The sequence below is a fragment of the Numenius arquata genome, chromosome 15, assembly GCF_964106895.1.
Source record: "Numenius arquata chromosome 15, bNumArq3.hap1.1, whole genome shotgun sequence".
Classification (NCBI taxonomy): Eukaryota; Metazoa; Chordata; class Aves; order Charadriiformes; family Scolopacidae; genus Numenius; species Numenius arquata.
In genome coordinates this window covers 3,029,842-3,268,623 of record NC_133590.1, presented here as the reverse complement: position 1 = coordinate 3,268,623, position 238,782 = coordinate 3,029,842, and the positions used below count along the sequence as shown (strand labels likewise).

At 50.6% G+C, this 238,782-nt stretch overlaps 3 protein-coding genes across 5 annotated transcripts; 1 reads left to right on the top strand and 2 right to left on the bottom strand.

Annotated features, from left to right (window-relative positions):
- Positions 1-19,669: 19,669 nt before the first annotated feature.
- Positions 19,670-125,803, bottom strand: SUFU (SUFU negative regulator of hedgehog signaling). Of its 2 annotated transcripts, none has more exons than XM_074159050.1 (12): positions 125,622-125,803; positions 116,109-116,243; positions 92,280-92,416; positions 64,121-64,263; positions 60,236-60,321; positions 57,413-57,485; positions 51,795-51,951; positions 50,160-50,271; positions 38,882-39,016; positions 37,257-37,395; positions 23,043-23,111; positions 19,670-19,759 (listed from the first exon to the last, which is right to left on the bottom strand). In XM_074159050.1, exons 1-12 carry the CDS (start codon positions 125,801-125,803, stop codon positions 19,670-19,672), a joined length of 1,458 nt encoding a protein of 485 aa, XP_074015151.1. The 2 variants fall into 2 exon arrangements, with proteins under 2 accessions (XP_074015151.1, XP_074015152.1); XM_074159051.1 differs by having other exon boundaries at positions 51,795-51,948.
- A 3,100-nt stretch (positions 125,804-128,903) lies between these two features.
- On the top strand, positions 128,904-146,779 carry ACTR1A (actin related protein 1A). Its single transcript, XM_074159103.1, has 11 exons — positions 128,904-129,008; positions 135,062-135,126; positions 135,991-136,066; positions 136,979-137,104; positions 137,914-138,038; positions 139,006-139,222; positions 142,661-142,753; positions 143,470-143,644; positions 144,517-144,578; positions 144,961-145,001; positions 145,437-146,779. Exons 1-11 carry the CDS (start codon positions 128,961-128,963, stop codon positions 145,537-145,539), a joined length of 1,131 nt encoding a protein of 376 aa, XP_074015204.1. The 5' UTR covers positions 128,904-128,960; the 3' UTR covers positions 145,540-146,779.
- Positions 146,780-148,573: 1,794 nt separating this feature from the next.
- MFSD13A (major facilitator superfamily domain containing 13A) lies at positions 148,574-157,728 on the bottom strand. Of its 2 annotated transcripts, none has more exons than XM_074159023.1 (8): positions 157,462-157,728; positions 156,969-157,048; positions 155,728-156,177; positions 154,707-154,824; positions 153,652-153,748; positions 152,795-152,966; positions 151,503-151,696; positions 148,574-150,369 (listed from the first exon to the last, which is right to left on the bottom strand). In XM_074159023.1, the coding sequence occupies exons 1-8, from the start codon at positions 157,624-157,626 to the stop codon at positions 150,116-150,118; spliced, it is 1,530 nt and encodes a 509-aa protein (XP_074015124.1). In that variant the 5' UTR covers positions 157,627-157,728; the 3' UTR covers positions 148,574-150,115. The 2 variants fall into 2 exon arrangements, with proteins under 2 accessions (XP_074015124.1, XP_074015125.1); XM_074159024.1 differs by having other exon boundaries at positions 150,116-150,369; positions 154,776-154,824; positions 157,462-157,644.
- Between the last annotated feature and the right edge of the window lie 81,054 nt (positions 157,729-238,782).

The following is a 238,782-nucleotide window of genomic DNA, read 5'->3' as shown; positions in this document are numbered from 1 at the left end:
GATCCCAGCCCAGCCGTCCCGTCCCGGCGGGGCCCGCTCAGCAGAGCCCCCCGCGCCTGCCCCCGCCGCCGCCGCCTCCAGCCATCTTGGGCTCGCCCTGGGCGCCGCCCGCCCGCCGGAGCCCCACGCCCCGGCCTTCCTCCCGCCGCCCCCGGGGAGGCGGCCGCGACCCGGGCTGGGGGGGGGGGGGGGTGGAGGGGGGGGGAAGGACGAAAAGCTGAGGGGAAGGGGGGGGGGCGGGCGCGGATCCCCGCAGCGGAGGGGGGGGGGGAAGGGGAGGGCGGCGCCTGGGAGGCGGCCGGCCTCAGCCCCGGCGCGGGGGGCCGGGGCGGCGGCGGGGGGCGGGCGGGGCGGCCATGGGGGCGGCGGCGGCGGCGGGGGAGAGATGGACCGGGGCGGGCGTGGCGCGCCGAGGGGCCGCCCCGCTCGGGAGCCGGCCGAGGTGGGTGGGTGGGTGGGTGGGTGGCGGGGGGGGGGGGTGGGTGGGGAGGAAGGGAGGGGGAGCGGAGCAGAACGAAGGCGCCGGAGCCGGTGGGTCCCGCCGGGCGCTGCCGCCGCCGCTGCCGCCTCGGAGCTCCGCTGCGGCGGGACCGGCTCCGCCCCGCCCTCGGCCCCGCCCACCGCGCGTCACCGGGTACCGCCCCCACCCCCGCCCCGCCTCCAGGCGGTGCCGCCTTAAAGCGGGCACGGCCGGCGGTGGGGCCCACCGCTGGTGCTCGGCGCTGCGCAAGTCCTGTGCTCGGCGCGATGGTTGTCCCCGGCGGCTGGAAGGCCAGCCCCTGAGGAGCTAGGGCTTGTCCCCAGCAGCGGTAGGGCCACCCTGCCTGGCCACCAGCACCCCTACATGACCGGGAACAGGGGTTGCTCAGGGTGCTGGTCCATAAAAAGGGGCTAATCGTCATGGAACCAGCTCACATCTGGGCCACAGCTGACCCCGGGTACCAGAAGAGCCCTCTGGGGCCTTCTGCACCCTCTCGGCTCCCCCCTGGATGGTCCATTACTTTGCACGGGGCCATTTCAGGTGTGTTTCCTGACAGCCGTTTGTCCCGCGGGGTCTTTCCAAAACCGGCAGCCCCGGCACCTCCCGCCGGAGCCCGGGGCACAGAGGTGTCTCTGTTAGCAGCTCTCCCACCAAATGTTTCCGCAGCTGTTTCACAGGACGCTGTATATCCAACCCCTGCCAAATGGGCTGGGCTGCTGGGAATAAAGCACGTTGATGGTGTAAATCCGTTTCCCACTGGTGAGGGGGGTCACAAATGGCTTTAAAACAGGGTGTTTAGACCGAAAAATGCTCAGGGTGGACAGCCAGGTTTATGGTGGAGTGACAAGGAGGCAAAGGCTCAGATGGTGGCTTCAGGATCTGTCCCCAGCCTTGCCCCTGGGTGACGATCGCCGATGGCAATTTGCCTCAGGGAAGGATTTAGCAGGAATTTCCCAGCCGCAGCCTCAAATCCATGGACCAAACCATCCAGACGCACCACCCAGCAGCGTCTACTGTACCACCCGATAGCCCCAGCGCCATGGGCCACCCGGGGCAGCCAGCTGCCTGCTAGAGGGTTGAGCATCCTACAGCACACCCGAGGTAGGGCTGATCCATGATTTTCCACACTTTCCTTTACAGGAAACCCTCCGTGCACAGGCTGGTCCTGCCAAGAGACACCCTGGTAAGAAGACAGAGTGATGGGTACCAGCCTCTGCCTTTCCCCTCTCACTTCACGCTTTGATGGGACATCGGGGAACACCTCTACCTGCTGTCTGCGTTCTGCCCAGCACATCCCAGCCCTAAAATGCTGCCCCAGGGCAAATAATAACAAATACTAACAGCATCGTACCCCAGTACACCCCACAACGCTGATGGGGCAGCAGCCAGTTTGCAGCACCTGGGCTGGTTTGGGATGTCTCATTCGCCCCTCATTTCTGGGTGAGGCTCCCACAGCCTCTTTCCCACAATAAAACCTATTTTTGGGTTCGGCCAGCCGGGAAAGCCCACAGCTGGGCCACCCCAGGATGGGGTCTCACCCCATGTGTCACCCCTCGGCCGCCCGCCCTCATCCCTGCACACCCAACCCGAGGCTGATTCCTGCAAAGGGAGCGGTTTGGTGTGTGTAATTCCTCTGCCAGGCCTCGAAGCCTGCGGGCTGTACATCTCCTCCGGGGTTTTACAAGCCGTCCGGCAGCCGGGACCGGTGGGAGCTGGGCAGGGTGGTGCGGGATGCGTCAGAGCCGCTGTTGGCTGGCCGAGCCGGCACGGAAGCAAACCTCTCCTCAAAAAGTCAGCACAAAACTATTCGTGACTCTCACTTCTTTGCAAACGCAGGCAGTACTGGGCAGCCCCCGGTGACAGCCGCCGTCCCCACCCCATGCAGGGCACGGCTGTCCCGCAGGGGCTGCTCGGAGTCCCCCCTGCTCCCCTGCTGGGGAAGCCGGCTGGTATTTAGCAGGATTTAAAAGTGGAAGGTGGATGGGATGGGGCTGAGCCAAGCTGAAAGCTGCATCCTGCTCCGGACTGGGAATCCTGCTGCCCCGGGTACTAGCACTGGCCCTGCTGTTGTCACACCCATGCCTGGATGATACCATCTCCCTGCCCAGCCCGGAGAAACCCCCTCGGCAAGGGGAGACTCCAAAGCCAGGCTGGGCATCACAACCCTCCCACAGCCAGCAGGAGCTGCCTGGGCAGCGGGGGGCAGGGACCCCCCTGCCCACGCAGCTCCCAAACACCCTCCTGCCAGCACTGGGTGGCTGATGGACAGAAAGCTGCAGAAAGCCTGCCCGCGCTTTGGGCTCCTCTCCACCAGGGTCTGGCCCTGTGTGGGTCCCCCAGCCTGTGCCGAGGGGCCACAGAGGTGATTTTTCACTGAGTCCTGGTGCCCATCCCTCACCCCCCACGCCCCCCAGCCACCACCTGGCCATTGTTCCCCTTTGCCATCAGTCTCACTTCAGCAGCCTTTAGTGCTGCCCTGGAGAGCCCACCGCCCCCACCAGCCTTCCTGGTGAAGTGTCAGCATCTCTGCGGAAGCCCCAATTAGCACTAATGGCTTTGGGCTGCGGGTACCCACCCACAAAGGGCCAACGGAGCATCACCCCACGTCCTGCAGAGCCCAGATGCTCTGCCACTGGTCACCGGGGGTCTGCCGTCGAAGTGGCATTGCCTGGTACAGAGGGATCTCGCCCCTGGGACGCAGGGATGTGCTGGCTGGGCCACAGAGCCCCGGTGCCTTTGTCACGGTGGGCAGGGGACAAGCGGGGCCGCGCTTGGCAGCTGGTGTCGAGGACCTGCCTCTGCTTCCCCAGGCAGACCCAAGCCATGTTTAGGCAGCCCGCAGAGATACAAAAGCTCTGTTTGCCGTGTGGGGCTGCAGACCCTACTGAGCTGATGGGAGAGGGAGGGTGTTTGCACAGATTTACAGAGCGACCGGCTGCTAAAGTGACAGCTTCCCTGCCTGCCACCACCCCGTCTCTAGAACGTTCCTGGGGGCTCCGGCACCTTCCCCAGAAGCCTTGAGCCTTCAGCAAGTAACAGAAACTGGTGTGTGCTTCTTGGGTCGTTTCTGACTCAATTGACTACCCAGAGAGAAGCCATCATCGCCCTTCTGCCACCCTTCTGTGTAAGCTGGGTGAGGTGGCTTAGTGCAATGGAGAAAGCTCCCCCCGCCCTGCTCCCTGTGATTAACATGTTGAAGGCTTTCGCTGAAGTTTTAAGACCGGATTTAAGGAACTCGCAGGGTGGCAATACCCTGGTTTGCAGTGTTCAATCCATCTGCTTGTTCCCAGCTCAGCTGGAGGAGGAGGGAAACAACCCCATGGAGGAGGCACGACACAGAGGTCCCCATGGCCGGTCACCCCCTGCCCCAGCCCAGGGAGCACCACCAACAGGCGCCACTTGTGCTTGGCCATCCCACGCACGTCCCCACTGCAGTGTCACACTTAGAATGATAGAACTGTCTGGGTTGGAAGGGACCTTCAAGATCATCGAGTCCAACCATCAACCTAACTCTGATAAAAACCATCACTAAACCATGTCTCTAAGCACTATGGCAACCCGTCTCTTAAACACCTCCAGGGATGGTGCCTCAACCCCTTCCCTGGGCAGCCCATTCCAAGGCTTAAGAACCCTTTCCGTGGAAAAATTGTTCCTAATCTCCAATCTGAACCTCCCCTGGGGCAACTGGAGGTCATTTCCTCTTGTCCCATCGCCTGTGACTTGGGAGCAGAGACCGACCCCCCCTGGCTACAGCCTCCTTTCAGGGAGTTGTAGAGAGCGAGAAGGTCTCCCCTCAGCCTCCTTTTCTCCAGGCTGAACCCCCCCAGCTCCCTCAGCCTCTCCTCATCAGACTTATTCTCCAGAGCCCTCACCAGCTCCGTTGCCCTTCTCTGGACCCGCTCCAGCCCCTCAATGTCTTTTTTGTGGTACATCCCACACTTGTCCATCCCACACTTTTCCATCCCACACTGTCACCTGTCTGCTCTGGCATCCTCGCAGCCCAGTACCTGCTGGGGGAAGATACACACATGCGTGAGTGGTGCTTCTGCAGGGGAAACCTCCTGTCCCCTGCAATTACTAAAAAGGGACGAGGAGCTGGGTGTGCAGCCTGGTCCCCGCAGCACACAAAGACACAAAGCAGGTTCGCTGCCCCCAGGCACCCAAGCGTTGGGATCCAGCGACACCCACATCCAACGCCGGCAGCTGGGAACGGGTCTGGGATGGGGTGCAGGGATGGTGATGCCCTTGTTGGCCCCTCGGGAGAGCTTTGCCCTTGAGCAATGGATGTGCAGCTGGGACTCCTCTTGGGGCAAAACCGCTGGGCTTTCTCCTTTCCTCCCCTAGCCTAAAGCACGGAGCAAAGCAGATACTGAGGGCTGGAACTGCATAGGGGGTTGATGGAGGGGAGCTCCACTTTGGCCCAGGGCAAATCCAGGGTGGAACGACCCAATCTGAGGTCGAATGGCCAAATCCAGGGTCACACAGCCAGCCATGGAGCGGGGGTGATGCTCCGGGGCTCGCTGCCCCGGCCGGCCTCGGGGTGCCGATGGATGCTGGTGAGCGCAGCAGTGGGTCCGGAGACCACGGGGCTGGAGCATGGGGAAGCAGGATGAGGGCCGTGCGGTTCCCTGCCTGGTGGGGTTTCTTTCTATGCAAATGCCTGGGAGCAGCTGCCCTGCCGGCGTGACTCATTTCCTGCTCTTGTGTCACATTCTGGTCAGGCCAGTTTGGCAAAGGCTTTCTTCTCTCCCTCCCTGGCTTCTCCTCCTTCTCTCCCCCACCGCCGAGGGCTGGGATGTGCATTCACTCAGCCCCTGGCAGGATGAGGCAGGATTTTCAGGAAACTGCGTCAAAGCCACAAAACCTCCATATATATATATATATAAAAAAAAAAAAAAAACCAAAACCCAACAACCAAACAAAAACCCCAGCACAATTTTCTTTTCTTCTTTTTTTTTTTTTGAGCACGAGGGAGACTGGTGGCCAGACGGGCTCCTCCGCTCTTCCCCCCGCTGGGGCGGCTGCTTCCCCTGAGACGGGATGGGAACCGGCAGAAGAGCTGTAAAAGTTTGCTGGGCGGCTGAAAGGAGGAAAAAAAAATGCAGTTCAGTCTAATTTTACCCTCTTCTGTCAGTCAGAGAGGTGCTGCTGGAGCCGGGCTGCCAGCGGGCAGCCTTTAACAGGGGATGGATGGTGTGAGCATCCGAGGGAGCCACCACCCCTGGGGTTTGCCCATCGTTTCTTGTTCCTCGGCAGCGCTCCAGGGGCAGCCTCACCACTGCACCCTGAAAAATAGGCTGGCTGGGGCTAAAAAGTAACTTGTTCCTCTTACCGGGGTTGGGAAGGGGTGCTAGCAAATGCTGGCAGACCCCAGCGTGGTGGGTCTCCCACCGCGGGTCGGGGCAGGAGAAGGTGATGCCCCCTGGATGCTCCCATGGCCCCAGTGCTGCCGGGAGCCCCGGCTCTGCCACAGGTAGAAAACTCACTTTTTGAGGGATTTCCTGCATGGCCTGCGTCGGAGCTGCGAGGCTGGGATTTACAGGCTCTTGCTTTGCTGTCCCTCTGCCCCCCCCCCCGGGGTGCAGGGTCCCACACATGCCCCTTCGCTGCTCATGAGACTGGGGCAGAAAGCACCTTCCCTTTGCCCCGAGCCTGTGGCTACCAGTAGCCCCATTTCTCCTTCTGCACCAGCCCTTTCCCTGGCGCATCAAGCTCTGTCACAGCCTCCCACACCGTAGCTGGGCATCTCCCAGGGGAAAAGGAGCTCCTCAGCGCTGCCAGCCCAGTGATGAGCTTGGGGACACGAAGCCGCTGGCCCCAGATCTGACCGTGGGAGGCTGAGGGAGGGGGCAGGATACAATCCCCCCTCCCGCTCCCTTCCCATCTGTGGTTGGGTTCAGCTGCCCTCCCACCAGAAGGCCCCTGCGGTCCCTGCCCAGAGCGAGGTGTAACCTTCGCAATCTTCACTCCGCAGCAGTTTCTCAGCCTTCCTCTTCCTTTCCTGCACGCTCCCCGCAATTAAAGCCGCCTGCAGCCAAATGACCCAGCGCCACACACATGCTAAAAAGCCCCCCTCCGCCAGGCAGCTACTGAGCTTTCCTTTGAAGGGCAGAGCATCATCTGCTGCTGCTGCGCCCCACATGACCCCCAAAACCCCCAGCCCCCCGAGCCCAGCGGCACCACTGAGCCCCAGCTTGGTGCAGCCAGGGGAAACTGAGGCAGGGTGAGGGCAGGGGCTGCAACCCCCCCACACTGCCGGTGCTTTCCTTCCTCTCCAAAAGCCAAGAGGTCTGTTTGCCCACAGCCAAAGGAAGAGCAGGAGGGTATCGGTGTAAATTAGGTCAGGAAGCGTTGCTAATAAACTGTCACTCCTGGTTGTGTAATGGGAGCAATTATGGGTTTAGGTCTCGTTAAGACATCAGGAAGGAAAACATGGTCTGTCTGGGGGTAGGAGGAGTGTGATGGCAAACAAAAAAGGAGGGTCCTGTTGACAGAAGGATGAAGCTGCCTTTGCGTTGGAGGCGTTCCCATCCTGTCCCGGTGCGTTGGCAGCCTGGGGCTTGGATTGACTCCCGTGCCGGGAGACACAGGGGGATGCAGGGAGCGGGTTCCCAGCTCTCCCTGTGCTCTGCTCCTTCCCCCAGGCACCCCAGGGACTCGGGGTAGGCGGTTTTAACTCCTCTGAATCCCTGAATCCACCCCCCCCTCAGCTCAGCACTTTGTGCCTGCTCTCCCCGCACAGCCCTTCCTTGGGGTCCGATGGGGACCCACGAGCAGCGGGGCCAGTGCTGGGCTGTGCCAGGAAAGCCTGGGAGAAGTGTCCTCTCCCTGGGGAGCTGCCAGGCTTTCCCTGCTGCCCACCACGCCGTGCTCCCCACCACCCCGTGCTCCCCACCGCCCCACCGGGCAGCAAGCCCCTCTCTGCCTGTCCCTCCCTGCCACCAGGGTGGCCCCAAGCCCACCGGGCAGGTCCCTCCCGGGGTCTCCAGAGGGATGCTTGAGCGCTGGTGGAGGTCACCCAGAGCCTGGCCAAAATAAACCTAGGGTCCCCATGAGCAAAACCCAGGGGCACTGCCAAACTGGGGGTGGGGGCATCCGTGCCCTCTCCACGGAGGCTCCCGGCGTGAATCCAGCCCCTGCACGCCGCAAAGGAGGGGCCGGGGCGCCCGGCGGCCAGGGTTAGCCTTTAACCACCCAAAACACAGCACGGAGGGAGAGGAAATTCTTGAGGCACCTCTTAACACAAAAGGAGTCGTGCTTTACATTCGGTCCCACTTATGGCTTATAAATGATTACTGCGCCTTTTAATAAATGGTTAATCAAGTGTTAGAGTCCAAACAAGTTGATGGGTTGCTTATTACCGTGGTTTATAACCTTTTATGAATGCCTTCTGTCGACGTACTTATAAACATCCATACCACGTACTTCTCGTGTCTTGACATGTTGGTCACATCTGTTGGAAGTTTATTAACTCTTGAGCATCTCGCTAATGGCAGAGCGGGAGGGATCCCGCTATTTATCTGTATTAATCCCCGGGGCTCGGCAAGCACACCCGCACGGCGGGAGCCGGCCGAGGGGCGACGGACGGGGGGCATCCTCCTTCGTCCGAAAAAGGTTCAAAGCAAACGGGATGCATCCTCATCAGAGATCATTCGGCAGCGGGGTGTTGCTCTCGTGGGTGCAGGGTTGGTGTTTTTTTGTTTGTTTGTTTTTTTGTTTTTTTTTTTTGTGCCACCAGGACAAAGAAGTGAAGGAAGTTGGTGGCAGATTCTTCGTCTCTTGAAGCCATCGAGCCGAGACAGAACGTCGTCCTGGACCGCCCGCTTGAATCAAAAACACAAGTTGTTGGGCTTCGATGTGAGAGGAATCGGTTGAAATTCTCTGGCCTGTGAACACGGGAGGTCAAACGGGATGATTTAATGGGCTCTTCTGGCCTGGAAATCCACGGAAACATCCTTGTCTGCTGCTGTTCATGCGCAGCTGAAGCCCCCCCCTCGCGTCATGTTGCAAATAATGAAATAAAACTCTCAATAAGCTGAATAATCAGAAAACAATTTTTCCAATAAAAGCGTCCCCCGAAATCTCCTTTTAAGGCAAGAACTGGGATTCCCACTGCCGAGCGTGTTCCTGACGCCTTGCGTTATTGTTGGGCTGCCTGTACCGGGGCTGGGCAGGCTGCCACGCCGCCCCGCGCCCCCGGGGACGCCCCCCATCACGGTCCAGCCAGCCCCCCCTGCTTCTCAGCCCTTTTTTGCCTTTATTCTTCCCCTTTTGCCGGATGCTTCGGATAACGTTCCTGTTCCAAAAGCAAGAGGGGAATACGAGGTGCCACAGCCCTGCATCCGCTCCAGCGTTTTTAACAGCCGGAGAAGGGATTTATGGATTTAGGGATTTCTTAGGGAGAAATTCTTTACTGTGAGGGTGGTGAAGCACTGGAACAGGTTGCCCAGGGAAACTGTGGATGCCCCATCCCTGGAAGTGTTCAAGACCAGGCTGGATGGGGCTTTGAGCAACCTGGTCTGGTGGGAGGTGTCCCTGCCCAGGGCAGGGGGGTTGGAACTGGATGATCTCTAAGGTCCCTTCCAACTCTGACCATTCTGTGATTCTGTGATTATGCATTAAGCAGACAGGGTTGGTCCCAGCCCCGGTGGGAAGCTGGGTCTCCCTGCTCGCCTTCGCCTCAGACACTCCTGGAGGGTTTTTAGCATCTAACTGTGCTTTTCCCTTTGCTCCCTGCTCGGTGGTCCCTCCGGAGCGGGTACCCCACCTCCTGCCGCTGGAGCATCTCCTGCACGGGGCAGCCCCGCTCGCTGCCCTCCAGCGGGTGACTTGTGGCCGGAGGGTGGAAAGTCGGAGGAAATGTGAAGGATGGGGAAGAGCACTAAAAATACTTTTCCCCTTGGAAAAACAAAGCCGAACCTGAAGTACGCTTTTGTGGAAAGCCGCTGCGGCAATGGCTGCTGCCCAAAGCACCCCTGCAGCCAGCGCGTCCCGGTGAGCGGTGGGGACCTTGGGGACAGAGCCCCCACCGAGGCCATGCTGGCCGTGCTGCCACGCTCGCTCTGGTGCGCTGCTTCAATTAGTGAGTGATGAGGTATCAGGGCAAGACAGGGCCATTTTATTCCTCTGCATAACAGCAGGACCGGTTGCTCTGGGAGCTATTGGGAGAAGCCAGAGCCTTTGGGCAGGCTGAGGGCTCCTAGAAAGGGATCTGGGGCAGGCGTGGGGGTCCCTATGGTGCCTCTCCCGCCCCTGCCAGGTCCCGGGGTCCCCCACCGGGCGGTGAGGCTGTGGTTTGCAGGGGGATGAGGATGCTCACAGGCTCCCCGCCATCCCCGAGGCTGGGCTGTGGGGCAGGGGGTGTTTGTCCTGTGCGGGGGGAGGCAGCGGGAGCCAGCCTGGCTGCTGCGGACCCCTCTCCGGTTACGGCTTGGCCACGGGGCCCCCAGGAGCGCAGGGTGTTAATGTGTCAGGTCCTGCACGCCGGGGAGGGTTTCCTCCTCACCGAGGGGCTGCCACGAACACCAGCCGGGAGAAACAGCAAGCAGGAGAGAAACGAGGCAAAAAGAGGGGGGAAAGAAAAATCCAACGGGATCTGGAGCACCGATCCCCCGAGAGCCCACGTTTCTGGGTGCTGTGTGACACATCCTTGTGGGCTAAAGCATGGAGAACCCCTCCCTCCCATGTCTGCGCCGTCCTGCCGGACGTGCCACGGGAAGGGACATGCTGCGGGGGTGATCCTATGGGAGGGGGCTCAGGGGTCAGGGCTGTCCCCGGGTGCCCAAATCCAGCACAACCAGCAGCGGTGTTGGCTCTGCCCTGGATGGGCAGGGAGCACGGCAGGACCGGGAGCCCCTTGCCGTGGGGGCTGCCGCCTTGTCCTGCCCCGTGAGGACCCCCTATCTCCCATCCCACCCCACCTCCCCCTCCTGCCCCACAAGCGCACCCTCTTCCCCATTGAGGTTCCCAGGGGCTGCCATTCACTTTTCAGATGGGAAACGAGCCCCAGCCTTCCCTCCGCACTCCGAAAAAAAACCAAAACCAAACCCAGGGAGGAGAGAAATAAACAAACAAATCCCTTCCCTCTCCTGGCTTGGCATCTGCTCGCAGCCCTTCCATTATTAATTAGAGAAGCTGCCGGCGTTATTAGCAACAAACCGCTCCTAATGAAGTTCAGAGCCGCAGATCCAGGAGGGGCTCCCAGACACCGCTTTTCAGAAACCTTAATTAAATTCGCTGCCTGAAGGTGCTTTCGGCTGGGGCGGAGGCAGAGCGGTGAGGCTCCCCAGGGCCGGGTACGGCCGTGCTGGTGGTGGGGCTCGGAGTGAAGGGTGACGGTGGGAGAGGGTCACCCCGCTGTGCCACAGCCCCCCCCCCCCCCCCCTCAGGGACACCCGGTCCCCTCTGGAATTTGGGGGTGAACCGAGGGATCAGCTGGGATGAAAGTGGGGACTGCCCCGGCCACTGCAGGGATGGTGAAGGCAGACCAGTTAATTCATTAATTAAATGAGGGATGGGGCTTTGAGCAACCTGGTCTGGTGGGAGGTGTCCCCGCCCAGGGCTGGGGGGTTGGAACTGGATGATCTTTAAGGTCCCTTCCAACCCAAAACCATTCTATGATTCTATAACTGAGTGCCTGGGGTGGCCAGGGGCCGGTGGGGAGGGCTCCCAGCACCGCCCAAACAGCAGGGTCCTCGGCCGGTCCCAGCTCTACCATCCTTGCTGGGATGTCCTACTGGGGCGGCCCTTCCCTTGCAAATGTTTGGAGGCCTGGGAAGGCGAGGGGCATGTGGGGGGGGGGGGGGTGTCTTAGGCCAGGGGACCAGCTGCAGGTAGCGACTAGTCCCCTCTGTCCCCACCCTGGCAAATAACCTCGCTGGGGATCCCAGTTGACCGGCAAGGTTTCCTCAAGTGACACGATGAACCAAGCCATGGCCGTGTTCCTTTTGGCGTGTCCGGCACGGGCTGCTCTGCTCTGGTGGCACTTGGGAGATCCCGCTGCTTTGCCTTGGGGCTGGAATGGTTTGTGTCCGGATCTGGCTGCAGGAGAGGTTCTTTGAAAAAGGGTGGTTTTCACCCCAAAACTTCAAAAGAAGACAAATCCTCGCAGGAACCTTTCCGTGTTTGCTCCCCTTTCGCTGCAGGGAGGGCTGAGATAAAACCCCTGAAGAGCAAAACCTGGATTTCAGCTCCCGCACATCTTTTCCTTTCCCTCTCACCCTTCCTCCACGCACAGCGATCTTCCCTTCCCTCCCCACCCCCCCCCCCAGTATTCCACCCTTCCTCTCTCTGACCTTAAAGGAATTTATTACCGAGGAGTGTAAAAAGATTACTGCAAAATCGTTCTGCGTTACTGGGAAATCATTGCAACATTAGCTCGGTCATATTTTTTCCTAAGTGTTTGCCGTGTCTCTTCGCCGACATGCTCGGTCTCCGGGCGCACATCCACACCCCCACAGGTCCCTCCGCAGCCAAGAGGCGCTTGGCAGAGGACGGGGGAGCCTGGACATGACCCGGACCTCACCCGGCTCCCTCCTTCCCCAGGCGGTTGCCATCCCTCAGCAAGCGCTCCCCATCCCACCTCCTCCGAAGGGGATGGAAAACCCCCTGGCTGTCGGGGCGCTCGGGCTCCCCCCCCGGCTGAAGGGGTTTTGCCAGAGGATGCTCGTGGAGGAGCCTGCACCCCTTCTCTCCCACGCCTGCCCTCGGGAGGTCTGTGTGAGAGACCCCGCTCCCCCCGGGGTTCGGGGGGGGAGAAGATGCCGAGGAGGAACGGCGGAGGGGAAGGGGGCTGTGGGGCCGAATGGGAGGCAGGGGGGGTCCCCCCCAAGTTGCCCACAGAGAAGGACACCGACAATTCTGCAAATACGTTTAATGCACTTAGAATACACGGGAGGAAAAAAAAAAAACCAAAAACCAACAAAAAAAACCGTTTAGTGATTCACAAAAATATTACAAAAAGTCACGTGCAGGCGAAACACACCCAGCACTGCAGTAACAATGTAAGAATTTACATTAGAAACTAATATAAAATATTTAAAAACCTCTGCTAGTTTAGCTTTCCATTTGTTTTTTTTTTTTGTCTTTTATTAAAAAAAAAAAAAAAAAAGAGGAGGAGGGGAGGGGGAAGAAAGGCCATCTACAAGGTACTGAGACACCGGCTGCAGAAAGGGGGGGGGGGGGGGTGTTCCTTCCAGCCCGGTGGGCAGCGTCCTCGGGCTCCTCGCTCGACACGGCCCCACGCACGCAGACCGCACACGCTCGCACACGCACACGCACGCACACGGGGGTGAACTACAGAAAGGTTTCACCTCCAGGGCAGCCCCAACGCTCAGGGTTCCCTGTGGTCCCACTCCCCCCAAGCGGTCCCCCCCCTTTGCCCCCCAGCCCCGGGAAGCTTGCCTTCGCTCGGGGTTTTGCAGAAACACGATACAAGTAGTGTGTGTGTCCCCCCCCCCCCCCCAACAGCGAGCGGCCAAACCTCCATCCCTTTAAAAAAAAAAACCAGGGAAAAGCCGGCGTTGTCCAACCTGGGCTGGATGAGAGAAGGGTTTTGAATGACTTAAGCTTGGGTTTGGAGGGCGACCGTGGCCAAACACGGAGCACCGGGACTCCAGGGCTGGATGGATGCAAGGAGCATCCCAGCGTGGGGGCCGGGGGTGTCGGTACAAACCCCCCCCCCCCCCGTGGGATGCTGTCTGCTCCCAGGGGGCTGCAAATCGCCACTTCGGGGAAAAGCCAAAAGCCGAGAACAAAAGGTCCCGGAGCCCCCCCAGCCCAAGATCAGTCACTGCCGGGGTGGACACGGCCACTCGCCCCCACCTCCCCTTCCTCTGCACCCCCCCCCCCCCCCCCAGGGGGTCTGGCAGCCCACTCGCTGCCGCAGGAACGGCACGGGAGCTTCGTCCCCGGCACCGCAAAGTCCTTCTGTGCCTCTGCGCCCATCCTGCCCGCGGCATTGTCGACGCAGGCCGTGTTTTTGTAGGACCTACCGCACACGGCGACAGCTCGGTCCCTCCCACCCTCGCTGGTGCAGCGGAGGGTTTCCGGAGCCGCACTTTCGCTGCAGTTGGGCCCCAGGGAAAGGAACAAAGGAGCCATTTTCATCTCCAGCCTCGCCGGGAGCGGAGGGAGAGGGCGAGAGAAAAGAGCAGTGTTTGCAAAACACAACAATCTGCAGGAAATTTTCCTCCGGCTTTTTGAGGTTGGGGTTTTTTTTATTTTTTTTTATTTTATTTTTTTTTAATTTTCTTTCTTTCGCTCTCTTCCTCTTTTAAAAGAGGGGAGACACAGCATCAGGACAGTTTAAAGACACCGGCCATCCACACCTGCCACGTGCGGCCCTTCCTGGGCTGATCTCCCTCTACCCGCTATCACCGCCCTCCCAGTCAAAGAGGGAAGGATGCCGTGGCCTTTCCGCCAGGGAAAGGGAAGGGGCTGCCTCCACGGCAGGCTAGAAACGATGGTTTCTGAACTGATGTGCCCCCTACGATGATTTTAAGGTCCGTCAGCGATTTTTCAGGGGAAACACAATCACGGCAGAAATGAAGAGGCGGTGAGGCACGATACCCGACAGGTTCACTGCCCCGGGAGAGACGGGTCCACGCGGGGCCGGGTTTAAAACACATTCGCAACCTCAGGATTATTCTCCATTTGAAATTTTGGACTCATGTCGAACGCGAGGTTTTGTTTGTTGTTGTTGTTTTTTTGGGGTTTTTTTGTGTTTTTTTTTTAAATAAAAGAGAACAAGCAGACGCTGCACTACAGAAAAAAATGTTACAAAAATAGTAGGTTGCTACCACGCTCGTTAAAAACTGCCGTGGTCCCAGAGAGCTAAACCCAGCTTCGAAATCTTGGGAGATGAACCCCACCGTCACACGTGCGTTTCGGGATTGTTTTGGATCCAGCTCAGCGGCGGCGCAGGCCGGCGTTCATGGATAGGGACAAATGCACAGAAAGGGATTCCTGGTCGCTCGACAGCTCATCTGCCCTCGCGGCTTCACTCCCAGGGAGAATTAAGGCACAATATATACTCTGAACAGAGGGCAGTTAACGCAGAGGGGCAAGTCCCCGGGAGGTGGACGGGCTCCGGTGGTGCTGGGCTCCCTCCTCCCCCGGCAGCGACGGCGCAGGGGCCCAAGCCCAGGACATCATACAGCGGAGCCATAGGGTGGGCGGCCGAGCCCTGGGCTAGGGGAAAATCGGACACGAGGGTCTAAGGGTTTCCTCCAGCCTGAAGATCTGCAGATCTCATCTCCCCACCCGGCAGGAGGCTGCCCTGCCCCGGCCGGATACAAGCCGGCAAAGCGGGCGATGGACTCTGGATGGCTACCCAGGAGGAGGGAGCAGTCACCAGGACAGATGAGCCACCGAGCAGCCGCCATCCCGCGCCGACCTGTCGTCTAACCCAGCGCCCTGCGAAGCACACGGTCAGCCAAACACTTCCCAGGGAAGCGTCTTGAGAAAAGTTTTTGTGAGGAGCTGGAGGGACATTTCATGAAGGGAACGGGTGGTGGGTGAGCAATAAAGCTCGCTCGGTGAGCAGCCTGGGGGTTCTCACGAGGGGCAGCGGAGCACGAGCTCCACTCCCCACTAATTAAAATAACAAATGAGACTGAAACAGCCACGTTGCCACTCCCCATCTTTGACTCAACCTCAGATGCAGCCATTTGCAGCCTCCACCATCAGTCCAGAGTGTGAGCATGTTGTGGGATGTGTGTGGCCAGCTGCTCACACCCATGTAGGACCTCAGTGGGTCCTACCATGAACGAGGACTTGCCTGCAGGGACCTCAGTGGGTCCTACCATGAACGAGGACTTGCCTGCAGGGACCTCAGTGGGTCCTACCATGAACGAGGACTTGCCTGCAGGGACCCCGAGCTGTGCTGAGGCCCTGATGATTCTCACTTTGGTTTTTACCTGCCCTTCACCCACGTCAGCTCCCCTTGCAGCGCCCGAGATGCATAAGGACCAGCCCGAGGGGTGGGTTCGCAGCGGAGGGAGGCTGCTGACCTGCTCCCCCACCACGCAACCTCTCCCCAGTAACCTGCCCCCTCCAAGCCAAGCCTCCCTTTCAACTGTTTATTTTTGAAAAGCTACGTCCCCTAAATATTTCTACGGGTCGCAGATGAAAAACAACACAACCCCCACTCCTTCAAAGACCATTTGATGACCCGATGGTGTCATTTCAAACGCCATCCAAGAGCAACTGAATATTTGAAGTGAAGAGCTTAAGAATATCTTTTCAAATCACTGTTGGCAAACCTATGTACAGTGAAACCAATATATCACCATCCTCAAAGACATTATACACAGCAGGCACCACCGATCTAAGCCACTGAAAATATCACTGTAGGTCACACCAGTTACAAGACTGACTGCTCTGCTCAGATCGTACCCCACATATTTTGATACTGAAACTATACATTCCTTTTCTCCCATTTTTAATCACAAGTCGAGAGGGAGAGTAATCCCGGGTTTGGGACTACTCTTGTTTCAGAACTGCTGTCACGTGTTGGATTTTCATGGCATTGCGGGTCTGCCATAAGGCTCTTCACCTTTGGAAATACCCCTATTGACCTGCATCGCAAGATTTCTCCAGCAGGGAGAAAACCCATACTTGCTGCTTCTAAACGGCGTTCATTTCCACCCAGATCACTCTCTTTAGCCAACACAAGCCTCACGGGTTTTGGTTCCATACAATCCTGCTTCGGACCTTCTACACAATCTAGAAAAAACCCAGCACCACCATTTAGGAACCCCTCCCAGACCAACAATGGGACCGGGACCTAACATCCCACCATCTCAGCAGGTTTGGGCTAGAAAAACACCACGGCGCTTATTAAGACCGATGCATTTCCCCTTCCCAAACTACTCGCTCACTAAAATACAAAGCTTTCTTTTCCATTTCCTACACACGCAGGCATGTCCTCTTTCCCCACGACGAAAACATCCAAACTCGGGATCTCGTTTACTTGCCAATGAATAAGCCTTTGGCGCGGCCGCAAACTCGATGTGAATCAGGGGAGGGGAGGTCCTGAGGGTGCGCAGCTCCTCTCGGTACCGAGTGACACGCGACTCTCTCACTCCCAGATAACTCTCGAGAGGCAGCGACACGACCTTGGAGCTTAAGGGCCGACTTTCACCCGTTTCTCTCTGTTGGTCTAACAATAAGACAGAGATTTCTATTTTAGCAGTTATTTGCCTAGTATTTTTCCCCTTAACTAAATAGGAAGATTTCATTTCCTTCCCTTCAAACCTTCCCCTCAATTGTTATCTGGCTACCAGCAAAGAGCTGTGAGAAAGTCTCTCAGAAAGAGAGATTTCTGGCATGCCACCTGTTCATAACTCAAATACACACAACTATATATAAATACATGACACGGAACAAAAATACACACACACACACACACACACACACACACACAAGGATACTGGGTGGATTTTCAAATGCATTCAGCTTGCTCCCTCTGAAGTCAATGAAAACCCAACGCAGAGCGTCTGATGAGAGTAAATATGGTGAGGAAAACATACACATAAGAAAGGCAGAACTGGAGCACGAGCCAGTTCGGAGGAGGCGCTTTCCCTGCGTTCGGCACCGCATCCCCGCTGCGAAGGCCCAAAGAGTTCATAGGGCAGGAGGTCCTAAGCTTTCCAGATGTGTGTCAGAGCCCAGAGAGGGTCTGATGGACTTCTCTCTGCCCCGTGCTGATCTCTGCAGGAACAGCAACAATTGACCTTCCAAATGTCCCTTTCTCCACTAAGATGTGGATTTTAAGCTCCTTTTAATGAGAGCTAGCATCTGGAAACAAGGCAGAGCAGCCAGCATCGTGGCAAGGGGCCAGCTCTGCCGCAGGCACCCCCAGCAAGCTCGTACAAGAGCAGTCCGTGGGCTACTGTTGGCGGACGGCTTTGGGACAAAACTGTAGTCGCTGCCCCTTGCCTTTCTCCCGACTGCCACAATCGCCTTGTTTGTTCATTATCTTGCGGTGGGACACTCGGGGCACGTCATTTTTGAAGCTGGACTGGTACGTTTTCCTGCCGTTTTCTCGCCCACGCTGTCCCCTGCACATACATCTACTGTGCAGAAAGGGATGCTTAGTGCTAAGCAGGACAATGAAAACTGGCCAAGGGATCCCACGGCTGACTGCAGCCTGCCACAGCACAGCACTCGCTCTGGCTGGCACATGCAGATATCTGAAAGTTTGTTCTTTCACAGCAGGATTTTAAGATGATCCTCTGAGTTCAGACAAAAATGACAAACTCATTTACATGTAAATTGCTTTCGTAGCTTTGCAGAAAAGAAGGTTCTGCCGAGCAGTGTTGGACCCTGCATTTGGCCTGCCTTAAATTATAATATAACAACAATTATAATAATACAAATACTACTTTGTACACAAAGCACGCCCTCCCCTGCAAACCCTGGCATGCTTCGGTAGGTCCTACAGCCCTCTAGTCAATAATCACCCTCTCTGCACAGAGAGACATTGAGTGACTTGCCTGAGGCCACAGAGGAATTCTGCAGCAAGTCCAAGGAAAGCTTTGTGGCTCCTAGCTCTGCTTCTTGACCAACATTAACCAGCCCCAAATATATGCAAAAAACATCAAAGCTGACTGTGCCAGGAAGAAATTAAATCAGAAAACAAACAGAAAAGCAACCCTGGGGTACTGCGAGGCCTCCTGGACTTTGCTGTTTGATCAGGGGACTTAAGTGTTAAAAGCTTTTGTTATACTTGTATTAGGATCACACAGCACTTGCGCATACATCACCAAGTTAGCTTGTAGGCAGAAAGGGGTGGAAGGGAAGCTGCACCTCCCCTGCCAAGGAGTGAAGAGTTGTCACCAAAAGACAATGGGCAGAGGGAGGCTGGGGAACAGGCATCGGGAACAACCTGCAGCAGCAGCAGGGGGTACAGCCTGCGGTGGTTTGCGGCAGCACAGCTCACAGGGGCCAGCATCTCCGTGCAGAGACACAACCTGACCCCGCAGAGCCCATCTCCTCTGCACACCCTCCTCCGCTCCAAGGAGGAAGCCACAGGGATTTAGACAGAGGGTCTTTTCAAACCGATTCTGATGCTTTAACGGTTCAAAGCTATCTGAAAGGAGGGACGTCAGCACCAACAAGAGCCACCGCAGCCAGGCTAGAGGGGAAAATGGAGCTGCACTAGGGCACAACCCCGCTGGACCAGGGAGAACAGTTCGCTTTATTGAGGCTGAGTCTCCTCTCTGCTACGCCAGGGCAGTGGAGATCTCCATTTCGTATGCTTTCAAGCAGCCCTCTGGATCCCGCAGAGCTGCTGAAGTTGTCCCAGGGAACAAATGGTCCTTTCTAGCTTCTCAAATTCTGTACAATAGCAAGGAAAAAATACTTGACAGTATCTCTTTAAAGATAAACACACTGTAAACAGGAGATCTCCCCCGCCCCGGTAGCTTTCTTCCTCCTGCTTGTGCAAAACCAGAGGTTGTGACCTTCCCTGGGGTTCAGGCACAAGGACAGGATGCGTGAGAATAAAGTTGCCTCTGTTTGCAGCGATACCATAGCTAATAGCACCAAGACCAACACTTAAAACATGCCTAATTTGAGGGCAGGGAGGATCTGGGTTTGTTTTTCTTGACTGAACTAGAAAGTTCATCTTTAAATCTGTTCAGCTTCAAGCATGTGAGCTTTTGGCCTCCTTTAAACAGGGGAAATACCATTCCGTTTCTGAAAAGAAAAAAAAAAAATAGCACATGGAAGAACAGTTCTGCAGTCAGTAAAAGTTTGGCTAACAAAAGGACTCCAGAGTCACGTAAAGAACATTTAATCCATGGATTATAGGCTCGCACCTGGCAGAAACGCATGTGTAAATACAGGCGTGCAGAGCGTCTACACCCTGGGCTAAGGCAGAGGGGAGTTCTGTAGCTAGGAGAGAGAAAGGATTCTTACTACTAATTTTCATAGTTAAATATTTCTCACTCACACTCACACATACGCAGGCTGTTCCCAGAGAGCTCAGCCTTGGGAAGAATAAAGGAAAGGGCTCAGTTCGGTCTGGGCTGGTGCTGAGTAGCTCCTCTTCTGTTTGCAGTGGTTGTGCAGCAAACTCTTTTCTTTGCAGGCAGAGTTTTTACTGCATTAATTATCCTGTGAGTCACTGGGTAATGGACAGTAACTTGGCTCTCCCAGTTGTTAGGAGGGTGTAATTCAGCTCTAATGCAGCGGGTTGTCGAACACAGCATCTGGCAAGATGGAAACTTTCAGTTTCTTTTCAGGCCAGCTGTACTCTTTTGGAAGTTTAAACTGTAAGACAGTAAAGAGAACCAGTTAATGTATATCGCTGCAACCTGCACAGAAAAAAAAAAAACCAAACCAAAATCATTGCAAAGGCACGCAGTTCCATGTTATTATTATTTTTTAAAACAAGAGGCCACTAAGAAAACATTTCCCCATCAGTATGTTTTGGACAGCAGTGGACATTAGATAATGTGGCCTGTGCCTCAGCTGCCAAAGTAAAGTTCTGAGATTTCAGCCCAAGCACTGTTTATTTCATCAGATGGATTCTGGAGGGTTTCTGTCCCCAACACCATTTCCCCTCCCCGATCTCTCTGAAAATTCACAGCACAAGTATCTCCCCTCCTACCCGATCACGTCCCTTTCCTTTCATCTACCCGAGCCCCCCCAAGCCCCCTGTTTGCTTTAAAGGGAGACTTATGGCAGCTTTCTGACTCTCGCTTGTACAGGGTGGGACGTAAGCGAGTTAGCAAGGCTCCGCCGGGTGACAGGCTTGAAAATGGCCATCACCTCTGGGAAGGCAAACTGTGCCACCCTGGCTGGGGGCAGCCAGCGTGCCCGAACAGCATTTCTGCTCCAGCCCTGCCCACCTCCGCTACGAAGGCTCCGGGGAGCGCCTCTACAATGCCCCGTATTCACACAGGCTGCTCAGGCTGTTTTGCAAACATGGATCGAAGCAGAGGGAACAGAGATTTTTTGCCCCAGTCTGGTTTACACTGGGGCACTGTCTCTGGCCAATGTTTCCCAAACAAGGCAAGTGCACCGGTCCCGTCCTGATGTTGCTCCAGGGCACCCCACCTTAGGCTGGGAAGTCACCCCAACATCTCCGACCCCAACCGTGACTGTGTGGGGACAGAGGACCACGGAGCCTTACCACCAACCCTTCTCACAGCCACCTTTGACCGGGGCCCGTGAATTCATACAGATGTATGAATTTTGAATACATAATACATTTTGAATGTATACAAAAACAGCTCTGAGGGGGTGTGTGTGTGTGTGGAAGGTGGGGGTGGAATCTCTTAGGCTACAGATCTGCCCCAGAGCTGGATGGCAACCGGCTCTGGACAAGCATTTCACGCAATCCCAGCGCCCAGACTGAGGGTCCAAAACCCATGGCGGGGACAGCTCTGGAAGCCAGTTTGCAGGATAATTTTGTTTTTAAAACTCCCCTGCACCCACAGTTGTAGCACTGCCTGACACCCCGAGGGGACTCCCAGGGAGAAATCTCACCGGGATCCCACACCACCAGTGACAATTCAGAATGGTTACAGATACAGTGGTCCTCTCCTAGGAGAGTCCTCAAACCAAGGGCAGCAGTGCTGTAAGCTCCTCAGGGGCTTCGTGAAATTAGAGTTGGTGCAAGGGGACAGTGACCTGCAAACCATCCATCTTCCCATCCATCCATCCATCCATCCATCCATCCATCCATCCATCCAATTACTTGCATTTTTTCCTGTAAGCTCCCTGTTTCTGAAGGACATTCACACACGCCCAGTGGCAGGTTCCTGCTAAAGGAGATCCTTTCAGCTCCCTGCTCTACAGGAAGGGCGGCTCTATCATGAATTTGCTCCCAACCTTACTCCATCTGCAGCTGTGTACAGGGGTAACCTGCAGTTGGCAACCATTGACCTTGGTATGCCAAGCTGGCACTTCAGGGTCTGACCCACGATCTGGGGGTATGGCAGGAGGATCCTTCAGGATAGTGGCTACCATACACTCCCACTCTTTCTCCTCTAGGAAACACAAACAGCCCAAGTCCCACTTATGGTTGTTGTTTTTTTTAAACTCAAGCCCTGAGTTGAGCTTGTACCGTATAATCTAGTGATCCTACACTGGCCCAGGGGATTCTTCTGAGTTCAATGTCTAGGGTATGTGAAAAACATGCTAAAGATACTCAGGCAGATAATTTCACTTAACACAGGTGGCTCTTTATGTAGCAAAGGAAAGAGTTTCCTTGCAGAGCTTCGTTCTACCATGTGAATATCATCAGCAACAGCCCGTGCTGCTGAGGAACGCCTTCAGTTGGCCCAAACTGGGATCCTGCAAGTTACAAATCCTTGGAGGAATCTGGATGCTGAAAGATCACATTTCATCTCAAGTATTTTCCTTTTTATAAGCAGGAGTGGTTCCAAAGCAATCCTCTCGGAGAAGTCATCCTTTGCATTTGTTTGTTTTTCAACTTTTTAATTTAGCAAAGTCAGAGTAACTCGGGACCGAGTGCCTGGTCGCTGTGCCAGGAGCTGCCATGCCCATTGCCTCTGCCTCTCTGCGCAGAGTGAAGGAACATGAGCCGTCCAAAGCCTTAACTAAAGGGCCTTCAAACCAAAGTGCTCCTGGGCTTCCATGTCACTAGCAAAAATGAGCTTTGGATTAGATTTAACTGGCTAAACGCTGGCCCGAAAGCCACTGCACAGCCAGCAGCGTGCTCCCCTCGCTCACACAGTGAAGAACACCCTGGCATTAAATCAACTCTGGATTAAACAATTAGAGCCCTGAGATTTTTCCTGGGGGGAGGGGAGCAGGGCGAGGGATGGGAGGGCTGCTCTACCAGCCAACGAAAGTTTCTTTAGAGTCTGCAGGGAGCTGTAAAAAATGGGATTAAAAATATTACATGTCATTTCTACCACTGCTCTTTGAAGTCAAGCAGAATATTTATATGGCATGCATGGGAGACAGGGTGTTAAATGTTCCCCAGGAAGAGATCACATGGCAAGGGGAAGTTTAGCACCGCGCAGCAAAGCTTTATAAAGCTCCCTTGGCTGCTGCTACAACGCTTCCAGGCTGGTGATGGTGCTCTGCACGCTGTGCAGGGGCAGCAGGTGAAGGCCAAGTAGCAGATGTGAAAAAGCCCCTGTCTGCTCCCCAAACCCAAAAAAGGAGGCACCTACAACAGGTTGTTCAGCACTAAACGTGCTGCCACCGCTACCAGCCCTTCTGAAAGTGAGGAAGGTGACGTGCTTGGAGCTGCTGCCCAGGACACTACGTGTGGCATGGAGGAGACCCCATCACCTGGCCCAGGGGCTGCAGTGCTTGGATTCGGGGCGCTCAGATACCACATGGGGAAAGATGCTGGTGGAAAGGAAATGCTAAGCCTCCCTTAATACCCATCCCTTTCCTGCAATCCCTTCTCCCAGTGCCTTAGTTCACAGCAGATGGGAAGGCTGAGCAAAGCCTCAAGTCTACGGGGCAGGGCTGCAGCCTGGGAGCCGAGGGGAGGATCAAAGGCAAGCTGCTGGATGGGCTGAGCTCTCTGGGACAGTACATGGGAGATACGGGAATGACGCAGCCTTACTTCCTCTGGAGAATTCAGATCTTCCAGATCTTCCAGCATTCTCTCTACGAACTCTTCAGTCAATAGGATCTGCAAAGGAAATACAGTTAGTTTATGCTTTTGGGCTCCTAGTTTTAGCTAACTGCCAAGAAACAGAACAACTTCTGCAGAGAGCAGAGTGTACCAGCTCACTCCTTCCCCCGTGTCCTCCTTTCCCATAATACAAAGGTTTGAGGGCAAGGAGCTCCTAACTTTGCTTCCCACCCCAACCACTGCAAAAAAAAAAAATGTTAAAATTATACAGCAATCTTTTTTGACCCTCAATTATCTTCCTCAGTCTAAAATTAGAGGCTTGGCTTTAGACAGACAGAGTGGGGAAGGAGGAAAAGGGGTCAAGATAACAACTGTTGGAGAGACAGTGGGAGACAGAGCCGCTTTCATCTGATCCATTGAAGTTGAGCTCGCAGTTTCATCAGGAAACAGCAACGCGAGGAGAGCCTGAGCGCCGGCACAAAGCGGGTGCTCTGGGGACGGGGAGGGCTCTGACCCGAGTGCAGAACCAGAACCACGAACCCGATGCTGGCTACGGGAGGTTGCTCCCAGAGGTGCCCGTGGTAGGCACCTCCACCTCGTATCGCACGTGCCCATCCCTCCTGCCTGAGCTGGGAAAGCTTTTGGCTCATCTCAAGGCCAGGCTGGCAAGCGCGAAGCGGCCCAGGAAAGCGGCTGCCGACGGGTCAAAATTCCCAGCTGAGGGCCACGACCTCGGCTCCACGGAGCCCCCCAAGTCACACAAATCAGAGACACCGGGGGGAAAGCAGCCCTGGGAATTCAAGGGGAGGAACTGCCACCCTTTTTAAAAAAGCATGTGATAGCCAAAAGCAAACACGTCCTGCCTCTCCTCACAGCAGCCGTAAAGGCCAGAGCTCCAGGCAGGCCAGCTGGCTTGGCAGAGGAGCAGAGACGGCAGCGCGGGACCAGGCAAACATCCCCACGCGGTGAGGGGGCGTTGGAGCGGCATTCCTGGGAGTTGGGTTGCAGCAGTATCCAGCGGATTATCCCCATTTCAGCCTACAGGTTTGTTTCTCCCCCCTGCTCCTCCTTTCCTTCCTTCCCTCCACCCTTTCCTCTGTCTCTGGCATTGCTTTCCACCCTCAAGCAACCACCATCCCCACGGCCCCTTTCTCACCCTTCTCTTTCCCTGTTCTCCCCAGCCACGAGCTCCGTGCTCACTCCCAGAGAAGGGGCTACTCCAGCACCAGACACTGATGGAGCAAAGTGCCCAGCCCCACTGCTTCCCGCCATCCTCTCCAGCTCCTGCCTGGAAGAGGGGCAGCCAGGCTGTCCCATCTCCGTGCTGGAAGCCACCTCCCATGCCCGCCAGCTCCTTGGTGCCAGTAACATCAGCGGGGACCGAGTGATGGCCAGGAGGCCATGGGCTATTCCGGCAAGTGGAAGCTGCTGGGCTCTATTTTGGTAACACACAAGCAGGGCTGCAGCACAGAAAGAGAAAGGGAAGACTCTGGTCTCCCTTTCTTCCTTTGGTTGGCAAGAGAATCACAGAATCACAGAATGATATGGGGTTGGATGGGACCTCTGGAGATCATCTAGTCCAACCCCCTGCCAAAGCAGGTCCCAAAGCTGCAACCCAAAGCAGGTTGCACAGGAACGTGTCCAGCTGGGGTTTGAATGGAGACGGAGACTCCACCACCTCTCTGGGCAGCCTCTTCCAGGGCTCTGCCACCCTCACAGGAAAGAAGTTCCTCCTCATGTTTAGATGGAACTTCTTATGTTCAAGTTTGTGCCCGTCCCCTCTTGTCCTGTCCCTGGGCACCACTGAAAAAAGACTGGCCCCATCCTCCTGACACCCACCCTTTAAGTATTTATGGGCGTTGATCAGATCCCCCCTCAGTCTGCTCTTCTCCAGACTAAAAAGACCCAAGGCCCTCAGTCTTTCCTCATAAGAGAGATGCTCCAGGCCCTATGAAGAAGATATCTGAAAATACCAAATCCAGATCTGAGAGCCATCAGGTGTCTGCAGTTCTCTCCCCTTCATCATTGGCACCCTGCTGCCATGGCACACAGATTTCCCAGGGGATGAGGGAACTGCAACCTCTCCTTTCTCCACCACGTTCCCCCCTTTGCTTAACTTCAACCTGCAGCAGGCTCCAGGCCCGGGTTTATGATCGAGCTGCTCAGCATGGATGCAGGCACCTCCATCAGGCCTCTCTGATCATACCTTGAGCCTGAAAAAGCCCTGCTTCAGCTAGGAGCCAGGAGCTTGCTGCTTTGGACAGGACTCTGCAACCTGGCACCGATCCGCAGACTGGCAAGCTGAGAAACGTTGCACTGAGACGCGCAGTACCACCGCAAACTACCGCAGTCTCCTTGCAGGAGCCGGTGACTATTCTGCCTGTTGAACTGGAGACATTCGTTTGTTGGCTGTTTGCGGGGAGGAGGAAGCCGCCTGTTCCCTGTCGGAGGCAGGAGGGCAACCCGATCGCACAGCTCGGGAGGAAGAGCCGGGTCTCCGCACGGAGCGGATCGGTTTCTGCGGAGGTGCAGCCTGCGATGGGGCGAGGGAATGAAAACAATTTGGCAGACATCAAAATCTACAGAGCAGCCGGAAAAAAGGAGGAGGAATTGGTATTCACAGCGATCAGGCAAGGAGGAAATGAATATTCAGCCATCCACGGATGAGCAAAAATGCCAGAGGTTGGGATGGGTGAGAGAGCAGGAATGAGGAGCCGCAGCTTTGGCAGGGGGACGGGAAGACAAGCCCAGCAGGAAGACCCCTGGGCGCTCCCAAGGTGCCAGAGGCAGGACAGAAATGGGAACCACGTGTGCGAGGCAGGCAGCTGCTCTGAGGCTGGAGGAAAACAAGACAGAGTATGCAGGGATAAAAAACCAAAGGGTGGAGAGAGCGATGCGGAGGGGACAGGTCAGGTCCCAGCTGAACCAGACTCCCAGAGGAGGGACAAACCTGTGCGGAGCACTGTGGCTAGCACCGACCTGGGGTGCAACCCCCTGAGATGGTTGAGCCCCCCCTGCAGCTCACTGCCCCCTCTCAGTGAGTTTTGGTAATCCAGCTGAAAAAAAACCAAACCCAAATTCCACCGATCCAGTGAGCTGAACTGGCTCCCTAAAGGGTCTGAGAAGCGGAGTGGGATAGGAATCCACAGCTCAGCTGCCTTGTGGACCGCGTTCGTGGGATGAAAGCAACGGCAGCCTGCTCGATGCAGCGCGCTGAGAAAAGATCGCAGTGCCATTCTGCAAGCCCCGCACAGACAGTTAACTTTGGTGGAGGGCAGGCGTCGCAGGCTGCAATGACAAACTGCTGCAGTGACATTCGCACAGTTGTGTCACTCAGAGCCCGTTCTTAACAGCCTGAGTCAGAAAAAAACCCATCCCAAACCCTACTGCCCCATGCTGCTGTGGGACCCGCTCTCCTTCCTGGAGAAGAAGGGAGTCTCCGAAGGGCAGGTGTAAGCAAATGTACACGCAGCCGTGTCCCTCGGCACAGGAACCCGGCACTCGAGCCCTCCCGAGGATGCAGGGGGAAGGCATGTGTCCGCAGCACACCGACTGCCGAAGAGGGGTTTGAAGCGAGAAGCGTTGTCACCCTGGACTCGCGTCCGGACAAGATTTCTCCTCGTAGAAGTAGCCCAGTCAGGCTGCCATCCCCACCTGCCATCAGCAAAACCACCTTCATGCTGGGGAGCGAGCCTCTGCTCCTACGGGAAAGGATGAGAATAAATCCAATCCCATCTCAGCTTCCCTCACTCACAGTATTTCAGGTTTCCAGTTCTTGTAGCACGCCTGCTCCTGCACAGTATGATACCCCATTACATTAACACACACACGTTACATGTGCATGATATTAAAGGTGACATTCCCAGCAAATAAACATGACAGACTGCCATTGCTCTAGGCACCTAATTTAATTTCCTCTGGGATTTAAACCTTAGAAGCTCAAATTAAACAAATAGGCCCCCTTCACTTGATATTTCAGACCTGAATCTAGAGTTTTCCTCCGATGCTGTTAACTGATCTTATCAACAGGACACTGCACAGAGATCACAATGATGAAGCAGCTTATTCCCTTCCCAAAGGAAAACAGAGCCCCGCTGCTGTGGTGCAGCCATGGGAAAAGCTGACGCGAGCCGGAGGGCAAAGGAAGCCGTCCCATGTGCGCTGAACCGGCCTTTTCTCCCATGAAATCTCTCGGCTGGTGTTGAGGGAGCAAAGGAGGTCTCCCGAGCGGTGGTGGGTGTCCCGGGTGCCGCAGCGGCTGGGCGCTCGCAGGGCCGTGTTTTCCCAGCTCTGTGCAAACACCGCGGCCGGCCCAGCCTGCCGAGGCTGGTTACGGGGTGTAGCTCAGCCTTTGCGATGGCTGTTTGCAGTATGAACAGGGACGGGCCTCGCCAGCCAGCTGTGGGTATCTGAAACATCTCCTTCGGTGCTGCACGGTCCTGCTCGCACCAGGATCTCCCTGACCTGACCCAGATACGGGCTACCCCATCGCCAGCAGATCTAGATTCCATTTGCTGTGTTCTTTGCAGCTGTTAAGTCATGCTGCAGATGCTTGGAAGACGACGACTAGCCAAACGGCAAGTCCCTGTTTTCCATCACACGTTCCTACCGCGCAACCGAGGTCCAAAGTCTGGGTTCTCACTACGTTACTAACAGCCGCATGCGTCCAGACACGCTACAGAACACCAGGCTGGGCTGTCTCCTTCAGGTGGATGTGTTCAGGGATCACACAGGGCTCCGTGCATGATGTCTCCCTCTCGTGGCAAGCCTCACCTGAGCTTGCTGGAACCTACTTCTTACCTACAGGGCTTACCCACGGGTCAACCGAAGGAGCGTGCGTTGAAGCTTTCAGTGTTGAAGCTTTCATACCCGCAGATAGTTGAGAAACCTGTATCGTGACTCGTTACAGGTACGCAGCTGCAAGTTGTATGAAAACAGGCAAGATCTACAACATACACAAGGTCACGGGGCTCCAGATGAAGTTTGGCTGACTTTGAAAGCAACCGGTGCTTAGTAAAACATTAAAGACTTTATAGTCAGCTTATAGGTACCACCCCAGGGTTAACACCCCATCTCTCACTGTAGGGTACAACCCTACCGTGAGGGCTTGAAGGTCTCAGCTCACGATAGGCTGGTTGGGGCCGGAGGTCACACCAATGTCACAAGCCTGGCACCGGTGGCAAGTCTTTGATCAAGGAGGACCCTCAGAAGCTGAGCTAGGAATCGAGCTGCAGCTCTGTCCTGCTTCGGAAAACAAATATGCTTTGTCCAGGGCAAGACACAAGCAATTGGCCCAGGGACAACTAAGCAGAGGTGCTTTTACTGATAATATCCAATTTTCTTGCCTACCTAGAAACAAACCAAACAATCCCACACTTTGCCCTTGTGCTTTGTTTGCATTAAACACTGCCACTTGCCTTTCTAGCAGGTTTGTCAAAGAAAGGGAACCAGGTTTTATTAGTTCTGGACTTAGTACAGAGCTGGCTTGTACGGCTCAGGCAGAGAAGGTGGGGACCCATTGCAATAAACCCCTGTGAAACCATCCCAACCCTTCTAAGAAACTGCTCATCCATCCAGGTGCTATGCCCGGAATGGGTGGAGCAGTTGCGCCCTAAGCCACGTGTCATCTGTTACATCCGACAATATCCAGCAACTTTTAGGAGCCCTTTGCCCTGAAAAATGTTTCAGCTTAATTCCTGTGGACAGCACAGCAAAAAGTGAAGTGCATCAGCATTTCCCACTGAAACTAAACATCGATGAACCATGCTTTGTGCCACAAGCATCCCTCAGCCCATCTCTCTGCTCTCCCCTTGGCTTGGCCTTCTTTGTGCCGCTTTGCTTGGACTCTAAGAGTCTTTTGACTCTTTTTCAGTGCTGCCCGGAGACAGGACAAGAGGGAACGGGCACAAACTTGAACATGAGAAGTTCCATCTAAACATGAGGAGGAACTTCTTCACTTTGAGGGTGGCAGAGCCCTGGAAGAGGCTGCCCAGAGAGGTGGTGGAGTCTCCATCTCTGGAGACACTCCAAACCCCACCTGGACACTTTTCCTGTTTTTTTCTGGGTGGACCTGCTTTGGCAGGGGGGTTGGACTAGATGATCTCCAGAGGTCCCTCCCAATCCCATATCATTCCGTGATTCTGTAAGAGGTTCAGGGCAGAGGCCTGGTCACTGCATCTTTCTATGTCACTCCCAGCCCTGACACTGTCTGAAGAGGCCACCTTTCTGCCTGACTCCACCACAGCTCTCCTTATGGCCTCAAAGGTACCAGTATTACAACAAACACCTTTGATGGGAAATTCCATTGTTGCTCTTCCAGGAGATTCACAACCCTCTTTGTAAAGGAAAACATCCACTCACAGATGCCTCGGGGACCCTATTGCTTCACACCCCGATGTTACAATCCCAGAAGAGGAAGCACACGATGACGCTGAAAGATTTTGACCTTGTGGGATCTCTCCATGACATTCCCAACTACAAGGCTAATCCTGGGGACCTGGGCTCCTCAGAGCCCAGCCCGACGAGATCTGTCTTGCAGACAAGGTTGCTTTGAGCAAACAAAAAGTTTGGCTCAGTTGGGGAGAGGGTTGACAAGGGAGCCGAGACAACAGGCAAGACCAATTCTATCAGAGTGAAAAAGCAAAGGAATCATGCAATCATGGAATTGTCAGAGTTGGAAGGGACCTCTAGAGATCCTCTAGTCCAACTCCCCTGCTGAAGCAGGGTTGCCCAGAGCACATCACTCAGGGCTGCATCCAGGCGGGTCTTGAAAATCCCCAGAGAAGGGGACTCCACACCCTCCCTGGGCAGCCTGTTCCAGGGCTCTGGCACCCTCACCAGAAAGAAGTTCTTCCTCATATTTGAATGGAACTTCCTGTGTTCCAGCTTGTGCCCGTTGCCCCTTGTCAGGGAATGCTCCAAGTGGGTGGAAGAAAACCTACACAAAGTAGGCAAAATATAGTTTGAGGAGCAAGGGAGGGGCATTAGGTGGCAGGATAGTTAGTCGGCTTAAGAAGGATGAGATAACTTGACTCATCCAAAACTAGCCTGGACAAAGCCCTAGAGAACATGCTGCAGGAGAGTTGATACAGGGAGGATCGTGATGACCTAACGGGACACTTCCACCCTGGTCTAAGTTTCTTCCAGTGTCTCATTCAGCAGTGAGAAAGAAGAATACAAAGGGATAATGCAGTGAGGTTTTGGGGAGCGTTTGGAGAAGACGATAAACTTACTGGCAAAGCGTTAACTTAGATTTCCTAGACCTGCTCAAGAATTTGGGGGAAGTCACCCAAAAGACTCTGGAAAAAATTCTTCTTGGGGTAGATGCACAAAATTCCTTTGGAGAAGAGGAGGTTGTAGTTATACACAACTAAAACCAGTTTGTGGGCACTGTCCTTAACTCACCATGCTAGGCATAACACAGCTATTCAAGTCTGAGGAGACCAAAACCCAATCCCTATCTCTTCAAGAGAGGACTCAACCCATAGCTGTCACTTACAAGCCAACATCTCCAGCACCAGAGTAGTTCTTTCAAACGTTGCTTTGAACCTCTGCTGCTGCCATTATGCCAATGTGCATAAATGATTTAACATGTGGTAGAGCAGAGAGAAGAACCAGATGTGCTCATTTCCAGGGGAATGTCTTAACTCTACTGGAACAGAGTCATTCTCTTGTGCTCTCTGTCTCTGTGACTAATTCAGTATTTTATACGATGTGGAACAACTCCAATTGGATGAGCTGAGGAAGAACCAAAATACCCTATAGTTGGGGGTGCCCATAAAGCCAAGGAGTAGAAATAGGGGTTCAAATAAAAGGGAAGGAATAAAATAGGAGTTTCTCATATCCTACATGAGTGTTTTCTCTCTCAAATACTGATTAGAGAAGGCAAAGCTTCTAACAACTCCAGCTCCATTCTGCAAAACTAGATTTTTTTCCCTGTTTTTATTGAAGAAAACCTTCTATTTCTGGTTTCATTCAACACAAAAAGGATTTTATTTTTTTTTTTTTTAGCTTTTGGTCTCTTTAAGGCTTTTGTTTCAGCAAGAAAAACTTAAAATATTTAAAGACTGGGCTCAGCCTGATCTTCTTTCCCAGATTTTTCACTTAGGTTGCCAAACCAAAAAGAACGGATCATCCCCCGTGACCCTGCTCACAGTGATGCCCCCCGCCACGACTGCCAGCACAGATAGTGCACGTCGATAGCTCCCGAATGCTGGATGCTTCCCACAGCCTCCACGTACCGATCCTGCCTACAGGCGCATTTAACATTTTCTATGAGAAGTTTGACCTTGCTGTCCTAAGCCTCAACTTATTTTTCCATGCTGGATGCCTCGTTTTTGAGTTTGTTTTTTTTTTTTTTTAAAAAAAAAGGTTTTTAGGGGAAAAGGAATCAAGTTATCTCAGAGAGGTGTTTTGGAAAAAGTATTTTTTGACAGTACTAACACATGCGACTGATTGTTTTGTTGCGAAGCACCAGAACTACCCCTTATGAGGAGGGCGATGAAGATTAGCAAAAAAAGTGCTCTGAAGGTCAAGGGAAAGTCTTCCTCCCGATCGTGAAAACGCTTTGCCAGGTCAGAGGCCTCTGAAAGTCACTGTTTGTCCAAAGCTTTTCAGAGAAAGGCAGAAAAATGTACCGAAGAGCCCTTCTCCATTGAGCACGTCCCAGCCCAAGGCAGCTCTGCCCCAAACACAGGGCAGAGGTAGCAAAGGAGTAGTTTTCCTTCCGATCATTCCTCTGAGCGGCGAGGGATTGCTATGGCACCAGGCACATCAGGACTAAAGGCAGGGAAACTCTCCAGCCCTCTCAGCATTTCTGCTGGAAGTCAGGCCGTGTGGAGGAGGAGGAGAAGGAATTTGCCAACTTGAATGAAAAGGGAGGAGAGGAAAGCAGAGACGGGCCAGGATGAGGGGAAGACAGAGACAGAGAAAAACAGGACGGAGGGCAGATCAGAGGCCAAAGCCAGAGGCAACACAGAGGGCAGGGAGACTGGAGGAGAACCCCATTTCCACAGCCTCAGCGTCCACACGCTGCCTGCTGGACCTTGCGAAACGACTGGCGCGGGAGGTGAGCAAAGAGCATCCTACAGCAGCGGCTGGTGCCGGAGGATAATTCCCCACCGCTGCCATGAGCTCCTCGGCACACGCGGAGACACACACCTTGTGCTGAGAATCAGAGGGTGCCAAGGGCAAACGAACCATAGCCTCCATCTGCCTAACAGCACTCGTTCTGAAACCCAGTAAATCACCTGGAAAAAAAAAAAAACCAACCCCTCTCTAGGCTCAGAGACCAGCGAGGTTGGGCATACAAAGCTTTGGAAATGGCTGCGCAGGGCTCGCCTGCCCCACGCTAACTCGGCCCCAGCGTATGGCTGCCAAAACAAATCTGCAATCACCGCATCGCCTGCCGATTTTCTCCCACAAGACCTCTGTCCTGCTCAGTCCTCGGGATAGTTCTGCTCACCGAATGCAGCCTTAGTCATCATTTCTCTTCATTATCCTTCACGTTGTTTACCAGTTCCCTCCTACTCTCTTCCCCTTTATTTAGTCCGCTCCATCCGACGACTGCCAGCATGGATTACATTGGAAGAACCTCATCTCACTGTCCCTACCACTCTCACAGCCTCTGACGTGCTCAGCCTTCCTACAAGGCAGGGAAGCGCTCCTCTCCGTGCAGCAGAAGGGAGAGGGAGGCTAAAAGAAGCTGAGAGACCTAATGAAGTCGCAGAGCAAACCTGCAAGAGCAGGGAGCCTTCGACTCCCAGTCTGACCTCTTACCCCGGAGAGATCCCGTCTCCCCTGACCTGCAAGGATGAATTTTAATCTCTTCCTGAAATTGTTTCTGCTGTTCATCTGTAGAGCTGGAATGCTTGGCAAGCACTGAATTAATCTTCACAGAATGACTGGAAGAGGGCTTTACTGAACAGACGGAGGGAAATTAGTGAAGAGAAAACTGAGTCTGAAGGTCCACTTCTTGCAGGTGCCCATCTCAAGACTTGCAGGTCCCCATTTTCCAGCCCACTCAGTGGGTACAGGGGCACCCGCAGAGGAATTCCTCCCGGCCTCCTCCTGCCGCTGGGAACACAGACCAGACCTCGGGTCTCGAGCTGGCCATCCAGAAAACAAGGAACACAAACTCACTTGCCACCTGAGAACATTTCAGCTTAAGACTCTGGAGTAGCATTGGGGAAGAACAGAGTAGGAGAGGCAGGGACAGGATCCAGTTCTCTGGGGCAACATTTAACAGGCTTCGCCATGAGACTATTGTGGTCTTTCTGCAATTACCTGCCTCATTCACTACACAAACGAAGTGGAAGTCCTATAGGCAGGAGTCTATTTTACTCCACACTCCTGATTCATCCCCCAAACACGCTGCATCTCTGTACACCGCAAGAGGCGGGCATGCTTTGTAAAAAATACGTCTCGCCCTTCAATTAAATGTAGTATCAAAATACACACATGTAACAGGGACAAGGCTAAAGTGCAGAGGTATTTCTTAAATTGTGTGCTAGATTTTGCAGTTAACGAGGACTCTTTAACTATAGGTTTGTTTTTACTGCACTGCATTGGCTCGTATGTCAGAGTCTGCAGCAATATCTGATGCATAACATGTACGTTGCACATGATCAAAGACTTGAGTGTCATCTTCTCCCCTAGAACAATGACTGCCTAAAGCAGCAGGAGCAGAAATTATCTAAAGGTAGTGTTAAATAAACCTCCTTCTCCCCTCTGGGGAGAGTAAGCAGTCCAGGTGAGCAAGGTAGGAGGGGAGAAGAGTCTGCTTTGTGCTAGACGGGCAGAGAGCTCCACATAAAAGCAGAGGAGCTTTGCAGAAGCATGTCCTGACTCCCATCACTGGAGACTTAATGATGGTAATTCCCAAAGGATGATGCATGCTGACAGGCTTTGACACAAACTACCCCAGGATAATATTAATATGTATTAAAGGCTCAGGCAACTTTATTGGGACGGGCTTGATCAGTAACACATTTCAACAGTGTCTCTATCATCTGCAGGAACATAAAGGAGGGAGGGAGGGAGGGAGAACACACGCACAACCTCACCTTGCTTCGGGTAGGTTTCAGAGACAAACAAGGTCGATCTGTGATGAACTGCGCACTTGGCACAGCTCAGATGTTGGACCAAGAACCTTGGACACTCCACCACGAATACAAATGTGACTGTGGGGCAGTTAATGTCAGAGTCTGTCTGCACGACCAGCATCCTTAACCCTCCAACACGGGGCCAGACAACCTTCCTCTGTGCATCTGGAACATCTAGCCCTCGGAAAGGAGAGGAGAGTTGCTCAGGAGGCAGCGTGGGGGCTCTGCTGTCACAGCACTGGGGGAAGGGGGAGTGGAAGAAAGAGCCGTGGAAGTCTTTGATCATGTGTAATGTTAATGCAAGTGTTACACATCAGAGACTTTGCCAGGGTAACTAGCATATAAACAGGAGCCTAGTGTTAACAAGGAGGACTTCTTGAATATGTTTGTACATTTCTGAGTCAAAGCAATTTCCCTATTCAACAATACATGACACAGTGGAAGAAGTTCAGAAATAAACCAGCCTGACATGCTTAGACCTTTAATAGAATTTAGCTTCTTAGAACTAATTAAATGTTACTTAAATGAAAAAAAAAAAAAAAATTAAAAAAAAAATTCAAATACTTGGGAAAAGTGCCAATTTGACAGCTCTGGAGAATGAAATAATCTAATCATCCCCAGAGCATGGGCAGCAGCAGGACAGGCTTCCCCTACTAACATGCCTTGAATGTGACCTGGAAAGACTGTTGATAGAAATGGGGCGTACAATCTCCATGGTCTAATGACTCCTTGCCTTTTCTGCTGAGGCTGCTAAAACGGCTCCCGCCTAGTACCAGCTGCGGTGGTGATACGGACACCTGGCTGGTGGGAACGGCGCTGGGACCTGCCAAACTCCTGTCATCTGCTAACCCTCCGCTGGAGCCCAGCGACTCTCAGCTCATTGCTCAGCCCGGGCTGATAGACCATGCAGCAGCTCTCCGGCCTGTCCCACCTTGGACACGCTCCACTCCAGCCCACGAGATGTAAACAGGAGGTACTATGTTTAGTCTGCAGGTTTGGGCTTTCACTGTACCAAAGCTCAGGCTTAAGAGAAGCCACTCTCTGGCTGCTGCAGAGTTGAGGCCAGGATTTTTCAGCCTCTTATTCGTCCCCTAAGAGAGGGAAAAAGTCCACAGGAGGAGATGCCTGCCATCTCTCTTCTTCTCCACGGTCCCTCCATTTATACTTGTCCTTGCAACGAGCCCCTGCATTGCAGTGATCTGCTTTCAGCCGCCAACTCTCCTCGGAGCTCATCGCTGTGCCTGGGGTCCCAAGCGAGGGAGGAGGAAAATCCTCTCTGGGCCTTGCTGTGAAAGCTTTGCGGGGCTTGCCAACTCGGCCAGCCCAGGCTGCGAGGGACTAAACCAAACACAGCTCGCCTCCTTGGAAATTTTATGCACCACAACTTCTTTTACTCCTGAAGCAAAGCCACATGAACCTCCCTCCTCCGCTCCCAACACCACAAGGGACTGCTGAGCACGGATCAAGCCTCCCATTGCACATGAAGCCAAGAGCCTCAGGCACTCCCACGTGTATCTCACACAACCGGGTGCTCCTCCTCTTGTCCCAGGCTGCTTTTAGCCCCCCCTTCCTCCCCCATCCAGTCTGTCCTCCTTCATTCTCATCACAGGACAGGGCAGGAGCCAGCAGCAGAGTTGGTCACGTCAGATGAGAAGATCCAAGAAGTTGACCTTGTGTAGGAGACAAGCCAGGGAACTGGCTTCTCCCTACTGTTCAGAAACCAGCAATTCTCCACCTTTCCCTCCCACCTACTCCAAAAACCTTCCCTAATTTTCAGCACCGAACTAACAGGCATGGCAGCAACCAGGTTCATAAGGGTTAATATTAGTTACATGTCTGAATGGTGACCTAATTATTGCCATTCTTCACTGTTTAGAGGCTACCTGACTACTCTACATATCAATACATTTGGAGATGTGATGTAAATGCAAACAAACACTCTTATGTTTGGAGTTAACACAGTCACAAGGTCCTGTGTATGGTGTGTTGGCAAGCACAGGAATAACAGCAAACGACCCACCCTTAAACCTGACCCTTTGCTGTTAATCATTACAGGAGCCTTGCACTTTCCAGTCCCTACAATCACAGCACGCAAGCTCTTTGAAAATCCCTACACACAAGATGATTCTAGCCAAGATCAGCTCCTTTGCAAGTCGTACAGATTTCAAGGTATGATGTCCTCCAGACATATGAATAGGGGCAGTGGAATGCCTTGAAAACAAGTCACTGGAAGGTTAACTGCAGCACTGCAATGCTAAAAGAACCCTACGAAGGGGAGGGCAGGCAGGAAAGCCCCAGTAACAGTGAAGGCAGAGATGTACTGTATTCGTATAGCTCCTCAGAGACAGGCTTTTCCGTATAAACACATTCCCCAAAGCTTTTTTTTTTTTTCTTTTTTTCTTTTCGCAATATGTTTATAACCATGAAGAAATTCAAGGTTAGAATAGCGCTACGCCATCAACTCATTAGTGCATCACGGCTCTGTAGGGCTGACCCCGCAACACCAAGCAGATGGGGACTTTCCGAGGAAAATCTGTGATGCAGAAAAAAATCTGGGTGCAGAAAATGTGTGGGTGCTTCAAGCAATAATGAGCTTTTGTCAAAGAATCAATAAGAAAGAGCTCAAACTGAAAGAATCTGTGCTCTCTGTGCCGCTCTGCTGGTAGGGATGATGTAAAACTGAGAGCTTGGCTCTGTAGGATCGCAGTCCCACAGCTTTCTAGCTCTTCCGCCCTGGCTCCATTCTTGTTTAGGTCATTCCACTCTGCCTCCCCAAATTCCTTTCTGGAAGAAATCAAGAGTAAATACAGCCTGTAAAGTGTTCGCTGACTCCAGGAAACGGACACTACTGTATTCACAGATGATTTTTGAACTTTCCAGCCGCTGCTTATCAATTGGAGTTCCATTAATATAAATAGTAACAGTTCACCATTATTTTTTGAGCCCATACATACAGAAAATATTACGCAAGAGCGATGAGAGATGTTGCAGTAGAAAATACATGTTTGTTACACTTTTAAACCCCAGAAGCCCTTAGCAGGATAGTTTTTAGGACACAGTAAAGGAGGAAAGGGCAGAAAAAAGAAGGAGGCTCTCTCACTTGTAACCAAGGTCCGTGTGCTGCATAGGGGTGCTCTTCTGTAGCAAAGGCTCCTTCTACTCCCGTTGATACAAACGTGATTGCTGTGTCCCCTGTAATACTTTTATATGTAAAGTGCCGTCCGTGTAAGAGCCTTCCCCTGGGGAATAAAACACATGTTTGTGAACCGAGAGGGTGTGAGCAGCGTTCAACAGAATAATGAAGATATATCACTATAGCTTCTGCCATCAGCTTGGGAAACCATTTTGAAGGCAGCAACTATTAATTTTTCAGGAATATATGAGTGATTTGAGCCGCAAAGCAGGTCACAAGCCTCCTTCTGAGGCAGGAAGCCCCCCTTAATCTCAGGGCCTTGTTACAGAACTAGAATACATCTAAATCCCCACTGCATGCCTATCCCCACGACGAGGGGCTGATGTATGTAAGGGCAGGGGAGTGTCAGTCTTTCAGTGAGATGAAAACTGCAAAAGAGAATCCAGATTCCACATCATGTGGGAATATGAAGATGCATTTCTAAGCAGGCTCATCGGTGGGGCCAAACTTACCTACTGTGACAATACCAAGTCATCCATTGCCCTGGTGCTTGACAAATGTAACCTGTAGTACTTAAGCAAACGCCTAGAAAATATACATACATGACCATCTACAGTATCACTTCCCCTTTTTTCATTCAACGCTTTCCACAGGGAAAACCATGGCTCTGGTATTTAGGCTCAGAGAATACGTGACAGGCATGCGTGGCTTCCAACGTGCAAGGGGGAGAACTTCAGGTAAGACACATAGGGCCTAAAAGAGTCATAGGTGCTTGATGAGTTACTGCTGGTCAGGAGAGTAACTGATCTGGGCTGCGGTGACTGATCAGGACAGACTGTTCACGTATTTGTGATGTAAAATAAAACACATTTCTCAACAGGCACAGGCGAGCGTGCACCTGCTGATGCTGACTCTGATACCACAGACACGTAACTCATTAAGCTAAAGTAACTCAATCACCTGCAATCATTTGTCTCTACCGCACAGTTCATCGTTATGTGAAGGACTACATTGGCCAGAGGTTTATTTTTAAAAATAGCGCTGACTGAAATTGTGGAAACCTAGGAAAGTCACTTAGGGTGGTACGTACAGTCTGAACCTTCAGAAGACAATGTGTAGAGTACGCACATAATGTTATGTCCTTCGGTCATACAAGTGACATAATTTGTCAAAAAAACATGCTTGCATGCATAAACTGATTGCAAACAGGCTTTGCACAGCCACTTGTATCTGAGTCCATAAGCCAGAATTAACCACTTAAGGGATTTCTTTGGCAGAATATATTAAGGCATCCCTTCTTTATCACAGAGTTGCCAGCATCAGACTAATAAAAAAACCCCTCTACTAACCCTGTCCTGTTTCAGCACTCAAAATACACTGGAGGACATAAAAAGAACGAGAAACAATCTTACCATGATGAACACACATGCAAAGAATCATCTGTTTCTAATGTGTTTTGGCAAAATATCTCAGCTCTGGCCTTTAAAGACCCATTGCATGCATGTCTGTATGGTGAAACACTGCCACAAGGCAAAGGCAGCGTGTTAGCACAAGCTGAGGAGGAGGAGGAGGAGGAGGAGGGCTTCACTCACCTTAGACAGAGGGGAATGAGAGCTCCGGACTCCTGGTTGAATTTCAGGTGTACGCTCTCCAGCTGCCTGGTGCGGATTAGCTCATGAGGAATGATAGCTGCTGAGCTCTCGCTTTCTAAACTGTCCTTACGGCTTCTAAGAGAAGAGACAAAACGCACGCATATTTAGGATCCCAGGGCTGTGCGCTGTTTCTGCTGCGTTTCAGAGCGATCGTACGAATACTGAAGGACGCAGGAGCAAACTGCTACGACGACACACCTGAGTTTTCATCTCCCCTACAGAGATGCAGCCTCCCTCAGACTATCAGACCCAGCACGCAGCTCTCCACCTTGATTTGATGACCTGGGATCTGAATTGCTGCACACACACGGTGCATCCCTTCCCATCCCTTCCCTACACTCTCCAAAACCCCAAACCACTATAAAATGGCTTGGAAGAACTACCAGGTGTGCCCTCCCTCCTGCATCTGCTTTATCTTCAGGATTTTTTAGGCAGTGGCCTGCAGGGAAGCGTTGTCCAGTCTCTTGCGCCCTTTCTTGAATATCTTTTAGGTCTGAGGCATCCCTACAATTGCCTTCAAATCATTTCTTTGCACAGTTCAACCAAAAGGTTTTAAGAACCCTCTACTTCCACCAGTATCAAGTGCAAGAGCCAAAAGATAGACTCTACATGTGATGAGCAGGACATCCACAGACTGTTTTCCCTTGTAAGTCCGGCTGCTTTGAGACAGTGCAGCTTTGCTTTCTTGTTCATTCATTTTTGCAAGACCAGCACATTGTGAAGCTACGACTAAAGGTTATGTTGTTGTATGATTAGGAACTTTGCCAGGCAGAATCCTCTAGATAATCAAACCAGTATATCTCAAAATACTTGACCATAAACACTTTATATGTTCAAAGAGCATCAGCGTGATCCCTTACTTGATAGTCCAGCACAAAGGAGGAAGGACAAGGGGGTTATCATTTTTGTGGATGACATGGAACGATGGATGTATCTGATATGTGGTTTGTGTTTTTGTCACCTGGCATTCCACATGTACTTAACAGAAGCAAGACTTTGTTCGCATAGTTTTTATAGCACAGGATCACCAAAGATGCCACATGGCAATGTGGTTCCATCACACCAGACAGACCAAAAGCCAAACAAGGCTATTGGGCTGTAGCTCCATTTGGGAACACTGTTAAAACAAGCCTGGATCCTTCCTCCACCCAAGCGGAGCCACCTTTAATGTACATCTGGAAATGATTGTGAAGAAACAGCTTGACCCTCACGAGCTGACTTAGATCACACATCTACTTGATTTTACGTTTGGGTGCTGTCCCAAAATTACTCCCATCCACCACACACATAGTAATGCAGTTCAGCGTGGCTTCCAAAGCAGAGCAGCCTATTGCTTCTGCCAGGTTGCTCCCAGGTGAGCCTTTCACCCGGGCTGCTGGGCTGCCCGCTCTGAAATGAGGGTACAAGCTAAACTCTTGATATCTCACAGTGCCTTCCTGCAAACACTCCATATGGCCAGGTCAGAGCCACGCAGGAAAAAAATAAAAAATCAGAGCTGCTCAGCTCCCTGCAAGATAAAAACTGTAAAACGTGCCCGGTGTTGTGCCTTAGCAACACACAAAAGCAGTAATGGACCCAGCAAGGACACAGCAGGTCAGGATACAGCCTCTGCACCGGGTGGGCTGGTGGACTGACAGTCAGCAGAGTGTCAGTCTGGTGGGTTAGCCCTGGAGCAAAGACACAACATGCTTTGTAGTCTATAGGTGGCACTTAAAGCTGTGTTTAATCTACTTCAGCAAACATTTTACAGCTCTTTGTAGGTGGGGTCTTCAAAGAGCGGAGTGGGCCAGCATTTTGCAGGCTGATTACCTGAGAAGTGCAGTTACATTTGACTAATGATCAGTTGACCTTAAGCTAAGCTTCGCCTCAACTTCCTTATCAGATCTTATATACACAGTGAGCTGTGGGAAAGTCAGCCTGTGGTCTACCGCTTCCAATCATTCATTTATCAATCCCTACCCAAAGGGTCAGCCATTAGCAAGGCGTGCTTTTCAAGCAGCCCCATAAGCTTGCGCTCCTTGAATGCAGTTCCAGAGTTTAGGCACCATGGAGCGGATCCGTTATTGCCACCGACAAGAGACTGTGCCCTTCTCACCTGGATGTGGGCACGTCCCATAACGCAGGCAATCGCTGCTGTAGGTTAAATACATGGTTTAACTTTTAGATTGCCCTGTGCAGAGTCAGGAGTTGGACTTGATGATCCTCAGGGGTCTCTTCCAACTCAGGATATTCTATGGTTCTATGGTTCCTGCTTAGGAAGGACAGACAGACGTAGGACGGTTCCCTGTACCCCTGGGCTCCAAACCACCACCCCTCCCAAGCCGAAGGTGGGTTTTTGGGTTTCCACCACACCAGCCAGTACAGCTGCTAGCACAATGGGGTTGCCGTCCTGAGGGGAAAGAGCCTCCGGATGTTAATGCAATAATAGAAATGACGACAATATTTTGGAGGCAAGGGGCAAAGCTTTCTAAGTCTTATTAAAACCAGCAAACACTGTTTGTCATTACATGCTCAAGAGAAGATGTTGACTAATGTGTAACTATCAAACGGAACTGTCATGACTTTAAGGCTGTCAATAATTATGACTTCACATTAATAAGTAACCAGCCCTTCTGTCAAAAAGGTGAAGGAGTGAAGCAAAATGGTAGTTAATACTTTGAATGACATGAAATTATTAATCCTTTCCACAAAACTTTTCCAAAACAGTCACGGTCTCTGTGTTTCTTGTTTCCCTTTAGTGGAGCTCACACAATTTCAGCTATTTAAAGTTAAGGGCAAGCCTCCAACAGCAGAAACCAAACAACCTGCTCTCCAAGCTGTATCTTTCTAAACCAGAGCCTTGTGTGGTGGGCACTTCCGGACACGCTGTGGGCTGCGGATAACACAAGGCCACCGTGCCATCACTTTCAGACTCTCGGAACACGTCTCACGACACAGGGACTCGGCAAGACCCATTAAAATTCTTCCACTGGGAATGGAAATCCATGGGCTGACCCTTCCCAAGGGTGATGGCCCAGATGAAGAGTCAGCAGGACTTCTAGGTTGCTATTAATAAAAACTTCATGTTGTAACACAGGCTGCCATCCACAGCTTGTAGTTTTCAGCCTCAGAAGAAAATGTAGAAAAAGTTTGCTTTCTAACACTAACATCTCTGGTTTTATGACTGTCCGTTACTCCTAAGCCTTTGCTTCCTCCACCCCATCACCAAATAAATCAGCAGCAAAAGCCAGTGGAGTTTTATTTGTTATGACTAAGATCTAGCTGACTATCACGTAAAATGTTGCAAACTTTGTCTATTCCAGATTTAATACTTCATCCAACCCACACACACAAAAAAAAAAATAAAAATAATAATTCATGTTTCTCAGTGTCCAGAAAAAACAAGTCTGCAAAAGCCAGGGCTGCTGCACTGGGAAAGGCAGGAGATTTAAATGGAAGCAGCATGCCGGAAATGCCCCAGTTTAAGGACTGCACATCTCCTGTTTTGTGAAACTGGAGGGGAGTTGGAGGAGATTAAAGTGCATTTCCCTCTGATTGGGAGCTTGTGGGAGGTGTAAACGTGGGCAGTTGTCAGATTAATTCTTTAGATGATTACATTCTTTTTTGTTTCTTTAAAGCTGTTTGTAGTTGGGTTTGATGTCTCCTGTTCTGGGCAAGTGTATTGCTGCAGTTACCAAGGTGACTTTAGCTGACTTTCAACTATTTTTTCCAGCTTTGGTTTCTACCAGTAGTCTGCTGCTGGGCGGAGAAGAGACAGAGGAAATGATGTTTGTTGTTTTGGTTTTTTTTTTTTTATTTTTAAATCTCGTGAATGCTGATTAACAGTCCAGGAACTTAACCAAAGCCATATCTGGGTTTTGTTTTATGCCTTTTTTTTTTTTTTTTGAGAGTGGGTGGTCAAACCATCGCAAAAGGGTCCCATGTGGCCTGCAGCTTCCCCAGACTTCTGTCAGCAGGGAGAAAGGGCCCGAGGAGACTACAAGTCCCGGCGTGCTGTGCTCCTTCGTGATGTGAGCGGCCACACGCTGGAACCTGTAGCTTCCCGGGGGCCCTCTCTTTGTATTAAAGACGAGGGTGGCTGCAACCTGCTTAATTTTATGCCAATTAGCAGGAGCCTGTGGGGATCCTGGAAAATCGCCAACGCAATCACTGCGTTGCGCAAAGTTTGGATGTCCCCTCCTTATAAGTCATGTTTATGGCAATCTCGAGCAACCCCACTGGCAGTTATTTTATGGGATTCAAGAATAACCAGGTTGATCGGATTAAGAAAGGTTTATTTATTCTTGCATTTGCGTTTTGCTTTATGATCAGAGCGCTTGATCTCATGGATCTGTCACGGAAGGAGGTCTCGGTTCCCTTCCAAGCTCTGTCGCTGACATGGAACATAATTTCGCCGCATTTTCCCGTTACCCTCCCAGGTACCAGAAGTCAGTCACAAAGGACACGCTGTTGGAAGCTGGCCACGGCAGGGGCTCTTTGAAGGAGTGGGTGCCCACTGCATCGCTAACCTGAGTTACTGTCACTGCTCCTTGCTTTCTTGGTACAAACCCCAGCACCATGAGTTACCAAAAGCAAGCTTACACAGCTGGGAGAGAAAGGTTGGACCTCTTTTTTTTAATATATTTTTATTTCCTTTCTTCCCTTCCCAACTATTCTCTCGCTATTTCAAACCTCCTCACTCCCTAATGAAGATATGGTCAAAGATCACTTAAGTGCCAGCAATCTTCCAGTGTCTTTCCCACAGTTTTCCCTGAAGGGCAAACCAGCAGTTGTGGGAAAGAGCCCTGAGCATCTTGGCATGCAGAGCTACGGGACACGTCACAGACGTGCAGAAACGGGGAGGACACGGTCACGCAGCTCCTGCTGTGGTCACAGCGAGACAAGGCTGGCTCGAGTGCTCGAGACCTGGGTGCTCATCATCCTGGTTAAACCGGCCGGTAAAGATGTTTTATGTGCATTTCCTGGCACGGAAGGGCTCTAAGGACAACGCCAGTAGCAACAATCTTCTTGCCACTCACATATCCCTTTGGAAAGCTGCACAATGACTACTGTCAGTGCTTGCAAGGGCCAGACTGTTCCAGACCTGCAGCTGAACTGGGACCCAGAGATTTAGGCTGTGCCACTGGCACCCTGCAGACCCATGGGCAAAGTCAAACAACTCCTTTTATGCTTCAGGTTCCCCGTCTGTAAAACTGAGCCATTTTTCCACGTGGGGCTGTTGCAAAGATTAAGTCAATGTTTGCAAAGCACTTTTGGATTCTTAGATGGGGAAAGCTATGCAGAAGTGCAAATTATTAGCACGGTGACCGCTCTGCACTTCAACTGACACTGGTTTTCCAGACATTTGCTTTTCTAGTTCGCAGGCTTGTCACCCAGCACTCAGGCTCACGCTGAGAGACACTCCCTAAAGGATATTGCCTCCCCCCATTCAGCATTCCTTACTCAAGCAAGACACCACTGAATGGCGTCTGGATGAGAGAGAATGCCTAAATAAGCAGGACTGGATTGGAAACTTAGTGCTTAGCGGTTGCAGAATGAGAAAGTCTAGCCAGAACTAGACAGTTTCAGAGAACGCTGAAATGCTCCCCTTTATGTAAAAGTTTGCCTCCAAGAACTGAAGACAGGAAACCAGCTACGCAGACAACAGCTCCCCTCCGCCCAAGGAAAGCAGCAATCGAAACCCAGTGCAACTGGGAGAAGCAAAGTGCAGACTCGCCTTGAAGCGAATCCTACATCTTGGCATTACCCTCAGAAACGCTGCTCAGATGGAGCTCGTTACCGTGCATTAACCCAGCGCTACTCACTGAAAGGAGAAGTCGGCAAGCCCTGTTTACGGAGTCAGGGGAACTACATGGGCAGCGGCCCTCCAGTCCTGCAAGCTACTCACGTGCTCCAAACCTGTGACAGTCTGGGGTTCCGGAGCGTCACTTCTGGAGTGACACAACTCCTCCTTCTCCCCAACAAGGGAAGGGCAACGGCCTGAGATGCTCAGGGTGCAGAGCACCAGAAGGTCACAGCCAGGACAGTCCTGCCAGCCCCACCTGCCGGAGGGTTGTTCCCTCCTCAGTTTGCCAAGAACCTGCCTTCATTTCCCTGCATAGCTGGAAACTGTTCAGGGCTGGATGGAATTAGCACACAGGCACAGAGCTACCATATGTGCAGGTTTCCCAAGACTCAACCTGTGTCCTTCTGTCTGGAAACTGAATGCAGATGGGATGGGAGGTTTCTGGGGCATCCCTTGTGGGTCCCTGGACAAATGACCGCTGTGCGTGAGGGGACCAGAAACCCCAGACAGAAATATGGGAATCGGGCATGTTGAACCACAGCACCGTATCCTCCTTGAGAAGGGGGAGAGCGATAAACAGTAGAGAGATGCTGGAAAAGCCTTGTCAAAGTAACACAACCTTTAGAGACCTTTTTCCACCACTCAAGCCTCACCTTCAGACATTGGGGATGCACGTGGGCATTACTTGAATCCTGGCACAAGGAAGTGTAGCAATTACTGATCATTTTAGCCTCAACATGTGCAGTAACGCAGCGTGGTAGCTCTAGGTTCCTACCGCACGCCTCGGCTCTCAGGAGCAGTGGAACGGTCTGAGTCAGCCAAGGGGCAGAAAAACATCACTTTCGCCAATGATGCATGATCAAGGGGACCCTGGAGGGGTGAAAAAGGTCAAGAATTCCCCTATCCCAACTCTGGCTCTCACTGCAACCGTGGCAAATTAAGTCCTCTGTCCTCATCTGTAAAGTAGAGATACTACTTACCTACCTCACAGGAGAGCACAGACCTAATTGCCAGGGACAATTAAAGACTCGGCCCCAGGACTTATTACATCAAGAAATTAAATAGCGAGTGAAGGAAAGACTCCACAAGTGTCACTGATCTTTGACATCCGGAGCTTCCAGCCCACTGAGGTGTTAACAGCAGCAGTGTTTAGTCTGACATCTGAATGTTCCTCGTTGGTAAAGAGCTTGCCGTACCCAGCAAGAGCGCATCTGCGCAGTTTGTCGGAGCAGCACCTACCAAGCTGGTGGGTCCCAAGAAATAAATCACGCGCCACTGTAAAGTACATTTGTATTCACGCACGCCTCACTTTTCCAAGCAGTAATCAAGAGTATTATGTTACCTATGGTCGAAATGATTAGTCATGTTTCCAAAGATTAATTTACATGTTCTTTTGTTTAATGCGCACAAACTGATTTAATGGCTGCTTATAAACTGAGCTAACAGTCATTTTGAGAAACAGATGTCCGATGCAGTTTTAAGCATTAAGAGTGCTTTTATTCATATCCTTAGGAGAAAAAAGGGCTACACAGTCTACAGTAATAACGCTAATGAATCAAAGTACTACAGCTGCCCAACCGGGTTTTGACAGAAACCAGCTTTTTCTCAAAGGAACTTGGTTTTTTTTAGGATTCTGGGACAGTGAGCAACTGGTAATATGCATGCTTAACGTGTAAGTGTGTGCTTTGCTGGAGCCAGAACTCTGAATCAAGCCCTATCTGCAACCAAACAATGCGAGGCTTTTGCATAAGCGCTGAAAACTCTAACTACACAAAGAGAGGGAAATCTGTATGGAATCTGGATCCTCCACATTTTATACAAATAAATATTCGGAAGTTTGAGTGTTTCTGATACCGTTTTGTGATGCTGAATGCAGAACAGGTTGTCTGCTTTAAACCCTGATAGATTATTGTGTGTGGGTGGCAGGGTTAGGATAAAAGAAAGGGAAGAAAGCTACTAGGAAAGCAGTTGGTGGCTGCAAATCTATGATAAATAAACAGCCCATTCCTCTTCTACACGAAGCCATTAGAGTCTGTGTCAGACTTCAACATCCTAATGTCAGCTGGGTGCAAATTTGATGGCCTAGGGTTCTGCAGTGCTCCCTATGGAAAGTAGATTTGGAACAATTTGCCATGCCCCAACAAAGCGTTTCTGTCAAGTTCCTGAGGAGCTTCTAACACACCAGTGATTCACAGGACCCTTGCAACCAACCATGGGTTTGATATTTTATGATCTGGTGTGTACAGTGCAGGATATAATTACACACAAGCCTGCTTCCCATCAGCCAGCACCTCGTAATCGTTAACATATTTATCCTTGTGGTGCCTCAAGAAGATGACATTGTTATTAGTCCCATTTTATAGATTCAGAACTGAAGCTCCATCGCTAAACGACTTGCCTTTGATTACACAAGATTTACAGTGAAGGACAGAAGTGAGTCCCAGCCCCACCATGCCCAAGCAAGGATCACACCAGAAGGACTAGATCTGTGTACAGGGCTGCCCTTCATCTTGGATGCTTGTAAGTGTTATGAAATGACTGTATCTGCACCGGATTTTGTGCCTTTCCTGTCTCAGCCTTCGCCCCTGCAGGTACCTGTAGGGAACATGGATGTAGATCTATTGCCACATGCAAAAGCTGAACAGCTGAGTTACATTCCTCTGCAGCAGCTGGAGACAAGTCTCCGGATCCCGCTTGCGTACTTAATAGCACGTTGAGCAACTTTACTCAAACACGTAAGACGTGCTGAGACAGTGTATTAAGAAAGGCTGAGACCTAGTAAGATCTTCCTCTTCTGCTTCATCTGTACCACACCATGCTGGAAAATACGTTGACTGATAAGTTTTAGCCACAGTAAGGGTGATCATTTTCAGTGGGGCCAATGGGACCAGCCAACGGTCCAATGGGACCAACCTTCAGGCAGGGAAGTACTACTCAAAATCTGAGCCAGGTCAGAATATGGCTCCATATAATTACTACATAGCAAAAGTAAGATTATTCCTAAAGTCTGATTTAAGTACCAGTTAGTTAGAGGTTGTGAGTAAGCACTGCTTTCCAGCACAAACCACCCCCCTCAGTACGGTCAATGCATTGAACAAGTCCCATTGTATCTGCTACGTGAATTGGAGAAGAGGAAATGGACACAAACAAAGGAAGTTCCATCTAAACACGAGGAAGAACTTCTTTCCTGTGAGGGTGGCAGAGCCCTGGAAGAGGCTGACCAGAGAGGTGGTGGAGTCTCTGTCTCTGGAGGCATTCAAAACACGCCTGGATATGTTCCTGTGCAACCTGCTCTGGGTGGACCTGCTTTTGCAGGGGAGTTGGACTAGATGATCTCCAGAGGTCCCTTCCAAGCCCATATCATTCTGTGATTCTTTGAAGAGAAGCCACTGCACAAGTAGAAAAAGACCTTTTCCAAACTCCTCTCAAAGTAGTCAGTAAGATGGAGGAAGAAAGTATTAGGACACATTGCTGTTTTAACTTGAGATCTCCTCTATCCTTCCGATAAGAGCAACGGCCGGCACGACACACAGCTGATAGCTCTTGTTCCTTAGCTGAATTGCTGTTAAAGAGAAACAGCCTAGCTATCAGTTTCCACAGTGGTAACCGTAGACCTCAGAGAAATGTATTGATCTTCTAGGAGGCAAACACTGGGAACCAGCCATTCCTACTGCTCAGGCTTCAGGTGGGGTGGGTGCACAGCTGCTACAGGTAAGAGAGATCTGCAACAAAGAGCACTGTCACGGACATGAGGCTCCAAATTTGACCTGCCTTCCTCTCTGTCTCAGGTTAAAAACCCAGGTAAATATTTGTGTGCTCCATCTTAGACCTCTGCTAACCTTTCACCACTCTGTCTTGAGCCTATCTCTGTTTATCTTACCCTGAACAACACAAAGCTTTCTTATCTACGCAACAACTGCCTCCCAGCATTCACGTTTACCATCAGCTGCCTCCCTGACCCGATGTGCACCCCAAATGTTTCTGGTCGTCCCCAACCACTGCGAACTCCGAGCTTTCACTGGGCATGCAGATTCCTGCAGGACTCCAGTATCTGTGAGAAATCCTGCTCAATACTCCTGAGCCTTGCAAGGCTGGCTGTGATTTGTGCAAATCAGATGGTATCGCTTTATTTTTTTCAGCGGGGCCAATGGGACCAGCCAACGGTCCAATGGGACCAACCTTCAGGCAGGGAAGTACTACTCAAAACCTGAGTCAGGTCAGAACCTGGCTCTATATAATTACTATATAGCAAAAGTAAGATTATTCCTAAAGCAATTGAGAATTTTTTTTTCAATAAGCACCAATATCTCCTATTAGTTATTAGTACACAGCATCAGCAATTGACATAACACTTCCCCCAAAGGATTAGGCAACTCAGAAACATTCCTACATAAGGCAGATCAGAAGTCACCCACAGAACAGAACCAGAAAGAACATCAGGGTCCTAACCAAGTATGAGGAAAAATTTCATTTTTCTCATGAAATGCTTGAATCAAGAAAGAAATAGGAATTGAAACAGGGCAGGATGCTGTCCCTCCCTGGCACTACAGGAAAGAGCTGATTTCATGATGATCTTTACTCTTGGAAGAAGAAAGAACAAATGGTCATGGGAGACTCGGAAACCAAAGGAAATACCAAGATGAAAGACTGCAGCAAAGATGCATGCTTGTCTGTATCATTTAGATGAAAACATTAAAATCAATAGGAAGACATTTAACTAGCAACTGAAATAAGCCTAAGAGGGGAAGGGAAGAAACCCGAAAAGACAGAAGTGCAGATACTGCAGATGGCTTGAAACCACAGGTAACTTCCTGTAGATTCACTGAAGTCAAAAGTTACAGATGTGGAGGGATCTACAGGCCCACCTCGTCCCGCTTAAATCACCTGTTAGTCTAGAGACTATTAGAGACCAGGGTGGTATTGGCATGTAATTACTGCCTGTACCTGCCTGCTGAAGCAAGGCAAGATCAAAGTCACTTTAAAAAAAAATAGAAATCAACATTTTAACCAAAAGGTTTGTAATTATGAGCCTGAAAACAAAATGCTCAGGCAAAAATATCAGCAAACGCTCATCTGGGCCACCTAGCTCTTTGGATACCATAGCACTGTTTGCCACAGTATATTTTATAGGGCTCAGTCCACTCTGTTTTCAAACACTACACCCTGAGGAGCAGGTCCTACGTAACAGTCAGAGCCGCTCTGCGTTAGCAAGGTTTGTCTAAAATCCCTCTAAAAATCTGCCCTCCTGAGCACTAGCCCATTAACCCAACTCGAACAACTCTTCTCCCTCTATCCTCTTGCTTTGCAAGTATTTGCTGCTAGCTTTCCTCTCCCCTTGTGAAGTCTTTTCCCACCCAGCCTTCACTTTTTTTTCCACGCTGAGCTCTTTAGGCTCCCTCCTCCCACCACCGGAGTGTGCCCGGAGAAACTTACGGTGCCCGGTCGTGGTTCAACCCGTTCTGTCTTTGTGCATTTATTGGAGGTAGAACAGGTTTGCTGTTAATCTCAAGCCCTCTCCGCAAAGTCTCCCTGATTTGCTCCGTATCTGCAAAGAGAATTTTTTTTAAAACATGATTTAGAGTCCCCAGAAACATCACAGACACATGAAGACGATAGCTTTTTTTAACGGCCCTTTTCTAGGGTGTGTTTCATCTAAACTCTTCCCTTTCAGAAAGAAATGAAGAGATGCCGAGAGTGAATTCTTAATGGCTCTTCCCGCACCTGAGGAGTTATTTCACTTTATAAAGTCAGCCTGAATTCTCTTGGTTTGGGCTGTGATGTTATGTCAGGCAAGGAGGGCTAGAACCTTTGGGCCCGAGGCCTCCTGATGAGGAAATTCTGTGTAGTTTTGTATCCTTTCATAAATGAGGTGTTTCTGCAGCTCTCACAGCCACTTCCAGCCTTCGCACTCTAAGTCACTTTTCCCATTAGGCATAACAGGAATTTGTTCCTTTACCAAACGAGCACAAGGAGGTTGCTGAGTTTTTGCAATCGGCTTTGCAAATCTGTTGATTAATTAACAATAAGATTCATGAAAGAAAGGAATTTTATGCAGGGCAAACTTTATCCTCAAGCTCATATTTGAAAGTGAACTGCAAAATGATGCAGTTCAGATGCAGTCTTTTTACATTTTCATAAAAAGTGTCATTGTCTCATTGTCTAATGGCCAAATACTTTAATAGGATGCTTTCTACCTTTCTTAGAAGTTTCCTCATCTTTTTCTGAGAAATGTGGGAATCAGGTAGAGAAAAAAATACCCAAATGATTTCAAAATCACTTGAAAGATATACAAATATCAGCACGTATACCTGTCTTGGGCTTTTCATTTGGAGAGTTGAGGGAAAATAGCATTTTTTGATCCAATGTTCAAAATATTTGCCTAGAAGCCAGGAGCCCTATATGCATTTAAATATTGGGGTTTTTTTACCATAGAATTAAAAACAAGTAAGATACCATTCCTGTGGAAACCATAGTTAATTCCAGGAAGTCTCAAGACCTCAAGTTTCACGTTACTTCACTCATTTGAAAGAGAACACGCATCATTTCAAGCATGTGCAATAGCTATGACATCTGTGCCCTGAGATGGCATCTCACTGCAAAGGGGAATTCCACAAAGTTTTATTTCTTCTTTCCAGAGTTCCGTATTTGTAAGAATCACTTGAGTTCAGCTACAGCAACATGCAGGGTCAGTCCAACTTGCCACCCAAGAAGCGACAACGTTAAAAAGGAAGCACAGTCTGGGAAAATGCAGTTGCTTCACCTTGCAGGTGTTTGCAGTCCTGGTTTCACCCAGTGCCCAGTTTAACTTTGCAGACTTAGATTAGAAATAGCCTAAAAACTGAAAGAAACATTTAGACAAAACAATGCAAAGATCTCTTTTCTGCTCTCCTGCCTTCCTCAAAGAGGCCAAACCAAAATTCATTTTGCTCCCCGGAGAAATACTAAGTTTTCCAGTAAATGCGGTGCTTGTCATGAACCCCAACGTGCTGCTTGATTCATCCCACTGCCCAGACCCATCAGAAAGGAAGCCAAAAGGCCACGACACTGACTCAGCCCAGGACCTCTTACCTTTCCCGGAGAGCCGCCGTGGCTGGGTCCCAATGCAAATGCTCCTGCTGTCTTCATCATCCTCTGGGGGCCGGCTGAGATCATCCCAGGCACATTTGGCACTCACTCCGCTCAGGTTTGAGCCATCAGTCTCAATCCCTTTGTCGACTCTCTCCTGCTTGAAAAGATCCAAAACACCAAGACTTTTTTGGGTGTGGCTTGGACCTGAGCTGGAACCCACCCTGGCTCAACTCAACCTTCACCAGCTCCTGCATATCCCCCATTCATGGCCAGTTTCCACTCTCCATCCCCGTGCTTTGATGTATCAGCTAAGGGTGATTGCACGTTGAGCCAAAGGGGTGGGTGTCAGGAGGATGGGGCCAGTCTTTTTTCAGTGGTGCCCAGGGACAGCACAAGATGGAACGGGCACAAACTGGAACGTGAGAAGTTCCACCTAAACATGAGGAGGAACTTCTTTCCTGTGAGGGTGGCAGAGCCCTGGAAGAGGCTGCCCAGAGAGGTGGTGGAATCTCTGTGTGGAGACATTCAAACCCCGCCTGGGCACGTTCCTGTGGGACCTGCTCTGGGTGGCCCTGCTTTGGCAGGGGGTTTGGACTAGATGATCTCCAGAGATCCCTTCCAACCCCGTATCATTGTGTGATTCTCCATAGCAGGTTGGTCTGAACTCCCTTCCCCACTGCTTCACCATGTGGCCCCGGTGGGCACGAAGCAAGGAAAGACAGAGGTGGAAAACAACGGCCTGGGGTATGCAGGGTTGCTTCTTCCAGCGTTAGCTCCAGTTTATACCAACTCAGAGGATTTATGACATTACATTATACACTCCTGTACGAAGCACAGCTTGGCAGTCTACCTATTGTACATCAATGATAACAAATCCCTGAATAACTAAACTTAACTTCACTTTCCAATCTTACCAAGGAGTCCCACAATGAAAACAGCTCACAGAGACTCGTCATTAACAAGAGTTCATAATTTGCTAACTGCCCCGACAAGCACTGCTTTTCAGTGTGCTGGAATGCTCAGTAAAGAACAAACGTGCAGAGAGACATAGGTCTGTGCACAATGTCAAAGCTTTTGCATCACTTTATCGGCAAAATACACAAACTCCCTCCCCTGCAAGTTTACTGTGTTTACTGTGTCCAGCTCTGGAGTCCTCAACAAAAGAAGGACATGGACCTGTTGGAATGGGTCCAGCAGAGGGCCACAAAAATGATCCAAGGGCTGGAGCACCTCTGCTGTGAAGACAGGCTGAGAGAGCTGGGGGTGTTCAGCCTGGAGAAGAGAAGGCTCCGGGGAGACCTTATAACGGCCTTCCAGTACCTGAAGGGGCTACAGGAGAGATGGGGAGGGACTCTTTGGCAGGGAGTGGAGCCATAGGACAAGGGGTAATGGTTTTAAATTGAAAGAGGGGAGATTTAGATCAGATACTAGAAAGAAATTTTTTGCTGTGAGGGTGGTGAGAGCCTGGAACAGGTTGCCCAGAGAAGCTGTGGCTGCCCCATCCCTGGAGGGGTTCAAGGCCAGGCTGGATGGGGCTTTGAGCAACGTGGTCTGGTGGGAGGTGTCCCTGCCCAGGGCAGGGGGGTTGGCACTCAGTGATCTTTAAGGTCCCTTCCAACTCTGACCATTCTATGCTTCTATGATCCTAAGTTGGACTTTCCAAGCATGTAACCACTGTTTGGGCTTAGGAAGGTGTCTCACACGAGCCACAAGCAGCTGGATACTCTCAGACACCTTGCATCTTCTCAAGGACACGTGCATCTCTTGCCTGCAAGACTGCCCTACGCGACGGCCGAAACTTCCACAGGACACCTACCTGCTTGGGGAACCGGCATTACTCTGAATTTCCACCTACGTCCCACAAGGGGGTAATGTTGAGCTGAACAAACTCAGGGCAGAGCTACACTGGGAAAGGGCTGCTCTTACTGCTGCCACCGAATCAACCGGGTCCGTTTTCCCCTCTTCCCCAGGGGTGTCACTTCTGGTACCGCTCAGCGGCACTGCCAAGATCTCCATCTCTCTGCACACATCTGGGTCACCTCCAAACAGGCAGTACGTCCCACCGCTTGCGGGACAAGAAACTTTGAAAATTTGAGGAAGAAGCAGAGCTGTGTTACGCACAACGGGAGTGGATCTCTCTGCTCGTTGTTACTACCCTCCAGTCTGACCTTGCCACGGGAGTCAAGAGACCGTGGGAGCATCCAGCACTTTGCAAAATCTCTTTCCTAAGCAGCAGCTTCCAGCCTAAAACCCAGATAAATTCCCCCCCTTGCCCAGCTGTGCATGATGTGCCCTAGGAAGGGCATCCCCTGTTCTTGTGGCCGTTCAGGAGAGGATTTGAGCAGCTCACAGATAAGCACAAGCGCTCAGGGTGCGGTTCCACGGCAGTTGAAGCTGATGTAATCCGCAGTGGCTGCAGTCCCTCCCTCCTCCATGTGCTCCTACCCCTTCCCTTGAGCCAACTCCTTTTTTATTTTTCAGCTGGATCACCTCCCTGAACTGGCTCTTTGGCCCAAGAGCGGTGGCAGAAGCCTGTGGCTGGTGGCAGGACCAGAGCAGTCCTAACTTCAATCTAAGTATTCAAGAGACTGCTTTCCTTCTGCCCCTCTCCCTGAAAGACTACTCCTTGTTGGGATCTTCCTCTGGCGTGAAGGGAAACTGGCTTCTATGAAAACGTAATGGGAAAATCTGAGAAATAATAAATCTGCTGGGATTTTCTTTTGTTATATTCCTAAACATAAAATTAGTCGTTTCACCCAGAAATAGAAGCTGTGGAAAAAGAAATAAAAATACATCCGATCCTACATATGCAAACGATGCTCTAAGTGAGATTTAGCACGTGGCTCCTTCGGGAGCCCTCCGCGACGCTCCGCGAGGACCCGAATCAGCTGGCACAGGGAGGTTTAACTTGTCAGCACAGTCATTTTTCATTCCAGTGGTTGGGGAAGCATGGGAGAGCCATCAAGCTTGCCCTTAAGCAGGAAGCTGAAGAGCCCAGAGGGTCCCAAGGACTCCTTCAGGCAGAGGCTCTGGTGGGACGTGCCTCTCCATCCCTGCAGCCAGGGCCCCCCCACCTCACAGACACAGCTGGGGCCTCCGGACGCTGCACAGAGCCTTGGGGAGGGGGAAAGGGACTCGCCATCTGCATCTCAGCTGGTCTACAGATTGGGGGGAAGAAGTGCTGCTGCTCTGTTGGCATCCCTTGGAGATCAAGGGGGGCTGATGGAAACGAGCTGGCCTAAGGCAGCCTAATTTGCATGCTTGTTTTATAACGTTTGCAAGTATTGATGTTGAAGGGGAGGGAAAACAAAAAAAAAACCACCACCCTAATCAGTTCAGACTCTCAGCTGGGGCAATGCACAGCTTTACCCCATCTTTAGCCAGCAAAGATGTGCCTGGGCCGAGGGGCTGTTCTTCCTCCCTTGAAAGGGCAGCCTGAGCAGGAGGTTGGAGGAGCCCAGGGCAAAGGAGGTTCAGCTTTTTCCTTCCTCAAAGAAAGGATGTTTCTGTCCCATTTTCCTCTCAGCATGTGGGAGGGACGCTCTGAGGCTCTTCTAAGTCATTGATCCCTTTCTAAACGAGCCAGAGCACTGCAGCGTGACCCGCAGAGCGGCAACCGCAACTCAGGAAATTCGAATCAGCTTTATTCTCTTCGGAGATATCTGCTAAAACAGGAGCGAGGCACTGAGAGTCAGCGGCAGAGCTGGGGAGCGACAGGGATTGTTTGACAGCGCTGCCAGGGAAATCTGAATGGCCTACAGGGAAGCCTGGCTGCACAGAAAACAGCCAGCGTTGCCACAGCGTTAATTGCCGACATCCTGGGATGACATCTTAGTTGGGATCCATTCTCGGCAACTTCGAACAGAAAGTACAGCTGCTGCTGCCAGGGCTGGGTTTAGGCCTCAACCAATTCCCACAAGAGACAATGCAGCCTCCGAACAAGCTCTGCCCGCTTCCCAGGCAGGCAACGTGCTCCCCTGCTCCCCGGAAAGTTGTCCGTTTTTCTCTGCCTGCTCCCTTCCCTCTCTTGTCTTTCCGGTGCTGCCTTTCAGCTCTCACCGCCAGCGAGAAAACGCCAAGCGATTCAGGCTTTACCCTCTCCCCGCTAATTAGAGCGGGAGGCGCAGGACGTGGTTGAAGCCAGCCTTGCTTTCCACGCTCAGCAAAGGCTCTTCGCGGGAGGTTTTGCCCTGTGAATGCCCAGGGGCTGCGGCAGCAGAGCAGGAAGGAGGTACACACACACACACACACACACACACACTCCTGCAAGGGCAAGAGAGAACAGAAACAGGAATGTCTTCAACGCGAGGAAGTCCGGAAAGACCACAGACATAGCAGCTCTCGGTGGTAGGACACGCTGGTGAGGCAGAGGTACTCTTTCTTTGCCTTAACTTGCCTTGGCTGACTCAGATTCCAGTAAGCTGAGCTGCTTTTCATTTACAGTAAATTGAAGAAAACCCTGTTATCGTTAGGAATCACCAGTGTGCAGAGAACAGACAAACACCCTCCAGGAGGGGAGAGGGCAAAATTTTGAAGAGCCTCAAAACTTTATAGGTCTTGCAGTTGTATTAGCTCCCACACTGTGGGACGTTTGTGGAACAGGGTTTTTTTTTCATCTCTCTCAGACCGGGGTTATTTTAGATGAACAAATCCTTAAAAACAGTAAAAGTAGAATTTGGTTTTCTTCTTAAGCTTTCAAAATAAAAGATGCTGTGAGGCAACTGAGGGTAATCAGATGCAGACACGCAGACCATACGCAAATGCAATAGCTTGTACAAAACGTGCACATAAGCACGTGCCCGACCAGGCTGAGCCCTAAGTTCTCTGTTAAAGGCAAATACTCAGTGATTCACTGACACAAGGTCAACACCACACTGGATTTGCCTGGGACCCGTGTACTCCAGTACCATAACTCCGCTGAAGGGATGCAGAACTGTCTCCCCAAACACATGGGTCAGCAGTAGCCCGTGGGATGGTAATCCCTCCACAGAGGTCCTATTCTGCTCTTTAAACTTCAGAAATTAACTTTAACTCTGAAGAAGAAGGTTTAATGTATCTTCCTGCATGGATTATTAATAACTGCATGAGATACTTTTGGCTTCCCATTATTTCTCAGACCACACTGACTATTTGGCCTCAAGTGACATCCTACAGGAATGAGCTACACTGTCAAATGTGCTGTGAAAAAAATATTCCTTAGTTGGTTTTGAGTTTTCTGCATATCTCCTTATGCTTGCATATAAAATAAAGGAGGAATTTCCTGATCTATCGTCTCTAAATCTCATATTGTTCTATGTTTTTTATCTTCTTCGATTTTCCTCCTTTCTAAAACACGCAGTCCAAATTTTACCGATTTGTCTCATATATGAGATGCTGTTTTTCTTGTCTCCCTTCTCTAAATTTCTTCCCAGAGCTGCCATCCACCTGGGGCTGGACGTGTGCACTCTTGAACCACCTCTGAAAGGGCAAAGGGAGTCTCGAAGACTTTTCTGGCATTATTGCAAACATTGAGAAGATCCCAGCATCTTTACAGAAAATAATAGAACCCTTTTGTACCATTAAACCAATTCTCCCTGGCTACTACAAAAGACATGACATTTTATTAACTAAAGACATACTTGCAGATGTGGATCAATCTCAAATATTGTCTCTCCTCTTCGCATATCTGTGATCAACCAGGGGCCTCCAGCTCTACAAAGAAAGAAAGAAAGGTAATGAAACAAACAGGCTCTTTAGCTAGTACTCCCCAGGAGAGTCCTCAGAATCGACCTGTGCAGGAAGGAAGCACAAGACAGAGTTTAAAACAAGCCTAGAAGCCGCTTTATGTTTTGTATACATCCTGTAGCATGCATTTGTCCTTTACATTTCCCAAATACATAATGAAAGCCCTCCATGACCTAGCTGTTCATGGAATCATGGAACTGAGTTGGAAGGGACCTCTAGAGATCCTCTAGTCCAACTCCCCTGCTGAAGCAGGGTTGCCCAGAGCACATCACTCAGGGCTGCATCCAGGCGGGGCTTGAAGATCCCCAGAGAAGGGGACTCCACACCCTCCCTGGGCAGCCTGTTCCAGGGCTCTGGCACCCTCACCAGAAAGAAGTTTTTCCTCCTATTTGAATGGAACTTCCCATGTTCCAGCTTGTGCCTGTTGCCCCTCATCCTGTCACCGGGAACCACTGAAAAGAGTCTGGCTCCATCCTCCTTCAACCCACCCTTTAGAGACTTGGAAGCATTAATAAGGTCTCCCCTCAGCCTTCTCTTCTCCAGGCTAAAGAGTCCCAGCTCTCTCAGCCTTTCCTCATCAGGGAGATGCTCCAATCCCTCCATCATCTTTGTTGCCCTATGCTGGACTCTCTCCAGTAGTTCCCTGTCTCTCTTGAACTGGGGAGCCCAGAACTGGACGCAGTATTCCAGTTGTGGCCTCACCAGTGCAGAGTAGAGGAGGAGAATGACCTCCCTCGACTTACTGGCCACACTCTTCCCTACGCAGCCCAGGATTCCATTGGCCCTTTTGGTAACAAGGGCACGTTGCTGGCTCATGGATAGCTGACTATCTACTGTCTGTCTGTTATCTGCCTGGTGCCTGGCTCCATCCAGTCTTGCAGAGCAGTCAGGACTGACACAGTCTATCTATCCCTGCTGTGGACCCACTTACTCATACAGGACTGAATTGGGTTTTAACCTTAACAGGTTTGGGACTGGGAAGTCCAGTCCTAGGTCTAAGAAAGATGAGCAAGGCATGGGGTCACGATTTATACTTCTATTACATATCTAAAGATGCAGCAGGATCCCAATGAGACTGTACTTTTTGCTGAGATCGGCAGTCACGTTCAGTACCGTAAAAAGCTGCTGATAAATATCCTCACAGCAGCCGTTTTGCCCAGTTGGTACTTAATGGCCGAGGTGGTTCAGGGAAATCTTTGTTTTCATTAGCAATAAAAGTCGGAAGGGTCAAGATGTTTCCCCAGAAAGGTGACAGAAAACAGATTACTGGGAAGATGAACTACTCAGAGACTTTACTTCGGGTCACAGTGCAGGCAGACTGCAGCACTCAGAGTTAGATGGTGCTTTTCATTTGAAGTAAAAACTGAAGTATTTTGGAATTGCCATAAAAATTTTCATTTTTTTCATGAGATACTTTGTTACCGCAGTCAAAAGCCCCCTCCTCTGGCCTTGTCTGTGTTACAGTCTCCTAAAGCACTTGAAGTGGGAGCAATAAAAGTTAATATTTTATAGATTTTTTCAGATGCATCAATAGCCACTCTTTTTTTTCACATCACTTTGGAAGCTGTTAATTATTAACTGCAGAGGTGTGACCTGCTTCAGTTCCTCACTGGGATGCAAGAGACTTTTACCCTGGCTCCACATCAGCGGCTTAGTAGTTAGTTTGTGGCTTTGCCTTCGAATCGTGCACATTTGGGTTTCATTTTATCCTTGGAAAGGTGCTTGTACCACAGCACAAAGGCCAAAAACCAATATCAGAACACAGTGAGGAGAGGGGTGCTATATCTGTATTGACTTAGAGGAGCCAAGGGAGCTGCAGGCAGTGTTTATTGTCTTGGGGTCCCAGAAACAAAGCTTGCAGCTGGACAAATTCACTCTACTCTAGGGCACTCGCATGAATTGTCTGCACTCGTGCCTAAAAGGGAAAAGTTCAAGTTTAAGAAGTCCAGCAGCAAAGGCTTTTCCAAATAGTCAATCAATTAAAGGCCATTGTGACACTAGGCAGTGCACTACTGTGCCCAGGAACACATACTCAGAACCATTTTGTTTAAAAAATAATAATAATCTTTTGAGCTGCAATCACACAGCGATAACTTCCACTAAAAGAAAAATATTTAAACAAAACACCTGCAAGTCAAAAATGTTTAGCTGCATCCTGGCAGCAAATAAAGCATCAACATATCATTTAACATTTAAAACCCATCTCCTCCCTAACCCAATGACATCTTTGTTTTGCCACGGGAGAAATAACAACCAACTTCACTTGCATGAACACTCCTCCTCCTACTGCAAACTGGCCCAACAAAAGTGGGGCCAATTTGAGAGTGACTTTCTCACTTTCAGAGAGTACCCATGCTTTGCTTGGCACTGGAAGTCAGACCCTCTCCTTCCTTTCTTTCGAACTACAGAGGTCAGCAGTAACAGTTACCCCAGCTCTCTCAGGAAGAACCAAGGAGAAAACGCTGCAGGCATAAGAGGAAGGAAATTAAGCTTTCAAGACCTCATTCTGTTTCACCCTGAACATGTGGACTTCCACATGCATTAATTTGCCATCTAAGTGTCTGCGCGTGAGAACAGATTTGCAACGAATTCCCATCTCTCGCTACAGCACAGGATTAAATAAATTCCATCAACAAGTTAAAGACTGTTAATAAAAATAAACAGCTGAATTGTTCTCTGCGGGAATGCTCCCCTATATGGGCTATATGAGCACTTACACCGGGACAGTCCGAAGCAGTTCCAAGATCCCTTGCCCATTCCACTGCTGAGCCGCATGCAGTTCCTCAGTGCAAACCCCAACAATCTGGAATAAATGAAAACAGAGATACTGAACTGGATGGGAACCATGCAAGAACCGTAGAGAAAATGTACCACGTGGTGGTGGATCAAACAGCGCAGATACAGAGAAGCACCGTGTCTTTAAACTAATTAGATAAGTGAGGACAAATGGAGCCTGAGACAACAGAGGGATTCTGCGATTCCTGTTTGTCCTGGTTTGAAGTAAAACCGAACCAATTTTCTGTTCTGTAACTTTACATCCTGGCTAGGCCTCCTCTAACGCTCTGAAATTAACGGCATATTGTGGAGAAAACTGCTCGTTCTCAGAATGATCAGCCCAATGTTTGTGCTCCGTGCCAAGGGATGGTGTGCAGGGAGGCCCTTGCTTATACTTATTCCTATAACAACCAAGGGCAGCCCATTTCGTTATTTGCCCCCTTAGAGGGTCGGAAACAGAAAAAACGTAGAGGGGTCACATCGGTGGGGAGGAGTGGACAGGAGAGGTGACCCAAACCTGACCAACTGGGGTATTCCATCCCATCTGCCCCATGCTCAGTGTAAAAGCTGAGGGATCAAAGGGTCAGCCCCTTCCTGCGATGGCTGACGTCCGGAGAGGACTCTGTCTGTTCATCTGCCTTTGATCCCGATCCGTGTGTTCCTGACTCCAGAGCTGGAATCCAGTTCCCATCCGTTGCTGAGTCCAGTCTGGGACTTCCCCAGTGCCTGCCGGTGACGTGACTGTCATCCTGGGAGCTCGATACGGTTTTGTATATATTGTATCTATTTCATTATTTTCATCTTTATTTTTATTTTAATATTAATACTTCATTAAAGTAGTTTAGTTCATTCTAAACTTCTGAATCTCTTTACCTCTTTCTCCTCCTCTCTCCTCTTTTGGGGGGGGAAAAGGGGGGTGAAGGGCCATCTGTCGGTCTGGTTTTGGTAAATTCGGCCGAAACCACGACACTGGTGCCCTCTTCCTACGCTTACCACGTGAAGTACCCTGGTCACCTAACATTTAACCTAGCATGTTGTGTGTGAACTTAACTACAAGGAGGGCCTGGTGACAAATCAGGGTTTGCCAAAGATCCACTAGTCTGTTCTCACTTTTCAATCTAGTCCACACAAGACGGGACAGGTTAGGGTCTGAGCAAAACACTGCTCTGTCAGCCAATTGCTAGGGGCAAACGCAGTACCGCACCAGCATCTTAAACCAGGCACGGGACTTGCCTGCCACAAGGGAGTGCTTTGGAACTCATAAATCCTTGACCAACTCAGTTTGATGACTGGTTACATCTTACCCGGCACCATAAAGTGAAGCTGCTTACACATCGCAGAATCCGCTCGTCACAATCGCAGACTTGTGCCTTCCTCTATAAGGCAGGATGTGTTTGCTTTTCAGGATGGGAGCTGCCACGCTGAGCAATACCAGATGTCTCTCCCACAGCAGCTGAGATCAGCCGCTTCAAACGAAGGGGTGAAACACCCTTCAGCTGATAGAGGAGGGCGGTTTCTTCCTGATCCGTCAACCGCCGGCTTGCGCCTTTGAGCACAATGATTCACTCTTGGGGATGAAAGATTCTTTTAGCCACGGCCGCCTATTTTCTTCCTCAATACTCTAAAAGCCTTTTCCAACGACACTGAATTCTTGGTCAAAATCTACCCATCTGATGTTTTATCAGAAAAGAGGAAAACTGCAAACTGAGTTCTGAAGAGCAGCAAAGGCCTGATGTGCCTTTGCCGCAAGCGCGTATGGGCACCCATAGGGATCTGCGTGGAAAACCATCAACGTCAGCACATACCCAGCCCTGCAGACCCCACCTCCCCTGCCCCTCGCAGAGCTCACTTTCTCAGGACCCAGCCCTTGAAGATTCACTGCATTCCCAGGCTGAATCTCCCTCAACTCAGGACACCCCTCCCTGGGCCTTCACTCACTAATTACTTACAAACAGCAAGACTCTAAACAGGAAATTATTTTTGTCTTCATTCTTTTCATTTTGCAATCATTTATCCTCCATGGGTCAAAATAAATCTATGACAACAAGCATCAAAAAGGGGAAAAACAAGTCAGCCATGTGTGTTGTGGAAGATTAGAGGCCAAGAGCTTCAGGATGCAACAAGTTGACTGTCACAGAATCACGGAATGATATGGGGTTGGAAGGGACCTCTGAAGATCATCTAGTCCAACCCCCCTGCCAAAGCAGGGCCACCCACAGCAGGTCCCACAGGAACATGTCCAGGCGGGGTTTGAATGTCTCCAGACACAGAGACTCCACCACCTCTCTGGGCAGCCTCTTCCAGGGCTCTGCCACCCTCACAGGAAAGAAGTTCCTCCTCAGGTTTAGATGGAACTTCTCATGTTCAAGTTTGTTCCCGTTCCCTCTTGTCCTGTCCCTGGGCACCACTGAAAAAAGACTGGCCCCTTCCTCCTGACACCCACCCTTTAAGTATTTATAGGTGTTGATCAGATCCCCCCTCAGCCTTTTCTTCTCCAGACTAAACAGACCCAAGTCCCTCAGCCTTTCCTCATCAGAGAGATGCTCCAGGTCCCTCATCATCTTTGTAGCCCTCTGCTGTCCCCTCTCCAGCAGTTCCCTGTCCTTCTTGAACTGGGGAGCTCAGAATTGGACCCAGTGCTCCAGATGGGGCCTCACTAGCAGAGGGGGAGGATGACCTTTGATCCAGGCCAGCTGGACACTAAAGAAGAGATGCCGGCTAATGCAGCACTAGCTGGGGTGTCAGTCAGGAATCACCCTCCTTAGTTTGGCTCTCTGTCTCTCCTTCCAGGTCCCACAACTCACCTTTCACTGATTAATCCCACTCTGATCTCTTTCTTATTGGTAAAACACAGACTTTTGGGCACCTCAGAAGATTCAGGAAGGCCTTTGCCCTTGCACAGCAGGTGCCTTGTGCAGGTCCGTGGTAACGGAGCTCACCCCTACACGGTGCAACTACAGCCAAGGACAAAGGGGAGCAACTTCAAGCTTAAATTGTAAGATACAGACTCTTGCATTTTTCCACAGGACGGAAGCTTTTCCACCGAGTGGGGAGAAATCAGCAGTTGGCATAAACTACACCAGCTCATCCACTAAGATTAATAACTCCATACACAATTTAAAAATATCCAAAGCAGCTCATATCTAAGAGACATCACTGAAAAGGACTTTGGGAAAGCAAGCAAACCTGTTTGGCCAAGGTGAGCTCCCCTCACTGAACAGTAGGATTAAATCGCAAAGGAGTTTTCAAATGTTTCTTTTGCAAAGCAAACCTGATCCCTTCTTAAACAGTAGATCAACACAGGAAAACTCACTTAGCCTTCAAAGAATCTTTGTGTCGATGCTGCAAGCTACGTTTCTGCCCTTAAAGAATGCTAAAGCAACTCTGAGTCCTGCTCCAAACTCTTACTTTCCTGGAACTCAAACCAGTGGATCACTTAGCAATACTACCATAGAATTAACTTCAATTTAGCACTACATTACCTTGTGAAAGTGTTTCTCTCAGCTTTTTTCCCTATATTCATGTTTGAAATTTCAGAGCAGTAACATAATATTCAACTCCAGGTCTGTTTCGGGGTGGAAAGCGTCTCTCCATCAGATAGACCTCTATCTTGAGAGCCAAGTGTGCCATTGCTCAATCCTGGTAAAACGCTTAATGAATACCTCCAGAGTAACAACTCAAAGATGAGATCCACAGTAATCAAGTAAGGAAGAAAGGTGGAAGACAGGATAATAAGCATTTGACTTAGCAAAGCTAAATGAAAAGTAATATTAGCCACGTTCCATGCCCAGGAGGTGACAGTCAGAGCCACCATTGCTGGGTCATACCTGTAGGAAAGTAACGACCCCAAAAGGAGTCTGCACCGGCTGCATCTGAGGGTCTTCTGTCAGTAACATATGCTGGATTCTAGACTCACTGTTGTCCAAAGGGCTGTGCCACGATACATGGTCACCGCTGCAGAAGGTGTTTTCTGCAAGGAAGAGAAGAAAGAAATATTTAATCCGTAAAGTCTGCTAGTATATCCTTTCTGTTAGCATCTGCTCCTGACCGCTGTCAGACTGGGACCTCTGGTCTGGAGCAGGCCAGTCGCTGGTGGCTATTGACAGTGACTACCTCCAGCCAGCTCCACTGAGTCTCCCAGTCAGCTGAAGCACCTGAAGCAGGAAAGGAGTCTCATTGAGCCATCTGAATTCAGCCACTGACTTTAAAATCGCCCACTCTTGAGTCCTGGGCCAAAAAAAAATGGCGTCTTGCTTTTATATTAATCCCAACACAGGAATATCAACAAATAAAATTAGCTCATCTCTCATTAGTCTCATTTTGTGAGAGGGTGCAGAGTCAGCAGGCCATACTGGATGCCTATGGAACGGCGATTAATTCTTAATTTGCAGCTCTGATTGGCCACAGAGAAAAGATTCTGAAATGTGAATTAAACACAAATAATACTCCGCTATATCTAATAAAAATCCACAGTCTGCTGCCCCACTTGTGATGGTCTATGCCAAAGTCACTTTCTCTCTCAATTGTCTGGTGGCTCTGGTGCAGAATTATAATAAATATGTTCCTTCTTTCCCAAACAATGAAAAACCAGTAGGCTATAAATTTCTCTCTATGTCAGAATAGACTGCATCAAAACAAAGAGCCAGTAATTATCCTTCCTTCTTCAGGACTGTAAGCATTCCTTTCTTTTCCTCCTCTCCTACTTAGAAAGACAAAACCCCCAGATAATCCCGTGTTCCACAGCTGGTGCACGCCAGAAAGCAGATCAGAACCCATCCGTATGTTGCTGCCCCATCACAGGAAAGGCTAATGCTAGCTTTCTGAGCGAGCTAGGAGTAAAATAACCAACCACGACCATTTTCACACAAATTAAAGCATGCTCCATTTGCACACAGTTCCTACACCATGCGTGCAATAAAGTGCCTGGCCAACTGCCTTGTCTGCAGCTCCTGTGCTTGTCCCACTCCAGGTAGAGCTTTTATAGCACGTACAAATAAACGGCCTGGGAGCCACAGTGCGCCCTTTGAGATAGGTGCAGTGCCCCAGGGATGAAGCGAGTACCCTCTGCCTGATTCCAAAGTCAGAGGCAAGCACAGTGCCCCTCTCACTGGCCAAGCTCACTGATGAAGGCAGCCTGGGCTGCTGTCCTCCCCAGGGTCTCTCCCAAAGCCACGCTTACAGGAGAGAGGGAAGGGAGGCCTTGCCCACTGGAGGAGGACGAGGACTTCCACTGCAGACTGGAAAATGTTAGCGGTTGCTTGAGTTGCTGTCTGCGGAGACTGGAGCATCTCTTATGATACAGAGCAGGATCCAAGTCAGAGCAGTGTTCTCCTCTGCCCTGCAGCTACCAGCAGACGTGGTCCTGGATCTTCACCAAACCTTCCCACATCACCTTCCCAACACACGTCAGTAGGACACCTCTAAGATAACTATCTCCAGGGTTCATCTGAGAATCCTTGAACACAGCAGCTTCTGCAGCGGCAAGAGAGACAGACACAGCATTTTCCAGTACTTGCAGCTTTGTCCCCAGCCACGTTAAACAACGGACACCGAGGAACGGGGCGCTCGGACACCACTCGCCGTGCATCGGCAGCACCACGACCGCGTGCACGTTCCCTCGGGCAGCAGCAAGCGCAGGATGCTCAGGGGGGAGCCATCAGCAGCAGGCAGGTAAACTAAGGAGAGTTATCTCGCAGTTGCTGTGGTTAAAAATCTCCAGAGACATCCCACTGATGAGCTAGTAACTCCTGCTCACCCATTCCTGAGTCTAGTGCAGGGCGCCCTGGGCAACTCGCAGTTTCTCCACCAGGTGTCCCCATTGGTGTGTATTTGAACACATTATATATGGTTTTTTTTTTTCAGATGAAATTTCTTGGGACAGATCATTTGATTAAGAATTAAAATGAACTCCAAAGTCCATAGGAACTTGGCCCGAAAAACAAGGCGTGTAACAGAAGGGTTGTGATAAGTAAGGGAATATTTTTCTTAGTTAAAATTAGGAAAGAAAGAAAACATAGCAAATGGGAGCTGCTTGAAAGAAAGAGCTTATCGTTATGTACGCTAAATTACACGCTTTCAGCTCTGCGACTGAAAGGAGCGGTTCAGATATTACTTTACTTTTAGAGTTGGGGAAATATAAGCAGACAGAAATGAAAAGCACGATTTTTTCTATTTTTATTTTTCTTTTAGTATCAAAACCGGATTAAAGAAAAAGCACTTAGAATGTTGCAAAGGATCTTGTGATATTTTCCAGGTTAACCAAAATGTCGCTGATTAATTTTTTTTTTAAACGATAAAAGCCTCTCGGTCACAGTTTTCAGGAATGAAACAAAGCCACAAAGGGCTTATTCTTGGGCCCTGTCTTTATACCACAACATTTTGCCCATCAAATGCTCACACAATTCTATGCTGATCGATCGCTGGGTCTCGCTGCTGGTGTTGCTTCTCCTGGGAAAGCCCAGCCCGTTTAGAGCAGGTTTTCAAATGCAAATGTCTCTGCTGGAAACCCACCTGTTTATGTCCATGTGAACACTGAACACTTAGAAAGTCTCCCTCTCCCTTGCACGCACCCCAACACCACAAAATTCACACTTGACTACTCAATTAAATCACTAAAAAAATATTCTGCAAATCAAATGGAACCGAATTAAAACTTGTAAGAGTGCAAAAATTCAGAATTACAGCCTGAAAATCAGCTCTTTGCTGCACTTGTAACCCACATGGAAGGGAAGATCAGCTCTTGTGAATTGCGGGACCCATGGCCACAGAAACTAAGACATTTCAGAAACAAAAGACTAGATAACCAGTTTCTGTTGCCTCATGCTGGAAACAGGGACAAGCATCCTCCCTTCCCACCTTTCCCACTCGTGTCTTCAAAAAAACGACAATCAAAAATCTTTCTAAGCATTTCAGTTTTAAACAATGCTTTAGCCAGAAAATTCTAAAGTTTTTATAAATGCTTCTTCCAAAGTAAATTTATAACTAAAACCTGGGCATTCACACACATTAGCTCATAAAACATCCAGATAAATCCTCAAAGTCATCACAGCACAGATGGATGTAAAGAGTCTCCTGTGGTTTTTGCACCATTCTACCATTTGCAGTGCTGTCAATAACACACTTTGTAGAACCTGTCCTTCATCCATAAACATGTACAATGTGTTTCCCACAAGTACATTCCAATTTCCATAAAACCAGGACATGAGTAGGCACAGGATACGTGCTCACCTCAGGTACACAAGGAGCACAAACACCTTATAAAGAATCACAGAATGATACAGGGTTGGAAGGGACCTCTGGAGATCATCTAGTCCAACCCCCTGCCAAAGCAGGGCCACCCAGAGCAGGTCCCACAGGAACGTGTCCAGGTGGGGTTTGAATGTCTCCAGAGATGGAGACTCCACCACCTCTCTGGGCAGCCTCTTCCAGGGCTCTGCCACCCTCACAGGAAAGAAGTTCCTCCTCAGGTTTAGATGGAACTTCTCATGTTCAAGTTTGTGCCTGTTCCCTCTTGTCCTGTCCCTGGGCACCACTGAAAAAAGACTGGCCCCATCCTCCTGACACCCACCCTTGAAGTATTTATAGGTGTTGATCAGATCCCCCCTCAGCCTTTTCTTCTCCAGACTAAACAGACCCAAGTCCCTCAGCCTTTCCTCATCAGAGAGATGCTCCAGGCCCCTCATCATCTTTGTAGCCCTCTGCTGTCCCCTCTCCAGCAGTTCCCTGTCCTTCTTGAACTGGGGAGCCCAGAACTGGACACGGTGCTCCAGATGGGGCCTCCCCAGGGCAGAGCAGAGGGGGAGGATGACCTCCCTCAGAACAACACACTTCAGTCAGATGTGCCTAAAGACAGCTCCTTTTGTTCCCAAAAATGCATCCCCATATCTCCCACACCATGTGGACTAATCGGAGAAGCAGCCGTCTCCAAACTTGTTTCCGAGATCTCTGTTTCACACTGCTGCGAACCAAGGACGGGACTAGGACCTTCAGTGATAACGATGCCAACATTCCCGGTTTTATAGCCATACCTCCCAGTACACATTTTGATGCCTACTGCAGGTATCAAATGAGACACCTACTCTCAGAACTGGAACCTACTTGTTTCAGTAGGTTCCATACTAAATACTTGAGAATACAGACATGAAAATAGATATTAATATACATGTAAAAGGAACATTGTATGTAAAAATAAGAGATTACAGGAAGAAGTTTATGTCCATGGAGCACTGACCCAGTCTGACAGGACTCACTGCCACAAGTATCTAGTTTTAGGCCAAAACACGACTCCTCTTTCAGATAAGGACAGAACATTCCTTTGCAAATTATCTCAGTTTAGTAAACCTGAAAGTTTACAGCCTCAGCAGCAAAGCTGGTTCTACAAGGATCCCATCACGACACTGATGCTGTCCCGATCTCTTGTAGATTTGGGAACAGCCTCTGCTTTATCTATGTCCATTTAGAGCAACCATTGATCCAACACTTTTCACTCTTGACAAGCTCTGCTACAACAACACTTTTGACCAGCTGCAACGCCGTGCATATTAGCACACTGTGGACACGTTTCTTACTGGTTCTGAGGAGGGACTGAAGCACAATAGATGTTACAGAAGTCCTTTCACACTGTATGTCTTAATGAGACAAATAACATTTGCATCCGGAATCAAGGAAAAGGTGAGATTTTTCCGCGGTAGCTGTGAAAAATCACAGGCTGCTACTCAACACCCATTCACCTTCTCTACCATTTCCAGAGGGCAACGTGCAGTCTGCCAGGACTTGTTGCTGCTGCAAAGACTTCTGCCTTACAGAACTTCAGTGTGGCCTGACTCCACAGCAAAGCAACCAAGAGATGTGACACGTCCAGGGAAACCAGTTTACATAACGGGAGGATTCTGATGTGTTCTTCTAATAAATAGCAAGCCTCAAATGGGTGGCCAGTTGGTGTGTTCCCATGTTCAGGACTAAGCCTGGAGAAGAATTCTATGAACGTGGGAAACAAGGATGCTCTTTTCTCTGTGGGTCTGCATGTTGTGGATGGATTCATCATTGCCATGGAGGAAGAATCACTGAATCACAGAATGATATGGGGTTGGAAGGGACCTCTGGAGATCATCTAGCCCAACCCCCTGCCAAAGCAGGGCCACCCAGAGCAGGTTGCACAGGAACGTGTCCAGGCAGGTTTTGAATGTCTCCAGAGACGGAGACTCCACCACCTCTCTGGGCAGCCTCTTCCAGGGCTCTGCCACCCTCACAGGAAAGAAGTTCCTCCTCATGTTTAGGTGGAACTTCTTATGTTCAAAGAAGCTCTGCCTAAAGCTGTTACCACAGCTATGGCATGCACAGGAAGACCCCATCTACATTCACTTGTGTCTAAGATTGAGAGTAACACATCTCCACTCTTCACGCAGAGGGCACAGTTACCATTTTTACTCACCTGCTCATTTTTCCAATCTTTTAAGAACCAAGTCTCTCCAAGAGCGTTACCTCTGTTAAGTGTGCTTGACATTGGCCGACAGGTTCAAACACCATTAGGGTAGGACAGGCCTGTATCAGGAACAGCATGGTGAGTAGGACTTGGGAGGTGATGGTCCCCCTGGACTGGGCACTGGTGAGGCCCCACCTCAAGGGCTGGGTCCAGTTTTGGGCCCCTCACCACAAAAAAGACATTGAGGGGCTGGAGCGGGTCCAGAGAAGGGCAACGGAGCTGGTGAGGGCTCTGGAGAATAAGTCTGATGAGGAGAGGCTGAGGGAGCTGGGGGGGTTCAGCCTGGAGAAAAGGAGGCTGAGGGGAGACCTTCTCGCTCTCTACAACTCCCTGAAAGGAGGCTGTAGCCAGGGGGGGTCGGTCTCTGCTCCCAAGGAACAGGTGATAGGACAAGAGGAAATGGCCTCAAGTTGTACCAGGGGAGGTTCAGATTGGAGATTAGGAACAATTTTTCCATGGAAAGGGTTGTTAAGCCTTGGAATGGGCTGCCCAGGGAAAGGGTTGAGGCACCATCCCTGGAGGGATTGAAAAGCCGGGTTGCCATAGTGCTTAGAGACATGGGTTAGTGATGGTTTTTATCAGGGGTTAGGTTGATGGTTGGACTAGGTGATCTGAAAGGTCCCTTCCAACCCAGACAATGCTATGATTGTATGACAGTCAGTCTTCTAGGCAGAAGAACAGCGTGACTGCATAAGCCTCGTCTCCTTAGATGCATATGGAAAAAACAATAGTTACCAGAAAAAGTTACCAGGACCTCACCAGGGAATTGTCAATGCGTAGGAGAGATGGCAAAGTACAGCAATGGTCTAGGCATCAACAGGAGGAATTAAACAGCAAAGGAACTGAAAGAAGGTATGTTAAAAAATTAAATCCAAATGATTTTAGTGTATGGCTAAATCAGCAAATCCTCAGGAGCAAAGTAAGGCTCTGATTTACTGCGTATGAGCTGATTCGCGGGAACTGCTGTTGAATACTTCTGCCTCACAGTAACCCTGAGGTGGTTACACGTTCCCTCCACGGAATGAAGAGTGGAGCTACCTGACGTGCCTCGGGACGAACACATATCCTTCAGCAGTTACCACGGGAGCGCTGGAGGTGGTGTAAATACACAGGGCTGCTTACAGTAACCTCTCGGACCACCTTCCCTGCTTGGAAGGAGCACTTACAGGACTTAAACCTAACGCAGCAAGGTGATCCATCCTCACATGAAAGCTGTTCTTTTCCTGCAAGTTTCTGTTTTAACAAAAACGATTGGTTTTTTTTTATTTTATTTTTTTTTCTGGGAGGGAATGCTGATTCAATGCAATCAAAGTGCTTCATAGGGAGGTATTGATTTCATAAGCACTCAACAAGGAAATCATTAAAACATTTCATTTCAAACTTACTATTTCATGTCATAATTTATAATAGCAAACCTGAAGCCTCTCTCCAGCTCCAAAGAAATGCCAAGTCTCTAAATTTCCCATAGACCAGCTCTTGTACCATTCTAATATGCAAAAGCAGCATCTCTAAGACAGTTATACCAGATCACTCTGCTAAGCTTCCCATATTTTGAAGTCTTTAAAAATGTCATTATCCATTTTCTTTTACAGCCCACATAAAGCAGGTGAGGTTCCTCCGTGCAGCAACGGTCATAACTCAGCTGCTCCGTCTCTCCTAACTTTACTATCCAACTGCTCTATAATAAGAACTGGGGAAATAACTCAGAGGGAACCATTCCACCGTGGACTAGTAAATTTTCTTGGTGTAACACTGCTCACGTATTTTCTTGGAGTGAATTCCCCCCCCCCCCCCCCTTTAATTTGACTAAATATAGCTGACGCCTAAAGAAATAAAACCAAGTCATATTCTTGGCCTCAAGATGTTTTATAAACAGTGTGATGCATACAATCTACGCCCAAGAGGTGTTACCTACCTCCAGAGAGAAACAGATTACTTCCCCACTGTATTTTCAATTTCTTTTTCTTTTTTAAACCTGCCAGTTTCACACGTATGGGATCCTGCTTGCCCCTTGAATAGCCGCAGGGAGTAAGCTGAAAAGGATGGGAAACCAAGACAAGTACTAGGATCTAAGAGAGCTCCATCCAAAGGGTGGCTCCAGGCTGAATCTGGCTGAGGGAACATCTCCTGTGAGCTCGCTACCCTGCACCCAGAGCAGATGGGAAATAGCTGTTTGGGCATCTGGGAGTCAAGTATCTTCTCTGGCACGCACACAGGGGGCTGTATGCAGGAAAACAGGGAGTCGATGCTGTTCCATCAGCAAGGAGACAGTAAGGGAACTCAAAGCGTATCTCCTGTCCGTGCACAGCCTGGCACACAGTCCCCCCCATTGCAGTTCAGACTGCATCACCCTGGTTCATCCAAAGGCCAGAAACTTCCCCTTTCCGACATGGTCACACCTTGCAATTCTTCAGATAGATTTTTCAAATTAGGAGAACACATTTTGTAGCCTGACCGCTCCTCTGTATTTCTTCTAAGACACCGCCTCCCTCGAAATGCCAGATAAAATCTGCACCAGAGGGGCTAAACGGTTCAGACTAATCGGTCTGACAAGTCCATCTGGGCAGTGTGTTGCACGTTATGAGCTGGTGCTGCACAGAGAGGGAGAAGCCCCAAGTGCATTAACTACTAAGTGTGCTTGGCTTTTGGAAAAGCAGCCGCTCTGCTGCGTTCACATCCTTCAAAAGTAAGTTTCTGTGTTCCTCTCTTGTTCCTGTGGAAAGCCAGGCCATCGCTACATGGTCACTTTGTTCTGGGATACGTGCAAGATGATGCTGAAAGAAACAATCCTGCTTGTGCCCCAGAGAGAGCAGCCACTACGTGGATCACCCCCTCCAGCCAGGAACGTTGCCTGGCTGTGCTAGCGCTAGTGTGCTTGGCACTTCTCTTCCTGAGACCATGACCATGAGCCAGCAATGGGCACTCATGGCCAAGAAGGCCAATGGCATCCTGGGGGGCATCAGGAAGAGTGTGACCAGCAGGTCTAGGGAGGTCATCCTCTCCCTCTGCTCTGCCCTGGGGAGGCCCCATCTGGAGCACTGGGTCCAGTTCTGGGCTGCCCAGTTCAAGAAGGACAGGGGACTGCTGGAGAGGGTACAGCAGAGGACTACAAAGATGATGAGGGGCCTGGAGCATCTCTCTGATGAGCAAAGGCTGAGGGACTTGGGTCTTTTTAGTCTGGAGAAGAGAAGGCTGAGGGGGGATCTGATCAACGGCTATGAATACTTAAAGGGTGGGTGTCAGGAGGATGGGGCCAGTCTTTTTTCAGTGGTGCCCAGGGACAGGACAAGAGGGAACAGGCACAAACTTGAACATAAGAAGCTCCATCTAAACCTGAGAAGGAACTTCTTTCCTGTGAGGGTGGCAGAGCCCTGGAAGAGGCTGCCCAGAGAGGTGGTGGAGTCTCCGTCTCTGGAGACATTCCAAACCCTCCTGGACACGTTCCTGTGGGACCTGCTGTGGGTGGCCCTGCTTTGGCAGGGGGTTGGACTAGATGATCTCCAGAGGTCCCTTCCAACCCCATATCATTCTGTGATTCTCTGATTCTGTGATTCTCTGCTACCTTGGTCTAAAAAAACCAGATCACTGGGGATGCTGGCACACAAACAAGATGACCACATCCCTCACACGAGCCAGACCTATGCTATCCGCATCACTCAGCGGCTTGAAAACTGGCTGCTCTAAGGGGTACAAACCTGCATTTTGTATCCGGCTGCGAGATCTCGGCTAAACGGCAGGCAGCGAGTCGCAGACGTCAGAGAAATTCTGCATTTGAGGGCAAAGCAAAGAAGGATTTTGACTCCATGACTTACGGGTGCAGGAATGTTCAAAAGGCCCCCGGTGAGTTCCTGACCAGCACGACAGCGATGCAGCCAGACGTTTAAATTGAATGCAGCTTATCCCATACTTACAGGAACAATGTAATTTATTGCATTGCTATTACCCCATGCGTGGTCTCTCTATAATTTATTATATAAACGTATTTTCTCCCGCATATCCAGTATGGCTTTGTTAAAAAGAAAAAAAAAGGTAATCTGGCAATCTGTCACAAATAAGATTTGATGCTGCTTTTCAGTACCATTTTGCAGACTGAACAGCTAGAATTAATAGAGAGAAATTAAGGGCAGACGCAGAGTCCAACACTAAAATATATTAGCTATATTTTTCATCAGAGCTACTGAATATATTTCTAACTCGCTCAATAATGGATATAAGCACGCATGCAAAGATGTAACTATAACAAACCGATACAGAAGCTAAACATGAAAATTGTGTCTAAAAACCTCCAAGTAATACTGTTACTGCAACTCATTACACAGATGCAAATTAAAAAAAAACCCAACAGAGTATAAAGAAAAAGACTTCATTCAGACTCATTTGCCAGCCACATTAAATTAAGATAATCTAGGGATAATCAAATTAATGCTAAATTCAGTCTGTCTGCTTAGTTTCCTAACTTACAAAGGACATGGATTGGTAAAGGGGAAAAACAATTGTGGTATAATCTGTGGGGCCCGCTGGCAGTTAGTTTATAATTTAATTTTCAACTCAAGCTGAACGTCTTTTAAGAACATAACAAGTAGAATCTAAGCCATGATATATTTGCATTACATTAAGAAAAAGCTTTTCCTCCCTGTTTTTCTTTTTTTCAGTTCGGTTTTGCTGCCCTTTATCTCCTGTCTGGGAAACAGGAACTGCCCCAGCCCGGGCACTCCAAAGAGGCACAAATTCACACGGTGCTGCTGCCTGCTGCAGACACACAGCACAGACAAGATGCCTTAGCGAGAATTAAATCCCTGGAGTACAATTAAACAATAGCTCCACTGCGGGGATTCAAATTGGGCTTTTAGAAACAAGGGGCCTCGGCAAAAGGTTCTTTAAAAAAAAAAAAAAAAAAAAAAAAGTGGGGAAAAACCCCAGATTATCAATACTGTAAGGACTGCTTGACCTCTGAGGTTTGACAGCAGCTTCAGAAAACAGAAGTGTGCTGCAGAATTTTTTTAAAAAAATTGATCTGCAGGTTGAAAATAGAAAGTTGATTACTGCAAAGCTCCAGGTTGTTAAGTCTGGAAAATTAATGCACCTCTCCACAGAGCCCCATCAATTTATGCAAGCATGTATAAACTTATTTGAACATTTAGGTCTCCTGGACCAAAAGCACGATGAAGAGGCTCCGATGCCTCCCCAGGGTACACCACCAGCAGGAAAACGTGATTCCTCGCTCCTCTGTGCCCCACTTGGAGCCCTCACTCACCCCTGCTGGCAGTGGGATGGTGGGAAACATGTCTCGCTGCACTGCAGCTTCCACTGATAGAGCTGCAAATGCTGCTTTTCTTACCACGACGTAAATCCCAGGCACCTGGATGCCTTAGATAACAGGGGAGAGTGTAACATTTTCGCTGAAAAACAAATCCTAAAACACTACTGTGCAATAACCTATTTGGTTCTGAGCCTCCTCTGCCTCTTCTGTTTTCCAGGACATTTCTTTCCACCCCTTACACATCTGCGTGTCTGGCTCGCTCCTTCTCCCTGCCCATCTCTACGCGCGTATACAATTTCCATGACTGCAGCCTCCGAGAATTTCTCACGCAGGCTCCCAGCGAGTGACTCCCGTGCCCAGGGCACGCTCCCACCCTCCGTGAGCCGGGGGCCCCCTGTCCTCTCCCTGACTCCGCACAGCCTGCTCCGCCAGCCACCTCCTCCCACGCTTCCTCTCCTCCCCGCAGCTTCATTCAGCTCCTCCATCTCTGCTCCTTACAGCCTTCCCCAGCCCTCGCAGCCGGCTGAGGCAGGAGCCTGCACATCCATGGCGCTTGGCATCCCCTCGGCATAAGCGCTGCCCGGGGCAGGATGCATCTCCCGCCTTACTTTGCTTTTGCAACAACATATTTCCCACCTATCTAGAGATCTATCTGCATGGCTGCCTCCCACGGGGAGGGAAGGCTGGAGGAAGGCACAGCAGCTTGAAAGGACTTACCTGGCATCGCTGAGTACGCTGGAGAAGGAAAACAAACAGAGATGCGAGTCGCTCCTCTGCAGTCCCACAAAACTCTCCTGCTCCTCTACACCTCGTCACTCAGCCCCATCGCCCTGCGCTGCTTTCACCTTCGACGGGCAAGTGGGACAATCTTCTCCTTACCCTCTCCATCCCCCAGCCCAGCAACCCCAAGGGTGCAAGGGGGAAGCACTTGTCAAATCTCGAGGTCCAGACCAGGAAAAAGACCCTTCCAACCCTGTCCAGCCGCGCTGCCACCAGCTTTCTGCATCCTTCACCTGAACAAGACGTGCTTCACAGCTCTCTTTCAAAGGGTACCTATGTCTTCAATAGTTTCAGAAACTGAATAGCCTCAGGATAGGGTGGAGGCCCCGGAGCAAGAAAGGATGTAATACAGCAGGATCTCCTGTCAGATAAGGACTCAGTTCAAAATAGGTATTTAATGACAGTTTATTTATAGATTATGTGGTCTCATGTGGCCAAAGATACTTGCCTTTCATTAAAAAACCCTATCCCATGTTCTGGCACATGAAAGCCAGAATGTTTTACGGTTACCTGAAGGTTTCCCAGCCAGGTGCCACTAGAAGAAAGACTTGTTCCCACAGCATTTAGCAACCTTTGGGTGTCCTCAGCGAGGGAAGAGAACTGGAGCAGGAGAGAAAAACTTCTTCTTGTTGTTGGACATCCTACAAACTTGCACATGTGCAAGTCACCGAGAAGGATGGATGCTTAGAGGAGCACCATAAGTCTGTACAGTCACTTGTAATCTAGATATCTCTCTAAGAGACCTTTCTGTTGAAGAGCTTTCAAGGAGCTTGAAAGGGAAGCAAAGGCACTATCTTCCTCTGAAGTACCCAAAGAAGATGGAAGCAGCTTCTTTTTGTAGCCTTCACAGCCCAGGTGTCTGACAAGACTGTTAGACTGCTCTTGGGTATCCCTTTTAGCAAACATTACTCAAGAACAGGCAAGAAAGGGGAGAGTATGTGAGAAAACACCTACAGAACTATCAGAATCACAGACTTTTAGGGGTTGGAAGGGACCTTCAGAGATCATCTAGTCCAACCCCATGCCAGAGCAGGGTAACCTACAGCAGGCTGGAGAGGATCGCATCCAGGCAGGTTTTGAATGTCTCCAGAGAAGGAGACTCCACCACCTCCCTGGGCAGACTGTTCCAGGGCTCTGCCACCCTCACAGGAAAGAGGTTTTTCCAAATGTTCAAATGGAACTTCCTTCACATCATAATCTCTTCAAGAAAAGAGTTCTAGTTACCCGGAGGTAACAGACAGGAAGGGCAGGGGTCTTTGAGAGCGCACTGTAGCATTTTTCTCAGTGGTTGATTATTTTCTCTTAAATTTTCAGGAATTTAAAGCTTGCACAGGCCAAACTTTTGTTTTACTTTGGCAAAGCAGGAGGCCAAAGGGCAGGAAACAGAGGAACTCTGTATTCACACATATTTGTGTAAAATATTAGTTATGCATTGAGCTCTACCAGCCCACTAGAGTAGCGCAAGGGACTAAGTTTGCGTGTTTCTAAGAGCTGTATTTATGGTTCAAACGTAAAACGGCCAGCCCGTTCACGGAGTACCTTTTGAAGCACCATCCCAAGATGATTCCTTTAAGCTTCTGATTTAAAAAAAAAAAAACCAAACCAGTAGGAGAGTCCACTTTCCACAGGCTCTGGGCTGCCTACAGCCTCTGAATATACTCTCCCGGATTCTCTTCCCCACCAAGAACAAAACGCTCCCCCTGCTGTGCCCATTTGCTGCCTCCCGGCTGAGCAGGCTGCTGCGAAGGAGCTTTGCATCTGAGGCTGTCAGAAGCTGGTCCGTAACGAGCTCCGCGCGCTGCCGCTCTCGCAGGCAGAGCGGGTTAGTAAGAAAGCACAGTTTGAGCACCGCTGGCTGTACAGATCTTCAAGAGAAAGCGTTAAGGAGGCGGATACGGAAGAGCGAACCCAACTTCCAGCTCAGTCCACTCTCCTCTGCGGTTTCATCTAACGTGGGCTTGGTAGTTGTCAAGGGAAAAAAAAAAAACAGTCCTTTTCACAAGGCCACTCGGTACGTGTAACCTTCAAACTCTCCTCTGTGCATTCCAAACAATCGCACAGAGGCAGCGAGAGAGGATGCTCCTGCGACTGCCGAACAATCCCTCTGTGCTGTGCCTTTCAGCTCCTCCATAGGAGGAGGCAACACTATTCTGTGCAGAAGCCTTTAACTATTACAGCGGCTGCTTCCGTTTCCCAGAAAAGGTCGGGTGGGACAAAACCCTCATATATAAGATGCCAAAGGACCTCACATCAGCAGGAGGGGGGGAGTTTTCTGCCTTCCTTTGTCTTGCATTCCTCCTTCAGAAGAGGGGACAGAGCCTTTGTCCGAGGCTGGGCTGACCATGTGCAGCTTCTCCCCGGCTTCCTCACCCAGAAGCCAGAGATGCTCTTCTAAACAGGGACCACTGCTCCCCAGCACGTCAGCTCCTCCTCACCCTCCTGCAGCAGGGAGGATGGAGAAAAGGCTTCCTACAGAGAGCTCGGCTCCCCTCCACTTTGGGCAGAATACATTAGCAAGACCGATCTTGTTGATGTTCTGATCTTAAACTGCGGCCACTCAGGGTGAACACCTGCTAGAGGCCAGCATCCAAGTGTCCCAGGGCACGGGGCCCGCTGGCCCATCCTCCTACCGCTTTGGCCCTTGTGACAGCCTTGCACCGAGATCACAGAATCACAGAATCTTCTTGGTTGGAAGGAACCTTTGAGATTGAGTCCAACCACAAAAAAACCCAAAACAAACCCAAACCAAAAAACCCCCCAAAAAAACCACACAACCACCCACACCCACCCACAAACAGACACAAACCAACAATCTCAGGCACTACAGCATGCCCTCAAGTGCCATGTCTACATGCTTCTTACATACCTCCAGGGATGGGGACTCCACCACCTCCCTGGGCAGGCTGTTCCAGTGCCTGACCACCCTCTCAGTAAAGTCATTCTTCCTAATATCTAATCTAAACCTCCCCTGTCCCAACTTCAGACCATTTCCTCTGCTCCTGTCATTATTCCCTTAGGAGAAGAGGCCAACACCCACCTCTCTACAACCTCCTTTCAGGTAGTTGTAGGGGGCAATGATGTCCCCCCTCAGCCTCGCCTTCTCCAAACTAAACATGCCCAGTTCCCTCAGCCTCTCCTCGTATGACTTGTTCTTCAGACCCCTCACCAGCTTGGTGGCTCTCCTCTGGACACGCTGCAGCAGCTCAATGCCCTTCCTGTAGTGAGGGGTCCAGAACTGAACACAGTACCACACAGCTTCCTCTGGGTCTCCATGCCTGTTTCTTTCCTCCCTCTCCCCCATGCACTATGAAGGCTAAAACAACTTGTGCATTTATAAATGCAACCATATATCAGATTTACAAGCGTTGCTGCTTTGTCCATCCCTGACATTTGGGAGCAGCCTCAGGGCACATGGACTGATGCAAAGCACAGAGAGAAGACGGGTCTTTCTTGCTTTCTTTTTTTTTTTTCCTCTCCTTTTTTTTTTTTCTTTAAATAAACCAACTGAATGAACTGTATTGAACAGCTGAAAAGCAACGAGCCAAGTTCAGTTCCCAGGCAGGAACAGGACAGGAGTTGACAGAATTAAAAGGGACAGCATCAGATGAAATCCAGCCAACTCAAACTGGGCCTAACCCTACTTTATCTAAATTGCAGTAGCAGCTAAAAACAAGCCTCCTCTTTCAGACAGTGCTGAGATCCCTCACTTACTGCCTAGAAATACCACGCAATCAGTAAAGCAGTCCAGGGAAGACAGCTTTCCTTCTATTTTAACAAAGTCTTTTATAAGGAACAAAGACTTTCTGTGCCTCTGCTCCTGGCACAAAGTCTCTCCATGCTTTAGCGTCAACCTACCCTTTGAGGCTGGAGAAGGTCAAAGACCGGTTCTCAGCCGAGAGCTAGAAGCTGGAAGGACAATAGTGGCTTCCATGACAAGGCATAGGAACTACCCAGCCTGACCCAGAGTCCAGACAAACTGCAGGAGACAAAAAAGCCCAAACTCCATGAGGTTGGGGAGGTAGAGAAGAAAAAGCTTTAATTTGTATTACAGAGCTAGCTCACTGACAACATAAGCCATAGACTTTTCCTCTTCCAGTCGCATGAGCATACAGGTATCTTTGGAAACTCCTGGGCTCCCAGTCATGCTTCCTACCCCTGAACTGCAGACTGGGAGGAAGCCTGGAGGAGCCCAGTCCAGGTTCACAGCACCAGTGCTGATGAAGCAAAAGGCAGTATCACACAGCAGTGGTGTCAGTCCCCTCCTCTCAAGTCCTTAAGAAAGCCTCCAGCACTTTCAAACCTGGCCAGAGGGTTGCAGGGGCTTTTCTATCACTGTAGCAAAAGGAATTTTGTGGAGAAGAGATTCTCTAGCGTGGCACAATGTCCTAGGAAGTCCCAAACAAAAGCCAAGGAGATGTTACCCACCAAAACCAGCAAGACCTAAATTACTGCCAGCTTGTCCCATCGGTGGCTAAAAAAGTGACAGCGCTCCAAGGCCAAGGGCAGGACTGAGCCTGGCACTGGGGTGCTGCCAGTATTGCAAAGGGGCAGCACCCTCCCTATTCCGAACAGGAAGAGAAGTAAAGTTAATTTAATCAGCCAAAATCTAAGGTCATGCAACTCCCGTTTTATGCTGCCAGGAAAGAGAAGAGGGGCACACCACCCACGCGGTGGCGTAACAGCACTCATCAGCATTCCTATTCTCAGCTGTGTTTCTGCTCTATGCCCTCAGCTAGGTGACCACCCAGACCTGAAACCACTCTTGACAGACAGGACTCACACAGAGGAAGGACGGGCCACCAGGCGTGTGCTAGTTCACAGCCTGGGAAGCCTCAGCCGGGGCAACGCAAAGTTCCTCTCTAACTTCTTACCTCCCCCTGCGCCTCAGCACCCAGCACTCACCCTCACAAGTGAGGATAAGAGGATTGGACTCTGAAGGTCCCAAAAACTATGGTCATACAAACAGACAAATAATATTAAGCTTTGGAAGCGTGCAGAGAGGAACTGCATTCATTTCATCTAAGGAACCCAAAAGCAGCTCTGCACGCTGACCCACGCACTGGTCTCAGCGTCACCAGTGCCAAGACTTGCCTTCTCCCTCCTTTCCAAGCAGAAGTTTTCTTTCACGGAAGAGCCTGGATGTTGCAGACGGTCAATATTACTCTGCTTATTCCCTGCAGACTCCTGCAAGGGGTTGCCAAGACCATCGTGCCATTAAGAGCAGGTGGTGGAAGTTTACAGTTTTTTTGAGGGGGGGGGGGGGGGGGGGGGGGAAGAAGAGCTAGAATAATGAGCTCTGCTCAATGAGTTCTGCTGGACCAAACGCAGAGCAGTCGCAGAAAAGAAACCAAAACAGATTAGAGAAAAAAAGTTTGATGCCAAAGACTAAACAGTGAGGAGGCTTCTTGAGACTTGCCTGATAGTTGCTCTGTCAGGGAAGCAGATAGGTGTCTAGCTGCCCCCTCTGTCAAGCACACTTGAAGGAATAATATATAAAGCCACTCTGCAACGCTAACGTCTCTCCTCCGAGGGCTCAGATCCCGCAGGTTACAACCGCAGGGACAGGCTGGGGCTGGCATAAGGCAAGCTGCCATCTCCTGTGCTGCAAAAGGAAGGGTTTCCTGCAATGGCACTGCCTGGTGTGACACACACACACAGACAAGCAGAGCTGCTGTAGCAGGACCAGCCTTGTCTGGTGGGATGTTTGGGCAGGGCAGGGTGATCAGACAGTGCCAGGAGGCAAATTTCAAGCCTTGGGCATCCCGAGCAGTAACAGCAACAAGATGGTCTGAGTAAATCCAGTCCCAGCTTCAGCGTTTTCCCTGCACAACCCTGGGACAGTATTTCAAGAGAAGACGCATTTATGTGCCTACAAAATGTCTCCTCTTAGACTCATGCTTTCTGCAGACAGAAGCATTTTCCATGAGGTCTCTGCAGTGTTGTCTGTCTGATGGACAGCTTTGCAGACAGATGCTCCTCTCCGGATTACGAGCGGTGCTGCACAAGCTTTATTTGCGATCTACAGGGGCCGAGTAAAAATGTCTGTGTCCACCTGCAACCAGCACTGTTCTGTGATGCCTACCAGGACAATTCAGGGTGAGGGGAGACCTTCTCGCTCTCTACAACTCCCTGAAAGGAGGCTGTAGCCAGGGGGGGTCGGTCTCTGCTCCCAAGTCACAGGCGATGGGACAAGAGGAAATGGCCTCCAGTTGCGCCAGGGGAGGTTCAGATTGTAGATTAGGAAGAATTTTTCCACGGGGAGGGTTCTTAAGCCTTGGAATGGGCTGCCCAGGGAAGTGGTTGAGGCACCATCCCTGGAGGGATTGAAAAGCCGGGTTGCCATAGTGCTTAGAGACATGGTTTAGTGATGGTTTTTATCCGAGTTAGGTTGATGGTTGGACTAGATGATCTAAAAGGTCTCTTCCAACCCAGAGAATTCTATGATTCTGTGATAATTTACAAGAGCTGCATTTGCTAATTCCCTCCCTAACAACTTCAGAGCCTCCCACCAGCTCCGGAGGAAGCCAGCGACAGGTTGGAGACCGAAGCACGAGCTCGGTATCTGCCTGTCATGCCCGGCACATCAGCCAACCGCTCTGCGCACAAGCAACCCACTTGTTTTATCAGCCAGCACATCGTCTGGTACCAGCCACAGCACGTATATCCCAGCTGGAAGCTCGGGGATGTGACAAGGCTGGCTTTGGAGATGGGGCGGAGGGATGAGAAATATCGGGGAGGTGAGCTCATAGGCGGCGGAATGGGGAGAAGTGGATTTATTGCGGCGGAGCGGGACGTAGAGGGGCTCGTGCACAAAGACGTAAAGGACCAGGCTTGATCCGTGCTGCTGCTCACAGAACAGCTTGTTTTATGGGAAGCATCTAAGAGGAATTAGGCTAAAACCCAACCAATTTCTCATGGACCACTGAATAACTATCAGATGATGAGAGCTTTTGGCCATGACAAACTTGGGTTAAATTGGAACCAGTGACTTCATGTTTCCATACCCCTCTGCAGAATAAAGGCACGCAGCCCGCGCGCTCGGTTGAGTCCCGTTCACCTACGGCGATTTACTGTGCGATGGTTTCAGGGTTTGCGCAGCAGAGTTCACTACGTAACAGGTTCTGTTGAAATTAAATGTTGATTTATACTTCTTTGTGGAGCTAAAAAAACCCAGTTAATCCCCCCCATTTTTAATCTAAAATCCTGGAATACTACAGAGGAGCCAGGGCCAGCTCTACACTGGAAACTGGTCAATATTACAAACAGATGATAGAAAAATATATATATATATATTTTACAGAGCCATAGCAACCAGAAGAGAACAATAAATCAGCCTGGGGTAGAAAAAAAAAAAAAAAAAGGCACAGTCAGGGAAAAAAATATATATGAATTACTGGGAGATTTTATTTGGCTTTAGTCATCCTACTGGGAAGAAATAAACACTGTTTTACAAACAAGTTAGACAAGCCTCATTTGTATTCAAGCAAGCAAGGAGTTTGTTTTGGGTTTGGGTTTTGTTTTTTTTTTGTTCCTTTGTACACACAGAAATTAGCCTGTGTCAAGAATGTCTGAAAACATGTTGGCAAGGAAAGAGTCACTGAGGCTACCCCATGGAAGCTTTCTGGACGCCAGAACATCTGAAGATGGAGCCTAGCGGTTATGCCAGGGCAGCAGGTGACAAGGTATCAGCTGGCTTAATGGCTGCAGGTCCGTGACCCCAGTCAAATCACTTAATCCCACTGAGCCCCATTTTCAGTGTACAAGTTATACTGCCTGTCAAACGCAAAGTGTCGCCGTGGCTCAGACTAAACTAACTCGAATCAGATGAAAACTGCTTGAATAAGAAGAGTGCATCTATACCTGCAGTCCTTGCAACTCCTGTAATCGCCCTGGTTTAAAAAAAACAGGGGAACCTGCAGCACAGACTTGGCATAATGGCCCCAAGTTGGTGCATCGGGCCAAGGAGCAGTGTACGTGCCTCCCCAAAATACAGACAAGCCGCCAGACAATAATTTCCACCTGAATCATAGAATCAATTGTCTGGGTTGGAAAGGACCTTTCAGATCACCTAGTCCAACCATCAACCTAACTCGGATAGAAACCATCACTAAACCATGTCTCTAAGCACTATGGCAACCCGGCTTTTAAATCCCTCCAGGGATGGTGCCTCAACCCCTTCCCTGGGCAGCACATTCCAAGGCTTAAGAACCCTCCCCGTGGAAAAATTCTTCCTAATCTCCAATCTGAACCTCCCCTGGTGCAACTGGAGGCCGTTTCCTCTTGTCCCATCGCCTGTGACTTGGGAGCAGAGACCGACCCCCCCTGGCTACACCCTCCTTTCAGGGAGTTGTAGAGAGCGAGAAGGTCTCCCCTCAGCCTCCTTTTCTCCAGGCTGAACCCCCCCAGCTCCCTCAGCCTCTCCTCATCAGACTTATTCTCCAGAGCCCTCACCAGCTCCGTTGCCCTTCTCTGGACCCACTCCAGCCCCTCAATGTCTTTTTTGTGGTGAGGGGCCCAAAACTGGTCCCAGCCTTTGAGGTGGGTCCTCACCAGTGCCCAGTACAGGGGAACCATCACCTCCTGAGTCCTACTCACCATGCTGTTCCTGATACATACTTTTCTGAAGAAAGTATGACGTGAGAAATAACTAAGGAAGGCTAGACATACCTCATATTCTGGGCTTTTCAGCCTGGCTGCCAAAGGCTCCTGTGGCTGTGCTGCCTTGGGCACTTGCACGCATCCATCAGAACCGTCCTCCCTTCCAGTAACTTTGGGAAATTGGCCGGCGGACTTGAATCATGACAGAGGACAGAAGCTCATCGATACTAAGTTCCTGCAGGTTTCACAGAAATAACTAAAGGACAAGAGAAGATATTTCATATCTTATCTCCCAAAAAGGGAATCCCTCACCATGACAGCGCAGAGGGTGCAGACATGCCAAGAAAGGTGTTTGTGGGGAAAAAAATCCCCAGGGCAATAAATCAGCTGTAGCTAGTTTGGGCATTGTTTTGACACATTGCTATCAACACATATAACTCCTCGTGTACCTACTGGAATTAGTTCTGCCCAATACGCTTTTCAAAAATGTAATAAATTTTCTAAGGAATAATTCATCTAGGTAAGTTTCTCCTGAAGTAATCAACTGAAATCTACATTAAATCTCCACCCACAAATTGCATCTTGCCTGCTTACTTCCTTCGCTTGCAGATTTTCTTACGACTGCGTTGCAGTTCCCAAGACACAAACAGCTTCCTACTACTGACTAGTCAAAGGTTAAATATTAAAATTCACTTTTAAATTAACTGAGACTTCAAAACTCACATTTAAATATATTTTAGTGCACTACTAATCAAGAAACTATGAAAAATATACATTATGTATTAATGGAACCACAGAAAATTATGTTTAGAAGACCTGAAGAGGACACCTAGGCAGTCAAGACACATTTATAATATGAAGGAGACTGTGAAGAATCCTACTCTGCCCCCCCTCAAAGCAACGATCAACTCTTCCTAACAAACATCCATGAAGAATAGTTTGACTTATTCTCAAAGTTATGCGGCAATGCGGAATGTGCAACTATTCCAGTGCTTCACCACACTTATCATCTGAAAGTTTTTCCTAATGACAAACCCTAAGCCTACCTTACAGAAATTTTAGTAGTGATAGGCCTCTCGTATCCCCCGTAGGCACATGAAAAATTTATTACTTTATTCCCTACAGCAACCTTTTGCGTATTTGAAGACTGTTCTCACGTATTCCTTCCATCTTCTCTTCTCTAGACTAAACAAACGTGACTCTTTTGATCATTCCTCCACAGGTCATATTTTCTGGATCTCTGGGTCATTCTTACTGCTCTCCTCCAGGCTCTCTCCAACTGGGATGCATCTGACTAAGTCTTTTGCCCAAAATGAGATAGATACGATGCTCTCCCTTTCCCTTCAGGGTGTTCCCAGCAATGTAGGACACTATCATAGTATCATAGAATGGTCAGAGTTGGAAGGGACCTTAAAGATCATTGAGTTCCAACCCCCTGCCATGGGTAGGGACACCTCCCACCAGGCCAGGTTGCTCAAAGCCCCATCCAGCCTGGCCTTGAACACTTCTATCATATGCAATACACAATGTTTATGTACCAGAATAATTTCACTTCTATCTCTCAGCATGAAGAGCGTGTTGGTTTAGGTATAGCTCAGTGATGACAGTAACTCCCAACTGTTTCCTTCTCCTTTCAGAGCCGCTGTCTTTCCCCAACTGAAAATCATGCATTGGATTATTCCTGTGTAAGCACAGGACCTTGCACTTGTTGCGCTGCCCTGACCTTACTGCACATCGGTGCTTCAGATCGTTTCTGCTATTTTCAAAGGTTGTTTTGAATTCCAGCCCTCTATACCATAGTGCTTTGCTGTGTCTGCAGATTTCATCAGGATACTCTGCATTTCATCATCCTGGTCAACACCAAATTGCATGAGCTCTAGGACAGGTTTTAGAGGAATCCAAACTCTACACATCTTTTGTGGTTGATGACTACACATTGGCAATTACTCAGAGTCTAAATATCCAACCGATATTGCACCCCTCTTTGGTTTTCATCAAGATCGCATTTCCTCACCTCGCTCACGTACTTGTTGGCAGGGACAATGTCAAAAGTCTCACTAGAACCAAGGTAACCAACATTCACCGCTTCAAATCCATACTGGAACATCCATTATTCCCTGGATACCTTCTAGATATTTTATTTTTCCTAGCAGTTTCTTAAGACCTGAAGTCTGATTGACCAATTAGAAACCTCAGGATTTTTCATTTTTGGAGTTTTCTTTGTTGTTTGGTTGGGGTTTTTTTGGTTTTTTGTTTTTTTTTTTCGGGTGAGGGACTGAAGAACAACATTTGCCATTTTATAGCCTCCTGTAACGCTACCTGTCCCCCCACTGCAATGGCAGGGGCTCAGACTTCTCAAGCCGGTGTGTTCTGGGGTGAATGTTACTAATGTCAGTAAACTGAAAAACCTCTAACTAATTCATGGATGTCATCTTAATACTTCTGAAGCTAGTTTCACTAGCTGGTTCCCCACTACAATTTATGCATCGTGGAAAATACAACCATGACATATGCTATACCATTATCTTTAGGCTCTATGCATGACGAGTTTTCCCTGAATATTTCTCCAAACCTGTACCCTACAGCTCCAGCTGTTTTCTTTCAGGCCAAGAAACACTGAAGCAGCAAAACCTCATATACACGACACTTTGGTTTCCACGCTATTCCATCAGTATATTGCCCGTACGATGTATATCAGGTAGGCCCTTGAAAACAACCTAACTCTACCTTAGAGAGAAAAAAAATGCAGATTTTAATTTCAGGAAAACACAAACCATGGCCCCTCTATACTGATCAAACATCGTGATATTGCAGTACTTAAAGAGTTAACAATTGGAAAAAGCTCTGGATAAGCTTTCTCTAGGAAGAGTATTTCTTCCTATTCCTTTGAATTGAAGTATAAATTTGTTCTCCCATGAAATATTCCCAGTATACCCACAACCATGACAAGCTAAGGTCACTGAATTGTGCAAAGTTTCATTTTCAAGGTTTGCAGGTTTGGTGTTGGGTTGTTTTTTTTTAACTAAAAATAACAGAGTTGGAATTTGTGGTCATGGTCAAACAGTGACAAAATGAAGAACAGATAAAGCCACAAATAACATTTTTTGAGATTTGCAAGCTCGGTTTTGTTGAAGGAGGGGAAGTAGTGCCATTTAATCAAAAGCACAAAGCACCAAGTGTTTGTTACAGTGAACAGAGAAGCCAAGGCTCAAAGAGGTCTGAAATTCAATGCAGAAGAGAAGACTGCTTTTCTAAAGCACAGCCCCGGCGCAGGAGAAATGGGAACAAAGGAACGCAGCATTCATTTGCTTAGAAGTATTTGTTTCAAAAAAAATACATCACTTGCAATGAGACATCCTTTGCAACTGCAATAGTCAATAATAATATTTAGGGTAATATTTAGAATAATAATATTTAGCAGTAGCTTATAGATGAGCCTTCAACTTGGTCATCACCATCTGAAAACGCTCAGGCTCAGCAGGAGTATAACTCCACCTTAGTCTCCCCCAACTTCAACTGGACCCAGCACATCTGTGATAACCAAAAAGTCGGCTTGTTATTCAAGAGATAAGAATTTAGCTCTTAGCATAGCTTTCAAAGTAAACAGTCTTTTGACATGTGAAAGTGCTTGGAGCCTATCCAAAAAGTTCCTGCCAGCTTTATGGTTTTTTTTTCATGCTTGCTCAGAGTGGATTCATAAGCATTACTTAAGTTGTTTCAGTTCATCAAATGTTTTTAAGGCTATTTTGGAGTATTAAAGAGACTCCATAGATATTAATTTTTTTTAAACAACTGAAGAGGACAGCATTGACAGTACGTACACCACAGTCAAACAACACTTACCATTGTTGCATTTGACAAATCAACGCCTATAAATACTTCAAGGGTGGGTGTCAGGAGGATGGGGCCAGTCTTTTTTCAGTGGTGCTCAGGGACAGGACAAGAGGGAACAGGCACAAACTTGAACATAAGAAGTTCCATCTAAACATGAGGAGGAACTTCTTCACTTTGAGGGTGGCAGAGCCCTGGAAGAGGCTGCCCAGGGAGGTGGTGGAGTCTCCTTCTCTGGAGACATTCAAACCCCACCTGGACACGTTCCTGTGCAACCTGCTCTGGGTGGCCCTGCTTTGGCAGGGGGTTGGACTAGATGATCTCCAGAGGTCCCTTCCAACCCCATATCATTCTGTGATTCTGTGAAATGCTCCAAGTGGCAGAGTCAGAAAGAACTTGAGCAAAAAGAAACCCTTCATCATGTCAAAAACCATGCTGTCATGCCACAGCCTGCCTAATGCCCAACGTGATTCAGAAGAACCACCCCTTCCAATACTTCACAGTTTTAAAGTTTTAACATCTGACCAGAGAAGTCCTGGAAAAGACCAAGGAAGAAAAAACAATGGCAGAAGCTCACTTGGCTTTGCAGAGTGAGCACATCAGACTAGGGGAAATCCCGTTAGGCAGAAAAAGAACCCCAAAGCACTACTGAGCACTGGGTGCCTCATTACCCAGCGGTGATGAAAGGGTGGACATGGGAATTGCTCTCAAGACTGCCAGCCTGAGAGGGGGAAAAGCAAAACAGGACATGTCAGATGTAGCAGAAGGACTGGGGACTCTGCAGAGCAATGGAGTGAGCAAGCTCACACTAAAATAGAAAATGACTGCATCTAGCTATGGTCAACTGGTGTTACCCTGAGAGACCGCGATAGAGCGTGCCCGTGATAGAGTCTTGAATGCATCATCTTGTCAGGATTAACCAGATGTCTATGAATAGCCGTAAGATTTTAGCCTGAGAAAGTTCTTATTCAAAAGAGACAAGTGTCAAACAAATTTGTACTAAAATAAAACTAGAGTTGATCGCTTGCCGCAAGAGCAAACAGTTTCCTTTTGTACAGGGCAAGGAACGGTTGGTAATACCCGATGACAGCACAGCTGCTGAAGGGCATGAAGCTGGATGGAAAAAAACCAAAAATCCAACTCTTCTGTGATATTTTAAGGGGCCTCTGGAGGTCTCTTGTCCAGCCTCCTATTTGAAGTGGAGCCATCAACAATGCTAAATCAGGACCATCGTAGCTTTGTTGAGCTATGGTCCTGAACCTTTTCAGGAACTGCTCCCTGTCCTTTGCCACCCTCCTCGTGAGCAAGTTTTTCCTGAAGCCCTTCCAGAACCTCCCATCCTACAATTCAGAACTGTAGCCCTTTTTTGTATTATCTAGGGCTTGACACCACAGTCTTGTAACTACCCTTCCTACAGCTGTAGGCTCCTAGTAGATCACCATGCACCTTCTCTTCACCGGCTAAACCAGCCCTGCTCCCTCCAGCTCTCCTCAGAGTCCAAGTGCTCTAGGACCCTGACCACCCCAGACTCTCTCCAATTTTTCAGCACCTCTTAAACTGGAAGGCCCAAAACAGGACACATTTTAAGTGAGTGGCTCAGTGCCATGGCAAAGAGATAATTACTTCCCTCAATCTGCTGCTCGTGCTCTTCCCTGTACTCCTGTACTGGGCACTGGTGAGGCCCCACCTCGAGGGCTGGGTCCAGTTTTGGGCACCTCACCACAAAAAAGACATTGAGGGGCTGGAGCGGGTCCAGAGAAGGGCAACGGAGCTGGTGAGGGCTCTGGAGAATAAGTCTGATGAGGAGAGGCTGAGGGAGCTGGGGGGGTTCAGCCTGGAGAAAAGGAGGCTGAGGGGAGACCTTCTCGCTCTCTACAACTCCCTGAAAGGAGGCTGTAGCCAGGGGGGGTCGGTCTCTGCTCCCAAGTCACAGGCGATAGGACAAGAGGAAACGGCCTCCAGTTGCACCAGGGGAAGTTCAGATTGGAGATTAGGAACAATTTTTCCACTGAAAGGGTTCTTAAGCCTTGGAATGGGCTGCCCAGGGAAGTGGTTGAGGCACCATCCCTGAAGGGATTGAAAAGACGGGTTGCCATAGTGCTTAGAGACATGGGTTAGTGATGGTTTTTATCAGGGTTAGGTTGATGGTTGGACTAGATGATCTGAAAGGTCCCTTCCAACCCAGACAATTCTATGATTCTTTGATTCTGAAGGTAACCCAGCATGTGGTTTGCCTACTGCACGATGAGCGTAATGTTGGCTCATACTCAATTTCACATTCAAAGAAAGAAGTCAATTTATGATTCATACACTGGATTTTTTAATAACATGAATTGAGAGCTAAACACCCAAAGGCTAGAAGACATTAACAGATTCTTGAGCAGTGCCTTTAAAGAGTCACGCTGGGTGGAAAGTCGAAACCAGCATGGATAAACAGAAGATAATACTGTAGGGCCCTTAGAAGTTCAAGTCAGGCTGATATGCATGGGCACAACCACTCTTTCCAGTCTAAAAACACATCACTGGCTTTGAGGTCAGAACGATAAGACTGCATTAGTGCGGGAAACCAAACAAGGAAAGACTCTGCCTTGAGTGCCAGCTTAGCCACTGAAAAGTTTGTCTTAAAGTACCCGACCTAACCCTGTTTCACTGTGCAGACCTCCTCTCACCCATGACAAGGGTGAGACAAACAAGCAACTGCTATAGACAGCCAATACATAGGAAATGTGAGTAGGAATTCATCACTGCGTGGTCGGTACCAAAAAGCCGTACTGTACAATACAATTTAGGCAGAACAGGAACCTCAAACAATGGCAAAAGTGATGATAGTCATGTGGATTTAGACACTTAAGAGTAGGAAAAATCAAGACAGAAAGGTGAGCCCAAATTTGGATGGCAACTGGGGAAGATCGCTACACAGCAAAGGTTACCAAAAAAAATGCTCGTGTCATTTTAAACTGCAACAAGAGACACTCCCAATACGACGGCAAGCAATAATCTGTGCTGGCATTGGTCTCTTTCGGTCGATATTTAGACAAAATAAGAGCCATAACCCATAAGAGTTGCCACGGCCTCAGAGATTTGTCACAGGACTGCAGAGCAATCCTGTTTTCATCTAGACCTTTCCCCTTTGAGAGTCAGCCAGCTGACTGAAAACCAGCAATAGAATCACAAGTTACTGAGCAATTTATTAACTAGTAGAGCAAGTACCAAATGTTTCAAATTCAATAATCATTGATTTAGAAGGTACTTTACCTACAAAGGACCTCAAAGTAGCTTAAAAAATGTTCTTCAAATATTTTCATTCAGATCTTGTGATGCTGGGGAGTGCCTTTCAAAGCATGTTATGTATTCAACCATTCCACGGTTCTTCACGTGCTCACACTACAAACTAATCTTCAATCTACCGGTATAAATGAAATCCAGAAAGCGTAGGGCAAGAAGACATTTTGAAGGCACTCTGGTTCCCAGTTTTCTGGCAAGTCTCCATCTGAATTAATGATTCCCAATTGTTAATTCCTTAGCTCTCCCAGCCTTGGCATCCCTTATGACTTCTACAGTTTCCCATCTCAGCAACTCCTTGTTTACGTACGTCGCTGCTGCTCACCCCAGAGACGACAGGAAGAGATTTGCTTGTGAAGGAACTGCAACTTTTTTGTGAGTTATAGCCCTTCTGCTGAGAAGTGAGACCTTAACAGATGGCTGCTCCTCAGCCATTTCAGGATAAGAAAATGATGTTGTCTTACCACGAGCAGGCAAAACCAACAACAGAGGAAACCAAGAAAGAGCCACCGGGCAGAATTCCTATGGTTCCTAACTGTTCTGTATCTTCAGCTTTTCAATACTAAGGATTTGTAGTTACCTGAGCAGCAGTTGGGTTTTGTCCCCAGCAAGCTGGGGTGATGGAAGGAACGTGCTCTTTTGGGTTCCCACACAAAGATAACCCCCAAGATGTGACCGAGTGCTGACAAGACAAGTGTCACACTGTGTAACAGAGAGCAGGAAAAGTGAGACAGCGTATTTAACCCTGCAGTACCTGACTGGAAGACGTATCTGGCTAAGCCTTGCATTAACTCTGCTGGCCAGGTGGGTGGTGCCGACTCCCCCGTTTCTCTCTTGAGTCGAAACGTCAGCTCAAATCCAAAACCACTTGGTCCATCTGATCCCGTAAACCTGGAGGGAATGAAAAATAAGATGTCACGACAGAAGTCTCGTAACCAGAGCAAGCTTCAAGCTTAGGACCATGGAAAAGGATTAACGTTCTCCTCATAGAAAATATAAGTTTAGAAATTCTCTTATTTCAGTCTACTCTAGCTCAAATGACATAACATCTTTAGGTTAGCTGATGTAATACAATTTCAGCGATAACTATCCTAGTAGTGTTTTCAGTCAGAATAATGCAGGCTTGGAACCACAACTTCTTTTCTTGAACCGGTGGGATTTTCAGCAACCCGAATTTGTTTTTAAAACATCATTGTAAGTTTTGCACTGATGGCTAATTGGGGACACCACAGAGAGTGCATAACAGAAAACAATGTTATTCCACTCTTGTGAATTCAAATTTCCATACCTTGAGAAGTGGGATGGAACTAAAGTACTGGGTAGCAGGTTTCTGGGTTGAAACAGTTGAATATTTTGATGTACAGCACACAATTTCCGCATTGTGGACAGTCAGCAGGGGACAGGGAAACAAGGAGATGCAGACACAGAAAGTTAATAACCCCTCACACCATGCACTAATTCTTATTTTGCTCCAGTGCATCCCTGCACACGTTATCCTTGTATATCTAGGAGGATAACAGTGGAAAAGCATTGAATTACTGTTCAAGAAGCAGCAGTTTGGCCATTTCCCCATTTGACAGAGACGGGTGCCAATTTGTTTGGTTTGGTCAGACAGAGATACCCAGATACCCAGGAGAACAGTCCTAAACAATGCATCAAGGCTCGAACAAAAAGGAGTAAATAAAGGTTACCCCATACTACTCTTTGCTTCAACAAAACTGGTCCTCAAGAATCCTTTTTATTTACACATACCAAAAAGTTCCTGTTCCAAGTCCCCAACAGTTGAAAACACCACATTTGCCCGTGGAAAAAGAGAAACCCCATGGACAAATACACAAGCTCGCAAACTTGAAAGCAAGTTGGAGACATCCATGTCCTTTTTATCCCTCGCTCGTTTGCTGTGGCTGTTCCACGAAAGCAGAGGAAAGAAAGGGGGATTTACACTGAGCATAAAGACACGTCACCGAAGCTTTCATAAACCATTATCATTCTGCAAGGGCAAATCTCCAACACCTGCAGCCACTGGCAAATTCTCTGGAGAAACTTTGCAAACGTCTTGGATGCTGGTGCCTTCTGGCACATCTAAAAGGTTTGAAAAACACAGCTCACCAGCGGTTCCGTCACCAGCTCCAAGTGTTGGATGGATTGTTCCAATAGTAAGGACTCTGGTTTGAAGGAAAAATGCTTTAGAGTGACCCCGCCCAATGACATGTTAAAACTGATGAAATTTAAGCATCAATGCAACTCCTTCATCATGCACTGTAACTTTGAGGATTTTTCAAGGAAAGTTTGATTGTGGTAGACTTTCAAGTGTTCTAACAAAAGTAGTTAAGAAACATACCCAAAGATAGAACTAAACTATGGGACAGCCTGAAGAGATAACAACAGCTGTGACTGAAAACAAAGCGAGCAGGTATTGGAAGTCATTCAGACACCTACAATAAAGGGGAGTAAACACTATAAGAAATATTGGACCTGTTGGAGTGGGTCCAGCAGAGGGCCACAAAAATGATCAGAGGGCTGGAGCACCTCCCCTATGAAGACAGGCTGAGAGAGCTGGGGGTGTTCAGCCTGGAGAAGAGAAGGCTCCGGGGAGACCTTATAACGGCCTTCCAGTACCTGAAGGGGCTACAGGAGAGATGGGGAGGGACTCTTGATCAGGGAGTGGAGCCATAGGACGAGGGGTAATGGTTTTACATTGAAAGAGAGAAGATTTAGATTAGATACTAGAAAGAAATTCTTTGCTGTGAGGGTGGTGAGACCCTGGAACAGGTTGCCCAGAGAAGCTGTGGCTGCCCCATCCCTGGAGGGGTTCAAGGCCAGGCTGGATGGGGCTTTGAGCAACCTGGTCTGGTGGGAGGTGTCCCTGCCCAGGGCAGGGGGTTGGAACTCGATGATCTTTAAGGTCCCTTCCAACTCTGACCATTCTATGACTCTATAAATAAAGACTGGTTTTCGTTAGTATAAAAATATACAAGCACGTCTATTTCTGTTTCCTTCCATGTTAACCTCAACAAAGAATTTGAGAATCATATACCACCGAAGCAAATTCCTTACGAACAGAGCAGATAATGCGTTTCAGAATGGTCAACTGGTACATATAAAACTCTTTTAGGAAAGAAGCGTACCCTTAAGCAACAAGTCAAATAATTACATTTGGTTCTTAAACAAAGCAAGAGCTTACTGAGTAACCAGCCAGGCAGGGAGTGGAATCTGGATGTGAAGCAAAACCCGTGCTCCGCAATCATGCGTGCAGGTCCACCAAAAAGATGGGTACAGGATGGCGACAGCCTCACAAATGTAAAGTTGTACTTTGTACAGTCAGCAACCGTGCAGTGTTTTATTAGTTTCACGTATCAGTTAGCAAAGGGAAAAGAGAAATATTTCTTAAAGGGAGAAACAAAAACGCTTCAAAGTGGGTAGTTTTCAAGGACTGACTCCAGGAAAAAGCATATACCAGAAACCGAAACGCATTATGAATGAGTCAATTTTAAGAAGGATCAAAGTTAACAAAAAAAGCCTTCAAGCTGATCTTTCACAGTTAAAATTTTTGGAAAGTAAGATGGCTCCCTATTGAATTTCCTCCTTTCAAGGCACGTTCTGAAACAACACAGCTTTACTTCTAATATGCATCGAGCTGGAGTTTAGTGGGGTTTGGGTTTTTTTTGAACTCCATAGACCTCTCTGCTTCCCAGAAAGAACTGTTTAAAAGAAGACCACACGTGCTTCACATTGATCCATATGCGAGTTACTCAATAACAGAAGTGTTCAGGTGAGCATCCATCAAATTTAAAGCAAGATGAGCGTTGAGGAGAACATTGCTGGTCAGCAACATCACCAGCTGCAAAGCAGCAAAACCGAGAGGCAATGACACTTATATGATTTTTTTGTATGGTAATGAAAGAGACTCTACAACAGAGAACTACCAATAGAAAAGAAATAGAATAAAATACAAGGAAACGAGCAGTAAGTTACTTCCCTTCTAAGAGTAAAAAAAAAAATCCCTGAAGAATAAAAATACACTGTATGCAGCAGCATGCAATGCTTATAATTCTCAAGTGCTTAAATTAACAATTAAATCTCAGAAAAATTCCATTTACATGGAAGGTATTTATACTTAAAGATTAGACTTAAAATGTTTTTGAATAGCTAATGGCCACAGGTTGCTGAAAATACACTTGCTTTGCTCCAGTGAAATTTTAAATACATGCAACTCACCTGTTTTGTGCAGCTGTTCCGAGGTAACAGTCCATAAAGTAAAAGACTTTGATCTGTTTAATTTTAGGTTAGTAATTTGTTTTTGAGGAAATTGTGACACATGTGGCTTTAAAAGCTTGCAATTATTTTAGAAATCCTTTATGTTTAATTCAGGTAAGTCTTTCATAGGATGAAATATTAATGTTCAGAATGTAATTAGGACAGTCATTTTCAGTTAGCACTTTTGCCAAAGCTTTTGCTTTTATTCTTCAAAAAAAGTTTTGTATTTGAAAGTAAGTTGAATGTAGTTTCAAGAGCTGCCATAGAATTTCTCTCAATGAACAATGGACCATAACCCAGGACCAGAGCTCCTGGCCAAGGTTCGGAGGATGTACATGAGAACGGAGATGGACGTGACCTTCAGGAGCTAAATAAACCTCTAACCCTGCCACCCGCCTCTGACCCTCAATCTAAGGAAAATCACAGAGAAGAATCCAGCAGCCAAGTTACAGCAGTTTGGCTTCTCTTATAGAAGTCCTTTTCACCAGGGAGTGAGTGCTTACACCAGCCTTGACTCCAAAAATTGTGAGGATAAGGATGCATCAGGCCACTGGCAGAGAGGCAAGTAGCAGCGACAGCCAACAAATGCATGGGACATGAACTTGCCTGGTGAGAAGCCCAGGAGCTCCAGATACATGTGCCATATGAATCGAAGACCAAGCAAATGGCTTTTCATCCCCCACAAGGATAAGGAGACTCTTCCCTTATATCATGCTCATTCCCCCAAATAGCTCTTGTCCATTTTTGTTCAAGACCTTACCAAGACGACAAAAGATATTGTCACCAAGAAACCCATCCAGCATCGAGGAGTTAATGAAGTGAGATTCCCCATAAACAAGTTAATTTATACCAAGATGTTCCATGACTTCCATGTGGAAACAATGGATTCCTAGGGCAGCCTCCTCCTTCTAGGGTACGTCCCCACTGCTTGCAGGTTATCTAAGGAGGCTGCTGAGAAACTGGACAAAAAAGAATCATACCTTACAGGAGTGTAGATCTTCAAACTCACGCTCCTTCTCACAAGTTCACAATTTTCACCAAGCTCCAGAAAACTTCCAGAAAAGTCACAGAATCATAGAATGATATGGGGTTGGATGGGACCTCTGGAAATTATCTGGTCCAAACCCCCGGCCAAAGCAGGGCCACCCAGAGCAGGTTGCACAGGAACATGTCCAGGCGGGGTTTGAATGTCTCCAGAGAAGGAGACTCCACCACCTCTCTGGGCAGCCTCTTCCAGGGCTCTGCCACCCTCACATGAAAGAAGTTCCTCCTCATGTTTAGGTGGAACTTCTCATGTTCAAGTTTGTGCCCGTTCCCTCTTGTCCTGTCCCTGGGCACCACTGAAAAAAGACTGGCCCCATCCTCCTGACACCCACCCTTGAAGTATTTATAGGTGTTGATCAGATCCCCCCTCAGTCTGCTCTTCTCCAGACTAAAAAGACCCAAGTCCCTCAGCCTTTCCTCCAGGCCCCTCATCATCTTTGTGGTCCTCTGCTGTACCCTCTCCAGCAGTTCCCTGTCCTGCAACTGGGGAGCCCAGAACTGGACCCAGTGCTCCAGATGGGGCCTCCCCAGGGCAGAGCAGAGGGGGAGGATGACCTCCCTCAACCTGCTGGTCACACTCTTCTTGATGCATCCCAGGATGCCATTGGCCTTATTGGCCTCGAGGGCCCATTCCTGGCTCACGGTCATCCTGTTGCCCACCAGGACTCCCAGGTCTTTCAAAAGTCCCAGGACTTTTGAAGTCAACCACCTGCAGCCAGCCATTGCCAACCAACAAAATAAATAAATAAAAAAAAAAATAGTTGTAAAAGAGACAGACCGAACAAGCTGGGTGGAGGGGTGAGGATAACCCACAGATGGAAGAGGTCCTATTAAAGCACACGGAAGCCAGGTTTGCTCATAACCTGGCTTTTTTTGCTCATCAACCTCCCAAGTTCTCTGCTACCTGCACCTGTACTAACCTGCTCCCTCCCTTCCAAGCAGGCAGCAAAGCATCCGGAGCAGGTCAGCCCGACCCCGGCTCCTGTGTCAACCGTGGAGGTAACACATTTTTATTACACGCTTTTTGTTCTACAGAAGCAAGATTCTGGTACTATTTGGGGTTGGTTTCTCAGTGAATAAGGGAGGTGGGCACTGGGGCGATACTATTGTGGTAGTTTTTTTTAGTTGTGGTTTGGTTGTTTGTTTTGTTGTTTTTTTTTGTTTTGGTTTTGGTTTTTGTGTGTTTGCTTTTTGTTGTTTTTTTTGTTTGTTTGTTTGTTTTTTAAACCAGAAGGTGACCAATTTGGACTACAGCCAATTTAGAACAAAGGCCTTGGAGCTCTAAAGTGCTTTGCAGATCATTTCTCTGGCAAAACAACTACAATGCCACAGTCCAAAAGCGTCTCAGCTTTACAGTAAAATGACAACCTAAGGAGGAGTGTGTGCAGGAAGGAAACCTCAAAATTAGTATTTCGCATCTGTGCGTGGCCCCAGGTACATAAACTGAAAGCTGCAACACAGCACTAAGTTTCTGTACTAACAGATCTGAATACTTCACATAGCTTGGTTTATGCCTTGTTCTGCTGAACCCTGCACTTTCATGGAATCATAGAATTGTCTGGGTTGGAAGGGACCTTTCAGATCATCTAGTCCAACCATCAACCTAACGCTGATAAAAACCATCACTAAACCATGTCTCTAAGCACTATGGCAACCCGTCTTTTCAATCCCTCCAGGGATGGTGCCTCAACCACTTCCCTGGGCAGCACATTCCAAGGCTTAAGAACCCTCCCCGTGGAAAAATTCTTCCTAATATCCCATCTGAACCTCCCCTGGTGCAACTTGAGGCCATTTCCTCTTGTCCCATCGCCTGTGACTTGGGAGCAGAGACCGACCCCCCCTGGCTACAGCCTCCTTTCAGGGAGTTGTAGAGAGCGAGAAGGTCTCCCCTCAGCCTCCTTTTCTCCAGGCTGAACCCCCCCAGCTCCCTCAGCCTCTCCTCATCAGACTTATTCTCCAGACCCCTCACCAGCTCCGTTGCCCTTCTCTGGACCCGCTCCAGCCCCTCAATGTCTTTTTTGTGGTGAGGGGCCCAAAACTGGTCCCAGCCCTCGAGGTGGGGCCTCACCAGTGCCCAGTACAGGGGGACCATCACCTCCCGAGTCCTACTCTTAAATGCCCTTAAGAAGGCAGGACAAAGAAAAATTATTCCCTGTTTTGCCCAAACACTATAAAAGTTCCTAACTCTAAAGAGACAGTATGGATTGCATCGTGCCTGCCGCTGCTTTGCCCCCTCCAACACAAGGGCACATCGCTTTTATAGCCAACCCCACGGCCAAGCAGCCGGCTAAGTTTTCACAAAAAACAAACATCGATGGGGAAATTCTTGGCTCGGTGCATGCCCGCTGGCACACATCAGATAGCTCTATATTATGACTACAGCAGTAATGGAAGGCTCTGCTATCTGCCAAGGCAAATCCAACCCTACATTTAATATTAAAACCTTATTTTGTCACATGAACAAAAATAAACCTTTGGAAAGCCAAGGTCATATATTACATGCCATTCTTCGGGTTAAAACTCCCTTTATCTGTTCAGCAAATCGGCTCAGCGGCACAGAGCACATTGCAGCACCGCGCGTACGCTGAAGGAGCCTGGCTCGTTCCTTTAATGAGGTAAGAGTTTCACTGATCATGATATTTAGTTCCAGCAAAAGAATCCAAAGAAATAGAGGCCCCTTTATTTACAGAGCCGTGCGGCCGGGCCCCCCGAGCCCCCCGCCACCCCGGGCTCTGCCAGCCCTCTCCCGAAGCCACACACAGAGAACTGAAAAGCTGCTCCCCTCCGCAGCAGAGGACCCAGGGAGGTGGGTTTTTTGTGGGTTTTTTTTTGGTTTGTTTTTTTCACATCAAATAATAACCCAGCTTAAGAGGATCAAAAGCCAAAACTAGCCCTTTGCTTTAAAAGCAGCTCTGAAAACGGGAGGCTTTTCAGTTTAAATCAAAGCTATTTGCCAAACCATTTTCATTCTCGCTTTTGCAAGGAACAAGAGGAGGTTTACTTCACTGCAGTGCAAAATGGCTGTATTTCTGAAATTCTGCTTTGGAAAGCTCTGGACAAAGAGCAGAGTGTCCTAGGTGTTTATTTTTTGAGAGTTTAAGAGTACGTGTATATAAACATATTAGGTGAACCAATCCCTGAAAATGGGAGTTTGCGCAGAGAAACGCTGGCCCTTCACTAGGATTATTTCAGCCAGGGAACAACAAGAAAGCTCTTTCAGGGTGTTTGGGGATGGGTAGGGACTGCACTTCCAGAAGTCACTGCTCCGTTCCCAGTAGCTCCAGGGAGATAAACCAGGTCCCTTCTGGGAAGCCAGGGCAGGCTCATAGCACTCTGCACTGACTGCTCCCAGCTTCAGTTTCCAGTTCCACCACCACTACTTTTGGGAAGCCACTTCAGATGCCTTTTGCTTCAACTCTCTAATTGCATTTCCCCACGTTTTCTACAAAGACAATGGTTCCTGCTCTGCCACCGTTTTGAAGGCTGCAGAAATAGAGCATCACTTCATTTCTAAGCCTGGCATCAGGAGGAGCTGCTGTTATTTCCATCAGAAAGAAGTTTTAATTCTACAACCACCACCCCTCAAAAAAACAAATAAACAAACAAAACCAACCATAAACCCACCACAGCGATGGTCAAACCATCGCTTTCAGTGCTCCAGATCAGCCTATCGGGACATATTAGAAGTCTGAGAAGGTGGTGAAACCAAGCTGATGAGCAGTGCCCACCACCCTGCTTAACCAGACCAAAGTACTTCAAGGCCCAGCTCTCACTATTGTTTTATGACTGCACAGCCAGTAACCGTCCCAGAAGAGCTCTCTATTAACTACCAACGATACTACTGTTAGCAACACAGAGGACTGGGGTAACCAAAAGCATCAAGGTACTCAATGACTGACTTCGCAGGTCCTCCCTGAGCAAAATCAAGACATACACTATTTCCCTTTCACTGCTCACATCTGCTTACAAACAAGTAAAGTAACACAAAGGGTGATCTCCTGTCTAAAACCCAAGGAGAAGCCTTCAACTGGCTGTTACAGCCACTGAGTTGAACACCTTAGCGTCTCCACCTCCCAGGAAGGGCATCGGGCAAGAGCTGATGAGCCCCAAACAAGATTATGCAAAGAGTCGGTCTCCTGAATTCAAGCTCCAGGTGAATTACACAACAACAAAAATGATCCAAAGGATGGAGCACCTCCCCTATGAAGACAGGCTGAGAGAGCTGGGGTTGTTCAGCCTGGAGAAGAGAAGGCTCCGGGGAGACCTTATAACGGCCTTCCAGTACCTGAAGGGGCTACAGGAGAGATGGGGAGGGACTCTTTATCAGGTAGTGGAGCAATAGGACGAGGGGTAATGGTTTTACATTGAAAGAGGGGAGATTTAGGTTAGATACTGGAAAGAAATTCTTTCCTGTGAGGGTGGTGAGACCCTGGAACTGGTTGCCCAGAGAAGCTGTGGATGCCCCATCCCTGGAGGGGTTCAAGGCCAGGCTGGATGGGGCTTTGAGCAACCTGGTCTGGTGGGAGGTGTCCCTGCCCAGGGCAGGGGGGTTGGAACTGGATGACCTTTAAGGTCCCTTCCAACTCTAACCATTCTGTGATTCTATGACTCTCAGATTCCAGAGGAAGTAAAAAAACAAGAAAAAAACCCAAAAAAGAAGGTACCCTACCTAGTGCTTCCAGGATCTTGCCTAACAGGAAATGGTTGGTTTTAGTGCAGCTGTCAAACAATATAAAAGTCTCATCTGAGAGCCCTGACACCATGCTGGGATGCTCCTGCAAAGCAATTTCATAAGAAAATAGGCATATCACCCCCCATACATGAAAGGCTTAAAAAGTACCCCAAAAAGTTCTTTTGGTGAAGACCCACCTGCTTACTAAGATACTCTCCTGGATTGTCTCCTGGCATTGAAAAAACCACGAATTTTAAAAAAAAGAACCAACCACATAAACACATCTGAGAGAAGCAGGGGGTGGTTATCTGGACGTCAGATGGTTATCTCTTCAGAGAGCTTGACAGGAAATTCCACAAGCTCTCACAACTCCAACCTGTGAGCAGGGTCTTACTGGACTCCTTTCTAGCTTAATTTAAGAAAAAGCTTCCTGCATAAGCAGGGCAAATACAAATGCAAGAAGAACACATGCTCAAAGGTTTCTGTTCATGTAAAATCAAGGTGAGAAAGCAAGTGACACATGGTGCTGGAGACGTCAGTCTACGGCTACGCCAAAGCTGTTGCCTAGAGCTTGCATATCAAATGTGTAAGCCATCAACCAAATGGAAAACCTTTCTAGAAACAGCAACTGAAATTGTTTTTAGAGAATTATTCCAACATCTAAATCCAAACAGATGCAGAGGCACTCGCTCTGCAGTTATTTGGAGGCAGATTTCTCAGCTTTCCGAAATACTCATGTAGGATCAGCTTAGACAACTTACATTGAGATAAGTCTGAGTAAACTTTGTGAATTGATTTGTGCTGGCCAGTCTGAAAACAGAACCGTGCTTCACTGAGCTACCGTTCAGCGAGTGAAGGGCTGTTACGGGGCAGAGAGAGAAGAGAAGACTTCAGTTTAGGTTTCACTCACACATACACAACACTGATTTCATACGTTTTCATAGAATTGTCTGGGTTGGAAGGGACCTTTCAGATCATCTAGTCCAACCATCAACCTAACCCCTGATAAAAACCATCACTAAACCATGTCTCTAAGCACTATGGCAACCCGGCTTTTCAATCCCTCCAGGGATGGTGCCTCAACCACTTCCCTGCGCAGCCCATTCCAAGGCTTAAGAACCCCTTCCGTGGAAAAATTGTTCCTAATCTCCAATCTGAACCTCCCCTGGGGCAACTTGAGGCCATTTCCTCTTGTCCCATCGCCTGTGGCTTGGGAGAAGAGACCGACCCCCCCTGGCTACACCCTCCTTTCAGGGAGTTGTAGAGAGCGAGAAGGTCTCCCCTCAGCCTCCGTTTCTCCAGGCTGAACAGGCTATGAAGCACCACGGCCAAGAACACAGGTATGGACTTTTACTAATGGTATCCTGTGTCCAAAACAGCTGGCAGGACTCACAGCAGATAATTCACAAACACATGAGTTAAACTCATTTTGACAGAAACGGTTACTATACTCAGCTCCCACTCAGCCGCATGGGAAACAGCTCCTGAACTATATGCTCTCTCCAGCCTAGCGTGTTAAAGTAAACCACCATCAGTCTTCAGGTCACTATAATGTGCTGGGCTGCAAGTTAAGGCAATTTAGGGGTTGGTTCTTTGAGGTTCAGCTGTCCATGCCATGAAAGTAGTAGCATCTGGAAGGAGGACAGGATCCTGCTTAGCCGCAGGAGGTTAATCCCTTTAAGCTCTAGAGGTTTGGAAGCATTATTGTCTCATTCTTTCTGGAGACCGCAAACACATACACACATGTAAGGATAGTGCCTGTAGATTAAGGGCAAAAGGCTATGATGGCCCTGTTGGTGCCAAAGGGATCTATCTCCCTCACTATTAACACTAAGTCAAGAAACTTCAGAATACTCCTAAAGTCCTAAACCAGCATCCAGGCGACCTAAGTTTTAATCCCTTGTCTGCTACAAACTTCCCTTTCTCCTCAATGAGGTACTTCGGAATTGGGTTCTCAGATGTAAAATAATGGCATTTCCCCGCTTCAAAGACTAACGTGACACTCTCATCATATAGGAAATGTTTATATACTCCATCTACCAAGGTCACAAAAGCTGGGAAATTAACTCCACATTCTGCACAGAATGGACAAAAACTGAGCACGGGAAATGACTAAAACAACAAAATATGAAACAGGAGGTTGCAGGGATGTGTCACTCTCTACCCCAGCAAAAGATGTCTACATGAGGGCAGTTTACTTTTTATTTTCTCTGTTTTACGGTGCATGGATGTAGCTACACCAGTAGGTCAATCTCCTATACCATCGTTTGATCTTCTGCTACAGTCATAACTGAACTGACAAGACCAAACCATTTCATCTTCATGATTCCAAAAGACATATTAAAAAATAAATAAATAAAAAAAAAATCTATGTGAAATCAAGTGACTAGAGGACTGGATGTGCTTTTCATGAGGTTGAGGGCTCACACAATTCTCCAGGGAGCCATCGAGGCTTCCCACCTCACATCCAGCAGAACCCATCCCAACCCAGCTGAGGTGTCCCCAAGGGCAGGCTCTCAACGCTGCCAGCAGAGCCAGCGCCGCAAGCGATGCTGTGCTTCTTGGCACAGCTGGGAAAGCACAAACAGCCTGGCTGCGATGGCTTGGGGAAGTTGCCGCAGAATTGCATCATCTTATTGCCCACTGAAAGGATGTGGAAAGAATAGCGACAAGTACAATAAGGATTTACGGCTGCGCTCACAGAATAAAGGGCAGGGAACTAGCAAAGAAGAAAACAACTTATCAAGACCTGTACTTTAACATTTTACTTAAGCTGTCTATTTATGGCGCACTTCAGACCTAAGTATCCTTCACTTGTACAAGGTCCAGCAGAGCAGTGCTCTCACTTGGCCCGAGCTGGAGGCGATTCTGCAAGCCCAGCACGCAGCCACGGCGCTATAGGGCACGCTAGGGAAGACAACCTCTCATCTCCACACACATCCCATTTCATAGTGGGACTGAATCCTTAGCTCTGATGCACTGGTCTTCGCGCAGCCCGTAAGGAATGGTAATACATCTCCAAACCTTCACCTAAGGGCTCAGCTGCAACCTCGCCAGGCAAGAGAACACAAGCCATGGGCCAGTTGGAGCCAGCATGGCTGGGAAGGAAGGAGGGTGTCGCTGTGCCTGGTGAGCAGCTGGGAAAAGGGCACCGACTTTCCTTGCAGTGTCTGCTGGCTCCTTCCCTAGCTCCTACTGTGGAAAGTTCTGCAGCTGCTGGGAGGAACCCATTCGCATAACAAAAGCAGCTTTCAAAAGCAGTCCGGGAGGGTGGAAAGAATAAGAGAAAAACCCAAAGCCAGAAGCTACACTGACAGCTACAGTTAGGGGTTTTTTCAGCATTGCCTAGAAGTCTCAGGGCTCCAACATGTTACGTAGAATTTAAACACTGGTGTCTCCCATTACTTTCCTGCTGGCTAAAGAACATAGGTTAAAAAAAATCATGCAAGAAACAACTGTAGCACACCCTCAAGCACGTTTTTAGGGCTCTCATATAATTAAGTTCTCAGTCGTGCAATAAATGAGCTTGAGGCATGAAAAGTACTTAGGAGCTTTTAGGAGCCTGAGCTCCCACAGGTTTCAATTGGGGTTTAGGCACCCAAGTATCCTGCTGGATCTGGGATTCAATCCCCCATCTTTCGCTTCATTAGCTGTGGAAATCAAGATGATACTTCCCTACTTGCTGAGCTGTTAGATCAGCTCATTTCATTGTAGAGGGTGCACAGGAAATCACACTGATGAGCACCATAAGAGATCTTAACCAATTTAACAGGCAGGGAAAGGTCCTTGCAGTTAGAGATGCAATTCCAGGGAAAAGAAAGCACCAGACCGCTGGTGAAAGACTCCCCAAAGGGAAACATGAGACAGCTGCAATGAAAAGTCTACTCTCTCTCTCTCTCTATATATATATATATATTTATTTTTTCAAAAATCTGTCTTTAAGTGTTAAGCTTCTCCTGCAAGACTATCGTTCCTTTGAAGCGTTGGAAACTTTCAGAGGTAGGAGTCAGAGGCTGGTATTTTTGATCTACTGAAATAAACACCTGCCTTGTGAATGTTACGCAGCCTCCATCCGCTGTAAGACAAAATCCAAAAGGATAAAATAAATCTTGGCCTCTTTAAATCAAACAGAGGAGGAAAGAAAGCATCATTCCCCCCCCTTTCCTTTCAGTGGGACCAAGCGTACCCCTACAGATTTTAATAGTGGCAAAAGTTTTGCATCTCAGCCAAACCAATTACGGAAACTGCAAAATGGCCCAGCTTCTCTTACAAACAGGAGTAAAATTGGGAGAGAGACGCCAGCTCACAGTGTATTTCGGTACTGCTTATTTCTCAGGGCAGTAAGAACAAACACGCTCCTCACGTTCCCCATCGCTTTACAAGGAAAAACCTACCCGGTAGAAGAGTTCAGCGTACAGCTCATCGCAGCCGCTCTGTTGCAGAAAATCCCCCCAGCCATCTCTGAACACTAAATTCCTTGCTTTTCTGCTTAATGTTACTCTTCTGGGTAAAAAAGAATTCAAGGCCCAGAGACATATTATTTTTGCGTAATAAAGTTATACATATGGATTCAACTTAGCTAGGAAATGTCAACTTAAGGCTTGTCTTCATGAGGAAATTTACTGTAACTAGTCTACCAGTATAATTATATTGCTGTAGTTCTACTGGTAAAATTCCCCTGTTGAGCCTTATTCATAACAACAGCCGCCTTTATGGTTTATTTTTGTCGACTGTGCCAAAAAAGGCCCCTGCTCCAGAAAGGCCACAACAATTCACAGGGGAGGAAGGGAAGGAGCCATTGCCAGTGCAAGGAGAGCGGCAGAAAGAGTAACACTATAGAAATGGCATTATTTCTCTATACCAATTATTTGCTACAAAAAAAAAAAAAATTAAATGCTGTAAGGAAATGATACTGCACATCAGATATGGTTACAGGTAAGGTATGTGCCGGGTTTATGCCACATTTCATAGCTTTGGTAGAGTTCCCCAAGCCGGACACCACTCTGCATCGGACCTTCCATCTGCATCCTTTTGTTCTCGTCTTCTCCCCAGCCGCTGCAGCGCATTTCCCAGGCGCAGGCTCCTTCCTCCATCCCCTTCCAGGAGCGATGCCTCGCAGCCCAACTGCTGCCCCTGACCCCTGGACGGAGCACCCGACCCTCCAAAACTAATGGGTGGTAAAGACCGACCCCTCTGGTTTACAGTTTGCATCTTCAGGGAGGAGAGATAGCCGAAAAGCAAATAACTCTCTTTGCAAAAGGGATTTTAAGACAATTGCCCTTCACTTCGGCAGTGCAAGAATGCGGAGCTAGACAAAACAATGAGCCATCTGTGCACTCTTCCCTCCTTCCCTTGTCTCTAACCCTGTGGGCTTAAATCAGAGCTCCCCAAGAATGGCTGAGTCCCCCTTCACCTCCGCCCACCCCGCTTACATCCTGCAAAAAACAGTTTTCTGCGCCCCCCCCCTTTTTTTTTTTCTTTTTTTGTTCTTAAGAGCCCTTGCAAAATCTTCCTTTAAACCTCAGCCCTTTGTCAGGTGCTATCCCATCTACCCAGCTTTGTCAAGTGATCAAAAAATGCCTCCCACCAGACTATCCCTTCCTTGTTTACCATCCCTGGAGGCAGAGTGGCACTCGGGAGCCCTCGCCACTCCTTTGTCCAAGGAAGGGAATACCATCTGAATGGGAGACCACCAAAGATTTACAGCCCTCTTTTGTTAAGCCTGGTGTCACTGCCTATTGGGCCTCGATTCAAAATTGAGATGACAGTAGAGGGGCAGCCGAGTTCGGTAATTGCTACGGAGTTTCCAGCTTAGGAGAAATACCAATAGCTCAAATTTTCAAATAAAATCGGTCATTTTATTACCAGTGGCAGTTTGTGGTTACCGATTGTAACCACTGCCCCACCAAGGAACACGGACTATTCTAGTACTAGTCAGGAAGGCATGTTCCCAACGCTGAGGGAAAAAAAAAGGAGATTAGGTCTGAATAACAGCATTCAGATGCATCTCTGCAAACATTCATTTTGTTAGTATCATTATTCCAGCAAGCAAAAGGATAAAAAAAGTCAACCCTCCTTTGATCTCACCGCCGGAATGGCCACACAGCTCAAAAAAATGCTTTTACCTTCATGTTGTGCTGGAAAAAAAAGCCCACTATCTTTTATTTCTTGCTTTTTAGAACATCCTAAACAGATCTTTATCACGTAAAACAATCTTTCACTAGAAGACCCAACTTTGATCTCCAGTCGCTCCCCTTCCCGGCAGGCTGAGCTCGCTGGGAGAGCGGAGCCTGCAAGCTCTCCCACGTCATTCAGCACTAACCCAGCCGGGAGACCGGAGTAAGGAAGCCCTGTCTTGGGCCAACTCTCCTCCCCTACGCCAAAATCATAAATGTTCAAAGTTCTGCTGACAAAAAGAAATCATCCAGCTTGAATACCATGCCCCTTCCTCTGCATGGCAGCAAGAGGCTCATCTTACCGGGACGCACGTGCAGATGCGCTACTGAACAGGATGCGGGGCTTGCTGTCAGGAACGCTCAGCTATAAACCTACTTCCAATCTTTTTTTCCTTTTTTTTTTTTTTTTATTGAAAACAGTCCTTCTTGTAAATTGAACCACTGCACTGTAAACGTTAAACGAATTTCCTTCAACGCTTCAAAAAAAAAAAAAACCAAAAAAAGAAAATTCCAAGTCTAGTACAGTTCAAGCTTGCTCTCATCCCACCACCTCTGCACGCAAAGACGGATACACCGCAGAGGACTTCTCTCTGTAGGTGGCCTACATCTTTCACATTAACGGTGCTAACTACCTCCGACAAATGCCATTTTGGAAGCCAAGTGGACTCTGCCTGGGAGGAAGGGGGGGGGGGGGTGGGGAAAAAAGGTTTCCCCACGGTGACCACAGCTTCAAGGGAGGTCTGCCTCCAGCAGAGAAGCGCAAGTCCTAGTCCTGGTGCATTGCCTTAGTGGTCGGAGGGACACCGTCAATGGGGCGTGTAAATAGGCACGACACTTGGTTTAACTGTTTTTTTTTTTTTTTTTTTTTGCCTGGGAAATAGGGAATTGAACCCTACGTGATCACACCTGTGCATGTGCTTCTTTAAAATGTCCCCGCGATTTTGGAACTCATTAGTCAAATTCAATCAAGTCCTTCAAAGGAAGAGTTGTCCCCAAATAGCCCATTTCTACAAAGCAGGCAGAAACAGCCAGACAGAAGAGAAGGATCCACAGGCACTCCCAGTAAACAAGTTCCAGCAGAAGCATAACTGCATTTCTAGACACCAGAGAATCCATACAGGTGAGACTTGCTAAAAGTCTTTTAGGAAATTTTAGGAAAAGCTCAGTCTAACTCATATCTTTACAGACATGAAAAAAATCCAACCACAAGACAAATCCATTATAAAAACCCGGATCTTATTGGCCTCCTGCAACTAAACTGCTCTTTCCAACTCTGATGGATTCTCAAGTAAGTTATTGTTAAAAGGAAATATCTTTTGTCACAGAACTCTCTAGTTCTGTGGCCTCTCCCTTCCCACTCTGTCATGAACCTTCATCTGCCCTGTCTCAGAAAAAAAGACCAAACTGAAAAATAAGCATTACATTTGGGGTCAATCTGTGATAGACAAACAAGAGACCTAGGAAGAAAAACGAAGTTGAGACTTTGATGCACATCTTGGACTCTCCCTCCTCCAGTATGTGCTCTTGTACGTGCTTCCTAAACTGATCTTCTCAATGTCCTCTTCCACGTCATTCCTTTTAGCTGGGTCAGATGCTCCACCTCCAGCAACAGTACATAGAAGAAATATTTCTTCAGTGCACTGGCTAGAGCTCAATTCCCACATAAAAAGCTGTGGCAACATGAAGCAGGAAGACATGGAGACCTGGAAGAAGCTCCTCAGGGACTGTAGATCTCCAGAATTTCATTCCTGTGGTGGCTGTTTCCCACAACCAACCCATCACAGTCACACCTCACAAAAGTCTGACCCAGGAGCAGAATCACTATTTGCTGATCCTCAACTTCAGGATACATCCCCAAAACTATACGTCACTTCCCTATCCCATGTGCTGAAGTTGCTACTAAGCTGCCATCCCTGACACAGCGGGTGTCCTTTGACTTCAGGACTAATAGAATCATAGAATTGTCTGGGTTGGAAGGGACCTTTTAGATCATCTAGTCCAACCATCAACCTATCTCGGATAAAAACCATCACTAAACCATGTCTCTAAGCACTATGGCAACCCGTCTTTTCAATCCCTCCAGGGATGGTGCCTCAACCACTTCCCTGGGCAGCCCATTCCAAGGCTTAAGAACCCTTTCAGTGAAAAGGGTTCAGGCTAGTGAAAAAAAAATGAGGATGAGAGGAGCATATGCACACTCGAAAGAAACTGGACACCATGAAAGGTGGACGAAAACCTTAGGTTTTTAATAATTTTCCTTGAATTTCAGGCTCAATTCCCAAACTAAACCACTTTCATAAAAATCATAGAATGGTTTGGGTTGGAAGGGACCTTAAAGATCATTGACTTCCAACTCCCCTGTCACGGACCGTGATGCCTTCCGCTAGACCAAGTTGCTCAAAGCCCCATCCAATCTGGGCTTGATCTTTCATCTCTCCAAGATAGATATGCTGAACTCTACAGAAGTTGTTTCAAAATCTCATCTGAAATATGGATTCACAACTAACACCACCCCTCCCTAATTTACTGTCTTCCCAAAGGGCCTTTATTTTATTGCATTTTGATGAAAACAAAGAGGGGCAGAGCCAGTCTCCACCATTTTAAAAGCATTCACAGTCACCTTGCAGCTTGGTGTAGTATTTCAGCCGTGCTTTAGGCATGTGGCTTATAAAGCACTCAGGGACCCATTAAATACCAAAATTTAAGGCTAAAGGCTGGCAAGTTGAGGGCAGTGAGCTTTTAAATTTATGAAAGGCTACAGAACTAAGAGGCCACTAAAGTGACAGCTGTCAGCACTACTCCATCCTACATTCATGCAGGCTCAAAGGAGAAGCCAGCACGCACTCAAAAGAAAGAGAGTGCTCGTTCCAACTTTCAGGCTATTTTCTAAATACTCTTTTCAAAGTCCTTTCATACTCAGAAAAAGCCTTCCAGAAAACATCCACCCCTCTGCAAGCCTTGCATTTGTTACCTGATCCAGTTTTGCGCTCCTTTTTCTTCCTCCCAGCTCTAACAAGCATCCTTGCCCTTTGACAAGTTAAGGTCATTCAGAGGATCTATACAAGGCAAGCAGAACACAAGCTGGACGGGGAGACCTTGAAAGGCTCACGCTTACCCTCACCTTTAATAGGGAGGCACCACCCACAGAGACAACGCCATTATCCCGGCATGCACCGCTCCCTCCGGATCCAAACGGTTAAGTAGCTGCAAATCAAAAGGACCACAGCGAGTTGGAACCTGTTGTCTCGGCGGGTGGTACCCTGCATCTGTATTAGAGATGAAGGCAGCTGTAATCTCTTTGGTTTTATGCAAATGGGATGCTTTGGCTCCTGGATAGCTGCCAGGGGGGAAAAAAAAAAAAAATACAAAAAAACCCACCCCAAAAACCAACAAACCCAAAACAAAACAAAAGACACCACCCTTGTCAATATGAAGTTTGTGTAGATCAGGAAACCCCATTACTGGAATTTGCATAAAAAGCTAAACATCAAAACGGAGTTGGCATGACTCTTCTCAGGATGTGGGAAGGCCACAAATACTAATCTTATCTCTTAACCTAGCCATAATTTAAATTTTGCTTTCTATTGTGGCTCTGAATTACAACCTTCCAATCTTAATACAAATAAGACTATTCAAGGTTTTCAGGAACTCCAGGAACTCTATCGCATCATGGTTCTCATTTTCCATGCACTACTTAAACCGTGAACAAAAAGGGTGAGCACTCAAACTACAGGAAGAGTTAATTGGAGATTCAGCCTTGGCCTCACAACGAACTGGAGACAGAAGTCAGTCTGGTGAAACACACATCACTTCCCAGCTCTCCAGACAACCCTGCACACCCCTGTGCCAGCACAATCCAGGGCTGGAGCACCCCATGGCCACCACTGAAGCTGCCATTGACACTGAGGGAGCCTGAGTCCAGCGACACTCACTGATACTGCCTCCCTCGGGCACCCGTTCTCCACGTAGGCAGAAGTCACCATCGCACCTGGAAACCACAGGAAGGATCAGGTGCCTGTGCCCTGGCCACGCTGACGGCCTGGCATGGGAGCATGAACCTGCAATTGCCAGCTGAGGCACCGTGCTTTGCACAGATGTATGGGGATGTGTTCCCTGCTGCTGATTTGTGGCCAAGAAGGCCAATGGCACCCTGGGGGGCATCAGAAGTGTGACCAGCAGGTCGAGGGAGGTCATCCTCCCCCTCTGCTCTGCCCTGGGGAGGCCCCATCTGGAGCACTGGGTCCAGTTCTGGGCTCCCCAGTTGCAGGACAGGGAACTGCTGGAGAGGGTACAGCAGAGGACCACAAAGATGATGAGGGGCCTGGAGCATCTCTCTGATGAGCAAAGGCTGAGGGACTTGGGTCTTTTTAGTCTGGAGAAGAGAAGACTGAGGGGGGATCTGATCAACGCCTATAAATACTTCAAGGGTGGGTGTCAGGAGGATGGGGCCAGTCTTTTTTCAGTGGTGCCCAGGGACAGGACAAGAGGGAACGGGCACAAACCTGAACATGAGAAGTTCCACCTAAACATGAGGAGGAACTTCTTTCCTGTGAGGGTGGCAGAGCCCTGGACGAGGCTGCCCAGAGAGGTGGTGGAGTCTCCTTCTCTGGAGACATTCAAACCCCGCCTGGACACGTTCCTGTGCAACCTGCTCTGGGTGGACGTGCTTTGGCAGGGGGTTGGACTAGACGATCTCCAGAGGTCCCTTCCAACCTCATATCATTCTGTGATTTTGCTGTGGGGCAGTAGCTGCCAGCAAGGGGTGGAAAAGGGATTAGGACCTGTCTCCTCTCTCACAGCCACACCGGCCAGAAGCTCCCTGCAGTGTGCTCACAGGCTACATACGCACTCATCACTGCAGGACACAGTCTTTCCTTTCAGAAAGCAATAACAGTCAAAAAAACAGGCTCTGCTCTAACCCTGCTGAACAGACTCAAGAATTTACACATCGGTTTTGATTTTAAAGTAGACAGAAAAAGTTAAAAACGGAGAATAACTTGCAAAAATGTCCCGGAAGAATTTCGGCCGCCACTCAAGTTGTGCAACACGCTTGACTGGAGAGACTTATTTCCATGCAAGCAGTTTGGCATGAAATCCCACTGAAAGGCCTGCGGTTCCCTAACGCTGTCATGACGTCATGATTTAGGATTTTTAGAGCGATCAGCCCAGCACAGCTGGTGTCATGGTTGCCATTATACCATGAAACACTGAGTGGTTTTAAATGAAAAAGGTTTCCCTGTTTGAAACTCTTAGCTTTCTTCCATCTTATTCCGTGGACTCTTAAAACCAGACCAGTTCTGTAAGCAGAGAATAGCTGATATTTAAGCAGAGCAGGAAATAGTGCTGCTTTAACTGAAAATAAATCTGTCAACAAGGAGGCACAGACTCCACTTCAGACTTTTCAGGTTCTTATTAAAAAATATAAATTAAACTCAACATTTTCACGTTACTTGCTACATCTGTTTGCTATTCCATTATAAATAAAAATATAGGGGCCTCCAATTCAGTTTTGGTTCACTCAAATCAAAAAGTCCTTTTCATTTAATACTGCACTATAATTGGTCTAGATTGCACTGTATTACCAAAAGAGGTCCATGAGAAATAGGCTATGCATTACCCAAAGTCAAGCTGAGAGACTAAAAAGGCCTTTGGCTGTGTAGTATCCATCCCTTTCTAAAGGATGAAGGAGGCAAGGTCATGGAAGCACAACCCCAATACAGGAACCCCTCTGGCTGATGCAAGCAGGTCCATCTTTTCATCAAACCAACACCTATCTCCAGAGGCCAGGGCAGCTGAGCAGAGTTCAAAATTCCCGTCACCCCACACTCCCACCAACACACTTCACCTGGGACAGCAGAATCCCACAGTCCTTCAAGCAATAAAGACACTGATAGCCACTTTCTTAAACAAGGGCTTTATTAAATTCCCTGATGGAGAGCAAGAGCATATGGAAATCGCAGGAAAAGTCACTACACTCCTGCAAAGAGCACCCAGTGCTGGTTTGATGATGTGTAGTTCCCGTGGCAGTTGTGTTTCAAGAGTAGTTAGCAAACAGTGACTGCTGTTGGGAGCAAGAATCGACGGTGGGTGCTGAGCTCCTTTGAAAATCTCTCTGCCTGTCTGTGGTGCTCACCTACCAGGTGATAACTTCAGGTTCAGTGTTTAAGCCACGTGTAGGTTTTGACAGCTTTACCACACGCATATTTGTATGTTAAGAGTATTTGCCACAAAGGCAGAGCCAGCCTTCTCGACAGCACACGTAGTTTTAAGTTTTGTAGCTTCAAGAATGAGGCCGAAAATAAAGGTGACAGACTGCAGACAGCTCAACGTCTCAGAGTCAGTGACACAGGGACACCCTGCTCTAGAGCCAGGAACACTGATCCAGCCACACAGAGAGAAGGGAAACAGGCACATGTACCCAGTGCACAGAAATCACTTTGATGGATCTGTGCTCAAGAGGCTGCGGCCAACATCCCCAAAGCAGCGCCGCAGTGAGGGCTCGCTCTTTGCTCGTACTGCCCAGCTGCAGCAGCCTCCGGCACCGAGGCACACCAGCTCTCGGAGCCTCCTACCAGGCTCCCCGACACATGGGACACTCGGGGACTTTACTCCTGCTTCAATCAGCAGGCCTTGGAAATCACCTGCGGTCTATCTCTAGAGATGGGGGTTTAATTCCTGTGCCCTACAACCAGCAAAAGGCATATTCCACTATCTCAATCCAAATTTCCAGACCAAACCACATGACAGTATGAAAAGTTAGAATCTCGTGTCAGGAAGTTATTTAAAGTCGTGACACTCCACCTGTGTGATACTTTCACTCCTTCACCCCCAAGTTTTTCACTACAGAGGAACAACAGTAGTTTTCGGTCTGGCAGACAGGTTCTGGGAGTGAGAAGCCAGAGCACGTGTCAGGGAAGCTGTGTCCTTACATAATTTGCTGCTTCGTTCATAAAAACACATCACCCTTCATGTGTTCAGCTGAAACCCTCACGTCCACTGCCTGCTCTCAACTGAAACCATCAGGAAAAGAGTCTCACCAAGAGAACAGTATCACCAACCTCAGGCTGACAAGTCATCAAAGAGAAGAAGTCAGCACAGCATTTGCTCTGTCCAAAATGAGTCCCATCAAAACAAGGTGGGCAAACACAGGTCACCTAATCTCAGCAACCTCAGATTTTCAGTGGGAAAGATGAAATATCATGATCTGAGAACAAAGGCACAATGTGAAGGCCTTGCATGTCCATGGCATGGTTTCTTGCAGAACCAAGGGAAGGAAGCCTTTAACTTAATTTCTTTCACTTGCCCTACCTTTCCTCTGCCCCAGCGACTAACGACTGGGGTTTGCTGCTAGTAGATGTGTTGGGGTTAAACACCCCAGGCAGTTCCCTGTGACACTAGAGTCCTCTATAAACTCCAGTCTTAAAAGACTTGTCTTCTGAAAAACCATTCTGCAACCACAAAAATGAGAAACTGCCTTAAGGACGTGGGTAAGGTTAAAGGAACTACCTGACTGCTGCTGTTGCAAAAGAAGCACCTGGGTGAAAAAAACAACTGGCTGAAACTTAACTGAGACAAACAAAAGAGGGAAAGCTTGGGTGAACAAACTGGGGCCTTTGCTGCACCATTCATCAAGCACATTTACCCTGCAACTATAAAACAGCATAAAGACACTTTTACTAAACAGCGACAGCAGAAACCTTCTGCCATTTCTGGCTAGTTAAAAGGCAGTGTCCACAGCCTCAAGGTCATGACAGCTTGGCTACTGCTACTCACTTTAACTGGAGTTAACAAACAAGGTCAGTAAAAGAAAGACAGGAGTAAGCTGAGATCCTGCTGCTTGCCTGCCCTAATACAAAATGCCTACTAAAGACCATCCATACCAACAAGCTAAGATAATCATTTAATTATTGGAGAAAAGACAGTTAAACAATTACAATTTTATGCTTCTGTTGCACAGATTGGCATTTATACAGCAGCCACTGGGGTGGCAGCCCACTGACAGTAACACTGCTGTGCCAGCAATAGGAAAAATGCCCTTACAGCACTTTTCCAGAGGAAGGCATTTAACATGCACAGGGAGGGGTCAGGATTTAAGCATATGACCATAACAGACTTCCAAGAGTGAAAAACACAACAAGAAATTCAGTTAAAAAAAAAAAAGTTTCCCAACCAGTTTGGGGGGGGGGGGGAAAGTCACTCGATTTAACACTAACAAAGAAATATATTGCATTCAAAGCCTGCAGAGGGGAACACAGTAATTCTTCTACATCCAAGAACAGGCACACGTCACCCTTTGTGAGACCAAGGTCAGGGTATTCTCAGCAGAAAACCAGCTGTTCAAATAATAAGAACAGCAGGACAGGGGTTTACCTACAGTCCCCCAAAATGTAACACAAAATACACCACACAGCAGGGGAACTTCAATGACACTTACTCGTGGACTCTGTTGTCTCCATACAAGTCACTTAACCCGAAGCTGACGTAGTGCCAGTGCTCAGGAACGTTCAGCGCTGGGTTCCCCAGGTTTCTGTACATGCTAACGTAGTCCAGAGGATCAGGTCCTCCCAACCTGCATGAAAACCAGAAAGATTCTTAGATTAAGTTAGTTTATTCAAGACAAACGGGAAGTCTCCACAGGTGCTACAAGGGGCTGTACAAAGACCTGCTTTAAAACACAGCTAGTGACAAAAATGAAATTAGCATGTTTGAGTTACTTCTGAAAGAAAAAAAAAAATAAATAATTGAGGAGAAAGGTTGGGTTAAGTCCAGAAAGCTTCAAGCACAAGAAGGCAAAGTGCACGTATGCAACATACTAAAATGTTTTTAATGCTAAAGCATAAAAACCTCTGGAAAATCACATTAAAGCTTCCACAAAGCACAAAGAAAATTGGAAAACTGTACTAGTAGAAGAGCAATAGCTGTAACTGCACTGCAAGCTCTTAATTCAGTCCAGAGGCACATACCTCAATTAAAAAAAAAAAAAACACACAACAAAACCTGACGCTATTCCTCAAAGCAGAATTTGAAATGGCTGAGTTTTGAGGAGAGTAATCCATACTTCTGAACATAAACATGACAGTTAAAATAGTGGAGGGGAAAAATATCGATTCAGGAAAATTAGTACCAGAACTCGAAAAACACACTAGCTGCATTAATCAAGAACGAGTAAAAAGCATCATTGCAGCCTCTGCTTCAATATCACTGGCAGCACGGCCAGACCACATTCAGCAGCGATCACCAACACCTGCAGCCACCCTTCCCCTCCCAAGGCAGAAGGCAGGGATGCTGCCGTGCCCACCAAGAGCCCCTGCTCCCCACCAAAGGAGGGAACCTGCTGGACTGTTCTGCTCGCCGTTCGCCCTGTCGATCAGAAAAGCACACAGGCAGAAGCGAGCAAGAAGAGACAAGACATCAAACCACCTACCACAAGCGCTTACGGAAGAGCCTGAGTGGCTGCTTTAACTGTTTCCTGCCTCCAATTCACTTTTTCAAGTAAAATACTTTCAACTGCTCCAAACCAGAAAATCCAAACTAAGATGACCCCCTTCATTGAAACCACTTATTACACACTAATTCCCCTCATCTGCGTTGTATGTTCAGACCCTGACTCTACTACCGGCAGGTTGCAGGGTATGCCTGGGCTTCCCTCGCTAGCCCTGGGGGTTTGTGTATCATCATTACACACGCCACAAAAAGCGTGTGAGCACCTCAGTTTTATTCCCTGATTAAAGCACCGCTGCCTTATATCAAACACTGGCAGGCTTGGCAAGAAATACCTTCCCGGCTTCCAGGCTGCTTGTCCACTACCACTGCTCCGTGCCTGCTGGAAGCATTTCTGCTTCACACGCAGAGATTCGGACCTTGCATTACCAAGGAAGTTCTGGGGTGATCACACAACAAAGCTTAATTGCAGTTATTCCACTTAAGGCCAGTACCCTTCTGGGAGTCCCAGGCGAGAGTGATGCTCCAAGGCAGCAGAGAGGGAACTCTGAGAAGCATTTCAGTCCTCGGGCAGGAGTGTAACCAGGCTGCTGGGAGTAAAGTCGGAGTTACACCCTTTGGCTTCAGAAAACAGGCAATCGGTGCAGAAGGGGTTTAATCTCAAGCTTGCAGAGTTATCCCTAGATCACGTTCACCAAGTACGGCAACTTCCCGAAGTTCATTTAGGAGAGACTGTTGAGAAAACAGGTTTTTTCAGAGCTGAGGCCACTGGCATTGCAAAACAGTCACACTGCTGGAACGTCACTTTAGGGTTACAAAGATGATGAGGGGCCTGGACCACCTCTCTCACGAGGAAAGGCTGAGGGACTTGGGTCTGTTTAGTCTGGAGAAGAGAAGGCTGAGGGGGGATCTGATCAACACCTATAAATACTTCAAGGGTGGGTGTCAGGAGGATGGGGCCAGTCTTTTTTCAGTGGTGCCCAGGGACAGGACAAGAGGGAACGGGCACAAACTTGAACATGAGAAGTTCCATCTAAACATGAGGAGGAACTTCTTTCCTGTGAGGGTGGCAGAGCCCTGGAAGAGGCTGCCCAGAGAGGTGGTGGAGTCTCCTTCTCTGGAGACATTCAAACCCCGCCTGGACACGTTCCTGTGCAACCTGCTCTGGGTGGCCCTGCTTTGGCAGGGGGTTGGACTGGATGATCTACAGAGGTCCCTTCCAACCCCATGTGATACTGTGATTCTGTGAATTCTGCATGAGCCTCGCCACAGAGCTGCAGCAATTGGGTTATCTCCATGACAGATTCTCCAGAGCAGTAGTCACCATGGCTGGGCAGATGGATCCAACCCTTGCTGGTGGCTCATCGCTCTGCCCAGAGGCCAGCACCCGGCCGAGCTGACACGCAAAGCACCTGTAAGAAGGTGCTTTCCAGGGTGAGTTAACACACAGGGGGAGTCCCTGAACTTACCACCTGCAGGAAAGACAGTGCCAGGAAGGGATACGAGAGCAGGTTTCCTGTTGTTTCCAGAAGGCGCCTAAATACACAGATTTCTAGTGGCCGTGATACACTACTTGAAATCCTCTGCCCACCTCCTGCTGCCCAATCTTATCAAGCCTGTACAAAGCAATATATCAGCTTATATTATTAAAAGGCCCATGGGCTCTCTCCAGGAGTGTGCTGTGCTGCCTCCCTCCTACTGCTGCAAGAAAAAACCGAAAAAGCAGAGCAGGGTTATCTAACATGAGTGACTTTCCCAGGGACAGCTTCCCTCCTCTTAAGTCATATAAGGCCACCATGGTGGCTCCAGGCCATCTCCAGCTTCCTAGCAGGTCAGTCAAGGATGCAGCCCAGGATACCTGGGCAGGACAGAGGGGGTGAGGATCCCACCCCACCCAGTAATGGTGCTGAGGTCCATCGGCAAGGGCTAAAGCAGAATTACACAACCTTCTCGTATGACAGGCATCATCTTTGCCAGCTTAAAAAGCAAACCAGCGGGCAAGCACAGGGAACGCATGTGAGACCCTGGGATGAAGGAGAGTTTGATCCTCAGTGGCAGCCTGGGAATATCCATTCTCGAAGTCTAGCAATAGATTGAAACACTCAGAAAAGACAAGTCTCCACGACGCACCACATCTTCACCTGCCTTTCCATTCCTCTTCACCGGCACCAGGTCATGCTGGAGGCTGTCAGAGATCTCTGCTGTAGCTACCCATTCAGCGTGTGGCACAACCAGACAGCGCTCAGGCTCCCCACAGCAGTAACTCCTGGATCCATGATGGGAGCAGCCGGATGGAAGCAATTCCAGCCGTGACAATCGCTCGTCCCTCAAGGACTGGCAGTGAACACCAGCAGCCATGTACAATTATTCAAAGTTACCTGACTGGGAAGACTCCAGAGCAAGGGAGGTGAATATGCTGAGCAGCAAACCAGTGCGAGAGACTAGCAAGAGGTCAGAGCAGATGCGTAGGGTTTGCAATGAAGGGAGAACACCTTCACCTGCTAAGCAACAAGCATCTCCCACACGCACAAAACCTGCTTCCAAACTGGGTTTAGTAACACCTTCCATGTCAAATGACTGGCACTGGAACACTGCTGACACAGGCACTTTGGCACCGACAAGACACAAGACCAACCCTTAGAGTGCCCGTTTTCAGGACGGGGACTGCTCTGCCAGCTCCTCCCCAGGGCCACTCAAACCCATTCCACGCAGGCAGGGAGCAAGCCCAAGCTACCCGTGTCCTGGTGTGAAGCAAAACAGAACCAACTTTCTGTTCAGTAATTTTACATCCTGGCTAGGCCTCCTCTAACTCTCCGAAACTAACAACATACTGTGGAGAGAACTGCTCGCTCTCAGAGTGATAAGACCAATGTTTGTGCTCCGTGCCAAGGAACGGTGTGCAGAGAGGCTCTTCCTTATACTTATTCCTATAACAACCAAGGTCAGCTAATTTTGTTTTTTGCCCCATTGGAGGATCGGAAATGGAAAAAGCATAGAGGGGTCACATCTGTGGTGAGGAGCAGACAGGACAGGTGACCCAAACCTGACCAACAGGGTATTCCATCCCATCTACATCATGCTCAGTATAAAAGCTGAGGGATCAAAAGCTCAACTCTCTTTCTTCAATGGCCAACGTCCGAGGAGGACCCCGTCTGTTCATCTGCCTTTGATCCCGATCTGTGTGTTCCTGACTCCAGAGCTGGAACCCAGTTCCCATCCGTCGCTGAGTCCAGTCTGGGACTTCCCCAGTGCCTGCCGGTGACGTGACTGTCATCCTGGGAGCTTGACACGGTTTTGTATATATTGTATCTATTCTCATTATTTTCTTTTTTATTTTAATATTAATACTTCATTAAAGTAGTTTAGTTCATTCTAAACTTCTAAATCTCCTTATCTCTTCCTCTCCTCTCTTTTTTTGGGGGGAGGGGGAGGGCCATCTGTCATTCTGGCTTTGGTCAATTCGGCCAAAACCACGACAACCCGGCACCAGCCAGTTCGGGGGAGCGGAGCTCTGTCCTGCCCAGAGCAGACCCGACCAGAGTTAGGTACCCACCGACTTACGCGCTGCACCACAATCCAGACCATCCTTGCTCCCCGAGAAATCTGGTAGGCTTGGAAGAGAGTCAGATAAAAAGCCTGCAGCAGTGACTAATTGTCCTGGGTTAAGAGACACAGGACTAACTTTTCTTCTAAAAAACTGCACTTTTAGAAGACTCTAGTGTCTGAATTTGTGAAAATATTTACTTTATAGCCAGCCAGGCTCTGTGGGATTCAAGGTCTTACTGTTTTCGAGCCTTGCCACGTGCAGGGACGAGGAAGAGCAAGGCTGGGCACTTGACCCAGGCTGGCCAACAGGATTATTTCATACCATGAATGTCACATTCAATATAAATTAGAAAAGTTTGCTGCGTAGTTCTGTCTCCCTGATGGCGGTGGGTTCAGAGAACTCCTTGCCCCAGACCCCTGAGCCCTTCCTTTCCTCCCAAAGCCATTGTGCTCCCAGTGTCCGATATTTGCTGTCCCTGCTGGGAGCACACAGCTTCCTGCTGATATAACTGGCTGAGTATAATTCCTGTATATCTTATATCAGTATCGGGATTAATATTGGTTCATTAGTATTATTGTTAACTATTTAGTCTTATTCTATTAAATCTATTTATATTTCAACCCTCATGTTTCTTTGTGTTCCCCGATTCCCCTTTCCGGGTGGGGTGGGGTCATCGGGTGACAGAATAATTGTCTAAAAGACAATAAATTGTTATGGGTCTTCTCAAACCATAACACTAATTAAATCCCAAAAAATGCACATCCGCAGCATATACCCTTCCCGAAACCACTGCCACTGCCGCAGCACCCAGTGCTACCTTCAAACCAGCCACCTGGAGCACAGCTAGTAACGTACCCATGGCAATAACGCTCAGCAAAGGCCAGTCAGCACAGATTTTTATCCAGTTTCGGGAGCAGGTTTCGAGCACCGCTGCTGCCTGCTGTGGTACATCCTCCCGCCCACAGCCGCTCTTGCAGGGTTCGACCTTCTATCACAATCTACATATCAGTACACGCGTTCAACACAAAGAGCTGGAAGCGTTGGAGGATTTTATTAGGAAGAGCCCAACTTCAAAGGCAGAGGTACAGTACAAATTTGTTACATTCCCTATTCATGGAGCTCATTCAGGAGCAAGAAGGGCAGCCTCGGGGGAAACCCAGTATTTGCATCTGCACCCAGAGTCTTCTTTTGACTGGTGTTAAGAGAGCTCTGAAGTTTCTGTGGAAGGAGAAATCCAGAGGCAGGGAGGAAACAGCTCCGCAATGGGAAAAAAAAAAATGCCAAATTCCCACTCCATTCACCCTGGGAAGTCCTTAGTGGATTGTTTGTAGTCGCTTCCCAGCAGCTGACAACCAGACTGCTTTTCACAGCTACCTTTTGACAACCCTGCAGAAGTAAGTCCGTGGTCCCCAGGCGGCTGCAGACCACAGGTCAGTGTGCTGGTTTTTGAGCACACAGCCTAAATTCGAGACAGGTGATGAAAAACCAACAGTCCAGCCTGAATTCTGCCCGTTTCAAAAATCTACCACAAAGGAAAAGTACAAATTTGGGTTTTTTCACCAGCAATTCTATGCATCAAGATATTTCACTTTAAGAGATATGCAACCACGTTTTGGAAATAAAAGCGGATACTGGATATCAACACAGAGAAACTCCTTCTCAGTGCGTGGCCAGGAACTCTTCCAAGGAGTTCCAACTGCAACCATGAACTCTCTCCCAAAATATGCAAATGGCATTTAAAAGAAAAGACTAGTTCCACAAAATAACCAACACGACTAAACCCCTTCATTTAATAGGTATGTGGTTCTGCAGATTCTCCAACATGAGAAAGTAAAGATCTGCTCTGCCGTGCAAGCCCAAGAATATAACTTCAGCTCCCCTGAACAAAAAAAATTGCTGTTAACCATAGAGAAACTGATACGGATAATTAAAAGCTGATTAGTGTTACAATATTTCTCCTAAGGCAGGGAACTTTGTTCGCCAATTTCCTCTTCTAATCCAAACCAACTAATAGCCGGCAGACCAGGCAGAGCAGTACAGCCTCGCGGAGAGCAAGCGGTGGCAGAAGTCATTCTACCAGACTTCAACAAAACCAACCCTCAACACTGCTATCGAAGGGAGAGCAGACACCTGTAGTGTACGCGTAGGCTGGACCTCGCACAAGAATTTCCTGCATGGAACAGCAGTAATAAGCTCACCTCTGCAGGTCAAGGGAGGTGATTCTACCCCCCTACTCTGTTCTCATGAGACCCCACCTGGAGAGCTGTGTCCAGCTCTGGAGTCCTCAACACAGGAAGGACATGGACCTGTTGGAACGGGTCCAGCAGAGGGCCACGAAGATGATCAGAGGGCTGGAGCACCTCTCCTATGAAGACAGGCTGAGAGAGCTGGGGGTGTTCAGCCTGGAGAAGAGAAGGCTCCGGGGAGACCTTATAATGGCCTTCCAGTACCTGAAGGGGCTACAGGAGAGATGGGGAGGGACTCTTTGGCAGGAAGTGGAGCCATAGGACAAGGGGTAATGGTTTTAAACTGAAAGAGGGGAGATTTAGGTTAGATACTAGAAAGAAATTCTTTCCTGTGAGGGTGGTGAGACCCTGGAACAGGTTGCCCAGAGAAGCTGTGGCTGCCCCATCCCTGGAGGGGTTCAAGGCCAGGCTGGATGGGGCTTTGAGCAACCTGGTCTGGTGGGAGGTGTCCCTGCCCAGGGCAGGGGGGTTGGAACTGGATGAACTTTAAGGTCCCTTCCATCTCTAACCATTCTGTGATTCTATTTCTATGAGCGACGCTCTCGGCTCTTGCTGATGACTGAGCTGACAGCCAGAAGAACTGTTAAGTAGAAAATGCCAGGATAAACAGGCCTTCACTTTACTTCTTACTTGCAACCGACCATCGACCGACCATCGCTGCCAACAGCAGTTTTCCTAGTGTTTGAGTTCCAATTGCAGTGAAGCCCTAATCAGCCCCTTAAGCAAACAAGCCGCAAGGTTTCTTCCCAAACAAGGGTCTTTGCCATTCTCCTTTATAAACCTGAATCTCCCTCCATCCCACACAAATCTTACGTCACTCTAGTCAGTCTTGTTTTAAGCTGTTGACAGAAAAGAAGTGCTGAGTCCCCAATCAAGGTGACTGGAAAGCCATCAAGCTTGAATATCTAAGATGAGAAACAGGTGTAAAAACAGACTGACCAGGGCACCGCCGAAGTACCGCAGCACTGACACACAGAGATTACTAAGCAATTATTTGCATCTTGAGGTCTCAGATTTGCAACATCTTATCTCGGCCCACTGTGTCAGTTTAAATAGAAAAAGACTCCCTAAGCAATAAGGGCTAACAGACATCTATGTCTTGCTAGAACCGCATAAAAACCAACACTTCTTTGGAAGACAGTAGCAATAGCTTGGCTACCAGGGCAGAACACAGGGAGGACATTATTCTGCTGTTGCTCAGGTCTCAACCAGGTAGAGACATACCGGTTAAAATGAAAGGTAAATAAAGAAGTTGAACATTTACTAAGCTTTTTCCACGTGCTGGAGTGGAGACTAGTCAACGTCCAGCCCTTCAAACACTCAGGGGTGACCTGATCATGTTCCTTAGGCCCAGAAGAGGGGGCTGAGCAGCAAAGCGGTAGTAAAAAGCAAAAGGAACTCCCCTTTGCGCGGGGCTAGACACTTATCTCGATAGCTAAACATCCAAGTACTTCCTCCATGCCACTCTCCCACATAAACAACTGCTGTTGCTGGTGTCAGACACTGTGTCAGCAGAGATGGTAAGCAGCAGATTCGCAGCCTGCGATAACACACGGCTACGCAAGGGCAGGAGAAGCTGGCTCTGCCCCGTGGGTTTTTACGGGTACATGCACAGCAGGCATCCGGCTGGAGCGCAGGTTCACTCCAGTCAGTGCTGGCCATACTCGAACCCCACATTCTGGGCCAGAAGACAAGAGTTCGTGCCTCCTGTCCAGGAGGGGAAACTCCAGCCACCCACCCTCTGTGGGAACCCCTCCACTGAGAAACACACGCTCCCTTTTCCCACCACCTGTCCCAGCCAAGGTCCTCATCAGCCACCCCTCAACTCCAGGGAGCTCCAAATCACCCCAGAAGCCCAAATACATCCTCCTGTCTTCAGTGCATCCCTCCCTAGGCCTTTCCTTCTATTCCCAGTACATCCTCCACAGGAAACCCCCAAAATACACCTCCCAAGCACCCAAATACATCCCCAATGCCTCTTCCCCCACACCCCCAAACTTCTCGCATCTCACCCCAAAGTCAGCATGCAACCCCTGCTGTAACCCTCCCCAGCCCTGCTGCCTCCCTCCCTCCACTCCACGCGGCGTCCCCAGCCCTACTGTTGCCCCCAAATCTCCCCCAACCCCACTACTCCACCCTTGCCCAACACAAGGCCCCTGGCCCCATTGCTCCCCTCTAGTCCCAAACAAGGTCCCCCCAGCCCCACACAGGGTCCCCAGCTCCACTGCTCCACCCCCCCAGCCCGACACAAGGCCCCTGGCCCCACTGCTCTCCCCTCAGCCCCACACTGGGTCTCCAGCCCCACTGCTCTCCCCCCAGCCCCACACTGGGTCTCCAGCCCCACTGCTCTCCCCCCAGCCCCACATCGGGTCTTCCCCCAACCCCACACAGGGTCTCCAGCCCTACTGCTCTCTCCCCAACCCCACACAGGGTCCCCAGCTCCACTGCTTCTCCCCCCCACCCCACACAGGGTCCCCAGCTCCACTGCTTCTCCCCCCCCAGCCCCACACAGGGTCCCCAGCCCCACTGCTTCTCCCCCCCCAGCCCCACACAGGGTCCCCAGCTCCACTGCTTCTCCCCCCCCAGCCCCACACCGGGTCTCCAGCCCCACTGCTCTCCCCCCAGCCCCACACCGGGTCTCCGACCCCACTGCTCCCCCAAGCCCCACACAAGGCCCCCGGCCCCCTCCAGGCCGCAGCCCCAGCCGCCTCACCAGTACTTGAGGATGGCGGTGACCTGGAGCGGGTTGGGCTGGTCGGGGTAGAGGCGGCGGCACTCGCCGTAGATACCGTGCAGCCCCGGCGGGAAGAGCGACGGGAAGGAGCCGGACGCGGACCCGGAGCCTGAACTTGGCCCGCCCGCGGGGGGACCCCCGCCAGGCCGCACGCCCTCCATGTCCGGCGCGCCGGAGGCGGCTGGTCCCGCCCCGTGCCGTCCCGTCCCGGCTGGGCCCGGCTGGGCTGGGCTCGGCTCCGCTCCCGGCCCGACACGCACCCGGCCCGGCCCGGCCCGGCCCAAGCGGCGCTGCGCGGCGCGGCGCGGCGCTGCGGGAGGAGGGGGCGGGCCCCGCTGCCCGGGCGACGATGATTGACGCGGCCGCTCCGCCAATGGCGACGCGCGGCGCGGAGGTGCGGCCGCGCCTCTTCCCTCCCCCCTCCACGCCGCGCCGCCACAGCGCCCTCTAGCGGCGGCGGCGGGAGCCGTCCCCTCGCTGAGGGGAGCGCGGTGTGGAGCTACCGGAGGCCGCGGGGGCACCCGCGGGCGGGACGGGGGATCCGGGGTGGGCAGGAGGGTACCGGCACCAGGATGAGCCAGAGGGAAGAGGAGGGGACCCCGTGGGGCGGCCTCGGGGTCGGTGGGAGGCCCGGTCAGCGCCCAGGCGGGCGGGAGGCCTGAGCGGGGCCTGGCGGGTGCTTGCCCCGGCCCCGGCTGGCCCGGAGGGCTGAGGGCAGGGCAGGGCCCGTCCCGGGGCAGCTCCCAGGCCGCAGCCGCCCCCAGCCGCGGCGCTCCAGGCTGTGTGAGTGTTAGCTGAAGGAGGGAGGCGGTAAATGGCAGGGATTCGGGAGCTGCTTCTGTGGGACTCCGTCTGCCCGCGCAGCAGGGCTGGGTGTGAGGCTCGGCTCTCGTCTCCCTGCTGCTCCTCGCCCTGTGGTTCTGTGAGACCACGGCTGTGCTCTGAGACATGGCTAGCAAACAGCCTTCACTACTGCTCTTACAGCTTTTGTCGCAGCTATCTTCACCCCTTCTCCAGTCCTCACAGCGCCTTTATTCTCCCCATGCACCTTTCTGTGTTGGTAGGTACCTCAGAGGCAGCTGTGAAGGAACACAAATCAAGGGCTGCCTGATCGAGGATCTTAACCTGTGTCCTAAGCAGACTGGAGGTCTGGCTCCTTCCCGAGCTGCAGCTACATCTGAGGTCCTGCAAAGCCTTGTACGTCCGTGTGAGCTGGTATATGACTCGCAATAGTCCTATACATCTTCGCTAGAGCAGTGTCCAGCTTTTTCAGCAGCACAGAGAAAAAAAAAAGAGGTGTAGAGTGCTGAGAGAAGAAGAGGAATGCTCCTGCTTGTTGCGTTTTTCATTTAAATAGCTGAGTTTATTCTAAACTCAGTGTTCGCAACATACCTTTTAGGATATCAGAGATAGTCAAGAAGCTGGCAATTAGACAAACAAATGCCTATCCACAGAGAAAGGAGGTGAGCACCTGGTATTCTCATGGATCACTGCTTCTCGCAACCAACGGTATTTCACTTCTCCGCTTACTGTGATAATACCTTTGGTGGCAATTTTGTGTCAACTGCAGTCAATCAAGAAGGTAAAGGTAACAGAGTCACGTGTGAAATGCTGTGTTGGCTTAATACATGCTCTGAGTCCCTCCTGGCATTTACTGAGCTGATACAATACCGGAATATTTGAAATCATAGAATTGTCTGGGTTGGAAGGGACCTTTCAGATCATCTAGTCCAACCAACAACCTAACCCTGATAAAAACCATCACTAAACCATGTCTCTAAGCACTATGGCAACCCGGCTTTTCAATCCCTCCAGGGATGGTGCCTCAACCCCTTCCCTGGGCAGCCCATTCCAAGGCTTAAGAACCCTTTCCGTGTCAAAATTGTTCCTAATCTCCAATCTGAACCTCCCCTGGTGCAACTTGAGGCCGTTTCCTCTTGTCCCATCGCCTGTGACTTGGGAGCAGAGACCGACCCCCCCTGGCTACAGCCTCCTTTCAGGGAGTTGTAGAGAGCGAGAAGGTCTCCCCTCAGCCTCCTTTTCTCCAGGCTGAACCCCCCCAGCTCCCTCAGCCTCTCCTCATCAGACTTATTCTCCAGAGCCCTCACCAGCTCCGTTGCCCTTCTCTGGACCCGCTCCAGCCCCTCAATGTCTTTTTTGTGGTGAGGGGCCCAAAACTGGACCCAGCCCTCGAGGTGGGTCCTCACCAGTGCCCAGTCCAGGGGGACCATCACCTCCCGAGTCCTACTCACCACGCTGTTCCTGATCCAGGCCAGGATGCTGGTGGCCTTCTTGGCCACCTGGGCACACTGCTGGCTTGTGTTCAGCCAACTGTCGACCAACACCCCCAGGTCCTCTTCTGCCGGGCAGCTCCAGCCACTCTGCCCCCAGCCTGTAGCGCTGCAGGGGGTCGGTGTGACCCAATTTAAAATAATTTAAACCCCTCCATCCTATCATACAAAAAAACCCTCTTTTACACTCAGTGGGTGGCGAATATCTGAGACGGGACGATCTGCTTGGGCTGAAGGCAGAAACCACGGAAGAAAAGTCTCGGCGTCTGCGTGAGCAATGCGGGAGGCTGACGGGGGGGTTCCGAGCCAGCCCCTCGCGCGGGCCAACCGCCAGAGAAGGGCATTGTCACTGATTTCAAGACCCAGCGATGTAAACATATCATTTTTAGTGTCTTTGCCAGTCATCGGCTGAGCTGCCAGAACACACAGCAAACTGGAAACCGCAGGGGATTTAACACTGGGATGCGTATTATGTATATATATAATATATAACCATGCATACGGATTCTTTGTACCGGCACTTCTGCCTCAAAGAAAAAGGCAGAAAACCAGGTAACACTGAGAGAACAGTTGAGAGAAACACTTCCATTAGTGACACATTCCCTCTGCAGAAGGGGACGGGATCGCTTTTTTTCCTTCCTCTTTTCTGATTAGAAAAAATTGGGGAAAGAAAAACTCTTAAACTGGAAATCAGCCAGTTGGAAGCCAGTGGTTTTTTGGTGGCCGTGCAGAGTTAACCCCCGGGACACAGCACCCACCGCCCCCCTCGGCTTTCGGGCCCAAAAGGGCCTTTCCAGGACGTGGCGAGATAGCTGTACTTCCCCTTTTCCGCACTACATTTCCCGGCATGCCCCGCTCCCGCCGCGCCGTCCCACCGGGCACTGCGCGGGGCCCGGACTACAGTTCCCAGCAGACACCGCGGCCGGAGGAATACATCACCCAGGCGGCTGCGCGCCGCCCTTCCGCGCATGCGCCGCCGAGGGCTGGGCTGTTGCTCCCTGACGGGTGGCTGCGGCGGCTCCTCGCCATGGAGTCCTACGACGTGATAGCGAACCAGCCCGTCGTCATAGACAATGTGAGTGCGGGCGGCCGCGCGTCCGGGGAGGGCGGGAAGGACCGGCGGGCCGCAATCCCTTTGTCATCGGGGGCGGCCGCGCCCCGCCCGCCGCCCCCCTTCTCCCTCCTCCCTCCCCCCCCCCCCCCCCGCTGCCGGCCCGGCCGCCGCCTCGGGCCCTCGTACGGCGCCGTACGCTGCGTCCTCGCAGGCCGCCGCTGGGGCGGGGCCGCCGCGGTTTGGCGCTCCGCGATTGGTTGGGGTGGCTGCCTGTCACCCCTCCGGAGGGCCGCTGCCCCCTCGCTGGTGGGGAGCGGCCGCCGCCGCCGCCGAGGTGCCGGCTGGCTGGGAGAGGCGGGGCCACCCCATTGGCTGGGGCGGCTGCCACTCAGCGGGGACAGCCCGCCGGTACCTGCCGAAGCGGGGCGCCGGCCGCCCCGCCCTCTCGCGGAGCACCTGTGCTCATTGGCGGGGCGAGCTGTCCGTCAGGCGGGGCTGCGCCCGGGGCCCCGCCCTCTCCCTCTTTGTGCCCGGGGGACAATGGTGGCCGGTGGGCCCGGGCCTGGTCGCGCTCCCTGTGGGGGGGGGTCTGTCGGACCGTCTTGGAAATGACAAGTGCAGCCGACATCCCTCCCCCAGTCACTGGCCCAGCGAAGGGGGGCGGCCACCCCTACATGAAGCCACCTCCGCCCGGGGGTGACGGGAGGGGAGTGCCTGCGCCCCAGCGCTGGGTTCCCCCCTGGGTTCCCCGGCCGCAGCCCGCGGGGGGCAGAGCTCCTGGGGGAGCCGCTCCCAGCACGGGTTGCATCAGCCGCATTTTGGCAGCGGGGTGTGGTGTCGCAGATGGCAGCTCCTGGCTGATAACGCTTCTCCTTAGCTCCAGAGCACACCCGCACCCTCTCTGGGGGAGAGCTCGGTCTGAGATGAACCGGAGCGGTTGGGTGCCTTCCTGAGGTACTTCTGGGTCCAGTTCTGATTAGCCCCATCCATGCTGGCCTCCCAAGAGAAAGGACCATCCAGGAAGGGGTGGGAGGGCATATCGTGGAGGGAGCCTCCTTCGGTGTAGTGAGTCACGGAGTCACGCTCCTCCCTCCTGACCTCTACTGCCAGCGATTCAGGTTTTGTTGTTTCGCAGGGTCAGAGTTGTGCTCCCTTCTTTCTCCGTCATCTCAATTTCTGCTGAATCTTTTTTGCCGTATGACACGTGGACCCGCTAGTCTAGTGCTTCTCAGGCTGTTGCTTTCTTTTTCCCCATAAGCTTGGATTATTGGAGGTTCTTCTCAGATCGAGCTAATTATTCTTCTGACTTCTTTGCTATTGATCCCAATTTCCTCTCTACGACTTGAGCTCTCTGATACAGTTTTGGTTTTGTTTCCTCCCTTGAAATCACAGCAGAGAGATTTAAGTTAGTTGTTGAAGGGAAATATCTAATGGAAGAGGAGATTCTAAGCAGTAGAATTGACTATGCGGAGGAAAAGGTGTTACCTTCTCTATTGGAGACATTAAAGGATAAGTTAGGTTGATCGTTCTTAGAAATGACCGGAGTAGCGCTGACCCCGCTGTGGTGTCGAGCGATTAGCCAACCATTAAAGTTATTTCCAGGCACTCTGGTGCTGTGAGGATGAGTTTGTTGTGCTAGAGTCGCAGTCTCTATCTAATTTCAGCCTGTCCTTTTGTTATTTAGCGCAATGATCGCTGCCCCGGCTTCAGGCCCTTCTTCAGGCTCGTGTGCCGGCAACTGACTGCTTCTTTTCTCGTTTTATCAGCTGGTCTTATAAAAGCTAATTCTTCTTCCCTCTCTGATTAATGATTTCCCTCCCTGTACAAGAAGCAGAATGAAGCAGTTGTTGTGACATCTGCCTTTAAGGCTGGCAGACTGTCAGCCGAGAGGAGCCTTGTGGTGACACTGCATTTTTGGTTCTCAGATTCTGAGTTCAGGCAGGATAGGAAGCAGAGCTGCACAGAGCAGGTACCGCTGTTCCCGCTGCTCCTCAGAGAGCTGTTGGTGGCTTTTCAAGGCCGGATGTTATCCTGTCTCACGTATGTGTGTGGACAGGACGGGGAACTGAGGTACTGAGCTGGTGAACAAGCCAGATCCCCCCAGTCCCAGCCCTGCTCTAATTTCTTGGCGTGTTCCAAAAAGACATTAAGGTAGGTAGCTAAAAGCTCAACAAGGAGGGTTTTTTTCTCTTCCCAAACAGCTCAGATGCATGTTTTCAGCGGGGAGAGTTTTGTAATATCCAGTGAGACGTTGGAGCTGTACCTCGGCACAACCTTAGTACTCCTTCTTGTCCAATAAGTCATTTTTTTTTTAAGAGTTGTGTTCCCATCTTGCTCTCCAACAAGCTCGCTCAGAAGTCAGTGGTCTGGGAGCCTGATGAGTGTAATGCACGTGTAAATAGACAGCGTGGTTCAGCTGTGGCCTAAGCAAGTGCAAATTCCTTTACCTCCATAGAATTGTCTCTGTTTACATAAAAGAGGATAAAATAAGGCTTTGTAGTCCTAAGCGGTGGCATTTTAAACAGCTGAGCTTAAGTAAAGGCTGTTGTGGCTTTGTTTTGTTCTTGATCTTACAAAATGTGTATCTAATCAAATAGTTCTACAACAATATGAAACATGCACCCTCCATAAAAAGCGCTACATGGCAGATTGACTCTCTTGGTGATTTCCGTTTAAATTTGAGTCCTAAATGCCTCAAGATGAATGAATCAGTACCTGACTAGCTACAGAGCTAGCGGAAGAGGTATGTTCAGTTACTTCAAGGTACTCAGGAGAATTTTCCTTGTGTTTATGTTCCCTGACCTTGACATTGGACATGTAGTTTTTCTTTCTTCTTTTATTCTTTTGCTGGGATTAAAAAAAAAAAAATCAAAACAAACAAAAAAATAACAACAAAAAAAACCTCTGAACAAAATGGGATGAAAGCCCAGCCAGGATAGTTCCAGGTAGAGGGATGTTAATTTTGAAATTCGTGTAAGTTTTAATAAATCAAAGTTTGTAGCAGAAAGGAGGATGCATGTATTTTTGCTTAGCTGAAGGAACGGTGAAAAAAACCAGGTCTTTACCTTAAACCTTCCAAATCAGTCAAGGTTATTTCAAAACTTAAAACCATTTTCTTTTGTTGTATAGGAATCTCAAACTGGGCTGTAATAAGTAGATTTACTCAGTGCACGCGTATCTTCTTTGAAGTAAAATGTTTTTAAAAGAAATGGAATAGGTTGAAAAGTGCTGTCGGGTCTTTGTAGTGCGGAGACAGCAAACAGCTGTGCTCGCTTCGTTCCCAGGCACTTGGAAACACAACCGTGCTGAAGTCCCATCCTACCGGGACATTCAAAACAGTCATTCATCTTTGACTCCAGCGAGGATTTCTGAACTACCGACACGTTCAGTTAACTTTGAACTTCAATTTGTAAATTTTAAAATGCATAACTTGCTGGGGATCTCACCAGGACACGCTGGGTGATTTTTTGGCCTGGCGTAAGGAAGTTTCGAACTCCGCGTTAAAATAGGAGTATCATTGTTTTCCTGAAACCACTTCCCAGCAGCAGACTGTGCTGGCAGCAAGATCAGTCATTACCTTGAATAAAATATTCAATAAGCACAATATCCTGATGGGGTTATGTTACTGCATTTGATTCAACTTTTTTGCTAGAAGGCTTGACAAAGGATGGTATTATTTCCCAGGTATAAAGTTGTTTATAAGCTACGATAAAGAAAAACGAAATAGTGGGTTTGGTTTATTCCTTGCTTCACTTGGAAGTGAATAACCAGAAGACAGTCTGTCTGAAGGGAAGTTTTTTTGACACTTCACAGGCCACTTTGTCACACCAGTCCCGGTTAGTGGAGACTTTGGGATGCAGCTGGAGCTGAGTCCCTCCTGGCCAGAAGGAGCAGTCAGTCCTGCCTGGCTGCCAGCTTGGGTGTGCTCCTTGAGCCAGCCTGGCTGCAGGCGCTCATCAGTAGACGAGGCTTTGAGCCATTTATCTTTTAAATCTTATATAATTAGCCAGGTCTGGTTTGCAGAGTGTTCCTGATGCTCATCTCTTGGAGATGCATCCTGGCAAATCTGGCTGGTGGTTTCCAGACAGGAGTGCCCCGGCCCTGGTGCCAGAGCACACACACTCTGCAAAGCCTGGCACCTCGGCTGGAACTGCTGGTGAGAATAGAATCACAGAATGGTTAGAGTTGGAAAGGACCTTAAAGATCATGGAGTTCCAACCCCACTGCCCTGGGCAGGGACACCTCCCACCAGACCAGGTTGCTCAAAGCCCCATCCAGCCTGGTCTTGAACACCTCCAGGGATGGGGCAGCCACAGCTTCTCTGGGCAACCTGTTCCAGTGTCTCAACACCCTCACAGCAAAGAATTTTTCTAGTGTCTAATCTAAATCTTCTCTCTTTCAGCTTAAAACCATTACCCCTCGTCCTATGGCTCCACTCCCTGATCAAAAGTCCCTCTCCAGCTCTCCTGTAGCTCCCTTCAGATACTGGAAGTAGTTTGGGAATAAGGCGCCGGACTGTGAACTGGAGAGGCCAGGGCCACCCCACATTCCTTTCTGCTGAGCCTGCCCTGGCTGGTAACCTCTGGCAGGAGCGGGGCAGGCAGCTGGGATGGCACCATCAGAAACCAATGCAGCCAGAGCATGTCTGGCAGAGCCCTCAGCAACTGGTTTGTCCTCAACCTCCAAGTGAAAGCAGTGATGCTGACCCACGCAGAGGTGGGGCAAGGGGAAAGCGGTGAAGGAGCTGTGTCGCTACTCATTTTAAAATGCTCTGGGGCATCCAAAATGTGGTTTTGGCCTGAAAAGCAGAACAGTCCTGCTGCAGAGCCCTTGAGAGTGAACAGGCACTTCACGGGTCACAGGTTTCAGTGCAAACTTGCATGCTTTGCTCCCAGTATGGGATAAAGTGGAACCGCTCCTCTTTCTGCAGAAGAGCTTGCTCCCATGGTAGTCTGGGATTACCAGTGAAACAGTTTATCTGATGAGATCCTATGAAAATCCGCTCCTTAGCAAAACTGGGGTGTTCCTGCAAGCCGCTCATTGTTTCAAGATGTCATTCCCTTGTGCAGAGAGAGGAAATGGCAGAAGGGAAGGAGTCAGCACAGATCTGAGTTGACGATGGGGTTCCCAGGATGCCTGTGGATGATACGGACGGCGATGGGAGCTGTGGGACCAGATGCCCAGCACTGACTCCCTGCCAGGGTCTCCCTGCCACTGGTTTTACCCGCTCTGTGTTTGCTGCTTGTGCTGCTTTGAATGATGCAGAGGGCCTTTTGGCTTTGCGCCTTTCCGACTGCCATACCTAATCTCTTCTGCCTTGTCCCTTCTAAACAAGCCCTATCCTTGTCAGCCACCCTTCCTGCCTCCGGCCCTTCCCCTTGCAGTCTGACTGCAACCTTTGTTCTGTCCAGACCCCAGGCTGGGTTCATTTCCAGTGTCTTCTCTGACCATATTTCTATGACCTGCCTCCTTAGCGTTAGCTAGTTTATCCACCACCTGATCTTTTCCCTAGTCTCTGCTCCAACCTGTTTCACACAGTCCTCTCCTACTCCCTTCTCTGACTTCATCCACCTTCCTGCTGTCCTTTCCAAATCCACTTCTTCTGGGAGCTCTACAGCCTTCATCCTCCCCCTTTTAGTAGCAGCACCTGAAGCTGGCAGGGTTCGGTTGCTCTTGCTCGGCTTTCTGGGGGTGCTCTCCTCCACCCGGAGAGTATTTAAGATCGATAGAAAACTTGCAGAGCTTGGATTTGGCCTCCTGCACCCCTAGCAGTATCACTGGGTAGAAAAATACTTGTCTGTACAGAGTGGCATTTGGGTGTGTTTGCTGAGCAGCACCAGGATGCTCCCGGGTGTTTGTGCCATGTGTGATGTGTCTATGCCAAGGAGGGTGCCAGTTACTCCCCTCTAGTGGCCAAGCTGGCACCTTCCTATGCCCAGCCCTGCCCTGGGAAGCTTTATTCCTAGGAAAAAGGAAAGGATCTGGAAGTGCTGATATACTTTGCTATTCCTTTAAAACCTACAAAGGTGACTGGGTGAATGATAAGCTCATGTATTTATCTGTTGTTTCCACAGGGCTCGGGTGTGATTAAAGCAGGTTTTGCAGGCGATCAGATACCGAAATACTGCTTTCCAAACTAGTAAGTATTCTGCTGGTCTTGGTAAGTTCTTATCACCGTGTTCCGATTCTTTGATATGCAGAGGGGAAGAATGGTCCGATTTTGTAACTGGAGAAATGAGTTATTCTTTTTCAGCCTGCTGCACGGAAGCATCAGGGAGAGGGGATCTCTGCTATTAAGCACTTGGAGATTTTCTGGGGGGATGCACCATAAAAGATACATCGCTTTAATAGGCTCAACACCCAAGCAGAGCTGTAGGATCCTTTAGTCTTGAGACAATAGGAAAAAAGAACAGGGAAGGAAATAAAATGGGGATGAGAGGTGTGAAGACCTCTATATTTTTTTTTTTGGTATGTGGTCTGACGTTTTGATTCCCACCAGACTTCCTTGGAAGTCTTCTGAGATTTTTACTGGAAGGAGGATTGCTGGATCAGGAACTCTGAATAGTCACTGGCTTTTATTTTCAATTGGGTGGGTTTTTAATGAGTGTATTTGTGTTCTGAGCAATGTGTTCTGTATGATGAGGTGGGGTATGGGATTGTATATGTCTAATCTGAGAAGCCTGCCCGAGCCCAGGCAACACCTTGTGGATCTGTCAACTCAGTCTAGCCGCGTTCTCCTCGGGCACTGTTGGAACAACTAAGTCCTGAATCATCAGGGAAAGTGTGGCCAGGCTCAGGTGGCTTGTGTCCTGCCAATTCAGGACAGTCTACAATCTGTTCCCTTCACCTCTTGATTAGCTCAGGGCAAACCTGGTAGTGTCCCCAGACTCGCCCATTGCTTTAGGAAGTACTGGTTAGGACAGAGAGAAACAAAAGGTAGTTAATCCTTGGGTGCATGTGGGCTCTCTCTCTGGAAACATTTATACTCTTCTTTCTGTTCTAGTGTGGGCAGACCAAAGCATGTTCGTGTTATGGCTGGTGCTTTAGAAGGGGACATTTTCATTGGTCCAAAGGCAGAGGTAAGAAAACCTTTATACTGCACTTCTCCATATGCTGCTGTGAGGAGGGACTGGAGCAGTTGTGCTTAAAAGGGCTGGGGTTCCTTGGTAGCAGCATATAAATCTGAAGAGCAGAGCAGATTGTCACTTTTAAGTGTGTCCAAGGTGGAGTGGGGAAGCTTCCTGAAATTCTTGTGCCAACCTGCTGACCACAGACCTTTTTCCCAAGTCTTTTTATACCCCTCCCTTTTTTGTTTGTTTGGTTGGTTTTTGTTTGTTTGGTTGGTTTTTGTTTGTTTGGTTGGTTTTTGTTTGTTTTTGTTTTGTTTTTTGGGGGTTGGTTGTTTGTTTGTTTGGGTTTTTTTTGTTTGTTTTTTTTGTTTGTTTTCTTTTGTTTCCTAGGCTACTTCTAGGTCTGTATGGTCACATCCCCACCTTTTTAACTGGGATCTTTAGAAATGCACCCTACTGGGTTGCCTTTTATCTCCCTGGTGTAGGTGAAAAGCTTGCTTTCCACAATCCTGCTTTGGTCAGCATGTAGGTGTATGGTCTCACATTTCTTGTGAGCCCTCCTCCGAACTACATTCCCCAATACCACCCTGTTGTGTGTCATATCGTGACTGAGCTGGTGGAACAAAGATACCATTTGATAGGTGTCTGTATGTTGGCTTGAAAAGTGTTAGGGTGGAACGTGCTCTGCAAATGCCGGACTTTCCTACTTGGTATAAAAAGGCCTTGTTTTATCTCACGAATACTTCCCTGGGAGAGATGATGTTTGTGATTAATGTTCAGTTTTTTCCCTATATGCTAGAGATATGTTGTCTTCTAGTGGAATCAAAAAGTGTGTCTGACATTAACTCGTAGTCATGATGCTCAGAAATGGCGTTGTTTGGGTCTGACAGGTATGCTCTGTTGTCCTTTCTGTTTGCTCAGGAGCACAGAGGTCTCCTCTCGATCCGATACCCGATGGAGCATGGCATAGTGAAGGACTGGAACGACATGGAGCGCATTTGGCAGTATGTGTATTCAAAAGACCAGCTTCAGACATTCTCAGAGGAGGTGAGATACCTCGGGATGGAATGGCACAGGCCTCAGTCAGTGTGTGTATAACACCAGGAGCCTTGGAACTCCGAGAAAGATTTGGGATGTTCCCTCTGCTTTTCTTTCTAAATGTGTCTGTTGTTAAATTAGGCTCTTACATCTCTCAGGAGATACTAGACTAAGAAGTATCCAAGCAGAATTCCTCCTTGGATCTAATGTTCTGGCCTGAATTTTCTGCTCTGGAAATCTGACTTTCAGATTTAGTTATTCACACTCTCTCTAATGGTTCTGCTCTAGGGCAAGTGCTTCTAACTTTTCCTGTTCTGCCTGCACGTCAGGCTTATCCACTCAGCAGAGACATGATTTGAAGTGAGGAAGGAGAAAACCACAATCCTGTGGTCTGGAAGGAGCTGACCAAAAAATGATTAAATGACTTGAGAGCAATAGGTTGTATAAGTGGGGTAGGAATATTTTGCCTGCTTGTGCTAAGACCGTATGCCTTCACTCTTTCTTAGGGTCTGTGTATTTTGGCTAATCTGGCTGACTTTTGGCACTGAGAGTCATCTTGTTCATCCTTCACAGGACAGGGTCACTCATAGAGCAGATTTCCTAACACTTCTTCATAACTAGACGAGAACCCTGCTGGTCTTCCAACTTAATAGATGTTATTCACAGTCTAATACAGCTCAGTAGCTGAAATTACTCCCTTCTACCTGTCCTCTTGCGCCACTGATTCCTAAAGGGAATATATATAGCAGAAATTCTCAGGGACAGACGTCTATTATTATCCTGGTTATTGCAGCACGGCTCCTTCTTTTCTTTACCAGCATCCTGTGCTGCTGACGGAAGCGCCCCTAAACCCACGCAAGAACAGAGAGCGTGCTGCTGAGGTGTTTTTTGAGACCTTCAACGTGCCAGCGCTGTTCATCTCCATGCAAGCTGTGCTCAGCCTGTAAGTGTCTTCGGTCTTTGATTTGCGCTTGTGAAAAGTTGCCATGAAATCCTTTTTTTTTTTTTACAAACAAAAAAACCCCAGCCATGGAAGACCACAGTGATGCCTGACTTACGGTTTGAGAAAACCTATAACGATTTATTGTCGTTTAGACAATTATTCTGTCACCCGATGACCCCTCCCCACCTGGAAAGGGGAATCGGGGAACACAAAGAACCGCGAGGGTTGAAATATAAATAGATTTAATAGAATAAGACTAAATAATTAACAGTAATACTAACGAACCGATATTAATCCCGATACTGATGTAAGATATACGGGAATTATACTCAGCCAGTTATATCAGTAGGAAGCCATGCGCTCCCAGCAGGGACAGCAAATATCGGACACTGGGAGCGCAATGGCTTCAGGAGGAAGGGAAGGGCTCAGGGCTCCAGCACCGGGGCAAGGAGTTCTCTGAACCCACCGCCATCAGGGAGAAAGAACTACGCAGCAAACTTTTCTAATTTATATTGAATGTGACGTTCATGGTATGAAATAATCCTGTTGGCCAGCCTGGGTCAAGTGCCCAGCCTTGCTCTTCCTCGTCCCTGCACGTGGCAAGGCTCGAAAACAGTAAGACCTTGAATCCCACAGAGCCTGGCTGGCTATAAAGTAAATATTTTCACAAATTCAGACACTAGAGTCTTCTAAAAGTGCAGGTTTTTAGAAGAAAAATTAGTCCTGTGTCACTCAGCCCAGGACACTGACTTATCACCTTTTCAAGCAAAAACTGAAACTCAATTTTAATTTTTGTAATAAAGAGTTTACAGGAAGTTGCTGAACTACGATGAGAACTAGGTTACTGGTGGTTTTTTAGCCTCTTTTCACGTGAAGTCTCTGCTCCCCGAGTTGAACTTGGATGTGCTGCCTGCTTGGGGTCGCTTCGAATTACTTGTTCTGACTCGGTTGTTTTCCCCTCCGCTAGCTACGCGACTGGGAGGACTACAGGAGTGGTGCTGGACTCCGGGGATGGCGTTACCCATGCGGTTCCCATCTACGAAGGTTTTGCCATGCCTCACTCCATCATGCGGATTGACATCGCCGGCCGTGATGTCTCACGCTTCCTGCGTCTCTATCTCCGGAAGGAAGGCTATGACTTCCACACAACCTCCGAGTTTGAGATTGTCAAGACCATCAAGGAGGTGATGCTCTGTCTGTTTCTGTGTTTATTCAGGAAGGGAATTCTGCCCAAGGGAAGTCGTGGCTCATGAAACCTAGTGGGAAGTGCCAGCCTACCTAGCTCTGCACCTCGTTCCTTTATTTACCTGGGCAAGACCAGGGCCACGTAGATTATTAAAGGACTGCAGCGTCTCTCGTATGAGGAAAGGCTGAGAGAGCTGGGGCTGTTGAGCCCCGAGAAGAGAAGTTTGGGGAGGATCTCATCAATGTGTAAAATGTCTGAAGGGAGGGTGCAAAGACAACAGAGCTGGGCTTATTTCAGTGATGTCCAGTGACAGGACAAGAGACACAAACTGAAGCGCAGGAAGTTCTGTCTGAACGTAAACTTTTTTACTATGAGGATGACCAAGCAGTGGTACAGGTTGTCCAGAGAGTTGTGGAGTCTCCATCCTTGGTGATATTCAGAAGCCATCTGGACATGGTCCTGGGCAACCTGTTCTAGGTGATGCTGCTTGAACAAGGGGGATGGACAAGATGACCTCCAAGAGGTGCTTTGCAACCTCAACCATCCTGTAATTGTCATCAAGGTCACATCTAATCCCTATTGAGGGGCTGTTAACATGGAGATGAAGACAGAATGTGTTTTGCATTTGTCTGTGCTGGAGTTTCTCAGGGTCTGATGGCACCTTTCACTAGTGTTCATTTACCCTTTGGGGCAAGGGGCTGTAAAATCCATGGCAGGTAGGGATCACGAGTGGGATATTGCAAGTTATTTTCTCCCACTCCCCTCTGTGAAAGAATTCACTCACAGCATTTCCACTTACAAAGGATTCCCCTCTCTGGAGGGTCTGCAGTGTTTAGTGACCTTAGAGCTATGCAGCGGTTTGAGAAGGCAGATTGAGATCCCTAGCAAAGCAGTTACCTTGGCTTCTGTTGTGTGCCAGGAGAGGAGGACAGAGGTGGGACAGCTCAGAGCCGATGACCGCTCACATCGGCTTTGGAGCATCGCCAGGCTCACCCAGACAGGTTGTTCTCTGATTTCAGCAAGGCTGTGTGTGACTCGGGGCTGCCTACGCGTCCGTTCCTTCGGTATTCGGGGTCAGTCTTCAGGTCAGTACTGGCTGTGACTTCTGCGCGCTGATGCCTGGCAGTTGCTGCCGTTCCATGGGCCCCCATCACAAGCTGTGATTGTCACAGCTAACTCTGGGCTGAGTCAGAAGCCTGTGCCGGGGCTTGAGAGAGTTAATGAGCTATTCTTGAGCCTGTAACCTACTGCCAAAGGACAAGAATGGAAATAGTTTGCTTGTTGTGTGTGGCTGTGCTGAGGGAGCGACGCTTGGGCTCCACGTCACAGTACAGCTGAGTGGCTTTTGCCTGTTACCCAGAGCAGGAGACTTCATAGAGTTGTAGGTTTTAACCCAGTAGCTGCTTTCTGTTCTACAAATGTTGATTGTTGAATGGGAGAGAAAAAAAACCTGACGTGTGCAGATACTGCAGCACCTGTGGACCAGAAGATCTGGTGTTGGGAGGTGCGCTGGAGAACGTTGTGCTTCGGAAGCAGCCTGGTTTGTACCAAGCAGTGGTTGCAGTGCAATTGCAGTGACCTTATGGGACAAAGCAAGAGGCTTGTACTCTTCAGAAATGGCCAAGGCTCCCTTTGCATCTTGGGTGATGAAACTGCTAAAAGGCATTGTGCTGACTGTTAAGTGTGAAGTCTTGCACCAGTGCAGTCTCTTCTCTGGACTATACACTTAGGGAAACAAAGAGCAGGGGAAAGTGAGCCAGGTCCTGCTTTGCATACTGCCTGCCCTCACCAGCAGTGAGTCAGAGAGAGGAAACAACCTGACGTTTGCTCTCCAACCTACGCCTTTTTCTTGACTTTTAAGATTAATTTTAGCTGGGGAAGGTGTTGCGCGTTTCTAGGATATATGTACCTGGACCTTGCGATGAGATTTGTTCATGCTGGTGCCATTTGTGACTTGATTTGCATATCTGAGGGGTTGAGGGTGGCTTCTTGTGTTCGCAGCTTTCTTGCCTTAGGAGAAGTTGGGATGTTCAGCCTGAATGCACCGTGGCAAGCACAGAGCTGAGATTCTGGACGTGGGAGTTTCTCTGTCCCAAAAGCTGCTTGGGATCTGTTGGACTCTGTCTGACATAGAGAGATTTATCTTTTTTTAAAAGGGGAGAAAAAATTAGGAAAGAAATTTGGGGATGTTGAAAAGTCTACAGGAGGAATTACCTTAAAAGCGGGGGGAACCCTTACTTATGCCTGCTTCAGTCCAAACATTGTTTCTCGGCTTGCTGTGAGGGTGGTCAAACACTGACCAGGTCAAACACAGCAGGTTGTGCCCAGAGAGGTTTGTGGATTCTCCATCTGTGGAGGTTACTTCAAGCATGACTGGAGGTGGATTTGGGCAGCCTGCTCTAGCTGAACCTGCCTGAGCAAGGGGGTTGGACTAGATCATCTCAAGAGGCCCCTTCCAACCTAAATGTTTCAGTGATTCTGTTTAGAAGCTTTTTTTTATAATCATAGAATGGTCAGAGTTGGAAGGGACCTTAAAGATCATCAAGTTCCAACCCCCCTGCCCTGGGCAGGGACACCTCCCACCAGACCAGGTTGCTCAAAGCCCCATCCAGCCTGGTCTTGAACCCCTCCAGGGATGGGGCAGCCACAGCTTCTCTGGGCAACCTGTTCCAGGGTCTCACCACCCTCACAGGAAAGAATTTCTTTCTAGTATCTAATCTAAATCTTCTCTCTTTCAGCTTAAAACCATTACCCCTCGTCCTATGACTCCATTCCCTGATCAGGAGTCCCTCCCCGTCTATCCTGTAGGCCCCCAAACGATAACAATTTGGAATAGCAAAGCTTACTGTGGAATAAAAAATACAAGGTGCTGGAGCAGTTTGAAAAGTCAAAGTATTTTATTTCCTGTAATTTAAAATATAGGTAGGCAATGAGAAGTGAGCAGCTTAGATCATGTGAAGAAATTTTTACTGTTAGCTATTAGTTATTGTTTACCCTGTTGAAATGCAATAACGGACTTTGTTCACGCTCCTGTTGCAAAGTTACCTGAGCACACCTTTATACAAGGTTAATGTCACTAAAGGTGTTCCAGGTGTATGTTTTACTTTGCCCTGCAGCGGGTTGGAAGTGCTCACAGTTACCCCATCTGCGCTAGAGAGAGAACTTCTAAGCAGTAGGAGAGCTGGAAGCAAGAGGTGAGCACCAGCTAGAGGTAGGGGATGAGCATCCTTGACGTCTCTAATCATCACATGGAGCTGTAGCATGAGTAGATATTTTACCTGATGTGAACCCAAAACATCTTTTCCCCCCGCGCAAAATATTGTTGAAATTGGTCTCCCAAAGGGATACATGGATTTCTGTTGTTAGAAAAGTGTTTTATCAGAGGCATTTGGGTTTACCCTTCTCACCTTCCTCTCCCTGACTCTCTCCTCTGCAGCGTGCCTGCTACCTGTCAATAAACCCCCAGAAGGACGAGACTCTGGAGACCGAGAAGGCTCAGTACTACCTGCCAGACGGAAGCACTATTGAGGTTTGTAGGGGCCACCCTGGAAGGATTCCTGACGTGAAGCACGGGGTTTCCAGAATAGCCCTCTGCCTAGAGATGGGAAATTTAATGCAGTGTTAGGTGGGAGGGGATAATTTTAAAAGACCGGAACTCATCCCAGGCTGTTGACTGGGCACTACAATTTTTAGGGGAACGAAACATTATATAAACCTCACAACTTGTGCTGGAAGTCCTGGGTAGGGATACAGCATAACTCTGAGCTGTTTGAGTGCAGGCTCTGATCTAGCAAATCTTTATGCAGATGAGGAACACAGTGTGGGTAGATATTAGGTCACTGTAAATTCAGCAGTGGTTTTCTGTGTGGCTTTTGTCCTGCCTAGAGGTGCAGAAACAGTTGCTTTGAAGAGTGAGTTAGGAATAATCCTCAGAAGACTGAACCTACTAAAGAATGGTTGAAGGAGAGGAAATACAGGTCTTACCTCCAGCACCGGGGGTGGATCTGCTCCTTTTTCTGCCAGTATGGAGCTGAGAAAGTTTCTTCGTCTTTTTCATCTGCAAAATGGAAATAGCTCCTTTTCTAGGAGCAGTAGACTAACATGTTCAGTTGGGAGCTAGTGATGCAGCATGAGTGTCCAGAAAACTCCGTTACTCTCAAGTTTCACCTAGGAAATGGCAGGCCCAAACTGTAGGCAGTGAACAGAGCCACACTGCTCTCTCTTCTTCTCTGTCATCCCTTACAGATCGGCCCTGCCCGTTTCCGAGCCCCAGAGCTCCTGTTCCGGCCAGACCTGATAGGGGAGGAATGTGAAGGACTCCACGAGGTGCTCGTTTTTGCCATTCAAAAATCAGACATGGACCTGAGGCGAACGCTGTTCTCCAACATCGTGCTGTCTGGAGGCTCCACGCTTTTCAAAGGTTCCTGCCTCTCCCCTTTCTGTGGGGCTGTGACATACCTGATCTCTTCCTTCCTTCTCATGTGAAGCTGGGAAGATAATCTCTATCACCCAACTTGTCCTGTGAGATGAGGGCTGTGGGAACTCTGCTCTCTTGGGGTGGGATGGGGGGTACTGTCTGATTTCCTGAGTCCTAGTCATACCCTTCTGGGCATGCAAGACACCTCTGCTCTTCTATCTCTCTTCCTGGGCTTGGGGAGGCTTTTAACTTTTTCCTCCTATCACTCTGCCTGTGTCAGGACCGAAGAGTTGTGCTCATTTCCGCTGCTCTATTCAGGATAGTTGAGACTGGATACTGCAGAGGCTCTTGCATCTCCTGAGGTTCCTCAGGTCTTTGGTACCTGAGAGAGTCCAACAGTCCTGGTACTGCATGAAATGTCAGCTACGTGTGTGCAGAAAGCTTTCTACCCATCCCCTCAGGGCTCAGCTGCCCCCCCCCTCAGCTTAAACATCTCCTCTGTCCACAGGTGGACATCTCCAGATAAGTTCTGGTCTTCCCAGTCAAACCCTCTTCCCCTCTACAAATGGGCTGGACACAGGAGGGAGGTCCAGGGAAGGAGGAGGGAACTGGCCCAACTGTGTTCTGAACTGAAAATCTTGTTTGATCATCTCAAGGTGCTGCCGAGGGACAGAGCCTGTTGTGCTAGTGTTTGAGGACTGGCTGAGGGAGGCAGAATCCCATTGTCTCCTGGCTGTGCCTCTCCACACTGGTCTCTCTGTGAGCCCTGGAGTGGGATATTTGACTAGGACCGCACAGGACATGTCCACACTGTTAGTAGATGGAACTTGGGATTTGTTGAAGGGCTCAGACTACACGTTTTCTGTTTTGTTTAGGCTTTGGTGACAGGCTGTTGAGCGAAGTGAAGAAACTAGCTCCCAAGGACGTCAAAATAAGGGTAGGAGCAGTCTCTTTTGTATTTATTACTTCCTACGTGTGCTGTTTTGTGGCCTTTAAAGAACCATGCGAGAGTGGAGCTGCCGTTGGCTTCAGTCCGGAAACAGCTTTCCTGAGAGAGCCCAACAGTGTTTGCTGTCGTGATAAAAGCCTGTTTGGTTTCACCACAGAGAAGGTGGCTCCTCTGACAACAGGACCCCTGTCCAGGATCCTGGACCGCTGTGGCTGTTTTTGAAGGGTGGTGGGCAGGGGGGTGTTGCTGGGTGTCTTTGGAGTGGGAGAGGTTGTACCTGTGTTTGCCGGCTGTCGTGAAACAGGGTGGCATGGCAGAAGGAGCAGGCTGGAGCTTGGGGAGGTCCTGACTGATTCTCTCTCTTTCCCAGATATCAGCTCCTCAGGAGAGATTGTATTCCACGTGGATCGGGTATGTGCTGCACAGGGACACCTCTTGCGGTGGGATAGAATCATAGAATGGTCAGAGTTGAAGGGACCTTAAAGATCATCCAGTTCCAACCCCCTGCCCTGGGCAGGGACACCTCCCACCAGAACCGGTTGCTCAAAGCCCCATCCAGCCTGGCCTTGAACCCCTCCAGGGATGGGGCAGCCACAGCTTCTCTGGGCAACCTGGGCCAGGGTCTCACCACCCTCACAGGAAAGAATTTCTTTCTAGTATCTAATCTAAATCTCCCCTCTTTCAATTTAAAACCATTACCCCTCATCCTATGGCTCCACTCCCTGATCAAGAGTCCCTCCTCCTTTTCCCTGTTGAACCTTACGAGGTTCTTCCTTGCCCAGCTCTCCAGCCTGTCCGGGTCTCCAACGTTTCCCTTTAACCCCTAACACGCCTGTCTCTCCCCAGCGGCTCCATCCTGGCCTCACTGGACACCTTTAAGAAAATGTGGGTTTCGAAAAAGGAATACGAAGAAGACGGAGCTCGTGCCATCCAGCGAAAAAGCTTCTAGCCCTGGGACCCGTCCTCAGTCTCCTGCGAAGACTCACTTCAGTTCTAAACTCGCTTTTCTGAGTCCGAGTGTCTGAGAGCTGCCTGTGTGTGTGTGTGTGCGCCAGCATGCCCCGATGTCACTGAGCAAAGGCGACAGCAGCAGGAGGGTTGTATTAGTACTACTAACTTTTTTTTTTTTTTTAATTTTATTTTTTTGTTGGGTGTTTTTTTTTTGTTTTTTTTTTTTTTTTAAAAACGAAAAGGAGAAAATACCAGTCTGAATTTCTCTGGAACGGCCCATTCCTTTTTCGTTTCGGTCCCTTAATTTCTGTATCGCCGTCGCATCTGTCACCGTTAAAACAAATGAGCGAGCAAAAAAAAAAAAAAACAAACCAAAAAAAAACAACAACAAAAAAATAAAACCACAAAAGGGAACAGCTTCTAGAGACGGCCCCGGCGAGCCCCAAGGGAGCCAACCACTGCAGGCTGCTCACCCAGGCCCTCCCCAGCCCCACCACCAGGCCTGGACTGTCTGGAAACGTACCTAGTTTTTCCTCTTCAGCGGTGTCTTTCACCGTCCGTAGGTTTGTTTGGTTTTTTTGGGGTTTTTTTTTTTTGGAAGTTGTTTTTAATATATTTTTTATTAAGAGAAAGCACATTCTCAACAGTTCAGCCCGTTTTTTTCCCCCCACCCACCCACCCACCACTGGTTTTTGGTGTGAGTGCGTGTATGCCTGTGTGACTTCTTAGCCCGACGTGTGGGGCTGCCCCCCACCCCCCGCCCCGGCCCCCCCCCAGCCCTCCGCAGCTGGAGAAGTTGGTGATAGGACTTAGTTTGTATTTGCATGGAGTAGAACAAAAGCAAATCTAATCAGCTACCCATTGTACTAGACGGTTATTCTCTCCTACCTTGTTTTAAATATCTTTTCTCCTCTGGAAGCCAAGTGCCCCGGAATGGGGGTGAAGGCACTTTTGTGTGTCCCCCCCCCCGCGCCCTGCCAAGGTTCACAGTGCTGCGTTCTCATGTCCTTTCTCTGTCAGAGTCGAGGCTGTTTTTCTCTCCCCCCCCCCCCCCTCCCAACCCCTTTCCTGCCACACCAGGGCAAAGGGAGCATGTATTTACAGCCAGGCGTAACTCTTGTGTACTTTATCCATTCTGGGGCAAAATTAATAATTGGAAAGGTGCATTGTAATGTAAGAATTGTTTTATTTATTGAAATGTCTGAGGATATCTCAAAATACTTACCGCGGCACCTGGGAATTACGCTTTGGGTCTTCTTTGAACACCTCCCACCCAGCTCTCCCTGGTTCGGTGTGTTCGCAGCCGCCATCCCAGCCGCTCCTCGGGGCGTCTCGCTGTTCTCTGGGAATACACTACACGGGAGGACAACAATCCGTAGCGGGATGTCGGCGTGAGCGGGAAGCCGTCTCCGTGGCTGTGTTCAGCGCGTGCCTTTCTGCTCACCCGGCGGCTGCTTCGCCTCTGCTCTCACAGCCAGGGGCAGGGCTGCGGCCCCGCTGGCGTCGGGGTGCGCCACTGCTTCCCCCCCCCTCCCCGGGTTAGTCTTTCCTGGTATTTGGTGCTCTTATATATATATTTTTTTTTCTTTTTTTTTCTTTTTTTTTTTTAAATTTTATCCCCATTGTCAATTTTCTGCAGGACCTGGCAGTAGCCGTGGAGCTGGAGTTGCTCGGTGGCAGTTCCTCCCCGTTCCCCTCCTTTCTGTTCGTTGCCCACACATCACCTCGGGGTCCCTCTCAAAGCGGGGGGCTGGGGGGGGGGGGCGGTGAGAGCCGAGGGGCTGCCACGGGGACAAGGAAAGGGGGGGGGGGGGGGCAAATGCTGGGGCACGGCCCCCGCTGACGTGAATGTAAACAGCAGCCTGTTGCCCTGCTGGAACCACGTCCTCGGGAGAGGCTGTGGGCAGGAGCCGTGGTCTCCTCTGAGGCCGGGCTGCTCCTTCACCCGCCCCCCCCCCCCCCCCAATCCGTGGGAGCAGACTGGTTTTTAAGCAAGAACCTGTCAGGTAGAAACGAGCCGTCGATGCTCAGCCTTGTTCTGCTGAAAAAAAAAATAATCAGTTGTGTTCTTGCTGGTTTGCTCTAGAGGGGCAGAAGGAAATCCCTCCGGGTTTGGTTACCACACGTGTGTGTCCCCCCCCCCCGCCTTCTCCCCCCACCCAGGCAGCGCCCCCCCCATCTCTTCCCCACCCTCCCAGCCCCAGAAGCAGCGAGTGCTCCGTATTGTCACCTGCAGTGACCGGACGGAAAGGTGCCGTCTCCGATCTAGCATTTGTTTTGCTCTGCCTGACTGTTCCCTCGCACACTGTCCAAACCATGTTGCCTGGTGGTGCCCAGCATACTTCAATAAAGTCATTCATATACAACCCTCAAGGCTCCCGGCCTCATCTTCCCCTATTTTAAGGAGGTCACTTGGGTTCTTCTCTCGCCCGGGCAGCGTTATTGTTGGCCAATCTCTGCAGAGAGAGACCATCTCTGGTCCAGGGTTGCCTTCCTGATCAGGCTTTTGAGCCCTGGGCTGCAGCCGTGGGTCTGCACTTTGGGGGTGTCCAAAACTCCTCTTCTCCTCACCAACCGTTGCGTGTTCTGTTTCTCACCAGGGCTGGGTCGGGGGCAGCCGAGGCGCAGAGAAGCCGAGCGAGGGCTGGTGCAGACAGCGAGGACAGCCCTGGCTGAGCGAGAAGAGCCGGAGCCAGCCCCGGCGCTTGCTGAGAACACGGTGAGCTTCGCTCCCAGGGCAGGCCTGGGAAGGTGGCGCAGGGCCCAGCCACGTCCCCAGAAGGTGAAGGAACAGGACGGTCTCATCCCTGAGGCCTTCCAAAGCAGCAGGGGTGGGGGGGAAAGCGGCAGCCTCCCCACAGGCCCCCCTGATCCTCTCTGCCCCCCCCTAGAAACAGGCCAGGCCCCAGCACAGTTTTGCTGGAGGAACATCCCCTTTTTCTCCCATCCAAGCCCAGCTGCGCCCCTGCGGCACCACAGGAACCCCGCCAGGCTAGAGCCACCCGCTAGAAAAAAATCACCCAGCGGTACAGAAAAAGATCATCTTTAATTTATGAAATGAAGAATCATTCTCAAACTTTGTTAGAAGTCGCACAAATAACTTATGATTAAACCATCAAAGAGCAACAGGAGCCTTGCGGCGGGAACGCCTTGGTCCAAGAGAGAAGGCAGCCGTGTCCTGAGGCAGGAGGGCAGGTTTGTGGGCTCAGACCCCCGAGGGAACCTGGCACTAAATAAAGAACAGCCCCCTAAGCACAGAGCAGCCTTCAAATGCTGCCTGCGCCCCCCTGCTCCTGCTGGGATGCACGGGGCAGAGCTCTGCTTTGGCACATCTCTTCTCCCTGTCCCCAAACAGGGACCCGAGGAGACCCTCCCTCACTGCAGGGACCCCTCTGGTGACAACCTGCCCGCTCTACTCGCAGCTGGAACCAGAGAGACCAAGCCCCCTGCTCTCCTCCTTGGGCCAGTTGATGCTGGGGGTTGGAACAAGATGATCTTTAAGGTCCCTTCCAACCCAAACCGTTCTACGATCAAGCTCTGGGGCAGCGTTTTCAGGGGAGAGGAGCCAAGGTGTCTGTCTCTCCCCCCCAGAGGTAAAATCTCAACCCCGTGACTGCCCAGCATTGGGTCAGACAGGCTCCTCGGAGGAATCGAAGGCACATAAACAAGACCTGGTGTCTCCTCCAGGCTGTGCTCTCCCCCTACGAGAGGGAAAGGCACCAGGCTGCCTTACTGGGGCACCCGGGACAGACCCGGGCAGGGGGGCACCTCCGTGGGGCTCCCGGCACAGCGGTGTGACAGTGACAGTGCTGAGGGGAAGGGGCTGTGGAGGGGAGAGGAGGGATAAACCCAGGCAACGGGACGCCAGGTGAGATGTTCCAGCTCAAGGCTCTGAGCCCAGCACCTTTCCCAGCCCAGCAACAACTCCCTCTGCAAGGCCACAAAGGAGGGACCCTCGGCACAGACCCAGCCCAGCCGGCAGACCCTGGCCGTGCGGGATATCGTCCTGGGAACAACAAATGCCCAAGAGCAGATTTGGTCCAAGAACCGCAGCGCTGTACATGGGAGAGGCTGTACCAGCTACTGGGAAAGGCCTTCAGGGTCCTCCCATCCCCGCTCCCGCTGTCCTGAAATCACCCTCTTGGTCACTGGGTCCCTCAGGAGCCTCCCACTCTGTTCCCCACCGCTGCAGGACTCTAGCAAGGAAGGTGGCCCTTTGCATCCCCTCTTGCTCAGCCAGGGCCACGACCAGGGCAGAGGACTGCACTGGAGATGTGGCTGTCCCCAGCGCTGTCACCTCCCTGCTGGGACAAGCATCCCGCTGCTCCCTGGGACAGGCTAGGATAAAGCATTCTGGCTCCTGTGGCCAAACGATCTACCCCAGGCCCCTCACACGCTGAACTTCTCTGCCTTCCCCAGCGACCACCTCGAGGAAGGAGTAACCATCGGCATTAACAGCATTTCACAGCTGAACTGTAAACACGGGGGTTCCTCAGCCACCGTCCCTGCGCTCTGCCTGCCCTCCCCCACCAGCAAGGAACCCCCTGGGGGGGGGTGTGTGTGCTCAGACACCCCTAGATCGTTTTGATCTCTGGTGCTCGGCCTTGCGTCAGGCTTTGGCGCTGAGCCTTCACCATCTGCAGACGTTTCCCGTGCAAGCTGAACTGGGACCAGCTGAGGAGCTGCAGCAGCGCGCAGGTGATGGGTACGAAGACGAGGAGGTAAAAGCAGCCCTGGCGAAGAGTCGGCTCCAAGGCTGCGGCAGAGTCCAGCTTCGGCTGGGCACTCACCACGTTGCTCAAGGGGTTGCGCTGGAAGATGTCGTAGCCTGGGGTCAGAGAAGAGTTTGTGAGACCAGGGACAGGAGGGACGGACCCTTGTCCACCCTCCCCGAGCGACTGGCCTTGGAGACGCAGAGACATGAGGGCATCGAGTACACCCTCAGTAAGTTCACAGACAATACCAAGTTGGGTGGGAGTGTTGATCCGCTGGAGGGTAGAAAGGCTTTGCAGAGGGATCTGGACAGGCTGGATGGATGGGCTGAGGCCAATGGGATGAGGTTCAGCAAGGCCAAGTGCCAGGTCCTGCCCTTGGGTCACATCAACCCCCTGCAGCGCTACAGGCTGGGGGCAGAGTGGCTGGAGCTGCCTGGCAGAAAAGGACCTGGGGGTGTTGGTCGACTGTCACAACTGTGACACGACTGTGACTGAACATGAGCCAGCAGTGTGCCCAGGTGGCCAAGAAGGCCACCAGCATCCTGGCCTGGATCAGGAACAGCGTGGTGAGTAGGACTCGGGAGGTGATGGTCCCCCTGGACTGGGCACTGGTGAGGCCCCACCTCAAGGGCTGGGACCAGTTTTGGGCCCCTCACCACAAAAAAGACATTGAGGGGCTGGAGCGGGTCCAGAGAAGGGCAACAGAGCTGGTGAGGGCTCTGGAGAATAAGTCTGATGAGGAGAGGCTGAGGGAGCTGGGGGGGTTCAGCCTGGAGAAAAGGAGGCTGAGGGGAGACCTTCTCGCTCTCTACAACTCCCTGAAAGGAGGGTGTAGCCAGGGGGGGTCGGTCTCTGCTCCCAAGGAACAGGCGATGGGACAAGAGGAAATGGCCTCCAGTTGCACCAGGGGAGGTTCAGATTGGAGATTGGGAAAAATGTTTCCATGGGAAGGGTTCTTAAGCCTTGGAATGGGCTGCCCAGGGAAGTGGTTGAGGCACCATCCCTGGAGGGATTGAAAAGCCGGGTTGCCATAGTGCTTAGAGACATGGTTTAGTGATGGTTTTTATCATGGTTAGGTTGATGGTTGGACTAGATGATCTGAAAGGTCCCTTCCAACCCAGACAGTTCTATGATTCTAACTGGAAGAGCTTTCTGCACCCACCCAGGGCACAGGACACAGCGAAGGACACTGAACTCACAGGTCTGCCCTCTCCTGCCCTGATGCTTTCCTCAGGAGCAGCCTCACCTGTGTATGCAGAGAGCAGCCAGGTGCCGATGAGAGGGGCGAAGGTCTGGCCTGGCTTGGTGACCAGAGCCACCATCCCAAAGAGCAGCGCTGAGGCCGCCTGCTTCCTGCGGTTCAGGACCAGATCCTCATCCACCAAGTCCGTGACCACCAGGTTGAGCAACTTGCAGGTCCCTTCTGTGAACACTCGGTTGCTGCAGAACAACAGGCAAAGCACTGAATGGAGGTGTCAAGAAATAACAGGAGTCTGTGGGAGAGAGGGTTGAGAAAGGTTCCCCAACACTTCAACTATGAACTTCAGAAGCCCTGGTTATGGGAGGAGAACTGCTAGCAATAAGCCTTGTGTACCCTGCCGTGACAGCTTGGATCAGTCCCAACCTGCCACACAGACAGGGCTGGGGACACACTGGGTCACAGGCAGCTGCAGCACATAGCCCTCTACTCTGCTCTCGTGAGACCCCACCTGGAGTGCTGTGTCCAGCTCTGGAGTCCTCAACACAGGAAGGACATGGACCTGTTGGAACGGGTCCAGTGGAGGGCCACAAAAATGCTCCGAGGGCTGGAGCACCTCTGCTGTGAAGACAGGCTGAGAGAGCTGGGGTTGTTCAGCCTGGAGAAGAGAAGGCTCCGGGGAGACCTTGTAACAGCCTTCCAGTACCTGAAGGGGCTACAGGAGAGATGGGGAGGGACTCTTTGGCAGGGAGTGGAGCCATAGGACGAGGGGTAATGGTTTTAAACTGAAAGAGGGGAGATTCAGATTAGATACTAGAAAGAAATTCTTTCCTGTGAGGGTGGTGAGACCCTGGAACAGGTTGCCCAGAGAAGCTGTGGCTGCCCCATCCCTGGAGGGGTTCAAGGCCAGGTTGGATGGGGCTTTGAGCAACCTGGTCTGGTGGGAGGTGTCCCTGCCCAGGGCAGCGGGTTGGAACTCCATGATCTTTAAGGTTCCTTCCAACCCTGACCATTCTATGATTCTATACTGAGGGCTGTGGCCACAGGCAGGCTGCAGAGGAGGTGAGGAGCTCAGCTCAGCAGCCGGGAGAGGCTGCCACCAGCCCTGCTCAGTCTCTGTCTCCCTGAACATCCCTGCCTCCCTCACTCTGCTGCTGGCACAGCCTACGGCTTCTGCAGTGACCTGTCGCAGGCTCAGGTACGTCAGAGCTGGGAACCTCATGGCTTCTGTGTGACCCTGGCTACTGCTCCCCACCTCCCACTCCTCTCTGTAAAACAGGGACAAGTCATTTCCGCTCCCAAGTGGCAGAGAGCAGGGGAATGGAGTGCTGCCAGCCTACCTGGCAATGAAGATGCAGAGCAGATACACCTGATCGGGTCCTGCCAGGAGCATGACAACGCTGAGAGCCAGCTTCAGGAAGAAAAGTCCTCGCACAACAGCATAAACCCCACAGCGGCGGCAGAGGGAGAGGAAGTAGAGGTTGTTGAGATGGGGGGCAATGTAGGAAACACCTGAGCAGAGACAGAGGCACAAATAGCTTGAGGGAGTTTCAGTATCCACCATGCCCCCAGGACCGATACTGAAAGAGGGGACACAGCTGGTCACCACCAGCAGGGCTGTAGGACACAAAGTAGAGAATAGTCCCCCCTGCACACACAGAGGCTTTGTGGCACAGCACACACTCTTCCTACAGATGGAAGGTTCTTCCATCAACCTCATGGGCAGGAAGGAAGAAAATACTTTCCCCGGTGTCATGCAGGGCCTGGGACTCAGCCCTGGAGCAGAAATGAGAGGGACAGGACAGCGTGACCAGACCTGGCCCACACAGAACCCTCCCAGGGTAACTCTAGGACCGGTGCCCACAGATCTGGGGCAGCCTGGAAACGGTCCCTGTGCCACAGAGAGAAGGGGATTAAATTCAGGGCTGTGTTCCCTCTTGCATCCTGGGGACACTATTTGCAGTCGCTAATGCTCAGAGCGGTATCTCTGTGGCACCTAGGCCAGAGTCCCAGTGAGCCAGTAGAAAAGGCTCCAAGTTACTTCTGTGCCCAGGAAGGAAGGTCCAGGGAAGCATGTGGGATGTGTGAATCTTACAGCCCAGAGACTGGCGTGGGAGCACACCTCTCCCCAGAGCAAACCCAGACCCAGGCCAGGTCCTAACCCGGCTGGCTCCTTCCAGTCCCACCTGAGACTCACCGAGCAGGAAGGATCCAGTAGAGACAGAGATCTGGTCTGACAGCAGGTGCTCCAGGAACAGAGGGAAGAAGTTGCTGTTAAAGTGGCAGTGAAAAACCTGTGAAGGCAGCGTGCAGACGAGCTGGTCAGCAGGAACGGCAGTAAGAGAGAACAGAAAAAGCTAACAGCCCTCTGGGCTCTGTTATCCTAGGAGCCCTGTGCCAAGGGACCATGCAGGATGGGCCTGGGGTACTTGAGCAGAGCAAGAGCCTGGCTTTGGAGTTCAGGACACTGTAGGCTTTGAGACTGCAAAGCTGTAATGCCACCAGCCATGCCCACTGCAGCCCTGGGGGCAGTACCGCTGCTGGGACAGGCAGGGCAAGGAGGTGACAGCAGTGACCACAAGGGTTTGGGGGAGACAGTGGCATGGCAGGAGGGAGGAGGCAGCTGTCAGGAGGACAAGGATAAGGTGGCAGCGAGGCTCAAGGCTGGAACACAAAGATGCAGAGCAGCATCAAGAGCCTGAGGGGAACCGAGGGATTGCTGGGGAGACGGGAGCTGTGACTGCAGCACAGCAAGCTGAGGAAAGCTGGGCAGGCTGCCGGCATTTGGTAGTAATCACTGAAAAGGATGAAGAACAGAAATGGCAAAAGCCATCTGGGAGGTGGATCCATCTGGACAGTTGAGAAGAGCGATGGGAGCCTCAGGAAAGAAGGAGGAGACGGCCACACCAGCAAACTGCACTCCAGAACTCATCCCCACCACGAGCCAGGCCCTGTGCTTCTGAACCCCATATGGGCTGCACAGAGCTCAGCCGGCCCCCGTCATCCAGCCTACGCCGTGGAGGGAGGAAGGAACACCCCACAGCTCGCTCAGGCAGTACCCTCAGGTCACAAGCAGGGAGAGTGGCTACCAGCTGCTGAATCAGCCAGGATGTGCAGGAGGCTCCAAGAGCAAGTGGGTGCTGGAAACACCTCTGCCCTTTCTGGGGACCTCACATACTGCAGAATCACCATCTCCGGCAGCCAGAGCCAGCGCTTGCCCCCTGAATCACAACACGTCGCTGCTGCGCCTACCTGGACGAGGTTCATGCAGACAAACCAGAGGAAATTGCGATGCCGGGAGAGCTGCTGGAGATACTCTGCCAGGGTGATCCTCTTCTCCTGGGGGACGGAGAGTTTCTCAATGTACAGCCTAAAGGAGAGTAGAAAAAAAAAAAAAGCAAGCAACCTCACACCAAGCAGGGGAGAGCCCCCAGCTCTCCCTGTGTAAACGCAAAGCTGTTTCTCCCCAGCTCCCATCCCAACTTTCCCTCTCCCTGGATCAGGAGTCTACAACGTTTGCTTATTGCTAGCAAGAACCACAGGCAACGGGTCTCCCAAAGAAATTTGGCTTCTGAACTCAAAAGTCAGACTTCTGTCGACAAAAGCATTCTCCTCTTATCAGCCATTCCACTGTGCATACGCTCCTCTTCCACCTCCCTGCGTTAGCTCACCTGGCAGATCTCAACAGCATCTGCTGTGTTAGTACAGCGTCACGCCGGCAGCTCAACGCACCAGCCACGTGAGGCAGCCCAAGGGAAAGCAAGGGAGCTGAACAGGAGAAAAACCAGCTGCGTGGTGACCCACCAACAGCCCAGCCACTACCAGGCAGCTAAAGCGAGTGACAGGGGAAGGGACATTCGCTTGTCCGACCCCGGAGGAAACGGGCAGCCAGGTGGTCTCATGCTCAAGCAGGAAGGCTTTCCCGATAAGCTGCTTCTGACATTTTGCCACTCACAGGCCTCACTGGGTGCTCTAGATATTAACTCATTTCATGTTCCAAACACTGGATGGGCCACACAGAAGGTCAGGGCTCTGCCTCCAGTTTGGGCCAGGCGTGTCAGGAGATAGTTTTGTCCTATTTTCAGAAGGCCTTAGCAGCCAGTGTGACAGAGGTGATTCGGAAAACTGTATCGACAGACAAGAATCATAAGTGATTAACAAAAATTTGTCTCGTCCTGCATCTTCCCACACATTCAGTTCGCTGCAGTGCGTGAAAGGACTCTACAGATTTATGCCAGGCCTTTGTCCCTGCTGCAGAAATGATGACACTTACTCTTTTAGGGTTGATTCTTGGTCCCATTTTGCTTTCCCATCAGCCTCAAACCGCTGGCGGAGCAGCTGCGTGGACAGGGTAAAGCCGATGCTGGAGCAGAGGGCCAGCACGACGCAAAATATGCGAAAGGAAAAGAAGTCCTCTTTGTTCCACACCGCGTAGGACATGAACACAGAGAGGGAGCCTATGGCACTGAAGAGGGAGCAGTAGAAGTTGAGGCTAGTCCTGTCTTTTGCTGAAACAGCCAGGTCCGCCAGCAAGGCGTTGTGATGGAGGTCGACCATGGTGAGAAAGCTGTCGTACATGCAAAGGCAAAGGAGGAACTGCAAACCAGGATGAGCCCAGGCAACCCAGAAAGCCAGGAAAGAGATGGCAAAGAGGGGGCCATTGTGGCTTAGCGCTCTGAGCCTCTTCAAAACTACTTCTGGGGAGGAAATCTCTGCTCCTGGCCTGCAAGAGAAGACAAAAATTTTAGACACTTGGACAAAACCCTGCTTGACCCATGTATTCTCCCTCTCCAAAGAAGTTGTGTAAGCAGCCTAGACACAAATACAGCTTTTGCTCAGGCAACAAGCACCCACATCAGATACATTCTCAGCTGATATGTGAACATACTGAAAATATGGGTTTAAGAAGGCCAAAGAGCATGAAGGAAAGATTTTTTTTTTTCTTCAGAGCAAGTTTCTCCCTGAGAGGGCTGCTTTGCACACCATAAATTATTTCACTGAGAAGTTTTTACTAGCTGCAGGAAGCCACACCATAATTTTCATTAAAAGCTTGACATAAATACATGAGAAATGCTAATGGCCAACCATGATTCATCATCCAGGAAGTTTAGGAACAACTGGTCTGTGGCATTCCAGGTGGAAATAATTGTCCTTTCCCACCTGGTGTCTCCCAAACCACGTACAGACACTCTTCAACATCCCACTAAGAGAATTACTCCTATAGCAAGGGGCTTGAGATTTTAGATGCCCATACATCAGGTTCCATACCACCCATGTGATTGTTAAGGGTTAGGGTCACATCTGCCCAATAGATGCGTGACTTCCTCCATACAGGCAGGTACTGAAATGCAAACAGGACTGAACTTCAAAGGTGCCAGGAAAAGGAGGTATTTAAGAGTTCCATGCCTCAGAAACCATTCCCACGCCCTCATTTTAAAGCTTCCAATTTCTCATCACCCCCCCTCAGAGACTAAACAGCTTCCCAGCCTCTGCTGGAAATGGAATTTAACTTACTGCTGTGTGCTAAGGAACACTCGGTCGCTCAGCCAGCCAAACAGAGGGTCATTGAGGCTGTTCCAGATCAGAAACACTGTCTAGGAAAGAAAACAGGACAGTGAAACAAACCAGAGGACACCTCAGTTCTGTCAGTGAAGCAAGCAGTGCTGAGCTGGATAACCAGCAGGAACCAACCATCCCAGTGCACCTTCCCTGCCCCATCACTGCTCTACAATTCCCCTCTCTGGGGCAACTGCCAGATTAACACAGCGAGGGCAGTGGCCTCAAGACGGTCTTAAGAACAAAGTCCCTGGGTTTTCTATCCCAGCTTGTTCTATTTTTATGCAAATGGAAAACACTGAAAAGCCAAGTTAACACTCGGAAGGCTCCCTTGCTCCCTCACCAAAGGGCAACGACACTGCTATTACGACTAGGGCTCTTAGCACTTCCAGCAAGGAGCTGTCTTGGTTTCAGGATTTTGTATTTAAGAGGGCAGTTGGAAAACACTGACCTCTCCTATCCAAAAGGACAGTTTATCGATCTTGTAAACAGAGACAAAGGTGTCCACGTAGTACAGGAGGAACACATTGTGCAAAATGGAAACGAACAGCGACAGGGAGCCGTAGATCACTGCGGTGGGCAGATGAAAAAGACAAGCCAACAGTCGCAACCCCATGTTGGTGTGGTCAGCGTTCAGCTCCCTCCATCACCTCCATTTCAGATGGGATGTCTCCTCCCAACACCTGCTACATCTTTGTTGGGGCCAATCCATTGTTGCTCCTGCAGGAGAGGAAAAAAAAAAACACAAAAAAACCCCACAGATTCAATTTCTTAAATTAACTAGAAGTTCAATCAAATTAATTGGTAAGTCTTTTGCCAGCAGAGATCAGAATTCATATTGCTTTGAGGAGCTGTTCAAAAGTGGATTGGAGGGGATTTAAGAGACTGAAAGCTGTCTGCTGCACTAAAGCTGTTTCATTAAGCTGAGGCCAGGCTGCGGGCTCCCGGGGGTACAACTGTCTCCTCGTGAGCAGGCTGCCCCGTCCTTTACCCCGTAATGTTCTTTGTCATCCAGCAAGTAGCCGATTAGCTCTCTCCAGCTCTTTAAAGGCAAGGTCACAGGAGGAATCAAGCTAGAGAGCTGCAAACAGCAAAGCAGCCTTCAGAAAACACGCACCTAAGTCACCCCCGTTTTAGATACCAGTGTAAATTTTTAGCCAAAAATAAAATGGCAACAGCTGTGATGTAATCTCACACGTGCACGCTGCTTTCCCCCCCGCAGTCACCGCTGACTGCACCTGGGCTGGCTCAGGCAGGAGTTATTTATGGCAAGCAGGGCTGCTGCTCCGTGGCATGAAGAGACGCGACCAGAACACGACGGCGTGTGGCAGACACGCTGCTGTCCTGCAATAAAAGCAACCAAGAGTCACCTAACAGCTGTCCAGCTCGTCTTGGAGCATCCTGAATTTTAGGATCGATGTCCAAAATAAAGATGCTTTGGCTGGCCAGCAACATATATGGAAATAAAGCCAGCAGAAACTGCAGCCTTAAACCAGAACTAGTCACCGTACATTCACAAGGGGCTGAGGTGTGAGGAGAGGACTCCTTTCACCAGCGCTGACTAGAGCTCAGAGCCAGGAGGTGGGACCATCATCCTCCCGTGATGCAGAATCATAGCATTGTCTGAGTTGGAAGGGACCTTTCCGATCATCGAGTCCAACCATCAACCTATCTCTGATAAAAACCATCACTAACCCATGTCTCTAAGCACTACGTCAACCCATCTTTTCAATCCCTCCAGGGATGGTGTCTCAACCCCTTCCCTGGGCAGCCCATTCCAAGGCTTAAGAACCCTTTCCGTGTCAAAATTGTTCCTGATCTCCAATCTGAACCTCCCCTGCGGCAACTTGAGGCCATTTCCTCTTGTCCCATCGCCTGTGACTTGGGAGCAGAGACCGACCCCCCCTGGCTACAGCCTCCTTTCAGGGGGTTGTAGAGAGCGAGAAGGTCTCCCCTCGGCCTCCTTTTCTCCAGGCTGAACCCCCCCAGCTCCCTCAGCCTCTCCTCATCAGACTTATTCTCCAGAGCCCTCACCAGCTCCGTTGCCCTTCTCTGGACTCTTGTGCTTTTCAGACTAAGCCCCCTCTCGCACTGAAGTCGCTCAGATCAAAGGCAGAACACAAGGCACCTCCTCAGAGGCACTTGTGTATCTGGTGAGATGTTAAGGGTTCTTAAATCAGTGTAAGTCAGCTTCTCCAGCCTGTGCTATCATAAGAAACCCTGTTCGCAGCATACACGTGACGGGTGACAACAAGGTCACTATCTTAACATTGTCAAAAGCAAGATAAAGGGCTGGAAGTTACTCCCGTTTCAGCCCTCCCTGGTCCGCACTCACCCAACTCAGCCATGTCACGGGGACTTCACAACGTGGGATAAGGATGAGCACATCAGAAACGGGAAACTACGCCCCAAGCCAGCCTTCTCAGGCTTGCAACATCAGCTGCAGCCAGTCCAAGCAGAAGATCAAGGGGAGGAATAAACGGATGGGTATGAAACTTGATGAAACTCCAGTCCCATTCAGCATTTCCCAGAAGCCGTGAGTGAGTCTGACCACTTCTATCTCGGCAAGATTAGAAAAGCAAAAATAACCATCTGCTTTGCCTAACCCAAGGAATTCCTCATAACTAGTTTAGAAGGAGCAGGAACAGGACTTGTTCCAATCAATTACATCACTAGATCGAAACTGCACATCGGCTCCACGCACAGCCAAAGCACTAGACCTCAGCTGGATCCAACTGCAGAGCCCTCATGGAGCGGAGCCACCATCCTGCATCCCTGCCAGGCCAAAACCCACCGCCAGATAAAAGCAAAGACACTGCTTGGAGGGGAATTCAGACAGACAATGAACTTTTATAGGTGTAATTGAAGACAGACAAGCCTCAAGGGGAAATTGCATTTTCCACGGTCATGAATTGAAAAGGAGTCAAGAATTTGTAATGTGGAAAGATAAAGGTTAAGAAGAAGGAAGAGCTAAGCCAACTGACCCACCAATGAGACCTCTGTCTCTCCCCAAGAGCCTTCTGTGGAGGACTGGCTCAAGGGCAGATGAAGCTACCAGAGCACTGGGCACCCTCACGAACTGGATGGAGATCGAGTGAACAGCATCATTGTGCACCGTATGAAACCTGAGGGAATCCAGACCGTGACCACTGCGTGCACATCTCACCTCGTTACAAGATTCCTGAGACATAGAAATGAGGGAGATCAAAGAAGGGCAACTAAAGCGATCAAGGGACTGAGGCAGCTGCCTGCTGAGGAAAGACTAAAGAGCTGGGACTCTTCAGGCAGGGAGGAAAGGCTTAAGGGGGGCATGATCTTACCACAAAGAAGACATTGAGGGGCTGGAGCGGGTCCAGAGAAAGGCAACAGAGCTGGTGAGGGCTCTGGAGAATAAGTCTGATGAGGAGAGGCTGAGGGAGCTGGGGGGGTTCAGCCTGGAGAAAAGGAGGCTGAGGGGAGACCTTCTCGCTCTCTACAACTCCCTGAAAGGAGGCTGTAGCCAGGGGGGGTCGGTCTCTGCTCCCAAGTCACAGGCGATGGGACAAGAGGAAATGGCCTCCAGTTGCACCAGGGGAGGTTCAGATTGGAGATTAGGAACAATTTTGACACGGAAAGGGTTGTTAAGCCTTGGAATGGGCTGCCCAGGGAAGGGGTTGAGGCACCATCCCTGGAGGGATTGAAAAGACGGGTTGCCATAGTGCTTAGAGACATGATTTAGTGATGGTTTTTGTCAGAGTGAGGTTGACGGTTGGACTAGATGATCTGAAAGGACCCTTCCAACCTGGACAATTCTATGATCAAGGTTTACAGAGCCCCACGTGCAGTGGATAAGGTGAAGGTGGAACCATTGTGTGCCAGGACACAAGAACTGGGAGCACTCACTCTAGCAGGAAAATAATTTAAAGCACATGAAAATACTTCCCTACCTGGCAGGCAGCAAACATCTGACATTTGCTGCCAAAGGAGGTTGCAGAGATGGGTGGCAGGTCCACAGGATTAGACAAATTCACAGAAAACAGCTGTACACAGACAGCTACTAAAGGGAACAGGCAGGGAAATCCCCTCTGGTGTCCCTAATCCCAGCACTGTGCCTGCTGGGGGTGGGAGAGCAGGAAGGCCCACGGACAGCGGCCAGGCCCATGTGCTCTCCCCCTAAATAGCATCTCCCGCTGCTGCCGTGGGGCAGAATATGGGGCAAGACAGACCAACGGCTAGGGCTATTCTTAACCTGGGCTTGACTTTGCTCCCCAACACCCGCGCTTGAAAGCAAAGCCAGCTCTAGGCTCGGTCCTTAGCGCTGCACTTTACACATGTACCCTGAAAAATAATGCTGCACTAAGCACATGCTGCACAAACCACAGCTGCTCAAGTTTCCAGAGACACCTCATTTTGCCATTTTTATGCTACGGCACTGTTTAAAGGTGGCAAAGTTCCACTTCCTCTCCTCCTTCTCCCTCGTCACTCCCCCACAGATGTGCAACCCCCTCCAGCCAGCTGACATTTCTAAGTGATTTCACTTTGCTGGGGGAGTTCTTAGGTCATTGTATATTTTTATATATATATATTTTTTTTTTCCCCCTCCCCATCTGCAAATGTGCAGATGAAAAGAAACAAATCACAGTTGTTTGTAAAAAATAGATTGTGCTTCTACATCCAAAGCAGTGTGTTATTTAAGCTTGCCACAGTGGTATTTTCATAACCTTTTCCTCGGGACGGAGAATTACTCACGGAGTATGTCAGAACTTTTCAACGTTGGGCTTTAAGTAGTAATGGGAAAAGAAGCTGCAGGAGGGAATAGCTATCATTCATTCACGCTGAACTTCTAACACACAGTCATAAAAGCAACAAGCTAGTAAATTAGAAAGGAACGAGCTTTTATTTCAGAAACTTCGACCTCCGCCTCTGACATCTGGCATCACTCCTGCCAGTGACGTTTGCAGATCTTATCTTTTGAGAAGGATGTTTGAACAGTGGCTACCAGGAAAGCATCGCTTTTGTTTGAGTGTGCTGGCTGGAAACACACCACAGCCTGGAGCTCGCACGTCTGTTCTAACTCCCCAGCCACCTCACACCTGGATTCACCAGTCACTGCATCCCATGGCCACTCAGCAACCCCTTGGCCTTACCATAAGCCTGAGCTCCAGCCCTCCACAGCTGAAGCCAGTTGTACTGAGTTGGCAACAGAGCCATCTACGTGAATCTTGGCTCAAATCAGTCTTTTGAGCAGGGCCAGATGACTCCGATTTGCCAAAGCTGCCACTCTGGAACCTGAAATAGTCATCTGCAGACCTGACCGCAGTAACGGGATGACTCTCCCATTCACTCTCCACTACGTGGTTAACACAGGCTGGAATATCCCAAATAATACCTCAGGATATGACAGTGCTTACTCCAGTCATCCCTACGCTGCCTCTGCTGCATATTCTGGATTTTAGGTGGCTTACTAGCTGAAGCAGAGGGCCAGACAAATACACCAGCTCAGTGTCTCTGCATCTGCTACACAATAAATCCGCTATCTGGACAAGCCACCCAAGAGGGGACCCTATTTCTAGACATTCACCATGGCTAGACAGGACTGGGGCTCCTGGTGGCCCAGCCCCATTCACAGGAAAGACATTCACAAGCTGTGTCCGTAAAAGAGCTGCTGCCCTGTGACCCGTTCCAGCACAGCGTCTGGTGCTGGGCACATCGATCCCTCCTGGACACCAGAAGTGACAGTCTCGGCCAGAGGAAAGAGTCATGGACATCTTCATCTGGTCAGGCTCATCTGTCAGCAACAGCTCTGCTTTGTCAGCAAGGACCAGGTTCTGCACGCTCCTTCCCACCCTGTGTGTGGTACCCCAGGAGATCTCCAAAGCATAGACACCAGAGTGGGTCCTCACCCCATGAAGCTACTCAGATTCTGGCAGGACTCGGTTCAGTAAGAAGGAAAATCCTTCCACAGAGCTATTTCACTAACTTAATGAAACCGAAAGAGCCTCCACTTAAATCAAAAAAAGTCTCAAAATCTTGTTCCTATCCCAGGAAAGCTCTGATCTAGACACTCCACAAAATTTAGGCTCCTCTGACCAAACTTCAATCCCTTACACCCTCTTAGAGATGGATGTATCTCCATGACTCCAAGTTTCTCCACTGTATTACTTCTGAAATGCTAACACCACTTTTTCTCAGATAATCCACTTGCTGACAGAGAGTCTTGGGGGAAGGCTAAACACAGTCCTACGTGAAACACTAACGAACTCCCCAACAGCAGCCTGGTCTGTGAACAGTAAAGCGATGAAACCTGTGAAAACCTGATACCACCTGGGTCAGGCAAGGAAACGAGCCGCTTCGAGGAGGCTATGAAGGTGTTTCCCACCACTGTTTACCTGTTCAACAATAGCAGATGCCTACGTATCATGAGATATTGGGTAACATCCTTCTTATTAAGGGCAATCGTGTGCCTCCGTCAGGTGCTGCCCTCACTCCTGCAGAGTTCAAACAATAAACAGAACTGCCACACAGAGGGCAATCAACATCTTGAACCAGCTGGTAGTTTCGGGGAACTGTGTTCCAGCCGAGCAATCTCGTTAAATCAGATCTCATTCCCTAATGAGATTACAAGGTTCGTTAATAGAGGCAATCCGGTAGATCTCATAGTCTTGGAACCTGGTAACACATTAACAGCACATGGCATCCCTTTTCCAAACAATTCATTCTTTTACAGGGTACAGATGTATTAAAAACTGGTTCCCCGTGATGTTATTGTCAATATAAGCTCTAATCCCGTAGCGGACTTCACAGCACTGGTACGGGGACCCCTGCCAGGTAACTCTGGCCTCAAATTAAAAATTTGAAAGTGAATATAAAACCCTCACTGAAAACAACTCCCAGGAGTGGAATCACAGAAGCTGGAAGAGGGGATTGCTACGCACATAGAGCCTGTTCTGTTCACACCCAACGGGCAGCACAAGGTGAGAAGCACTTTTTAACACTCTGCCCAAGCAGCAGCGACTGGGAGTTTCTGCTACACTATCTCCATCTTCTCGCCAGGGAGACTTCTCACCCCTGCAGACCTTTCAGAGCTGCAGTCACCCCCTGAACACCCCAACTTTGGCCACCAGCCACAGGCCACTAACGGAAGGGCTGATGGAAGCCCAGCCGCCGAGGCCACCAGAGATCTCTGTGGCTTTGAGGCCTGAAAAACACAGCGCTAGGTCACCCGCTGAAGTAGCCGATGGCCCACCCAAGGGAAAGGAACGCAGGGAGCCAGGCAATGCCTGCGAAGCACGGCCGGAGGTGGGGATGCCGTTTCTTTGGCCAGCGAGAGGACAAGCCTGAGCAGTGGTGCTGCTGCCAGCACCCCAGAGCCACCCAGCCCCCCGTCTGCGCAGTCCCCCCGTGCCAGGAGAGGCCTAGCAGCCCTGTGAGAGGAAGCCGTGGCCAAGCAAGGGCACGGCCATCGTTTGGTGGTGGGCTCCATGGGGGAGCAGGCTTGTGCTGTCAAGCAAAGGGAAGGTGTCACAGGGTCATGGTGGCCAGAGCCCCGCTCCACGCTTCCAGGTAGGGTGGGGCAATGCCAGGGCCACCTCTCCTTGCCGGGACCCAGACCCCAAACGCCTCCAGAGCGGGGCACAGACGGACTGAGGCCCCTGCCCGCCAGCACTGACAGCGGGGAGGTAGCGCACCCCCCCGCGCCCGCGTGGGGCGGTCCAGAGCAACGGGGGGGAGGCACACCCCAGGGCTCTACCAACGCCGGGGGGGGGGGGGGGGAGAGATGAGAGAGGGAGCCCCCCCCCATCCCGCACGGGCCGCATCACCGCGGGGGGGTCTCCCCAACCCCGCCCGGACAGCCGCCCTGCAGGAGGGGAGACAAACCCAGGCCGGCATCGGGGCGAGGGAAGCACCGCGACGCATCCCCCCCCTCCCCACAGCCGCCCCCTCAGCGCCTCCTACCTCCGTCCGTTACCGGCGCTGCCGCCGCCGTGCTGCCGCCGAACCGCGCCTCCGCGCATGCGCCTCCAGCGGCATCCCAACCCCGCCCCGCGGGCGGCTCCGGCCCGGCGCCATCTTGTGTCCTGGCAAGTGAAGCCGCCCCCTGCCGGCCGGCCGCCATCTCGTGTGCGGTCACCGCGCTGACAATCATAGAACTGTCTGGGCTGGAAGGGAGCTTTCAGATCACCGAGTCCAAACATCAACCTAACTCTGATAAAAACCATCACTAAACCGTGTCTCTAAGAACTACGGCAACCCGTCTTTTCAATCCCTCCAGGGATGGTGCCTCAACCCCTTCCCTGGGCAGCCCATTCCAAGGCTTAAGAACCCTTTCTGTGGAAAAATTGTTCCTAATCTCCAATCTGAACCTCCCCTGGGGCAACTTGAGGCCATTTCCTCTTGTCCCATCGCCTGTGACTTGGGAGCAGAGACCGACCCCCCCTGGCTACAGCCTCCTTTCAGGGAGTTGTAGAGAGCGAGAAGGTCTCCCCTCAGCCTCCTTTTCTCCAGGCTGAACCCCCCCAGCTCCCTCAGCCTCTCCTCATCAGACTTATTCTCCAGAGCCCTCACCAGCTCCGTTGCCCTTCTCTGGACCCGCTCCAGCCCCTCAATGTCTTTTTTGTGGTGAGGGACCCCGAACTGGACACAGTATGCAGGGTGGGAAGCAGCTGGAACCATCCTGGCTGGCCTCCTGCAGTTCCTCGGGTTCCCGGACCATGGTCCAGCCACCATTGCCAAGGGGGAGCGGCGAAGGCATGGTGGCCCCAGGCCTCATCCAGCGGGGTGCCCTCCAGCACGCAGGCTGTGCCAGGACCTGCCACCCCTCACCGTGGGGCTGGAGGAGAAACGGGGCAGGGAAGCACAAGATGCCTCCTGCTGAAGACAGCTGGACCTGTGGTGCCTTCTCACCTCAAACACCTCGAGGTGCTCCAAGGGAGCCTCAAAAGAGCATTGTGCCAAGCTGCAAAATCACAAAGTGGAAATAAAACAACAAGTGTGGCTGCTCAGGGGCACGTAGCCTTCCCTGTAATCCATCCAATTCCCTACTTGTCTCTGGACTTAGTCATCAGCTGCTTACGCTTCTCTCCCAAGGTTTATTTACATTATGGAATCATAGAATTGTCTGGGTTGGAAGGGACCTTTAAGATCATCTAGTCCAACCACCAACCTAACTCTGACAAAAAACCATCACTAAACCATGTCACTAAGCACTATGCCAACCCGTCTTTTGTGTACCTCCAGGGATGGTGCCTCAATGTTTCAGAAAATAGAGACTGTTATCCTTTAATATCTCTCTTTGGAGCTTTCTCTCAAAGAAGCAACTCCTGTTTGCGGCGTGCGCACCGCCCTCCAGCCCTCACCACAACTGTTCCCTCTATCCAAATATTTGCAAATCTCACCAGGAAAAACTGAGGTGAAAGCCTACTTGCCACGTTCAGAAAAGCATCATTGTATTCTATTACTTCCCAATGTTTTTGTGTATTGGACTTACAAGCAGCTTCCTAAACAGGTAATGTCTATAACTGTATAGTGTTACCCTAAGTCAGCAAAATAGAAACTCTCTGAGACTCAATTTAAAGTTTTAGAAAGCAGACATTTTTTATTGCAGCACCAGGTGCACAGGGGATCACTCCTCCTATTGTGCACACAGAATGCTGTCGTCAAGCCAAATTTATACATGCCAGGTACACATATTCATTACATTTCTGAGAATTCATTTACATATTATAATGGACTTTTGGGCATGCATACTCATGCCTTCTGCTGGTTCTCATCCTGAGTGAGGGTCATTTCTTCCTCAATCTTCATCTTCTTCACCTGTCCTTTGGCTCACTTTTCATGTTGGCAAAACATTCTAACTGCTTAATTAGCCATTAAAACTAATGATCTTCCTGCTACCACTTGTTTGTCAGACAATGTCCATATTTATTGCATCCCTGTCTTAGGCCACCATGTTCTCAAGGCCACACACAATCTTTCTTATCTTACTAAGTCCTTGAAAGGATTTGGGATGGTTACTAAAATAGCTGCATTTTTTCTCTAAAAGAACATTCCAACAGTTTAACCACTTACAGAATACATGAAGTCTGCTTTAGGTATTAATAGGAGCCAGGCAATTAATTGCAGTCAACAGGTTTTGTGATTACAGAGTGGTTTGTAGGCATTTAGCTTCAGCCATGGAGATCACCCGCAGCGGAGGAAAGCACTCGGTGTCTTCAAGGAGTGTGCAGTGGTGGTGCTGAGCCGTGATGAGCTGACCTGACAGACCAAGCCACCCTTTTCACACCCTTTCACACATTGGTGTGATTTCACAAATCACACCAATGCTGTGGGGATTTGTATCTAGGAGGACCTATTGCAGTGCAGGTGCTTGCAATGAGGCAGTGCTGATGGGAGCCATTTGTATGGCTTCTTACTTAATTACAACCCGCTGAACGAGCAGTGGGTACAAAAACGGCTTGGTTGTCTGTAGCTGAGTGTGGATAAAAAAAGCTGGGGTGGGCAAAGCAAGTTAAAAGTGGGGCTCATTTTTAAAGTACTCAGTGGTGGGCTGTTTTCTGCGCTATTCAGTTGATGGCTTTAAAGTTTGTAGTTCTTTGAGTGTTGCCAATAGTGATTTTCTGTTCTGAGGAAGAACCTGAAGTTTTGGTGAGTGCTTTTGAGGTTTTTTTTTCATGCTGGCTTTATGTGTTGACTTCAGCTGTTCCTTTACCTGTGTTATCTACCCTTGCTATGCCTGAGTTCTTATGTTCAAGTTCTGTTGGGGTTTTTTTTGGTAAGCTATCTCATTAGCTAAGACATGTACCTTGTATTAGTTTTTGCAGTCTTGCCTATAGGCAGCTAGGCTTAAAGCTCCCTGTCTGAGCATGTAACATAACTGCTGAAGGAATGAGCTTCATGTTGTTTTCTTTTGCTATGAGGGCATGTTCAGGCAGGTGTTGTAGCCCTGGTTACTACAGGAAAGCTTCTGCAAGGTGTTATGTGATATCCAAGTGCATCTCCTGGCTCTGTATGTGCCATTAAGGTATGTCAGTGAAAACAGACTGCTGTTTTCTTAAGATCAGGCTGTGTACCCTACTGTTTCTTGCTCCTCAGTTAAGTGAAGGCGTCATCTTGGCTGGCTTTTCTTTTCAGTATGTGAGTACATGCACACAGAACAAATGTCTGTCTCTGTTTTCTGCACTTAAAACTTGTTTATGTTGCAATGTTTTTACCAGTTCCAATGGCAAAGCAGTACTAGTGCTAGCTTAAATGTTTGTAGTAGTGGTGTATAACTGAGGTGTTCTGCGCTTTGCTTGGCTTTTCGAAAACACAAATGCTTAAATCCCTCTGGAGGCAATGACTCTTTCACCCCAGCACACCTGCTCTTTTATCTAGTGGATGCAAGTCCATGTATAGTAACATAACTCGATTGGGGCATTGATTCCTGCCAGTAACTTTCCTAGTATCTTCTGCTTGTGAAAGATACTAATGTAAATTGTTATTGTTGTGCGATGATAGGCTTTAAACACTTTAGTTTGGAAAAAATGACATAGAAGGGCTTCTCTGAGTGATTGTATTCTTGGAAACACAAGATTGCCTTTTGATTCCTGTTAAAAAGAATCAATAATATTGCTTGTGAGCATGTTCTGTATTGTCTAAAGACCATAACAGAAGGTAGTGGGATTCTTCTTTAAAAAAAGTAACCAAAAAACAAAACAACACAACCCAAAATGCATTACAAAGTCATAGACCAGCAGATCTATTGTTTGCCTTAGGGGGTGCAATAAGAGCAGTATTCCCATGGGTAATTCTAGCTTGGATGTTTGCACTTAAGCTAGAAATATAGTGTGTGTTGCTGTTGTAAGAGAAGGCATTTTTATACGCTAAAGGGATGATCTGTAATACAATCCCAAAGTCTGGATAATCTGTTTCCTGCCCTGTCCCATCTTTTGGTGTGTTGATCCCATGGGAAGATCTAGTACAAGCACATAAGAAGCTGTGCCTTCCTCTCTTCTAAACAATACAACCTCAATGCAGGATGCACAGGAACGAGATCTGAGTGTATTTACATTTTAACTACTTGTGTTTTAAATGTTTTTTTTGTGATGTTGGATACCAGTGTGTGTCAACAGTCAGAGGAAACCCACTGTGAGCCTGAAGCCTCTCTGGAGAAGCAGGCTGTGTAACCAGCTAAGGCCTCTGCAGGGTGTTAGGAGACTCTCCCAAAAACATTTCAAGGGCAAAAACTTGTAATCAAGCAGCTGAGAGAACAGGATGCTATGAAAGCACAAAAACAGTGTGCAAAACATCTTGCTCTGCTATGAAAACTGTCTGTGTGCGAGATAAGAAAGTGCCTGTAGGTAACTGGAGCTAGGCAGAAGGATCAAGGCTAAAATAGAATGACTTGCCTTGCAGTAGGTGAAGTAAACAATATAGAACCAGGAGGAACCAGATGATTATCAGGGTGTCTGAAGCAACTCTTGCAGAACCTTGCAATACCACCCGTTCCGTATCGCTAATACTGTGTAGGGCTGAGATTGCCAAGGTAACAATATGGGAAATGCCAGACTCTGTTGTGGATGTAGCAAAACTGAGACCAATGGGGAAGAAGTAATTAGGGGTGGATTGTCTCTTTGGGAGGAGACTGGCTGGAGGGAGGCACCAGCACGGCAGAAAAGCAGATCCTGAAATGAGAGAATAAGGTATGAAATAAGATGAAGGGAAGTGGGTTTAGCTGACTGCAGGAGACATCTGCAGATGGTAGCGAAGCCTGAGGACCCAAACCACTGGGATGCTGGAGTGATGCTCCTTGGACAACTTGCTGGACCCTCCGTCAGGTCTATGTTGGAAAGACTCGGTGTGGGAGGGGAGAGCAAGGAGGGGGCAGCCTTGCACCTAGTACTAAGGGCTGTGGGAGGGGAGGGTGATGCACCTGTAACTTAATAGCAGTCACATCTTGTTCATGAGATGTTAGTAGCTTCACAGTTGTGTGTAAAAATTATATAAAGAACCATGAGATATTAGCAGTGTGTTAATGAGGTTTTAATCATCCAGTTGATCTGTTGGTGTGATTGATAAAAGTTTCCTGAGCTGGTTGTCTCAAGACTGCAATCTGAAGGGGAACAGCTGGGCAGAAGTAGTGACAACTGGGGGCTTGTCTGGGCTCTCCCAGTTTGGAAGCTGGAGCTAACTGATGCTGAGATCTTCTCTTTGAACAAGAGAGTGTGTGGGTGGAAATGATGGATATCGGATGAAGTCCCGAGTGAGAGGAGGACGGGGTCTGTTTGTGCAGTCTGTGTTTGAACATGGAGGGGATTATTGGGACTGTGAATGCTATGAAGTGTGGATTAAAATATGCTCAATTAAAGAAAAGTACTGACTGGATACGGAGCTGTGTCTCAGAAAGGGTTTAGACCAGAAAAATGTGATGGCTTTTCAGAAAAAGGACCGATTGGGATCCTGGGGCATGGAGCACAGAGATTTGAACCCTGAGTGAAGAAGACATGCAAAGGGTGTCTGCTGTGGCTACTAGGAAGATGAGATGGGGGGTGGTGGGAGCTTTAACACGGAAGTTAGGCTATGCTAAGAGGAGGACGTGACAAGAAAGGAGAAAGCTTGGGGTGTGTCCAAATCATAGCCCTTGGTGCAGCAGACACCTCTGCCGGGGGAGAGGCTGGAGGGGTGATGGCATCAGGATCGCCTTGGCAGCAGACAGGGGTGGACGGAGCCCTGCCTGAGGATGCAGTGACCCTGTGGTAACACTCACCAAGTTTTATTATTGGCGACGCAGCTGTTTCAGACCTGCCGTGTTACCCAGCAGCTGCAGTGGGAGTAGGAGGAGCGGCAGCTCCAAACATCTCTGTCAGCAGCAAGCTGCGTTTTGACCACTATTTGAGCACAGTTATGTGAAGGGGGTGGCTTTTAGATCATTGGAATCAAGTAAAGACTTGTTCTGTGATGACTGGGGCTTTTCCCGGTGTTTTGACCTCATACAGTGTCTGGGCTTTGCACAGACCTCAGAAATAAATGCCAGACCCATACTAGATGTCAGTGCTTTCTGGGAATGCTGCTTGGAATAGTTGAAACAGATCTGCTCCCTCTTCAAAGAACCTGTGACTGACTGTAATGCCTATTAAGTGCTATTTCCGATGTTACCAGTGCCAGCTGGAGTTCTTTTCTTTGTGGTGCACTAGTAACAGCAGAGTTCAGAAGAGCAGGGTGAGCATTAGGGTCTTCTGGCTTCAGAAGTGAAATCCTCCCTCGTGGTTGAGCTGAAGGGATTGTTCCTGGTGCGAGAGCTGGGGGTGGTTCTGAGCCCATGTCTTGGAGGGGAGCATCAAGTGCTGTAAGTTTTGTGTGACTCCCTCTCGGCAGGATGGCAGCTTGCTCCCCATGGGAAGGGAGTTGGTGTGCCTGAGGTCCTCTAGGCTGTCCATCCCAAAAAGAGATCTGGCATCAGCTGTGCTGATGGTATCTTCTCAGTTGGCTCAGGCAGCTGTAAGAATTTGGACAGTCAAGTAGTTTCCTGATGGAAGGGTCCCTCCTGTGGTATGGGGGAAGGCAGTGTCAGATCTCCAGCATTGCTGAGGGCGTTCCTTGGGGTGGGTGAAGGCAATGAGGGTGCTTGCAGTCCTTCCTCCAGTGTCAGTTCTACCCTTCAATGTACCAGAGCAGCAGCCATGCTGCCTCCTGGCTGAAGAGCCTTGTGGACCGGCATCTTTTGCCCTCTGCAAAGCCTGCAGACTGGTGCCTAGCTGCTCTAGGATCCTCAGATGTGCTCACAAAGCTAAACTTTTGTTAGGTTCAGAGATGAGCAGGTAAAGGAATTGGTCCAGTCTGGAAACCTGGGCTGCTCATCCTGCTGCTGAGGTGAGGATGTCACCCCTCGGCTGCTGTTCCTGACCAGCTCTGTGCCCTGGGAAAAAGTGGGGGGCCAGCCATATCCATCTATCTGCTGCCCTGTGCTTCTGCTTGCTTTATCTTGCCAAAATAGCTCATTTTATCACAAATGTATGAAACTATTCGGATTGGTGGGTTTCTCCTGTTTCTACTAGTAATGTTCACACTTCTAATGTCTGTCAAAGCTTTTCTATCTTGTAGCTTTACTGCTTTTTGGGGAATCATTAATCTTTCATTCAAATACCTGCTCCTCTCTGCAAAGTTTTTTTTGTTTCTTGGTGCTTTTTTTTTTCCCCACCCTCATGGGCTGTTTTTAAGCTGCTTTCAGTATCTACAACTCCCTGAAAGGAGGGTGTAGCCAGGGGGGGTTGGTCTCTGCTCCCAAGTCACAGGTGATGGGACAAGAGGAAATGGCCTCAAGTTGCCCCAGGGGAGGTTCAGATTGGAGATTAGGAACAATTTTTCCATGAAAAGGGTTCTTAAGCCTTGGAATGGGCTGCCCAGGGAAGTGGTTAAGGCACCATCCCTGGAGGGATTGAAAAGATGGGTTGCCATGGTGCTTAGAGACATGGTTTAGTGATGTTTTTTTTCTTTATCAGAGTGAGGTTGGTGGTTGGACTAGATGATCGGAAAGGTCCCTTCCAACCCAGACGATTCTATGGTTTATCTTCCTTTACGTGTCACTACTAGATGGCACAATGCAGCATGGCAAATAGCCTTACCCCTTTTCTGAGAAGCAGAGGCCATGTGTTCTCCTGCCTCACCAAACTTTCCATCTAGAAATATCTAAGAGGGGATGGCTGTAAGGAGATACTGGTGTGTGGTAGCTGCCCAACTCCATGTATGCAGTGCCAGTTATGCCTGCAGGAAGCAAATTATTGCTATGTGGTTTAACAGAAAATGAACTGCGCGCAGAAGCCTGTAAGGGTGGTGGCACTTGGGGTTCAAGTCTGAAGCAGAGATCTCCTCCTGAGCTGGTCCTCTGTGCCCCCTGAGCATGGGAGGAGCTGGCGGAGCCTTCTCCAGGCTGTGCTCTGGTGCCGCTGGAGAGGCCACAGGGACGCAGTGTGTGCGCAGGAGAGGGCAGCAAATTTAACCTGTCTTCCTTTCCCCAGTTCGCTTTGCTGTAATGAACCAGCTCATTTTGAATCACAGAATGGTTAGAGTTGGAAGGGACCTTAAAGATAATCCAGTTCCAACCCCCCTGCCCTGGGCAGGGACACCTCCCACCAGACCACGTTGCTCAAAGCCCCATCCAGCCTGGCCTTGAACCCCTCCAGGGATGGGGCAGCCACAGCTTCTCTGGGCAACCTGGGCCAGGGTCTCACCACCCTCACAGGAAAGAATTTCTTTCTAGTATCTGATCTAAATCTCCCCTCTTTCAATTTAAAACCATTACCCCTCGTCCTATGGCTCCGCTCCCTGACCAAGAGTCCCTCCCCATCTCTCCTGTAGCCCCTTCAGGTACTGGAAGGCCGTTATAAGGTCTCCCCGGAGCCTTCTCTTCTCCAGGCTGAACACCCCCAACTCTCTCAGCCTGTCTTCACAGCAGAGGTGCTCCAGCCCTGTGATCATTTTTGTGGCCCTCCGCTGGACCCATTCCAAGAGGTCCATGTCCTTCCTGTGTTGAGGATGCTGGCTAAGCATGTGGGACTCTTGACAGCAAAGCTGTGGAGGACAAACCTTAGGTTTCAGCAGGTTTGGTTTTAACCTCTCACTTCCAAAACAGCCTGTGAAGGTGTGGTTTTGTGTGGTTTTTTTTTTCCAGGGAGGCTTTTGCCAAAGCTTTGTCAGATGGCAACAATTTTGCAGAGTCTGCTCAAAATGAGGAGATGAACTGGAAATAAGTCATGACTTCTTCATCACTTTTGGTTAGGGGAAAATGTTGCTTTTGCAGAACTCATCCCTGTACCCTTGGGAGTTGCTATAGAACAATGGCAGTAGATCTGTGGGTTTTGTGAGATGAGGAGAAGAACAGAGCAGGAAGAAAGCCAGAAAGAAGAGTCTCAAAGTTTGGGTGTTGGAATAGTGGAGAGGAAAAGGTAAATTAATGGGATCTCCTTGTTCTCTTCATTTAGGAGCTGATCAGAGGCCAATGGCATGAGGCCTCTTGGTTGAGACTCGGAGTAAAATAGATGGCCACGTCCTCTCCTGTGGGCTGAATGTCTCCACAGTTGTGCTGGCTTTCAGTATGCTCACCAAGGAAGCATCTAAACCAGTGTTCAAACTGACAGCCTGACCTGAGAACCCAGCTAGCTTTGGTTGCTGCTTCTGGTGGACAGAAGACTTGGTGATAAACTTTGAACTGTTGGTCTTGGTGAGACCAGTCTCTCAAGACATGCAAGATACTTGTATGAAGCTTCACATGTTGGATGCTGTGGCACGCTTTGTGTGTTGGTCTGTGCCTGTGCTACAGTCAGGCTCACTTCAGTCTGTCTCCTAGAGAATGGGCAGTCTGGTATGGACTTGGATATTTAGACTTTCTTCTGTGACTCACCATGGGTTCTGTGCCTAAAAACAAAGCTCCACAAATTTGAAGCTAGGTTGGGTGACAGTAAATCTCTACTGCCCAGAGACATGTCCAGCAAAACTGTGCTGTTCTGTGATCCTAGGAAGAAATTTCTGCTGTAAGAACAGCCCTACCAGCCCTGGGCATTTCTTTAACTAGTGGTGGATTCATCACCTGTACTAACTGTGTAATAGAGTGGTGAAACAAAATCTTCCCTGTACTTGAGCTATGGAGTGCACTCTCTTGTTTTGTATTGGAAACATTGCTTGATTGCTCCATAGCAACTCTGTCTGGGTCGGCTGGCACTGAAGCACACTTTGCTTGGCCGACCAAGTATTTTGGGAGCTGTGGTGTCAGTCTCCTCAACCTGCACAGAGATGTGTGAGGGGGGAGAGGCCTGGCCAGATGGCTGGGTGGTGGGTAAGGGAATTGCTAGAGTCAGCTCTGGCAAGCCTGGGAAGAGTCTGAAGTATCATGTTGTCACCAAGCAGAGATGACAATCTCATTTCAGCTAGGTCTGACCTTCTTGGGGGTTTTCTCTCCATTTTTCTTGTTGTGTGCCTGGCTCCAGCCAAGTGGGGTTAAACCCTTTTCCAGCAAGATTTAAAAATTGCTGGAAAAGCTAGAAGGGCGAGGCTGCCGTGTCTCTTGGTGGGACCTTTCTTACTGGGTTGGTCCCTTGTCGCTCCCTGCTGGTGACCACAGCTCCCAGTGCCCTGGCTGGGTTGGCTTGGTTCCCAGGCACTGACAGCATGGCGCCTGCCCATCCACCCCTTCGATCTGTGCCACCAAGGAGCTGGTGTATATTCATGGCTGTCAGTGGCTCTCAGGACCAGGGAAGCATTTAGCAGAGCTCAGCTCAAGTTTAAGGACTGTTTTGCCATTTCCTGCTCAGGACATCCAGGTGCCAGGCAATGGATGTGGTGATTTTTCCCAGGGCATAGCAGAGCTTGAAACTGGAGCAAGGGAAGAAAGTGGATGGTAGCCTGAAGAGACAGGTAGCCAGGATCCCCCTCTCTCCCCTTCTGGTCCTACAGCTGCTCCTGAAGAGCTGGAGGCTGTTGGATGTTTACTTCCAAAGCCAGGGCAGCCTGTGGAGAAACAAGAGAAGTAGGAGCAGAAGAAGGGAATAAGAGACTGAGGGTTGGACCCCTTCCTCAAGGGGCACCACTAGGTAATGTTGGTGTTTGGGGGTTGGTTCTCTTACATCTGGGTTCTGATGCCTTCTGGACATCAAATAGCCTAACAAGATAACCCTCCTGGAAAGCCCTGTTTTCCCTGAAGCACTGCCTGCTCTCACCTCCCCATGAGTGTGGGACAGGGTCAGGTAAGCTGGTACTGGTGCTCTCAAGGCCCTCTCTCCTCCTGTACAACATAGATTTATCATACCCTAGCTCAGCCCTGCAGAGTCTAGCAGAACTTTGTTCCAGCTGTAGTCTCCCAAAACTAGCCTCTGGAAGCTGAAGCAGCCTGAAGGCCATATGAACAATGGGCACTGGTGTAACGGTGGGGTAAACCATGGTGTCAGCCCCTGGGAGCACAAGGCTGCAGCTCTGGAGGAACAGGGCAGGAGCCTTGTGCCTCCTGCATACTGAAACGTTGCTGTGGCACACAGCATCACAGAATGGTATGGGGTTGGATGGGACCTCTGGAGATCATCCAGTCCAACCCCCTGCCAAAGCAAGGCCACCCAGAGCAGGTCCCACAGGAACATGTCCAGGCGGGGTTTGAATGTCTCCAGAGAAGGAGACTCCACCACCTCTCTGGGCAGCCTCTTCCAGGGCTCTGCCACCCTCACAGGAAAGAAGTTCCTCCTCAGGTTTAGGTGGAACTCTTTCTATTCAAGTTTGTGCCTGTTCCCTCTTGTCCTGTCCCTGGGCACCACTGAAAAAAGACTGGCCCCATCCTCCTGACACCCACCCTTTAAGTATTTATAGGTGTTGATCAGATCCCCCCTCAGTCTGCTCTTCTCCAGACTAAAAAGACCCAAGTCCCTCAGCCTTTCCTCATCAGAGAGATGCTCCAGGCCCCTCATCTTTGTAGCCCTCTGCTGTCCCCTCTCCAGCAGTTCCCTGTCCTTCTTGAACTGGGGAACCCAGAACTGGACCTGGTGCTCCAGATGGGGCCTCCCCAGGGCGGAGCAGAGGGGGAGGATGACCTCCCTCGATGATTGAGATCAATGCCATGTCCTGCAAGCCAGGAGCTGGGGTTTGGGCCCTTGTGTGTAGGAAGCTAGGCCTGTGCTGGGGCCGTCCTGAGACCCCATGGTGCTCGGGCACAGGGGGAGAGCTCTGTGCTGGGGGGCAGGTAGGGACAGGGCAGTGCCAGGCAGTTGTGCAGTGGAGTCCAGGAAAGGCAAAGCCAGTGACAGCCCCAGCCACAGAGCCAAGGCTTGCCCTGATGGGTTTGCAAACCTCCCCTGGGTCTGTGAAGTATTGTCTACGCTGTGCTGGCTGTCAACACCTTCTTCCCTGGGTGATCTGCTTCCAGGGAAATGTCTTCACTTCTGTGGTCAGGCATGTGACAATGCTGCCCTGGAGCGCTCCCAGCCCTGCTTAATCCTCATCTCATTCCCCCTCTTATCTCTTGGGTTTGCTTCCTCTTGTGGGCCATCCTCCCTGGCTGAGCCACCGGCTTGTTCCCCTTATCATTTTCCAGTGCAAAATCAAAGCATTTAATAGCTGTGCTCAGGCTGCCCAGTGCTAAAACCTGAGTGACTTAGATCCCCTGTTACACTCTTCTCCCCCAGCTGCCAGGAAGGCCCAGGAGCACTGATGCTTCCAGCCAAAATGCAGGGTGCTGCAGCAGATGGTAGATGGAACGTGTAGGTGTTTGGTTTTTTTTTGAGGAAGAGCTGGTCATCAGGTAGATGAGAACAGCTTCCTCAGGTCTGTACCAAACTGGCACGAAGCAGCACACTGATCCAGCAGGAGGGGAAAGCTGGGCTTGCCTTGTTGCGCTCAGCGGATGCGATAACTCTGGTCTCTCTGCAGACAATGGCTCTGTGGAAATGATCCTTTGGATCTCAGTAGGGATGCAGGGTTGAACTGGATGAAAAGAGGCAGCGGGACTGTTTTTTAAGAAGAGACCATTTATTCCGTTTACTCACCTTGTGCTGCCATTGACATACAATACCCCTCTGGATTTTTGTGGTAGTTCTGAGTAAGTTAGGCAAGCAATGTGTTTGGAAGCTAGCTAATAATCTCATTTTAATAAAGGTCTCACAAGGTGTGCTCAAACAGGGTGCAGTGGAGCTCCTTGCTGGAGGAGGCTCAGCTCTAACCTCTTCAGAGTGGTCAAGCAAACCTGGGAGGAGAAGTTTAGGAGCCCTCAAAGCACAGAGGGGCACCCAGCCCTGTCCTTGCCTAGTGGGTGCCTGAGCTATGCTCTGTTGTAAGCTGGGCTAAGTGCAGGAAACCTCACGGTGCTGCTTTCCTCCCAACACCTGCTAGTGAGCTGGGGAGACCTGTCAAAGCTGTTTGAGCCTTCTTTACTTTGCTTGAAGCTGTTTGAGCCTTTCTTCGTAAGGGCTTTAATGAAATAGGTTGAACTCTTCTCTTTCCTCCTGTCTTGGGAGGTGATGGTTATGATGGGTTTTGGCTCCTAGGCTGCAACTCTACTGCCTGGTCTTGTCTAAATCCTCTAGTCCTATTCCCCTGCACAGGAGTTAGACTTCTAGCTCCGCACCCATGGCAAAAGCAGGCTTGAGCTAGTGCAGATCATGAACCTCAAGGGACAGGAACAACTTGTGCTGGTTGAAAAAAGAAAAGCCTCCATTGTGTAGTACCCAGTGCTACTTGTGACAGGCAGGTTCTTGGGGAACTGAGGTTCTTGAGGAATTTCCTGTTATGCTGGAGGAAAGCACTGGACTGAGGGATGAGTTTCATCTTCCCTTCTTGGTCAACACCTGTGTGAGAGGCAACTCTGTGGTTACGGCTGAAGCAAAAAGCCTACAGGATCTGAACGCTGGGGGAGGGAAGCCTTTCTGCCCGTGCATGGTCTTTTCCTGTCTCTGGTAGCAAACCTTTTTAAAAACCCCATGCTATGTACGGTTTCCCTTCCTGCCCTGAGGAGTGTACAATGAGTCATGGGAGGACATTGCTTAATGCCCTGGAGGGTGCTTGGATTGCTGTTGGTGGGGGCAGGCTGGGGACAAATTTGACTGTAGGGAGAGTTGCTTGAGGTAAATGCACCCTTAAATGTGAATGGTAACTAGTGGGACCAAGACGAGATGCCTTTACATAAGAACTTGTCAGAGGAAATGTAGGTACGCCTGGATTTTGCTCTAGAAACAAATAATAGGCACAGTTCTCTCTTGCTTATCAAAACAGAGGCAGGGCTTTGGGAGGATGGGGAGACGGTCAAGGACAGTTGAAATTTTTTTTTTAACTTTAATTTAAGATCTTGTCTAGGCAGGATGGCGGCTGAAACGATTGCAGCCGGCTTGGGCTGTGCCTTCTTTCCTCTCTTTGCCTGCTTGCTTTATTTTTGGACTCCTTTCATTTTTTTCTTGCTGTCCCCATTTTTATGCCAGCTCAAGGGTCTCTGGTTTCTTGCAGTCTGTGTTGCTGCCTCCCAGCAGTACAAAACCATGTCATGAGTATGTGAGGCCACCTCTTCTGCCCTCAGTGGCTTTTATGCCAGCTTGTTCCCATCCTTGTAACTCTGAGATTTGGGTGGGTTAAATGATGAGTCTTGCTGAGCAGCAACAGGCAGTCACTGGCAACGTGGCTCTTCTTGTTCTTGGTGTGTTACTGCCCCTGCAAGTGGCAGATGCAGGGAGCTCCTTTAATTAGTTAGAATCATAGAATTATCTAGGTTGGAAGGGACCTTTCAGATCATCTAGTCCAACCATCAATCTCACTCTGATAAAAACCATCACTAAACCATGTCTCTAAGCACCATGTCAACCCGTCTTTTCAATCCCTCCAGGGATGGTGCCTCAACCACTTCCCTGGGCAGCCCATTCCAAGGCTTAAGAACCCTTTCTGTGGAAAAATTGTTCCTAGTCTCCAATCTGAACCTCCCCTGGTGCAACTGGAGGCTGTTTCCTGTTGTCCTATCGCCTGTGACTTGGGAGAAGAGACTGACCCCTGCCTTTCTACAACCTCCTTTGAGGTTGATATGTGTACAGTGCTAGGTGTATCTCCTTATTCCTGGTTCTGGAATGTATATAACCAATGTAAATTGTTTCTCTTCCCACCCCCCTGTCCTCACAGCTTTTGAGATTCAGTAGCTGCTCTGGAGAAATGTCCGCTGTGTAAAACCCCAGCTGCTGTACCATGTACCAGCCTGGCTTTGTGCCGCGGGAGTATTACCCAACTGTGATCCCACCTGCCTACACCTACCCACCGCTGCGGACTGGGAGAGCAGAAGACATGACCGGCTCTGTGATGTTCCCTCCCATCCAGGTGCACAACTTCTACAGCCGACCCATCACCTTTGTAGTGGACCGGAATGGCTACCCTGACTACACGGGAGGTCAGGTGGATTATCATCACCTCTACACTGCCTCCAGTCCCTACTACCGTCCATGCTACACCTGGCACTTCCCTCCTGTGGTCCCTGTCCCTCTCTACAATCCCTATGCAAACTACAATCCCTATGCTGCCTACCAGAGGTCAGACCAGTATCGAGACACGTGGCCAGAAGGTTTCACGATGAGAGGGGAGCTTCAATGGGGAAAGCTTGGAAAGGTGTTTGGCCCAAGGAAAGACCTCCCAGAATTTGTGAAGGATGATCTCCGGAGGGTTTATGGCACCTACCCACGGACCAATGTCTCCATAACCTACCGGAAAGGGGAGTTCTTGGTCAAAGGAGACCCCAAGGTAGGAGAGCAAGAATATTCAGTGGAAAAAAAAGTAATCCAGCAGGGTATGACCCCCAGTGCCAGCGAGGCAGATGACAGCGGTGAGGACCGGAACAGTAAGAAGAAAAAGAAACTAAGACGTTGATGTAGTCAGTCACTTGAAGGACAGGTGCTCCAGAGCCCTCGTGGGAGCCAGCTGGTGACTGTTCTTGGTGCAGCTGGCAAGTAACACAAGCAATGGATGCTACCACTCTCTGGCTTTTAACTGCTCCTCTTCTTCCACGAGTTTACGGCAGCTTTACTCTGATGCACAATGGCCGTCCTGTGAAGAAACCACGTGGCACTTGACTGTCTGTCAGATCAGCTCTTAGGTCCTGGTTTTGAAATGAACGCTTGCTTTCCACTGGGTTGGTTGAGTGGTCACAGTCAGGTGGGGGGATTTCCAGACAGCAGCCCTTGATTAGAAGATGTGCCTCTTCCTACCCTGTCCAAGGGAAAGTCCTGGAAGCTGGTTCCCTTCCTGGTGCTCAGTTAAGGAGATCAAAGCAGGATTTCCTCCACGCTGGGAGCAGTGCAGGTCCCAGAGGAAAGAGGAGTCCTTGAACACTATAAAGAGCAATTGTCTGCATATCTTGTCACTGCTGTTTTATGACCATACCATTGTGCTTAATCACAGTGTGATGTCTGTACGCAGCACTTCCCTACACGCTGGCAGAAGATCCTGGTGTCCCCATCCTCTTACACTTAGTAACCTGGTGCTTGGTTCTCCTGGCCACATGTCCTTGAAGAAATAGTTGCCTGAGACCAGACCCTGCTCTGGGTCCGACTCAGCTCTGGTTGGAGGTGCTGGCCCTCCAGCGAGGTTACTGGAGTTGTATGAACCATAGCACTTCCGCAGCGTGGTCTCTTGGAAGGGTGGACTTCAGATAGTTGTGCTGGAAACCCAGAGGGTTGTGAGGGGCTGAGTCTGACTTCTTTGCAAACATCTATACCTTTTTAAATGATTATAAATAAACAATAAAAAAACCCCAAATGCAAATGTCTATATTTCTGGTTTTTAACTACCTGCCAGCAGTCTCTCCTCTGAATAACTTGCAACCTGATCTGACACCTCTTTGCAAAGTTGGGGATGACTTCTGGCTTGTTGCTGTTGCCCAGCCCTGGTGGGTTATTCTGCTCCCTCTGTTTGGCAGTGTCCTGCTTTGCCGTGGTTTGTTGCCTGACAAAGTTCCCATTTGGGGACCAGCAGGGACTTTCTGACCATACAGGAGAAAAAAGGACCTAATCTGTCCCCCTGTAGCTCCCCTCTGACATCCCACATGGGAGAAGGGCCTTCTAATGCAGGAGAGAACTGGGTGCTCCCCATCTGGAGAGAGCCCCTGAGGGGGAACTTGGATGCCCTCGGTGGCTCTGAATTGCTATAAAGTCAAAGTTAGTTGTTTGTGTGTTTTTTTTTTTTTAAACTAATGCAACAGTTTTTGGTGGGTTTTTTTAAGCAATTTCCAGAATGTCTCAGCAACTATCTGGATTTCCCCTTCCCTAATCAGCTTCTTGGAAATGGCCTAACTCTGCTGCCAGATAAACCTGCAAGGGGGCTCAACCAGAAAAACTGCTGCAGAAACCTCAGACCAAGCTGATGCTCCTTGGCTGTGTCACAAGTGGTGGCCTTGGGACCTAATGACTGTGCCAGAAAATGCCTCTGTGAATGAGTGGTGGCTCTTGGTTATCCAGTATGGGAAAAATGCAGGTACTTGTTGTCTTTTTTTTTTAATGTTTTTACTCTTTTTGGCTGAGCATGGCATCCTGCACAGGTGGAGATATGCAGTTAGGCGTCTGCTGCCCTGGTCTGCAGGAGCCTGCCGTTGGGCTCCCTGTCCTTCCAGCAGCAGCAGATCCCGTGGGCAGTGGTTTAAGCAGTGAACCCAAAGTTTGTAGATGGGATCCTTATGCACTCAGATGGGGTGCAGCACTTGGGTGGGGTGCTGGAAGGAGCTTCTTCCCTGTCCTCTAGAGCTGGTGCAGGGCACAGCTGGGCTGCCAGCTGGATGCTGCCTTCCATGGGAAGGAGCTGGCTTAGGTGAGATTCTGGAGCAGACACAAACCAGCTGTTCTACGCAAGGTGAGGGGGAGCGTGGGATTTGCCCCATGGTGATGATCAGATGTGACATAAATTACCAGGACTTACGTAATTTATCCTAAATGCCACTATTCCAGCCACTAAATTCCTGGTGGCAGCTTTGCACCATATGATAGTAGAGAAGGTCCCCAAAACTCAAGGCAGGCAGTCAAGGTCTCACAGAGGTATATGATGGGTAGGAGAAAGAGGGGAAAAACTTTCTCTAACTACATGTCCCTGCTGGGGATATCCCCAGGGCAGGCAAGGAGGGAGCAGGCACAACCCTTAACTTTACCCGGCTGGTCCTGTTTATCTTCTCCGAAACCTTGTTTGGTTTTGCTGCCCGGACTCTGAACAGGAGATTGCTGGGCACACCCAGGCTGTTGTTCTGACCATGTGTATTTTTAGCAGAGGTTCACAATCACATGCAGTACATCAGGAGGCAGCGATGTATTTATTTTTCTGGAGTGCCATTTCACTTCCACACAGAAGAAAACATTTTGCAGTTGGGGTTTGGTTTTTTTTTTTTTTCATCCCTTGAGGGAAAGCCACTGCCTTGAGTGGGTCTCTGAACGCAGGGAGACCGGGGGGGCCATAACTCACCTCCATCCCCTTCTCTGGTCTCTGTGTGGGAGCGAAGATTTTCCCATTCCTTGCAGGAACAGCTCACAGCCGTGCTCCCCGAAGGTTTGAGGCTTATTTGCTGCCCAGCTGCAGAACTGAATCCATAGGGCATTTCTGGAGCCTCTAACGCCTATGGAATTCAGTTCTCAGAGCCAAGCAGCCAGTGTGAGTCGGCTTCCCCTGGCCCCAGCCAGTTGCGTCTCCATCTGCAAAGGGGGGGGGGGGGGAAAATAGCAAAGAGCTCATGATGTCTCTGACACAGGTTTCTGCAATGGGGAGCTGTTGCAAGGAGAGGGCTCCGGCACCTCTGGCTCTCGCCCCAGAAGCAGCACACGCAGCCACGGCTTTCTGTGGAAACTTGGCTCAAGTTGGCTGCTATTCTCTTTTTTTTTCTTTTTTTTTTTTTCCCCCCTGCTGCTTCTACGTGTCGTCCTGTCGTTTGGAGCTGCTGCAAAGCTTCAGCTCAGCCCTGAGCATTGTGAACCTGCTGGAGCTGTAAGAGGAATACCAGTCCTTCCAGATGGGGCTGGTATTCGCAGGTGCATTGGGAATCCCACCTTCGTGTTTGCCCTGTGTGTGGGTGGTAACGCATCCCTCAGTGTGAACTGCTCCTGCTCTGTGTGTGCATCTGAAAACGGGGGGCAGTGGGGTACGGTCAGTACTGCAGGAGCAGCCAGCGCTCCTGGGGACCAACCCTCTGCTCCGCTCATACTGAAACCAGCGCTCACAGGAATCCCTGGGATTGGGATGTACCAGCTGATGGATGGAAATGGAGGGAGGACCACCAGGCAGAGGACCCTGCCCCTTTGGGAAGGGAAAGAGGGTTTGGTCCCACCTCGAGGGCTGGGTCCAGTTTTGGGCCCCTCGCCACAAAAAAAGACACTGAGGGGCTGGAGCGGGTCCAGAGAAGGGCAATGGAGCTGATGAGGGCTCTGGAGAATAAGTCTGATGAGGAGAGGCTGAGGGAGCTGGGGGGGTTCAGCCTGGAGAAAAGGAGGCTGAGGGGAGACCTTCTCGCTCTCTACAACTCCCTGAAAGGAGGGTGTAGCCAGGGGGGGTCGGTCTCTGCTCCCAAGTCACAGGCGATGGGACAAGAGGAAATGGCCTCCAGTTGCCCCAGGGGAGGTTCACGTTGGAGATTAGGAACAATTTTGACACAGAAAGGGTTCTTAAGCCTTGGAATGGGCTGCCCAGGGAAGTGGTTGAGGCACCATCTCTGGAGGGATTGAAAAGACGGGTTGCCATGGTGTTTAGAGACATGGTTTAGTGATGGTTTTTATCGAAGTGAGATTGATGGTTGGACTAGATGATCTGAAAGGTCCCTTCCAACCCAGACAATTCTATGATTCTGATACTTAGCTGAAAATGAAGCAGTGAAAGGCCTTTTCCAGGCAACTCAGGGAGTGGATCCAGGGAGGGATCAGGCTCAATCTGGGCCAAGCTGTGACATGCTGGTGCATCCCACAACTACGCACGTACCCTTTGCTTGCCCACTGCCCCCACCCTCCAGTTTGGGCTGCAAAGCTCAGGTGCCTGGAGGGGCAGACTCAGGGGGATGTGCGGGGACCCCCGTGAGCAGCTGGGGAGGTGCTGATGCTGACGGCAGACTCGGGCTGCCTCCATCCTCAGCAGATGTTCATTTTCAAAGCCAGGAAAGCTGATAGCTGGAAGGCAGGGAGAGGCTGGGATTTTTGGCTCAGCAATAGTTTGACACCGTTGTGACGGCAGCAGCTTGGGGTGGGTCGGGCAGGAGTAGCTGTGCCGGGAGAGGGCTATGCCCTCCCCAGCAGCGTAGGAAGGGAGCCCTCGGGTCTGGCGGATCAGCAGAAGAGACGGGAAATGACACACATGCTTTGGAGCACGGGCAAAGATTTTGATGGGGGAAGCACCAAGAAATTGTTGGCAGAGGAGCTAACGCTGTGATTGCTCAACTGCCAGCCTGGGGGCTCTATTTTAATCCATCTGCCAGGAACCTGAGTTCAGCTGGGGCAGTGGGAACCTGCTGTCCTGCTTGCTGGGTGCCTTCCTGTGGGGTGACACTCCTGCTCCAGGGGAGGTTTGTGCCTGCAGTGGGATGGCGTGACAGCACAGGGAGCCCTAAGGAGCTCAGGCGGTTCCACCACCCAGGGGATGAATGTCTCATAGAATCATAGAATGAGTAGAGTTGGAAGGGACCTTAAAGATCATCCAATTCCAAGCCCCCTGCCCTGGGCAGGGACACCTCCCACCAGACCACATTGCTCAAAGCCCCATCCAGCCTGGCCTTGAACCCCTCCAGGGATGGGGCAGCCACAGCTTCTCTGGGCAACCTGTTCCAGGGTCTCACCACCCTCACAGCAAAGAATTCCTTTCTAGTATCTAATCTAAATCTCCCCTCTTTCAGTTTAAAACCATTACCCCTCGTCCTATTGCTCCACTCCCTGCCAAAGAGTCCCTCCCCATCTCTCCTGTAGCCCCTTCAGGTACTGGAAGGCCGTTATAAGGTCTCCCTGGAGCCTTCTCTTCTCCAGGCTGAACACCCCCAGCTCACCCCCAGCTCTCTCAGCCTGTCTTCACAGCAGAGGTGCTCCAGCCCTCGGATCATTTTTGTGGCCCTCCGCTGGACCCATTCCAACAGGTCCATGTCCTTCCTGTGTTGAGGACTCCAGAGCTGGACACAGCACTCCAGGTAGGCTCTCAAGAGAGCAGAGTAGAGGGGCAGAATCACCTCCCGTGACCTGCTGGCCACTCTTCTTTTGATGCAGTCTCGAAGGAGCCAAGCACCATTGCAAAACCCATGGGGTCACAGGTCCATGTGGGTCTGGAGGGGCGGGAGCAGAGGAAGATGGGGTGAAGCAGAGCCATACACCAGGGTCCCCCCACCCTGGAGGGGGTGGTCGGGTGCATCTCAGCAGCAGCAGTGGGGTGGAAGAGGCGGCTCAGGGACCTGCTGTGCACCATGATAATTTTCAGACCGCCGTGGTGTGGCAGAAAGGCTTCAATAGCCCTGAGTCCCCTGAGCTCAGAAAAGTGGGGTAATCTCCCTCCTCCTCCTCTTTCTACTCCCTCTCCACAGGCAGGCACCTGCATGAGGAAGCCGGGCAGGAAGGCGTCCTGCCAGAGATGCTACATCCAGGCAAGGGGACTATCAGCCTGCGATGGCTGGGAGAGATGGGGCGCTTTGGGGCTTCTCCTCGGCCAGCCCGTGCCATGGGGTGGTTGCCGTGTGGTCCCTGGCTATTTAAACACGTGAAAAGCCTTTGAGCTTCATTTTTTTTTAAGCTGCAACACTCATCTCCAAGGCATTTACCCCCAAAGGATTGAAGGACCGCTGCTGTTCAAAGTCATGACCGCTTGCTTCCAGCCCTCAGTTGCTCTGAGCAGCCACCGCTTTTGGGAACTGAAAGGAGAAGGCGAGAGAAAAGCCTTCCTCCCCGTCTTCCTCCATGTGGTGGGTTTGGAAACAAAGAGGAAGAGTTTCAAGCAGGCAGGTGTGGGAGCAGGAATGGGGTAACCCTGACAAGTCCTCCCTGATGGTGCCTGGGAACCATCCCATTCCCTCACTCCATGGTCGTAGGGAAGTGGCGCTGGTTCTGGGGCCACATGGGACAGCTCAGCAGCTGCCTGGCATGTGTCCTGCTGTGCCCGGTGTCCCTGCCCTCCTTGGGATGGGGCAGGGATAGCTCCAGCAAGCTACTTTCAGTGTCCTGCCCGGGGGTGCTGGGGCACCCCATGGCCAAAGGGCACCAGGGGCAGTTTGACCTGGGTGCGGTGCGAAGCCCACGGGGGTGCATCTGGGAAAGGAGGGGTCAAAATGCAAACTCAGACAAGCTCCAGCCTCTTTTCTTTCACTCTTGGCTGTTCCTGCAAGCAATGTCCCCACAACATGGCACCCACAGCACCCCTGGGACCAAGGGGAGCAGGGATCGATGTGGGCTCTCCCTGGGGCACAGCACTGCAGGCTGTGACCCCCTTTCCAGCAGTGCTGGGCTCCTGCTCCCATGGGCAAAGGGACAGCTCTACCCAACCTCCTGCTTCCGAATCTGTCCTTCTTGCTGGTGGTTCCATGGTGGTTTTGGGATGCTCATGCAGGTTCCCATGTGCTGTGTGTGCTGGGCACATCTCCTCCTCCAGGCTCTGCTTTTGCTCCTTTGTGTTCCCACCTCTAGCTTTGCCCCACGTTCCCGCACCCAGGCAGGGCCAGGGCTGGATTTGGCCCTGGGGGTATCCCTGGCCCCTGGTCTGCACTGGAGTATGGCGATGGGTAACGGCAGGGAGGGCAGGGATGGATGGAGATGTGGGAGCCGTGTGGATGCTGCGTATTTTGTTGGTGGGGAGGTGTCCTTCCCTGGCTCGACCCCCACATTTTCTTGAGGACCTGTCAGGATGCGGCACTGAGCTACGGGGTGACCAGCACGTGCTGAGCCCGTTGCCCCAGCTCAGCCCCGGGGAGGATTGCATCAGCCCAGCTGCCTGCTGTGCAGGTGGGGGTTTCGTAGCCCCGCTGCGATCTGCCTCCCCCGATTCTGGGGTGGGAGCCCTTGGCACCCTCCACTGCTTAAATCCTCCTCTCGGCCTGGCTTGGGGCATGCGGGGTCCCCATGCCGGTTCTGGTGCGCATCCCCTTCTAGTGCTGGCTGTCCTGGACTCGTCCTGCCTCTGGGAGAGGTCTGGATTTAAGACCCTGGTGTTGATCCCAGCAGCCGGGTGCTGGAGCTGACAGATGTGCCCAGGAGCGGGTACTGGGGTAAAAATGGGCTCCAGCGCAGGAGCCAAAATAGTTGAGGGCTCCTCGAGGCTCCTGACCTCGGCTCAAAAATGCTGGTGAGTTGAGGGACAGCCTGGTGGGATGCTGCTCCTGCTGCGGGGTTTTCTGTGTTGCACCGAGTTAACCTGCAGCCCCTCGCAGCCCCTGCTCCTGGGGCAGGAGGCTCCAAGGCTCCAGGGCAGCGGTGATTGGAAGTGGCCAGCCAGGAGCTGGGGACAGCCAGGCCCTGGAGGGGACCCGTGGCAGCACCCATGGGTGCATCAAGGTGCCATGAGAGCCACTCCAGGGAGGCATCCCCCCAGCCCCACGCGTCCAGACTCCACCTCTCCATGAAGCTGTGTGAGATAGACTTTACCTTCCCTGCAAACCTCCTGTTTGACTCCCCTGCAAGGAGTAGGGTCCATGCTATCAGCAAAGACGAAGTGCCCCAGCTGAGCAGCCCCGACCGGCTCTCAGAGCGCATTTCCCAACAGCGAGCTGTGTCGGGAGGTGATGGGAGGACACGGGGAAGCAGACGCTCACGCATGGCCGACCCTGCCACCTGGAGATCAGTGCAGCACCCATTCAGCCCCGAGTTGCCAGTTGCATTTAGCCCTTTCTAGCTCTTGCCCTCCCTCCCTCCCTCCCATGGGGGATGCGGGGCAGGCGGGAGGGCTTCCCTTTCCCTCGCTCCTGGGGGAGGCAAGGCACGAGCTGCTGCTCCAGGAGGAGACGTGGCTGCCTTGCCAGGACCCCCAGGTACCGCCATGGCTCGGCGGTTAACGATTTATTGCTTTACGTGTTAAAAAAAAAAGCAGCAGCACCCTCCTTTTGGTGTTGCCAGCTAATTAGCCCAGGGGTTACTGATTAGCCAGGACGTGCCCGGTGTCAAGCAGTGGCACGGCGTGGGTGCTGCACAGCCACCGGTGCCGTGCTGACATGGTGGCTGGGGCATTAATCCAAGGGGTTTTGCTTTGTCTTCCCGGGAAGTTTGCAGGAATAGTTGCGTGCCTCCTGCTCCCCCCCCCCGAACTTTAAAAGATTAGCAGAATGGGTCCGGCTTTACCAAAAAGGCCAGGGATGAAAGTGAAGGTGCTCGTGCCCCACACTGGGGGTCTGGCACCTCCTCTCCCACTTCCCGCAGCTGGGAGCGAGCGCGTCGCCATCGGCTGCGAGACGTCACCGCATCCCGGCTGCCGGGCACGGGGAGAGCCGCCCGCCGCACGCAGCACCCGGCTGTGGCTCCTTGGGGAGAGCCCCAGCCAAGAAATCACCCCGCACCCAGCCTCACCGGCCCCCCTGCTCCGGCGCAGACCCTTCCGTGATTGCGGCGTGACCCCGGCACTCACCCGGCAGCTCCGGCTCCCGTCGAGGCGAGTCTGCGAGCGGCGGGGCCGGAGGCACAGTTAAATATCGCAGCCGAGTTACTCACTTCTCTTCCTGGACGGCAGCGTGCAGAGTTTCCACCCACTTCTTTCACCTTTGGTTTCCAGGCTTTCTGAGAAAAGGGGAAGCCGTGGGAGGGAGCGACCGGCATCCCCGTGCCAGGGCCGCAGCCCCCGGCAGCCTCTGCTTCCCGGGAAGGGGTAGATGCTGGAGAGGGGGCTGCTTTCCCAGGAAGCTGCGCCATGGCTGGGAGCACCCTGTGCTCGTGCTGGGCTGCCCAGCACCCCATGACTGTCCTGGGTTGGGGGGGATTTTCCTCCCCAGATGAGCGGAAGGGGAGCGTGAGTGCTTCCTTCCTGGCACAAGCTCAAGGATGGCTGCCCAACAGCTCAGCCACCCCCTTTGGGAGTGAAAATCCCTTCCCCCCGCTCCCGCCAGATTCAGACATATCCTTGCCTCACCCTGCCGAAGCCCACCTGCCTCCTCCTTTAACGTAGCACCTCTGCAAGTGGTGCCAGCACCGGGGTTGGGGTCACCTCTGCCATCGCTGACACCTGTGGCGAGCGGTGTCCGTCCTCAGCCCACAGAGCCCTGCCAGCAGCAGGTGCTGCCGTGGGCCCAGCATTGCGCTGGCCAGTGTTCAACCCAGCAGCATGCCTGTTGGCACGTCAGGGGGCTGGTTGCCCTCCCCTGGGACATCGATAGATGATGACCCCTGGGACCTTATGGCCAGGTAGGTAGCCCCCGTCGGTTACCACCAGCTCTGGTGGGGTGAGCGCATGTGCCCGGTGGGACTGCTTTTCTGTAGGGTCCCGTTCACCACCATCCTCTTCCCGTTCTTTCCCCCCGGTGCTGCTGAGCGCCCGGCCATTGTTTTTGCTCAGAAGTGACGTCAGATCCCCCGGGGTTCCCTCTCCGCCAGCGGTTTGGAAACCAGAGCCTGGGGCCCCGGCGCAGGCTGCGGCGCCAAACTGATGGTGGGGCGAGCGCCGCTGCTCCTCCTGCGCCACGGTCAACAAATCCACAAACAAATTGGTAAATAAATTGATAGGGGGGTGGCGAGATGCCTCGGCATGCCTGTCTGCCCGCACCACCCCTGGCTGGTGGTTTTGTCTTTGGGGGGCTTCCATGCGTTTCTGGGGTGGGAAGCACCTGGAAGGCTGCACCTCGGAGGTGACCGAGCCGGAGCCACAGATTTATCCGTGCAAGACCCTAAAGAGAGGTGGCATCAGGGGTTCAGGGCCCCGGGGTGTATTTTCAGGTGGCCAGGCGTGGGCTTGGCTTCGTGCCCCATCTTGGCGTGGCTGCTGCTCTCTGCCCCCTGTCGCCATCGTGGCAGGGCCGGATGGGAACATTGGCATGTGAATCAGAGAGCTGAAATTTCTCCTGTTTCTCAAGGCTGGGCTGCCCTCCCGCCCGCGGCGGGTCCAACCCGGGCATGACACAACGAGCACCCACCGCTCCCTCCCCGCAGCCATCACCCCAGCAGTTCCCAGTCCCACGCCGGAGGGATGGCTGTCTTCCCCGCTCCTTCCTCGCTGGCTGCTGGCCCAGCAGGCTGCTCAGTCCTTCCCACAGCAATGCTGCAGCATCGGGGCCGTGTCACCGATGTCCTTGTTGGGGACAGGATCCCCACATCCCTCCCTGGTGCTGGCTGTGTTACCCCTCCTTGCTGGGGCTGGATGCACGTTAAGATAGTGGCTTCAGACATGCCCCCCTTCCTGACTGCTGCTCCTGACAACCTTCCCTGAGATGAAACTTGCCCTCAAGAGGATTTTCCCCCTTCCCAATACTGCAGCTGGTCCCGGCCACTGCTTCACAGGCTGGAGAGCTGGGCAGAGAAGAACCTAATGAGGTTCAACAAGGGCAAGTGTAGGGTCCTGCACCTGGAGAGGAAGAATGCCAGGCACCAATATAGGTTAGGGATGGACCTGATGGAAAGCAGTTCTGAGGAGAAGAATCTGGGGGTCCTGGTAGATAGTAAATTATCCACGAGCCAGCAATGTGCCCTTGTTGCCCAGAGGGACAATGGAATCCTGGGCTGCACAGGGAAGAGTGTGGCCAGTAGGTCAAGGAGGTCATTCTCCCCCTCTACTCTGCACTGGTGAGGCCACAACTGGAATACTGCATCCAGTTCTGGGCTCCCCAGTTCAAGAGAGACAGGGAACCACTGGAGAGAGTCCAGCGTAGGGCAACTAAGATGATGGAGGGATTGGAGCATCTCCCTGATGAGGAAAGGCTGAGAGAGCTGGGACTCTTTAGCCTGGAGAAGAGAAGGCTGAGGGGAGACCTTGCTAATGCTTCCAAGTATCTAAAGGGTGGGTTGAAGGAGGATGGAGCCAGACTCTTTCCAGTGGTTCCCAGTGACAGGACGAGGGGCAACGGGCACAAGCTGGAACATGGGAAGTTCCATTCAAATAGGAGGAAAAACTTCTTTCTGGTGAGGGTGCCAGAGCCCTGGAACAGGCTGCCCAGGGAGGGTGTGGAGTCCCCTTCTCTGGAGATTTTCAAGACCCGCCTGGATGCAGCCCTGAGTGATGTGCTCTGGGCAACCCTGCTTTAGCAGGGGAGTTGGACTAGAGGATCTCTAGAGGTCCCTTCCAACTCCGACAATTCCATGATTTCGTGGTTCTGCCATTCACACCATCCCCCTTGGCATGCAGTCACCCACCCACCCACGCGCCCTGGCTCCATGTGCCTCTGCCTGCTGGGAAGGGTCTGGTGGGCTCCCGAGTAGAAGCACCACCAGGGAATGTGGGGAGAAGCAGGCAGGAGAGAGGTACAAGTGGGGCAAAGAGGGAAGGCGCTGCAGGCCTGGCTCCAGGGGGATGGGCTGTGAGCGAGGCAGCAGGGCAGCCCTGACCCTGCGTGGGTGGGAGGAAGGGGGATACACAGCTTTGCCGGCTCCCACCACGCAGGTCGCGGGAAGAAGAGGAGGAAGAGGAAAAGGATGAACAGTGTACTTGGAGTTGGGGTGACCACCCGACTCCTGGTATTTGTGGGTCTCCTGGGCAGAGGTGGGTGTGCAGGAGCAGAGCCTGGGGCCCACCATGCAGCACGTAGGACCCATCCTTCCCCCATGACATTAGAGCATCTGGGATTTGATGCCGTCCCTCGTCCCCATTTCTCCAGATTTCCCTTGGTTTTCCCCTCGGCCGAGGGCAGCGGACGCAAGCGAGGCGCAGCCTGTCCCCGCTCCCGGCGGAAGCGCAGCCGCTCGGCAGCATTTATCGGGGGGAAGCGGGAGCTTCCTGCAGCCTCAGCCGGGCCAGGAATGCGGGCAGGCATGGGGGGGTTCGCCCTCAGGGGGGTCCCGTGGGAGGGGAGGCAGGAGGACAGCCCGCTGCAGGAGTGGGGCTTCACCCTGGGGGAAGAAAATCCATCTTCCAGCTCTGGGGAGGAGGCAGAGAAAGAGATGGCAGCTGGATTTTCCTGCCTGTCCAAAAAAACACCAGTTAAAACCAAGAAACACCTTTGAGCTCCTGTGGCTGCAGAGGAAGCTAGCCAGCTGGGCCAAGGTGCGTTTTAGGGCTCAGAAATTATCTGGCAATCAAAACACCTCACAGTGTTACTGCTCAAAGCAGCACGTGGCATTAAAGGAAGGGCTGACGCTTGCTCTCGGAGTGCCTGAGCCCCACCGTCCTGCGGGGTTTTGGGCAAAAGCTGGTGCAGCTCCCAGTGCCCCCGGGGAAGAAACCGGGAAGAGGCGTGAGTGAAATGGCCGTGGGACTGTCCCAGTGACCAGCCACAGCCTCCAGGGCTGGAGGGGGACAAGGGCTTCCCCAGTTCCACTGCCAGCTGAGATGCAGTCTCTTCTTCCCGGGAGATGCGGTCCCTTCCTGGGAGATGCGGTCCCTTCCCAGGAGATGCGGTCCCTTCCCGGCAGGCTGCTCTGGGATGCAGCCCCAGGCTGTGCCTAGCAGAGAGGATGTGGCTGGAGGTGCTGGGAGGCAACAGTGGCAGCTCAGCCCTTTAGTAGACACTAGAGAACTCCAGATCCAGGCTCCTGCCCGGCCAGCACCAGTCACCCCTCCCCGGGCAAAGTTTCTCTCTGGTGTAGACTCTCAGGTGTCTAATACAGAGTTAATCCCACACTTCAGCCTTAGCTGAGTCTCAGTCCATCTCCAGACCTAAACCTACAAACGTCGGGCTTTGTGTGATTCAGCGGCTGGCTCTTGTGCTTCTTCCCTTTTCTCTCTCCTCTAAGCCAGCAAACTGCCTGCAAGCCCCTGTTCCTCCGCCAAAAAAATGTAATACGTGGGGGAAACCACGTCTTTCAGCCTTTTTCACCCTTTGGATGAAAGATGTCGTGTTTGGGCTCATCAGGTGCTTTTTCTGCTGTGAAACAGTGACAGCATGAGGCCAGAGATGCTCTTGCTGAAAGACCCGAGGAGCTTTGGCTTGTCTGCGGAGCCTGATGCCTTGGGCTCGGGTTCGAGGGGCTGCACCGGTGGCCCCAGAGCTGGTGTGGCAGGACAAGGCGGCAACCCCAGGGATGCTGGTGTGGAGGACTCCTGCCCACCAAGCCCTGTGCCAAGCGTTTGCAGAGGAGCTTGGCGGTTGTTATAACCATCGGTGACGTCTCACACAAGAAACCTCCCCCCGTGGAGGCACGGCCAGCAGTGGGTATTGTCCTGCCACGGGGACTCACTCTGCCTCTCCCCCTGCAGAGCTTTCTGCACGCAGCCAGGGTTTCGCGCAGGCTGCGTCTCTCCCAGCTCGGGCTCCCCCTCCACCTGCCTGGCTATTTTTACCCCATGTCAGATTTTCCTGTCCTTTGAGACCTTCTGCCCTCCGGCCAGCTGGATAGAAATTGGGTGAGATTTCCTAAATTACCAGGACAGGGGAGAAAGGGAAACGAATGGAGGACGTGCACGGGAGTTTGGCTGGTGCAGCTGCCACAGAGATGGCATTTACCCTTCCTTGTTCTGCCCCCAGAGAGATGCTGAAGGCAGCACGTACCCCCCGCAGCCCCCCGCTGAGTGTGCTGCAGTCCCCTCCGCACTGGCAACTCCAGAGGAAGCATGGCCGGGGCGGGGAAGGGAGTTTCTCGGGTTGTTTTTCCCCTCAAGGTTCCTGTTTCCCCTCCAGCCCTGGTCCACAGATGCCGGCAGCCGGCCACTATCATCACGTAGCTTTGCAGAGAGAGCAGAAAGGACGGTTGGGGTTGGAAGAGCCCAGGAGATGGAGAAAGGCTGGGAAGAGGAGGGCACGAGGAGGCAGGGGTGCCCCCTTGCCTCGCTGCCAGCACAGCCCTGCCTGCCGACAGCCCTGAAACTCTTTGGCAGCCAAATCTGCTGGCGGGGAAGGGAGGAAAACCGCAGGGCTGAGTCACTCCTCCGAAGGCATTTGCATCTGAGCAAGTTCCAGTCGGAGCCCCCCCACGCCCCCCCTCCCGCTACCTCTGCACAGGAGGCTTACAGGAATGGCCGCATCCTTTCCCCCCAGGACGGAGCCCCCCCACCCCGGCCGGTCACACTGGGCCAGCAGCCAGGCAGCATCCGCCGCCGGCCCCGGCGGGTTTCCATCGGAAGGCAGGAAGGCTTCCCCGTGGGGAAAGCAGAAGCGAGAGCGAAGGCGAGCGGGGCTGCGGGGAAGCCCATCCTTTTACCAGAAACAGTGAAGCGGGGTGCTGGCCGGGCATCGCTGTGTTTCAGCATCTCCCAAAAGTGGGCAAGCTTTTGTGGTGGCCCCCCTCTGAACTTTGCATTAGCAAACAGGGCAGGACATGGGGTGACGGTCTGCAGATGGTGGCCTCAGCCCAGTGGATGCTGCTCTGGGGATTTAGGCTAGCGGAGGAGCAGCTTATGAGGAGGACATGGAGCTGGAAGCATCCCAAACGCCACCCCAGCACCAGCAGAAGCCCGTGTTTTTGGCAAGGGTGGCAGAGAGGAGGGAGGAAAGGCAGCAGGGATGGAGTTTCCCATTGGTGGTGGGAGCTGGCGGGGGCAGAGGAGCCACCCTGAAGGTCACAAGGTGGAAATGGTTTCTCCAGGAATGAAAGCACCCAAAAAGGGCATCTAAGGGCTTGGTGTTTGTTCCCTCTCAGAAACATCTTGGAGGGCTTCTCCCTACACTCTGCACCCGGGACTGATATTTCCCCAAGGTTCAGGTCCCTCTGATGGGCAGAACCATGCTCCTGCTTGAAAAGAGCCTGGCCAGGGTCAGGCACTGTGCATGGCTGGAGCAGGATGGGTCCTGGGGTGGGTCCAAGCCCGGGGTTAGGTGCAGACATCACTCTGCTGGGGCGAGAGATCTGTCCGGATCTGGCTCATGTCCGGATCTGGGATGCGTCGCACAGCGCCGGAGCTCTGTGCACCGTCACAACCAGCATCCAACCTCCCGTTCCTCCCTTCAGCGGCTAAAATCCCAGCCTTTCCCAGGGCTCCCAACCCCCAACCCCAGCACCACCTGGGACTGGGGCTGCAGCACAGGGGTTCAGGGGCACCCTTCCTCCCAGTTGCCCCCATGCTGGGATTCTGAGACGGGGACCCCAGTCCCTGCCAGCCCTCCCTGGCAGGGATGCTCCTGCCTGCCCCAGGTCTCATCCAAGAGGAGACGGAGCTTTGCAGGGGGATTTTGGATTAGGGACCATGTTACAGGTGAGTGGAAGCTTTTGCCTGGTGCGGGGGCAGGCAGCATGCCGGTTCCCACGCTGCTCCATGCCCACAAATGCCTGATGAGGAATGCCAAGGGGAGATGTCAGCTCATCGGACATTTCAGCTGGCCTTGCAATTCGTCCCTTGGAAAAGAAATAAAGATTTTGGTCTTAGCCAGCACTTCTCTTTGCGAACAGTGCCCTCATCTTGTAACTAGGGCACAGTGGGAGGTGAGAGCCGGGTAGCTCTTAGCTTAGCATCAGGCTTTTCGCAGACAGCGTGAGGTGGATGCGATGAGCCTGCTGTGATGCTGGGCTCATCCCCGGGCGGGCTGCTCTCCCACCGGGGTGAGGAAAGGACCCTGCAGAGGCCGGGTGGGCAGTCAGGGATGTATGGCAGCTTGCCTTCATCCAGCAACCTGGCTTGGGGCACGATGAGGCTTTTTCCCCCCCCCATAAGTGTTGTGCAGGTGTACATGGATCACAGCTTTGCTCCTGCACTTGTGCCTTGCTGCAGGACAGGTTGGGAGGAGGAGGAGAAGGAGGCGTGGAGCTGTGGCTCCCCAAGCCGGGAATCGGTGCAGTGTCGCTCCCGGAAATCCAGCTGGGATCCACCCATTGTTTACAGAGGGAAGTGTGGTGAATCATCTGTGTGGGGAAAGAAAACACACCAAACCTGGGCCTTTTTAAGCTTTCCAGGCAACTGAAAGCTGCCCGGAGAAGACCTGACAGAGATCAGCAGCCCGGGCGCCCTGGGGACGGGTGCAAGGGCTGGCACTGCTTGGAGGGGTCTGTGGCTTGGGACAGGTCACCCATTTCTACCCCAGCCCAGTAAGCACAGGTGGCTAAACCCATCACCGCCACCTCTGCTCCCCCCCAGGCCAGCCCAGGGGAGCCCCCAAAGTGCCGTTTGCCAGGCAGCGGGGAAGAGGTGACGCTTGGAAATAAATGCTTTTTTCTAGACATGGGAGAAGATCGGTCGGGATACGGGTTTGCTGGAGTAAGGACTGGGCTACTACAGCTGCCTGACACAGGGGCACCCAGCCCTTGAAGATGGCCTGGGGTGCTCCACCTGGCCTCCAGAAGGACACAGGTCTGCTGAGGTCCTCTGATATCCCTGCCAGCCCTGTGGGCTCTCTCAGGTACCCTCTGGTGTCTGGCAGAGCTCAGGCAGCTAAACTGAGCCCTCAGCATCTCAGCACGATGCTCAAGAAAAAGTTATTTCCATCTGCAATAAATGACAAATGGGAAAAGGTTTTGTATCTGTAAAGAGCTGTGTCACCTTCCAGCTGGAGCAGCCACTCTCCCCACGGATGTGACTTTAAGCCAAGCTGCTCTGTGCTGAGACCTGTGTGTTTGCCCCCAAGGCTGCAGCAGAAGGAAAAGGTGAGGCTGGATTCATTTAGCACCTGGAGAGCATTTGGGATGGGGTCTGGGCCTCGTTAGGATGCATCAGTGGGAGATGGGAAGGGGAGATCGCAGGCACCTGTGGTCAGCAAATAAAGGTCATGGCAGCCAAACCCAGCAGCTTGTTGCTGCATTGCTGATGTGGCTCTAGGGAAAGCTGGGACCCTCCCAGAGGTGTGCTCTGGGGTCTTCAGAAAGTCACCAGGAGCAGAAGGTGGAGGTAAGTGGGGCTAAAAGGGGAGAAGACCCCTAAAAGCCAGCTGGGACCCCAGGCAGGGGTTGTAACGGCTACTGAGTGGGTGGCAAAGGGCTGACCTGGCCCAGGGGCTGCAGCCCTGGTGCCACCCTGGCTGCTGACCCAGTCCCTTTGGGGTTAGTGAGGTTATACCTGCCAGAGAGGACAGGGGCACCTGGACCACAGGCAGGGTGTTGGAGTGCAGCAGCTGTGAACCTGGAACAGAGACCCTGAGGAAGCCAGGGCTTCTTTCCATCCCAAGCTAAAGCCGATGCCCAAGGGAAAGGTACAGCTCTCATGGATAAATTAGAGGAATCAGAAAAAATTGTGGGCTGTTGGGGATGTTACCCTTCAATACAAATGCAGGTGTATCGGCCCTGCACGTTGAGGAGAGGTTTGTGGCTGGGTGAAGCTGGAAGAGCATAAGGTGCAGGAGAAGAAAGCTCCTGGGCAGACCCTGCATGTTGAAAGAGGCAGCTGAAAGCCACAGTTAGAATTAAAAAAAAAAAACAACGAAAAAAAAAGGTGCCATGGACTTCAGGGTGCAAAGGCAGTGAGCTGCTGCCCATCAGGAGTGCTGGATCCTACGAGCACTAGAGGGCTGCACACTCACGCTATTGCTGTCAGAGGTGTCTCGGACTGCACAGCCTGCTCTGGAAACGCTGGTCAGCTTCTGCTGGACTCGGCGACGCCATCGGGAGGAGTGACTAACCCTGCAGAAACAGCCATTACCCATCACCTGGCCAAGGTGGTGGTTTTTCTTTTTCCTTATTTTAATCACGCTTTTCCCAAGCTCTGCTGCTGCCCAGGCAAGCTTCCAAGGTGAAAAGAAGCAAGTTGTGCGTGGGCTTGATGCTGAGCTTCCCCAGTTCCCTCAGCCCTTGGAAGCTGCTCCAGCAGAGTCTTTGCTCCCGGGAAAGCTGCCTCCTTGGCAGAAGCGGTGGGCTCCCTGAGTTATCCCTGTAGGTAAGCAGCAGCTGGGGATGGTGCAGGCATGGCTGATCCTGCCTCAGGGCTGGGTGATCCACCCCTAATGTGGATTTCTAGGGAACCTGGCAGCACTGAAAAGGTGGAAAACGAAGGCGCGTTTACTCAAAGTTATTGATCAAGTAACTCTGGAGCAATGTTCGTATGACCACTTATGTTCACTGCTTTGGTTTTTTTACCTGTTTCTGTCCTTCATTTTCATCTGTAGGAAGTCTCTGCTGCTTTGTGGGCAGCTGTGGCCTCCTCCACCCCATTTGCAAGCTCTTAGGTGGTTACTTGCTATACTGAGACCACCTGGGAGCTCCCACCTTGGTGCAGTTCTGCATTTTGCTCCCAATAACCTTTCAGTGTGCCCACCCTCTTGTAGGTGGACCTGCCCTGGCATCCTGGCTGTCTTCTATGCAAGATGAAAGTTTGGCTGCACTTTGAGCACCCTGTGAGCAGTCATCTCCAGATCCTGCATGAAAGCCCACGTTAGCAAGCTTGAGGCCACGCAGCCTCACCACATCTTCAGGGGAGCCCTGTGGTGCTGCCCCTGGCCAGGAGCAGATCATGGAAAACCTGATGTTTTCATTAATGTACCTCAAGATATGCGAGATGTTTGCTTTTAGCTGGGTGAACACGCTCTCTGGATTGTCCTCCTGCTCTGCTGAGAGCAGAAGATGGAAATGCTCCCCTTGTTGCCCGCTCTTGCCCTCAGCGGTGTAGTAAGCACTGAAAACATCTCACAGCCTTCCCTCCTTTAAGCAGGGCTGTTCAAGGGCTCACTTCTTGTCTGCTTTCAAGTGTCCTGGCCAGGGTAACGTATCGTATGGCAAGAACAGCAGCAAATTTAACCTGTCTTCCTTTCCCCAGTTTGCTTTGCTGTAATGAACCAGCTCATTTTGAATCACAGAATGGTTAGAGTTGGAGGGGACCTTAAAGATCATCAAGTTCCAACCCTCTGCCATGGGCAGGGACACCTCCCACCAGACCAGGTTGCTCAAAGCCCCATCCAGACTGGTCTTGAACCCCTCCAGGGATGGGGCAGCCACAGCTTCTCTGGGCAACCTGTTCCAGTGTCTCACCACCTTCACAGCAAACTAAATCTCCCCTCTTTCAATGTAAACCCATTACCCCTCGTCCTATGGCTCCACTCCCTGAGTCCCTCCCCATCTCTCCTGTAGCCCCTTCAGGTACTGGAAGGCTGTTATAAGGTCTCCCTGGAGCCTTCTCTTCTCCAGGCTGAAGAACCCCAAGCCTGTTGACGCTGAGGTCTGGGTTGTAAAACACTTCTGAGACCTGCTGGAGGCACCAAACCCAGGGAGAACAGCGCTGCCTTTCTGACCAAAGCCCCCTCCCTGACGGCTGTCTTGGCAGTCCGGCTGGTTTCTTTCACATAGCACTTGGATGAATCTTCAGGTCCCTTGTGAGAGACGTGGGCTATCCTCAATTATACAGCAGCGACAGCATGAACTGATGCACTCTCTACACGTTCGTACCCTGGAGTGGGAGGATGAAGCAAAACCTCTGTCCTCAAAGGTGTCAGCATCATGGCAGGAAGGCGTTTGTCAGAGACGGTCTCCGTATGAGCTCATCAGGTTTTGAGTCCTGCCTCGTCCTACCTTGTAATAACCTTGTTGGCCAGGGAAAGCAAGGAAAAATCAAAGGTTTTGTCCCCAGAAGCCTGATATAAATGGAGTGTGGGGGAAGAACTGCAGGAATAGCCAGGGATGAGGGGATGTCTGCAGATACTGCTCGGGGCGCTGATAGAGCCTAACTGTAAGGGAAGAAAAAGCCAGCACTTGCTTGGGAGATTAGGTAAAAATCAACCTGCCCTTGCTAGGCTCACGATGTCTTTGGGAGGATTTATTGATACATTTCTGAGTTAAATCTTACGGTTTTCACAGCACCAGTGAGGGTTTGTGTTCCTCCAATGAAAGAATATTTTCAGTCTCCTCGGACTGCCAGCACGGTCCCATTGATGAGTGCACGAGGAATCTGGGATCAGATTTGCTTGGTATCGTGTCAGACTGGATAATCGTCTTTATTGCCTCTGAAAACCGAAGCTTTCCGTTTCAGTCCAGGTTAAGGACTTGTCATCTCTGATCTCCACTTCAGTAAATGGTACCTGGGAAAGCAGACCAGTCACTTTAGAAACAACTTGTACATTGAATCTTTAGGATTAGCATCGTTTTCCTTTCGCATGAAAATAAATCTCGAGTGATGCTATGCTTGCAAAGACTCTTCTGAGCTTAATTGCTTTCTCTGAGCAGCGTTTAACTTGTCTCAGTCTTCTGATGAGAATAAACCCATCCTTTTTGGTTGTTACAGAGCCTTCATAAAAGTAGAGTGATGGGGAAAATATAAGAGGAAAATACCCTGAACCCCACTCAAATGAGTGTTGGTGGGTCACCACAGGTGTCATGGCTTGAGTTGCTCATGCTGGGGGAGTCCAGTGTAGCTGTGTCAGGTGGGAGCAGAGGTTTAAGGCTGGTATTTTGGTGGTTTTTTTTACTGCTTGGTAGATGAACTTGGTACTGAGGGAGCTGGGGGTGTTCAGCCTGGAGAAAAGGAGGCTGAGGGGAGACCTTCTCGCTCTCTACAACCCCCTGAAAGGAGGCTGTAGCCAGGGGGGGTCGGTCTCTGCTCCCAAGTCACAGGCGATGGGACAAGAGGAATTGGCCTCAAGTTGCGCCAGGGGAGGTTCAGATTGGAGATTAGGAAAAATGTTTACACAGAAAGGGTTCTTAAGCCTTGGAATGGGCTGCCCAGGGAAGGGGTTGAGGCACCATCCCTGGAGGGATTGAAAAGCCGGGTTGCCATAGAGCTTAGAGACATGGGTTAGTGATGGTTTTTATCAGAGTGAGGTTGATGGTTGGACTAGATGATCTGAAAGGTCCCTTCCAACCCAGACAATTCTGATGTGGCTTTATAGAAGTACTTGACCTCTGTTTTCCTGTGACATGATGACCACATTTACTTGGCAATGCTGGTCTTGGTGGGCAGAAGGGAAGCTGTGCACACCCCCCAAAGCTAATCCGCCTGGGAGATGGGCTACCTGATATAACAGTAACGGGAGTGGTATGAGATGTGACTGTCCTTTCATACAGAAGGCATTTGATTTTGCTAGATAAAAAACTCCGATTTATTCCTTAAATTTGTGTGCAATGTCTGGAGCGGATGGGGTTCTAACAATGTTTGTGATGAGTGTGTTTTGCTAAGACATCTTGAAAGATCCCTGTGGTCCAAAAGAGGCTGTTAACAGTAGTAATTAGCAGTGTATAACTGAGGGGTAGCTGCTGGAATAGGGTGCCCAAAGGTACCGCTGGGAAGATTGCCCTGTGGAGCTGTAAAGTAATATGTATGTTAGGAATGCTGGAATTCAGAACAAACACATTTGTGGAAAGGCTGTTCAGAGCTTTCCTAAGCTGCCTGTACCTTGGGAAAGCTCTCGGAGAATGCTGGGGGAAAATTGCTATTCAGGTTTTGCTTTGTAAGAGCTTCTTGCTGATTTTAGTAAGAAATAAGAGGCGAAGTTAATATGTGTGGTGGTCTGTGTGGGACCCCAGAAAGTCACAAGTGCTTGTGGCGTCCTTGTCTAATCGGACTGTCAAACTCCACAGGAAGCTACAGGGAGCTCGTGTTGCAGTAAAAGGGATAATGGGGTATGTAGGGACCCCCAGGCTCTGTTTTGTCTGGGATGATTATTTGTGTGGAGCAGGAGGAGGAAGAACTTGAATTCGTTTCATGTCCTGGAATGAGAAAAGCAGAAGTGCTGGCACTTGGATGTGAAACGAGCTGGCGTGTGGCTCTGCTCATGCAGTGGAATGCCCAACGAGGGACCAAGTACCGGCTGCCTGCGGGTGCAGGATGTGTGTGCGTGTGGGTGCAGAAGAAACCCTTTATTTCTGATTCCAGAGAGCAACTCTGAGACCAGGCAGAGCCCGTTAGACCTCACGGACCGACCTCCCGTCTTTCACAGGCTGTGCAATTTCTCATGTTTCTCTTGACATTAGCACACTGATTTATGCTAAACTAAAGTACGTATTTCTCCCCAAAAGACAGATCAGAAGACATCAGGAAATGAGAAAACCAACATTTCCCCTGACAACTTGTTCTACTAGTTAATCATTGGCACTCTTTTCCTGTTTCTTACTTCTCATTTCAGTCTGACTGGTTTCTGATCCTAAACATTAGTTCCTGTTACAGATATTGGGAGTAAATCAAAATGCCCTCTAAAATAGTACCCGCTTTCTTTTCAGAATGGGGAGTATGGTAGTTGAATCTCTTCAATTTGCCTTGGTTTCGCAAAAGGCTGGTGTTTAGTGCTATTGCTGCTGGAGAAAAAGCAAGTCCCCCTCCTTTTGCCCCCCCCCCTTCCTCCTTTTGCCCCCCCCTTCCTCCTTTTGCCCCCCCCTTCCTCCTTTTGCCCCCCCTTCCTCCTTTTGCCCCCCCCTTCCTCCTTTTGCCCCCCCCTTCCTCCTTTTGCCCCCCCTTCCTCCTTTTGCCCCCCCCTTCCTCCTTTTGCCCCCCCTTCCTCCTTTTGCCCCCCCCTTCCTCCTTTTGCCCCCCCCTTCCTCCTTTTGCCCCCCCCTTCCTCCTTTTGCCCCCCCCTTCCTCCTTTTGCCCCCCCCCTCCTCCTTTTGCCCCCCCCTCCTCCTTTTGCCCCCCCCTCCTCCTTTTGCCCCCCCCTCCTCCTTTTGCCCCCCCCTCCTCCTTTTGCCCCCCCCCTTTTGCCCCCCCCCCCCTTTTGCCCCCCCCTCCTCCTTTTGCCCCCCCTCCTCCTTTTGCCCCCCCTTCCTCCTTTTGCCCCCCCTCCTCCTTTTGCCCCCCCCTCCTCCTTTTGCCCCCCCCTCCTCCTTTTGCCCCCCCTTCCTCCTTTTGCCCCCCCTTCCTCCTTTTGCCCCCCCCCTTCCTCCTTTTGCCCCCCCTTCCTCCTTTTGCCCCCCCCCCTTCCTCCTTTTGCCCCCCCCCCTTCCTCCTTTTGCCCCCCCCCTTCCTCCTTTTGCCCCCCCCCCCTTCCTCCTTTTGCCCCCCCCCCCTTCCTCCTTTTGCCCCCCCCCCCTTCCTCCTTTTGCCCCCCCCCCCTTCCTCCTTTTGCCCCCCCTTCCTCCGGTTCTGTTGAAATATATGAACTTTCTCGTTGCCTCTGGGTTATTTCCAGTTTGCAGCCTGCTTGGCCCAGGGCTGTATGGAGGTCTTGGTGGTACAGAGCTGAGCCCAGCGTGGTGGGGATGAGGTCAGAGGTGTTCCAGGTGGGATGATGTTGCAGCAGGAGCATCCTTTCAGGGATCAAACTGCCACCTTTTGCTGGGGGTTGCTTTCCCAGTCCTCAAATTTAAAAGAAAAGCAAAAGGCTGCTGTGTTTGCCCGGTGCCTAACACAACCAGCCCTGTCTGCAGTGCTACATAAGAAACAGTGATGAAACAGTTATCGATAATAACAAGGCAGTCACGCTTTCTCAAGTGTGTGAGAGTGAAAAATGCCACCCTTTGCCTGATGAGGAAATGGTTTTGCTTCCTCGCCTTTGAAGGGTGCTCGCTGAGGGCAGAAAGATGTGCCAAGGAGCAAGCACACGCTGCAGATGTACACCCTGTTCCTCTTGAAGGACTTGGCTGATAGGGAGAGGGAACGTGCACCAACCGTTTGAGATAAATATTCCTGCCAGGATCAACCCAACTGAGGGAAAGGCGAATGAACTTACGGAAACTTGGTTAAATTAAAGCGCACATGAGCAGGTTGCACAGGAACGTGTCCAGGCGGGGTTTGAATGTCTCCAGAGAAGGAGACTCCACCACCTCTCTGGGCAGCCTCTTCCAGGGCTCTGCCACCCTCACAGGAAAGAAGTTCCTCCTCATGTTTAGGTGGAACTTCTTATGTTCAAGTTTGTGCCCATTCCCTCTTGTCCTGTCCCTGGGCACCACTGAAAAAAGACTGGCCCCATCCTCCTGACACCCACCCTTGAAGTATTTATAGGCGTTGATCAGATCCCCCCTCAGTCTTCTCTTCTCCAGACTAAAAAGACCCAAGTCCCTCAGCCTTTCCTCATCAGAGAGAGGCCCCCTCATCATCTTTGTAGCCCTATTGCTGTAGCAATACCTGATCTTTCTTAGGTGGAAAATGTTCTAGCCACCCCTTCATGCTGCCCTGTTTTTGTGGGTTTCTAGCAGTGATTTGGCTTTAGATCCAAGAAAAGCTTCTGACTCATCTCAGCTATCTGTGATATGGGCCAGTGTGGGGGAGCTTGCTGGACTGCCAGACTGGGAGGGGCGTAGAAAAACATACAAGACTCTAGGAAGATGAGATGTAAGCTGCACTTGCAGTCCTATGCCTGTAAAAAAAAATAAAAAAAATTCATGTAACAAGATTTCCCTGTCAATCTTTATGAAAGGGGAAGTTTAGTTTAAAGAAAAACTCATGTCACTCCCTCATTGTCACACATTTCACTATGTTTTCACATCCACATACTCATGGGCTCCAAGACACTGTGGAATCTCGCAAGGATCACTTGTGTAACACCAAGGATGAGATGTTGGTTGTCAAATTCTTGCTTCGTCTTTTGGGTTCCTCTTGATCATGCTAGATCGAGTTTTTGAGCAGGTTTGAACTCACTTTGGAAGGTCTTTTACTCCCTTGAAAAGCCAGAAAGTTCTTGCAGTAGCATTCCCCTCCCCAAAAGGGGTCTTGCTTCTTCCTCTATGTCTTAGATGAGGTGCCTGCCCATTGTCTCTGTCTCATTGTGAGTATCCGTATGGCCAGTTTGCCTTCCTGTTAGGACAGCAGAAAGCAATGGCACATACAAGGTGACGCAACCTTGTCACCACCCTCCTGTTATTGGCGCTCAGGTCTCCTGGTGAGTTCTTTCTGCTGTGGCTTTATTGGAGCACAGGCTTCATGATGCGAACAGCTCATCTGTCAATGTTTGTCTGATTGCTGTTGATCGTGTTCTTGGTCCTTGGCTCGATTAATAGTTTTTACTGGTGCTGTCCTTCTTACCAACGCCAGTATTGCTGCTAGGGATCTCTGCATTTCTATCTGAAAGCCAGCCTTCCTGGAGCTGGTAGATGGATGTGGTGTATCACGATCCGTAGCGTTTTGTAGGTGAGAGATGACTCTCCGAGCTGGTGTAGGAGGAGGCGATCCCCTCATGGGCTGCTCCCCAGAGCTCGCTGCCACCCTGCTATTGGTCCTAAAACTGAGAGAGTCCGGATTAACACAAACGCGAGCTGTAAGTGCTCAGCAGATGTTGGCTTTGCCAGTTTGCTAAGCGTAATCATTCTACTTGAGTAATTATGTCTGGTTCTTTGAAAGCCAGCTGGTATCCCAGGCATATTTGTGATATTAGCAAAAGAAATAATGTGTCATGCTCCCCCCCCCCCCCCCCCCCCAAAAAAAAAAAAAAAGACTACTTGTTACCAGCACAGATAGCAACATCCCAGGTGGTTAACTTGCTGGCCTAACCTCTTTTTTCTATTAACATCTAATTCTTTTCCTGCTTTTTTCAAAGCCTGGTTCTCTCACCGAGCTGTGGGGATGACATTTCAGTGAGGAAAAAGCCTAGTGAAGTGACAACTGTGTGGTCCCAGGCTTCTCGGGGAAACGGCTGGTCCTGCAGACTTAGCTGGTTACTAAATAAAAAGTCCTTTTAAAAAAAAAAAAAAAAGAGTGGCTAGTACTTGCCATTCTTGATATATCAACATTCCATTTGTTCACTCGCAGATGTGGAACTTCGATGAAAATAGTAGGAAGGCAGTGTAAGGGATTTTACTCACTGACTGCCTATCTTGGTTTTGAAATATAATAGTGTTCACCCACTTTGACTAGACATTAAATGTCCTGTCTCTGCTTCCTGCTGATGGAGGCTGGGACTCTTCTTTTTCTGTCCCAGCAGGCATTTCCCAATTGATTATTTTTTTTCAGGCTGAGCAGCTTCTGACTTCGTTAGATCTCTGATTGCAAAAGAAAGATTACATTTGAGGCCGATGCAGGGGTTCCCTCAATATTTCCGAAAGATTTTAAGAGTTTGGTCACAGCGCAACATGTAAGTAGAAGAGGAGGAGAGATGTCCGGCAGCTTTGATTAGCTGGCTGAATTTACCAACAAGAAATTTCTATCGCGTGTTTTTGCTGAAAGCAAGATGTTCGTGTTGTGGAGAAAAAGCCAGAGAAACATTGAAAAGCTGCCGATGGAAACCCCTTTTCATTGACTGCTAGCAGTGGGTTGCCTCCAGTCGCTATTTTTTGTTTGACCGTTGTGTCAAGAGTGATTAATCTTTGCAGAAACAATCAGGGGTGAACAGGATATTTACCAAGAACACAGAATCACAGAATCACCTAGGTTGGAAGGGACCTTTTAAGATCATCAACACGGCACTGCTCTTCTCAAAGAGGCAGCCCCCATAGAAAGGGAACTGCAAGGGTGGGAACTGGCTCTGGTAAATGTTTAATGTGATGGACGATGTCTGCTGAAGAAGCCACAGGTGATGACCATTTCCATTTTCAACTTGCTTAAGCTGAAAACCAAGCTATTTCTAGCGCTCACGAGAGGAATTTTGTGTATGTGGTTATATGGCTCTTGCCTATGAAGTTTAAGTATGAAGAGTCCTGGCACTCACAAATTGGAAAGGTTTGAATAATTAAAAGGTAGGTGGTGTCATGGTTTAAGCCCAGCTGGCAATGAATGATCACATGAAGACCTTGCTCACTTCCCCCATGGCAGGATGAGGGGGAGAATCTGAAGACCATGAAGTTCAAGGGAGGTCATCCTCCCCCTCTGCTCTGCCCTGGGGAGGCCCCATCTGGAGCACTGGGTCCAGTTCTGGGTTCCCCAGTTCCAGAAGGCCAGGGAACTGCTGGAGAGGGGACAGCAGAGGGCTACAGAGATGATGAGGGGCCTGGAGCATCTCTCTGATGAGGAAAGGCTGAGGGACTTGGGTCTTTTTAGTCTGGAGAAGAAAAGGCTGAGGGGGGATCTGATCAACACCTATAAATACTTAAAGGGTGGGTGTCAGGAGGATGGGGCCAGTCTTTTTTCAGTGGTGCCCAGGGACAGGACAAGAGGGAACGGGCACAAACTTGAACATGAGAAGTTCCACCTAAACCTGAGGAGGAACTTCTTTCCTGTGAGGGTGGCAGAGCCCTGGACGAGGCTGCCCAGAGAGGTGGTGGAGTCTCCTTCTCTGGAGACATTCCAAACCCCGCCTGGACACGTTCCTGTGGGACCTGCTGTGGGTGGCCCTGCTTTGGCAGGGGGTTGGACTGGATGATCTCCAGAGGTCCCTTCCAGCCCCATATCATTCTAGGATTCCGTGACACACTGTGCAACACTGCCAGCTTTTTGTCCAGCCAAAAAAGGAAGCTAGCTTTGAGCTCCTGGCTAGAGATGCCAACTCCCTGGGTGAATCAGGCTCTGAAAGATGAGCAAATACTTCACAATCTTTAGATAGAAAAATTCCCCACTGGTGAAACTATTGTTGTAGTTGAACCTGTGGTACCATAAATATTCTCTCCAGATGTTCGCTTAAATGAAAGTGCAGTCATCTGCTCAGTGAGCTGCATGTCAGGATATCAGTGTCTACTTGGTAAAGGAGGTGTAAATTGGTTCCTGGAACGCTCAGTGGGGGTTTTGCTGAGCCATCTGATAACATCTGGGAATTAGAGTGGGAAGGGGAGAGGTTCTCCAGAAAGATGGAAGAAAAAGAAACTGGGAATGCCGGTATCTGAACTGCAGTGTAATTAGTGGCTGTGCTGAAACCACACAGCAATTTGGTGGTGAAGGGAACAAAGAGCAGCTGAGGCAGGCACAGCCGGGAAGCCGGGGCTGCAGGTGCCGGGAAAGGAAGTCCATCACCTTGATGAGTTTACATGGGCTTAGCTCAGACACGTTGGTGTGAGCTGCGGCTACGCTTCTAGCTATATGCTCAAGTATACATTTCCTTCAGAGGAAGCCAGCCTAAGTCTAAAAAAACTCCATTCTTATTCTGTTTTCATGAATGAATGTTTTTCTACTTAAAAAAACAAAACCAAAAAACAAAAACCAAACCCAGCTGTGTAGCATTCAGCAGTCCCCTTTTACATTTGCAGTGCAAGGAGTAATGGCTGCCTATGTCAGAACACTTCCGTGTGATTTGGGGTTTTATCCCTTCCTCCAGCTCCCCAACTTTTTTCAGCACCTGTGTTCCCCCAGGAAAAACAAGGGAAAATCTCCTAAACGTTTCCTGTCTCTGTCTATCCCCTGCCATGTATGCATTCAAATCTGTCACCTGTTTTCTATTGCTTCCTATCTTTCCTCATGGAACTTCTTTCCTGTGAGGGTGGCAGAGCCCTGGAAGAGGCTGCCCAGAGAGGTGGTGGAGTCTCCGTCTCTGGAGACGTTCAGACCCCACCTGGACATGTTCCTGTGCAACCTGCTTTGGCAGGGGGTTGGACCAGATGATCTCCAGAGGTCCCTTCCAACCCCATATCATTCCGTGATATGTGCTACATAAAATGATATATAAATGGATGCTGACACAGGTCTGGTCTTTGCCTCCTGTCCTGCCCTGTCTCTGCTGTCGTTGGGTGGGTAAACCAAAGCAAAGCTGTGAAGGGTGGGAAACCTCATTATTATAGCTGTCTAGCTGAAATAAGGGGAGGCTTGAAAGCATGACTAATAAGCAGATAGGTAAGACTAATATGCAGGTATCTGCAGCCCTCGACAGTATTTGTCAGAGAACCCCTGTGGTAGGATATGATTGTGTCATATATGATAGTGTCTGAATGTAGCACTGGGATATACAGCATGAACTAAGAAGCTAAGCATTAAATATAGCTTGAAAGCATGATTAAATGCATGTGTAATGAAAATAATTGATGGGAAAAACTCTGTGGTAGAAGATAATCACAAGCAGGAAAAGGCATCACACAATGTATAATAAATTCTTTAAATGTCTATAAAGGAGAACAAGGGATGAGAATCTTTGGGTTTGGGGTGCTGGAGAGTTGAGCTCCCCTCCAAAGCGCATCGTTACACTCCCAGCACACAACGTAGTGATTCCTGCTACTGAAATAAAGGAAGTGCATGACTGGAGTTGGTGGCACGCTGAGCTTTGTGGGTGAGCAGTGTTCTGGAAGATCCAGATTTGGAGACAGATTGGGGAATCTGTGCTGCAAATTGTGACCAACCGCATTCATAGTGGTTGGCAGGAGGGTTGGGAGGAAGAGCCTAGAGAGTACCTGGAGCACTCATGTCTCAAAACCCCCTTGTGAGTTTAAACAGACTCTATAGGTACATCTAGATGCATATGGATGGAGAAACGGTTACCAGAGAACAGGAAGCCGAAAAGAGGGAAAATACATGCTGGGAGGTGGTGTGCAGAAGTGTCCCAGGAAGAGACGAGCTCCAGAGCCAAGAGGTCTTGCTGAATCCACCAGAACTGATGATCACAGGACATAGTCAGATGTATCTACACAAGGCCAGCAGCACACACACCATCAACAATGGGTCGTGTAACTGAGGCTATATCCAAGGTGGTGGCTATACGCTGACAAAGATTACGGGGTTACATATGCATCTGCAGAAATAGATTGACTTTCTGAGCGTTGACCCTGAAGCCACTGGCACATCAGTATGAGCCTCTGTATCTGAAAAATCCACGGTGGTCAGCTTCCCCTTCCCAATGAGTAACGATGGGTGATTGCATGTGTTTGCATCGTGAAAGGATAATTCAATTTACTGTTTGGTTATCTGCTATTAATAAGTCTATTATAATGGCTTAATTAAAGATACGCTTTGAGCAATCTGGTCTAGTGGGAGGCGTCCCTGCCCAGGGCAGGGGGTTGGAACTCGATGATCTTTAAGGTCCCTTCCAACCCAAACCATTCTATGATTCTATGAAATATTGGTTGATACGTTTCTCCACAGACTTGATCCTGTATCAGGAGAAAAGGCAATTTACAACACTTAAACTCCAAGGGGGAAAGACTTAGGAAGATACCTGGTTTTGCCCTTACCTGTCATGCTGCATTGGTTCCTTAAAGAAATCTTCCTTTTTCAGCCTCACTGCTTGGTTCTTTGCTTCTGTTCTTGTACTTAATGTTCCAGCAGAGTTTCATGGTCCTCTACCACTTCAGAAAGCTACCTTATCTTTTCACACTGATTCCCTTGAGGTAGCACGAGGTCAATGATTTTTGAATGACTTACCCTTCGTCGCACATTTGGTGGGGTGAGGCATATTAAAGCAAGGTGGAAATGAACAGTCAAATTAATGAGACAGGAGGTCCTTAGAACTTCAAAGAATGTGGTTAGGGTGTTTCATATGGAGCTTTGGAACAGTCCTGTTATAAAGTGGATGCAGGTCCATAGGTTAAGATGGCCATCCATGTGCAATGCCCTGCATGTCATACACTGTGTGACATAGAATCATAGAATTGTCCAGGTTGGAAGGGACCTTTCAGATCATCTAGTCCGACCATCAACCTAACTCTGGTAAAAACCATCACTAACCCATGTCTCTAAGCACTATGGCAACCCGTCTCTTAAATCCCTCCAGGGATGGTGCCTCAACCCCTTCCCTGGGCAGCCCATTCCAAGGCTTAAGAACCCTTTCCCTGTAAAAATTGTTCCTAATCTCCAATCTGAACCTCCCCTGGTGCAACTGGAGGCCATTTCCTCTTGTCCCACCACCTGTGACTTGGGAGCAGAGACCGACCCCCCCTGGCTACAGCCTCCTTTCAGGGAGTTGTAGAGAGCGAGAAGGTCTCCCCTCAGCCTCCTTTTCTCCAGGCTGAACAACCCCAGCTCAAAATCAAAGCATTTCAGACTGGAGAGCAAATCAGAACCCAGAAAGAAAAGGGTTTTTGATTTAGGAGTTTGTTAAGCTAATGCAACAGATTCACAAACTTGTTCTGATTCTTCCTGCTACAACTGGTTTCCAGGAAGAATATTATACCTGCACAGAGTAAAACTGCATGAATAGTATAGTCTTACCTGGAAAAGCCACTTTAGAATTGGTATGGGACACAAGATACAACTGTAAGCAGCACTCAGAAAACCGTTAATAGCTAAAGAAAGCTGCTGTGTTACTCCAGAACTGTAAGACAAAGATGGGAGGGGGGAAGAGGAGAAAAATCAATTAGTGGTTGAATCAGCACTTTCACAGAAGCGTAAGAACTTCCCCACCCCTCAGATCATCATCAAACAGAGATCTGAACATCCAAAACAGATGTTACACTCTTACCTACATAAAATACTACAGTAATTAAACCTTATTTGTGATTTAAAACAAGTATCTTTTTCTCCAGAACGTCATACTATATGATTTGGAAACATCTGTATTAGTAGAGAATATCAGCTTCAAACAAACATTGATTTACGCTGCCGTGCTATGAACCATTGTGCCTGTCTGCCCAGCTGGGCTGCTTTGCTCAGTGAGACCAGTGAATAAGATTTTTTACTGTCCAATGACTTTTACCAACACTTTTAGAAGAAAAGAGAAAAGCAAACAACTTTGTTTGAAATGTTTACCATAAACTTTTAAATAAATATTTTGGCAAACCAAAGCAATTACAATCAAACGGTGCATCTTACTGTGCAAGTTTGTGAGGTGCAAAAGGTTGCTTTTGGAAGAACAGAAAATAGGCCATTTTTATTACTGAATTATTTTAGCTTTCGTCTTCTTTAGAAAATCAGGTATGTCATAAGCAGCTGAATTAATGATACCCAGTTCCCCACAGACCCTTCTGGAGTCTCCTCTATTCTCAGTACCTACTACAACAGGTAGCTCTGTCGACAGATCTCTGTCCTGACTTCTCCACACACCCTCTACCTGTCTGACTGAGCCAGTGGCGAGGAAGACATCCACGTGCCAACTGGACAGCCGGTACATGCCAGCTGTGCCAACTAGGAAGAATGCATAAGCAATTAAATCATAATTGCCTTCTGAAAGGGATGATCCATTTAATTCTCATTCCTCTAGTCACTGATTGACAAGATACTTCTGAAGCTTCTGTCTTTGTGATCTTCAAAACATTAATAGAGAGCCCTGAAGCCAGAGGAGTATATCACAAACATCTCTCCCTCAAGAGATGAGGAGAAGCCACCCTCCTCCTCCTCTCACCCACGTATAGAAAACCCCTTAAGATTACATGAATTATCTCAGTTTCACTGATGCAAGTTTGGAATAAAACACCAACTGAAATAACTAGAATTTTTCAGGATTTGCACTTGTGGCATTAGGCAAGAATTTGTCCAGCTCTTTGTAGCCTCACAGGCTCATAAACATAGAGTACAAATCCTGACAACAGTTGTTTATATACACACAGATGCTCTGCTCGCCCAGTGACTGAATCTAACAGATGTCCGAAATCTTGGCTGTCTGCAATCCTCTTCAGGTGGAGCCCCGAGTCCCAGCCCATTCAGGATGAACACACGTCAGAGACTTCCAGCAGGACAGAACGCGACATTGGCAGGTCACAAGTCAGTTCACCACAAAGGTCCTCTTTCTGTCTCGGGAGAGCTAAGCTTTGGCTCATTATAACATTTCACTTCTGCATTTACCTCCCCCAAACTGGCCAGATTATCAACAATAGCCCAACACAGTACAAACATGGAAGAGGCCACGACAGCTATTTTTTTCCCTTATGCCTCATTTAAGATGTTTTTCAAGAATCCCAAAGGAGAAAAGAAAGAAGCTTCAAGCAACAATTCACTGTTCTGTAAAGTTAACCTGAAGGGACAATGCCGGGGAAAGGGAGTCAGTCTCGCCTACTTAGTAAGACAGAGCTCATTTGCCTGCAAAGGTATTATTTTATCTTAAAAACTGCTAACACTGGAGAAAGTCGTACAAGTAAACGCCGAGTGAAGAAGATATTCTTACCTAAGAAGGAGCTTTTCTATAGGATTCTGAGGGATGAAATTAAAATTCCTCAAGTCAAGGTGATGTTGATTGAAGACTTTCCCAGAGGTTGATAAATCAAATATATCTTCTCCAGGGTGGTAGTCGGGTATAGCATCAGCTATCACTGAAAATTTCTTTATAAATGCCCTGTAAAATTCAAAAAAATTCCAAAAGTGCTTTTAGGAATTTAAACATTGAGAGGCCCATTGTCTGGGCGAGACAGTTATTTTCAGATGAACACATTAGCCTTATGTGAAAGCTGAATTGTTAAAATACAGTAATGTCCAAGAAAAATCCACCCAAACCCAAAAGATGATTAAAATGGTTCCCATTAAATCTATTAACAACAAATGATAAAAAGACAGATTAGAAAAAAAGGCTAGAAAAGCAAAGAACTAGATTAATTGGTTTTGGACTTGGAAGGACCTGTGCTCTTCTAAGAGGTCTTCATCTCCACGGGCATTGTCCTCATCGTCTCCATCTAAAGAATCGGTTTCCCTTCTTTGTATGTCTTCCTGTAACTGCTTTTCTAGTTCATCTACCCTGAAATAACAGCAGCAGCAGAACATATGATCACCATTTACTATTTACAAGAGAAGAAAACAAAATTTAAGCTGTGAATGTGAAGCTAGGAGTCAGTAGCCAATTATGCACGGCAAAAGCATGTGAGACATCGCATCCGGGCAGAAAGCAAGCACCTGCCTATTCCAGGGTAGAAAGTGGATGTTTCCCAAAGCCTAATGCATTTCCACCAGCACATCCAATCGCTACTTTATCAGAGACAAATACACTCAACCAACTTCTGAGAGAATTTTTTGCAATCGCACAAAACTTTCAATCTTCTGGATGGTTTATTGTGTGGGTTTGGTTTTTTTTTTTTTTAAACATCATCCTAGTATTTTATTTGTTAAATAGTATTAGTTCTAGGAGCATTCGCTGCTCCATAGTCAGTCAGCCCATAGGTACCAGGGTCAGATTCTTTAATAAAAGCAGTTAATCACACATATAGACCCATCACTTACCACAGACCCCATCACACTTTCTACCCCAAAGACCTTTTGCAAGAGCACTCATTAGTTCTGTTCACTCAGCTGTGTAACTACTCGGATACCAACAGCCTACACAACTTTGGAAACCAAAACTCAGCTACAAATGCCTTTGAAGCAACTACAACAGTCGGGCTACAGAAACACTTCTCCTTCACGCCTGAGCAGCAGCTGCCAGCTGGCTCAGTGACCGACAACGAAGGTATCAGTAAATTTAGTCTGGGTCTTAAGGGCTAGACAGATCTATCACAAATCACTCATTATTGCTTGGAAGGAGCCCGTCGTTCAGCTTTTACAGTTAAGCTGCACTTGTCTATCCGTCAGATGTGAGGCTGGTGGCATCAGCTGGCAAAGCTTAGCTTGCTCCTACCCAAACTCCATCAGCTTCAGGGAGACAAGGTGGATCTAAGCTTCCACCACTCCATCCCAAAATCTGCAAAGCAGCTTTAAGAAACAAACCTTTTAGATTCTGCTTTCTCCTTCAAGAGGTTTTCTAAGCTGTTCACATACGACACCTGGCTAACAACAGGAGGCTTAGAAAGCTGAAAATGAAATAGTAAGAAATTAGAAAAATACCACAAGCTATCAATTCATTCAGTTAGACAATAAACATAATCAAAATAGAAACCTCTTCCTGTTTTAATGATGTTTCACCTGAAGATAAGAACTCAAAGGAGACCCTGAAGAACAGGATGATTAGCAGTTTAGGTTTCTCAGTCCAAGCCAAAAGGGCATGGATATATCCGGGAGGCCTAAAGCTGGTGATCTCATCAGTTCTTTCTTCAATTGTTCAAAAGCTTTCTTTGCCTCCCCTGTCCAAATTAGTTTTGAGGGATTCTCTTTCAATAGTTGATACAACGATTTTACCAAAAGTCTGTAATTATATATCCACGATCTGCACCAACCTGCCATTCCCAGGAAAGTCCTGAGCTCCTTTACCTTTCCTGGCGTGGGTGTGCGGCAGATGGCTTCTATCCGAGCTCCCTCTGTCCTCCAGAGATCTCGAATCCGAGGTAGGTAACTTGTTGTTTGTTGCGTTAATAGGTAAAATAGTTTTGGCAGAAAATAAACTCCCTTGCGTTCTAACACTCCTCACCGAGGTGGGAGGCTAGGGGCGGCTGGGTTTAAATCCTGAGGGACGCCCAATTCACTACTATCAGTCCAGTCGTGTTTAATATATTAAACTATCACGATTCCGGATACACTAATAGTGGACTGCACCTTCAGTCTAGTCGTGCTCACGAACTAGCACGGCCACCCTCCGGTGTTTGGTCGCGTTCGATGAGAGACCGGAACGGCTAGCTGCTTAAGCAGCGCAGTTTATTTAAGCAACAGATAGAAAGGTTCTTATGGTGATAAACTGTCTGCAAAGCACGTGCAAGAGAAGCTCAACATGAGCCAGCAGTGCACGCTGGCAGCCCAGAAAGCCAACCGCATCCCGGGCTGCATCAAGAGAAGTGTGGCCAGCAGGTCGCGGGAGGTGATTCTACCTGATTCAGAGAATGAACGGTTAAAGGTTGTTAGTGTGGATTTAGTACAGCCTGGCAAAGAACAGAGCTCGGAGCCCAGGAGCCCAGCATTCCAAGATAAAGAAATGGCCTTGTGTATAAGATAGCGGGAACAGCCTGCATGCTAAGGAGGAACCTAACTGTCTGGGTAAAGTGTCCATCTGGTCGGGACCAGTTTCGCGGTTTGGGGTCCAGCCAACCCAGCATTCTAGGACAAAGGTAAAGGTACACGGTGAAGAAGACTGCGAGCCTTCCACCAGAAGACCCCGGCCCACGACCACCAGGCGACAATACGCATGCGGCAAGGGGAGGAGACTTATGATAATGAGTTCCTAGAAATAATTAGAATAGTAACGCCTTTTCTTAGAATCAATTATAATAACCCAGCCCACATTAATGAATATGTATGCTTTTCATCATAAATAGGTGCTTGTTTTACAAACCGGTGTGCAAGTTAGGAGGAGAAATCCCCCTTGCACCCGGTGCCGCAATAAACATACCTGCTTTATAACTCTATTCGAGTTGTAGGGTTTGTTTCCGCGCGTCAACCCCTCTGCTCTGCTCTGGTGAGACCCCACCTGGAGCACTGTGTCCAGCTCTGGAGTCCTCAATACGGGAAGGACATGGAGCTGTTGGAACGGGTCCAGCGGAGGGCCACAAAGATGATCAGAGGGATGGAGCCCCTCTCCTATGAAGACAGGCTGAGAGAGCTGGGGTTGTTCAGCCTGGAGAAGAGAAGGTTCCGGGGAGACCTCATAGCAGCCTTCCAATATCTGAAGGGAGCCTACAGGAGAGCCGGAGAGGGACTCTTTGTCAGGAAATGTAGTGACAGGACAAGGGGTAATGGTTTTAAATTGGAAGAGGGGAGATTTAGGTTAGATATTAGGAGGAAATTCTTTGCTGTGAGGGTGGTGAAGCACTGGAACAGGTTGCCCAGGGAAGTTGTGGATGCCCCATCCCTGGAAGTGTTTAAGACGAGGCTGGATGGGGCTTTGAGCAACCTGGTCTGGTGGGACGTGTCCCTGCCCAGGGCAGGGGGGTTGGAACTGGATGATCTTGAAGGTCCCTTCCAACTCTGACCATTCTGTGATTCTATGATTCTATGATTGTTAATGGTACAAAGCACAAGACGAAGTTACAAACAATACAGCCTGGCTATAAATGTAAAAAGGTAACCCTCTAGAGAGATTTCTAAGTTTCCTGAGGAAGCACTCGGCACAGTCTAAGTCTTACCCAAAGGCGTCCCTATGGGGGGGAAGAAAGGCTCGGCCCGTTGACTGGTCCCGGGAGTCAGAGACAGTCTGTGATGGGGTCCTCCCTGACTTGTTCACGATGGTGTCTTCCCCAGCATCCCCCCTTTCTTGGGTTATTTTTATACTATTTTTTACCTTCAAGGTGGAGGTTGAGCGACTCTAGTCATAAATACCTTTATTATGATTGGTGTAAAATTCTCTCGCCTCACATTTAAAGGTATAGTTTATGAAAAATTCAGGGCGCAGACTCAAGGAGGAGTGGTGGCACCTTGAAGGTGGGTAGTCTTTGGGCTGGAGGTGTGTTTTGGTATTATAATGACATTATAATGAGCAAAGTTCGCACAAAGGACAGCATTTCATCAAAATTTGACAAACTGTTGGCTCAGGGTAGCAAATATGCAGCTTATCAGTTCCATAGGAACCATCTCGTTCCCATATCTGCTGTATGATCACAGAGCCCGGCCGTGGAATCTTCACTCCACTCCATCCTCCGTCTTGCTTTGCCAGCAATATTGTTCAGGGAATCGTAGATGTAGCGGGTTCCTCGCACACCAGCCGCCGCTGTGTTCCACCCTGGAAACGTTTCGATTTTATACCTTTCCTTAGTGTGTGAACAATGCTATACTTTTAATACAATTTTATTTTAGGAATTATTCCACACGGTTGTATAAGCCGAGCTTTCTGCTGGGAGACCCGATACCCACTCAGTCCCCAAAAGGTTCAATAAGCTTACAACCCGCTGCACACAGTCTTCCTCGGTCTGCGTAGGGGTCAGGAGATCATCCGCAGACTGTTCCTCTTGGAGGTGGAGGATTCCAAGCCTCTGGTTCTCGAGCCAGCTGATTCCCGAAGATAGCTGAGCTCTTCTTAAAACCTTGAGGTAATAGTGTCCAGGTTAGTTGTGGTTTTCTACCCGTTTCGGGGTTCTCCCATTAAATTGCAAATAACCTCTGGCTCTCTTTAGCCAGGGTTAAACAGAAAAAGCCATCTTTCAAATCCAGTACGGTAAAGCGTGCCTGATCGCTTTTCAGTGTGGTCAATAGGGCGTAAAGGGTTGCAACCACTGGCTGCAAATCCTCCACAATTTTGTTTATGGCTCTCAAATCGTGTACCGATCCGATAGCTCTTCCCAACTGGTTTCTTTACTGGTAAAATTGGGGTGTTATATTCAGATTCACATTCTATTAACAAGCTGCGTTGTAAAAAATTATCAATAATTTCTTTTATCCCTTTGTGATCTTCCAAGCGTAAGGGGTATTGTTTAACTCTTATCGGAGTAGCTCCTGGTTTCAATTTTATCTTTACTGGTTCAGCATTTTTGACCTTACCTGGTACTTTGGAAGCCCACACTCCTGGATATACCTGGTCTAAAATTTCTTTTGATATTGTGGTCTCCTTTTCAACCTGTATCAATGATAAGCTCAAAATTTTAATTAACTGGTCTTCTTTTACTTTAAATTGTACCCCTTCTTTGCCAAAAACAATTTCTGCTCCCAGTTGTTCCAATAGAGATTCCGGAGATCTGGGCAAATACAAAAATTTATGTGTTCCAATTTTCTTTCCCAATTGGTATTTAATAGGCGCAAGAAAAAAGCTTTTTGGCTTAGCCAGTAGCTCCGATTACAGTTATAAAGCCTTTATCTACGGGTATCAATTGTTGGTTTAAAACAGAGGAAGAGGCTCCCGTATCTATTAAAAATTCAACCTCCTTACCCCTGTTCCCCAGCTTCATTTTCACCAGCGGATCCGCTAGGGTGGATTCCCCAGGTCACTCCCCATCAGTCTAATTCGGCTACTGTTGTTGATTCCGGTGGATTTTGTCCTATCTTTGGACATTGCTTTATCCAATGCCCAAATCCACCACAGTGTGCACAGGGATTGTTCCTCAATCCCGTACCCAATCCTCTTCCTCCGCGGCCTCTCACGCTTCCTCCCCTGCCCCTCTTCCCCTGGGTGTAGGAGGCCCTTGGTTCTGTTGACCTAAGGCAGCAACGGGAGCCGTCGCTATAGTCCTTCCTAACTTCCTTCTGTCGTTACTGTCCCGATTTCTAAATATCCTCCAGGCTTCCTCAATCAACCTCTCCGAGTCTCTAATTCCTGGCTCCTTTAACTGCTGCAACTTTCGCCTTATCTCTTCTGATGACTGTCCCAAAAACAAGGAAACAAGCTGCTGTTTTCCCACATCCGCCAAAGGATCTAAAGTGGTATATTTTCGCAGGGCTGACCTCAGCCTATCCAGGAATTCCGTAGGTGACCCTGTCTGCCCTTGCTTCACAGCAGAGCCGACCAACTAACCCTCTTTGGTATCGCATTCTCCAATCCAAATTTTATCCACTCCTGATAACGTTTTAATTTTTGGTATCCATCGGGGTCACTGGGATCCATTGGGGTCACAGGGATCCCCTTCGGGTTCTGCTAATGTGATATGATTATCCTAATTATCCTATATAAATTATCCTAATTTTAGGAAACATTTTTCCACGGAAAGGGTTCTTAAGCCTTGGAATGGGCTGCCCAGGGAAGGGGTTGAGGCACCATCCCTGGAGGGATTGAAAAGACGGGTTGCCATAGTGCTTAGAGACATGGGTTAGTGATGGTTTTTATCAGGGTTAGGTTGATGGTTGGACTCGATGATCTGAAAGGTCCCTTCCAACCCAGACAATTCTGTGATTCTATGATTCTATCTACATTTCCTGGCAAAATCCCTGCTGTAACTTGCACTTGTATCCGAGTCCAAGTAGTTTTCAGCACTAACTTTTTCCGTTTCGGTCATAGCATCCAACAACAAATCTACATCTTTCCAACCTGCATCCTGGTTTTTAAGAGTGAACTCATACCTTTAAGTCCCCCCTGCCGGATCATCCCGGAACCCTTTCAAAACCTCCCTCCACGAATCTAAATCATTCATAGTAAACGGAACCTTAGTTCGAGTAGGTCCATTAGGACCCATTGCTTGTCGTAAAAGTGCCAGCATTGGATCCCTGGTTTTCCTCTTGCTACGTGTTCTGGCCATAATCGGGGTAAATCCTCCCATTGCACCCTCTTCCTCCTCACCAGCCGTCTCATCCTCCTCCAGAGAAGAAGGAGGGCTTGAAGGAATCAGGTATGCTACAGGAGGAGGATTCCTCTCTTCAGGAGGGGATAAGTGATCTTCCATCCTCTCCTCAGATCTTTCATTCTCTCTAGCTAAAGTTTTTAAACATCTCTGTCCTATGGTACACGCCGAACAACAACACCGCAGCTTTCCTTGCTCGCTCTTTCTTTCCTTTTCTAATGCCGACACCAATGGATCTTGTGGAGCCAAATTTATGCCATGTCCCTCTGCTCTGCCCTGGTGAGGCCCCATCTGGAGCACTGGGTCCAGTTCTGGGTTCCCCAGTTCCAGAAGGACAGGGAACTGCTGGAGCGGGTAAAGCAGAGGGCTACAGAGATGATGAGGGGCCTGGAGCATCTCTCTGATGAGGAAAGGCTGAGGGACTTGGGTCTGTTTAGTCTGGAGAAGAGCAGACTGAGGGGGGATCTGATCAACACCTATAAATACTTCAAGGGTGGGTGTCAGGAGGATGGGGCCAGTCAGTGGTGCCCAGGGACAGGACAAGAGGGAACGGGCACAAACTTGAACATAAGAAGTTCCATCTAAACATGAGGAGGAACTTCTTTCCTGTGAGGGTGGCAGAGCCCTGGAAGAGGCTGCCCAGAGAGGTGGTGGAGTCTCCTTCTCTGGAGACATTCCAACCCCGCCTGGACACGTTCCTGTGGGACCTGCTCTGGGTGGCCCTGCTTTGGCAGGGGGTTGGACTGGATGATCTCCAGAGGTCCCTTCCAACCCCGTATCATTCTGTTGTTCTGTTCTTTCTTCCACTCCGGATGATTTCGCAAAGCGAAAAAAAGGTCAGCATACATTACTTCCTCCTGCGCAGAAAATCCTGGAGCCAGAGGTGGATTCACAAGGAGACAGAGGAGTCCTGGAAAGACTTTATTGGAATAAAGCGAGAGTCCACTGGGGCATTCCCCTGTGGGGTCTCTCAATTTGCCGGAGGACGCAGCCTCCATCTTATCCTCATTCCCTGACCGCATGGAGCCCTCTTCCTTTCCCCACTGGCTGAGGGACTTGGAAGGTAGAGACTTCTCCATCTGCCTATGACATAAAGTTTAACTTTTGCAGTTTTCCAATTGTCTCACTTTTGCAGTTTCAGTTATTTCCCCTATTTTTCGGTTATCTCACTCCTGCAGCTTCGATTCACTCTCCTATTCTTTGGGCTACCTCACTCCTGCAATTCCAGTGAACTTCCCTGTTTGTGGAGACACTCTCATCCCCATCTTATCAGGAACATGTGGGCCACATGGGCACCACAGGCATGGGGACATGTGGGGCACGAGGGCACTGGGTGGACAGGGACGTGTGGGGCACAGAGGGGCAGTGGGTGGACAGGGACATGTGGGGCAGGTGGGCACCACAGGGATGGGTATGCATGGGGCACAAGGTGACGGTGGGGACAGGGACATGTGGGGCAGGTGGGCACCACAGGGATGGAGACACATGGGGCACAAGGTGATGGTGGGGACAGGGACATGTGGGGCAGGTGGGCACTGGGTGGACAGGGACATGTGGGGCAGGTGGGCACCACAGGGATGGAGACACATGGGGCACAAGGTGATGGTGGAGACAGGGACACGTGGGGCAGGTGGGCACTGGGTGGACAGGCACATGTGGGGCAGGTGAGCACCACAGGCATGGGGACATGTGGGGCACAAGGGCACTGGGTGGACAGGGACATGTGGGGCAGGTGGGCACCACAGGGATGGAGACACATGGGGCACAAGGTGATGGTGGGGACAGGGACATGTGGGGCAGGTGGGCACTGGGTGGACAGGGGCATGTGGGGCAGGCGGGCACCACAGGGATGGGGACACGTGGGGCACAAGGTGACGGTGGGGACAGGGACACGTGGGGCACAGGCCATGGGGTGCCCAGTCCCCACAGCACCGAGTTGCCCCCCAAGACCCGCAGTGGGGCAGGGTGGGCACAGGTGTCCCCCTCGGTGATGGCCCCTCCGTGGAGCCGGGGGGGAACAAAGAGTGGCACCCCCCAGGAGGGTGCAGGGGGGTGATGACACAAAGGGTGGCACCCCCTGCAGGGGGTGGGGGGGGGACACAAGGAGTGACTACCCCTCCCGGGGGGGTGATGGGGGGAAGACAAAGAGTGACATCCCCCCCGGAGGGTGCCGGGGGCGGGGGGACACAAAGGGTGACACCCCCCCCCGGGGCGGGCGGGGCCGCGCTATCGGGCCCGGGACCCAACGACCCCCAGCTGGGGGGGGGCGGGACGGGGGCGGACCCCCACCCCGGGACAGCTGAACCCCATCGTGGGCCCGGGAACCGCCCCCCCCCCATGGCCTCTTAAACCCCCCGGGGGGTTGTGGGAGCTACTGGGAGCAACTGGTGGCTGGCTGCTGCTTATTGGGAGCTGCTGGGAGTAACTGGGGGATAGCAGCTGCATGCTGGGAGTAACTGGGTGGCTACTGGGAGCTTGCTGCTGCTTACTGGAGTCTCCTGGGGTGCTTACTGGGAGCCATGGGGGGGCTAGCTGTAGCCTGTTGGGGGCTACTGGGAGCAACTGGGTGCTTACTGGGAGCAATGGTGGGGCTGACTGTTGCCTGTAGGAGGCTACTGGGAGGGACTGGTAATTTGCTGATGTCTACTGGGAGCACCCCCCACCGCTGCTGCTGACTGGGAGCTGCTGGGAGATACTGGGTGGCTACTGGGAGCTGGGTGCTGGTTACTGGGAGCTTGCTGCTGCCTGCTGGGAGCTCCTGGGAGTCAACTGGGAGCTACTGGAAGCAACTGGGTGCTTACTGGGAGTTGGCAGCTGCCTGTTGGGAGCTGCTAGGGGCTCCTGGAAGTCTACTGGGAGCTTGCTGCTGCTTACTGGGAGCTACTGGGGCTGCTAGATGCTTGCTGAGAGTAATGGGGAGGGGGGGGGGTCTGGCTGTTGCCTGTTGGGAGGCTACTGGGGGCTGCTGGGACCTACTGGGAGGGACTGGGATCTTGCTGCTGCCTACTTCAAGAGCTCCCGAGAGTTGACTGAGAGCAACTGGGTGCCTATGGGGAGCAACTGGGAGCTTGCTGCTGCTTACTGGAGTCTCCTGGGGTGCTTACTGGGAGCAGCAGGGGAGCTGGCTGTTGCCCGTTGGGGGCTACTGGAGGCAACTGGGAGCTCACTGGTGCTTACTGGGAGCAACGGAGGGGCTGGCTGTTGCCTGTAGGAGGCTACTGGGAGGGACTGGGAACTTGCTGATGCCTACTGGGAGTACCCTCCCCACTGCTGCTGCTGACTGGGAGATACTGGGAGCAACTGGGGGCTTGCTGCTGCTGACTGGGAACCGCTGCCTGAATCTGGACCCCCAGGGCTCTGGCTGGGTGTTACCCCCCCCCTCCCCCCCCTCCAACCCTGTGCAGGGGGTGCCCTTGGGGTGTTCCCTCCCCGGGGGGGGGTTCCTGGTTGCCCCCCCCCCCCCCGCTCCGGGTGTGGGGGCTCCGGGGTCGGTGTTTGTCTCTGCAGGTCCCGGGGCTGGACACACCCCCCCCCCCCCCCCCCCAAAACCAGCGCCGGGGGGTGCTCAGGGGAAGGAGCCGGTGGTAAGTGGGGGCTGCGGGGGGGGGGGGGGGGCGGGAGGGAGCCCCCCAAGGTAAGGAATGGGGGAGAGGGGGTGTCGGGGGGGGGAGGAGGGGGGGCCCTTCCCTTGTCCCTCGGGGATGGAGCTGTGGCGGGGGGGGGCGTGTGTGTCTGACTCTGTCCTGGGGGCGTTTGGGGGTCCTGGGTGCCCTCCCCCGCCCCGGTGTTGTTCCCGGGGGTGTTCGTCTCGGCGGGGGGTGTGTGTGGGGGGGGGGGGGGTGGTGGTGGTGGTCCTGGACGGGCCCCTCCAGTGCTGTCCCCGGCGTTCTTTGTACTGGGGGGGGTGGGGGGGTCGTGGATGCCCCCCCAGCCCCATTTCTCTCTTTCAGCCTCGAAGCTTCGTGTCCCGGGCTCTGCCAGAGGATGGAGCGGGGTGAGATGGGGGGGTGAGGAATGGTTGCCCCTCAGGAATGGCTGCCCCCCTTCCTTCCCCCCCCCCCCCCCCCCCCCCAGGGCTGTGCTGGGGGCTCTGCCCTTCACGGGGGGTGTCTCATCTCTTTCAACCCCCCCCCCCCCCTCACCCCCAGGTCCTGGAGCAGTCGCTGGGAGGGAGCTGAGCCCTGGAGTGTGAGGACACACACACCCCCCCGCAGGTTGGGACCCCTCCGGGCCCCATTTTGGGGTGGGGGGGGTGGCTCCCCCCACCCCGGACTCCCCCTCTCCCCCCCCCCCCCCAACCCTGGCCTGCCTGCTGGCTCCCAGCTGAAGCCCCCCACTTTGAACCCGAGGCTGTGTTTTTTGGGGGAGCTGCACCTGGTGTGAGCCCCTCCTTGCCTGGGGGGGGGGGGGGGGGGGCTGGGTGCTGCCTCCTGTGTCCCCCAGTCCTGCCACCACCCCCCTTTCCCCCCCCCAACCCCTGTCTGGCAGCTGGCTCCCAGTTGAACCCTCCCACTTTGAACCCAGGGCTGTGCTTTTTGGGGGGGCTGCCCCCTTGGTGTGAGCCCCCCCTTCCCGGGGTGGGTGGGTGTGCGCTGGGCTCGGGGAGGCTCTGGGCACCCAGTGAGGTGGAGGGGGGCGCAATTTTTATTTTCCAGGTATTTTTTGTGGCAGCAGCAGAACTGTCCCTGCAGGTCAGGGGAGTGCAGTCCTGGGGGGGGAAATCAGGGGAAGGCAATGGTGGCCAGGGGGGCCAGCTCGAGGGCTGGTGGTGTGGTGGGGGGGCCCAGGGCTCGGTGGCCAGGCTGGAACTTGATGTGGAGCTCCCTGGGGGGGGGGGAGGCACAGAAAATACAGGGTTAATTATTTCTGGCAATAATTTGGTGGTTCTTGGGGGGTTGTTGGGGAAAAGTGCCCTTTTGGAGGGCTCTGGGGTGGGGTTCCAGGGTCTTGGTGTTTTCCAGCTCCGGGTGATTTGGGAGGGGGGGGGGTTGGGACTTGTCATCCCCGTCCCATCCCCCCCCCCCCCCCGAATTGGGATTTGTGGAATAATTCTGTCTTTAATTGTATGTTTTTCAGGTGAAGCTGAGGATGATGAAGGTTTAGTGGCGAGTGATTTATTTGGCTTTTTTTATTCTGGGGGTGGTGGTGTGCTCCTCAAGCCATGTCCCCCCCCAGGTGTGGGTCTGTGCCCCCCTTCCCAGGGTGAGGGGGTGGCAGAGGGGTCTCTGTCCCGTCCCCCCCCAGGGCTGGGATTTGTAGAGTGTTTAACTGGTGTTTGGGGAAGATGAAGGCTTACTGGTGGGGGGAGGTTTTTTTTCGGCTGTTCTGGGTGGGGGCCTGACTTGGGGTGCCCTGGTTATTTTGGGGGGGGGCAAAGGGGTTTCAACCCCCCACACACCCCCAGGGCTTGGATTTATGGGATATTTGTGTGTAGTTGTCTGTTTGTGTTTTAGGTGGCTGGAGGAGGATGAAGATTTCCTGGTGAGTGGGTTTTTTTGGCTGTCTTATTTTTTGGGGGGAGGGGGGGGGGAGCTGGAGAACGTGTGGGTTCCTCAAGCCATATCTCCCCCCCCAGATCCCTTCCAGCCCCCCAGGTGTGGGTCTGTCCTTCCCCAACTGGGATTTGTGGACTATTTCTGGGTGTGACTGGTTTGTGTTTCAGGTGGCTGGAGGAAGAAGATTTATTGGTGAGTGAGGTCTTTGTCCTTTTTTGGTTTTTTTTGGGGGGGGCCTGACTTGGGGTGCCCAGGTCATTTGGGGGGGTGCTAGAGGGGCTTCCTCCCTGAATGGGGGTTTGTGGATTACTTGTGTGTTTAACTGGTGTTTGGTTTTTAGGTGGCTGGAGGAGGATGAAGATTTACTGGTCAGTGAATTTTGGCTGTTTTCTTTTGGGGAGGTGCTGGAGGGTGTGGGGGTTCCTGAAGCTCTGTTTCCCCCCCCAGGTGTGGGTCTGCCCCCTGACTTGCAGTCTGTCCCCCCCTCCCGAACTGGGATTTGTGGAATATTTGAGTGTACCTGGTTTGTGTTTCAGGTGGCTGGAGGAGGATGAAGACTTACTGGTGTGGTGAGGTTTTTTTTTGCCCTCTTTTGTGTTGGGGGGGTCCTTAAGCCAGAATAGGGGCTGTACCCCCCCCCCAGATCCCTTCCAACCCTCAAGTGTGGGTCTGCCCCCCCTGAACTGGGATTTGTGGACTGTTTCTGAGTGTAACTGGTTTGTGTTTCAGGTGGCTGGAGGAGGATGGAGATTTACTGGTGAGTGAGGTTTTTGCCTTTATTTTTGTTGTGGGTGGGGGCTGGAGAGTGTGTGAGTCTAGCCCCCCCCTTCCTTTTTGTGGTGGGAGGGTGGTTGAGGGGGGTCTTGCCCCCCCTGGGCTGGGACTTGTAGCATGTTTAACTGGTGTTTGTGTTGTGTGTGGCTGAAGATTTAGTGGTGTGGGGAGTTTTTTTGCTTTTGTTTTGGGGGGGTTCCTCAGGCCAGAGCAGGGCCTGTGTCCCCCCCTGGGTGGTATTTACTGGTGTGGCTGGATTTTTGGCCTTTTCCTTTCTGGGTGGGGGCTGGAGGGTGTGGGGGAGGCTATCTCAAGGGTTTGAGATTTATTTTTTTTTTTTTTTTTGGGTGGGGAGGTGGGCACCAACATCGAGCTGTGGCCTAGGGGGTGTGACCCCCCCCGGGGTGGGGGGTGTGTGGGGGGCCCCTTTAGGCTTCAGGGCCCCCCCTCTGGGGTGGGGGGTGTGTGTGGGGGGCCCCTTTAGGCTTCAGGGCCCCCCCTCTGGGGTGGGGGGTGTGTGTGGGGGGCCCCTTTAGGCTTCAGGGCCCCCCCTCCGGGGTGGGGGGTGTGTGTGGGGGGCCCCTTTAGGCTTCAGGGCCCCCCCTCCGGGGTGGGGGTAGTGTGTGGGGGGCCCCTTTAGGCTTCAGGGCCCCCCCTCCGGGGTGGGGGTAGGAAGTAGGGGACTGGGGGTGTGGACCCCCTTAACACTGGGGACTGGTCTCTAGGGGGGGGCTCATCTTGCTGGGACCCCCCTAGTGCCAGGCAGGGAGGAATTATGCAGCACTTCTTGGGGGGGGTTCTGCCCCCCACCCCTGCAGGTCTCTGCAGCTTGCACAGGGGTCTTGCTCCAGGCTGCTGGTCCCATACTGGGGGGAGAGAATTTTCTGGGAGGGGGGTGGTTCCTGGCCCCTGGAGGTTGTGGCCAAGCTGGGGGGGGGGGGGGGGGGGGGGGCAGTTTGCCCCCCCAGTTACCCACTTTGAGGAAGATTTTGAGCTCTGGATGGCTGCTGGCTGCTTCTCCAGGTGGCCGTAGGTCTCTGTGATGGTCTCCACCTCCACCTTGGGGCACTGGAACAGCTTGTAGCTCCTGTCCCAGTTCTGGATGAAGCTCTGAGTGATCTCCAGAAGCAGCTGGGGGTGGGTGGGGGAGCAGTTAGAGGGGTTAGGGGGTGGTTGGGGGGCTGTCTTTCCCCCCTCTCTTCCTTTACCTTGGGGCTGTTGAAGATCTGCTTGACCTCTGGGACACTGGCCACCTGGTACTTGGAGAAGGTGCCCAGGGGCAGGGCACCCTTGTGGACAAAAGCTGGCGGGGGGGGAGAAAAGGGGGGAGTCGAGTCGCTCTGTGCCTTTTTCTTCCCTTTTTCCTTCCATTTTCTCTCTGGTAGCCTCAGCTTTCCCTCCAGTGTGTGGCTACCGGCCTGGGCTGGGAGGTAGCCCCTGAGTGTTTGGCTTTGGCTGGTGGCTGTTCCCCAGGACTCAGCTTTGGATTAACAGGTAATAAATGGAATTAATAGCCAGTAAATTGAATTAACAGGTAATAAATTGACTCTTAACCGGTGCCGGGCTGGGGAGAGCTGTCCTGTCTCTGCTGTGGCCACCTCAGGGTGCGTGGGGGCCTGTGGGGAGCTGGTGCCGGGGGTCCTGAGGGAGCGACTTTGCTCCTGCAGCACAGACACAATGCATTTAATTTTGCTGAGAGCCCTGAGCACGTGCTTAACTCTGATTTTCCCCCCCCCCCCCCCCCCCCCCTGCCTTCTGGTTATTTTGGGTTTTTTTGCCCTTCAGGCTACTTTGCAGCATTGAGGGCTGTGACCATCCCCTGGGCTCGGTGGCAGCGCTTAAGTCTCCCCCCAGCTCAGGAATAAGCCCCTATTCCTGCAGCCCCGGGGTGGGGGGGGCTTATTCCCGCAGCTGTGTGTGTGTGTGGGGGCTTGTGTTCTCTGCTAAATGCTGAGAGGGAATTAGGTGGGGGCTGCATGTCCCCCTCAGCTTGTATCCCCTCCCCTGCAGCTGCAGGGCAGGGAAAAGCCGCTGGAAGTGAGGAATCTTCTTTTTCTGATGCCCCTGATGTTGGTTTTCCCCCCCCCCCCCCCCCCCCCCCTTACCCTGAGTGCTAAAGGTTTCCTTAGGTACTAAGTGCACTGGTGTCTCACCAGTGGTGGAGTTGGGCAACCTCTTCTTTGTGCTGCTGCTGGAGATCCTCTGCTAAAGCGCCTCGAAGAAAACCTGGGGGATGTGGAACACCAGCGGCTCGGGCTTGCCTGGGGGGGCAGGAAGGAGAAGATGTGGGGGGGTGAGAGAGAGGCAGGGAGATGTGGGGTCTGGGGGAAAAGGAGGTGCTGGGACTGTGAGTTCAACCACAACCCCATCCTGCGCTCAAGTTTCTCCTACTCTGGACTCCAGCAGGAGGCTGGAAAAGCACATTTTATCCCCTTTAGAGTAAAATATTCTCTTGAATTCAGAGTCTGGTGCTTGAGCCTGTTGGTTTTATTCCCTTCCACCACAGAGTCTCAGGAGTGACAGGGACTGGGCCCTGATGCTCCTCCTTGAGCTCTTCCATCCCCTTCCTGAGCATTGCCTCCCCTTGGGGGGGCCAGCTCTGGCTCTCCACGAGCCCCCAGTGCCTCTGTGGCCCTGGACCGGACTGGATCCAGTATGTCCTTGTGTCCCTGAAGGCCTTTGGTCACTGTGATGCTGCTGCTGGTGGGGGGGTGTGATAATGTAACTGTCTTTAAGATCCACAGAATCATTTAGGTTGGAAAATACACTTAAGATCATAGACTCCAACCACAACAGCGTGGCTCATAGCCATCGGTGCTGGCAGCTTGCCCGAGGGCAGCGTTTGTGCCTGCTTCCTGCACTCAACACCTTGCTGCAGGGGGGGTGGGAGGGGGAGATGGACAGAAAATGCCTGTGTTTATCTTACATGACAAACTTGGAAAGTGCTTCTTCCCTTCTGGCATTTTTGGGGTCCCTGTCTTTAGGGGAGCACCTGCCCAGCTCTCTCAGTAGCCAAGAGACTCATGAATTCCATCCCCAGTATGGGTTTTTACACACCCAACACAAGCTGCTGCCTCCAGCTCAGCCACAAGCCATGGCCCTATGTGCACAGGGAGGGCTCAGTCCCTCCCTTTGGGGCCCCATGGGGAGGGGGGTGGGAGAGGAGAGGGCTCCCCACAGCCACAGGGGCTCCCCACCACGTCAGGCATCTTGCCTCACTTCCCCTCCCCTTTTTTCCCTGGATGCTTGAATTCAAGCATCAAAAACCCTCTCAGGGAATTTCTCCCTTCCCCAGGGATAAATGCCAGCACCAGCTGCTGCTGAGCATCAAGTTTGTGGTCAGAAAATAAATCAAAGCTGATAAGAACTTCCCGGGGCAAAATAACATTTGCTCTGAGTTGGACAGAACGCTTCCCTCCCTGCTAATGGCTGTTTCACAGAATCACAGAATGGTTTGGGGTGGAAGGGATCTTGAAGATCATCTAATTCCAACCCCCCTGCCCTGGGCAGGGACACCTCCCACCAGACCAGGTTGCTCAAAGCCCCATCCAGCCTGGCCTTGAACCCCTCCAGGGATGGGGCAGCCACAGCTTCTCTGGGCAACCTGGGCCAGGCTCTCACCACCCTCACAGGAAAGAATTTCTTCCCAAGAGCTCATCTCAATCTCCCCTCTTTCAGGTTAAAACCCTTCCTCCTTGTCCCATCACTCCCCTCCCTGATCAAGAGTCCCTCCCCAGCTTTCCTGGAGCCCTTTTAGGGACTGGAAGGGGCTCTAAGATCTCCCCGGAGCTTTCTCTTCTCCAGGCTGAACACCCCCGACTCTCTCAGCCTGTCCTCACAGCATCTCTGTGGCCTCCATTCCAACAGCACTGCCAAGAGCTGAACGGCAGAGGTTGGGCACAGAGGGGAGCGGGGAGGTGCCAAGGGGCTCTCCCCCCAGCTGGTCCCCGAAGCCTTACCCTCAAACTGGTAGTGCATGGTTTGATGGATGCGCTCGGTGACGCTGGCCAGCCAGTCCTGGAAGGAGAGGGTCACCTGCGACTTGTCCAGCAGCTGGTTACAGCCTGCGAGAGAAACGGCAGGAAAATCAGAATCCAAATCGGTACCCAAGTGAAGTGTCAAACCCGACGGGCAGGAAAAATAACCCAGGAGAAAACAAACAAGGAATAACAACACAGGAATAATAGTAGCCAGATACTGCCCCCCCCCCCCCCCCCCCCCATTACTGCGTTCTCCTACCATCCTGACCACCACCTAGAATCTTAAGGTTATCCAAACCGAAGGCTTCAAAGCCCTGAACAGGAGTCAGTTCAAGCCTCTTAGTTCCTACTAAGACCCACAGGATAATAACCTGTATCCTCGGAATGCAACCCAGACCCTTCAATTAATCTAGCACATCTACACACCCGACGAGCCCTAGCGTTTCAGAGCCCAAACCAGGAGGCTCCTGGCCGCCGGACACTCTCGATGACTTGTAAGTCCACAGGAATGGCCTCTGTGGCCAGCACCAAGCCAGTATTCCCCATTTGACCCGCATGTTTTATTCCTAAATTACAGCAACCTGCTCCTAAACCCCCCTCTGCTTGTGCTCCAGACCCCTCACCATCTCTATTGCCCTTCACTGGACTCGCTCCAGCCCTTCAATGTCTTTCTTGGAGTGAGGGGCCCAAAACTGGAGGGGCATGTAAAGGCATGTAAAGGCATGTAAAGGCATGTAAATCTGCTCAGAGACACCAGTTACTACATGTGTACCCACAACAAACATCCTAGCTGGGGTCTCCCCAGTTCCCGTCCCCTTCACCGCTGGCTCCCTGCACCGGCTCCTTCCTGGAAGGATTTGCTCCCGGAAACCACAGCGATTCCAGCCACAAGAAGTCGCTAAGACTTTAAGAGATGCTGCAAACACCAATGGTGGCAAAAACAGCAGCAGAAACCAGCTGACAACTTTGCCTGATACCATTCACCTACTTATTTCAACCAGGAAAGCACCTAATGACTTTAGGAGATAATTAATAACAAGGACCTGCCTCACGGCCCCACCACAAACCAACTCCTTTAAGCTCGTGGCACCAAAAAGCCACCAAGGAGGACACTGGCATCATCCTTCTCTAACAATAACCATGTTTACAGCCGGCCAGAGCCACGCTGGCCACCCTGAGCCGGATTGTCACCTCCTAGAGCCAGCAACGGCCAGAGAGAGCCTGGCTGTCCCCTCCGCAGGGGTGATGGTGGCACAGAGCGAACATCCTGTCCCCGAGCGTTCCAAGCCATGTGGCCAAGACTCACCTTGTCTCTTGAGCGAGGAGGCGATGGGCCATTTCTTCAGGCTGCTCCTCCTGGAGGGTGCCGAGAGCTGGGTCCTGGGCCAGGAGAGGGCCGGTCCCTTGCGCCCCTGAGGGATGGGCTCCAAAAGCATCAGGGCACGAGTCCTGGGGGTCCCTGGGCAACCCCCCGTCACCCTCCCTGGCACAATTTCTCCATCCCTTTCTCCAGGGATGGATAAATCCCCTCTCTTCCGTCACCACAGCTCTTAACCAAACCCTCCCCCCCCACCCCGGGCTCGGGGCAGGAGTGAGCCCCACACCCAGAGCCGCCCCGAAATCTCCCCCCGGCACTGGACACGGCCCACGGGCCAGCTATGGGTCTGGCAGGTCACAGTGGGGCTGCCGCTCCTGCTTTTGGTGTCAAACCGTGTCCCCCCTGTCCCCTGGAGCCTCCTGCAGATACTCACCAGGATTTACATCCTTTATCCTCTTCTTGGCCTTGGTGGTAGCCACCACCCCCCCTCGGCCTTCCCCACAGATTTGGGGCTGTCCACCAGCGGCAGCACCGTGACCCCTTTCAGACCCAGGAAGAACCAGACTCCAGCATTAAAAGCGTCTCCCCGATGTGTAGCAGCGCTGTGAGGACGTGGGGGGGGTCTCATGTCCCCCTCCCCATGGTGGCGCTTGACCCTCCCCAGACCTCCCAGCACACCCCAAACCTCCTCGGAGAACCCCCAAAGCCCTCCCAGCCCCACCTCTATGGGGGACCATCGGGATGAGCAGTGACTTTAAGTCACTCACGTCACCCAGGTCACTCTCCTCGGGGTTGATTTTCACCTTTGAGTGCCTAAAAACGGGGTGGCATTATCCAGGTGCACCTATTGGGGGGGACACCCCCCCCCCAAGGGGGACTGAACCCCACAGGCTACTGCACAGGATGGGGGGGGGGGGGGTGGTTCACACTGAGCAGGGCTCCCCCCAGCACTGCTCTGGTCTGAAGGACTCCCATCTCCCAGCCCTGAAGAGGAACCTGTCTCACCCAGAGCACCCACCACAGCAAAATCCATCGGGATCTGCCCCCCCAGCTCCCAGGGGGAGCACCCCACTTCCTGGGGAAAGCACAGGGAGCACCCCACTCTGCTCCCAAGAGGAAGCTGCAGCCCAAGAAGGATCACCCTGTCCTTGCATAGGGAGGGGGCAGGAAATTAAAGCCCAGCTAATGAAAGGCTGATGAGAGGCACATGTGAGGGGAGCCTGGGAGAAGCCAGTAGGAGGGAACAGAGCTGGTGGAATCATAGAATCACAGGATGGTTTGGGGTGGAAGGGATCTTGAAGATCATCCAGTTCCAACCCCCCTGCCCTGGGCAGGGACACCTCCCACCAGACCAGGTTGCTCAAAGCCCCATCCAGCCTGGCCTTGAACACCTCCAGGGATGGGGCAGCCACAGCTTCTCTGGGCAACCTGTTTCAGGGTCTCACCACCCTCACAGCAAAGAATTTCTTCCCCAGATCTCATCTCAATCTCCCCTCTTTCAGTGTCAAACCCTTCCCCCTCGTCCTATGGCTCCCCTCCCTGATCAAGAGTCCCTCCCCAGCTTTCCTGGAGCCCCTTTAGGGACTGGAAGGGGCTCTAAGATCTCCCTGGAGCCTTCTCTTCTCCAGGCTGACCCCCCCCAACTCTCTCAGCCTGTCCTCACAGCAGAGAGGCTCGCAGCATCGAGCAGCATCTCCATGGCCTCCTCTGGCCCTGCTCCAACAGGCCCATGTACTTCTGATGTTGGTGGCCCCAGAGCTGGAGGAAGCAGTTCCCTGTAGACCCCTATGGACCTCTACAGACTCCTCCAGACCCCTATGGACACCTGTGAACACCCCCCAGACCCATAAAGACCCCTACAGACCCTTATGTAGCCTGCCAGACACCTAAGGACCCTCCTAGTTCCCTATAGACCCCTATGGACCACCCCAGACCCCTATGGACCTGTATGGACACCTATGGACCCCCCCCAGACCCCTATAGAACCCCCCCCAGGCCCCTGTGGACCCCTATGACCTCCCCCCTGACCCATATAGACCCCTATGGAGCTTCCCAGACACCTATGGACCCCCCCCGTTCCCTATAGACCCCTATGGACCCCCCCCGACCCCTATGGACCCCAACCAGGCCTCTATGGACACCTAGGGACTGCCCCAGTTCCCTATAGACCCCTATGGATCCACCCAGACCCCTATGGACGCCCCAGTTCCCTAAAGACCCCTGTGGACCACCCCGGACAGCTATAGAACCCTATGGACCTCCCCCATACCCCTATAGATGCCTATGGACCACTATGGACACACCCACAGACACCTATAGACCCCTATAGTTCCCCCAGACCCCTATAGACCCCTATGGACCACTACAGACCCTCCCAGACCACCAGAGTCCCCTATAGAACCCTATGGACTGCCCCAGTTCCCTATAGACCCCTATGGACCACTATTGACCCCCCCAGACCCCTATGGATCCCCACAAACCCCTATAGACCCCTATTGAGCCCCACAGACCCCTACTGACACCCCCCACACACACTCCCGGCCCCTGTAGACCTCTATGGAAACACTATGGACCCTCGCAGACCCCCATAGACCCCCCAACACATATGGACCACAAGGACCGCTATGGACCCCCCCAGACCCCTATGCTCCCCCCCCCCCCCAGTTCCCTATAGACACCTATGGACCCCTCTGGACCCCCCCAGACATGTATGTACCACCCCTGGACCCCTATAGACCCCCCTGACCCCTATGGACCCCCCAACACCCCTCAGGATACCTATGGACCCCCCCAGACACAAATGGACACCCCCCAGTTCCCTATATACCCCTATGGACCCCTATGAATGTCCCCAGATCACTATAGGCCCCCTCAGAACCCTGTACACCCCTATGGACCCCCCCAGTAACCTATAGACCCCTATGGACCCATATGGACCCCCCCCAGACCCCAATCGACAACCCCAGAACTCTATTGACTATATGAAACCCCCCCAGACACCTATAGACACCTATAGCCCCCCCAGTTCCCTATAGACCCCTATGGACCCCCAACACCCCTCAGGATACCTGTGGACCCCCCCCAGACCTCTATAGACCCCTATGGACCACCCCAGTTCCCTATAGACCCCTATGGACCCCCAACACCCCTCAGGATACCTGTGGACCCCCCCCCAGACCTCTATAGACCCCTATGGACTACCCCAGTTCCCTATAGACCCCTATGGACCCCCAACACCCCTCAGGATACCTGTGGACCCCCCCCAGACCTCTATAGACACCTATGGATCACCCCAGTTCCCTATAGACCCCTATGGACCCCCAACACCCCTCAGGATACCTGTGGACCCCCCCCAGACCTCTATAGACACCTATGGATCACCCCAGTTCCCTATAGACCCCTATGGACACCCCCAGATCCCTATGGACACAGCCAGTTCTCTAAAGACCCCTATGGGCCTCTGCAGAGCACTATGGACCCCTCCCCAGACACCTATAGAACCCTATGGACTCCCCCACCCCCCTATAGATCCCTATGGACCCCTATGAACCCCCCCAGACCACTATAGACTCCCTCAGAACCCTATACACCCCTATGGACCCCCCCACACCCCTATGGACTGCCCGCAGTAACCTATAGACCCCTATGGACACCCCCCAGACCCCTAACAACAACGCCAGACCCCTGTTGATCCTTATGAACCGCCCGCCCTCCCCTCGACACCTATAGACATTTATGGACCCCCCTGGACCCCTATTGACACCCCTCCCAGGCACCTATAGACACCTATAGCCTCCACAGACCCCTATAGACCCCTATGGACTACTATGGAGTCTCCCAGATCACTACAGACCCCTATAGGCCCCCTATGGACCTCCCCAGTTCCATATAGACCCCTATACACCCCTATGGACCATGATGGACCCCCCACACCCTATAGACCCCTATGGACCCCACCCCTATGGACATCTATGTACACCTCCAGACACATATAGACCCCCATAGATGCCTATGGACCTCCCAGGACCCCTATGGACCCTACCCCTATGGACATCTATGTACACCTCCAGACACATATAGACCCCCATAGATGCCTATGGACCTCCCAGGACCCCTATAGACCCCTATGGACCCTCTTAGACCCCTATGGACCCACACACATCCCTATAGACCTCCACGTACCCCTATGAAAGCCCCCAGACCACTATAGACCCCCCCCAGATCCCTATAGACCCCTATGGACCCCTCCACACACCTACAGACCCCCATGGACCCCTATGAAAACCCCCAGACCACTGTAGACCCCCCCAGAACCCTATAGACCCCTATGGACCCCCCCCGACCCCTGAGGACCATGCCCCAGACCTTTATAGACCACTATAGACCCCCAAGACTCCTACAGACCCCTGTGGACCACTTTGGACCCTCCCAGACCCCTAGGAAGCACTATAGACCCCTATGGGCCCTCCCCAGTTCCCTATAGACCCTTATGGACCCCTATAGGCCACCCCAGAACCCTATGTACCCCTCCCCCGACCCCTATAGATCCCTATTGACCCCCCCAGTTCCCTATACACCACTATGGACCCCCCCAGGCCCTGTGGACCCCCCCAGTTCCCTATACACCACTATGGACCCCTATGGAACCCCCAGGCTTCTATGGACCATCCCAGTCCCCTATGGATCCTCCCCAGGCCCCTATGGAACCCCCTAGTTCACTCTAGACCCCTATGGACCACTATGGACTCTCCCAGACCACTATGGACTCCCACAGTTTCACTATAGACACTTATAGACCCCTATGGACAACCCCCAGACACCTACAGACCCCTAGAGACCCCTATGGAAAGCGATTGACACCCCGCAGACCCCTATGGACACACCCAGACCCCTATGGACCTCTATGGACACCCACAGACCCCTATAGACATGTATGGACTCCCCCAGACCCCTATGGACCCCCCCTGACCTCTACGGACCCCTCCCAGACCCCTGTATAATCATAGAGTTGTCTGGGTTGGAAGGGACCTTTCAGATCATCTAGTCCAACCACCAACCTAACTCTGATAAAAACCATCACTAAACCATGTCTCTAAGCACTATGGCAACCCGGCTTTTCAATCCCTCCAGGGATGGTGCCTCAACCCCTTCCCTGGGCAGCCCATTCCAAGGCTTAAGAACCCTTTCCGTGTCAAAATTGTTCCTAATCTCCAATCTGAACCTCCCCTGGGGCAACTTGAGGCCATTTCCTCTTGTCCCATCGCCTGTGACTTGGGAGCAGAGACCGACCCCCCCTGGCTACAGCCTCCTTTCAGGGAGTTGTAGAGAGCGAGAAGGTCTCCCCTCAGCCTCCTTTTCTCCAGGCTGAACAGAAGAGGTTTCATCCATGTAATTTATGGTGTTTTACTCAAAAGAGTAAAACATCGGCTGCCATAACATCACGTACCTTGCTCGTTCCTGGCTTTAACCCATCCCACACGTGTTGTCTTCAGCTCTGAGCTCTCTGTCCCAGGAACCATCTCTGACTATTATGTTGGCAAGAAACCTTCCAGGAGGGATCCCACTGTCGGACAACCCACTTCCAAGACCCACCACACACAACAGTACAACCGACCCACGTTTACGCCTGGCGTAACTTTCTTGAGCAACAAACGAAGAACAGTCGGACTCGCTGTCACGTAGATTTGCTTGAAAAGACACCAGTGTGCATTTAAATTACTGTCTAATAAATGTTAAAGCAAAGTTTCGTGCCCAGTGTTGGCCAGGAATTCCAGAAATGTTTTTGCCCTGTTGAAGGAGCAGATGAAATTGAAATAATATAAACATTTGCTTTACCTTTCAGTTTAACACTTTAACCCTGCAAAACTGCAATAGACCTAGAGACATTTTTACAGTGACATGACCTGGAGATGTAAACAGTTACAAAACAGAAGAAAAGAGTCAGATACAGAATGGACTGGTAAGTTCACAGGAAATGGTGGAGGCACCAAGCAGCTTCTATAGAAGATCTCGTTCCAGCACTGGTGATGACAAGGTGAAGTGGTTCCTCGTAAGGAGCAGACAGCAAGGACACAAAAAACAGTAATTACCTAAGTAACAACATGGCTTATAACAACCTGATTAAAATCGTAGAATCATAGAATGGTCAGAGTTGGAAGGGACCTTAAAGATCATCCAGTTCCAACCCCCCTGCCCTGGGCAGGGACACCTCCCACCAGACCAGGTTGCTCAAAGCCCCATCCAGCCTGGCCTTGAACCCCTCCAGGGATGGGGCAGCCACAGCTTCTCTGGGCAACCTGGGCCAGGGTCTCACCACCCTCACAGTAAGGAATTTCCTCCTAATATCTGATCTAAATCTCCCCTCTTCCAATTTAAAACCATTACCCCTTGTCCTGTCACTACATCTCCTGACAAAGAGTCCCTCTCCGGCTCTCCTGTAGGCTCCTTTCAGATATTAGTAGGCTGGGTTTTTTGGTTTGTCTGGGTTTTTTTTTTTGAGTTTCCACTATATAACTCATTTTTTCACTCATAACTCACAAATGGATGGATTTTTACAAATTCACTTCATCTTGCGAGCTAGCAAGGTACATCCGGTGTGAAAGGTAGAAACAGCAAGATTTTTTACTCCCCTTTGCAAAAATATTTGGGTTCAAAGCAAAGTAGAAATGGGCAATGTTTTTGTTCCAGTCAAATTTTCAAAGAAGAGGAGGACGGGGCCAGTCTTTTTTCAGTGGTGCCCAGGGTCAGGGCAAGAGGGAACGGGCACAAACTTGAACATGAGAAGTTCCACCTAAACATGAGGAGGAACTTCTTTCCTGTGAGGGTGGCAGAGCCCTGGAAGAGGCTGCCCAGAGAGGTGGTGGAGTCTCCATCTCTGGAGACATTCCAAACCCCGCCTGGACACGTTCCTGTGGGACCTGCTCTGGGTGGCCCTGCTTTGGCAGGGGGTTGGACTAGATGATCTCCAGAGGTCCCTTCCAACCCCATATCACTCTGTGACTCTGCGTTATACATACCCAGGTTAGCCTAAACTAACACATACCCTACAGCAGTCAAATAAACTGGCAGCAGCAGTCATTAGGCACACAAGTATAGCTATCAGTAAGTAATTGTAGTACTCAAGCTACTTTTAAAACTTATTTTAATTAGAATAACTTTATCAATACTTATTACTCCCAAGAAAGAAGGCATCTTACTTTCCCCTGACAATTTGGGAGCGCTTCACTGCTTATA

Excerpts from the sequence above, each read along its gene's own strand:
- ACTR1A (XM_074159103.1), top strand. The coding sequence starts at position 128,961 with ATGGAGTCCTACGACGTGATAGCGAACCAGCCCGTCGTCATAGACAAT. Across the intron at positions 135,127-135,990 it reads AAATACTGCTTTCCAAACTA|TGTGGGCAGACCAAAGCATG; the intron begins GTAAGTATTCTG and ends TTTCTGTTCTAG. Across the intron at positions 142,754-143,469 it reads CAGACGGAAGCACTATTGAG|ATCGGCCCTGCCCGTTTCCG; the intron begins GTTTGTAGGGGC and ends CATCCCTTACAG.
- SUFU (XM_074159050.1), bottom strand. The coding sequence starts at position 125,803 with ATGGAGGGCGTGCGGCCTGGCGGGGGTCCCCCCGCGGGCGGGCCAAGT. Across the intron at positions 50,272-51,794 it reads ACGGCGGCTCTCCGGGAAAG|ATACGGAGCAAATCAGGGAG; the intron begins GTAAGAGGTCCT and ends TTCTCTTTGCAG. Across the intron at positions 23,112-37,256 it reads CACACGGACCTTGGTTACAA|ATCCTATTGACTGAAGAGTT; the intron begins GTGAGAGAGCCT and ends TTTCCTTTGCAG.
- MFSD13A (XM_074159023.1), bottom strand. The coding sequence starts at position 157,626 with ATGGGGTTGCGACTGTTGGCTTGTCTTTTTCATCTGCCCACCGCAGTG. Across the intron at positions 154,825-155,727 it reads CAAGAATCAACCCTAAAAGA|GCTGTACATTGAGAAACTCT; the intron begins GTAAGTGTCATC and ends ACTCTCCTTTAG. Across the intron at positions 153,749-154,706 it reads TCTGCATGAACCTCGTCCAG|GTTTTTCACTGCCACTTTAA; the intron begins GTAGGCGCAGCA and ends CTGCCTTCACAG.